The sequence below is a fragment of the Delphinapterus leucas genome, chromosome 4, assembly GCF_059928025.1.
Source record: "Delphinapterus leucas isolate spDelLeu-1000000601 "Yukka" chromosome 4, BTC_Dleu_Yukka2, whole genome shotgun sequence".
Classification (NCBI taxonomy): domain Eukaryota; kingdom Metazoa; phylum Chordata; class Mammalia; order Artiodactyla; family Monodontidae; genus Delphinapterus; species Delphinapterus leucas.
Window position 1 is genome coordinate 108,336,333 of NC_143132.1, and position 243,793 is coordinate 108,580,125.

General features: G+C 39.2%; 2 protein-coding genes and 1 pseudogene across 3 annotated transcripts; 1 reads left to right on the forward strand and 2 right to left on the reverse strand.

Annotated features, from left to right (window-relative positions):
• Nucleotides 1–44,355: 44,355 nt before the first annotated feature.
• LOC111171791 (vomeronasal type-2 receptor 1-like) lies at nt 44,356–140,601 on the reverse strand. Its single transcript, XM_022567634.2, is given in 11 exon segments — nt 44,356–48,118; nt 48,121–48,409; nt 48,411–48,451; nt 50,289–50,412; nt 64,652–64,879; nt 70,831–70,850; nt 70,853–71,560; nt 71,563–71,592; nt 71,595–71,694; nt 74,234–74,525; nt 79,317–140,601. Coding segments are annotated over 11 exon segments (2,916 nt in total). The 5' UTR covers nt 79,652–140,601; the 3' UTR covers nt 44,356–47,369.
• LOC111174823 (RNA-binding protein with serine-rich domain 1 pseudogene) lies at nt 65,548–67,082 on the forward strand (annotated as a pseudogene).
• A 113-nt stretch (nt 140,602–140,714) lies between the features above and the next one.
• On the reverse strand, nt 140,715–240,394 carry GMPS (guanosine monophosphate synthase). Of its 2 annotated transcripts, none has more exons than XM_089910966.1 (16): nt 240,324–240,394; nt 202,498–202,679; nt 198,957–199,071; nt 192,713–192,810; nt 189,745–189,848; nt 177,852–178,045; nt 177,292–177,457; nt 156,215–156,366; nt 154,947–155,120; nt 153,481–153,586; nt 151,993–152,108; nt 149,470–149,595; nt 146,168–146,283; nt 142,973–143,103; nt 141,890–142,062; nt 140,715–140,837 (listed from the first exon to the last, which is right to left on the reverse strand). In XM_089910966.1, the coding sequence occupies exons 1-16, from the start codon at nt 240,366–240,368 to the stop codon at nt 140,736–140,738; spliced, it is 2,100 nt and encodes a 699-aa protein (XP_089767092.1). In that variant the 5' UTR covers nt 240,369–240,394; the 3' UTR covers nt 140,715–140,735. The 2 variants fall into 2 exon arrangements, with proteins under 2 accessions (XP_089767092.1, XP_022429516.1); XM_022573808.2 differs by lacking the exon at nt 240,324–240,394 and adding an exon at nt 238,801–239,127.
• Between the last annotated feature and the right edge of the window lie 3,399 nt (nt 240,395–243,793).

A 243,793-nucleotide genomic window follows, 5' to 3' on the forward strand; every position in this document is an offset into this window, starting at 1 on the left:
AGCAACAAATTCTCTTTTATCTAAAACTAACTCTATTTTACCTTCATTCTTTAAGGGTATTTTCTCTGGGTTCTTCTTCTTCTATAACTTTCAAGATGTTTTTTCATCTTGTCTTCTGACCTCCACATTTTCTGATGAGAAATCAGTGATGTCAAGTTATTTTTCCTCGTTTGCAGTGGGTTGAGTTCTTGCTGGATGTTTTCAATATTTTCTATTTATCTTTGGTTCTGAACAGTTTGGCCCAGATGTGCTCAGGTTTTCTTTGTATTTATACTGCTTGGGATTTGCTGAGCTTCTTGAATCTGTAAATTTTTGTCTTTCAGCAAATATGGAGAAACTTTGGCCATTATTTTTATAGTCTCTTCTCCTCTGGGACTCCAATAACACTTATATTAGATCTTTTGATACAGTTCCTCATGTTTGTGAGGCTCTGTTCATTGTTTTTCATTCTTATTTTTCTCTTCTTTAGATTGGATAATTTTATTGATCTCTCTTCAAGCTCATTTTGTCTATATTCTGATGTTAAGTGTATCCAGTAGCTTTTTAATTTCAGATTGTGTATTATTCAGTTCTAGAATTTTCATTTGGTTGTTTTCTATAGTTTTATTACTCTGATGAGATTTCTTATCTTTTCATTCACTGCAAGCATATTTTCCTTTACCTCACTGAGCAGAGTTATAATAGCTGATTTTAAATCGTTATCTGGTCTTTCTCTCACTAATCATTTCAAAGTTTTATCCAGTCTACATAACTGACAGATAAATTTCTCTTAAAAACAAACAAACAAATGGAAGTGGGGGAAGAGAAACATGTTTAAATTATATCTCTATCTTGCCCCAAATCATTCAACGTTTCCGTTATACCAGAGGATAATGTTGAAATTCATCAAACTGATTTTATTTACTTATTTATTTTTTGGCCATGGCTTGCAGCTTGTGGACGTGGGATCTTAGTTCCCCAACCAGGGATTGAACCCAGGCCCTCAGCAGTGACAGCCCAGAGTCCTAACTACTGGACCACCAGGGAACTCCCCATCAAACTGATTTTAAAGGCAAATCATTATCTGTCTCCAGTCTAGGTTTTCAGTTTCATATCCAGCTGCCTCTCTCCACAAAGAATGTGTTCTAATTCGACTGCTTTACTCCTGGTTTGCTCACTGGTCCCCTGAAGTACCTACTGTTTCCTGCCACCTCATTTTTATCACCCCTTCCCCTTTCTTCCCATTAGTAATGCTTTCTACCTACCCACTTTCTTATTTCCTCATTGAAATCCCAGGCTGTCATAGGCCTCCTCTGACTCCTATAGCCTGAAAGGAGCATTTCCTTCACTGCTCATTTCATCCCTATTGTCTGAACTAATTAGGGTACCTTGTTCACACATGCCTTTGTGACAACTTCTTTACTGCTGTCTTGGACTATTTTGCTCTCTCTGATGTATGTCCTGCCCCCTTTCACCTACTCTTAGCCTCTCTCCTCTGTACCTCCTTTCACACACACCTTCAGCGTCCTATCCACTGTATCTTTCTCTTTCATCACCAACATAGTTCTTGAAGGCCAATGACAAGGCCAGGAACCTGAAAAAGAAAGGTTTTGTTTTGCTTTATTTCTAGAAACTTGTATTTAAATAGTAAGAGTGAAAGCATAGAGCATAAGTTCATGATGTGGGGAAGGATATTTGACTACATAAGGATTATCTTCCTTCTCTGCTTTCTCTCAGGACAAAAAGAAACTTGAGGCAGGATGAGAGAATAGGAGTGGAGTTATTAGAACTGAGATGCCACTGGGAGCTGTCTACTACTCTGTATCAAAGAAGGCATCTGAGTGGGAGGAAAGCAATGGCTGAGGGAGGCATTTAGCCATGTGGGCCTGAGGGGGCAGGGCTCCCTGGCTCCCGCATACCAAGGTGACTGTAGAATGTACTGTGAAACTAGGACAGGTTTGAGAGTGAAGAGAGTGCTATTAATAACAATTACATAGAAACAACAGGCGAAACCTGGCAGTGTCCACCCTAACCCTCAGCATCATATGGAACAGCATCCACTGTTTCTGTAGCAGTGGTCCTTCCCATCAAAAGGCATCCAGAAATGCTGAGGGAAGCCAGCAGTGATGAAAGCTGGGTCAAGATAAAGGAATTTGCAAAGTGGCCTGATGTGAGGGAAGGAAGTCTTACCCCAGGGGGCTGAGCAGCCCTGAAGTACAGGCCTGTCAGGGTCGAGGATTGCACTGAGACCAGACAGTCTTCCTATGGTCAAGACAATATATAAGTCCCCCTAGAAACTTAGATCACACAAAAAAGAAAGGAGGCAAGGAGACAATCTGAAACTGACTGAATTTAACATTCAGAAGTGACTGTTGATCTTGAATTGGCAGAATTTTTGTTCAGTTCTCAATGGAAATGAAGGTTTTGTAAGCTAGACACTGAGGAATATTGATGTTTTGTATTCCTGACTGCAATGTCTGTGTAAAATTTAAAACTCTTTCAACTCTCGTCCTAAGACTGTTGATATTTTTATAGTTTCAGTGTCCCCCTGCGTCATCTGAACTTGGTGGAACTTAGTGGAACCCATCAGGCCATTCCCAGGTAAGTGAATCACACGTATATCTGCCACAGGCAGGATTGCATATATAGGCTATGATGGGTAGAGTTTAGAGGGAAGAGCATGAGGATACTAACCTTCAAGTTTCAGCAGGAAGAAGTTTGAACCAGAGCCTTTTCCAAATGAGGGTCACTACTTTCAGTCAGAATAACAACAATATTTATCACAATGGCTAATACCCATGCGGTTAGAGATTCGAAGTACTTTCACATGTATTCACATTTCATTCTCCATTTTTAGATGAGGAAATGCAGGTCCAGAGAGGTTGTGTGACTTGCTTGACTTTAACCAGCTTTCAGGGACTCAAAGCCAGATACTGTGTTTCATAAATTTCCTTAAATTGCCAGTTTAAGGACTAGCACCCAGAGACATGGAGAAGAGTCCTTTACACCACCAATAATCTGGATTCTATCCAGGAGCAAACTCTCTATGCACTGAATATTTCTTAAGAGGTCACTTCCTGTCACTCTCAGTTTATGATATTAATAAACAGCATATGGGTTCTTTGCTCCACTAAAGCCTTGGATTTTTTTCTTTACCTGCCTGTTATAAGGTTGGTTTCTTCTTTCCTGTTAATTTGCTAGCCATGGATTGCTATTGGTCATCTTTATTATCTTTTAAATGCTTAACACTGTGTAGTGAGTCACTTTGTATTCCTACAGCATTTTTGCTGCTTTAATAGGCTACACATTTCTTTTAGAATATCATTGTTGAAAGAAAATGCAGTTCCTCTTGATAGATTTTAGAACATTGCTATTTAAAAAGCATGGAGCAACCCTCTCTGAAAATATTTAAGTGTTTGGTAAACAAAGAAAACACCCTGAAGCCATCAGTGCTATGTATGCTGAAAGCTATGCTATCTCTGCAATCACTGCTTTAGGGAAACATCAGAAAAAACCACTCTTGGTATGAAGAAAAGGGAACCCTCCTACACTGTTGGTAGGAATGTAAATTGGTACAACCACTTTGGAAAACAGTATAGAGGTTCCTAAAAAACTAAAAATAGATCCTGCAGTATTACAGTATGATCCTGCAATCCCACTCCTGGGCATATATCTGAAGAAAACTCTAATTCGAAAAGATACATGCTCCCCAGCGTTCACAGCAGCACGATTTACAATAGCCAAGACATGGAAGCAACCTAAATGTCCATCAACGGATAAATGGATGAAGAAGATGTGGTACATATATATAATGGAATATTACTCAACCATAAAAAAGAATGAAATAATGCCATCTACAGCAACATGGATGGACCTAGAGATGTCATACTAAGTGAAGTAAGTCAGAAGGAGAAAGACAAATACCATATGATATCACTTGTATGTGGAATCTAAAGTATGACACAAATGAACTAATTTACAAAACAGAAACAGACTCACAGACATAGAAAAAAACTTATGGTTACCAAAGGGGAAAGAGATGGGGAGGGATAAATTAGGAGTTTGGGATTAGCAGATACACACTACTGTACGTAAAACAGACAAACAGCAAGGTCCTACTGTAGAGCACAGGGAACTACATTCAATACCTTGTAATAAACCATAATGGAATAAAATATGAAAAAGAATATATGCATTTACACACACACACAAAACAGAATCACACTGAGATACACCAGAAACTAACACAACATTATAAATCAACTATACTTAAATTAAAAAATGCTTAACAGGAAAAAACAACTCTCCTCTATGAGGCTTTGTAGCCTCTTACAGAATCTAGAGACTTAGAAATCATCTACATTTTCTCCATCTTCTCCCCTTTGAAGGAGAAGAGGGGTCCCAAAAAGGAAAAGTAGAGAGTGTACAAAATGGGAGGTAATTATTTTCTTATTTTTTAAGGTAGACAAGTTCTGATGATAAGTGCCACTTAAATTCATGGCCTCGAACCTGAGGCAGGCCCTATTCCTAGGCAACAACCAGGATCAATGACATTTTGTGATATTACAGGAAACGTCTGGGATGTCAGACCAACAACAATCCTGTCCCGACCTTTGCCCTTTATTGCTATAATTCACTCAAACTTCTTCCTTTAAAACTTGAAAGACCACTTGTTAATAGACTTAGAAAGTACTTCCAGTTCATAAAAACTATTTTGGGGTCCAATATCTAAATCCACTCCTCCCTTGTTGGAGTATTGATGCGGTGATGATTTTGACCAAGTTCCTATTTAGGTCCCAGTCCTACGGGCTGACCCCAATTCAGTCACTTACAATAAAAATAACAAACCTGGGCTCTTAGCATGCAGTTCAGTATGAAGTCAAATATTTCTTCAGCCTCACGTTGGAAAAGCAAGTAATGGCCCACACTTCTGATGTATTGTTCCCACCTTTTGTAGGCTGATACTGCCTCACTACCTGGTAGAAAAAGTGACTCCATTTCCCACCCATTCTTCATCCTCAGGAATACCATTTTGTGTAAGATTAAACTCACTAAAATATTTTGAAGAAGGCTCTCACTGATATCTTCCATGTGATGATCACACTTCCTCAAGTTAAGAGGAGCCTCATTAATAAAATCCACAAACATTATGAATGAGAACGTGACTGGCAACAGTAAAACAAGACATGTATTTAAGGAAGTGGTTGTCTAATGAAAAGAGAGTCTGAGAGATCACTTAAATCTGGAGAAGCAGAAGTAGTTTAATGAGATTTCACATCAGACAGAGGTTGGCAACCCAGGCTCTGCTGTGAATGAGCTGTGTGACCTGGGAAATTTGATTAACTTCTCTGAGTCCCAGTGTCCCCATTGGCACAAGAAGGAAGTACAGATTACAATTTCTATGAGAATTATAGATAATGAGTAGAAAGTATAGTGCTCAATAAAACTGTAGACATTATGATAACATCTTATCATTTATTATTACTTTATTTACATTTTAACACCTAAAGTGTTTTATAAATGTGTCAGTAAAGGATGGTGTGATCCTCTAAACAGATATGCTGCCCATCTGGGGCTAGAGAGGCCATGTGTCATCCCAGAAAACAGGAGATGAGGATATGGAGATTGCAGACAATCTTTTTCAGAAGATTGCAGTGACGTGGGGGAGAGAATATGATGGTAGTTAAGGAGAAGTAGGTGTTGAGGGGGAGTTTTAAAGATGGGACAGGCTCGAGCAAATTTGATTGCTGTAAGGAAGGGAGAATCCAGTATGAGGGACAGGCTGAAGATCCTAGAAAGAATAGATGACAGACAGAACAAGGTCCCCAGTAGATGGGGTCAGGGAGTCCAGAGCACAAGTAGATATATTGGTTTCAGGCAGGGGCTGGACAATCTGTTAGTACCACAGGAGAAATGGTGGGAAGAGGGTAGATACAGATGCAGGAGGGTTTAGAGTTAATGGAAGGAAATTGAGGAGGCTGCCTTCTGGGGGTCTCTGTCCTCTCTGTGATGTAATAATGAAGGGGTCACTTCCCTTATGGGGATTAAGGAGTCATTGGCGAGGCCATGTGTTTGAGGAGAGGATGTGCTCAGGTACTTTGCAGGAGGAAACAGATGGCACACTCCAAAGAGTTTAACTAAAGATAATTAACAAGGGGATGAGTCAAATAGATGTGGACTGGGTTAAGGGAACAAATAAGGGAGGATGAGGTACCCAGGAACTAGCAACAGTGGGCAGGAAGAGGGAAGGGAGCCCTTGAGTGCTGGAGCCACGAAAGGGGAATTGCTCAACACAGACATTAGTCAGAGGGACTCGGCCCTTGCCAGGCCCATGGGGAGACGAGGAGGAAGCACAGAAACAGAAAACCCAACCTCTCTGTCCTCTTGGCCTCTGATTCGTCTGTGGGCGCCTCCCTTGACCAAACCCAACAGGAAGCTAGAGGGCAAGAAACCAGATGATGTCATCTGTAGAGTTCAGTCAGGGCACAGAAAAGACATGGGGGAGAATTGATCCACAGGAGAAACAGCAAATAACCAGCAAGTGGAGAATGTTTGAAATGGCCACTGTGGAAGATGGATGAGGAGTTGCCTAGGGATGGGGCCTGCCTGAGGTGGGAGGCCATGAATTTCAGTGGCACTTGTGAGTGCTGGCCTGTGGTTGTCCCTGGAGTGCTCAGCAGTCGAGGTGTAAGCATGGAGAAATGGGATGGTTTGGTTGACCCAAAGCTGGGTTTTTTCAGGCAGGTGGGATGGAAGCCCAATGGGGGGTTGAGGAGATTGGCACTGGAAAGACATGTGATGGATAATGATATGTTAAGATCTGTGAACAAGACACTGAAAAGAAGAAGCTGCTGATAGAAAAAAAAAAAAAAGGTCAAGTTCTTGCAGGCCAGGCCCATTGGTTCACTGCTGTTTCTCTGTGGTCTCTGAAGGGTCAGGGCTGAGTGGACAGGAGGCTGAGATCAATACAAGGATTTAGTTCTGCTTGCTGGGCCTCCTGCCATGGGTATCTCTTGGGTTGTGATTGTTACTTTTTGCCTGGCATGTCTTTTTTTGTTGGTAAATGGCAACTCCTCTATTCCATGTAGATATCATTGGACTATAAATCACAAGGCCTACATCATATTGGTGGCCACATCATCCAGGCCTTTGTATTTTGAGCACTGTGGTATGTCATTTACAAGCTATAATGAACAAAATGCAATCAGAGCCCTTCCACAGGATTTGGTATGTGGACACGGGGGGAGAGAGGATCTCTTCCTGTTGAATTGTAAACCTAAGTCTTCCAGGGTCCACCTTGGCCACACAGGCCATCCAGCCCCCTGTGGTCATTCCACCTTTCACCTTGGAGCTGATTTAATTCAGTGTTGGAGCAGCTTGTGAGTGAATGATAACATCATCAAGAATCACAGAATCATAGATTCTTCTGGTCCCTGGCCAAGCCCCTTAATTTTACAGATGAGTAAACTGATACCAGGGGGGCCTAAGAGACTTGCCTATGATTACCTAATTATAAAGCAGTGGAGGAGGTAAGTGAAAAGATCCAGTATTTATTGAAATGTACTGAGTGAGTGCTAACCACATGCCACACTGTGGGCTTTATATACATTCCTTCGTCCTTCAAACCATCCTGCAACATTGGTTTATCACCAGCATTTTCCAGATGAGGACACTGAGGGTTACAGATTTTCAATAACTTGCCAGGGACAAGTTAATGGCTGGGCTGGAATCCATGCTTTGGTCTCTCTGCCCCAAAGCTTCCCAGTCTTTAAACGCCACAGCGCCAGCCCCCTATTGCAAAGATAGAATGAAATTTTGAGGAGTTATAATATAGCTTTAAGTTGAAAACTTCTCAGATTGATACTACTGGCTGGGATACACAGGAAGTTGGCCTTTTCCATGATCTCTCCACCATAAAGTATTTCTAGTTGTGACCTTTGGGGAAAATCTTAGCACACATGATGTCCTTAAACAGTGAAATGTGTTACAAAAACACCAGGCTTCCAAATAGCTTCTTCCATTATTATGATGGGATAGAAAGAAGGGAGAAAATAGAAGACGCTTTCACTGTCAAAAAATGTAGCTGACTTCTGCCAAAGCAGTTATTCCTGGAATGTCTAATTATTAAACCAGAGGCTGTTATCGAAAAGTCAAGCATTTCATTCTCTTCATTCCAGCGAGAAGCCCTTAGGAAGCTTAGTTTAGCAACAGAGGGGGAAAAAAATCCCTCTTCTTAGAACTGTGCAAAATTCAGTTTTATTTGAAAGAAAATCCTGCCATCTCCTTGGCAAGAGCTGCATAGCATGCACAGTAAATAAAATAGGATGACTCAGAAGAGTCCCGAATTCCTCCTGGGGCCTCTAGGCCTTCTCCTGGGCCTGGGCCTGCCCTAACTCGGCATTGAAGGGCATGCCAGGCACAGCGTACAAATCTACAGGTATAGGGCTTACTGTTCCTCTGGCTCTGACGACCCTAGGTTCTTAAATCTTCACATTTTTATTATTATTATGTACAGTTAACATTTACCGAGTACTAATCACATGCTGTGCGTTACGCTAAGACCTTGACAAGCATTTTTCCATTTAAATGCCCCAACAACTCTATAAAGTAGGAAGCACTATTATCTCCATTTTGTAAATGAGGAAATTGAGGCCTGAAAAGGTTAAGTAACTTGCTTGAGAGAAAACCTGTGTTTTGTGCCTCTTGGTGAATCAGAGTGAATCCCTGTCCTTAGGCTCCTCGGCAGAGAAGAGAAGGGAAGGAAAGGAAGCCAAGCTTTCTAGCATCTACTTTGTGTCCAACACCAGGCTAGGTAGGCACTTTACATCTCTTGTCTCTCTCTTCCTCTTGATAAGCCTGGTTTATGTAAACAACCCTATTTTCTATAAGAGCTAACTAGCCAGCAGATGGTTGAGTGATGATTTGACACAGATCACCTATTCTAGAGATCCGTTTCTACATACACCATGTATGTGTAGATGATTGAAATCCTGGCTGCGATACTTTAGCTGTAGGATCTCGAGCAAACCCCTGAGTCCTAGAAAAGAGGAATAATAATCCCTCCTTAAGTAAACAGAATGACAACTAAGATAATGTATGGGAATCCTTACTGCATTCCGCTTTCCCACACACACACCTCCCTCCCCTGGTTTCTGCATCACCACCTGGTTGACACCTCTCAGTTCCCTCCCTGATCAGCAATGCTCCTTAGTGCCTTATATGTGCGGCAACTGTACTTGAGCCCAAGGAGGCCTCCACATTATCTGAACCCACATCTTGGGGTGGACCTGGTCCTCACCTGTTATTTAGTAAATGTTGACTGTTGAAGATCCCCTGCTGTTTTCAGTCACAGGGACTAGAGATGTCTTTGCAAAGTCCCAAAACCCTTCAGGGATCATTTGGCCTGCTGGTCCCCTTTGGGTGACTTTAGTCTCTTTTACTTCAGAAACCCTGGCCACAAAATCAGCCCCTTCTTTAAAATGCAAACTCCCAAAGCAATGCTGCCTTTCAAATATCCATTATCATTTTCCTTTGAAGAGCTACTTCCTCCAGCAAACATTGATTCGATTTTTTAAAACCCTATTTTCACCAAAAATTTGAGAAAATATGTAAAAGAAGGCACACTCATACCCATCCCCATGGCATTTAACCACAGTAAGAATCAGATAGTCCTAGAGCTGCAGAGTCACACTTCTGGTCCTCAAGCCAAGTACTTGGCCTATCATGTATCATGTTTGTGTGAGCCACACAGATGAGAAACCCATTGCTCTGACTGAGCATTGACCAATAGTGCAGGTCAGCCGGGAAAGGCATTTACAGAGGTCGTTTCACAGGGCAATGCCTGAGTCAGTTTCATTGTGTGTATCTAGTATTGGAATGAGGAAATTTAGACCTGTATTCCTCTTGAGCTAGGCATTTTACCAATACCACAGGATGTAAGAACAAAAGTTCTCAAAGGACTAAAAAGAATAGAACACAGTTCACTCATAAGGCACAGTTTCTTGCTAGTGCAGTGGTTTATGAGCAGAAGCATCAACAACATCATCTGGAAACTTGTTAGAAATTCACATTCTCAGGCCTCAGAATCAGCATGTCAGCACCATTCTGATAAGTCACCTACAAGAGAAATGTTCTGCTAGCCAAGAGAAGCTATCTGCTTGCCAGGATGCTTTTCTAGAACCTGGACCCTGCCACAGAGTCCTGGAACAGCCTTATAGTCACGAGTCCTGAAGCTCCTGGACATCTGGTCAACCCTACACACAGAGGTGTAGGGTTGACCTCACCTTCAGAGAGCACCCTGAAGGAGAGAAAGGGAGACCAGGGCCTATGCTGGACCTGGTACAGAGTCAGAGCACCTTTGCTCAGATGGCACTAAGGGCCCTAGCTGGAACTAACACTGGAGAGGCACTTAGAAAAATTTGAGGAAGGTATTTCAAAGCATAGGAGCCCTGCAGTCTATGGGGGCCAGGGGAGAGGAGCAGTGGATGGCACAGGGAGCTTCACTTGCCCCAGGTCTAAGTACAATAATGCTGTTGGTTTCTGTCTGCACAGCCTGCTCCCACTTGTTGATTAGAACCAGACTCTACTGCTCCTGGGCCAGTCTTTGGTGCTTCCACAGAGCCCAGCAAACATTTCTCATGTAAGAAGAGCTCAGGAAAACTTGCTAATTGCTCCATACATAAATCCTATGGTTGTTTCTAACTAAAGGAAAAAGCATATCAACTGTGGTCTGACCAAACCCCCCACCCAACCCCCGTGAGAAGCTTGTCTGAGTCACAGGGCAATCATAGCAAGTCAGTAGCACACCTGAGACCAGGAGAGTACTAATCAGGCCTTTCTGACTCTGAATACCTGCTCTTTCCACTATACCATGTTGTTTTGGGGCCATCAGAAGTTATGGAAGCCTGAAGTTGGGAAGGTTAGGTCAGGTGGAACCCAAGCAGGGTTTGGGAGGAGTCAAAAATGTCTCTGGGGGCTTCCCTGGTGGCGCAGTGGTTAAGAATCTGCCTGTTAATGCAGGGGACACGGGTTCGAGCCCTGGTCTGGGAAGATCCCACATGCCGCGGAGCAACTAGGCCCATGAGCCACAACTACTGAGCCTGCGCGTCTGGAGCCTGTGCTCTGCAACAAGAGAGGCCGCGATAGTGATAGGCCCGCACACCGCGATGGACAGTGGCCCCCGCTTGCCACAACTAGAGAAAGCCCTCGCACAGAAACGAAGACCCAACACAGCAAAAATTAATTAATTAATAAACTTCTACCCCCAACAACAACAACAACAAAAATCTTCCAGGCATTAAAAAAAAAAAAAAAGTCTCTGGTAAGGGTCTCTAAAATAAAGGGTCTACAACCAAACTATGGCTACAATGGTAGGTGTGCTCTCCTTTCCTGCAAACTATCCCTCATTTAGACTGCTTTGGTTTAAAACAAATTATTTGTCACTCCTACCGAAAGCGGAATCTAATTCCCTTCCCCTGTATATGGGCTGGCATTAGTGACTCATTTCTAATAACTTTAATATAGCAAAAGAGATACTTGCTGTCTTCTAAGGTAGGTTAGAAAAGGCATTATGGCTCCCTCCTGGCTCTTGCTCTCACACTCTCTCTCTCTCTTCCTCTCTCCATGACTTGGGAGCCCTCTACCAACATACAAAGAATGTCTGGCTACCTTGAAGCCACCGTACTAGAGAGATTACATAGAAACAGTGAGAGATGGCCACAGAGCTCCAGTTGTTCCATACCCCATCTGTTTGAGTCTTCCACTAGATATGCCAGTGGGGAGATTTCCATGCCTCTGCCAAAGCTTACATCAAATGGATCAGAGTCAAGCTGCCCCAGCCAAGACCTTGCTAAGTTACAGGTTCATAAGCAAAATATTGTTGTTTTAAGCCACTAACTTTTGAACTGGTTTGTTTACATAGCGTTACATAACTAGAACATAGTGCAAACCAAAGGAAGTGAACGATACCCATGGAAAAGTAGAGGGTAACTGGCAAATGTTAGCACTTAGAGGGATGGTTTTCAGCATCAATAAATGACATATTTTTGCCTCTTTATCCAGTAAAGGTTATAAGCAAGTGTACAAAATTTCTCCCTACCAGAGATATAAAGAAGCCAGTAATATAGGGGAAGTGTTCAGTGCCTAATAGAGTTGCCCAGGGAATTTTATTCTAAATGAGATTTCCACATCCAGATCAAGATTACCATGGAGTCAATTCAACATTTTTTTCCAAGGACTTCTCTTTCACTGGTATTTTACAGATTTCCAGGTTGGAGGAAAATTTTACTTTGTAGTCCATTTATGGATATCCCTGTTGATGCTTTTTTGTTTGTCCTACTTAGAAAATTCATGGATTTTATACTCTGGGTATTCCCTGGCATTCCCAGAGCCCAGTCTGTTGTATCTCACGTGGCTTCTGCTCTCTACTCCACCTTGTCCTCTCTCTTTTAGAATCACTGGCTCTTAATTTTGTCCCCCTGGATGCTCGTAAATCATTCAACTGCCCTGCCCTGTTTCTTTTTTTTTTTTCAAGTCCTGTCTCAGTGTTGTGCCCATTCAAGCCCTCTAGGTCCCTGCCCTGGTCCAGTACCCTGGGCATCTGTACTTTTCTACCATCACCACTCTCCTGTCCCCAACTCCGTTCATTTCTTTCGTGGGTAATTATTATTATCTCCTAACTAGTCTTCTTGTTTTCCAGTACTTCTCATCTGAAATCCAGGCACTGTGTTGCTATCTGATACATCTTTCTAAAACAACAATCTCATCAAGTCACCAATGCCTCCAGAGTCAAGTCCAAGCTCACGATAGCACCAAGCCATTCACGACCTGGCCACTGGCCTCCTCTAAACCTTGTCACACACTCTTTCCTCTCTCCACAGCATTTTTCCCGATAATACAGACTGCATATTGTTTCCTAAGTACACCATATTGTTTTAGTCTTCTTTGTGTTTAAAAATACTGCTCTCCCTCTTCCCTCTCTTCGCTACCCATCTCACTACACAACCAAAAAACAAACTCCTGTTTATCCTCAAAAAGGCATCTCAGCTGTCCCCTGTTCTAGGCTGCCTTCCCTGACCCCTCCCTAAAGAGTTACTATCTCTGTTACCTTGCACGTGCTTCTATTGCTGCACGTGACACAGAGAAAGAATCTAGGTATTTGCATGTCAGCCTCCCCTACTAGACCTTAAGCATCTTGGGAGAGCCTGTCCTATTTGTCACTGTGCCCCAGAGCCTAGCAGAGTCATCTTCACAATAGGGCTCAATAAATGCTTTTTTCAATTAAGAGAATAAAACGAACATCCATTCAGTGGTGGATTAGCTGAATAACAGACCAACTGCCCTTAAGAAAAAATACAGTCTCTGGCAGCTAGCCAGGCAAACCTAAACTTACAAAGTTTATATCACAGTAACAAAGCTTAAACTGGATCAACAGCACTGTGGGAAGTGACTGAGCTGATTCACTCAGAGATGAGAGGATGGGGGCCAACAAAACATAAACCATGTTGCGAGCAAGTTTTATTAATAGCACATGTAATTCTGGTTGGAGTTAATAAGCGTTATGAACTGTAAGAGCCAAAATGTCATCTCTACCTTATCCTTAGCTCTGATCTGATCTGATCTTTTCTTTTTCTTTTCCTTTTTTGGTCGAAATTAGGTATGTTCCAATTAGGTATATTAGGCATATTCTTAATTTTCAAATATTAATTTGTACTGTACTGTAGCAGAGATCAAATTCTTTAAGCTTCTCTCATTAAAAGAAACAAAAACAAAAGACAATGCTCTATTCTCTAAAATCTAAAACAAAGCAGTTTAAAGTAGGTTTCCTGGGAGACAGATGGCAGATAGCAGCAAAACTTCCTAGCACCACCAAAGCTGGTAAAAGGGATACCAGCGTGAGCATGTACAGAGAAGAGGGAAGAAGCAGGAAGCAGGAAGGTGGGTCGTAAACCCTCAGGTGTTGGAATGAATACTGGACTGTCAGGACACCTGGGTTCCAGGAGGACCGCTCCACTCCCTGGCTTTGGGGTCTGGGACAAAGCACATTCCCTTGGAGCCTCAGGTTCCCTTTGGTTGATGAAGGCGCTGTCCTAGACGATCTCGAGAGGTCCTCCCCAGCTCTGATTTTCTGCAATCACTGGTATTAAAACAGCTTTAAACAGTTTACTGTTCAAAATATCAAATTTGATTTCACTACAATACAGTAAAAACCAATGTATTGGAAATTTAAGAATATAACTAACATACTCAGTAGAACACACCTAATTTTGATCCATACTTGTTTACAGTAGGGAATAACCTTAGCTAAAGGTTAACTTTAGTCTTTCTAAATAAAAAGACTAATAAACTTTTCCATATGTTGCATCTAACTCTCCCATCAGATGGTAAGCTTGGTACATGCTGCTGCCTGGCTCATCCAATGACCATTTAACATACCTACCTCTCACTTCTACTCGCTGCCACTTCCCACGCTGGTGTATGGAGTTAAATACATCCATTCGTGTGCTGGTAAATGTTTAACAACTGGCTTGGGGAAGGGGACTTGATTTGTAGCATTTGCTGGTTTCTGTAGTGTAAATATTCCCACCATGGCAGAATTCAAGCTATTCCAAGTGGTATCAACTATACTGCAAATTTCCCGAAACTCTAACAATAGGTCCTCATGAGCTGGGATATAGTTGTTTTACAATGTTGTGTTAGTTTCTACTCTACAGCGAAGTGAAGCAGTGTTCCCTGTGCTATACAGTGGTCTGATCTTTTCTTAGATTAACAGTTCTGAGTTTAATCTTCAAACATTAATAAAAATGGAAAGAAGTTGAATTCGATCCAAAAAAGAAATATCAAAATTATTACAAGTTAGAAAGTGAGTGATAAGAAAACATTAAAGGGCTTCCCTGGTGGCGCAGTGGGTGAGAGTCCGCCTGCCGATGCACGGGACACGGGTTCGTGCCCCGGTCCGGTAAGATCCCACATGCCGCGGAGTGGCTAGGCCCGTGAGCCACAGCTGCTGAGCCTGCACGTCCGGAGCCTGTGCTCCGCAACGGGAGAGGCCACAACAGTGAGAGGCCTGCGTACAGCAAAAAAAAAAAGAAAACATTAAAGATGTTCAAGAACCAATTTCACTTGTAGGAATTAACCCCAAGAAATTAACTAAGAATTTGTACAAAATGTTTGCTACAATGAAGTTTGTAGGAAAAAAAATTTTAATTGTGAAAAAAATTGAAACAACCTACGTGATCAAAATAAGAGATCAGATAAATAATTAAACATCCATACATTTGATAGCCAAGATATGGAAATGTAAACATGTAATTATGTTCAGAAATATAATTATTGAAACAGTTAGATTACAGTATATGTATAGTAAAATTCAGTTTTATAAATTTACATATGTATAAAATATGTATGGAAAAAAGTCTGAAAGAAAATGCAGCAAAATGTTGGCAGTAATCATCTCTGAGTTTGAATTATAGATTTTTAAAAATTTTGCTCATTTGTATTTTCTATGGTTTCTAAAATCACCATATGTTACTATATAACTTTTTAAATTAATGTAAAATAATGGTAGAAATTTGTATGATTTAGAACCAGATATAATCAGGAAACCTTTATAAACTTGGTTTCCCAGAAGCATAAAATAAACACATGGGTAAATTAGACATAAGGCCAAAGGTAGGTTGGGATGAAGACATGGAGATTCTACAGTGCCAGGTTGAGGAATTTGATCTTTATTCTATAAACAATATGGAGCACTGAATCTCTCTGGTTCAGAAGAGTGACTTGAACACAATTGTTTAGAAAAATATTTCATCGGCGGAATTGGGCTTGGTGGCTAACTGGATTACATGGAAAGAGGGGAAAGCAGGATCCAATGTTTCCAACTATCAGGTTTGAAGTCTAAGACATGGGGCAGATAGTGATGGCTTGGACAGGTCTAGAAAAAGAGGAGGAACTTGGAAATGCAGAAGGAAGGTCATGAGTGAGCTGGACGTGAGTTGTGCTCTATCAGTGGGGCAACAGCTACTGTCCACTCTTGGAAACTTGATGCAGATTCTTTTCAGAGGAAAGACGTTAAAAAAAAAAAAGAAAGAAAAAATAAGTGTATGTGTATGTGAAGTTGACACAATTCCTATAAGCTTCCAATTTCCTAGACCAGTATTAGATTTCAGAGGCCACGCTTAACAGAAAGCTAAGTTTGGAGAATGACTAAACTGAGTCTCTGAAGAAAGATCTACCAAGGAAACAGAAGAAACTATATAGAAAGTAATTATTTTAATCCTGAGTATCTAAAGCTGAAAAGACATGAAAGGATCACAAAACCTGAAAAAAAGAGCAAAGAAAATGTGAAGTATAATATTTTAAAAATCTCTTCGTTGATAGTTTAGTATAATTCTTGACTAATTTATCCTTTGCTCTTTTCCAAAGAGCTGTCTTGTTTTATCCCTTTAATGTATTCATAGTCATTTATAATTTCAGATGAGCTCTTTTGGTTCATTCCAAACTGGATTTTAGTGAAAAAGAACTGAATTGAATGTTGATGTGACTTCTCATTGTCTCCATGATCTCCACTTCAGGCTGAAAACTTGGTACAATGAAACATCATTCTGTATAATCACAAACCTCAAAGGGTGCATTATTAATCAAAGGATGTAAGACTAGCCTGTATCCTGAGTATTTAGAAGAGAGAGGGATGTTCGAACAGAAGAGCCTGTCCGTATGTAAGGACTGTGGGAAAGTTTACAGAGAAATAATTGCTTGGTATTCCGTTGGAAAGCCATTTTACTTTGATACCCTCTGAGAAAATGACTTACCCAATACTATAATGAGGACAGACTAATTCAAAACTTAACATAAATCTGAATTCATTTCGTCTTTAACTTTTCTGGAAAGAGAGAAACCTACAGACAGACCCATACAGATTTTTAAGCTCTGATTGTGAACACCATCCAGCTCCCTTTACATAAGCCAAGCAGATGTTTGGGGAAAAGGGATCTAGTCATCTGGATTCAAATAGAGGCAATTTTCTTAAATGAGAGCAGTGGGCTCATCCAACATATGTCATCAAAGTGTCCGTCTCAAACTGAGATGTCAGAATGAAGATATGAGAAGCATTACCCCCAAATGATTCAGAAAATTGTCTTAAGAGTCATTATGAAATACATCCTAGAAAGTCTGCAGTGCTGGGCAGATTGCATGTGATTCAGAAACTACCTTTTTTTTGGAAGCTACTTCTTAACTGACACAACCATAGGAGGACAAAGGGGTGGTACCTCACTGTGGGGTGAAGGGCACAATTACATAGACTCCAATGTTCTTCTGTGCTTCCTTTTTTAAATTTTATTTCCAGCTCTATTGAGGTATAATTGACAAAGAAAAATTGTATACATTTACGGTATATAATGTGATGTTTTGATATACATATACATTGTGAAATGATTGCCACAATCAAGTTAATTAACAAATCTATCACCTCACATAGTTACCATCTATGTGTGTATGTGATGACAATTTAAGATCTACTCTCATAGCACATTTCAAGTATACAGTAGGATACTGTTAACTATAGTCACCATGTTGTACATGAGATCCCCAGAATGTATTCACCCTGCATAACTGAACCTTTAAACCCTTTGACCAACATTGTCCCTATGCACCCCCATCCCCTGGCAACCACCATTCTAGTTTCTGCCTCTATCAGTTTGACTGTTTTAGATTCCACAGGTAAGTGATATCATGCAGTACTTGTCTTTCTGTAGGCAAAAGCTTCTTCGCTAAATCAGATCTCTCTAGGTTTCTGAACAAAACATCTCCTCTCATCCCTTTAGTACATTTATTATTTTTCTATATTTATATAGATAAAGAAGACTTTCTATTGCGCCTGAGGGCAGTAATGATAATATCAAAATGATAATATCAGCACATGTAAATGTTTATCATTTCCAAAAACTTTCACAAAAACTCTGTGGTTAAGAAGAGTACAGATTATATTATCACTATTTTACAAATGGACAAACTAAGGCTCAGAGTCTATTAAGCCTAAGATCCCGTTCAGCCAGGTTTGGAATCCAGATCCTTGGACCCAAATTCCCTGCTCTTTGCGATATACTAGACTGCCCACCTTGCTAGGCAAGATCCTATCATAATATTGGACCTCTCAGCTATGTCCAACACCAGTTTCTAGATAGAGGTTCACGGCATAGGCTGATGGCAAAAGGGCCTTAGAGAGCTTATATGGCAGCTGGGACAACACCCTGCGTTTAAAACATCTCTCCCCAAACACAGCTGCTGCAGTGTGAGGATTTATACAATTCACATCTTTGTAGCTCACCTGTAGACTGACATTCAAAGACAGGTGTCCTCCTTTGCTATATCCTGGACATTGGGGAGGGCTTGACCCCCATTTTTATCTCCTGAGGGAATCTTAAGATAGCAGATTATGGTAGATCCATTCTAGAAGTCCCACTCTAGTCATGGGCTAATATGTATAACAAATCTCACAATAATAATTATTATTCTAAGTATTGTTATAAACAATACAAAAATTATTGTTGGGCATGCAGTGAGCACTCAGTAAAACTTAACACTGTTTATTGCGTGCTTACTACATACCAAGCATAGAGAAAATCGTTTTATATTTATCATCTCAACAATCTTATGAGATATTACAATTATCCTCATTTTAAAGAGGAGAGACTGAGTCTGTGGGAGACTAGATAACTTTGTTGAGGTCACAGAGCTGGTAAACAGCAGAGTCAAAATTCAAAATTCTCCCCTCCTGTTTCACTCCAGACCCTGAAATGCCATTATGAGGTTTGTAATAGACTCCTTATATCGTTGATTTCCTTTAAAACACCTCAGAAGGCACAGAGTGCTATAACTCTACCCAGTGCTGCTCTGCTTTCCACAAACTGTATCTCTTTTCCACAAACTGCACCCCTCACTCCTGCTGGAAGCTTCCAATTTTAGTTTGCCTTCCATTCCACAGGCCCAGGGAAATCACTGAAGTTAACTCATTCCTCAGGCCCATCCCACTGAGCCTCTGTTAGCTAGAGCTTGTCAGAGTGCCTCTCTGTGATGCACATGCCAGCTCATGGGTTCTGTATGCAGAATGGAGATGCTGAGACTGGTCCTCTTTAGGACACATACTCACACCAGACCACATACTTCTGTGCTCACCACCTTGGCTGGGTCTAAGAGCCCAGAGGTCCCCACAACTCCCTTCAAGGTCCAGGGATGCTTAGAGTACAGAAGCTAGTCCTATAAGGTCTGGTAAGAGTCTGTGCATAGACTAAAATAAACTATAGGGTCCTAGAACCCTCCCTCTGTCCTGACATCTTCATCCGTGTGCTGATTAGCTCTCCATTTGCTTTTGCTTCCATTCCCCCCATACTTCCCCTGCTTTGCTCTGTGTTGCAGGAGGCTGACACCTGCAAACTACATTTCTTAGGCTCACTTCCTACTGACTTCCATCTGGGTTCAGCCTATTTGAGCCTGGGGCTGCAGGTGGGGTGAGGGGAAGATATTGGGACAGAAGGAAGGGGAAGCCAGAAAGCTCACCCCCCGCTCTCTGCTTTGGGCAATGTCTCCAGCAGCATTTGTCTCATCTCCAGGATTCCAGCTCCTGTCAAGAAAACTCCACCCTCTGTCTTCCTCGGTGCTACAGAGCAAGCCCCAACCTCATTTCTAGCTCCCATCAGGTAGCTGTGCCTCCTGGGCTATATGACTTTCTCCATTTATCACCTGAGCTTCTTGCTATTGCTAATTTCTGGGCTGCCTCACTGTCTCCAGTTTGGCCATACAGCTCTTCCAGAAACCACTTCACCATACTAAATTCCCTCTGTACCAGATGAGGATTCTGTTTTCCTGGTTAGATGCTGACTGACACAACCTACTACTACCCTGCTGATCTGGAGATGAGGTGAGAGGAGGAAGGTATGGAAAAGAAGGGCAGAAATGCTGAGTAGCCCTGTGTGGGGAGAGTCTGGAGTGTCCACAGGAGGGGAGACTGGTGCCATAGGGAGCCAGCCTGGGGCTCCAAGCTCATTTCCTGACCACCCCCTGGCATTTGTACATCTTTTCTACATTAAGGATCTCAGCTAAGAGGCTGAGAGGTTCTAGATTCTCCACCGTGCCAGGTGAGCAGCCAACATTTGGCCTGCCTGCCTCTTTAGGGCTGTCAGTCTCATCCTCCATGATCTGAGCTCAAGTCTAGATGCATCCTGCGGTTTCCTCTTGTAGGGGAAGAAATTTTTTCCCTCTATGCTCCTAGGTTCAGTGGCCGGGGACCCTGATAATTAAACTGTCAAAAGACAGATTAACAAGATAAAAACAAGTTTATTAACACATGCAGTACACATACATGCAGGGAAGTGAGTAACTCAAAGAGACAGTTAGAACTTAGACTTAAATAGCATCTCAACAGAAAACAACAAATCTGTAGAAGAAGCAACAAGACAAAGGAAAAGTGGTTTAGGCTTTTAGGGATGGAAAATTGTGGGAAAATAATACGTGGAGGAAAAACTAATGAAAGATAAGGGTTAATTTAGTAAGATTTGTTAGGTAGATTCTTCTCAGTGGCTGTTAAGAATCCAGAGTTGTCTCCAGTGATTAAGAGTCAATGCCTTAACAATAGAAATAAAAGCAAAAATAAACAAATGGGACCTAATCACACTTATAAGCTTTTGCACATCTAAGGAAACCATAAACAAAACGAAAAGACCACCTACAGAATGGCAGAAAATATTTGCAAACGATGCAACCGACAAGGGATTAATTTCCAAAATATACAAACAGCTCATACAACTCAACAATAAAAAAGCAAACAACCCAATCAAAAAACAGGCAGAAGACCTAAACAGACATTTCTCCAAAGAAGACATACAGATGGCCAAAAGGCACATGAAAAGATGCTCAACATCACTAATTATCAGAGAATTCCAAATCAAAACTGCAATGAGGGGACTTCCCTGGTGTAACAGTGGTTAAGAATTCGTCTGTCAATGCAGGGGGCACAGGTTCAATCCCTGGTTTGGGAAGATCCCACATGCCACAGAGCAACTAAGCCCCTGCGCCACAGCTACTAAAGCCCACGCACCTAGAGCCCGTGCTCTGCAACAAGACAAGGCACCACAATGAGAAGCCAGCGCACCACAACGAAGTAGCCCCTGCTCACCACAACTAGAGAAAGCCTGCATGCAAAGACACAATGCAGCCATAAATAAATAAATAAATAGATAGATTTATTTAAAAAAAACAACAACTACAATGAGGCATCACCTCACACCGGTCAGAATGGCCATCATTAAAAAGTCCTAATTGTCCACTGACAGATGAATGAATAAAGATGTGGTATAGGGGCTTCCCTGGTGGCACAGTGGTTGAGAGTCCACCTGCCGATGCAGGGGACACAGGTTCGTGCCCCGGTCCGGGAAGATCCCACATGCTGCGGAGAGGCTGGGCCCCTGAGCCATGGCCACTGAGCCTGCGCATCCGGAGCCTGTGCTCCGCAACGGGAGAGGCCACAACAGTGAGAGGCCTGCGTACTGCAAAAAAAAAAAAAAAAAAAAAAAAGATGTGGTATATATATATATATACACTGGAACATTACCCAGCCATAAAAAAGAATGAAATAATGCCATAGGCAGCAACATGGATGGACCTAGAGATGATCATACTAAGTAAAGTCAGACAGAGAAAGACAAATATCATGTGATATCACTTATATGTGGAATTTAAAAAATGAACTTATTTACATACAGAAATAGACGCACAGACATAGAAAACAAACTTATGGTTACTAAAGGGGAAAGGAGGGGGAGGGATAAATTAGGAATTTGGGATTAACAGATACATACTACTGTGTATAAAATAGATAACCTTATTGTTACCTGTTTTGGAATATGTATAAATGGAATCAAACAGCTAACTTTCTCACATTTAAATAGAAATATATAATAGGCAATAGAAATGTAAAAACCCATAAAAAAATAAAATAGATAACCAACAAAGACCTACTGTAGAGCACAGGGAACTATATTCAATATCTTGTAATAAACTATAATGGAAATAATCTGTAAAGAATATATATATAGCTGAATCACTTTGCTGTACACCTGAAACTAACTATACTTCAATACAAAAAAAGAGTCTATGTCTGATTTTAGGCAAAAAGTGGGGGAGGGCAGAGAACTTCTTTTGGCATCTGCTGTTTCTCAGTTGTCTTCAGCTCAAAGTAATCCTTATGCCAAATGGAGATATTTTGGGGTGGCCTATTCTGATCGCCTACACTCTTCTTGTAGTTCTTCGTTGCCCTGGCTTCCCCTTACTCCCCGCCCACCACACACACACCATTAACTGTGACAAGAGGGAGGCTTGTCCGGATCCTCAGGCCAATCCTGCAGCTGGAAGGCAATCAAGAGAATGCCACCCCAGTGCCTCTCACCTGCACCGGCAGGTCCAGGCCATTATAACATGTCCCACTGTCCCTTCTCTACTGCCTAACGAAAAAATTCCCCGAATCTCACTACTAATCAGAAAACTTTTAGGTTGAAAAAGTTTTATTCTTCAAAGTGACATGAATATTGTTGCACTTCTGCCCAGTGATTTGCTCGAAACCAACCCAGTGGATTTGGGCCTTAAACATGCACACCTCCTGCAGGTGGAGTCTTAAAAGTTCTCCATAACCCATAACCCACCCATAGTCTGTCTCTGAGATATTTCATCCTCGTGATACTTCCTTAGTATGTTTTTTCATGAACACCTTCTCTGAGCAGCCCCACCCATACAAATCTATGGGTTTCATTACCTGATAACAGCCAGCACAGGCCACATTACTCGTTGTGCTGTCAGTTCAAGGCCATCTGGCCAGGGTCCCAGTGGAGCCACCAGAGTCATTGCTGCTTAAGCCATTTGACCAACTTTGCCATATCCCTCAGGGGGCTGACAGACAACTGAGGGCACGGGCCTCCCTCCAAAGGCCAGTCTTCTGGCATCTCTCCCTGGAATTCTCCACAGAACCTGGTCTGGTATCTTATCCAGCAAAGCACAGTCCTGGCTTTCTGGCTGAAACACTGTTAAACTCTTGCTATACCTCAAGTCCCAAGACTACAGTTGTCTTCCCTTCATCCCTCTTCTTTTGAGGAGCATTCAGAAAATTCCCTGGTGGTCCAGTGGTTAGGACTCCACACTTTCACTGCCGAGGGCCCTGTTTTGATCCCTGGTAGGGGAACTAAAATCCCACAAGCCATGCAGTGTGGCAAAAAAAAAAAGAGCCCCTTTGTCACTCATGATGCATCCACTGGTGTGTTCAACACCCCCCTCCTAAGAGTTTGGATACCATGATGGACCATTCCTTTTGATTCAGGTGCAGCTGAACACCACAGCACAGTTCAGCATTTCTAACCCTGGCCCAACCCGAAGTAATCAGGCATTCTCTCCTTAATGTAGAAAGGGGGTAGGTTCCTTCCTAGTCCCCTGAAGAGGGCCAATGGAGAGAAACTCTACATGGCCCTGTAAGCAAAGCAACAGGGTAAACACGTACATGTTCATGAAGCTTAAATTTTATTTGAAGACTTGGAGAAACAAAATGAAGTATAATTTTTTAAAGTTATATAAAATTAATATAGACATTCAGAGTAGAAAAAATTCATATGCATTTTTAAGATAAAATGAGAGAATTCAAAGATATGTCAGTGGTCTGCTTCAGGCTAGGACCCTCATTCCCTTAGAGATACACGTTCTTTCTTCTCCACTTGTAGGGGTTCAGGGATGCAGTAGTGAGAACTCTCAGGGGTGCTCAAGGCCCATGCCCTCTGGGGGATTCCAACCATGCATTTCCTGCTCTAAGAAATATTTCGCACCACTGGCTGCACCAAAACTTATAGGAAAGAAAGGACATTGGGTAAATGGCTCAGAAGATTTCACCTCAGAAAGGACTTTTGTTTCTCTCTTTCTAAGAGGAAACAGAAAATTCCCAAGAGGGTGTGGATTTAGGAGATAGGAACCTTCTAGCTTTCTTCTATTCAAGTCCTGACTGAAAGAGCAAAGAAAATCCTTAAGATTCAAAAATGAACTAGCCCAGCTCACCAAAAGGAAGTTGACATTTTCTTGACATTTTGAGCCAGTTCTTTGTTGTGAGGGGGCCTGTCCCATGTTCTTTGGGATGCTTAGCAGTATCCCTGGACTCTCCACCCACCAGAGACCAATAGCACTAGGTACCCAGTTGTCATAACCAAAATTATCTCCAGACATTGCCACTGTGCCCGGGGTTGAAGACCACTGAGTCAGGGTAAGAGAATTGTAGCTTAGTTAATAACAAAACATTTATATTCTTGGAGTATTCTCTGTGCTACATATATCACCTAGGACTGGGGCAAAATTTGGGATGCAAGGATTTAGACGCCTATGCTGGTCACCATCCTCAGGACTAACACTGTCTGACCTGAGTACCATAGTGAAAGGCCAGATTCATGCCAGTGTCACCAAAGCCATGTACAGCTACACAGACTGGGCATTATACCATTCCAGAAGATTCCATTTGCATAGATTATGATGTGAATTGTGCTCCCTGGAGCTGTACAGCGCAACAGCTCTGGCTGTCACAAGGTTTCAGCCATCTGTCTCCTGTCTAGTACAGAGAATCTTAGGAAGAAGAGAAAACTAGTAAACAATATATATGGGTCAGAGAATCATGACTCACTGTCTCAGCTTTAAATGGGATAGCAATTCCAGATGGTATCATGGTCTCCAAAATTAAAATAGAGCTTCAAATCTAAAAACTCTTGTAACAAAAATTTATTTTACATTTCTGGGTTTTGTTGTCAGGACCCTATTGGATTATTTGAAAACTGTAGAAACACTGTAGAGTACAGTACTGTGCTTGGGATTTCTCATGAGAAGATCTAGATTTGAATCATTAGCCCTGAGTTGGCTTTCTAGTGGTAAATTGGAGATGACAGTAATTATTCCTGACCCTGAGCTTTGTGAAGATTAGCAAAGAAGTGAGACAATGAATGTACATACATTTTAAAGGGTAAAGCACAATACAAATGCTGCTCAATTTGGCAAATAGCTGATGTACGTGATAGCTTACTACAGATTTGAGACTTTTTTTCAAAATGTCAAAGACATTTGACAAAAAGGTATCCATTTCTTTTTAACATTTTTGGAAATCCTCTCATCCATGTAATTTTAATTACTGTTGTCCATATTTTATATTATTTTATGCTTATAGGTTATAAATCTCTTAGTGACAGAGGACTAAACAAAAAGTCTAATGGCTGGGATGTTAAAGAAAATGGCACTTTATAAAAAGTCTTTTCAAAGTTTACCCAAAAGGCATTTGTAGAGATGTGGATGGACCTAGAGAGTGTCATACAGAGTGAAGTAAGTCAGAAACAGAAAAACAAATATTGTATATTAACACATATATGTGGAATCTAAAAAAATGGTATATAGATGATGTTATTTACAAAGCAGAAATAGAGACACAGACATCATAATGCCACCCTCCTATAATAACCACTGTTGGCACACTTCACCCATTCTTTTCTCTGTCATATACTATATTTCTTTTTCTTTATATATAGCAGGTTTTTATTAATTATCAATTTTATACATATTAGTGATATAGTATATTTCATATTGTTGAGATTATCCTATATACCCAACTCGAGGCTCTTTGCTCTATTACACAGCAAAGTCATTAAAAACCTAGAAATATTTTAATGGTTATATAATATTACTGCAAATGAATGTTTCATAACTTATGAAATATTATTCCACAAACTATTTTAATTTTTCCTTTGTATTCATCCTTTTTATTTTTAGCTTCTAAATTCCTAGAAGTGGGATTATGAAATCGAATGGTCTAAATTTCAACTGCTACCAGAAAAAAAAATTATACCAGTTTTCACACCTTTTAGCAATACGAGAAAGCACTGCTTGGCACACCCCACCCAGAATTGGGTATGCTCATTTTTAACATGTTTACTGTTTTAATTTGCATATACTTGCTATCTGGTTTTATTAGTCATTAGTATCTCCTCATCTATCCTCTGCTCATTTACTTTTATGGTGTCAGTGTTTTTAATTGATTTGTATGAATTTTTTACATATAAAGGTTATTAACCACTTCTCTCTCATATTTAAGTACAGAGCTTTTCCAGACTATTGCTTTTTCCATTAGTATTGTATGCTTTTTTTGACATTAAGAAGTTTTAAATTTTATGTAATTGAAACTATTGGCATTTTTCTTGTAATTTCTTCTATTACTTTTTTCCCCCTTTTTAAAATCACTTTTAAGTTTAGGAAAAAGCTATTTTTTTTCATCCCAAGATCAGACATTTATATTCACTTATATGCTTCAATTTCATTTCTTAATAATCATCTAAAATTCACATTGGCTCACTGTACCTCTCAGAAGCTGCCCACTCCTTAAATCGTATCAGTCCTATAGATATCCTCCACAAATACACTGCATCATCTCTGCATCCCTTAGAATATCTACTCATTGAGGATGTTCAGGGATGTGCTGAAACTGGCTCTTACCAGATCACCAGAGCCAATTTGTTCATCTCCCAACTCCAGATTCACTGGCATCACACTGATACCTTGAAACTGGCTACCGTGAGTATTCACACCACAGAAATCAGCAAAGGCTACAAATCTGGACCTTTGCTTTCAGAGAGCCAGTTTACCAGCACACCATGGACTAGATTGTCTCTAAAAAGTCCCCTCCAGTCCTGAGACTCATCAACATGACTAACTATAATAAAACAACAAGATTGAAAGTCTAAATGAATGAGGCCATTATCTGGACACTAGTTTTACTGCATCAAGAGCCAACTAAACTGTAATTTGAAAATATTTAACCTAAGGAATTTTTTTCTTTGGTCCATTTTTCTTTCTCTCCTTGATAGATAGGATTCTTGGAGGTTACTAAAATAGAAATTATCTGCATTAAAATCAGGTGGAAATGAAAGACCAAAATTTGACCTAGAAGAATGTGACACTTTGGATGGTGAAGGGAGAATAAATAACATTTTTCTCTTAGCAGTATCTGTCTCAGGAGGTCATGGGTTATTAAATATAACTGCTTGAACCAATAGTACTTTCTCTCCTGGGAGAACTGGTTCTTGTTCTGCTGCTCCCAGGACAAGCTGCACAACGCCAATTAGTCAAATAGCCTGCACAGATTAAACCCCTCTCCTGACTCCTCTGGAAAAGCCAGTTAGGTCTCTGTTAGCATCACCTCAGACAGCCTTACTTATCTGGAACAGGACTCCAACCAAAGGTAATCCTGGGCTGCGTGCTTGTCTGTGGGTAGGGATCCAAACACAGCCACTGGGAAGATGCCATCGTGGTGGGCTCTCCGCCTTTTCAGTTCCAAGTATTCCTTACTCAAAATCAGCCTCTGTTGAGGCAACTCCTTCAAACAGCTCCCCTTCACCCAGTCTCCTCTAGACTATGGATGTCCCCAAAATTCAGCTTTAAAATCATAGATTAGTAGAACCAGAAAGAGTCTCAAGGATATTTTCCTTCACTCTTCCCTTTACAGGTGGGTCCCAGGGAGAGATGTGCACCTGCCCCAAATGAAAAGAAAGCCCTGGCCAGTGGGTAACTGTAACTCAGGACTACCAAGCCCCAGTCCAGGGTGATTTCTACCGAAATTCTGCCCTTCTCTCTTCCACTCTCTCCCTTGGAGGTGAGAAAGAGTGGCACCTTTGGAGGAAAGGAGGTGGCATCTTTATTACCTTAAGCTACAGTGGTCACAAATTTTGGAGATCCATAAATCCGTGAGAATGTTGGGGGTTCCTCATGTGCTCAACTAATAGACAGACATTTCAGTGAATTTAACTTGTGATGCAACTATTCTTTTTAACTGAGTCATTTTAAAAATTCTTTCTGATACATCCCCCCAAAATAACTGAACTTCAAAGCCACAAAGCAAAGAGAATTTAACCAAGATATTTTAGTGCCTCCTTTTAGAAATAATTCAAGAACAAATAAGTAGGAAGCCTTATTTCATTCACCTAATGGGAAAGGCCTCTCAATAGACCCTTCCATGATGCCAGTAAGAGAAAACCAAGTCCTCCATTTAATTTTTCAATGTGAAGAATAAAGTTTCTAAACAACACAGACCTTCAGAAATCATTTTAGCTTCAAGGTAGCTAACTCAAACTTTAAAAGGAAAAAATATGTTACATTACTTAATGTTTTTGCAAATTCTTCCTAGAGCACAAACCATAAATTATAAGAATAAATTTTCATGGGTGGTAATATAAACATTTCAGTGGAAGAATAGTGGGTCTATGCTTCTGTTTATTTATTACCTGACTTACATTTAGATGATTCCCACTGTCTGCATGGTGCAAGCTAGTTCACTTTTATATTACATATAGAATTGCCAAGTTAAGATGGTATGTGCATTAGAAGTCCCAGCAACTGCAGCCCTCACCTTGCAGATGAGAGAAGTGAAACACAAGGAGATCCTGGGGCCACCCAAGGTCATAAAGCTAATTAGCCTCAGAGCCAGAAATAGAACCCACAGTCTCCTGTCTCCCCAGAATGTATGCTGCTGGTCATTCTCAGAGTTTATAAAGCATTTTTATCACAAATTTCCATGAGTTTTCATTAGATTTATGAAAATTATAATAGTACTATTTCTAAAATCTTTGCTCCTCATAGATACACACCCTTAATGTATACATATGTAACATAGGAACATGTATACTTTGTCAGTGACTCTTCCCCCCTGGTCCATAAAATGTTACAATTGTTGTAGGGCAGAGGGAAAAGAGCCCAGGTTTAAGGCTCAGATGGGACCAGAGTTTGAAGTCCAATTCTGTTGTTTATAAGATTAATAAAGTTGGGTATTTGATTTACTTAAGCCTTTGAGCCTCAATTTCCTCATCTAAAAATGGAACAATTAATGTCTACTTTAGTAACATTAATGCAAAGTCCCTAAGATAGTATCTTGATTTGGAGGGGTGGAAAAGACACTCTCTTTTGACATTTGAAATCTACCATATTTCCAGCCTAAGTTTTAAAATGTATTCATTTATAAAATATTTATTAGATTCCTTCTATAAAACATTGTTCTAGAAGCTGGAGATACAACCGTGAACCAGATGAACGATCCCCTGTGGGGCATCAGCCTGCTGGTGTCTCTGAGGGGACACACAATGAAACTGCTTTTACATGTGCTACAAAAGCTGCAAACTGGACTCAGCTGCTACTAAGGGGATGAACTGCTGCTGCCAGGGTAAAGAAGCATTGCTGGAATGACACTCAGAATCAGAAGGCGAGCAGAAAGCAGCAAGTTCTTCTCCCTCTGCCAACCTCCAGGCTCCCTCTAGCGCCCCCTATTGACAGAGTCTAACAGAGCCAGCTAGCGAAGCAGAAAATGCAGTTTGCAGTCCCCGCTGGGACATCACAAAGCAAAACGTCAAGGTTGGATTTGAATCTTAAAGACCATATTTTAATAACCGAGATGAACAGATCCTGAGGAAGCTGATTACTTGGCTTCCTTTAATCACAGGGCAAGGTGAGTGAGTCTCGGTCTTTTTATGCAAATTTGGGAAGAATGACACTTTCTAACTACTGCTTAGAATTCTAAACCTTTTAATGGGAAACACCAGCTGCTCAAAACAGTGCACACCTGTATGGTTTCTTTTATTTTTCCAAGGAAACATTTCTCTCTGAGTTTGTTTATTCTGAAGTGATTTAATATTGCAATAATCTCATGATATGTGTGGAGAGGGGAGGAAAGTGAGGGATTCAGACAGCAAAAAGAGGCCTGTGGGAAATGAACTGGGAAAGAAATTTAGAAAATGACAGCTGAGAAGAACTTTGGGAGGAGAACTGAAGTCTCTATGGAGGATTTTTCTTAAGTTTTATCAGGAGATATGCAAAGTCTAGCCCAAACCATCTCCCTGCAAAATCTACAATGAAATTTTCATCACTTACAAATGTTTTGTGAACTTGGATTTTATTATTATTATTATTAGAATAGGTAACATATACATTGGTACAAAAGACAAAAAGGACAAAAGAGCATATTATAAGAATTAAGTCTTCCTTATACCCCATCTCCCAACCAACAAAAAATAAATATGATGGCAGATGTATTGTGTCAGCACTCATCTTCAGAAAACAGAATTCATCTAATTAGCAACAAGGAGAATCATTCTAAATATTAATTACTGTACCAGATCAATTGGGAAGTTGAACAAAACAAACCTGGGCTGAGTGTCCAGGACCATCTCCCAAAGTCTCAATGCAGAATTAGGCCTCCAATAGAGCAGCTGCTTCTCAGAGTCGAGTCAGGTAGTTACTGACTGCTTCATGCTCCATATTTGTCACAATTTGCACCAAAGCAGGGGCCAGACAATGGCATCTCTGCTACAACTGCTGTAGAAAAACCAAACGTATCCTCCTGTGTGCTCACCAGCAGAGTGGTGAAGAGCAGCCTCCAAAACACTGCAACCCACTTTGCCTTCTAAATATTAAAGTTCAAACAGAACTTCAACTACAAGAGAATCTATGCAACACAGCCTTTAGCCTTCCCACTTTTGAAGGGGTTGGAATGGATGTTGATTAAGCCTCTCCACAGGTTGTCCCAAGTAGAATCCCTCTACAAGAGCAAAACATGAAAATCTCTGGAAGTCAAAATCGTATGGTTCATTTGCAAATATTTTCTCCCATTCTGAGGGTTGTCTTTTCATCTTGTTTAAAGGATTAATCTCCAAAATATACAAGCAGCTCATGCAGCTCAATATCAAAAAACAAACAATCCAATCCAAAAATGGGCAGAAGACCTAAATAGACATTTCTCCAAAGAAGATATACAGATTGCCAACAAACACATGAAAGAATGCTCAACATCATTAATCATTAGAGAAATGCAAATCAAAACTACAATGAGGTATCACCTCACACCGGTCAGAATGGCCATGATCAAAAAATCTACAAACAATAAATCCTGGGGAGGGTGTGGAGAAAAGAGAACCCTCTCGCACTGTTGGTGGGAATGTAAATTGATACAACTACTATGGAGTACAGTATGGAGGTTCCTTCAAAAACTACAAATAGAACTACCATACGACCCAGCAATCCCACTACTGGGCATATACCCTGAGAAAACCATAATTCAAAAAGAGTCATGTACCACAATGTTCACTGCAGCTCTATTTACAATAGCCAGGACATGGAAGCAACCTAAATGTCCATCGACAGATGAATGGATAAAGAAGATTTGGCACATATATACAATGGAATATTACTCAGCCATAAAAAGAAACAAAACTGAGTTATTTGTAGTTAGGTGGATGGACCTATAGTCTGTCATACAGAGTGAAGTAAGTCAGAGAAAAACAAATACTGTATGCTAACACATATATATGGAATCTAAAAAAAAATGGTTCTGATGAAACTAGGGGCAGGATAGGAATAAAGATGCAGACGTAGACAATGGACTTGAGGACACGGGGAGGGGGAAGGGTAAGCTGGGACGAAGTAAGAGAGTGGCATGGACATATATACACTACCAAATGTAAAATAGATAGCTAGTGGAAAGCAGCTGCATAGCACAGGGAGATCAGCTGTGTGTTTTGTGACCACCTAGAGGGGTGGGATAGGGAGGGTAGGAGGGAGGTGCAAGAAGGAGGGGATATGGGAATATATGTATATGTACATCTGATTCACTTTGTTATACAGCAGAAACTAACACACCATTGTAAAGCAATTATACCCCAATTAAAAAAAATTGTATGTTACTAGCAAAACTTCAGAAAAATAAGGCAAAGGGAAAAAAATCAGAATACAGAAAGACACTCATTGACATATGAACATTTAGTAAAAGATAAATAAGGCTTTCAAAGCAGTGGAGGAAATATAAGACATTCGATTAAATGAGTGTTGGAATAACTGGCTAACCATTTATACAACTATAAAAGTACATCTTTCACACACTACACAGAAAGAGAAATTCCAGATGGATTAAAGAGCTAAATGTTCAAAAGTAAAACTATAAAAGTAGAAAAATAAACTATAAGACAATATCTGTATTATCTTGGAGTGGAACAGCCCTCTTATGCAAGCTACAAACTCAGAAATCATAAAAGAAAAAAAGCCTGATACATTTGACTCCATAACATTTAAAACTTCTATATTCCAAATCCCATTTTATTAAATTGAGATGAGCAACATCTTGGGAGAAAATATTTGCAACATATACAAGATTAATAACCAGAATACTTCAAAAGTACATACAAATCAAGTAAGAGAAGCTAAACAACTGAAGGAAAAATTTACAAAGGATATATGGAGGCAATTATCACAAGAAACACATCTAATCAATAAATATATTAAAAGATATTCAACTCACTAGTAAGCAGGGAAATGCAAACTTTTTTAATGATATACCATTTCCACTCACTAAAGTGACAATAATTTAAAAGATTGAAAATATCCATACCGAGGATGTCTGCTCTTAAAGCTCATTGAACATTGGGAAATTCCCTGGTGGTCCAGTGGTAGGATTCCATGCTTACACTGCCAAGGGCCGGGGTTCAAGCCCTGGTAGGGGAACTAAGATCCCACAAGCCACGCAGCACAGCCAAAAAAAAAAAAAAAAAACTTATTGAACATTGTATTGCAGGGCTTAACCAGTGTGAAACAGCAAATAATAATAATAATAGAAGATTGGAAATGAAGAAATAAAACTGACTGTTTACAAAGTCCCAAAGAACTTAGAAAAATCCTAATAGAATAATAAATGAGTCTACCAAAGACGTAAAATACAAAATCAGTACACAAAAGTCAATTGTGTTTCTATAAATCAGCAATGAAAAACTGGAAACTGAAATTTAAATAAAGTTACCATTTATAATACCATCAGAAATCATAAATACTTAGGGATAAACCTAACAAAACGTGCACAGTTTTTATGCTAAAAACCACAAAACAATGATGAAACAAATCACAAAAGACCTAAGTAAGTGAATAGATGTACTGTGTTCATAGATGGGAAGACTCAGTGTTGTTAAAATATCAGTTCTGCCCAATATGAGCTATCAATTCAACGGAATTCCAATAAAAATTCCAGCTTCTTTGTAGCAATTGAGTAGCTGACTATAAAATTTATATAGAAAAGCAAAGGACTTAGAATAGACAAACTAACTTTGGAGAAACAAAGTTGGAGGATTCACGCTACCTGTTTTCAAGACATCCTATAAAACTACAGTAATCAAGAGAGTGTGGTATTGGCATAAGTAAAGGCATATAGATTAACAGAACAGAATAAAAAGTCCAGAAATAAACACATATATGGTCAAGTGATTTTTGACAAAGGTACCAAAATAATACAATAGAGAAAGGATAATCTTTTTAATAAATGGTGGTGGAATAATTGGTTCTCCACGTGCAAAAATATGAATTGCAAAACTTACCATATACAAAAATTAACTCAAAGTGGATCATACACCTAAATGTGAAACCTAAAACTATAAAATTTTAAAAATGGCTTGCAACCTTGGGTTAAGCAAAGATTTCTTAGATATTACACAAAAAGCACAAGCAATTTTAAAAATCCATAAACTGGACTTCATTTAAACTAAGAACTACCGCTCTTTGAAAGACACTACTAAGAAAATGAAAAGACAAACCACAGACTGGAAGAAAATATTCACAAAATACATATGTGATAAAAGACTTGTATCCAAAATATATTTTAAAATCTTCCAGTTCAAAATAAGAAACTACTCAATTTTTTAAACAGACACGTCACCAAAGAAGAGATACCAATGGCAGATAAGTACACAAAAAGATGCTAAACATCATTTAAAATTAGAGAAATACCAATTTAAAACACAACAAAATCCCACTACACACCTACTAGAAAAGCTAAGATAAAACAAAAAAAAAAAAAAAAGGAAAAGAAAGAAAAAAGGAAAACCCTGACAATAGCAAGTGTCATATCAGATGTGGAGTAATTGGAACTCTCATACATTGCTGGTGGTAAGGCTAAATGGTATAGCCACTTTGGAAAACATTTTAATATTTCTTTCAAAGTTAACCATACACTTATACTACCCAGCAATCTACTCCTAGATATTTACTTAAGAGAAACGAGAATGTATGTCCACAGAAAGAACTATACGTAAATGTTTATAGTAGCTTTGTTCATCATTACCAAAAAACCAGAAGCAACCTAAATGTCTATTGGCTGGTAAGTAGATAAACAAATTATTGTATATTCATATGATGTAATACTACCTAGTAATAAAAGATTGAACTAGTACTAATACACAACATGGATGAATCTCAAAAGCATCATATTAAGTGAAAGAAGTCAGATTTTTAAAATTACATCCTGCAATTTATATCACATTCTAGAAAAGGCAAAACTAGAGATCACATCAGTGGCTGCAAGAGGCTGAGGGTCGGGGGAAGAGACTGACTACAAAGGGGCAGGAAGGAACCATTTGGGGTGATGAAGATGTTCTACATCTTGATTGTGGTCTTGGTTATGTTGCTGCATGCCTTTAGCAAAGCTCATCCACTATAGACCTAAAAAGGATGAGCTTTACTATGTATAAGTTAGACCTCTATAAACTTGACCTTAAAAAATCTGTATGTGTCAAATGTAAAATAGATAGCTAGTGGGAAGCAGCCACATAGCACAGGGAGATCAGCTCAGTGCTTTGTGACCACCTAGAGCGGTGGGAGACAAAAGAGGGAGGAGATATGGGGATATGAGTATATGTATAGCTGATTCACTTGTTATACAGAAGAAACTAACACAACATTGTAAAGCAATTATACTCCAATTAAGATGTTAAAAATTGTATATGCAGTATAACCTTTTTTAACTCTGTACCTTGATAAGAATTTTTTAAAAATATGTCATTGTGCTCTTTTTTTCCCCTTTTCCTTGTATTTGAACTTCTCCCAATTCAGCTAGAGGCTGAGGATTGTTTGAGCAGAAATAAAAATGAAAGGAGTCAGTATTAGGTAGAGGACTTATAAATAAGATGTTTTAGTCTACAGCAGAAAGAAAGGAAGGAAGGAGGGAGGGAGGAGAGGAAGGGGGAAATGGAGAGGGAGAAATAGAGGAAGGGATGGATAAGAGGAGCAGGGAGAGGAGAAAGAAATTCTTGAATGCCAATATTTATTGAGAATGAATCCCATTATTCTAAAGATTCCCTTATAAACCAAGCCTCAGCCAGCTGAGAAATTTTCAAAAACCAAAGGTACAGAAAGTTCAGGAGTTAACACCCACCTACGGAGAAGGTGGAAACATCTGACTGAGAGAAGAGGAGGAAGAGAGAAGAAAAGGGCACAATATTAGATGCTCTCAGGTCAGTAACGTGGAGGAGAGGGTCAGAGGGACTCCCAGGGAGACCCTGTTCCCTTGGCAGAGCCAGGGGTACTGAGAGCCTCTCAGAGGAGCCCCACATTCAGCAGAGCACAGCGGCCAGAAGAGCCCAGGAAAGATGGCTGAAAGCAGCCAGTCTATGGCCGGCAAACTAGAAAGATGCAGAGAAGGTAGTAGGGAGTTCCTGAACCCCCAGAAAGGGTTCTGGGAAGGCACCCCAAAATCATAACTAACAAGCATCAGCATTGGGCGCTTGGGGGAAATGCAATGGAAAGTGGACTTTCACCTTGTACTCTCCACTTCTGTATTGTTTATTTTATTACAGTGAATATGTGTGTGTTATTACTTGTATAATTAAAACTAAATTTTAAAAGAAAAATCAGACAAGATAGGAAAACATAAATGGTAAAATTAAAATCATACATAATCCTAGCTTCCAGAAATAATCATTATTCTCATTTTGATGTATAAAGTTCCAATATCATCTAGAAATATACTTTTATATAAAATTACAATTATACTATAATATTGTTTTGTAATCTATTTTTTAGCTACATGATACGAATATTTTCCCACATAATTGAAAAATGGTAATTACAAATGTCATTTTTCAATACCAACATTTAATAAAATCTTGAATACTCTGTACTTTCTTCATATAAGGCTACATGAATAAAGCTATTCTCTGTCAAATAGCCCCTAAAATTAAATAGTTGTATAGTATTTCACTGTATTTCCATAATATAATTTATTTAGCTAACTTCCTATTGTAATTTAAGGATTTGAGAGGGAGTTTACATCAAATAAAAGCAATGCTGAAGATAAATCCTTTCATATATCCATGACTGTTTCCCAGGGATAAATTTCAATAAGTAGAATTATTGGGTTGAAACCAGGAAAATTCTTTTTAATATTGTCAAGTTTCTTTCAGGAAGTTTGAACCAATTTTCACCTATACAAATATGAGAAAGCCCATTTCTGCATTTTATACTGAGAATTAACATTTTAATCTTTACAGTGGGACCCACAAAAATAATGTCTCATTGACATTTTAGTTTTCATTTCTTTATTAATGATGTTGAGCATCTTTGTTTTCTGATATTCACTAGCTGACTGTATGTCTTCTTTTGTGAATTTCCCTTTCACATCCTCTTCTCATTTCACTTTTGCATTTGGAAGGATTTATCATTCAGGTGTATACAGAAGAGTTATATAATGGACAATGCAAAATTCTGGCTTTGAGGAAAGTAAATGTTTCTCACGTCAAAATTTTCTCCCTGTACAAAATGCTGTAACATTAAATGTTAATAAAACTTTTCCACAGAAATCAGAGAAAACATGATCCAGGCACTTTGCACTTTGCGTTACAATGATTTAATGGCACAAGTCTAGCATTTAATGTTTTTTAAGGCCAAAATCATAAGCACCTTATAAGCATCATCTCATACAATTTTCTCTTAACACTACTAGGTAGATGCTATTAGGACAGCCTTATAACAGATGAGGAAATTTAGACAGAAAGGATAAAAGTCTCAGGGATGCTAAGTGATGGGACCAAGGTATTTTACATGTCCTTAAACTGTCTCTTTTACTGACCAAACTTTTGGCATTCTTCAAATGATTGTGTGCATCTGTTTTGTTGCCCTGACTAGAATGTAGACCCCCAAGATAAGGGCTGTGTCATCATTCTCCCACAGCCTCTCCTCCTCTCCTCCATTTTCCTTCCCCTCACTGGCAAATAGACCTCACTGTTGGAGCCACAGCAAGAAATGAGCAAGTACTTGGTGATTTTTCAAACCGACCAGTGGAATCCTAACTCTTGCCAATAACTGCCCCAAAGTAGCTTATAAGTCACCTCGTCCAACCCCAGACTTTATATCCCAGTCTGCCAGGGAAATGCCATCGCCATGAATGGACAAATAGAGGCACAGTACTTCTTTTTTACTACCCTTGTACTTCCTTTGGGAGCCCCACTAAGCCTGCTTGTTGGGACATTTTTACATCATAAGGCTTTCTGAAGGGTCAGCTATGCTTACCACTTCCCTCCGTATCTTGGTTACACTGACCTAAAACATCAGCCTCCAGTTCAGCAGCCACCTGATATGGTATAATGATAGCAACAGTGACATTATTAAGTGATTAGGCTTCTAAATCTGCGAAACTTCCCATGGCCCCATATTACCCTGCTTTGAAAATGCAACATTAATATGTTATGGTCAAAGCTATGTATCCATTACTGGCTTTTAAATTAGAAGTCTGAAAAGAGGTTACAGTTTGAAAATAAATTGAGTCAACTTGTTCTTAGGGATATTTCACTTCCTTTGAAGTAGAAAATAAAGAATGCCAAAAAATCATGGAAAAAAGTTCACTATTATTTTTTCCATGCTTCAAGGCTTAGAAACTTTTCCAGTTTGTGTTGTGATGGGTAGCATCAAAATACAGGTAAGAAATAAGGCAGACATTTTATGTAACCACCATTAGTCATGGTAAGCCATCCATAAACGATTCATCCCGCCTCCTCTTGACCGCTGCAAAATTACTATATATTTACCCATAATTAGTCCAGTACAGCAGGCAACTACAGGAACTAAAAGGAACAAAATACTGATATGGAACAATAACACCTCCTATATATACATTTTTATTGATAAATCACAGAAGTTATTTGAGTCCCTGTCATGAGCCAGTGCTGGGTAGGAATGCTTCTTCCCTACTCCTGACCCCTTCCATATTGAGGAAGCTCAACTAGTCTAACACCCTTGGCATCTCTCTGCTGCTTATTCACCCCTGAGGGGAAGTGGAATGACATGCCCAGCTCAGGCACCCTGTCTGTCATTTTCTTTGGGAATGAGATGTTCCTAGGATGTGGCAATTTTCCCTTGCTTTCCCACAACTCAAGTCTTACCTGGCCAGTTCCTCACTGTGGGGAGGCCTGTTTCAATCCCAGATTGCTGTGACTGGAGAGGTAATTTGACTTAATTCTTGGGATCAGATTCAGGAAACCCCCTTGACTCTCACAATAAGTTACATCCTCAACTAGGTGTTCATCCTATTAAAGATGGCATTTTGGTCTCAAATGTGCTAATGTTTGACATATCTTAATTTGTTATAAACCCAGAAAGGAGGGTTTAATTGGCTTGGTACATTCTCAATGCAACATTTCATAATTAAGCAAAGGTATGGAACTGGGGAGGGCAAAATACTCATGCAGATAGGCTTTTGGTAGGACCAGGAAATGTGGTTGTGAGCCTTGAACTTCAGTGAGTAGGCACGGCATTTTGATCTTAGTGGTTTGCAGAGGTTTATATTAAACCAGCTTTAGCTGGTGTGGCCTGGAAAACCCCAAGCCAGCAACATGTTATATGGACCTTGATGGGTGACTATGGCTTATGGTGGTTTGTCCATAGGCTAAAGACTGTTTCTCCAGAGGCAAGTGATCTCAGATTCTGTTATGGTGTTTTATGTACCTGTTACTATGGCATTTATAACAGAGCAGGGCTATGTTTTTGGCTTTTTTAAAACATTTTTTGATGTGGACCATTTTTAAAGTCTTTATTGAATTTGTTACAATATTGCTTCTGTTTTAGGTTGTGGGTTTTTTGCCCTGAGGCACGTGGGATCTTAGCTCCCTGACCCGGGATCAAACCCACACCCCCTGCATTGGAAGGCAAAGTCTTAACCACTGGACTGCCAGGGAAGTCCCAGAGCAGGGCTATGTTTGAGGAAGGTCCAATATAGCCACAATCATGGACTAAAATACAACCTGATGCCAGTGCTGCTTAGAAACTTTAAAAATGAACACAACTTATTATGTGTAGTTTCTTCTGTATCTTGATTACAGTGACCCAAAACACCAGCCTCCCAGTACAGCAGCCACCTGGTACTGGATGGTGGTATGCAGAATGCATTTATTGAGCACCTATCATGTGTCAGGCCCTCTCCCAGGCACAAGAAATATGAAGATGAACATACAGAGCTCCCTGAGCCCATGGTGCTCCCTTCCAAAGGCCATCACAATACAGGATGGTAAATGCTACAATCAAAGTAGGCGTGGAGTGCTACAAAGCACTGAGAAGGTGCCTAAAGTCAACTTAGTGGAGACAGGTTGCTCAGAAAACTTCCACGGAGAAGTGACATGTTACCTGAGTCTTCAAGGATTGGAGGAAGATAGCTGGCAACAGGAGGACAGAGAATGATGTAATATTCAGGAAGAAGAAGTCACCTTTTCTCAGAGGAGATGAATTCAAGGAATTGTAAATAATTTAGCTACAGGGAAAGGAGGCCACAAAGGGTCAAGAAGAAAGAGTATCCAGAGAGAAAGATTAACAAAGAACAAGAACTGAATGGTAAATGATTTTAGCCAGGAGGTGACAAAATTAGATACACATCTTAGAAGGAGGACACTTGCTGCAGAGAGAAGCAGGATAAGAGGGACAAAAAGTATTGGGGCAAAGGGTGTCTGATGGATTAGGTGAATAAAGAGGAAAGAACTGATATGAGAGCCGTATTGAGGATGGAGGTGACAGGAATTAGTGGATAATCGTGCTGTATGTGGGGCTTGAAAGGTGGATGGAGGCGACAGCTAAAGGAAAAGGAAATGTTTATAATGATTCCCAGATTTCTGATCTCAGGAACCATGAGACTCTGAAACACCACTGACTATCACAGGAACTAAAGGAGGGCTCACTGCCCCCACTGGAATTTAAAATGCTCAGTCCATGGGGCTGGGACTAAATAGACATAGGAGATATCTAGCTAATAATAATTATACTAATAGGTAACAGTTCACTTCTCTGTTAAAATTAGGGTTAAGGTCAGGTCAAGGTTAGGGTTAGTTACCAATGTAACTAGAGGGTATGGTCTGAAAGTTTATGTCCCCCCCCAAATTCATATGTTGAAGTCCTAACTCCTGAGGTGATGGTATTAGGTTGTGGGGTCTTTGGCAGGTGATGGGTCATTAGGGCAGAGCCCTCATAAATGGGATTAGTGCCCTTATAAACAAGTCCCAGAGAGATCCCTCCCACCATGTGGAAGCAGGCCCTCACCAGACACCAAATCTGTCACTGCCAAGATCTTGGGCTTCCCAGGCTCCAGAACTAGGAGAAAGAAGTGGTTCTTGTTTACAAGCCGCCCAGTGTGTGGCATTTTGCTATAGCAGCCCAAGCAGACTAAGACACCAGCTAAAAGTTATTGAATGTTTACTATGTGCCAGGACTTGTGCTTAGAGAAAAAAGGTAACTCACCTCGGTTTAAACAGCAGGAAAGTATACTACTGATTGCAAGCCATGTTATTCTAAATTCTTTGCATTTACTCAGTTTGTTCTGCTGTTTCCAACCAGTTCTGAGAGACTAGGGTACCATGTAAGTCCTTGTGTCTTTGTCTTCCCCAATCAAAGGCCTTAGCTAAGCATGTTGGCTACTCTGTGAGTCTGCTTACCACCGTGGGGAGACTTACTTTTAAAGTGAAATTGATAAAGCAAGGCCAAAAACACTTCCACCAGTAAGAATGTAGTAAATAATTTGTGCTTAGCCTTAGAAACCCTTATGCTTTACCTATAAATCAATGTACCGCAGCCCAAAAAAGCACGGCAACATGGAGAGAAGCTTCAAACGGGAGGGTAGAACTTAATTTTGATGTCTTTGGGAGTAGGAAAAAAGGCATTTGCCAGTTAGGCTATAACTCTAAATTCTTTGCATGTCATCAGATTTATAAGTGACTCAGAGAGACTGTGTCTTTCTGTTTCACACATCATTTCTACCAAGCCACGGTTTCTGTGTTAGCCTGCAATTTTTCAAAGAACAGAAACAGCATCTGCATCCTACATCCATCTTCATTCTCTGGACACCACCCAGAATATGCACTGTTCTCTTAGCAGCACTTCTAAAAGAACTACTGTACAAAATAAAGACAGAATGGAAAAAAGGTCTGTGTTTACCCGCAGATATTTAGACTTTAACATGGGAAAGAAGCAGGAAATCTTTCATTCAGTTTTTTAATTACTAAAGAGCTCTGGCAACCACTCTGAGAAAATCATTTTCTATCCAGGTGGCTTTATCAGCTTAAATGATTCCCTTAGTAAACAGAATTTCAAAAGGCAGTAAAAGCCAGTACAAAATAATGGGATTACTTTTGGAAGTAATACTAGGTGCGTAAATGGTAGCTTACCAATGTGTCCCCTCTTCTTTTGAACATGCACTTCAAATGCGCAACTGTCAGATGTCTAAATTATATCAGGAAATCTGATGTGACAGTGTCTGCTTAGCCACAAACTGCTGAGAGCTCTGCTCTTTGTCCAAGCCATCATGCTCTGTCACCTAGATGACAGTAATCATTTCTAAATTGGTCTCCTAGCTCTCAAGCTTACCTGCCTGCAGTCTTTTCCCCACAAAGCAGTCCTTTTATTCTCATTGCTGTACAGTATTTCATGTGTGAGTACATCCAAATTTATTTATCCGTTATACTTTTGATGGGCATTTGGGTAGTTTCTTGCTTAAGCAATCAAAATTACCCAATTCATCTTTTTGGTAAGCATGCAGACATAATTTGGTTATATTCCTGAGAGTAAATTTGCTGGGTCATAGGGTAGGTATACGTTCAGCTTCAGTAGATAGCACAAATACTTTCCCAAAGTGGTAATTAACATTGTATTTTTGTTTTGCTTTACCCCATTTCTTATTCCATTCAGCTTTATACATACATTTTGTTTTTCTCTTATATTTTCCTTTCAATGTTTAACAATAAATAAATATGTAAAAGATCTAATCATTCTGAAAAAATAAATTCTTCACAATTGAGGATATTCAAAACAATGTGTTCCACACTCCAAAGCATTTCCATGAGGCACTCCAAAGTGTTCTGAGTGATGTTGTATTGATGGGAAAATGGTCAGTAACATCCCATACCACTTTGCAACAAACACACTAAATAGTCCTGGAACGTTTACTAATAAAATTAGTCATGACAGTAATAGCTAATGAATAATTTGAGATTATCTTTACTCTTGCTTCATCCCATTAGCAAAAATAACTGACTATAATCAATATCCTAAAGCATCTAAAACCTTTAGACCTAAGTCCAACTCTATCATATATTTCAACGTGACAGTTTTTTTTTAAGATTTATATATTATTTATTTATTTTATTTATTTTTTACTGCATCAGGTCTTAGTTGCAGCACACGGGATCTTTGTTGAGGCATGCAGGATCTTTCGTTGCGGTGTGCGGGCTTCTCTCTAGTTGTGGTGCACAGGCTCCAGGATGCGTGGGCTCTGTAGTTGTGGTGCGCAGGCTTAGTTGCCACGCGGCATGTGGGATCTTAGTTCCCTGACCAGGGATTGAACCCACGTCCCCTGAATTGTAAGGCAGACTCTTTACCAATGGACCACCAGGGAAGTCCCTATGACAAAGTTTTAAATCAGTAAGGTTTACTTTGATCACTTGGACTGAACCTTTTATTTCTTTGCCCCTGTTGTCCTTGTCCTGACCAGTTTGGATCCTACTCCTAGTATTTTCTCCTCAGTGGAAGCTTTGTCCTCGAGTTGTACTCTTGTTTAATATTTCAAGAGTTTATACGGCCTATACCCAGACTAGTCACCATCAGACCTTCCCACAGCCTATTTACATTAATCAATGAATTGGAGTCTGCAAAGCTTGCACTGAAGAATGCAGCATCATAAAATGAAAGAAACTTGGTCACTGTATGAGTCAGGGTCCCAGCAGGAAACAGCTGATACACTCAGAAGGGAAGAGAGTTTAAAGAAGGACTATCGACATGAGTGGGCAAAGTTAAAGGATTTAACAAAGGATGGCAAAGCACCTTGGACTAGGAACAATGGGAAGTTGTTCTTACACTCAGGTGGAAAAGGAGAATGGGACAGATCATTAAACATAGCATCTGGTGAGAGCCATAGTCATGGGAGAGGACTACAAGTAGAAGAATGAGCCATGGTTGAAACAACAAAGACCCAGATCTCTCCTCTCACTCTGCAGTCTCCCATTGGTGCTTCTCATAAGTAAAACCCACTGGAAGCCATAGGGCAAGGAAGTTAATGTGATGCAGTCTATAGGGGCAGAGAATGGGTCTGGTGGGACAAATACAGATTATCCAGCAGCATCCCTGAATCACTGCTTGGAAGGGAGCCATCCAGGAGTGCAGTCTGACAAAGAACCCATACATTAGTCTTAGTGTGTGTTAATCTGTTAAACCTCTAAGATTTAGGGGTTGTTTGTTCCAGAAGTTAACCTACCCTAACTAATATATATGGGCTATTTGTATTTTCACATTATGCCTTTTATATCCAAAGTGTTTTTCCAAAACTATCAGGGGAAATATATAACAATCCTCTAAAAATGTAAGCAAGTCTATTTCACAGAGATTTTTTACGTATTTTGTAAATAATTCTACCTTGAGGTTATAAATAATTACTCTGCCTTCAGATGTTCCAAACTGCTGCTTTTTATAATGACAGCTCAAAAGGGAAGAAATTGTGAGGGAGGATAAAACACTGCATTTATTCTTCAAAAATAAGACTATAAGAAGGAGAAAATACCATGGGACAATAGTCAAATGAATACCATAGAAAAATTCTTTTCAGGACTGCCCACTCCCATTCTACTCACCTTTCCTTTCAGTCCTGTGTTCCCTCTCCCTTCCCAAACTGAAGTGCCTCTTGCTCTCAAACTGGTCCCTGCTGTCTTGGAAGTGCACTGTGTTTCCCCCAATAGGCTCTTTCTACCTCTTCCACCTCTCTGTGCTCCAGGCTTCCTTAACTGACATTGAAACATTGCCCCTGGGCCTTGTGAGGTGAGTGGTTAGCTATCTTGATAACTTTATTCATCCATTCATTCATTTTTTAAAAATAAAATCATTGGACACCAATTAAGTACAAGGTATATTCTAGATGTTAAGTCTACAAAGAGAAATAGATGATAGATAGATAGATAGATAGAATGACATATATATATATACATACATATGTATATATATATATATATATATATATATATGGCAAGGTCTCTTCACAAAATAAATTATAACATTGCAATAGAGATATGACAGAGAAGCAGATAACCATAGCATAAGGCAGAAAATGGCTAGTGACATAAAAGAGGCACAGATAAAGTCCTAGTTTAGTTTCTCTAAAGTCCTTTAGAGAAAAGGAAAAGAAAGCTGGCATGTACCATGCTCCAAGCACTAGGCTAGGTAGAATGCATACATTAGTTTATCTTTCTCTCATATGGCTAATTCCTTCTTGTCCTTCAGGAATTCATTCACATGTCACCTCACCCAGGAAGACTTTCTTGACGTGACTCACCCAGCCTTTCCTCTATGCTCCCACAATCAAAGCTTTATCAAATGACTGGATAATTGTTAATTTATTATCTATCATCCCAAATGATGGTAAGTACCTGGAAGTGGGGAACAATGCCTTGTCTTTGTACATTTTCAGTGTCTAACTCTGAATCTGATGCACACCAAGCTTTCAGTGATGGATGGATGGATGGATGGACAGGCGGATGGACGGATGACTGAAGTACTATTAAAGCATTAGAGGAAAAGGGGGATTGTGTGAGCAACATGATAACAGGAAAACAGAAGGTAGGTTCTAGCAATTGCAGGAGTCCAGTTGGATTGTGTTATAAGAATGTGGGCAGGAAGGTGGCAGGTGACAAATGTTGAAATAGAAGATGGAAAACAGTTTGTAGTGTCTTGAACGCCAAGCTAAGGCAGCTGGATTCACGCAGTAGAGAGTGGAGAGCCACTGGGAGCTGACAAGCCAGGAAGTAATAAGATCAGAGCTGTGTTTTAAGACAATTAATCTGGCAGTTGGAATATTTTTCCTTTTTCAATAATATGTTTACTTTTCATCAAGAATTTTCTTTGCTTAACCCAAAGGAATTAATATTATACTGTGGACTTGAGCAGCCCTGATAAACATTTTTCAAAAGAGCTCAGGGGGCTTCCCTGGTGGTGCAGTGGTTGAGAGTCCGCCTGCCGATGCAGGGGACACAGGTTCGTGCCCCGGTCCGGGAAGATCCCACATGCCGCGGAGCGGCTGGGCCCATGAGCCATGGCCGCTGAGCCTGCGCGTCCAGAGCCTGTGCTCCGCAACAGGAGAGGCCACAACAGTGAGAGGCCCGCGTACCACACACAAAAAAAAACAAAAACACAAAAGAGCTCAGACCTGCATGTGTCTAGGTCAGCCTTGAGTAAAGTGTTGATTTACAATTTTTTTCTTTCAAGCAATTAGTCTTTATGTTACTCCCTAAGCCGATAACCACATTATTTTGATGCAACACTCTGAAATTAATTTTGAGCTGCTCCCCAAGGCCCAGCATGTGGTTACCAGAAAATGCTCACCCACAGCAGGGAGTATCACTAGTGACTTCTATATGAGATTCTCTTCTGAGGCAACGGGTGCTAATAGAGAATACAGTCATTTTTTTCACAAGAAATAATTTTTAAATGACACCATTCATCCAAAGAGATATTATCTTGGAATGTTATGAGAAACATTTTAATACTTGATAGGTAACTAATTACAAAGAATAAATCAATAATAAAAATTAGACCATCATCCTTTGACAATCACATATTGTTCAACTTATCTGCCATAAGCCAGTTTTTATAACAATGCATGTGTACCAAATCATCAAGTGATATCTTCAGACCACTTTAGATAAAATTTGCATCTTAACATTGTAAGGTTATACCAGTAAACATTAAACAGGCAAGTTCAGTTGATATTTTGTTTTTAATAACATTTATTTTCTCTAGTTTCCCAAACCCATTGCTGATCAGCATTTCTACAAGTTCTGTTTTTCTACACACTTAATTCATATGCACATAAATATATATAGGTCATTTTAAAACTTTCATAGCTGAAAGAAGATTGAAAACATTTTGATAACAGTCCAGTTAACTCTGGATAACCAGAGGGCAAATATTTATCACTTAATTTATCTTGAAAAATCTTTCACTCTAATACTTGCTGTAGGTAAACATTTGCTTTTTTTTGCCAGCTGGATATTCACTATATAATCAACTTAATAACTGCTTTGCTGACACTTAATTCCCTTCATTTTTATTTTTTAAGAAGACTGTTTTGAAACTCAAATACTTTACTACTTACTCTCCAGGAAAATCTGGAGCAGGTAGGCCTTGCCTTCCCTCTGGGAGAAACTTGTCGATTTTCATCATGAATTCAAGAAAGAACTGAGTTTTGTTCACATCTCAATTCCTTCAATATTCTCTGTATGATGCAGAGTCCTTTGACACAAAAATTCTCTTACCAAATGCTCTGCTCCAAGGGAAGGTTTATGAGCTGTATGTAATTCTTACCTCAGTCAGTGCAAAGCTGTCTATTCTGTAGAGGTATTAACAGGATGTAGAACAAGATGTCTGTTTCGGTCCCCACAAGGTGACTTTGTCTAATGTAAATTTCTAGATCAGACACCCATGATATAGGGGGAAAAAGCATATTCAAGACCCAAATATTTGTATCCACCATGTTAGGTTACTTGTGCCTATTATATTCCCTGCCATGCACTCCTTATACCAAAGTATTATGAAAGGTTTTAATGAAGTGGTTTACAATTTCAATACTAAAGACACAGACGTAGAGAATGGACTTGAGGACACGGGGAGGGGGAAGGGTAAGCTGGGACAAAGTGAGAGAGTGGCATGGACATATATACACTACCAAATGTAAAACAGATAGCTAGTGGGAAGCAGCTGTATAGCACAGGGAAATCAGCTCGGTACTTTGTGACCACCTAGAGGCGTGGGATAGGGAGGGTGGGAGGGAGACGCAAGAGGTAGGAGATATGAGGATATATGTATATGTATAGCTGATTCACTTTGTTATACAGCAGAAACTAGCACACCATTGTAAAGCAACTATACTCCAATAAAGATGTTAAAAAAATAGTAACAGTTATTCGAATTCTTGATAAATGGTATGAGACTTCATATGCCATGCTTTGACTAAACTACCAGAACCCAAATCCTCAGAATTACCCCAGAACATCAGGCAGCTGCTGTGGGAACCACCTGAAAGGGAATGTTGAACCATACCACCATTGCAGCTCTGAGGGACACATGCAACCCATGACTCTACTCATCTGAACAGTTGACACCTTGGTATTGTTGAGCTCACTGCTCACAGAGGCTGAAGTCAGTTGGATGTTCTTATCTACAGTGGGAACTCTTCCACCAACAATTTCATCCGTGTTCCTCTTTGGCCTCAGCAAAATAATGAAGCACTTGGCAGCAAATATACAACCCAATAAACCATAGCTGGATGCCAAGATTGCAAATATTTCCATGGCCACTTTAAACTTGCCTTTGGTGCTCAAGTAAGCAGGGACAAAAGAGATGCAGACAATAAAAAAGACCAGCATCCCAAAGGTGACGCATTTTCCTTCATAGTAATTATCCAGCAACTGGCGAGCCGCAAGGGTTGTAAGAAAGCACAGCAAGGCCAAGAAGACATCCATCCCAAATATAGAGCACAAAAATTCTACAGAAACTTCATAACATTCCAGAATAATCTTTATATTTTGAGATTCCATGTTCTTGTACACCCTTGGGGGTTCTAATACTAAGTAGGCTGTACATATGCCAATTTCGACTAGAACAGAGATTAGCACAATGATTTTCCAATAAAGAGAGTGAATGGATATAAGTCGGGTTTTGGATTTGGTAATTCTGTAGGCTAAAAACAGTGAAATAGTCTTTCCAAGAATGCAAGACAGGCAAAGTAAAAGCCCAGTGCCAGAGTGACCTTACGGGCCATACAGGACCAGATGTATGGCTTGCCAATGAAGAATATGGAAGACAGCAACGTGATGACAAGAGAAATCTGACTGAGAAAGCTCGGCTCCCGGTCATTGGCAGTCACGAGCGGAGTGTGTCTGTATATCACATACACAACTGTGACTGCCGAAACCACAAATGCCCCAAAGATGGAGAGAATGACAAGAGTGAATCCCAGGACCTCATCATAAGCAAGGAATTCCACCTCTTTCAGCACACACTCGCTCTTTTGTGCATTTGGACCAATAGTCTTCACCACATTGTTCACACTCCCTTTGACCTAATGAACAAAGAACAGAGGACTGACTGCAAAGAAATCCACTTGTCCCCTTCAGCTGCGAATAGCCCAGAGGAGCCAAAAGCCTAATGCAAGACTCACTGAAATTTTCTATAGAGAATATATAATATCTAAAAAAAAAAAAGCAGTGATAAAATGGTCTTTAGAGTGTGCAGCTAACATTACAGATTGAGAATTGATTTCAATTTTGGAAATTCAGTCTCCCGTCTTGGTTTCAGCTCTTCCTGCATGGGCCTTTTTCAGTAAGATGCCTTTTCTTTTTCTTCCAATTATCTTATTGAGAAGGGAGGTGTGTACCCTCATAAGCCCAAGAACAATCCACAAATATATGAGAACATTAAAGCTACTAAGGTGAAACAATTAAGAGTACTGTGACAGGGATACGGTTGATTAAAATACGAGGGTTTTCAATCTTTCATTCAGCTTCTCCTCCACCTACTGAAGAGAATTTTGTCTTTGCCCACTCAGCTTTCCTCTCCTCACCCTCCAGATGCAGATTTGAGAGAAGAGGTAAAGAAAGGTTGAGAATTAGAAGAAAGGAAACAAAAACAACAACCACATTGACTAAGGTTGAAAAAACTTTTGAGGCATTTAGCTGGGCAGAGGCTCTAAAGGAGAATATTGCAACATAAGAAAAAATCTGAGATGAATTTGTGGTAGATTATGAAATGGATCTCTTCACTGTTCTATGAGAGATGCAGGTAAAGACTGGAATTCCCTTTCAATCACGTCTGACTGCTGGATTGGACTCCTCTTGTTGTTTCTGTGCAGAGACTGGGCCACAGGGGGTCCAAAGAGTTGTTCAGATTACCTTGTGCTTGTTTTCCATTTGTGGAAAATTTTACATTTTTAAAATCCTCTTTTAACTAAATTGCTATAGAGGGCCTTTTGGCAAGAGACATACAATTTGTTATCTTGAACAGAAGGTAGAGATAAAAATAAACTTGCTGCAACATGCTCCATAGGGCTAAGCATACCAAGCCCAACTAAAATTCTGGTCAAGAACAGCAATTCAACAGGTTGTAGTGAAAAATTCATAGAGCAGTAGATATAGAATTCACTTGTCCTACAGACTTTGAGTAATTATGGTCTTTGCCTTTAGGGATGTACTTCTAAATCTTATATTTCTAAATTAGAGATAATTCTGTAAAACATAGAACTGTAATTCACTTATTTACTATTCATTCACATTTTTCCATAACTAATATTTAATCTATTTCAGAAATTGAAATAATTCTAAACACTTTTTTTTTGCAAACCCATGTATTCATATTTCACATATCATTTAAAAAATTTTTTCCCCTCTTAAATTCATGGATGTTGGTCTTTTTCCCAAATGTAGCAGCTTTGGAACTAAAACTGCCCTGGTCCAGGAAGATCCCACATGCCATGGAGCAACTAATCCTGTGCGCCACAACTACTGAGCCTGAGCTCTAGAGCCCGCGAGGCACAACTACTGAGCCCACATGCCACAACTACTGAAGACCGCGCACCTAGAGCCCATACTCCGCAACAAGAGAAGCCACCATAATGAGAAGCCTGTGCACCACAATGAAGAGTAGCCCCGCTTGCTGCAACTAGAGAAAGACCACGCATAGCAATGAAGACCCAAAAATAAATAAATATAAATAAATTTATATTAAAAAAAGTAATGTTATAATTTTTTGCACTGCACAGAACATCCAATAGTTTGATGGATTATAATTTTTGTCATAAGTTGTTCACATCTATTTATAAAGAAGGCTCCCAAGGCCCTCTCTGCCCAAACATGTTTAATATCCTTCCATTTTAATACCAGTGAAAAAATGACCATCTCTACCTGGTTCCCGTGACGCATGCCCATCAACACACAGGATGCAGTCAAAGCAACATATTGGTTCCCCATGACGAATTCCCTTCCCGGTCCCAGGCTGACACAGGTCAGTACACACTGAATGGGGAAGCTAGCAAAGATAAATACAATGCATGTAACAAAGCCCTTTGTCTCTACCTTGCCAGGCTAAGAAAGTTTCCACCTGGATTTCTGTGGAAGTTTTGCAATATCTTGGGAAACCCAGGATAGCTGGGCAAGAATAACAGACAAAGAGAATAATAACATGGAAAGCCTAGAGGAATTTTGCTAAAAGTCCTATACTTGATTCTAGAAATGGGATTCTAGAAAAGTCCTGTGGTTGATTCTAGAAATTATCAAAGCTAATCCCAAACCTAACTCTTTCTAACCTTGAAGACTCAGACCAGGCTCCATGTCCATGGGGCTCTGAGGAGAGGATAATTTGTCAAGTCTGTTTCTCGTTGAGGGGGGATCCCAAGAATCATCTTGAGTGCCTGAGAAAGACTTCTTCTCAGCAAAGTCATCCCAACACAGTCTGAAGATGTGTCATACAGAATCAGTAGAAAATAACAATGAAAGGTCTATTCCATGTGGAAAATTGTATGGCAAAAAGGAAAAGTGGACAAGGCACAGCACTGGAATATTTTCTCACAAAAAGAGCTTAGAAAACCCAGTGGTAAACATAGGTCTCCCTTTACATTCTACATGGTTGTGCACATTGAAACCCACCATGAATGCAATGTTTGTAAATCGGTTTATATCTAAATGTAAATGAGGAGCTTCCTATTTAAAAAGGAGAGAAGCTGTATTTCTCCATTAAGCAGAGATTCATTTTGGAAAGTGAAAAGATTCATTTTGGAAATCAGAATTTTCCTATGTTGAGTTTCCCAAGATAAATCTGAATTAGATAACAATGGAAAATATCAGAAATCTATGAGCTCAGTTATGGTATGTAAGATTACTTAAGTATGTATTGCTAAACACAATAGACAGGCTTCTTAAAAGGGTTGTGTGCGTGTGCATGCGTGCGTGCGTGCGTGCGTGCGTGTGTGTGTGTGTATCACCACAGAATGACTATATTTCCTCTCTCCTGACCCAGTGTTCTGAAAAGGGCTCTCCATATAACTTTCTTTGAAAATCATCACAGTAAGCTGATGGCTTTTTGTTCTGTTTCTCAGTATCCCTTCCCTTCTCAACCCTCATGATCTAGCTTCCAGCCCACTCACCTCACTAAAATGTTTCTTGCCAAGTCTGACAGCTCTTCCTCTAGTACCGTTCTCCTTTCTCTCTCTTGGACATCTGGCACTCTTGATCAACTCCTCCTTGAGATGCAGGTTCCCTTGGCTTCCACTGGGTCCTTTTATTTCTTCTGTTGGTTCTACTTCCTCTACCTACCTCATCACTGTGGGTGTTGTTTGTTTGTTTGTTGTTTTTTTGGCTCTAGTCCTTGATCCTCTGCTTTTATCTCTCAATATAAAGCAGCTCATTCATTCTCTTGTCTTCAACCAGCACCTCTACCTAAGAACATCCAAAACTTGACTGTAGCACCAACTTTTCCCACCTGACCTCTAATTCCATATCCTAAACTCCCAACATGTCCCTACTCTGAGATTCCACCATCACCTCAAATTCAACATGTCCAAAACTACCCCCATTTACCCTATTCCCCCTCCTGAATTCCCTATTTCTGTCACTGACACCACCAGTCTCACCCATCATCTCCAACCATATCTTCTATTACTTGCCTACACATACCTTCACTCAGGCCCATCTGCTTACCAACCTCCAGATTCAGTTTATTATCATGAGTTAAATCATGCCTTATACCATCTACTAATTGTTGGTGCAGGACACTTCCAAGGCCAGTCCATCAGCAAATCCAGTGGATTTTACTCTTGTCCCCTTCAGTCTATTTGCAACATGGCAGATAGAATAATTCTGTAAACTCTAAGTTGGATCATGACTCTCCTCTGTCAAAACTCTTCCGTGGCTCCCCATTTCACTCAGAGTAAAAGCCAAAGTCCTTCAACAGCCCACAAGGCTCTATGTGATCTGACCCTCTCTCACCCCTCTTACCTTCTCTCACACTACCCTCTCTCTCTCACTCTTTCCAGCCACACTGAACTCTTTCCTGTTCTTCTAAAATGCCAAAAGTACCCCTACCTCAGGCTTTAAAAGTTGCTGTTTCCTCTGCTTGGAATGCTCTCCCCCTAGATAATGCATGGATTCACTGTCTTTTCAGTTTTCGTTCAAATGTCACCCCAGTGAGGCCTTCCCTGACCACACTATGTGAGATTACAACACTCCCGCCAGCACCCTCTATCTCAATCCCTGCTATTTTTCTCTCCCTAACATTATCATCCATTAAAATACTATATAACTTATTTATTTATCTTGTATATTACCTGTCTCTTCCCACTGAAATGTTAGTCCCATTAGGCAGGGATTTGTTCTGTTTTGTACATTAACACATCCCCAGCTCCTAGAACAGTGTCTAGCACATATAATATTGTGTTCAATAAATATCTGTTCAATTAATTAATGATTAGATTTTAAGTGCTGCAAGGGCAGTGGTCTTTTTGCAGTGCTTAACACAGAGGTCGACTCATAGCACATGCTTAGTGAATTTGTACTGAATTACATTTGAACCAATTTCATTATACAAATATAACCTTGGGAATACCCTAGTGGTCCAGTAGTTAGGACTCCGAACGTTCACTGAGGATGGCACGGGTTTAATCCCTGGTCAGGGAACTAAAATCCCACAAGCCGCACAGCATGGCCAGGGGGAAAAAATAAAATAAAATTTATTTAAAAAAACAAAAATAACCCTAATTTTAATAAAGATGAGAAAAATAAAATTACTATGCTCTAATGAAACATTATTAAAATAGAAATCTACTAGTACATTTTACTACTTTTCTATCAATTTTTAGTAGAATGAGCATTCTATGAACTTTGCTTATACAAGCAATAGCATCTTCTCTTGTTTCATGCAGAACATTGTACTGAGCACCTGCTCTATGGCTAGCACCAGGAATACAAAAGGGAAGAGTCTCAGGCCCCATTCAGGGAGAGGGCTCTGGGCCACAGAACGTGGTTTATATGCTAGGCCTAGGGCAGCTCTGTCTTTCTGCAATGATGGAAGTGTTATATATCTGTATCGTCCAGTATGGTAGCCCCTAGCCACACGTGGCGGTTGAGTACTTGGAATGTAGCTAATGTGACTAAGGAAGCAAATTTTTTATTTTAGTTAATTTTAATTTTAAAAGCTACATGTGGCTAGGGACAACTGTATTGGACAGAGCAGCTCTAAGCCAAAGAAATAAAATGCAGAAGAACTATGGCCCCTACAGTGGCAAACACTAAGTTTTGATTTTTATCCTGCCAAAATGTATTCAAGAGCTGCTTAGGGTCGGGTTAAGAAAGGGAGGAACTAGCGTGTATGCATGTATGTATGTGTGTATGTATCTATGAGTATACATGAGTCTGTATATGTTTATTGATACCCATGGAAAACCAAGGACTAAAAAAAGAGATAAAAAGATTCCCTTGCTATCTGGCACAGCATAGGAGCTTGGAAATCTTAATTTTCTTGTATTCTTATGTCCTTTCCCAGTATGATTCAGAAGACTATTTGGGGATCTCAGATCCCAGGTCAAAAGGGCCACACAAGAAGAGGGAAGATACATGAATAAGAAACAAGATGAAGAAAGACATCCTCCCCCAAAAAATGTCTTGAAGAAGCAAAGAAAAACTGCTGGCTGTCCTGACACCCACTTATAGCTCTCTCTCACTCCTGCTGCTTCCTCCAGAAGATTCACATGGAAGATTAAATTGCCAATGTTCTTCCACCACCCTATCGGTTTACTGTAACACTACTGATAAACACTAAACTGGAATATCAAAAGCCCTACAGTTCTTCTCTCCTAGAACTAATATTTCATTAAGGGTAAAAAGTTCAGCAGTCTGGTAAGTGATGAGGTTTCCCCAGTGCTTCTCTAGGTGTTATCTTTACATTGTGTAACCAGGGCACCCTGTCTCTAGCTTCTCTTCTAAAATGTTCAGACCTGCAGTTCTGCAGAGCAAAGCCCACCTGTTGCTATAGGAAGTGGAGGAATTAAAATTGTAATAATAATGAATAATGAATAATAATTCAGTATTAATAACAGTAATAACGAAAATAACAGCTTTTTATCTGGAGTAAGTACTTTACAACCAAATCTTCAAACCTCATATCCACTGCTTTCCAGAACGATTTTGAAAACAATTTTTTTAAAGAATTTTGAAAGTTATGAAACTCACCCTTTTCTCCTATAATTTCTCAATAAAGGATTTTTTGAATGCTATATTAAAACTTATTGACATGTCTATGCACCCATATGTGTATATATATATATATATATATATATACTATATTGGAAGCTAATGTTCCTTACATCAAGTTATATTATGAACTTGTAAATCCTACTTCGCATTTTTGACCCTGGGAATAAATAAGAAAAAATAAGGAAGAAGAAATAAAGTTCCTCCAGAACTATGGTCAGAGAGGGAAGGGAAGGACTTCTGGGTTGTCCCAGGGTAATGGTAACTACTAAACTGTGAATCTTTCCACACAGTCTCTGAAAAACACCATACAGATTTAAAAGAAAAAAAGAGTAAATAAAACCACACATGACCACAACTTCAGCATCATAAAGAGCCTGAAAATATTATAAATTTCAAAGTAATTATAACTAGATAAATAGCCATTAAATTCCAGCAAGGCCACCTCTATAGCTCCCTCCTCATCCCTAGGTGTATGGGAAATGATGGAACTCTGGGGAAACTGTGCAGAAAAGAGTAAGGGGGAGCAGACAAGCTAAGGTTATTGGAGAGTAGACAAAACATTCTTAGAAAGAAAATGTCAGGCTATAGGGCAAGGTCTTGAAGGTGGGACTCAAAGCGATGGTTTCACCCCTGCAGTGAGACCAGAAAGTATACAGAGGGAGAAGCGATAGAAAGGGTAAAAAGTAAGAAAGGAAAATTAAGAACTCCATAGAAACAAGAGTGAACCATAAAATCAAAAGACAAGATAAGCCTTCCCTTTCCACACAAAAGTCATCTCTTAAATAAATTGCTCTGCACTCTACTAACAGAAGAAGGCAGTCTTGAAATAGAGACTTGTGATCCACCTAAAACCCACATCCTTGTCCATAGAAACAACTAAAGATAGAATTGTGCCTCCATATAAGTTTACTATAGGAGGAAAACAAAAAATGAAAATCGAAAAATTCCAGCAGAAGAGGATGTGGAGAAAAGGGAACCCTCCTACACTGTTGGTGGGAATGTAAATTGATACAGCCACTATGGAGAACAGTATGGAGGTTCCTTAAAAAACTAAAAATAGAATTACCATATGATTCAGCAATCCCACTACTGGGCATATACCCAGAGAAAACCATAATTCAAAAAGGCCCATGCACCCCAATGTTCATTGCAGCTCTATTTGCAATAGCCAGCAAATGGAAGCAACCTAAAAGTCCATTGACAGATGAATAGATAAAGAAGATGTGGGGAAGATGGCGGAAGAGTAAGACACGGAGATCACCTTCCTCCCCACAGATACACCAGAAATACATCTACACGTGGAACAACTCCTACAGAACACCTACTGAACGCTGGCAGAAGACCTCAGACCTCCCAAAAGGCAAGAAACTCCCCACGTATCTGGGTAGGGCAAAAGAAAAAAGAATAAACAGAGACAAAAGGATAGGGACGGTACCTGCACCAGCGGGAGGGAGCTGTGAAGGATAAGAGGTTTCCACACACTAGGAAGCCCCTTCGCGGGCGGAGACTCTGGGTGGTGGAGGGGGAAAGCTTCGGAGCCGTGGGCGAGAGCACAGCAACAGGGGTGCGGAGGGCAAAGCGAAGAGATTCCCGCACAGAGGATCGGTGGCGACCGGCACTCACCAGCCCGAGAGGCTTGTCTGCTCACCCGCCGGGGCGGGCGGGGCTGGGAGCTGAGGCTTGGGCTTCGGTCGGAGCGGAGGGAGAGGACTGGGGTTGGCGGCGTGAACACAGCCTGCAGGGGGTTAGTGCGCCACGGCTAGGCGGGAGGGAGTCTGGGGAGAAGTCTGGACCTGCCGAAGAGGCAAGAGACTTTTTCTTCCCTCTTTGTTTCCTGGTGCGAGAGGAGAGGGGATTAAGAACGCTGCTTTAAGGAGCTCCAGAGACGGGCACGAGCCGCGGCAAAAAGCGTGGACCCCAGAGACGCGCATGAGAAGCTAAGGCTGCTGCTGCCGCCACCAAGAAGCCTGTGTGCGAGCACAGGTCACTGTCCACACCCCCGTTCCGGGGAGCCTGTGCAGCCCGCCACTGCCAGGGTCCCGGGATACAGGGACGACTCCCCCGGGAGAACATACAGTGCGCCTCAGGCTGGTGCAACGTCACGCCGGCCTCTGCCGCCGCAAGCTCGCCCAGCACTCCCTGACCCTCCCTCCCCCCGGCCTGAGTGAGCCAGAGGCGCCGAATCACCTGCTCCTTTAACCCCATCCTGTCTGAGCGAAGTACAGACGCCCTCCGGCCACCTACACGCAGAGGAGGGGCCAAATCCAAAGCTGAGCCCCTGGGAGCTGTGAGAACAAAGAAGAGAAAGGGAAATCTCTCCCAGCAGCCTCAGAAGCAGCAGATAAAAGCTCCACAATCAACCTGATGTACCCTGCATCTGTGGAATACATGAATAGACAACGAATCATCCCAAATTGAGGCGGTGGACTTTGAGAGCAAGATTTATGATTTCTTCCCCTTTTCCTCTTTTTGTGAGTGTGTATGTGTATGCTTCTGTGTGAGATTTTGTCAGTATAGCTTTGCTTCCACCATTTGTCGTAGGGTTCTATCCATAGGTTTTTTTTGTTTGTTTTGTTTTTTCTCTTAATTATTTTTTTATTTTAATAACTATTATATTTTATCTTACTTTATTTTATTTTACTTTACCTTCTTTCTTTCTTTTTTTTGTTCCTTCCCTCCTTCCTTCCTCCCTCCCACCCTCCCACCTTTCTTTCTTTCTGTCTTTCTACTTCTACTACTTCTTTCTTTCTACTTTTTCTCCCTTTTATTCTGAGCCGTGTGGATGAAAGGCTCTTGGTGCTGCAGCCAGGAGTCAGTGCTGTGCCTCTGAGGTGGGAGAGCCAACTTCAGAACACTGGTCCACAAGAGACCTCCCAGCTCCACATGATATCAAAAGGTGAAAATCTCCCAGAGATCTCCATCTCAACACCAGCACCCAGCTTCACTCAGCGACCAGCAAGCTACAGTGCTGGACATCCTAAGCCAAACAACTGGCAAGACAGGAACACAACCCCACCCATTAGCAGAGAGGCTGCCTAAAATCATAAGTCCACAGACACCCCAAAACACACCACCAGACGTGGACCTGCCCACCAGAAAGGCAAGATCCAGCCTCATCCACCAGAACACAGGCACTAGTCCCCTCCACCAGGAAGCCTACATAACCCACTGAACCAACCTTAGCCACTGGGGACAGACACCAAAAACACGGGAACTATGAACCCGCAGACTGCAAAAAGGAGACCCCAAACACAGTAAGAGAAGCAAAATGAGAAGACAGAAAAACGCACAGCAGATGAAGGAGCAAGATAAAAACCCACCAGACCTAATAAATGAAGAGGAAATAGGCAGTCTACCTGAAAAAGAATTCAGAATAATGATAGCAAACATGATCCAAAATCTTGGAAACAGAATAGACAAAATGCAAGAAACATTTAACAAGGACCTAGAAGAACTAAAGATGAAACAAACAACGAAAAACAACACAATAAATGAAATGAAAAATACTCTAGATGGGATCAATAGCAGAATAACTGAGGCAGAAGAACGGATAAGTGACCTGGAAGATAAAATAGTGGAAATAACTACTGCAGAGCAGAATAAAGAAAAAAGAATGAAAAGAACTGAGGACAGTCTCAGAGACCTCTGGGACAACATTAAATGCACCAACATTCGAATTATAGGAGTTCCAGAAGAAGAAGAGAGAAAGAAAGGGACTGAGAAAATATTTCAAGAGATTATAGTTGAAAACTTCCCTAATACGGGAAAGGAAGTAGTTAATCAAGTCCAGGAAGCACGGAGAGTCCCATACAGGATAAATCCAAGGAGAAACACACAAAGACATATATTAATCAAACTGTCAAAGGTTAAATACAAAGAAAACATATTAAAAGCAGCAAGGGAAAAACAACAAATAACACACAAGGGAATCCCTTTAAGGTTAACAGCTGATCTTTCAGCAGAAACTCTGCAAGCCAGAAGGGAGTGTCAGGACATATTTAAAGTGATGAAGGAGAAAAACCTGCAACCAAGATTACTCTACCCAGCAAGGATCTCATTCAGATTTGATGGAGAAATTAAAACCTTTACAGACAAGCAAAAGCTGAGAGAGTTGAGCACCACCAAACCAGCTCTACAACAACTGCTAAAGGAACTTCTCTAGGCAAGAAACACAAGAGAAGGAGAAGACCTACAATAACGAACCCAAAACAATTAAGAAAATGGGAATAGGAACATACATATCGATAAATACCTTAAATGCAAATGCACTAAATGCTCCCACCAAAAGACACAGATTGGCTGAATGGATACAAAAACAAGGCCCATATATTTGCTGTCTACATGAGACCCACTTCAGACCTAGAGACAAATACAGACTGAAAGTAAGGGGATAGAAAAGGATATTTCATGCAAATGGAAACCAAAAGAAAGCTGGAGTAGCAATTCTCATATCAGACAAAATAGACTTTAAAATAAGGACTATCAGAAGAGACAAAGAAGGACACTACATAATGATCAAGGCATCAATCCAAGAAGAACATATAACAATTGTAAATATTTATGCACCCAACATAGGAGCACCTCAATACATAAGGCAAATACTAACAGCCATAAAAGGGGAAATCGACAGTAATACATTCATAATAGGGGACTTTTAACACCCCACTTTCACCAATGGACAGATCATCCAAAATGAAAATAAATAAGGAAACACAAGCTTTAAATGATACATTAAACAAGATGGACTTAATTGATATTTATAGGACATTCCATCCAAAAACAACAGAATACACATTTTTCTCAAGTGCTCATGGAACATTCTTCAGGATAGATCATATCTTGGGTCACAAATCAAGCCCTGGTAAATTTAAGAAAATTGAAACTGTATCAAGTGTCTTTTCCAACCACAGCACTATGAGACTAGATATCAATTACAGGAAAAGATCTGTAAAAAATACAAACACGTGGAGGCTAAACAATACACTACTTAATAACGAAGTGATCACTGAAGAAATCAAAGAGGAAATCAAAAAATACCTAGAAACAAATGACAGTGGAGACACGACGACCCAAAATCTATGGGATGCAGCAAAAGCAGTTCTAAGAGGGAAGTTTATAGCAATGCAATCCTACCTTAAGAAACAGGAAACATCTCGAATAAACAACCTAACCTTGCACCTAAATCAATTAGAGAAAGAAGAACAAAAAAACCCCAAAGTTGGCAGAAGGAAAGAAATCATAAAAATCAGATCAGAAATAAATGAAAAAGAAATGAAGGAAATGATAGTAAAGATCAATAAAACTAAAAGGTGGTTATTTGAGAAGATAAACAAAATTGATAAACCATTAGCCAGACTCATCAAGAAAAAAAGGGAGAAGACTCAAATCAATAGAATTAGAAATGAAAGAGGAGAAGTAACAACTGACACTGCAGAAATACAGTAGATCATGAGAGATTACTACAAGCAACTATATGCCAATAAAATGGACAACCTGGAAGAAATGGACACATTCTTAGAAAGGCACAACCTTCCGAGACTGAACCAGGAAGAAATAGGAAATATGAACAGACCAATCACAAGCACTGCAATTGAAACTGTGATTAAAAATCTTCCAACAAACAAAAGCTCAGGACCAGATGGCTTCACAGACGAATTCTATCAAACATTTACAGAAGAGCTAACACCTATCCTTCTCAAACTCTTCCAATATATAGCAGAGGGAGGAACACTCCCAAACTCTTTCTACGAGGCCACCATCACCCTGATACCAAAACCAGACAAGGATGTCACAAAGAAAGAAAACTACAGGCCAATATCACTGAAGAACATAGATGCAAAAATCCTCAACAAAATACTAGCAAACAGAATCCAACAGCACATTAAATGGATCATACACCATGATCAAGTGGGGTTTATTCCAGGAATGCAAGGATTCTTCAATATACGCAAATCAATCAACGTGATACACCATATTAACAAATTGAAGGAGAAAAACCATATGATCATCTCAATAGATGCAGAGAAAGCTTTCGACAAAATCAAACACCCATGTATGATAAAAACCCTGCAGAAAATAGGCATAGAGGGAACTTTCCTCAACATAATAAAGGCCATATATGACAAACCCACAGCCAATATCGTCCTCAATGGTGAAAAGCTGAAACCATTTCCACTAAGATCAGGAACAAGACAAGGCTGACCACTCTCACCACTCTTATTCAGCATAGTTTTGGAAGTTTTAGCCACAGCAATCAGAGAAGAAAAGGAAATAAAAGGAATCCAAATCAGAGAAGAAGAAGTAAAGCTGTCACTGTTTGCAGATGACATGATACTATACATAGAGAATCCTAAAGATGCTACCAGAAAACTACTAGGGCTAATCAGTGAATTTGGTAAAGTAGCAGGATACAAAATTAATGCACATAAATCTCTGGCATTCCAATACACTAATGATGAAAAATCTGAAAGTGAAATCAAGAAAACACTCCCATTTACCATTGCAACAAAAAGAATAAAATATCTAGGAATAAACCTACCTAAGGAGACAAAAGACCTGTATGCAGAAAATTATAAGACACTGATGAAAGAAATTAAAGATGATACAAATAGATGGAGAGATATACCATGTTCTTGGATTGGAAGAATCAACATTGTGAAAATGACTCTACTACTGAAAGCAATCTACAGATTCAATGCAATCCCTATCAAACTACCACTGGCATTTTTCACAGAACTAGAACAAAAAATTACACAATTTGTATGGAAACACAAAAGACCCCCAATAGCCAAAGCAATCTTGAGAACGAAAAACAGAGCTGGAGGAATCAGGCTCCCTGACTTCAGACTCTACTACAAAGCTACAGTAATCCATACAGTATGGTACTGGCACAAAAACAGAAAGATAGATCAATGATACAGGATAGAAAGCCCAGAGATAAACCCACGCACATATGGTCTCCTATTTTTGATAAAGGAGGCAGGAATATACAGTGGAGAAAGGACAGCCTCTTCAATAAGTGGTGCTGTGAAAACTGGACAGGTACATGTAAAAGTATGAGATTAGATCACTCCCTAACACCATATACAAAAATAAGCTCACAATGGATTAAAGACCTAAATGTAAGGCCAGAAACTGTCAAACTCTTAGAGGAAAATATAGGCAGGACACTCTGTGACATAAATCACAGCAAGATCCTTTTTGACCCACCTCCTAGAAAAATGGAAATAAAAACAAAAATAAACAAATGGGACCTAATGAAACTTCAACGCTTTTGCACAGCAAAGGAAACCATAAACAAGACCAAAAGACAACCCTCAGAATGGGAGAGAATATTTGCAAATGAAGCAACTGAGAAAGGATTAATCTCCAAAATATAGAAGCAGCTCATGCAGCTTAATAACAAAAAAACAAACAACCCAATCCAAAAATGGGCAGAAGACCTAAATAGACATTTCTCCAAATAAGATATACAGACTGCCAACAAACACATGAAAGAATGCTCAACATCACTAATCATTAGAGAAATGCAAATCAAAACTACAATGAGATATTATCTTACACCAGTCAGAATGGCCAGCATCAAAAAATCTAGAAACAATAAATGCTGGAGAGGGTGTGGAGAAAATGGAACCCTCTTGCAGTGTTGGTGGGAATGTAAATTGATACAGCCACCGTAGAGAACAGTATGGAGGTTCCTTAAAAAACTACAAATAGAACTACTATATGACCCAGCAATCCCACTACTGGGCATATACCCTGAGAAAACCATAATTCAAAAAGAGTCATGTGCCAAAATGTTCACTGCAGCTCTATTTACAATAGCCCGGAGATGGAAACAACCTAAGTGTCCATCATCGGATGAATGGATAAAGAAGATGTGGCACATATATACAATGGAATATTACTCAGCCATAAAAAGAAACGAAATTGAGCTATTTGTAATGAGTTGGATATACCTAGAGTCTGTCATACAGACTGAAGTAAGTTAGAAAGAGAGAGAGAAATACCATATGCTAACACATATATATGCAATTTAAGAAGAAAAAATGTCATGAAGAACCTAGGGGTAAGACAGGAATAAAGACACAGACCTACTAGAGAATGGACTTGAGGATATGGGGAGGGGGAAGGGTAAGCTGTGACAAAGTGAGAGAGAGGCATGGACATATATACACTACCAAACGTAAAGTAGATAGCTAGTGGGAAGCAGCCGCATAGCACAGGGATATCAGCTCGGTGCTTTGTGACCGCCTGGAGGGGTGGGATAGGGAGGGTAGGAGGGAGGGAGATGCAAGAGGGAAGAGATATGGGAACATATGTATATATATAACTGATTCACTTTGTTATAAAGCAGAAACTAACACACCATTGTAAAGCAATTATACTCCGATAAAGATGTTAAAAAAAAAAAAGATATGGTACATATATACAATGGAATACTACTCAGCCTTAAATAATAATAATAATAATGCATTTGCAGCAACATGGATGGACCTAGAGACTGTCATACTGAGCAAAGTAAGTCAAACAGAGAAAGGCAAATATCATATGATATCACTTATATGGGGAATCTAAAAAAGGCTACAAATTAACTTATCTACGAAACAGAGATAGAATTACAGATGTAGAAAACAAACTTATGGTTACCAGGGGGTAATGGCGGGGGAGGGCTCAATTGGGAGGTTGGGATTGACATATACATACTACTACATATAAAATAGATAACTAATAAGGACCTACTGTATAGCACAGGTAACTCTACTCAATACTCTGTAATGGCCTATATGGGAAAGGAACCTAAAAGAGTGGATATATGTATATGTATAACTGATTTACTCTGCTGTACACCTGAAACTAACACAACATTGTAAAGCAACTATACTCCAATAAATTTTTTTTTTTAGAAAGCTTAAAATAGAGCTACCACATGATCCTGCAATCCCACTCCTGGGCATATATCCAGAGAAAACCATAATTCAAAAAGATACTTTCACCCCAATGTTCATTGCAGAAAGAGAAAGACAAATACCATATGATATCACTTATATGTGGAATCTGAAATACGATACAAATGAACATATCTATGAAACAGAAACAGACTCACAGATACAGAGTACAGACTTGTGGTTGCCAAGAGGGAGGGGGGTGGGGGAGGGAAGGATTGGGAGTTTGGGATTAGCAGATGCTAACTATTGTATATAGGATGGATAAACAACAAGGGCCTACTGTGTAGCACACGGAACTATATTCAATATCCTGTGATAAACCATAATGGAAAAGAGAAGTATATATATATATAACTGAATCACTTTGCTGTACAGCAGAAATTAACACAACATTGTAAATCAACAATACTTCAATAAAATTTTTGTAAAAATATTCCAGTAAGTTAAAATTCCCCTCTAAAACGTACATACACAACCATTAAGCAGAAGAATACTGTAACACTTTAAATAGATATCCTAGCACTTCAATTAAGTATTCTCAGAAAAGCACTTGTAGATGTCAAAAATATCTCAAACCAGATATTTTAAAATTTAAAACATCAATGGATATAAGACTGGAAGAAATGAAAAAAGTTCATTTATCTCAGGAAAGAAACTATTTCAAAAATTAAGATAAAAGTCACAAGGTGTTCAAAATATATATACTTGAGTAAAAAGTTAATAAGGGGCATTCAATAAAGGCAGGAAAACAATAAAGAGAATAAGGATGAGATAAAGAATAAAGCAAAAATTATCAGAAAGAAAGTGAATAAAAGGAAGAGACAAAGGAAGTCAAACATTTTGGAGTACTTGAAGAAGGAAAACAAAATCATAGAACTAATATTTAAAACTATAATAAAAAAAGTTCCAAAAACAAAAGATCTGAACCTATATATAGAAAAGATATGTATTTTATTCGGGAAAATTAACTTGGAATAGCCAGCTCTAGGTTTCTGATATTCCATAGCACCTAAAAGAGTATAAAAATGCAATTCTCTATATATATAAACAAAATAAGATGTCAGAGTAACTAACCTCTGATGATTCGTTGTTCCAAAATATTGTCACATTCTTAATCATCACGAGTTCAAATTTAGAGTTTGTGAATATATATTCTCCAACCTTCACAAAGGCTATCTCTCCATTATCATCTAATTGCCAATTTAGAATATCATAGTATCCAGCCACATCTCCATTATCATCAACTTCTATTCTCATTCCATTATGGGTTGTAAACTTAAGTGTCTTCAAATAACACATTAACTAGAAAAAAAGGGGGAAAAACAACAGGGAAAAAAACAATTTTTAAAAATTTGATTGCCTAGAAAACAGGGTTTATAAAGAAAATAATCTCAAAACTCCTATCTAATTCATGGGACTGAATTTTTTCCTATTCCTCTATACCTTTGCTGTCTAATACAACAGCTCCTAGCCACATATGACAATTGAAATCTGAAAAGTGGCTGGCCAAATTGCGATGGGCTATAAGGGTAAAATACACACTGGGTTGCAAAAGTTAGTTCAAAAAAATGTAAACTCTCTCCTTAATAATTTCATGTAATTATTTTTATATTAAGTTATCCTGATTATGACCAAATGTTAAAGTATTATTTGGGGTTAAATAAAATATATTAAATTTAACTTCATCTGTTCCTTTTTATTTTTTAATTTGGCTACTATAAAAGTTTTAATTACCTGTGTGGCTTTTAAATTTCTATTAGACAGTACTGATCTATACCAAGGTAAAGTGATGCCTAATATTTCCTAATACCTACAAACCTAGGGAAGAGAGGATATTCCCTCTTAGATTTCTTCACTAATAGGTACCAGTCTACCCTACTACCATCATTCCCTTCCCTGCATGTCAGGTGCTAGAGACGGGAAGATCAAGACCCATTCCCCACCCTTCCAAAGTTCACAGTCCAGTAGAAGGGCTAGACAAATAAACAGGTACTAATGGTAAATTCAATGTACTCTGTGTTGCTGATGTGGAAAGAGTGTTGAGAGGGCATAGATGAGGGAGTGGCTAACTAACTGCCTTAGGAAAACTGAAGGAGGTTTCCCCAGGAAGTAGCCATCTGAGCTGGGTTTTAAGAAAACTTAGGCCTTCCCGCTCCCTAATCCTGACGCCAGAGCGGCGCCGGCCTCAGAGGCTGAGGAGACGGGGAGGAGGTCACGGCGGCTGGAAGATGCTGCACTTTGGCGTAAATTGCTATCCATTAATGATCGTTTCTCAGACTCAAGTTAGAAGGGAGAGTTCAGATAAGTGAGGCCGCCATTGCTGCTTTGAACAGCTCAGAAGGGGAAAATGGATTTATCAGGAGTGAAAAAGAAGAGCTTGCTAGGAGTCAAAGAAAATAATACAAAAGTCCAGCACTGGGGCTCCTTCTCCTACCAAGCGCAAAGACGGCTCTGATGAGAAGTCCAAGAATCGCTCTAAAGATATGGGGGCCACCAAGGAGTCGAGCGAGAAGGATGGTGACAGGGATAAAACTCGAAAGAGGCGCAGCGCTTCTAGTGGTAGCAGCAGCACCAGGTCTCGGTCCAGCTCGAACTGCAGCTCGGGCTCGAGCACCAGCACGGGCTCCAGCCGCGGCTCCAGCTCATCTTCAGCATCGAGCCGCTCAGGAAGTTCCAGCACATCCCGCAGCTCCAGCTCCGGCAGCTCGCCTGGCTCTCCCAGTCCTTGTCGGCGCGGGCAGGACAACAGGCGGCGTTCCCGCTCCAAATCCAAACCACCCAAAAGAGATGAAAAGGAAAGGAAAAGGCGGAGCCCTTCGCCTAAACCCACCACAGTGCACATTGGAAGGCTCACCAGGAATGTGACCAAGGATCATATCATGGAGATATTCTCCACCTATGGGAAAATTAAAATAATTGACGTGCCTGTAGAAAGGATGCACCGGCATCTGTCTAAAGGCTACATATATGTGTAGTTTGAGAATCCAGATGAGCCCGAGAAGGCGCTGAAGCACATGGACGGAGGACACATCGATGGCCAGGAGATCACTGCCACCGCTCTGCTGGACCCCTGGCCTCAGCCACCTCCCCCGCCCCCCGGCGATTCAGCCCTCCCAGGAGAATGCCGCCACCGCCTCCCATGTGGCGCAGGTCACCCCCACGGATGAGGAAGGTCGCGTTCCCCTTGGCGCGGTCCCCCCGCCGCCGCAGCCGCAGGAGCCGCTCCAGCTTCAACTCCTCCCGATACGCAGGGCCACTGAAGCTCTGCCCTGTGACTTGGACTCCCATCCAACTCACTTTTGTCACTTTTCTAGACGAAGGAGGATCGGTAGGAAAGAAATCCCTCACTCAGAGGCAGGCTTCGAAGGTGAAGGCAGTACCTGCTACATTTCCCCTGGCGGCAGAGTTCCGGCTGCAGGAGTGTTGTTGGTTTGGGGTCGTGCTTATAAAGATGCCCTCCAGTTTTCTGGCTAGAAAGCTTCCACAGTTCCTGAGAGTCAGTTAGTGACAAAGCCAGCAGGGATGAGCAGGGGGCTCCAGGAGGTGGTACAGCCCCAGCCTGGGAGCATGTTTTCCCACTCCACAGGTGACCTGGGGCCGATCTGGTGGCCTGCTCGTGCTCTATCCTGTTGGCCTGCAGGGTCCCACAGGAAAGGATGTGATTTTACGCAGCTGTCGTTCCAGTTAGCCTGACCCTGCTCCTCTGCTTGAGTCCTCTTCTGACCTCTAGGGCCTAATACCCCAAATGGTTCTTTTCACGTGTACTCATGTGCGTGCACACACACATCTCCCTTTCTCTCTGAAACTCGTAAGTTGAGAGCCAGCTCTGTCGGGTCACCACAGAAGCACCCCACCCCCACGTTGTGTTGGTATTCATGGTGGTCCTGCAAATTACCTTGGCAATGTGTACATTGCTTTTTTGGCTTTTATTGTACAGTCAGTACTATACATTTTCTGTTTTGAGTTTTGTAACTTTGTGGCATTTTAGATAATATTGTGTTTGTACTTTGTTGTGTAGAGAAAAGAATTGTGTTGATAAACCTAGGATTAGAGTGCAGCTCAGAAAAAGAAAAAAAATAGTAGCAAGTTGCCTGACAAATACTGGAATCAAAGAGATTCTAAGCCACGGGAATAATATGTGAGACAAGGGTGTGCCAAAGAGGCCATTGCTAAGAGTACAAAAGTGGATGGAGCTGATTGTACACCTACAGAATAACTTCATAGACATAAATAGGAACCCCCTAACAAAATAATACCTCTAGTACTCTTGCTTTACCCAGTCAACCTTAGCTGGGGTAAGAGCATACGTTCTTTAGTATGAAGGTAACCAGTCTGCACTGAGATATATCCTGTGCCCGTGGTCTTTGTCAGCACCACATGCTAGACTTATGTCTCCCAACCAGAGGGCCCAGTCCAATCCCTAACCCTCCACAAACCAGAGAAACAACATAGCAGAAAGAGCCTGAATTATGGTGTATGATGATTTGGAGTCATATTTTGGCTCTGTCAAATGACATAACCTTAGGCAAGTCATATATCCTAACTAAGCATTAGTTTCCCAGTCTGTAAAAGAAGGGAAATCATCCCTGCCCTACCTCTGTCGTAGAGATTAAGGTAATATAGCTAGAAGCTTTTAGTAAGTCAGTATACAAAGGTAAGTATTATAATAATCACCATCTACCAGTAGGGCTACTCCAGGTCACTTGCCCTTTTATCTCTCCCTCTTTTACTGTATGCTATTCTCAGTCAACATGAAATCTACATCAGAGTTCACAACAGGGTGACTTTTACTGCCAAGTCCACTGGGGAGAGGCATATTTTTCTTTCTCAGTCTTCAGAAGACTCAAGCAAGGAAATTTTCAAAGGCTGCAACCTTACAGCCTTTCCATAATTCCATCTGTTTATCACCATTGGATGGTAGGACAGTTCCCTACCACGAGGCATGAAAAAGAATTTAGAAATGTCCAAATAAACCACAAGAGTAAAACGGTTTTACATATATATATATATATATATATATATATATATATATGTTCTGACCAAGTCTGCTAATGAGATAAGCTGAGAAAAATGATTATGGAGTGCATTATCATTTTGGTTTTAAATAAATCACAATTTTTTACTTTTTGATGCATTTATGAAGCATCTTTAAATGTGCCTATTAACTCTCTCTACTGTGAGGTCTTACTTTTCAGTTTTTACTTACATCATTCCGGGAGTGTGTCAAAGAGCATGAATTCTCCCTTGGACTACACCACCACCATTCACCCTAACACTATGTGGTCCCTTGACCCTCCCTAAAAACTCTTTTCTCTGCAATCCTAACACATATTTGTTGCTTTTTGAGCAAATTTAAATTGTAATATTGAAATCTTCAAATAACAAATTAGAGATTGTTGTTTACCATATAAAAAGATCCTTTTTGTTAAAAAAGTACTCAGAGGATTTCTTTTAAAATGAAAGAACTCACCTATAGCATAACTTAATTTCTCATTTTGAATTTACCACAATTTCCCTAGTACCGATGAACAACTTAGTACTCAGATCTTGCTTTCTAAATTCCATTCTCCAGTAAATGGAAATAGGACTCTGGGGAAATGGTTACTTCAAGACTGGGGCAGAGAAATACAACACAATACAATACAAATTGTCCAACCTGGAGAATTTTGAGCAACAAAATGCGTAATGATAGCTATGAATTATTATACTCATAGAACAGTATATCCATGAGTCCATGTGATGCAAATAAATTAGTGAGGGAAAAGTATAATTCCATTTAATAAATGTAAAAGGAATGAGGGAAATAGAAAAAAAAACACCATTTTAAAAATAACACAGTAATAGTTGTTTCAGGCAATAATCATCATCAAAGGATGCTAAACTTTGTGGATCAAAGCATTACGTAAAACAATATTTTCAGAGCTTCAAAATATTGCCTCACAATGCAATTATTAATTACAAAGGGAAACATAGTAACTTTATAATGGAAAAACATGGTGACATCACTGTCACTAAGTAATCAAAGTTAATGTCACCATTAATGAGACATAGTGACATCATGTACCTCCTGATGAGACATAGAAAAGGATACATATCACCTTTACAGTATTATAGCCATAAATGCATAACCTAAATGTAATCATGAGGAAAAAAATTAGACAAACATAAATAGCTGTCCAGTACTTATGAAAAGTATCACGTTCATTAAAAAAAAAAGGAAAGAATGAAGAACTGCCACAGATTGGTGGAGGCTAAAGAGATACCAAACTAAGTGCATCGTGGGATCAATTTGAAAATAAAAATAAAAGTGAAGATGCAGTGGTTCCAGCCACTGTGGACCCTGTTGGGACAAGCAATTTGGTGTTGCTGGAAAATAAAGTGGTGAGGGTCATGGAAAGAGCAATGGAGTCAGAGATGCTGATGGCATAGATCGTAGAGGGCTGACAGTGTCAGACCAGGGATGCTCATGCTTTATCCTTTATAGGAGAGGGGAGGTGCTGAAGGATGTAAGCAGAGGAGCCCTCTGATTAGGTGTGCATCTTGGTGAGACCATTAGGGTTTGTGTGTCCCAACATGAATTGCTGGGACGTCAGACCTGAGACAGGAGATGTGAGAGCCAATCTCCAAGGTGGTCCTAACAATCTTCACCTCCTGGCCTTCACACCCTAGCATGGCCCCTCTGACACTGCACAAAGACTACATCTTCCAGTTTCCCTTGCAGCTACGTGTGACCATATAACTAGATCTCGGCTAATGGGATGTAAAGAGAATTGTACGTAATTTCCAGGAAATGTCCTTAAATGGAGCCATATACGCATCTTTGTCCTTTCTCCTTCCTGCTGGTTAGAGTGTGGACATGATGGTTGAAGCCCAAGTAGCCATATGGAATTATGAGGTGAACGCACAGATTCAGAGTGATGAAATGACAAGGTAGAAGGAACCTCAATCCCTAAGCCACTCTTTCAGTCCCAGAATGCTAACCTCCAAACTTCATTTACGTGAAGGAAAAAAACCTATCTTGTTTAAAGCACTGTATGGGGGCGTTTTTCTATCATTCACAGCAAACCTAATAATAACTCTGTTAACAAATGGAAACTCTAAAATGCCCATTTAGGTAACATAAGCAAGCCATTCTTTTAGGGGGCACGTGATAAAATCATGTCTATGAAGTACAAAAACAGATCAATGGTTTTAATTGTATGAATGCTTTTTATGTCAAACTATATCATGAAGTAAAACAAACCACAACTTACCTGCCAAGGCTCAAAATCAGTATATATGCACAGGTGTTTCCTGGAATATATGGCCAATGTCCTTCCTCACATCTACTTAGACGATCCAGGGCATATGCCATAGAATACACAACTTGGTTGACATTGTGTGTAATTTTTAGCTGAGACACATCCAGATAGGTATTTTTAAGATCTTCCAACTTCTCCTTTCCAGTATAGAATTTATGAGACATGGCGTGTCATCTGTCCTCTTTACCAGTCATATTCACTCTATGGTCAGTGTTGTATGGAACACTACTATTGGGCCAAGTACAGTTAAAAGCAGTTTGCCAAAATTCAATGGTCAGTACATCATTTGGATCCTTGCCAGGATTTACATCATAAAGAAGTTCTTTTAATCCCAGTATATCAGCTCTTGGTATTGAAAATCCAATACTTCCACCAAAATACGAGAAATATTCAGGCTTTGCAATGAGAGCGAAGGCGATCCAGGCTTCACTCGCTATCCATGTTCTGTCAGTTATGTTATGGTAAACCATTTCCAGCATGAAAGGACTTAGGTCAATATCAGATGCATGGAGCACAATGACTCTGGCAGTGGAGTTCGTTATAGCATCAATAGCTTTTTGCACTTTCTCATTAGAATGGACTTTGGGAACGGTTTCGGAGAATGCAACACAGAGGGTGACACTCTCCATTTTTTCCTTAAAAACCTTTACTCCGTAATTTCCACAATCATCGTCAGCTGCTATGTGCCTATCCAGACCCAACCAAAATGTGGGTAAGTTGTACCATGGCCTCCGGCTGGATCTTATCACTGGCTACTGTGTGAAGATAAGATGGAAATGTGTCACTAAGAAGTGAGGAGGTAGAGGCGTAACCCACCTGCAACTGAAAATATTCATGCAGTTATTAGAAAGCAATAGCCAAACCTCAAATTACACAACCTTTGAGTATCTGTATTGGAGAAGGAGGGAACTTAACAGTTCTCCCTTTATTCTCACACCCTTCCAGAGACAAAAGGACTTCTACTCCTCTCCCTGCTCCGTGGGTGGTGGGGACTGTTAGGGGGAGCACTTTGGGCCTCCCTATCCACCCTTTTCCCACCTCACCCCACCCCAAGGTAGCTGGAGGAGCTAATTATTAAGGTGATGACATTCAATGCACCACTTTTCATACTCAGGGTCACATACTCGGAAAGGGAGGTGACCAGTTCTTTCATCTATGTTTTCTTGAGACTAGGTGTGTGATTCAAGCCATCCAGGCTCTTTCTCTGATCTAACTCGTCACCCATACAGATGATGGAGTAAGCAGACTCACAATCTATTTGTCAGGCCCAGTTCCTCTTTTTCTTTTCTTTTCTTTCTCTCTCTCTCTCTCTCTCTCTCTCTCTCTCTCTCTCTCTCTCCATCACCACTGCTTTCTCTCTTTTTCTCCTCTTCTCTTTCCTTGTTTCTCTCTGCCGGGCCTTCTGGGTATTTAAGTCCTAAGACTTAGACTGAGAAAGACGGTAGGAAACTCCACTTCCACCTTAGGTTTAAGTCTTATTCTCCAACAGAGTTACTAGAGGCCATCATTTTATAGGCACTTGCTAGATAAACGAAGAGGTATTTTTCTCATCTTGCCAGTGGTCCTTGTGCGTATTTTCTATCAGTGAGAACTTAAAAATGAAAGTAGAATGGCCAGTAACGTGAATTTCTGACAATCTTACATACATTTCTGCTGTACCTTACTCTCAGCCTCAGCGACTCTGCAATTGAGAAGATATGTCACATTCTCTCCTATCCCATCCCATTGCCATCCCATGTTATTACTGCATCACTTCCAATAAGACCTCCTATATTATAATTACATAGCTCCATGATTGCCAATTCTTTCATAAGTGACAGTTTATTCCTATTTTTCTTTTTATCCTTTGTCCTATCCTCACTCCACTGGCTAAAGTTTACATTCTTCTTTGGAACCTCCCAAGCACCAACATCATGGAAGCCACATGTAGGAAAGAATCTCATTTACGAAGCAGAGATACCCGATTTCTAATTCCGGCTACATAATCAGTGTAAGATTGTGGATACTAAAACCTGCTGAAATCAGTTTCCCCATGAGTGAAATCAGGGTTATGACATCTACATTTTAAGGTTGCTCAGCATATTAAATGAGACAACACACGTGAAAGTGTCTGTTGTATGTAAGATTTCTTTTACCCTCTTTGCAGATTTACTACAAGACTTAAATGAGAAGATCTATCTAGAGGTTTCTAGCAGGTGCCTGGACCACAGTCGGTATTTGGTGGAAAGCAGAGCTCACAGCAGCAGCAGTTTGTCTAAGCTGCATGAAGCCCACATTGAAGGTGTTGGCTGTGTCACCTGACCCCTCCTCTTGGTTCTGTTCCTCAGTATTACCCTGTCCCCCCTACATTTGTATTTGCAGCTTTATAAAGACACACTTTGTAAATGCCACTTTTTAACAATCATTTTAACTTCTCCCATTACTTCTGTAACACAAATAAGCTTAATCATCCTTCACATTAATAAGTCCTGACGATATTTTTGTGAACCACCCCTGGAAATAAATATAGAGCTTTACTTATATTTTCTTTTCTTTTCTTTTTCTTTTAACATATTTATTGGAGTATAATTGCTTTACAATGGTGTGTTAGTTTCTGCTGTATAACAAAGTGAATCAGCTATACATATACATATATCCCCATATCCTCTCCCTCTTGCATCTCCCTCCCACCCTCCCTATCCCAACCCTCTAGGTGGTCACAAAGCACCGAGCTGACCTCCCTGTGCCATGCGGCTGCTTCCCACTAGCTATCTATTTTACGTTTGGTAGTGTATATATGTCCATACCACTCTCTCACTTCATCCCAGCTTACCCTTCCCCCTCCCCGTGTCCTCATCCATTCTTCCTAATATCACCTGTTCTTAGGTTGAAATGTGTCACTGTCCCTGAATTTAAAATAATCTGTAAATTAGCATCCCAGCTCATTTCAGTATGTTAGCGTATGAACAAAAAGGGTCATGATTAATAAGTATTAATAAAGGCCAGAAACAAAATGAGTTCCTTATACCATCTATCAATCAATCAGCAAGTATTTCTCAATCACCTACTCTGTACTTCACCCAGTGTTTTCGAGTGTATTGCCTACTGAGATGTCAACATACAAATCACTAGGTCACAGTCTCAAGCTCAAAACTAAGGCAGGATCCTAAGGGATGTAGAACAGTCTGAAATCACTAGTCACACTTGCTGAGGCCAGACTGAACAGAGTAATTAGGGGCGTCAGCATTACCACCATCCTGTTTGTCTGTGTAACTTATCCCAGCCTCACCTGAGCACCTAGCGTACTCTTTGCAGCAATTTTCACATACCTTGTGTCTCTTTATAAGTTAGTGCCCAGGACAATATTCTGAAATACCTGAGGTAGGTAATACAACCCTAGAATTCTTGAAGCAGCAACTGAGAAGGATGATCCACCTGCTCCAACAAGTCCTGCCAGCACTGCCCCGGTGCTGCTTCTAAAACTGGGCTTGTTTTCTTCCTGCCCTGTGAGGAATACCAATGCCGCTTCCATGGATTTGGAGATGGTGAAACAGGTATCAAAGATCTGATAGCCCAAAATGATGTTGGGCAAAATATTCTTCCTTTCATTAATCTCCCTGATGGTGTGGATCATGGTTTTCATCCAGCGGAATCACCGGAAGTTGAACCTGAAAAGGAAAAAGGTTTTGTAAGGCCTTAGTCAGTGGGTGGATCTGTGGAGGCGAAAGCAGCTTTTAGCTGGGATTGGTGATGAGGGCATTTTGCCAAAACGTCAGGGGGCACCTGCCTTGTGTGAGCATGTTAATATTTCCTAAAAAGATACTGCAATTTAAAGGGTTCAAGTATGAATCATATTCATTATTGATTGGTTTGGGCTGGGAAGCATCTTTTTGGACAGCTGATTATCTCTTTTCACAAAAATATTCTTATATTCGCAATTCTCTCCACCACGCAGAACACGCAATAATTCCTCAATACATTTTTCCCCATTCATTGGAAGTCCCCGGTACCCTATGAGTCTCCTTTCCCTCTTCCTTACCTTCCTATAGGTTTCTCCTGGTTTCTTCTATATGTTAATTATAATAATAAAAGTTTTGTAAATACATGAAAATACTTATGACAGGACTATATAAAAGCAGTACAAAATATTTATATATACGATATATGTTATGACTCCAATAGATAATTTTTCCTGCCATGATTTGATTGTTAGTGTTGAGCTTTTTCAATTAAGAAACATCTCTTTCCTATCACTCTTACATTTAACCATGAATGAGATGCCTCCTCCTTTCCATTCCCTAGGCACAAAAAGGAAAAGTACTTCCCTTTAGTCCATCAGCACATTTTTTTTCAATTTCTTCTCCATTAAAAATAAATATTCTATTTCCAACTCTCTTTCTTTCTTCCCAGTTTTAACCAAACTTTAACCTATTTGAAAGCAAGGACCTCAAGGATGTTTTCTCTTAATGTCCTCTGTAGCTCTAGTATCTAACTACCTATCTTCTACTGAATATTTTTTTTTTTTTTTTGCGGTACGCGAGCCTCTCACTGTTGTGGCCTCTCCCACTGCGAAGCACAGGCTCCGGACACGCAGGCTCAGTGGCCATGGCTCATGGGCCCAGCCGCTCCGCGGCATGTGGGATCTTCCCGGACCAGGGCACGAACCTGTGTCCCCTGCATCGGCAGGCGGACTCTCAACCACTGCGCCACCAGGTAAGCCCTCAATAAATATTTTTGAATTAAATATCTAATAGCACATAGCTCTGTTGGCAGATTAGATTTTTCCTCCATGTCTCTTTAACTGGGTTTTTTAGTTTAGTTTAGCTTTGCCTTTTATTCAAGACGTAGTTACTGAGTTGCACTGGTGCGAGACATTATAAATGCAACAGTGAAAAAGATAGGCACTGCAGTGTCTAGGCAAAGAAACAGAAAAATAGCCATGCACAAAACGATAAACACAGCGATAGGGGTAGACATAGGGACCAGCAGTTAAAGGGGTGGGGAACCTTGTCCTGGGGGACCTAACAGCCAAGCTAAGTCTTGAAGGGTAACATAAAAACAGGGGACGAATGCTGCAAGTACAGGGCACGGTATGTGTGAAGGCATGACAACAAAAGAACCTAACATTCTAGGAATGGGAAGATCAGGACACTTGGAGAACAGGGTAGGAATAGGTATGGCATGGGAAGAGGAGACTGGAGAATCAGGAGTCTGAACATGAAGGGCTTTATCGTCCTAAGACAACTGGCCTCTAAATTTACACGGATGGCCATACAAATTGGCATACACATTTTTGAAATAAATATAGCAATATCTTTTTTAAGGTGAGAGAGTAATACATTTCAAGAGCTAGAAAATGTTCACCTGCTTTGAATCAATAATTACACCCCAGAGAATTTATCTGAAGGTATTGTTCTTCCCAAAAGAAAAAACTAGGTACGTTCCAAACTGTTCATTTTAGAATTATTTATAATATTGAAAAATTGGAAAGAATTTACATGCTCATTATGGTACATTGACTTGATAGGAACATTTTCCATCATTAAAAAACTATAATTAGAGAAATTACACTGCAGCATGCATATAATATGAGGTAAAACAGTCTGTATGCAACGTTGTTTCTATACTATAATTAAAACTACACATAAATTATGTGAACACTTGGATAACTATCAACAGGTAAAAATTTTAAATGGGTACTGAAAGGGTGGGATTTGGGATGATTTTTCTTTCATTTGTTGATTTCCATTATGATACTCACAGTACCATTATACAATGCATACCTTTTGTTCCGCAGAAAATTTCTCTAAATCCTAACTTTGTTTAGATCAACCAAAACAAGAATTAAAATACTCCCTTCTTCCCTCCATTTCACTGTCTTCTCTGCTCCGAACAACATTTTCAAAATAAAAGTCTTCCTCTTCTGTTCACTTTGGCTGATGGCCAACCAAAACTAGTATCCCGTTAAAATTGTGGGTTTCAGAATGAGACTTCTCCAAACTCCAACTTGCATATCTAGATCAGTTATAGGTAAACGTTAATGACATCAAAATGAAATTGTTATCCGATTACGCCCAGCTCCTGAGTACCACCTATCCAGGCCTCCCATGAGGGCTCTCCCATTGGGAGGGAGGCTAGGAGAACATTGGAATTGGGTACAGATAGATAGAAACTGTTGATGGTTATTGGTGAAAAGTCATTATATAGCTCTAATTTTGAAGAAGATATATCTAAAAATGTAAATATGGAATGTTATTAATATCCAATAGATATGTGTAGGATGGATTTAAGTGCTGGGAAAGTTTTAGGCTTGTATGGTGTGAAGATGAGCAATTTGGGTTTCAGTCAACAAGCCGGGAGACAAGCAGAATCCCCGCAATGATGCCTTACATTACTGATCCACATTCAGGACAAGGAACTGGCTTTTTAGATGCCCTGGATCATGTGAAACAAGTTTCATACAAAACATGAAGAATCAGAATGTCATCAGACTTCTCAGCAGCAACACTGGCAGTCAGAAGATGCCGAAGTAACCTTTTCAAGGATCCTCAGGCTTTGAGTGAAAGTCAAGATGGAGCAAGCACACACCACCCGCTCTCTCCCACTGATTACAATTAAGATCCCTGGACTGAACATATAAAGCAACTATCAGACTACTCTGAAAATTAAATAAGAACAGAGGACTAGAGATGGAAATCAAAATATCCCTGGGGACTTCCCTGGTGGCGCAGTGGTTAAGAATCTGCCTGCTAATGCAGGGGACATGGGTTCGAGCCCTGGTCCAGGAAGATTCCACGTGCTGTGGAGCAACTAAGCCCGTGTGCCACAACTACTGAGCCCACTTGCCACAACTACTGAAGCCCGCGTGCCTAGAGCCCGCGCTCCACAACGAAGAGTAGCCCCCACTCGCTGCAACTAGAGAAAGCCTATGCGCAGCAACGAAGACCCAACGCAGCCCAAAATAAATTTTTTTTTAAACCCAAAATATCCCTGATACAGTGAATTATTTTTTAAATGGGACATACTTACTTCTCACCACTGTGTCAATCACAGTGGATATACCAAACTATTTTTTAATGAGAGGGTGGATTTTTACTAAAAATATGTATATTGGCCTTTCTATTTTACTTTGCTAGGAAGATAACCTTCAGAAGCTCCAATGAAGGGTGAAGAACAAGTTAAGTGATTCCACTGATGAAATATGAGTGTACTATACTGTGACAAACTCTGGTTTTCATTTCATGTTATTAAAGATTGAATCAGTGAAAACTTCTCTGATAAATAATGAATTGACTCTAAATAATGTAGCCATGAGCAAAAGTGCTTCTTTCCCACTTCCCTTTGCTTTACTGTGAGAATGGAAAAGAATTAGAAGGTCCAGGAAAGAGTTAAGAACAGACTGACTACAATCCTTTCCTTTTGCCAACAGTTTATCCACCCCTTTAGTGCTATTTCAAATATGTAGCATGAAATATGACCAAAGGGAAGGAGTTATGATCAGTAAAGATTTAGTTGTATAAGAAGTTGCCAAAATTTTTACAGCATGCGTTTGTAATTATAATTACCACGCAGCATCATGGAAGTGATTAAGATATGATGTAAAATGCCCAATATAAAACTGTGTCCATGCTATTGCCACATTATGAAAAAATTACAGTTGCATTTATATAAAGGGCTGAGAAAGAATATATGGAAATGAAAGGAAAGAGCTGCTTTGTTATGGTAGTAGAACAGTGTGGACAGTAATTTTCCTTTAATTTCTGGCATTCTTTTCATATCAAAAGTGTGTGTGTGTTTCACACCCAGAAATATAACCCATGTTTGCTTTTCTTACAACGGATTCCTTGCAAATTCAGATTATCAGTCATGGATCCCACTTCTTGACATGACAATTTTTGGGATGAGGGGAGTAGGGTAGAAGCCTTCCAACTGGAGGAATCTTGCTATGAACACTAGCTCATAAATAAATCAGCATTCCAACACTGTGTATTTTCACCTGGGGAGACTTTAGTCTAATGACAAGTCAAAGTAAAGCTGCAACACTGCACAACTCTACATCATGCTTCTCAAACCTTAATGTGTACATGAATCATCAGGAGGTCTTGTCAGAATGCAGATTCTGATTCAGCAGATGTGGGATGCAGCCTGAGATTCTACATTTCTAACAAGCTCTTAGATGATGCTGATGCTGGTGGTCCACAGACCACCCTCTGAGGAGCAATGTTCTATATCATATAAAACCTGTCTTTTTTCTTTCTTCTTTCTAAGCAATCCTAGAATGTCTACCTCGGAGAAATTGAGGCACAGAAACAGCAAGTACCTATCCTGAGTCAAATAAATAGTGTCAAAGTCAGGGCTGGCATCATGGCTCCAGTTCCAGACTCTGATTCCCACACCCACCACTCATTTACCCCCACCTCCTAAAACTGATGTAAAAAGAAAAAAAAAGAATGGCTTACCCTTCACATTTTGCTGATACTGGCTCCAAAATAGACTCGTTTGCTGTGGTGGTCCTGGAATGAATAGGAAACAGTCCTCCAATAACAAGTGAAGGGTTTCTGGCACCTACATACCCATTCAAATCAAAGTAGCCCAGCAGCTGACAGGTCTGTTCTTCTTCCTCTTCTTTGCCTTCAATGCCCAATTCAGCCCATAAAAAGGCAAGCAGTCCTAGAACCAAGCATTTCTTTCTGCTAGCCATTTTAATAAGGAGAGTTTGGGAGAAATGACCAGTGTTAAAAGTTTTAACGAGGTACCTTGACAGAGTATTCCACTGAGTATGTGCACGCCCCATCACAGGGGACTCAGCTTGCCACTACTTGCTACCTAATTGTCATGCCTCAATCAATCACAGAGCCTCACACTCACCTGCAATTTATGCATCTGCACTAGGAGCTGAGCAATCCTTTTGAAAAGAGCCTCATAAAAATCTCTTTTAGGCTTAGCAGTAATATATAATGACAGAATAGCAGATTCTGAGTTTAGAGTCTTTCACTTTGTAGAAATTGTCCCTTTCTTGTTTATCAGCCTCATTCATTCTCACTTCAGCCAGCCCTGTGGGAGCTGCACTTGCCCCAAAAGTGAAGAAGGGCATTCTGATTCATCATGAAGTATAAAAACAGAAGACTTCAGGTCAAGCTCTTTCCTTAGGGGTATAGAAAAAGTTGAATGGAAAACCATGGGAGATTTGGACTAGAAGACATCATTTTGAATCTGTGTTCTGCCACTTGTATTAGTGTGATGGTGGGAAAGCCACTTAATTTCTATGCCTCAAGTTTCTTAATTAGTGACTAGGATGATAATAAGCTGCCCCAGAAAAATTCTGTAAAGCCCGTAAGAGTTCAAGGAATATTTTTCATATACATCATCTTCTTTCATCTCCTCTTCAAGGTGAAGTGTCACCCTCAGCTCACGTTGCTGACCTTGTCACTGGTTCAGGCACAAATCCCTGAGAATTTCTGGGCTCCTTCCTCAGAATCCCCTCTTGTGCCTTCTTGCTTGGCCCCTCTCAGAGACGTCTTCCAATCTCTCTCTCCAGGTCAATTCATCATAGATTCCCAGTCACCTTCTTTGGCCCTTCTCAAATATCCCCCCTGGGAGTATAAATTCATAGAGTATTTTCAGAATGCAGTCCAGCAATATGTATCAGGAACATGAAAAATGTGTATACCCTTTGATCATGTGATTTTACTTCAAAGTATTTATCCCAAGGAAGCAATAGAGATCCACATAAACATAATGCGTAAGAATATTGAGTACAGTTTTATTTACAAAAGTGAAAAAATTGGACGAACTAAATGTACACAGTAGGGAGTTTCTAAAATCAATTACAATCTATTCATGTGACAGAAAACAAAGGAGCCATTTGAATCATGTTTTAGAAAAATATTTATTTACAACATAAAATTTCAATATGCTTGGGACTTCCCTGGTGGTCCAGTGGTTAAGAATTTGCCTTCCAATGCAGGGGACACGGGTTCGATCCCTGCTCAGGGAACTAAGATGCCACATTCCGCGGGGCAACTAAGCCCGCACACTCTACAGCCCACGCGCCACAACTAGAGAGAAGCCTGTGCGCTGCAAGGAAAGATCCCACATGCCGCAACTAAGAACCGATGCAGCCAAATAAATAAATAAATTAAAAAAAAATTTTTCAATGTGCTTAACACAAAGATAAGAGCTAACAAACCAGTGTATACAATCTAAATTTCTAAACTTTACCAATATATTACAGCTCTCTTTCCTACACATATTTCCATTAAAAGCACTAGAAGAAACCACTGCAAACTGAAATAAAAAGAAAAAAGGAGAAAAAAAATCCCTTTTCCTACTGTTTTAATGAACCAATGTTTTTCATGCTTCCATGTTCATTGCCAGCCCAGACTGACACCCATGCAGTACTTTTAGTTTTTGGTGGTAGACTATGGGTGATTTAAATTTTCTTCGTTATACTTTTCCATATTTTCCCACATGTTCTACAATATTCTTGTACTTCTTTTATAAACAGAAAAAATACTACTGTAAGAAAAATCCCCCCCTCTGTTTTACAACTCCTCCACACATGCACATTCCACTGCAATCCCCTCTACACACGAACACACACAGTTACTCCCCTAATATCATCATCATTATCAGTCACCTGGGTCCCACCAACACTTCCACACAAAAGTCATTTCCTTTACTTCTCCACTGAAGAATTTCCAGTACATATTTGTTGGTTAAGTATAATCTCTACCTGACTCTGGGGAGTCCCAAAAGAGTGCCTCCCATTACCACTTCACTGGTGGAATTGCAGGCCCACACCACAGTCCCCCATAGCTGACTAGACCTTCACAAGCGAGCTAGTGGATGGCATGCCCTTGGCCCCTGATTGACATCTGTCTGTCGAATATTTGACTAGTCTTAGTTTTCTAATATGTGCATGGTCCACAGATTCCACCCTCAGTCTTTAAAAATGATACTGGGGCTTCCCTGGTGGCACAGTGGTTGAGAGTCCGCCTGCAGATGCAGGGGACACGGGTTCGTGCCCCGGTCCGGGAAGATCCCACTTGCCGCGGAGCGGCTATGCCCGTGAGCCATGGCCACTGGGCCTGCGCGTCCGGAGCCTGTGCTCCACAACGGGAGAGGCCACAACAGTGAGAGGCCCGCGTACCACAAAAAAAAAAAAAAAAAAAAAAAAGATACTGAAATGATTTAAAGAAAAAGATGGATTACCAGGAAAATCTCTTCCCAGATAGGCTCCAGAGTCTGGCTTCATCTAAACAAAATGGCATTCTGGGTGACAGACCATTCCTCACCAATAGCCTGAGAGCCCCTCTCTTGAGCTGAAAAGGTTTAGTCCAGGGCTTTCTCAGAACTATCTGGATCTATTCCTCACTCATGTTTGCTCTTCCTTTTCACCAGAAGGCAGCTGTTTCTAAGCAATTACCCTTCTTGTTGCCAAGGGCTACCCTTGCACAAAGATATGTTTATTACCAAAGTTGTTTTGTCTTAATCCTCTGGGCAAAAGCTGCACTAGGCGCCATAAAAATCATTAAAATTGATTAATTTATACAAATAACAAAATTAGCATCTTTATAGCATTTTATACTGTACAAATTGTTTCCACATGCATTATTCTTCCTCTAGGTCAGGAGCTGGATTCAGTGTTGATGAGGCTTCTGATTTGTGTAGCTGCATCTGGTATCCAATAATTCCCAGGATGATAGTATATATTGCTGGGGCCACATGACTACATCCTCCAAATGTAGTAGAATTCATCAAAGATGAGGCAGAGAAGAGGAAAAACGTCATCTGTGCTCTTAGGCAGAGCATTTTTATTAAATGCACAGTGATGGATGTTCAACACCTCACCTTGCCCTCATGACACCCTATGGGACTGGTTTTCTTCTGTTCACTTTACAAATGAGTTCACATGGCTAGTACGTGCAAACATGCAGATACCAAAGCCTATGTCCTTTCTGAGGCCTTGTAGTAGAGAGACAAGACACAGACCAAGTCCGGGAGGGTGGGCCCTAGGTCCAGCTTCTTCGCGGCCCAGCCCTCTCCATCTCTCTGGACTAACCGGCCTTTCCCAGGGTCTACGGTGCTAAAGGAATCAGTGATGTTCTGGTTTGGGGGTGAGCCTTTCAAGGCTCTGTTCAGTGATAGCCTAATAATATGCTGTCAGAGGAAGCAGTAGCAAGTTGTTTTGTTAACTATCAAGGTGAGATTGTTTACTCAATAATACTTTGAACCTAATTTTTATTTCCATGGGGCTCTGATTTCAAGAACCCCTGATCAAAGCAAAAGACATTAGAATGTTGCTGCAAATGGTCACGGGTATTTAGTCCCACGTGTCATACCCAGACTCTTAGGTCTGAGTCTGTGCGCTGCATGTTTTCACCACCCTCTCGCAGACTTGTTTGATCCTTGCTGTTCTCCCAGGGCCCTGGCGAAGGTCAGGTTCCCTTCCAAGAACAATAACACATTCTGCCCAGGCTTGCCTCTGCCTTCAAGCAAAGGAAAACACCTGAGCCCCTAAAGGTTATGAGAACCATCTTAATAACAAAGCCTATAAAAGTATTTAAAAGCTGTTTACATGGTTTCCAGGAAAAGCTCAAACTCCATATCAACTGCAGGGGAACACTGCTGCAAGTTTCAGCAAAGCCCCAGCACTACAGCAACCACAGTGAATTCACTGTGGATTTCAGTCTCGTAGTCAGGCTCAGCTTGTTAGATATCACTTGGCTTTTATATTCCTCTCTGTCATTCCCTTACCTTTATAATCATTTAGAATCCTGAGTAATACTCATGCCACAGCAGATGAATAGATACACTAATCTACTCCATTTTCTTATTTCCCATGCAGAGCTGTCCTTCTAAACAGTCAAGGAATGAACCAACACTCAGTTACATGTGTTTAAATTGCTGTCTTTACGATACACATACTAGTTGGGTCTTTTTGTGGGTTTTTTTTGCGGTACGCGGGCCTCTCACTATTGTGGCCTCTCCCGTTGCGGAGCACAGGCTCCGGACGTGCAGGCTCAGCGGCCATGGCTCACGGGCCCAGCCGCTCCGCGGCATGTGGGATCTTCCCGGACCGGAGCACGAACCCGTGTCCCCTGCATCGGTAGGCGGACTCTCAACCACTGCGCCACCAGGGAAGCCCCATACTAGTTTTTTAAATGTATGTTTCCAACAGTTAAAAATTATTACCTTATTGAATTTTGTGATATTATGACATTATGGCTTACCTGAAAGAAGACTAAAAATAAATCAGTTTTCATAAGTGTATTGTTATATGAGGTGCAAGTTATTGATGAGAGGCCTGGAGATGTATAAGAAGCAGGCTTTTGCTTTTTTTTTTTTAACACGTCAGTATTTACCACTTGTTGCAGAAGTGTCTCCTGTGTGTCTCAATAGAGAAAGCCTTCAATTATAGCCAAGGAGAGAGACACTCAGACACCACAGGCATACAAAGTTTTAAACGGCTGCCTTGCTGATCTAAGAAAGCCACAGGTTACTATCTCTTCTGCTCCTTCTATTTTCAGGGAAATAACTCTGACAGCCTGATTAATGTCCTGCCTCTGAATCAGCTGACTCAATAAGCAGCAAACTATTAACATTCAGAAACAATGCATGCTTTCTCCCAGGATGCATCACCTGTTACATAGCTATAGTGAGCTGTGGCTGCAACAAAAATGGTGAAGATGGTAAGCAACTGACTAGAGCTGGGAAACCATTATCATCACAGTCTTCTAGAGAACAAACATCTACTTTTAATAAAATCTGAAACTGAAAAATCCTGACCAGCTTTAACTCTCATTTGAAAAATTTAGCATGCCTTCCTGCCCTCCACTTTGGCCCCTTTCTAATCCATCCCCACCCTGAAGGAAACTGACCATGTCAACTCTAAGGCCACTAAAAAAATTTTTTACAGCTTTACTGAGATATAATTTATATACCATAAAATTTATCTATGTAGAATGCACAATTCAATAGTTTTTACCATAGTACAGACTTGAGCAGCCATCATTACAATCTAATTTTGGAACATTTCCATTATCCTAAAGGAATCCTCAATTCCAGGACTTCCCTGGTTGTGCAATGGTTAAGAATCCGCCTGCCAATGCAGGGGACACGGGTTCGAGCCCTGGTCCGGGAAGATCCCACATGCCACGGAGTAACTAAGCCCGTGCTCCCCAACTACTGAGCCTGTGCTCTAGAGCCCGCGAGCCACAACTACTGAGCCAGCGTGCCACAACTACTGAAGCCGGCGCACCTAGAGCCCGTGCTCCGCAACAAGAGAAGCCACCGCAATGAGAAGCCTGTGCACCACAAGAGTAGCCCTCATTCGCCACAACCAGAGAAAGCCTGTGTGCAGCAACGAAGCCCCAACACAGCCAAATAAATAATAAAATAAATATATATTAAAAAAAAAAAAGGAAACCTCAAATCCCAGTCTTCCGTCACTTCAAGCTCTAGGCAACCACTTAAATCTACTTCCTGTCTCTATAGATTTGCCTATTCTAGACATTCCATTTAAATGGAATCTTACAATATGTGGTCTTTTGTGTCTGGCTTCTTTGACAAAGCATAATGTCGGGAGGTTTATTCATGTTGTACTTTGTATTAGATTTCATTTTTAAAATATCATTATTAAGATATAATTTACACATCATAAAATTCACCCATTTATAATGTACAATTCAATGGGTTTCATTATCCTTACAGAGTTGTGCAACCATCAGCAAAATCTAATTTTAGAACATTTTCATCACCGCAAAAAGAAACTCATACACATCAGTAGTCACTCCTCAGTCTCCCCCACCATCACCACTATCCCCAGACAACCACTAATCTATATTTCTGCTGCTAAAGATGTCTCTATTCTGGGCATTTACATAAATAGAATCATATGTGATCATTTTATTAACTTCTTTCAGTTAGCATAGTGTTTTCAAGGTTCATCCATGTTTTAGCATGTTATCAGTGCTTTATTCCTTTTGTTTACTTTTTATTGCCAAATAAAATTTTGTTGTATGGATATACCACATTTTATTTGTCCATTCAACAGCTGATGGAAATTTGGGTTGTTGCCATTCTTTGGCTGTTATGAGCAGTACTGCCATGAACATTCTTGTACAAGTCTTTGTGTGGACATATTTTTAATTCTTTTGGGTAGATATCTAGAAGTGGAATTGCTGATATGGTAACTATATACTTAACATTTTGAGAAAGTGCCAAGCTCTCTTCTAAAGTGGTTGTATCATTTTACGTTCCCTCTAGTAACGTATGATGGTTCTGATATCTCCACATCCTTGCCACTACTTGTTATTACCAGTCCTTTTTTATTATAGCCATTCTAGTGGAAATAAAGTGGTATCTCAATGTGGTTTTGATTTGCATGTCCCTAATAGCTAATGACTCAAAGAAAGCTATGTGTTCTTCTAGATACTTTCAAATGTTAACTCTTACATGTATGTTTATGATCCATTTTCAGTTGATTTTTGTGTATGGTATAAGGTAAGTTCTAAGTTCATGTTATTTTTTTTAATTGTAAATAACTATTTCTCCACCATTTGTTGGAAAGACTATTATTTCCCCATTGAATTATCATGACCCCATGTCAAAAGTCAACTGACTATAAATGTGAGGGTTTTTATTCCATTGGTCTATGTGTCTATCCTTATGTCAATGTTGTACTATCTTCATCATTCTAGTATCTTCATTACTGTAGTAAGAAATCAGGAAATGTAAGTCCCCCGACTTTTTCTTTTTCAAGATTGTCTTAACAATTCTGGGGTCCTTTCCATTTCCATATGAATTTTAGGGTCAGCTCATCAGTTTCTGGGGGAAAAAAGTGGAAATTTGATAAGGATTGTGTTAAATCTGCAGATCAAGTTGGGGAATGTTGCCATATTAATGATATTGTTATCTGGGGACTCAGCTCATCTTCAAGGGCCCTGCATCTGGCTTAAGATAAAAATCCATAAACAACAGGCTTTACGAGGTCCACCTTGATCCAGCCCCTAGTTAACTAACCAGATTCCTCGTTTGCAGCAATCCCCTCCCACTGCCAACTCAAAATACACCACTAGCCACATAAGCCTGCTTTCAGTTCCCTAAAAGCACAATGTTCTCTTTTATCTCCAGGTCTTTCTTCACTCATATACACACCTCCTTCCCTGTGTTTTTAGGAGCTTTTTCCCGTATGTCCCATCACCTAATTCATGACTATTCCTTCAGATCTCAGCTCATTTTTCACTTCTCTGAGACTTGTATCCTGAGATACACAGGACCCACAGTCTACCTCACTTATCTTTCCTTGTACTTACATGGTGGACTTTAGGTTACTTGATAGAAAACAGGTTGATCAAGACTTCAAACTGGTTGAAATATCTTGGCTGACATGGATACCAATGGACACTGGTCCCTATTTCAGGCAGTATTGGGGATTTTGGCAATTTTACAACTGTTTGTATGTCTCTAAACATTTTTATCACTTTTCATAAAATTTTCAGGGTTTCTTTTTCCTAGTATTTTCCCCAGACTATTCTACCAGCTTATACTATTTATATATTTTGTTATTGGCTGGATGATTGCCCCTCAAGATGTGCATGTCTTAATTCCTAGGACCTGCAAATAGGTTACATTATAGAGCAAACGGGACTCTGCAGATGTGATTAAGTTAAGGATCTTGAGATGAGGAGATTATCCTGCATTATCCAGGCAGGCCCAATAACGTAATCACAAGTGTCCTCATAAGGGGAAAATAGGGGGAGATATATGCTGAAGAGAAGGCAAAGTGACAGAAGCAGAGATTAGAATGCTGGCAGCCTCTGGAAGCTGACAAATGCAAGGAAATAGATTCTTCACTCAGAACCTCCAAAAAAGACCAGCCCTGCTGACATCTTGACTTTAGCCCAGTGAGGCTGGTTTCAGATTTCTGATCTCCAGAACTGTAAGAGAATAAATTTGTGTTGTTTTAAGCCACGAAATGTGTGGTAATCTGTTACAGCAGCAATAGGTAATAGTAATGAGTTGGAAATAACCTAATATGCAACGAAAGAACGTTGGAAACAACCTGGATATCCAATAAGAAGGGTTAGTTGGAAACAACCTAAATGTCCACAGGATGGAACTGGTTATATAACTTCTGATAATTTTCAAAAGATTAAGTGTGATTTGACCAATTTTTTAATAAATTAAAGGTGCTCTAGAAGGCTATCCATCCAGTTATTAAAGTGCATAGAATAATGAGTACTCTTTGTTTTGTTGTTGTTTTTTTGTTCTGGGTTTTTATTGTGAGGTTTTTGTTTGTTTGTTTTTTGGTGTTCCTGGGTAGACACGAACAGATAATGGGTATTCTTTATGCTAATTTTTTTATCTGCAATGAGCCTAAGGCTGCATTATTTTTGTAATAATAAGGGAGAAAGGCAATAAAATAATCTTAAGCAATGAATGAAACAAGAAAATAAAGGGAAGGATTTGGAAATTTTAAGAGCTTTACTGGATTTGATTTCTTAATTTTTAATTTATATGCATCCAGCTTTTCCTATATTATTTGTTCAGCATTGTTTTCAAGAACTTTTCTATCTTATAAATCGGTTGAAAATGAGTACTTCTAACCTCCAGTTCATATTTTATATAGCTTTTGTATGTACTAGATATATCATATTAGAACCTCTGTTACAGAAATGGATATTTATGTGCCATAAGATACAGTGCCTGCCTAGAAATGGTCATTTAGATGATGAGAATCAACAAAACTAAATAAAATAAATTTAAAATGAAATAATACACAATAAAATGTTGAATTTTAGGAGAATAATGAGGTAGTATTTGATAAAACCATACACCCAGCTTTGCATGTGCTTAGGTATTTATCCACATCAGCATCTCCCGACTATCAGTTCAAAATATACCAGGTAATAACAACAGTAATAGCAATGGTAATAATGTTAACAATAGCAATAATAGTTTTATATTCCACAGTATATTTGTCTCATTGCTCGCCTACCGTCGCAAAAACTATATGCAACAAATACTGTTTTACTATTGTTTCCATTTTGTACATAAGAACCTGGAGCTCAGAAAAGTTAACCAATATTCTCAAGGTCCCAAAATCCTTAGCAGTGTCAATGAATTTTCTAGTCAGTGACCTGCCCAGGGGATTATACATATCCCAACTGCCTATCTGTCTTTAAGAAAAAAAAGTGGGAGGCATTACCAGTAGCTCCCCAACTCCATTGGGGATTTCCAATGAGGATGAAAATGTGACCAGAGATTGCTGACTGACATGACATCTGCTCAAGGCTCAAGGAATTTCTAGTGCCTGAGGGGTCATGCCGATCAGTTTATTTTTAAGGGAAGTAGGTTACTGCTCAACTTGCCAGAAGTGACTTCTAATATTTATGTCATACATCAATATGAGATAGCAGAATCAGAATTTATGATAATTCAAACGTGCACTAAATATAACTTTATTTTCCACAACTGCTCCCATCGTGCTCCAGCTTGCTCTGGCTCCATTTCTGCTGATGGCCATTGAGATAGAGTTGGGATAATGTTGGGGAGGAACACTTGATTCTGCCAAATAAAGGTAATAGCATCTCTTTCCATATTTAATGCTCTGTTAAGGTAAAGAACCAGTGTATTTCAGATTCAGAATCTTCATTATGGTGGTTCCTTTCCTCTTAAGGCGTCTCCCTGACCAAATCTTCTTCCCTCTTTATTGAAGTGAAGTTCATGACAAGGTGGGGAAGAGCCTCTGGTCCATGTGTCACCTTCTGGGTCTTTGTGGGCCTCACCCCACTTGTCATTGTTGTGGCTTTCATATTGGTACCCACCAACAATGTTGTAGACCTCTAGTCATGCCTCCATTCACAAGGCCCTGTACTCTGTGACCTCCTTTCCATGACTCCAGGCTGCTTCTAATCTATTCGTCCTCTCAGCTTCCAAATTCCTCTCCACTTCACACAGTCTGCAACTACTTGTGACTCTCCAGTGTGTGATGGTACAGGCCACAGGGAATAGAGACACTATTTTAGGCCCATCCATGGAAATATCTCTCTGTAACATTCACTTCTGAATTGAGCCCACGCAGTGGTGCCACATTGAACAAGGTACCATCACAAACCCAGGCTTCCCTCCACAGCTTACAGTCTCTCCAATCTAGACACTCTCTGACAGACCCAAACCTGTTTAGATGTTTAACCATACCCAACCCATGTTCAACCCTAAGAACAGGAAGAGCAAAGAAACTCTTATCTGGCCCTCCTCTTTTTTTCAGCCCCCCTCTTCTCCTAGTACCAGAAGGACTTCCTACTTACTTTCCCTTCTGGAAACAACTTTCCTTATGTCATAGCCTCCTTCTTACCAATCCCATGAGCTTCTTTTTACAGGTGAATATCTTTTCCCTTTCTTGGCATAAAAAGCCTTAGGATCTGGCCCTGATGGTAGAAGGACCTCAGAAAAAAAATTAATTACCAAGAGGCAAGTACATTAGGAATTATTTTTAAAATAGCCGTTTCTTATCCCTTTTCCCTCATTTTACCCAGGAAGCTGCTCCAAGGGCTCCTCCTTGGAGAAGCCTTCTCTTACCATCCACTGAATTGTGTCCCCCTCAATTCATATGTTGAAGCCTGATGCCCAATGTGATGATATATGGCGATGGGGCCTTTGTGAGGTAATTAGGGATAGATGAGGTCATGAGGCTGGGGCCTTCATGATAGGATTAGTGCCTTTTAAAGAAAAGACACCAGAGAACTTGTTCTCTCTCCTCTTCTACTGTGTAAGGACACAGTGAGAAAAGGGTCCTCACCAGAACCGAATCACAGTGGTACCCTGATCTTGGACTTCCAGGCTCAGGAACTGTGAGAAATAAATGTCTGTTGTTTAAGTCAAAAAAATCTATTTCTTTACAATAGCAATGGTTAAGTGTGAAGCTCTTTCTCCAGGATTTAGAAGCCTGGCTCTAAATGTATAACCTTAGGCAAGTCACTTAACTATTCTATATTTGTCTTCTCATGTGTAAAACACAGAGACAATACTAAGCTTGTTATGAGGATTAAGCATGACTGTGAAATAGCAGGTGTGGCACAACACAGGCACTGGCACACAATGAAGTGCCTAGGTAACATCAGAAATTAACAATGTTTCTTTGTCCCTTAGGTATTAAGGTAGTTATTCACTCAGGTTATTAAATTTCATATAAGAAATTCAACATAAACACTATTCACATTGTGAACAGCAGAAAAGGGACCCTAAACAAACAAAGAATACCCATTGTTTTCATTTCCTACAACATCCATAAAATTCTACCTCTGTGTTTTAGATCTCCTTGCAGGAGGTCATTGCTCAGCTGCCTGACTAACCTTAGATGGCAATGTTGCATTGGGTAGAATTCATTAAGACCTTGGAAAGTGGTAGATTCTGGCTTTCTGAGAAAGGGCGTAGTTCAAATCAACCCAACGAAATCTTAGGTGAAAATGTAGGTTCTGTCACACACATGCACATTAAAACCAACCAGAAAAGATGTTTGCACATTTTAAACGATCTGTTTAATACTATATATTTTATAGCATTGAAAATGTTTCTTTTTATACTTTAATAAATGCTATTATCTGTAAATAGTTTTCTGTGTACAACTGTTAAGTGTTCAGTAATATCTGATTATTGTGGTTTAATTGTCAAAGTCACTTCTGAATGCACTAGAAGCATTTTGAAACCTGGCTAAAATCATTTATCTCGTTGTTCAAATGCAGTTCAGTGAAACAAGCTAATACATTTCCTAGGCTCACAGTTATGCTCTCTAATTAAACTTTATTTAATCACAAAATGTTATCATATAACTGCCTTGAACAAAATGCAATTCTTTAGAAACTACCATTATGGAGAGATCTGGGGAACAAAAAATATTTTAATTTAGTGAGATACATATAATAACTTAAATTGGGATATGATAGTCGTTTGTTCATTGGTTCATTCATCCAAACTGTGGTTGAGGGAGCTCTTCAAAATAAGCCAGATTTGTAATTTCAACAACCCACACCAGAAAGCATAATTTTTCCATTTTCCTCTAAACCTAGCAGTCTAAATAATAAATATGTGTTTAACTTAACTAAATATCCAAATGATATTTCTAGGTTGCCTGGAATATAGCTGCTCTTATGAATATAAATTACTACCACCCCAGACACTATCAGAGTCTTATTTATAGGATTAATTTTCACCATCTGTGAAGAAAGGGCTTGCTAAGCAAACCTCAGACTAGTCCCTACGGAATTAAGAATGTGTGGAGCCTAAAGCAAGGACACGCTATAGCGTTTAGAACCAGAGGCAGAACTGCTCCCCTGGAGGGTATCTGTCTTCATAATTAACACAGTCTACTTCTTTGGTTTTGCAGAGTCTACATTTGAGGAAATATGAACAATATGCTAAGAAAAATGTTTTGAAATTTTGGGGGTAATTCTTTCAAAACAAAGGAGAGGACCAGAAAAAACTTTACTGCCCCTCCTTGAGTCATAGCAACTCCCCCTACCACTGGGACATAAGGATACTGTCCCAGTGCAGCAAATAAATACAGGGAAGAATCTGACTGATACTACCTCCAAAATGTCCCTCTTACTTTATTTTAAATTTTCATCTTATTTCCATAATCAGGAGGAATTCTGAATTTCCTTTCCCTGTTTTGGTAATAAATTTGTTTGGTTTGGTATGAGAGATGAGTAACTAGTGCTATTCCCTTTAAAAATTACAAAATCTCTCTTCCAACTCTCTTCTCTTCCTCATCCTTTCCCAAACTTAATTTTCATTTCCAAATAAAACTCCATTAATTTTCATTATAGACACAAACATTAGAGCACCCAATAAGCACAACCTTGCAGTGACATGAAAAATAGCAAAGAAACGACAAGGAAAGCATGGGAAAAGGAGGTGAGAGAAATAAACTCCCTTAATTTTGTTCAAAGGGATCAGCTGAACATAAGCATGTTTTTATGGCTCCCTTCCTATTAACTTCTCCTCAACAGTCCCACTCCCCTTCCTGAGACAGGCTGGGACCTGGGCCCCTTGGCTGCAGTGCTTGCACCTGGACAAATGTCTCCTAGAGCAACAAAGAAACTATAAGGGACTAAAAATAACTGCGTGCATGTGCAGTTGGGGCAAATCCAGGACAACAAGATACAAAAAAACCAAAAAACCCAACTACCGTTTCTGAAGAGCCAGGAGCAAAAACAGGGCATCAGGAGCAAAAGCAGGGTACGGCGCATGCCCCCTGCACTCAACACCACCAAAGGGGTGGGCAAAACACCTAAGACACCCCTCAGGCCAGACCCCACGGACACACCCCTACCCTCACCCCATATAAGGAACCAGCTTGCCCCCTCCCCCAGTAAAGCCTTGCCTGAATTTCTTAACTGGCCTCTTATCAATTTCTACTGATTGGGGAAAGCCAAGAACCCTGGTCGGTATCAGATTCACAGCTAAACCCACTCCTGGTTGCAATTAAATCAGATTTTTAAAGCTTTCTTCCATTAGGGGAATGGGGCATGTTTGTGCCCATGTACGTGTGTGTGTGTGTGTGTGTGTGTGTGTATGTGTGTGTGTGTGTGTGCACGAAACCAACTTTAAAAACCCAAGCAAACAGATGTGGATAATCTTATATACAGGGTAGAAAGAAATTTTAAAATTATCCTGTTTATCATAATAGATACTTGCTCTCTGCTCCACCCCAGAAGATAAAATGGAAAATAAAAGCAAATTTAAAACTATTCACTGATAATTATGTCATTAACATGTTCCTGAAATCACTGAATTATTTTTTACAGTCCTTTTGGGTTGGTCATTTATCACCCAAAATATAAATATCAAAATAAACTTATGACAAATTCCCTTTTCTCTTTTAAGACACATAATCATAAGTACAGGTCTTGGGCAGAAACACCTGACTTTTAACAAATGTTATTCTGAGCTGGCAAGAAAAAATGTGAAAACTTTAAAACAGGCAAGTAAGATGAGTAGTGTCCTGTCCAGTGCATATTATGGGTGTGTCTGCCTTTCATTGTCTCTGAACTATTTCGGTTAATGTAGATTACTGGTAGCAGGCAAATGTCTCTCATTCATAGACTGTAAATGTATTCTCTCAGGTAGAGGTGCAAATTGATTTCCCTCTCTCCAAGAAACCGGTTTTACATTTATTAAGTAAATTCAGTTCAGCATTCCTAGTTGTCTATGTGTCTGCTCTTTGAATTCTCTTGAACTGGTTATACATCTTACTGATTCTCCCATTAATTAATGAATCAATTAAAAGCATTGATATCTTTCATTTTATATTTGTATGAGAATCATGATTTTTTAGCTTTTAATCAAAATTATCTTTTGAACAGGTCCAAGACACCAATACCATCCCCTTCACAAAGTGAAATTTGAATTTCCTTTCAAAACAAGGGAAATATTAATTCTAAAATCATCCCTCAGGGAGCATCCCCAGTGGCAAAACACATGTTCCACCACCACTGCCATTTCTTATATTGTTTCATTTTTGTTCTTAATAATTTAATTGAAAAATAAGTTGACTCATAAAATTTCAATAATATATGAGTGTATTAAGAAAAGAGTGATGACTTCTCCCTAAACCCTTAGGTATCACTTCCCAGAAGTAACCAGTGTTAATAGTTGACCACTCCCATTTTTACCTGAAGTGAAGATTACATATATAAACCCAGACCTTACAGAAAGGAGATCACAAGACGGTAAGAGGGAGGTAAAACGGATAACATTGCCTTGGTGTTGGGGAGGGATTCTGGTCCCTGGATTTAAAGCCAGGAAACAGGAATCCCGCCCAACTCCTCACTTGTAGCCATGAGGGGACACATACTTAAAGGAGAAGCTGCATTCCACCTCTGGACTTGCTTCAAGACCACCCCACATCCATTCACCCTCCTTGATATGCCCTGCTCCTTGGTTTCTGGTGGCGATTTTGTTCCCCGTTTTGGTTCTGTAACTTAATTGTTCTTTATACAGCCAGTTGGAGACCCTCTACCCTAGTGTTAAGCCTCGGCACTCCTGTAGAATATGACTTCCTTCTTTGCCTTCCAGAAAAGGGAACAAATAAATACACCTAAAACCAGGTGAGAAAGCAGTCCTGCCGGCAGCTAAGCCATGATGTTCCCAGTTGAATATAAACCATACTCACAGAACAGAAACAATGTCTCCATACTCACAGAACAGAAACAATGTCTAAACCAGGCCACTCCATGGCAATATTTAGAATGAGACAGAATAAGGCCACTCTGCAACCACAAAAACGGTGAAGCATCCCTCTCTTCTGCCTAACAGGAATGACTGCTGCTCCTTTACCTCACCAAGGACAGGCCCATCCCACTGCGGTCCTCCTATCTGATCAATAAATATTGTTAAGATACACAGTCACAAAATTGCTCCTGCCGCCTGAAATATGTCATCCAGAATTGGCCTCCACTCCCTTAAACTCACCTTGAATCATCCAGCACAAACCCATATCCTGTAAGAAGCATCTCCCAACGCCTCATGGTTCCTTTGGAGTGCTTCTGTCTTGTTACAGCGAGAAAAATAAACTGAATTTCTTTTTACTGTAATAAGTGTGTTCCTAATGATCTTTTGTTGAGGGGCTTCAACAGGGAAAAACTTATTTACTTTAAGGGAATATTAAATTTCATTCTGATCTTCTAGGAACCTTTAAAAATGCTTCTTGCTGCATGCTTTGTATTCTTTCATTTCTAATAGAGTCTTGTTGCAATGCACTTCATACACATTTTTTCTTTAATCTAGCATCAAACATGTAAAGCAAGTAAGATAAGTGTTTTTGTCCCCAACACTCACTGAGGTTGAGACTTGTGCAAGTTCATTCAAGGAGTTGTGAACAATGCTATGTAGAGCTCTGAATTCTTCACTCCTGAGAATAACACAGGAAAAGTAGTCAAGGAAAGAGCCAGAAGCTTAAATTTACCCCGTCAAAAAAATGCACTGGGGGGGGGGGGCTTCCCTGGTGGCGCAGTGGTTGAGAGTCCGCCTGCCGATGCAGGGGACACGGGTTCGTGCCCCGGTCCGGGAGGATCCCACATGCCGCGGAGTGGCTGGGCCCGTGAGCCATGGCCGCTGAGCCTGCGCGTCCGGAGCCTGCGCTCCGCAACGGGAGAGGCCACAAGAGTGAGAGGCCCGCGTACCGCAAAAAAAAAAATGCACTGGGGGATGTAGAAGCACCCCCAATTGAGTTGTGCATGGGTTCAGGAATAGTGGCCACTGACGCCTGAGCCCTGGGCACTCCTGCATCAAGGAAAAGGTTTAGCCAAATAAGCTACTCCTGTCTCCTCTAGATCCCTACATCATTTCATTAAGGATGGCCAGACTGGAGAGACAATGAGGACCGGAGGCCGAACAAGACCTGCATTCAAGTCCCAGCTCTGCTCTTAATTCGTTAGTTACTTCTCCAAGCGGAGGGGTGATTTGGTGCGCCCAGTCCCTAACCCTACAGGAATCAGTCAGTCCCCTCCCCTGGCTGTCACCACACCCAGAGTTACTTTATTCCCAACCCTCCACCCTTGTACCTCCACGACACCCCCCATCCTACAAGTTCACTAATGACTGAAGCTCACAGGCGCCACCTCGAGGCTTCAGAATAGCACAGTCACCTCCAGAAACTGATCACTGAAGAACCTGCAGCTACACTGCCCCTGCATGTGACACCAGCAACTTTGTGAGATGTAAAGTCAGCAGGCATGCAGCAGGTTATTAAGAGTTCCTCCAAAGTGTTGCTAAGCTCACTGCCAAAGAGTAAGCATTCAAGTTCCAACTTCAGACACAAACTATGTCCAGAACCATCTCCTTCCCCAAGATAACTGAGGCACTGGCATGGGGCTGGGGTTCACCTTCCTAGGAAGTGCCCCTTGGGGAGATCCCGCGTGGCCTTTTTTACACTGCTCACCACTTGGAACGATTCTAATCATCAGAGATCTTTTAATAGCAGTTAACATGAAAAGGAAAAGCATCAATTCTTGATTCCAGAAGGTTCCATATACCTCCTATACAAATGTGGCTACCACCATCCTTGCAAATTTTGAATACCTCATTCCAAGGGATGTGGGATAGAACCTAAGTCTCACTAGCTTCAAGGCCCTTGCTTTTCCCATGGAACCTGCTGGCATAAGACCACTGAGGATTTTAAACAACCACTTCAGAAAGAGGCCCCTGATAGAGACACACCCACATGGACCTAGCACTATCAAATGACACATTCAAACTCTACGGCCATGACCTGCACCTCAAACAGCATGAGGACATGTAAATGTAAGGAAGGTTTTCAATTCTTTTAATACATAAAATGGCAAAGGAAATTATTTTTCAGAATATACGCATTGAATAGAACCTTTTCAAGCAGACATCTATTTAGATAATTATTTGCAAACACTAGAAATAACATGTTCTATGAGCAGTCACCAGATGGATGAAACATTTGCACAACTTTCAGATGAAAGTCCTGATGGAACCCTAAGTCACTATAATGTTCATGTGAGTGTGTGAGTGTGAGTGTGTGTTTGAGCCAAATTTAAATCACAAGTGCTTCATTTGCCCCAAGAAGAAGGGTTGTTAGTTTATAGAAAGCTTTCTGGACAACAATTATACACATCAAGTGTAAACATGCTTTGATGAGAAAAGTCTGTCTTTCATTTCCAGAATTGGTGGTAATGAGGGGACAGAGTTAATTAACTTAAGCTCTTTAGGTTTCTTCTGAGAGGCATTTTCCCTGGTGGTTTTACATAGAGTCTACGTCTCATCTTCCTGACTAGACTCTTAGTCCCTGAGGACAAGGCCTGGGCTTTCTACCTCCTTTATGTTCCTCTTAGATGGCTGTAGGAGAGGCTGACGTTTAATGAGCATCTACTATGTGCTGTGAGCCTACAGTTCCTCACCTAATTTTTTTCAATAACTCCAAGCACAAACACTCCTATAATTTTAAGTAAAGTGAGGCACAGAAATTTAAGACACTTACCCAAGATCACAAGACTAGATAATAGCAAAGTTGATGCTTGAGATATTATGTGAATCTGAGGTCTACCCACAATACTGTACTGTAATGTACTATACTATAAAATACTATACCATACCATACTATGTCTCACTCCAGCACAGTGTGAAAAGTAGCTGATGTTTACTAAAACCTAACAGTAAAGATTACTGCTGAGTGAGAATTTAAGTCAGAGATGTAAGGCACCCCATTTCTTCCTTCTACTTCCAAGAACTTCAACTCCTTATTTAATAATTTAAGACCCATGTAGCAAATTAACAAGAGAATGGAAACTTAATTTCCAGCATTTATTCATCTCACAGAAGTATGATCAGAGTAGTCCAAAAAAAATAATACAACAGCTCATCACCAAAGGAAAAGGACAACCTAACCATTACCTGGTGAGTGTTAGAGCCATATACTTTACACATATACTCGGAAAATACGCATTGAATGAATGAAGGACTCAAAAATAAGGAACAAATCTTGCTCTGGTAAGCACTGTGAAATCACTTCAGTTACTCCTAAACTAGAAACATTAACTTGAAGCATAGGATTTTGAAAAAACTGATGTATAAGATTCATAAATCATAAATCCCGGCACGGCAAGTGTGATGTCCCTTTGGTTGAGGAGGCAAGCACAGGAGACTTAAGCAGAAGTTGCTGTGCAGCCAAGTTGGAAGAGTTCATCAGTTGTTCTTAGGCCCCAGGGGACTAAGGCTACAGTGTTTCATTACAATTTGGCTTAATTTCTCAACTTTAAAGACTGAACTAATAAAAAGTATTTGGAAATCCAAATGGTGAAAGAAAGTGAGAAATCCAATAAATCCAGCCTGCTGGGAGGCCCTGTGCTCAGAAGACGGGCATACCCTCCAACCCCATCCTGCATGTGTGTTCTCTCTAAATATCACAGTTGCTGCAAAATTTAATACGGTAAGGGCCGGAAGGGGCTTCCCAGACCCTGCAAATGAAAGGCCGTATGACTTTTTGGAGACCTAGCTTTGGGCTTAATCATTAACAGAGTTCCTTGGGGTGTGCTTCATACACTTAGCCATATCTACACAGGGAGGATTAATATAAAAGCAGGCAGAAAATGAAGGAAGAGGGCAAAGGGGACTTGTAAAATCCAACCACCATCTGCCACTTCAAATCCAGCAGCACTAAGGTATTTTAATTTGCAGAATTTTTCCTTCTGGTTTCTAGAAAAACACTGCTTAGGCAAAGGTGGAGTAGGTCACCTGGCAGTTATACACAGGAGGACTTTGTTATTTTTTTTTTAATATAAATTATTTATTTAATTTTGGCTGCGTGGGGTCTTCGTTGCTGCGCGGGGGCTTTTTCTAGTTGCGGCGAGCAGGGGCTACTCTTCATTGCAGTGGCTTCTCTTTGTTGCAGAGCACGGGCTCTAGGCCTGAGGACTTCAGTAGTTGTGGCACCCAGGCTCAGTACTTATGTCTTGCGGGCTCTAGGGCACAGGCTCAGTAGTTGTGCACAGGCTTAGCTGCTCTGTGGCATGTGGGATCTTCCCGGACCAAGGCTCAAACCTGGGTCCCCTGCATTGGCAGGCAGATTCTTAACCACTGCGCCACCAGGGAAGTCCCATGGAGGGCTTTATTGAGTGCAGGTAAATGAACAAACACACAGAAAACAGCAAAATAGGAAGATCACAAATGTATGCCTGGATAATAAGAAACTGCAACAACTAGATTAATGTTTGGCAGTGGAGCTGCTCAAGTCAGGGCAAACCATAGAATTTATTCCACCTTTACAAATTCAAAAAAAATAATAAAAGAATTATCTTTGACTGAAACATAAAGGAATAGTAACTCTTTTTTGTTGATGTCTTTTATAACTTCAGGTTTTACAGAATTGAATGGACCATATTCCTCAATTCACAGTATGCTATCATCAGTGGCACCCACAAGGCTATTATATTCTATTTCAGTTTGTTTTATTTTAAATCTCTTTATTTCCCATTCCCAGTCCCAATCTCTTCCCAGGTAGTATAAACAGCCACTCTGGTACATTTAAAGTTTGGTCTTTCGAGCTATCTTTCATACATATTTATTTAGATATATGTATACCTATATTATGATATGTAAATCTTGTTTATATCAAGTCTTTGCCTGTTGCATAGTATCCATTAAATTCATGTATCACATTTCATTTAGACATTTAGACGTAGATAGACACCTATGTGATTTCTGACCTTTGTTAGAACACGTAATACTGCCATGAACATTCTCATATGTTTTTCTGAGGACATCTTTTTTGTAAAACCATGCAAGTGGTTCTCTGGATGCTGAAGTTTCTCTAGGCATGGAATTTCTAAGCACAGTATATACATATCCTTAATTTCACTCTGCACTGCCATGATAGCTCACTGGAACAGCTGTTTATATTTCCACCAGCAACATAGAAGGATTCTCATGTCCCCACATCTTTGGTCAGTATTTGATGATACCTGATTTCATAATTCTTGCCAACTGCATTGTTGGATAATAGAGTTATTTTATTTTAAATTGCATTTTTCTGATTATATTCACTTAAGATATTTAATGATTATACGTTTCCTTCTCTATTAATTACTTATTAGCAGTCTTTGTTTTCTGACTTTACTTGCTATGAGTTAAAATTATGTTCAAGAATTCCTTGAATATTCTAGATATTAATTCTTTGTTGGTATTATACATTGAAAATAGCTTTTCCAATCTCTTTTCCTACAGGTTGCTTGTCTATGATGGCCATTGTTGAATAGGAATCCTTAATTTTGATAAAAAATAATTTTTAATGTATACTGTAGACTATCTGGAGTCTTATTTATGGAATCTGTTCTCAAACAACATGACAAAAATATTCTCTTGCATTTTCTTTCCTACACCTTAAAATTTTACTTTTCATATTAAGGTCTTTAATCCACCTAGATTCCATGTGGAGAACTGGAGATTCATGCTAGCTCCCAAGGGGATGATAGCAATGCAGCTCTAGCCAACTTTACCAAATCCAGGAATATCAACAAAAATGGAAAATATTTTCACTTTCAAGAGATGCCATAAATCTGTATTCTTTCTATGTAATATTGCCTGATATTTAAAACATACTGTGGCCTCCCCCAAACATATATAGGAGCCCAGACTCATCCTTGTGAGCTGCCAGTTTGTGACCTTTGAGTCACAGATTTTCTCTTTAATACTTTGACCTGACCTTTGTAGCTTTGTACTCTAGTTATTGTCAGAACAAGCAATTTTTGTTTTCGCTGCTTTGCATTTTCTCTACCCATTTATTTAACAGAGCTTACCTATTCCTAACCTGTTCCTAATTCTCCCAATTTAGTAGTTTTTATCCCCATCTCTGTATAGAAGAAATAACCAACCATCACTCAACTTATTTCCTTATCAGTACACAAATGCAACATGATGGCAACAGGAGTAGCCACATGCTTCTCAAGAACCAAACTCTGATGTGGCATAAAAGAGGAGTTTTCTACCATCTGTCTCACAACGCAGATTCCAGGAACATATGTGCCTACACCAAGGACTGGCTGGAGAGAACTGTTTTGTAAATAACAGCACTTGAAAACAAGTGCTGTGTCTTCACTCCCACTCAATGCCCAGGAGCTCCTCACAGAAGTGTTTAACTGAGGATTCCTTTGTCTCCTCATCCTCTAGCAAGTGAACGTAAAAAAAAAAACCAAACAACTCAACTTCAAAGTAGGTATGGAGATGGCCAATTGAAATTTTGCACAGTAGCAAAAAGCACAGTCCTGGAACAACTTGGATAAGGGAATTCTAGTTGGTTAACTCACAATAAACTAGAGAAGAACTTGGTAGAAACTAGGGTAAATTGCATTAATATTCAAAATATCTGACACCCTTTCTGTAGGAAGATTACACCTTCCACTGCGCTGATATCATACGTGGCCATGTGACTTGTAGTACCCTTTCCTGGAGCCCACCTTTTTGAATGCAGGAGTAGTCACATGACTTGCTTTGGCAAAGATGTGTGAAGAGAGGTGCTGTGTGCCTCTTTTGAACAAAATCCTCTCTTTCCCTTTGACTAGCATGTCACAGGAAGAGCCTGCTCCTTCAACCTCAGTCACACAGTAAAAATGACATGGAGCAAAGCCTCAGCAATGGAAATGCAGCATGAGTGAAAAACAGGTCTTTGTCATAAGCCACTGGGATCTTGGGGCTGCTTGCTGACACAGCATAACTGAGCCTAAGGTGACAGATAAAATTTACTACAACAAATTCATGATACTTGCATTTTAGACATTTTTCTTCCAAACAATTCAGAATGCTTTATATTTTCTCACTAATTGTCTTAAAAACAGTCAGTGATTTTTTGTTTTGTTGTTTTGAAATTATCTTTTAATAAATACAATTACTATTATGTTACCTCTGTCTCCTAACACCAAGTAATCTTTTCCCCAGCCTACTAAACATACCACTTAATGTCCCTGAAAAGCACTTTGAGAATTTAGGAGTAAGTTAAATTAAAAGTTTTAATTTTAAAGAGTTCTCTCATGTACCAGCTTCTACTTTCCAGTGTGGCATGTAAGGTGCTTAGAAGTCATCACTTTGTGCTAACAAATAAAAAGCTGAACTAAACTTCCTTGGTGGTCCAGTGGTAAAGAATCCGCCTTCCAATGCAGGGGACACAGGTTCGATCCCTGGTCGGGGAACTAAGATCCCACATGCCACATGCCATGGGGCAACTAAGCCCACGCACCTCAACTAGAGAGTCTGCTGTGCCACAAACTACAGAGCCCACGTGCTCTGGTGCCCCTGCACCACAACTAGAGAGAGAGAAGCCTGCACGCTGCAACGAAAGATCCTGCGTGCCACAACTAAGACCCAATGTGGCCAAAAATAAATAAAATAAAAAATAAATTAATTGATTAAATATTTTTTTAAAAAAGACTGATCTTAATAAAATCAGTTAAACTTTAAAACAAAAAACGCTGAACAAATGGAAAACTGAACAATTTTTCTTAGAGCCATCAGAAAAGAGAGGTCACAGGGTAAACTGCTACCCCCCAAATTGTAGAGATAGGCAGATACAGAGAATCACAATTTACCAGAGCAGAAGCAGGAGAGCAGACACCTCCGCAGGAACCAGTGCCAAGGTGGGAAGAACCGGAACTGTAACTGATGCACAGCTGGAGGCTCCGTGTGGACAACTCTGAGAGTTAAAACCCCAGGGGGTGAGGGGGTTCCCCACGCTTTTGTGAGTTTCACCTCCTGGCGCTAAACCAGGTTCTCACAGCGCATATCAGAGGAAAACCCTCTTATGATTCCAGCAGGGGGAAGAGAGATGCAACCATTTGGAAATACAGCCGAACATTCTATTCTTTGCAACAAGGCCAGCCCTCCAGAGAAACAATTTTACCACAGCCTTATCTACTAGGTTTTTTTTTTTAATTTATTTTATTTTATTTTAACATCTTTATTGGAGTATAATTGCTTTACAATGGTATGTTAGTTTCTGCTCTATCACAAAGTGAATCAGCTATATGTATACATATATCCCCATATCCCCTCCCTCTTGCATCTCCCTCCCTCCCACCCTCCCTATCCCACCCCTCTAGGTGGTCACAAAGCACCCAGCTGATCTCCCACTCCCAGCTGCTTCCCACTAGCTATCTATTTTACGTTTGGTAGTGTATATATGTCCATGCCGCTCTCTCACTTTGTCCCAGCTTACCCTTCCCCCTCCCCATATCCTCAAGTCCATTCTCTACTGGGGTTTTATCAGAGGCTAACTAGCCTGGGGGAAGGGAAATAGCAACTCCAGCTCACAGATAGCCATCCCATCCCACCTAAGGGGGTGGGGAGTTGGTGGGCTGAGCGGCACTTGTGAATGTCACAGGCCTGGGCCACAGGCTCACTAACAGACGGAGACCTAGTCAATCACAAGACTAGGAGCACTTCCCTAGGTTCTTCACCAGCACACCGCCAAAGCCTCATCTGTTGGAGTTCCTTTCACTCAGTGCATCCTGTCTGGCTTTCAACAAAATTACAAGATGCACCAAAAGGCAAAAAACTCAGTTTGAAGAGACAGAGCGAGCATCAAAACCAGACTCAGATATGGCAGGGATGTTAGAATTGCCAGACCATGAATTTGAAACGTCTGTGATGAATATGCTAAGGACCTTAATGGGAAAAACAGACGACATGCAAGAACAGATGGGTAAAGTAAGCAGAGAGATGGAAATTCTAAGAGAACCCAAAAGAAATGCTAGAGATCAAAACCACTGTAACAGAATAAAGAATGCCTCCGATGGGCTTATTAGTAGTAGGCTGAGCACAGCTGAGGAAAGAATCTCCGTGCTTGAAGTATGGCAAGAGTTCTATTATTGGAGGCTTTAAATATAAATAATGTAAATTTTAAAAACAGAAAACTCTCCATTTGGAATCCTTGAGTTTCCAAATGTCATCTTTATAGGGCAGCTTCCCTTTGAGCAGCATTCAAAATTATGAGATGGAAGAATCTGAAAAAACAACTGCCAATTACAGCTCTGAACACTCCAACATCTGTTCCTGCCAGCAGAGAAGTGAGGTTTCCCCTTGCTGTTGCATTTGTCACCTTCTGAGCTGAAATAGAGGACCAGCGGCATAGTGAAAACAAAGCACTAGAACACTAGTAACTTATCTTACAATATTCTCCCTAGCATCTGTTTTGTGCTAAAGCTCTGAAGACAGTCTCGCCAACAAACAAAGGTTTGGTTTCTCTTAGACAGCTAGAGAAATACAGAGCACACACAAGGGAAATCCACGTGAATATCTATGGGTTTCTTTCTTTTATTTGTATCTCTGAAAATTCTTCTTTACACTCCACCTGGCTTCCTGGAAAGAAAGAGTACCCTGTGGGCATCCAGTTGCTACAGTAAGTATTTTAACACTCCATAGCCATTTTATAAGGATACTGAATCATGTCTACAGTTTGACACTGACATTTCTAACATTTATAATATTCTAAACTTGTGATTAAAGTGGAAACACTGAGAAAATGTAGGACTTTAGGATGATAGCCAGTGACATCACTCAACAGTAAGTAGCACCTGCTTTTTTTTTTTAAGGCTTATAAGCATATTATTTTTTCTAGCTTTTAACTTAATAGACCTTATCATTTGGGGATTTCTGAAAAGGAATTTGAGTTTGGGTATTAACAGTCCCACTGGCCTCATCACCAAGTTATTCTCACAGTACCTGGCAATGACAGCTACGTAACTCATCCACACATAGTCTGGCAACTGAGGAATCCATGTCCTTTACCACTACACTACAGTGCCTCTTCTAGAGAACAGAAAAAGAGGATGCACTTCTCCAATCCATTCTATGAAGTAAGTATAAACTCAAGATCAAATCAGACAAGTAGCACATGGGAAAGTATTATTACCCACTCATGAACATAAATGCAAAAATCTTAAACAAAGCATTAACATAACATACCCATAAAAATGATAATATAGTTGACCTTTGAACAATTTGGGGGTTGGGACGTTGCCCGCCTCCTCAGAAATAAAAATTCTGTGTATAAGTTTATAGTCAGCCCTATGTATCTACCATTATACCTCTGTGATTTCAACCAACCTTGGATTGTGTAGTACTCTAATATATTTACTGAAAAAAATCTGTTTATAAGTGGACCTGTGCAGTTCAAACCCATGTTGTTCAAGGGTCAACTGTACATCTTGACCAAGTTGGGTTAATACCAGAAATGCAAGGATAGTTAAACTGTATAAAATCTGTAAATGCATTTATCATGTTAATAGATTAAAAAAGAAAAACCATACATATAATCATTTCAATAGATGCATAAAAAACATTTTATAAGATTCAATATGTAATCATGATTTAACAACAACAAAACCCTCTTACCAAACTAGGACTCAAAGGAACCTTGCTGAGTTCCCTAGTGGCCCAGTGGTTAGGATTCCAGGCTTTCACTGTGGTGGCCCAAGTTCAATCCCTGGTCAGGGAACATCCCACAAGCCACACAGTGTGGCCAAAAAAAAACCAAATCTCTTAAAAAAAAAGGAACCTTGCTTACCTTGATAAAATACACATAAAGACTGAAGAACAAGAGCAAACATAATTCTCAATGATAAAAGTATTCCCTTTAAAGTTAAGAAAAAGATTAAGAAACCCTCTGTTATGAATTACATCCCCCCCAGAATTCATATGTTGAAGCCCTAACCCCCAATGTGACTGCATTTGGGGATAAGGCCTGTAAGGATGTAATAAAAGTTAAGTGATGCTATAAGGTTAGGGCCCTAATCTGACAGAACTGATGCTGTTCTTATAAACATCATCATGCACAGAGAAGAGACCATGTGAGGACACAGCAAGAAGATGGCCATCTGAAAGCCAGGAAAAGAGGCCTCATCAGAAAACAAACCTGCTGGCATCTCTACCTGAGAATTCCAGCCTCTAGAACTGTAAGAAAATAAATTTCTGTTGTTTAAGCCACCCAGTCTGTGGTATTTTGTTATGGCAGCCCCAGCAGACTAAGACACTCCTCAATAGTTGTTTCAATTCAACTCTGAATTAAAGGCCTCAGCCAGATGGATTAACAGGAGAACACTCTATGACTTCAGGATAGGGATGTAAGCAATACAGAAAAGTGCTACCCGTAAAACAAAACATTGATAACTTTGAAACTGAAAAGACAAGCCACAACCTGAGAGAAGATATTAGCAACACATATATCTAACAAAGAATCAATACCAAGAACATAAGAACTCCTACAAATCAATAAAAAAGGATACAATAGAAAAATGTGCAAAAGACATCAGCAGGTACTTCAAGGACAAGGAAGCAAGAATGGTGAATATAAATATAGAAAGATGTTCAATCTTCTCAAGGAAATGGAAAATAAATAAGACACCATTGTATACTCACTACATTGTCTGACAATAGCAAGTATTGGAAAGGAGTAGATCAGTGGATATATATATATATATATATATATATTCACACATACCCACACTCCTAAACCCTATATGGAACTATAAACTGGTACAGAAACTTTAGAAAATAATTTGACATTATCATGTAAAGGTAAGTATGTGTGACTCTTACAACTCAGCAATCCCACCCCTTGTTATATACCCATGAGAAACTCTTACACATATGAACCAGGAGACATGTACAACTATTTTTACACAAGCATTGTTCAAGATAGAAAAGCACTTGGAACACCCAAAGGACCACTGACAAGAGAATGGATGAGAAAATTATGGTGTATTCATACGATGGAAAGCTATACAGAGATAAAAATTAATGGATCACGGTTACATGCAACATGAATGAATCTTAGAAATATAAAGCTGACTGAAAAAAAGCCATGTTTTAAAAGACTACATGCAGTTTAAAAACAACTTTATAAAGCACAAAAATAAAATATGATTTAGTGATATATGTGATAAAACTATTTACTTAAAAAAATGAAATGTAGGATAACATCTACCTCTGGTAGGCAAGGGATAGAAAAGAGGAGGAGAACCGACGGGTTAAATGGCATTGGCAAAGCTCTAACTCTTAAATTAGGTTGTGAATTCATCAGTGTTCATTTCATTATTACGCCTTATAACTTACATCTGTGTTGTATACATTTGTATATAAATAAAATATTAAATAATTTAAAAAAATTTTAAATACTAACCTGATTTTTGGTTGGCAGTAGCCTGGACCCAGGAAAATTCAGGCTGAAGTTGAGTTCTGAAATATCCTCATGAAACAGGACAGCTCCTTAGTCTTTTACTACATGTTTAAGACTCAACATGTCTTGAGAGCCTTAACTCTAAAACACGTCCTATATAAGACATGTCATGTGCCATCTGTAATTTTGATTGCTGAATGTGTTGCAATCTACTGATAAGGCAAGAAATTCTGATTTTTTCTTTAAAAATTCTACTTCAGTTGATATTTTCATGGCTATAAGGTGACTTTTGTAGACTTTTTCCGTTTTGTGTGTTCAGAAGATTTCAATATATCTACCTTACATAGCACTGTAGCCCATCATTTGTGTGTTACTGATTTGAAAACATATTGTTTGATAGAGGCTCACTCTGGTTTTTGCTTTCTCCGCTAGAAGAATAGTTCTTAAAATGTGGTTTGCAGATCCCTGGGAGGACCAAGATCCTTTCAAGAATTTCATGAGGTCAAAACTACTTTCACAATAACACTAACATTTTTTGCATTTTTAAAGGGTGTTGACATTTGCACTGATGGTGCAAAAGCAATAGTGGGTAAAACGTTGGCTTTTTAGCATGAATCAGGACAGTGGCACCAACTATGCTAGTAGCTATTGCATTCTTCACCTCCACGCACTTGCAGGGGCTGGGGCATAGGGGAAGGAGCCAGGTCACTTGTGAATGTCCTTGATGAAGCAGTAAAAACAATTACATTTTATCTTACTTGAGCAGATGTCTCTTACATATTTTGTGGCATGAAATGGAGAATACACATAGAGTCCTTCTGCCTCACACCCACGTCTGATAGTTGTCTCAGAGAAAGCACTTGTGCAGCTGTTTCATTTGCAAGCTGAACTGCTTTTTGCATGGAACACCATTTTTACTTGAAAGGATAGCTCACAGATAAACTAGGTTATTCATATTTGGGTTTGGTAGACATTTTCTCAAAAATGAACAAAGCGAGCCTGTCACTTCAAAGAAAACACCTTGCAGTGTTTGTCGCTAATAATAAAATTCAAGTTTTAAAGATGACATTAAAATCTTTGGAAACTTATGATGGCCACCACGAACTTGACAGCTTCCCAACCCTCAAAGGCTTTTCTGATGAGATCAGTGGTGATATTAACAAATATGATTTTTTTTATTGTATACGGCAACGTGCCACATTCAGAAGAACTGTATAACAGCAAGCCAATATTCTCCAAATGACCAATGCATGATGTTATAAAATTATACATGGGTCAAAGGTCAATTCAAATTGCAAAATAGATGAATTTTAAAATAACAGATTAGGAAACCTAATAATCTTGTGAATGCTATCAAATTAACTCTTAACAAATCAAACTATTTTAACAAGTTTAACAAAAAGTTATTTCTCTCCCTCTGTAACTGCAGGAGGCAGGGACCTTCTCTGCTTTCCTTGTTCAGCCTTCTTTGGTTAATAATGAAGACTTGGTTTTTTTAGGATCTTAGCGCTTATAAACCAAAACCGGGCCTATACAAAACTGTAATGACACAGAACAGATCAATGGGTGCTTAGTCCTGGGGGTGGGGGACAGGGACGGGGATCACTTGTAAAGGGCCAGGATGAACCTTCTTAGGGTGAAGGATCTATTCTAATCTAGATTGTGGTGGTGTTACATGACTGTGCAATTACCAAAATTCAACAGAATAATATCTTAAACAATAAGAGGGGGAACTGGCCTATAGGGCTCAATTCTCCTGTCAGAAATGGAGTAAAAGGTGAGTAGATTTTACTTAATAAAAATGAAATAAAGAGCATAGAGCTTTTCTTTCTATGAAAAATCTTTTATTCTAGGCCAGGTGGTCTATCCCAGAGGTAGAATGCATAGCGGTTACAAATTCAGACGCTAGAGTTAGTCCTGAGCTTCAAACCTAGTGTTGCTACATACTATCCATATGACTGTGGGTAGGTCACTTATTCCAAGCCTCGCTTTCTTCATCTGTAAAATGGGGATCAAAATAATACGTATCTCACTCTTTTAAGAAGTAAGGTAACATGTATAAAGTGCCCAGCCCATAGGAAATGCTCCATAACATCTTTAATTACTTTACTGAACCATTTAGACACCTGATTGCTGTTCCCTTAGATGCTGTTATGGGTTGAACTCTGTCCACCTCACCCCTGCCCACCCCCCCAAAGATGTTAAAGTCCTAACTCTCAGAATGTGACCCGATTTTGGAAAGAGGGTATTTACAAAGGCAATCCAATTAAAATGAGGTCATTTTAGGGGTAAGCCCTAATCCAATATGGTTGGTATCTTTACAACAAGAGGAAATCTGGACACAGATACAGACACAAACACAGGGAGAGTGCCATGTGAACATGAAGGCAGAGATCAGGATGATGTATCCACAAGCTAAGGAATGCCAAAGATTGCTAACATAACACCAGAAGCTAGGGAAAAGGCATGAAACAGATTCTCTATAACAGTCCTCAGAAGGAATCCCCCCTACCAGCACCTTGATCTTGGAATTCCAGCCTCCAGAACTGAGAGACAATAACCTTCTGTCATTTAAGCCACTCAAATTATGGTACTTTGTTACAGCAGCCCTAGCAAACTAATAAAGATGCTAACTGTATAAAGACCAATCTTTATTAACTCCAGGTCACCAAATAACTCAAAGAGACTATAAAATATGAACATAAATGAGTCACTTCAGGCAGAAAGAGGAGAGGGACAGATTGGAGAGAGAAGGGAAAGGGGAAGGAATACAGAAACAATGATTGGGACTTTCAAGGTGAAAGAGGAAAAGCTGAGAAGGGAGCGGTTTGCATTAACAAGAGAAAATAAAAACCACACAGAATCCTGCCCACTTCCTCTTTCAGGCTTCCGAGGGCTCCTCACCATGGATCACAATCAATCTCTGTATAAAAACTCACCCCCGGGCTTCCCTAGTGGCGCAGTGGTTGAGAGTTCGCCTGCCGATGCAGGGGACATGGGTTCGTGCCGGGAAGATCCCACATGCCGCGGAGGGGCTAGGCCTGTGAGCTATGGCCGCTGAGCCTGCGCGTCCGGAGCCTGTGCTCCGCAAAGGGAGAGGCCACAACAGTGAGAGGCCTGTGTACCGCAAAAAAAAAAAAAAAAAAAAAACAACTCACCCCCCTATTGGCATCCATTTACTGGGTGAATCGTATTTAAAGATTAAGTTGTTACTTCTCTTTCCTCTCAGAATTTCTTTATGGGAGGAAGGTCTCAGCTCAGTTCCTTTATCAAACCACCTTCTAACCACTGTCACAAGGCTTTGCCCAAAACATTGAGTCCAATGCTTCCAACAAGCGTGTACTTTCCCTACAGACTCAGAAGCCCAGCCAGCCTTTACCCCTGCACAATAATTTCAAATCTTCACAACTTTACTGGCTGCATAGATAATGGACTGCCACCTAAGGTTTTCTTACAAGAAATATTTCCTATTTATTTTTGTTATAAATTGCCCTGTACCTTGAATTCAAATGAGTAGGTCTGGCTGAGGAAACTAGAATATTCACTTTCACAATTTTCTTAAAAACATGTCCTAGGAGAAAGAGCCCTTTAAGATAATCTGGGTTAATTCAACTACCAAATATTTAAATTCTAGTCAAGAACTAGAAATGATATAACAAGGACTTAAGTATTAAACTCTTGACTTTTAGTACAGTGCTTTTCCCTGTGTATCATTCACTCCCTGTAACTTTATAATAATAAAATAACTGGGTTCCACAATTAGATAAGGGCTAATCTGGACGCTGAACTTGCCCTTTCGAACAGCGTTTAGACTCCCTCCTAACAGCTAGAACAGCTAGCTCTAAGTATACCTTTGCCTGTTGTATGGAAAGTAGGAAGCAAATGTTTGACAAATGTTCATGTGGACGTTGGCAGCTATCTGCCCCTTTCTGTTGTAAGAGTTCTGAAGGCCAAGTCACTGCCTCAGGGTGCCAAGGCAATTACAGGATGCACAGACCAGTGACAGGGCTTGAAAACGCCTGACATGCGCTGTCCTCTGTCCTCAGGGTTGTGCAGAGAAATAGGTCATGGAAGGACCAGACGAAGAAAGATACATACTCCAGCAGAACACTTACTCTCTAGCTATTCTGGGGACTAGGCTTCCAGCGGCTGAGATTCTGAGTGTTCACTCTAAGGTGAAAATATGACATGACAATTAGCAGCAGATCAATGCCTACAGTACCTAAAATGGTATTTATGCTTTTCATGTGCTACACCCTGTTCCAAACACTTTACCCATCTTAACTAATTTTCTCATCAAAACTCCCCCTGAGGCAGATATCATTACTATCCCTATTAAACTGATGGAGAAATTGAGGCACAGAAGGATTAAGTAACTCACCTGACATACCAAAGCTAACAGTAGCGAAACCAGGATTCAAACAGAGGCAGCCTGGTTCTGGGGTCTATATTCTGCATTGCATTTCTACTACCCTTACACCTCTACTACCCCCAGTGGTGTGCTGGTAAATGGTTAACAACCAGTTCTTGGGGGTGGGGATAGGGGGCTGATTTATAGTATTTGCCCAGTCCCATGGTGTAAATAGTCCCACTATGGCCAGTTTCAAGCTGCCAACATGGTATCACTGAATATAAAGTGGGTGAGAGCCAGCTTAGACACACCACTAAGTTCAGCCAAGGAGTGAGTGAATGAATGAAGACAGGAAGTCAGGTGCTACCTCTCCTAGCAGCAATGCCTGAGGAATCTGCAGCTGTCACAGGGAGGACCCCACTGAGGAGTGATTCTGATGCCTGATTCACATAGTAGACTCTCTCATCACCACCCTGAGAAATGGCAGTCTTGGGATGTAACTAAAATATGACAAAATCCATAGCTTTTGGCTGACCCCTGCTAGGCCTGAATGCTGGATCCCACCCCAGCCTCTTCCTTTCCCTAATGGGGGAATCTCACCATTCCTTACTTCGGCCCTCTCTAACCGTGGCCACCTCTGACTCTGAGCATTGGAGTCAGGGATGATGCTTCTGGCTGTCAACTCTGCCACCTGGCTGACAGGATGGCCTCCCCAGGGCCAGGCGGGCCCCATTTTCCCCAGCTGCAGCCTTCGTCTTGCTGCTTCTCTCAATCAATATCGCTGCTATTGTGCCACCATGCTGGGTGCCAGTGGCACTGGTAGGTACCTAGCACTGCTTCTGGCCACAGCATCTCCCAGCCCTACCCGTTTCAAATGGCCCTTCTCCTTCCCAGACAAAGTTGGTCCCCCAAACACCAGGAGGTACATGTCTATCTCAAATCCAAACCTGGGCAGAGCAGTTCCACTTCTGCCTCAAGCTTGATTAGCCTAAACTGAACCAGTGTAGCCCCCCATTGTATAATGGACGTTTACTGACTGCCTAGGCACCATGCTGCTCTTTAGGGATGTAACAGTGAACACAGCAGTCCCTGCTTCTGCAGGCTTAGTCTGGTTAGGAATCAGAGGGACAGATTTCAGGTAGGTTTTGCTTTGCTATTAGAATGCATCAAGGAAACTGATCCTGAAAGACTGACCTCTAGTCAGCTTGCTGGAAAGCACTCAGGAATGAGCACTTGACTTGCCTACGCCAACAAGGTCCTACATTAACCAGGCCTCGGCTACTTCTCTGACCTTCCTCCTGGAGCTCTCCCCTCCCTCCTCATCTGGAACCGTTCCTCCCAAGATATGTGTGGCTCCCTGCCCTCACTTCACTCAGGTCCTGGCTCACCCATCACCCAATCAGACAGGCGTTGTCTGCCCACCCTATAAAAAACTAGCATACCCTCAGCAACTTTCTAGCCCCTCGCCCTGCTTTGTTTTTCTTCATAGAAAGACTGTCACTATTAAGTTTCTCATTTGTTTATTGCCAGTCTCTCACTACTGAAATGTAGGACCTTTGTTTTCTTCACTGCTGATTAAGGTAGGCAGAATAAGGCTTCCCCCAGAAAGGGTGGATTAATGTAATCCAGTGTAATTATTCTGGATTAATGTAATCCAGTGTAATCACTGATTTCCTTGTAAGTGAAAGAGGGAGGCAGGAAAATCGGAGAGGAGTTGTGATGACAGAAGCAGAGGTCAGAGTCCTGTGATGTAAGAAAGATTCAACTGGCTATTGCTGGTGTAGAAAGTAGAGGAAGGGGCTACAAGCCAAGGAATGCAGGCCTCTAGAAGCTAGAATAGGCAAGAGAATGGGTTCTCCCCCAGGGCCTCAACAAGAACACAGCCCTGCAGTAACTTCGTTTTTGCTCAGTGAAACCCATTTTGGGTTTCTGACCTCCAGAACTATAAAAAACAAAAATTAATCTATGCTGTTTAAAGTCACTAAATTTGTAGTAAATTGTTATAGCAACAATGGAAAATGAATACACCAATATCCTCAGCACCTGGAGCCAAACCATGAATTAAGAGTTTGAAGGCAACTGGGAGAAGGTCTTTTGAGGCAGAGGGAGAAGCATATGTAAAGCCATGGAAGTGAGAGAATGTCATGTTTTCAAAGGAAGTAAAGGGTATATATAACATTGTATAGTTTATAACGTACTTTCACATGCAATTTCTCAATTTTTCTTCCAGAGATTACCTTCTCCATTGAATAAATAAAAGCAAGTTAGTTATGGTAAGTTTGAATTCCTTGCCCAAAAACCCAGAGGAAGTTAAATGCAGGAACACATCTATAATCCAAAAGCTAGGTTTGATGGAATATCTGCACGGAAAGCCGTGGGCCCTCTCGGTTAAGTTTCTTAGGAAAAGCTTATTATATGATTTTGGACTTGTGGTAGATGTTTGGGGGAAGATTCGATAAGCATGGTTTTGTTCTGGATTGAGTGTTCCCAGGTAGCAGGGGCAATTGTATACTGGGACATCTTGATAATTTGTATCTAGCAGGCAGAAGGAACGGTGGGGAGAATGCTATAATTGGTAGATAAGCAACGGTCACTGGTGTGAGCCACGTGAGAGGATGTTAGGTATTCTTGCATTTTGCACCATGTTCTTTTTTGTCTGTGCTCAGACATGATTACAGAGTGGTCTGGTTTTGTCTCCCTCCATCTCAGACACAGAATGACCTTGGGAGGTACTGGTTTTATGAAACAGTTAACATTCAACAGAACACCACAGCCTATCCATGAGTGCCAGGCCAGCTCCAGCTCACGGCTGTCAGGGGCTGCTTTATTCTTTCTCGCGCAGCAGGGCCCAGATCCCTATCTTGTGGTGGCCGGCCCTGCACTCCTCCTGCTTCATGCTCACTTACCAGGCCTCTTGGGTCTGTAGAGATGCAGCAGTTACCAGACTTTACTCAGCAGTTCTCCTTATCTCCCTTCTCTTCTGTTCCAGTTCCTTCTCCCGCTTATTTTCATTTTCTGATTATATTGTATATGCTTTGCATAAATTAATGAAAAATTATAATCACAAAGGAAAACAAATTTGTACAATACAATCACTTACGAACCCACATCCCTAACACACCACATGGTTCAGTTTTGTATTCCCTTCCAGATCTGGTCTACAAGCATCCACATTTTTATCCAGGCATGAGGACAGGGTAAATATAATTTTGTATTTTGTTTTTTTCATTCAGTGCTATATAAGAACCTTTTTTTCCCAATTACAAAATTTTATAGCATAATTAAGAACAGCTTTGAATAACAAAGTAGGTGCTTTCAGTGCTTCCACTCATTTTGTCTGGCTGTCAGTGGAATTCCACACCCAGGATGAAAAAAATGAGGTGGAAAGTACATAAGTAGGTCTAGGAGGTGGGGCTAAGCAGAGCTGCTGAATGACTGAATGATCTCCGAACGCCCACTCTTTGGAGATCCCAGGATTCCATAATTGTGTTCTTGAGCTCTACCCTATGAACCCTGGAGCTCCTCTTTGGAGACATGAGGATTCCCTAGAGGCAAGGATAATCTGGGGATCTTTTCTCCTGGCTCAGAGAACAGCAAAAGGAAAGCTTAAAGGTAAATTTAAAAGATGATTGCTCCCTTAACACCAAGCCAGAAGAGGCTGGATACACTCCCTAGAGGAGCTTGGACTAGGTCCACTGCTAGGGAACTCATTAGGAGTTTCCCAGGCCATGTGAAGGTAGAAGTGGGATACAGAGTTGTCGGGTCTACTGGAAGCCAGTAGGCAGAGAAACGCTGCACCCTGGAAATTGAAGACAGACCTGCTTTAGAAACCAACTTCTCGAGGAGAAAGTCCTCCCACAAGGGACAATGAGGTGTTTGGGGGCTGATACCATGTCTCATAATCATCTTCCACAACTGTACTTAGTAGAGTCCTCTTAAATGATTGCTGAATAAATGAAACTGGCTGAGGAAAGCAGCTACTAAGGGCAGCACCAAAAAAGCTTTGCTGATGAATGAGCTGTTGCTCCCCAGCACCACCTGCTGAAATCCTTGGGAACTCTGATAGGATTCCGTGCTTGGAAACTCTGACCGAAGTCTTAGAACCCCTGCCTGAAAGCCAGGGAAACCCTGCCAGGAAGTCTTGGAGCCCCTGACAGACAGCTCTTAGACTGCTCAGAAGCTAGGGAATCATGGACAAGAGGAACACTACCAGCTTTGGGGCTGAAGCAGAGCAGCTCTTGATTGCTGAACTTCCTTGTCATATTTCCCATTGGGAAAACAAAGGGGTAGAGATTATTGATTTCTTTTTAATCAACAGATAATGGTGGGGAGGAGGAAGGCAGCAGAGCCAACGAAGAAACATTATGGGGTTTGGGCTGATAAATGTAGTGGGAACTAGATGCAGCGTGGCTGACCCAGATCCTCAGAGTGCGATAAAGCCTGTTTCAGGAGGAAGGAGATTCATGGAAAATATTTAATTCACTGCAAAATATTCTAAATTCACTTCATAAACTAGGTGTATATGTATGTAATGGTCAGTTCCTTAACTGGCAGGTTTAGCTCCAGCTGCTGTAAAAGATGTTTACCTTGGACATCTGAGATTTCTGGGTGCCACTTCTCTATGCAGGAAAGAAAATTTCTGAGGGCTGAGCTGTTTATTGAGACATAAAGAAAAATAACTGCACATGGTGTAGTTAAGGAGCTCCTCTCTCCTAGGAGGGAAAGTATTGCCAGCCTTAGGACAGGGCACAGATTGATATTCCAGAATCTTAAGGTTTCTCCTTAAGAAGGCAGAGCCTCTCAAGTGTCTGAGGGAGCTTTGTGGAACGGAAGGGCCATAGGATAATTGCATATTCAGTGGTAGTGGGCTAGGTCGGTTAGGGAGATGGAATGTCTGTTTTTTATTTGCTCATGATAATGAGAAGGTAAAGGTAGAGGGGGAAGAGGGGATGAAAAAAGGCACATGGCCATTAAAACCATAAGAAACAGTTGAAGCATGAAGTGATCCAAGACTAACTTTTGGAGAGCTAGCCACTTCTTTCTAAGACTGGGGTCAAAACAAAGGTCAAAGCCTGTTGTGTTTTGTTGAGAGAGGCATTTGCTTCACCCTAATGGGAGAAATTCTCTGATGTCACTTCTAAATCCACATAGACAAAGGGAGGGAAAGAGATGAGGGTGTCAGAAAGCAATGAGATAAGAGGGTGCAAGGAAAGGGAGAAATTACCAGACAATGGATGTATCACAAGGGTCCTAGTTTTACCCCTCGAGTATCACTTCTGCAGCTGTTGGGAGGATGTCCAGAAGTTTGGAATCCTAGGTAGATCTGGGAGCATTGGACTGACAAGTGCCAACACTAGTGCATTGGTTTCTGACCATGGAATGGGTAGGGATATAAGGACAGAGGCTGTGGTTGTTGTATAGGGAGTCTTCTCCTGCATGTAGAGAACTAGCATCTTAACTGGGCAAAGAATTGGCTCCTGGAGTTGCCTCTTTATAACAGTATGCTTGAATCTAGAGAGCCAGGTGGGGCCCACATTAGTGAGGACTGGACCCTACAAAATGTTGGCTCTCCTGTTAATGCTAATTGCAGGAATGTAAGATAGACTATAGAGGGAGGTGGAGTGAAACTGTGATAGGACAAAACTTGGGTGACCAACCTTAGTTAATAGGGAAAAGCCAGGTAGTGGTCACATTGGTGAGGAACTGGTGCTGGAAAATGTTAGCTCCTTTGTTGATGGTAATTGGAAGTGCTTGACAGTGACTACAGAGGAGCCTATAGTGAAATATTTGGTAAGACAAAACTTAGCCCATTTTTATTCATAGGGACAATTATGATTGTGTTCATACTGAATGAGGAGCAGAGTACTAGAAAATGGTAGTTCCTTTTCTAATGGTAATTGCAAGAGCTTTAGGGCAACTAAAGACATTAGAGTCAAGTAGTAGGGCAAAACCTGGATGGCCATTTATACATAGGGACCAACTAGTAAGTGTCCATATTAGGTGAGGATCTGGGCTCCCCAAAATGTTAGTTCCTTTGTTGGTGGTAATTGGAAGAATTTTAAGGTGGTTGTACAGGAGCTTAGAGAGAAATTGAATTAGGATAAAACTAGATGGCTAAGTTGGATTCAAAAGGACAAAGGTGGAAAAGAACTAATTTCTCAAATCTATTGGGGCAGTGAGCCCTGCTCCTGTGGGTGGTCAAATGAGGCAGTCTCTTATAGTTAAAAAAGAATGTTTTAAGACAATAGAGTAAGACACACAGAAAGAGGAGCTTCAAACAAATAGTTGAAGTTGACATTGAGAATAAGAAAGAGGCTTCCCTGGTGGCGCAGTGGTTGCGAGTCCGCCTGCCGATGCGGGGGACACGGGTTCGAGCCCCGGTCCGGGAAGATCCCACATGCCGCGGAGCGGCTGGGCCCATGGGCCATGGCCGCTGAGCCTGCGCGTCCAGAGCCTGTGCTCCACAACGGGAGAGGCCACAACAGTGAGAGGCCCGCGTACCGAAAAAAAAAAAAAAAAAAAAAAAAAGAAGAAGAAAGAAAGGAAGAAGGAAATGTAGATACAGGGAGAGAGAAGAAAAAAACTGCATACTAGGAGAAAATTAGTGGTATTGAAAAACTGCTGCTGTTCAAATGCCTTTAGACACAGACAAGGTTCAAGAGGATCACTCAACACTGCAAGGTGCAGGGGAAAAGAAGATGCCATATACACACTTGAGTTGAGGGTTTGGACTGGGCCAACTAGAGTATCGCCAAACCCCAATCTGGAGCAACCTAGAGCAGACATTTGTGCTACATGGAATTTTTAAATAGACTGATAAAAGTTATAGTTTTAGCATTACCAACTAGTATATAAGTTATTCTTTAATATATTATTGATTGGTTCTCTGCTTCCAAAAGGCTTTTGAGGTAGCTTTTGTTGGTACTGGCTTCCCATTTTCATGTAATAAGGAGGAAACCTCCAGGAGAAAGAGATGGGTATATATAAATTTTAATGGGAGCAAATGGAGCAATAAACTTGAAGTATTAACATCACAGGGAGGTTCTTTCAGAAGCTACTGGCCACTGGAGAAGAGTGGCATATGTACCAGATCACTGCTCAGAAGGAGGAATAGGAAACAGGATTTCAAGAGGAAGAAAAACTTCTCTTCAGAGTTTTGCAATATTCTATCCACGTACACAAATGATAAGGAACACTGTATCCCTAGTGTGGACTTGAAGAAATTGTAATACAGAAATGGAAATAATACATTAATTTATTCTCTTGAAAGGTTCTAGCATACAGAATAGAGCAAAATGTTGAAGTCCCAATTTCCCCCCTCCACTGACCTATCCCAAAGGCAACTAACTAGACAGTTCATAGTTCTTTTTCATGCATTTATAGAATTACATTTTTTCAAATGTAAGTATGATTAAGCTATATATGAGTTTTTCATATCAGCACATAGAGCTTTTTATTCTTTTTAGCAGCTACATGAATACTACATTAGGCATGAACCCTATTCTGTTCTCTGGATGGACAAGGAGTTTTTCCCTGTCTTATATTATTAAATACATTTCTACCATGATAATCCTTATATAAGTCAAAAATCTGTGTGTCATGAATCATTACATGAACTCAAGGTGAATGTATAATTAAAGCCAACTTAATAGTTTTCCTTTATAAAGAGAATTGTGAAGTGTTGCAATAGCATTAAGACCAAGATACACACTTTGCTTTAAATATATATAATTAATTTAGAAAATAGACATCATTTCTCTAGTATGCATAGGGAAGAATACAGTCAAGTAAGGGGAAAAAAGGGAAGAGTAGTGAGGGAGAAAGGAAGAGACAGATGAAATCTTTGCTCTTTCTGAAGCTCAATGGGCCTGGTATTAATAATACACTTGGTCCACCCATTTTCTAGAACAAAGCTTCTCAGCTTTTTAAAGTCCAAAAATATGGATAAATCTGCCAAGTTTAAGAATTCTTACTTAAAATACAGAAGGAGAAACTTTCCTCAGATCCTCCATTTTCTGGATTTTCAATGAAAAAATATAGATCTGTAGACTAGAGAAAATGGCTTTACAGATTTTAGGAATCAGAAGTTGAATTTCACAGAATACCACCCTTGTCCAGCAATCCCCTGAATTCTAGGACACTGTTACAAAATACTTTGGAAAGCACTTTTTTGTCTACATACCTGGGCCAGCTCATATTAAACCAAGGTAGAGATCAGATGAGGGATAGTTTTTCTTCTCCTCTCCTGCAGGCCTAGTCACCAAACTTGGAATTAAGATTGTATTTACTAAGAATGTACAATATTGAGTATCCAGAAGCAACTGAGGATCTGAATTTAATTATTAGTCTGGAAAATAACTTGAATTAATCAACTTTGATTCCTCAGAGGCTGAAAGATTCAAAAACAGACAAGGTCACAGACACAATATGGTCTTTCAGTCCCCCCCCCCTTTTTTTTTTTTCTGTTTTGCGGTACGCGGGCCTCTCACTGTTGTGGCCTCTCCCGTTGCGGGGCACAGGCTCCGGACGCACAGGCTCAGCGGCCATGGCTCATGGGCCCAGCCACTCCACGACATGTGGGATCTTCCCAGACCGGGGCACGAACCCATGTCCCCTGCATCGGCAGGCGGACTCTCAACCACTGCGCCACCAGGGAAGCCCTAGTCCCCTTTTTAATGTTATTTATTTAGCCAACTCTAATATAGAACTTTACATAGCCCAGTCTCTGATCTAAGGGCTTTGTACTCTGCCTATTCCTTGTCTGTAAACTAGGGATAATAATAACAATACCTACTTCGTAGAACTGTCATGAAGTTATATGAGGCTGAGTAACTTGTCCAAGGCCATATATCCAATGATGTGTTTCATCTCCTTTACAATTTGTTCAATTTCTGCTTCCCTTCACTACTGGTTCATTAATTCTCCCAATTTACTGCAAAGAATGATAGAGGTGAGATGTGACCTAAAAGTTCTACTCAATACCCTTTTTACTCATCTGCAAGGTTTTTAGCACTTGTTCTTAATGAGTGCTCAGTTGCAACTGATGATATAGAAAAATATTTTTAAATATTCATTTAAATCTTGATCTAAAAATCTCATGACAATACAAAAGCTAAATGAAAAAGAAACTAATTTTTAAATAATTTTGAGTAATTATGAAAGCTTCTCCCCTTTCCTTTAACTCTTATCTGACAAGATTTGATATTTGGAATAGAAAAGGAGTTTGTCCAGGCTTAGGCTGATTTGGACCAACTGTAAACCAGTGTGTCTTTTTCTAAATAAACTTTCCTGGTTAGGGCAACAATTAACCACAGTTAATTAGTGACAGTGATTCAATATTAAAATTCAAAATAACCAAAAATAAAGCAATGCATGTCAAAAGAATGTCATTACGTATAAGCTCCCACCCCGACACACACACACACACACACACACACACACTCATTTCTCATATGTGCACCTTTCAAGAGCCACTATTTACGTTTAATGGAAGGGCCTGAGTGGAGTCCCCTCTCTAATCTAGGCCCCTAGTTGCGTGGCTTCTAGCTATTTTTTTTACATTTAAACACATTAAATAACATGGAGCTCATTCCTTACAAGGTGCCCAGGTTCCCTAGACACACTTAATCTCAAAATTTCCAACAAGGGCATCAGGCCAAAACATAGGCTGGAGGTTTTCTGTTGGGCAACTGCTTTTTTGTTTGTTTTTGTTCTTTTTCTTGGGCTTTCAGGGAACTCATGCTCCCCTGCCAAGTGTCAAAAAGTTTACTTTTATCAAGACTTGTCCTTTCCCATATTCCCCCAGGCTCTTAAAAAGCTCTTTTAATCCATTAATTTCATCTAAAAGTCCTATTCCTGGTTTCTTCAGTTAATAGTTATGGTTTCTCCAGCTAAAATTATGGTCTAATTAAAGTACAGTTAGGCCTTCTTCTCAGAGAAGTACCTACTTTTGTTTCGTGAGAATTTTCTTCTTACTGTGAAAGCACGCATTTAATTGTGGGTAATTTAGAAAATTCAAACAAAATGAGGGGAAATTTTAGAATCCCCTCTAATCTCACTATCCTGAGTTAACACAGCAATAACATTTTAGTGAATATCCTTACAATTCTTTCATATGCATATTCTTGCAGTAATGGGTTCATTTTGTTCATAATGTTTTACATACATAAACTACTTTCTTATGATGATTTTCTGTAATATCAATTTTAATGATCACATGAATGTGCTTTAATTCATTTAACCAATATGCTATTGTCCTCAGGTTACCAGACCCTGAGAACTTGCACCTAGAAGAGAGTGGACACCAACCAGAAACCCTGAGAAGAGCAGCCCCACAGCATGATGGGAGTTGTCTTCTGATGGGGAGGGTGAGGATGCATTTGTGGTTAGATGTAGATGGGTAAACTTGTCAGATAGAGGATTTTTTGGCACTGTTTCTACTTATGGAACAAATGGTTCTCCCCTGCACAAAGAAGCCACAGTATTTAAACACTAAACCTTTCTGCCCGTCTCACAGTGTAATTCTTTAAAAGTGATCTTACTTCAAAGTCATGTTTAGTGTTAGGTACAGACACCAAAATAATTATAGATATGCATATATGCATGGGCTAATATACATAGATTTCCTAGCTTTGTCCAGCGAGAGAGCCTAGAAACAGTGAAACACACCTCGGTAGCAAAAAGCACACCCAGCACCCAGATCTTGGTTTCTAATACTCAATATCATTCTACAATAAAAGAAATCAGAATCCTTGGAGAAAATGCTGATTCTAGAGCTGGGGCAGGGAATACACAACATGAGCCAGAAACATCTTACAGTGACAGGAAAAAAAGGCTTTAAGTTAAAAAAAAAGGCGGGGGGGGGGTGGGGCGGCGGGATGTCAAAGAGACACAACACAGGAGCCAACCTAAAAGATCTCCCAAAGGCTAAAACTAGAACACTTTGAGTAACAAAATAAATGACATGGGCCCAAAGTATAAAACAAACATCCATGAAATATCTAAAGTATAAAGCAAACATATTAATATAAATAACTGAATGGGAGAAAAGAACCAAATCTCCTAGACAGAACTCCAAATAATTTATGTAAATATTCCCACCTTCCACTCTCCACCCCAGTTGCTGGCTAAGAGTAGGGTACAGAAAGGAGGGGAAAAGCAACTTTACAGAGGAGAAACCTGGCAAACACTACCTTGGCCAGGTGATCAAGATTAATATCACCAGTGATAAGTCATACAGACAGCATGTACTCCTTGATATGATGTCATGAGGGCACTTCATTTATGTGATCTTCCTCAGAAAAAATCATAACTCCATTCTTAGAAGAAAAACAGCAGAAAAATCCAAATTAAGGAAATACTGGGACTTCCCTGGTGGCACAGTGGTTAAGAATCCACCTGCCAATGCAGGGGACACGAGTTCAATCCCTGGTCCGGGAAGATCCCACATGCCGTGGAGCAACTAAGCCCGTGTGCCACAACTACTGAGCCTGCGCTCTAGAGCCTGCGAGCCACAACTACTGAGCCCGGGCTCTAGAGCCTGCGAGCCACAACTACTGAGCCCACGTGCCACAACTACTGAAGCCCACGCGCCTAGAGCCCGTGCTCCACAACAAGAGAAGCCACCGTGATGAGAAGCCCGTGCACCGCAACGAAGAGTAGCCCCTGCTCACTGCAACTAGAGAAAGCCACACGCACAGCAACAAAGACCCAACGCAGACAAAAATAAGTAAATAAAATTTTTTTTAAAATTCAGCCATAAAAAGGAATGAAGGACTGATACAAGCTACAACATTGATGAATCTTGAAAACATTATGCTGAGTCAAAGAAGTTAGCCATAAAAGGCTACTTATTGTATGATTCCATTTATATGAAATGTCCAGAATAGGCAAATCCATAGAGACAGAAAGTAGATTAGTGCTTGCCTAGGGTAGGGGTGTTGGGGTAAGGGAGGGAGAACTGGGAATGACTGTCATTAGGTATGGAGTGTCTTTCTGAAGTAATGAAAATGTTCTAAAACTGACTGTGGAAATGGTTGCACAGCTTTGTAAATATACTTAAAACCATGGAATTGTACACTTCAAATGGGTGGATTTTATGGTATATGACTTCTATCACAATAAAGCTATTATTACAAAGAAAAAACAAACTGAGGCACACTCAACAAAATACCTGACCAGTAAACCTCAGAACCATCAGGGTAATCAAAAACAAAGTCTTAGACACTGTTACAGACAAGAAGAGGCTGAAGAGACATAACAACTAACTATAAGGTAGTATTCTAAATAGAATCCTAGAACAGAAAAAGGACATTAGGGATAAACTAGTGAAATATGAATAAAACATGTTTTATTAATAGTAATGCACCAAAGTTAGTTCCTTAGCTGTGATCCATGTAGTGCATAGAAATGCACTCAAGCCTGACTCCACAGTCAGTATTTTTAACCACTGAAAGCCCTGCCTCTCTTGTAGCCCTACTTATGGAAGCTGAGCCTTGGCTCCTGCTTGGGTGCTGCTTCAGTCTGGGATCGTCTCCCCATACTGCGGGTGGGATTCATGGACATGTGGGGATTGGGGACAGGCTTAAACCATGTTTAGGTGTCCTCACCCCAGCCCTCATGTTGGAAGATTGTCTGTCTCATCCAGGCCTACCACTGCCATTCCAGGGTCCTCATGAAAAAAGCCGTATGACTTTAAAAAAAGAAACAACACTTCCTTAGCTCTGTCTCAAGATAGATTAAAATATAAAGCAGAAGCAAAGTATCTGAAAACCGTATCATGATTCTCTCCTAAGTGTCATGAGATGATTCAAGCATGGAGTGGGCATTCAAATGTTGGTTAAATTATTAAATAAATTAGCTTTTGAAGACATTAAGTATCCTTTTTTCAAGTGCTTAAAAAGTTAGGGACTTCCCTCATAGTCCAATGGTTAAGAATCTGCCTTCCATTGCACGGGACATGGGTTTGATCCCTGGTCGGGGAACTAAGATCCCACGTGCCGTGGGGCAACTAAGCCCACGTACCACAACTACTGAGCATGTGGGCCACAACTAGAGAGAGCCCACGCACCACAACTAGAGAGAAACCCGCACGCCGCAGTGGAGGATCTGCACGCCGCAACAAAGATCCCAACGAAGATCCTATGTGCCACAATCGAGACCTGACACAGCCAAAAATAAAATAAATATTAAAAAAAAAGTTAAATTCTGCTTTCCAGAAAGACCACTAAGGATTGAAAAATCAGTCTCTATGATCTGATACAAATTAGCTTGAAAGACGAAAAGATCTTGCAGGTGGTGGTTCTCTCTCTGCTAAAAGGACTCTGGTCTTGCTTCCAAGAAGGAAGCAGGATGGGTTTCTTTCTTTTTAAAATAATTAATTAATTTACTTTTGGCTGCGTTGGGTCTTCGTTGCTGCACACGGGGTTTCTCTAGTTGTGGGGAGCGGGGGCTCCTCTTCGTTGCACTGCGCGGGCTTCTCGTTGCTGTGGCTTCTCTTGTTGTGGAGCACGGGCTCTAGGCGCATGGGCTTCAGTAGTTGCAGCACAAGGGCTCAGCAGTTGTGGCTCACGGGCTCTAGAGCACAGGCTTAGTAGCTGTGGTGCACGGGCTTAGTTGCTCCATGGCATGTGGGATTTTCCCCAACCAGGGCTCGAACCTGTGTCCCCTGCATTGGCAGGTAGATTCTTAGCCACTGCACCACCAGGAAAGTCCCAGGTCTTAGTTTTAAACTAAACTTGACAGGAGGCCCCAAATGATACATCAGTGACCTAAGACATAGACCAGACCGATGGGAAGAGACATTTGCTCTCAAGTGGGGTTGTGGCTGGTGGGAGATGGGTGGGTCTCTCCCTATGAAGCTCTACAGGGTGGAGAGTCTGATGTAGAGAGACGTGCCCCCAGGCTGGAATCCTCTACATAGCTCCACTTTTAACCAGTTGTGCAATCTTCCCATCACTGGAGCTTTAGTTGCCCTTTGGGATAAAATACTACCCTTTTCCCAGATCCTTACCAATTCTCATCTTCTAGAAATCTGAATGAACTAGAGATAAGCCACGAATAGCCCTGAGGCTAACAGTATTTACCACCCCACTAGACTTTATAGGCTGAAGTTATCAAGAAATAAAATTAATTAGTGTTTCTATGCCTTTCCCTCTTCTTTCCTTCCCAATGACCAAGATAATATAACAAGCAGTTCTATAGCTAAAGTCAGGCAGTAAGAAGACAGGGAACAGAGGGCATAAATAATTAGGCTCACATAACTGAGGGATGGATAGGTAGGTATCAAAAAGCTTTTTAAACAAATTATAATTGGACCAAGCCACACTATGTGAGCTTCAACAGCCTGCACCCACCAATTTATACACCCTATTTTTGTTTTTCCTAGAAGGCAAAAGGCTGTAGCAGAGTGATAAAATGATCCAATTGTTTAAAACAAAGAAAAACTGACTTCACATCTTTTTTTTTTTTTTTTTTCAGACATCTGGTTGCAAAAGTGTTTTAAATTGAGACAGGCTGACTTCTGGTGCTAAAGGATGAGAAGGAAAAGAAACCAATTAAAATAGGAACTCTTTTTGACGCTGAATCAGAAACTAAGCTGGTAAAGAGCTCTGTGCCTCAATCTGGGTGTGGGAGGAAGGAGAGGGGGAGCTGGAGATTTGGGGAGTGCTTAAACGTTGCTATGCAAAGAGGACTCTTAGGTAAACCTTAACGTTATTTCTGAACTATTAGACAAGGATGCGTGGACTTTATTAGCCCAGTTTCATTGCCTAAACTGCAAAAATGTACTAAGGTTTTTTTTCCCTTTGTTACTCAAATTTTCAACAGTTGTGGCATCATTTTGATCATTTAATCTCAGCTGTAAATTGCATACTCTGTGGACTCCCACCCCCAACTCTGCTCTTTGGTTTGGTCCTTTTGGGTCTTAATGCCAAGCTCCTATCCATCATATGAGTCATGACTGGGATCTACCAGCCCAGCACCCTATACCTTGGTGCCCCAAGTGACCACATTTGAGCCTTCCAGGGAAACAAAGACTGCTCCTGTCATGACTCTCCAATGCTAAAAGGACCCAGAGATCATATTGCAGACAATTCTTCAGTAACTCTCTGTCTAGAGAAGCACACCAGGCATCAGCTCTGCATGAACGTGCCTAACTAGCTGGACTGTTACAGCCCTACAGTCTGCTCCCTCTCTCACTCTCCCTCCCTCTCTCCCTCTCCACTCTCAGCCCACTCCCCCCCCCCAATATCCCTGGCTCCTTTCTGGACATCTCTTCTGTTCTTACTTAACCACCATCCCCTGCTTACTTATAACCTCACCTTGCACAGGGCAAACACAGCCTCTCAGGATCCAACTCTAATTTATCTTAAGTTCCCACATCCCTAATAACTCAGTCTTTCAGAATCCCCTAGTTTAAATTCCCAAGGCAGGAAATAATAATCACCTCTACCCGAGAGAAGGCCTTCATGTCAGGCCACATCTCAGGTCACTGGCCAGTCTATGAACAGACTGCCTTTGTCTTTTCCTGTCAGTTGTAGTTAGGGTAGTTAGGGTGTGAAGGGTCATACAGAACAGAACCAGACCACGAAAGCAGCAGAGGGTGTGGGCAGAGCAGGCAAGGTGTGCATATCGCTACCATTTGCTGGAAAACTGTTATGTGCCAGCATTGCACTAAGTGCTACATCTAATCTTATTTAGTCCTTACAACAATCCTAGTAAGTAGGTAATATTTGCATCTGATTACGAGTGAGGGAAAAAGTTCAGAAAGATTAAGTAACTTGTCTAAGATTATACAGCTGATATAACCGATGAAGCTGGAAAAACAACCTCAAGGACTCCCTATTCCATGTTACTTCTACTCTGCTGACCTGCCTGTCATGTACAAACCACCTTTGACCTTCATTACCCAATCCCTGTTAAGTCTGGGTGATGAGAGTTGCTTCCCTTTTAAGCACTGATGCTGGTAATTTATGAAAACTAAGATAGTTTGCTGGCCAAAAGGCAAGAGATTACAAATACACACAAAACACAGAACGTAACATCAATCAAACATTTGCTGAGCACCCGCTACAGACCAAACACGGTTACAGGTGTTGATGGGACACAAAAGGCAAGACCCATTCTCTGCCCTCACAAAGTTGACAACTGTGTATGGGAAATAGGCAAGCAAACAACTGCAAAGCAAAGCAGAATGGAATAAAAGCCGTAAGACAGATGCACATAATATGCTATAAAACTGTAGAGGAGAGAGCAAATGCTCTGACCTAAAGGAACTGAGGGAAGCTTCTAAGAGAGGTGACTTGGGCTGGACCTTAAAGCACAAGCTGGCTTCATATCACACCAGCCTAGGCAGAGCACAGCCTGGACACACAACAGGGGCAGAAAGATGCCTAAAGTCTGAGGAAATCCAATGGTTGGAGGATAGTCTTAAAAGATGAAGATGGAAAAATAATTACATGCCAGGTAAAGCAGTCTGGGCATTACTCCATGGACACAGTAAGTTATTGCTGGGTTTTGAGCAGATGAATAACGTGACCAGAACATGTTTATGAGCCCATGATCTGTGTTTTGAAACAGAGATACTAGCTTGGATAGGGAAGAAACCAGGGGCAGAGAAAACCCCTAGGTTGCTACTGCAATGAAACATATCAGAGACAACCAAGGGCCTAGACTATGGTTGAAGCTGGGAATGGAAAGGAGCAGACTGACGAGACATCTTGGAAGGAGGCGAGGTCATCTGAAAACAAAGTGGAGGGTTGGGTATGGTGAAGGACCCAGAGGAATCAACCATAAAACGATCTCCTCCAGGCTTGGAGCCTCGTTCTCTGGAGCCTAGCACAGTGCCAGGCAGGCACAGAACAAGTGCTCAGCCAGCAGTTACTGCCATGAATGAATGCGTGTTTGCTTCTTGGAGGATAATAAATGTCAAGTTACATACACCTTCCCCTTATTGAATTAATGCAAAATGTTTAATTATTACAATAGATAATAAATCTCCCTTGCTCTTCTTCGACCATTAACCCACAAAATAAAACAGCCTATGGCTGCCTCACATTTGCCAGGCCACTCAGTAGCATACTGGTACTCAAAAATAAACCTCATGTGCAGTGGTTAAGAATCCACCTGCCAATGCAGGGGACATGGGTTCAAGCCCTGGTCCGGGAAGATCCCACGTGTGGCGGAGCAACTAAGCCCGTGCGCCACAACTACTGAGCCTGCGCTCTAGAGCCCATGAGCCACAACTACTGAGCCCGTGCACCTAGAGCCCGTGGTCCGCAACAAGGGAAGCCACCGCAATGAGAGGCCCACGCACCGCAACAAAAAGTAGCCCCTGCTCACCACAACTAGAGAAAGCCTGCGTGCAGCAACAAAGACCCAAAGCAGCCAAAAATAAATAATTTTTTAAAAAAAACCTCATAAGATAAATACCATTATTCTTTACTTTTGTGAGTAATGAACTAAATCGTGTCTCCCTTCTGCAACAAAAGATGAAAAGCAACATTGAAACCCTCACTCAGGATTAATTGCCTAACCTTTTCCAAAATTCTGCTTTAATCTTGTGAAAAAGAGTACTTACAAGATGTCCAAAGCAGAACTAAAGAACAGTTTCTAAAGGAAACCTGAACTGCCAACCGGCCTAACTATAAGCACCGTGGAAATTGTTTAGACCACCTTAAGTCAGGACCACCATTCCACTTCTCTTAATTCTGTGGTTTATTGCTTCCCACACTGGGAAGTCCCCAACCACCCAATCTTATTGAACAAATCCCGAATAATTGAATGCTATTCTCCAAGCATTCATATTTTAATAATTCAAACAGAATTTACAAAAAAACAGACTGCCTAGAGTTAAAAAAAGAATAATTTTTTTAAAAACACAGCACTGTACTTAGGGCTGTAACACAAAAGCCTGAAGCTACAGATAACTAAAAATATAAGTGGTTTCCTATTTGGTGATATCAGTGTGGAAACAAGGGTGCAGGCTAGGTTATCTGCCTGAGCTTAGCTTTTTCACCTAGGTGTCTGTTATTTGGAATTCTACTATTAGACATTTATTCCTTTGAAAAAAGCTTTGTCCTCTCTTTGCAGGTTTCTAAAAAGCATTCCAATTTTATATTTTATGACCCAGGCTCTAAGAGTTCAAAGATAAGTTAATTGTTGACCTTGCCTTCAAAAGTTTACAGTCTGGCTGAAGAAAATGAATACAAACAAGTAAAAGAGAAATAAGAAATAAAATATAAACAAATAGTCATGGAATTCCTCAACAGGCAGTGGGAGCTTGGAAAAGGTATGAAGTTTTCATAGAGGAGACCTTCTATTGAAAGTTGTGACTAAATGTTTGCAGACATTAAGGGCCCTGGGGCTGGCACTCCAGATAGATGGAGCAGTAGGGGCAAAGGGGAGAAGTGAAACACCAAGGGCATGAAGGACCCACAAGTGGATCCACCTGGCTGCAGAAGGCAAGTTTAAGCCTGACGGGTAGGCAAGAGTTAGGCTGTGGAGGGCCTTAGAAGCCAGACTAAACACTTTTCTCAAACATATAGCATGTCACTTGAAGCACATTAAGTAGAATGAAGAAACTATTCATGACTGACTAGCCTGACCACAGCTTATCACAGACCTTATTCACAGCAAGGGAAAAGGGTTGATGCCACTTTCTTACAGAGGAGTTGGGCTACAAGCTTTTCCAGTCCTTTTGACTTAGCCAGTACACACTCCCAACAGGGCACAATTCAAACCCTTGGCTGAATCACAGCCCTCCACAATTTTGCACTAACTCTCCAGTTTTATCCTCCCAAACAACTCAGGCTGGTCAAAGTTTACTCACTTCTGGCTCCTTTTGGGCTCCACCCACCAGGAATATTCCATAATTTCTACCTCTCCGTAGACTACTTTGAGGACTCAGCTCCAATCCAAAGGGTGACATAAAGCATCTGAACATCACATGAGCTTGAGGTGTTCTCCCTCACCTCTCAACTTTTTATGGAAATTATTGCCTGAATATTTTATTCTGTAATTACTCACATGCTAACTTATCACATCTGTTATTGTCCCACATTTCTTTCCCCAACCAAAAGAGAGGACAAATGTTTCATTATTGCACAAACCACTAGAATCAGAAGAGAAAGGAAAGTAGACATACAATTTTTGTACTTCTCAAGTGCAAGGTTGGAAATTAAAAGACAGAAGTCAGTGAGATCTGTTCCCTTGGTCAGGGTTATTATCACATGGTATAAATTTCATAAAAACGAATACACAGTCCTTGTACAGCTAAAAGGAATTAGCTCAAAATCTGGAGATCTGGCATAGTGTAAATTTATCTGAATCGTCCCAGCTAACTGAGCACAAGGGAATTATTAATCCTTATCATGTGTTTTATGTGCACTGCCATCTGTTTTAAGTAACAGGATATGCTTACACTAGCATTTTACAGATAATATTTTCATACATATTCATTTTTCATACTTGACCCACACAGGCAATACTATTCCTAAATTACATTTGAGTTAACTGTTGCCCAGGAGATTGGTGTCTGGCCCAAGGTAACATAGCTACATGGAGTCAGAGTCAGAAATGAATCAAGTTTATTGGATTTCAGGCTAATGTTGAATCAGCAGAATTAGGAACAAATATTATTTCTAAAATACATTCCCAAACTTACACTTACCAGTTTAATAGGAACCTTACTTGATGCCACTAATACTCTTAAGATTTCATGATAGATTCTATTCCCGTGTCTCAGAGAGAAGCTTTTTATTTTCTACAATAGTTCTCTTCTGAGACTTAGGGTAAAGAAATCACACAATGGTGAAACTATACACAAGACAGCTATGCTCCCTTCGTAAGCTGAAGTTCAATTTATTCCCAACCTAATGTGAGCTGTGCTGATTCCCTGTCTGCCAGACAGAGCGACATCTCTAAACTCTCAAAACACATTCAAGAGATGGCCATGCCATCACTGTCTACTTAACAAAGATTTTTTTAAAGTGTGTGTGTGGTATGTGACTGTTCTCCCTTGTTTTACAAAGAGAAATTAATATAGTAGTAACAAATGTGTAGATAGCACATTTAGCATAGTCTAAATCCAGTAAATTAAAATATTCACTACTACATATAGGTCTAAAAAGCATAGGACAGTTTTAAGCCTCTGTTGTAACAACAGGTACCTGACAAAACAAGCTCCAAAGTGAATGAAAGTGTATATCAAACTTGGATCTAGGCACATTCTATACACATATACTTTATATAATATATGGCATATCTGTTTCTATACTGCTAGGAAGATGCACTTAAGATTTTTAAATATCTATACTTTTGCAAAATATTCCAATTCTTAAATGTCAAAACCAAGAAAGACAACTCTTTCAATACTAAGGACACAAGTGTATTTTAGACATACCCTTTGAAGTTAAGACAACTAAACTGGAAAGAAAAAGAAATGAAAATACTGAGACTACATGGTTCTCAAACTGTTCATTCAGGCACTCCACAAAATAGGGACTAAAAATAAGAGTTCAATTCATTACATCCTCACCACTCACACTGCAATAGTAGTTGCTTTCCAAAGAATTTTCTTGCACTTTGCTAAATACTAAAATTTAGTCCCCTGAAACTTTTTTCTTATTTAGAGCAAGTATCAATGTCCTAATGCAATCAGGTAAAGGCATCTTGACAAAAGGCGCTCATGTTTTCCACTATTTTAATGTGGGAATTTAAAATATAGTTTTCTCTATGGTGTTAATTTTTTTTTTAAGTGTATGTGTTGGCAGGTTACATATTGTCTAAAAGAACAGTAATATACAGCTGCGTATGAAACAGCATCCTGAAACATAAAAAAATTTTTTTCATTAGAATTCAACACAGTATCTGGATAATAGTGAGGTTTAAGTGGAATTCTTAGCTGCTTTTCCCAGTATATAATGTATATAACTCATTCAAATAATTCACTGACACTCCAAGAAAAATCTTAGCTGTGGTGTAAAATATAGCTTTTGATAAAAGTAGAATTTTTTGAAAGGTAAAATGACAGATCTGTGAGAGTGCAAGATAAAAACTCAGTAATATTTTTGTTTTGAGTCATGTTAAAATAGTAAAAACTTTACAAAATACATATGAACCAAATACAGTCTTCCCAGATAGCAGAAGGCCAGACTAGGTCACTGATCTGAAAGGATCCAGCTACCAGAGCAATGTAGCCACCTGAAAGTAGTTACTGAATTCAGTTTCTGAACATGGTCATTTCCTCTAATCTTCATATTGGTAACTCACTAATATAAACATTTACTTTGATGGGTTTGATCACTTCTGTATTAAATAAAGGCAATTTATGTTTTAAGAAATTGAGAACAGTTTTGATCATATATAAATGAATATGTAAGAAATCAAATAAGTATGTATGTGTACGTACATGACTTTAATTTTGGAAACACAAACACTTTAGCTAATCATTTAAATAAAAAGATACCCAATATTTTATGTCTACTGTGTCCACTGTTAACACTGTAGGTAAAACACTAACACCCTCCTATATAACTAAGAGAAATAGATTAACTTTATCATCCAGAAACCTGACAGCATACGCAATTTCCTATTTCCCATATCCTGATAGTGTCTGTCCTCTTTTCTCCTGCTTCTTTTTCTCATGAACCCTGAAGCTTAATGACAAATATGAAAGTCATCATTTCCTCCTTTATGAAGTATATTGAAGACAGAAAAGCATTAAAATCATTTCACATTAATTTAGCAAAGCTATTTTATGCCAACTTTATTACCACAACACACAACAGACATTTCAGTATACCATGAACAATTACATAGTGATTTTACAACTACACTAGTTACTCCGGTTAACAAAATATTTCTTTATAAAAAAATTTCTTCGAAAGGTTACATTCACGTCTTCATTTAATATCATAAGGTTGTAACAATGGTCATAGTAGATTCAAAAACAGAAAATTACTTACCTTAAACATCTGTATTCTCCAAAGGTATATACTCTACTTGGATCAGTCAAGGTTCAGGCTTCCTGCAACACTCAGAGGATTTTGGAGCTACTGAACTTAGTATACCCAAGAAATAGCCAAACTCCCCCCCCACCCCGAGTCTCCTGATTTTGCTAATTCAGGGGTCATTAACAAGGTCAAGGGATGCCACAGGATTCACCAGTGAACAAAGACCCTAAATGGGTAAATTAAGAGGGAACTGCTCAAAAGATTTCATTCAGGAAACTGAGGTTACAGGTAGGTAATTTCTAGCTTTGTAGAGAATTATATTGAAATGACATGACTCCAGAAGGCTTTCTGAGTAATAGCTCAGTCTCAGTTTCATAATCTGGCTAAAGTCCAATTTGGAGACTTGGCTGCAGCATAGGGGTGGATTTCTCCTCTTCGACGAAAAGCAAAAGGAGTAGGAAAAAAGAGGTTGAAAGAGAAAAGCCTGTGTAGTTGCTGCACAGACCTCAAAGGGGGTAACATCTATGTCAGCTACCCTGAGTATTACCAAACGGGCCCATGAAGTGTCTGACCTACAAGACAGTACAGGTATTCCTTGCTTTTTGAAAGTTCACTTTACCCCACTACACTTTTGTGAAAGACCGACAGTAGTTCCTGTTTTCACAAACCGAAAGAAGTTGGAAAAGGATTTTTGCTTTTAGGAAAAAGGATGAAAAGTGAAAATAGCGTTCTGCGTTTGTTCTGCAGTGAGCTGATACAGAGGCAGCGCACACCTCAAGCAGCAAGAGTGGTGGTCCCAAGCTCCTTCCCTTCGAACTACACTCAGCACCTGGCTGCCATGGCTTTGAAGTCTGTCTGTGAGCATCTGTGCTTTATCTGGATTTATTTCGTACATCATTAGCCAGATGTGTCCTAAGGTGATTGCTTCTTTGCTTTACGACATTTTGCCTAAAAGGTTGCATAGGAAAGCTCTACTTTTGGATAGTGGGGATAACCTGTATGGGTAGAATCAGTTCCAGAGTCCGGTCCCTAGCTTTGAACTACTTTAGTTATACAGATCTGCACCAAGACAGTACCTAGGGCCTTCTCTTCTCACCTATAGGTTTAACAAAGATTTTAAGCTATAATTAGAAAGGCCAGGTATGTCCCTCAATAACAACTTATTCCAGCTGGGAGATTTTAAACTGTCAATGCTTGGGCCTCACCAAGATTCTAATTTAACTGATTGTGGGGTCTGGGTGTTATACAGAGTTAACTTCTCAAGTAGTAACAGCAGGCATCCAGGGTTGAGAACCACTGAAAAAGGTTAGATTTGGGTGGTATACCTGGGCATCTTCAATATATGACTAGGGTGGGTGCTGGCATTTTGGCAATCTTTGGGGGATTTCAAATCTTTTGTCATTAAATGAAATGTTTGGAAATATAAAAGCCAAGGATGCCATCATTATTGTTGTCAGGCCCTACACTGATGAAAAAGATTCCATGGTTTCCTACATTATCTGTGTGGCTAAACTACCTCAGTAAGGACAAAGGGGTACTTTCCAAGGGTGGAGACATCAAACTTGTATTCAGTTCCCTATTAAACTCTAATTGGGTGTACCAGTTTACATTCCCACCATCAGTGCAAGAGAGTTCCCTTTTCTCCACACCCTCTAGAGCATTTATTATTTGTAGATTTTTTGATGATGGCCATTCTGACCAGTGTGAGGTGATACCTCACTGTAGTTCTGATTTGCATTTCTCTAATCACTAGTGATGCTGAGCATCTTTTCGTTTGCTTTTTAACCACCTCTATGTCTTCTTTGGAGAAATGTCTATGTAGATTTTCTGTCCATTTTTTGATTGGGTTGTTTGTTTTTTTGATATTGAGCTGCATAAGCTGTTTGTATATTTTGGAGATTAATCCCGTGTCACTTGCTTCATTTGCAAGTATTTTCTCCTATCCTGAGGTTTGTCTTTTTGTTTTGTTTATGGTTTCCTTTGCTGTGCAAAAGCTTTTAAGTTTAATTAGGTCCCATTTGTTTATTTTTGTTTTTATTTTCATCACTGTTGGTGGGAATGTAAACTGGTACAGCCACTATGGAGAACAGTACGGAGGTTCCTTAAAAAACCAGAGCTACCATATGATCCAGCAATCCCACTACTGGGCATCTATCTGGAGAAAACTATAATTCAAAGATACATACACCCCAATGTTCACTGCAGCACTATTTACAATAGCCAGAACATGGAAGCAACCTAAATGTCCATCAACATAGAAATGGATAAAGAAGATGTGGTACATATATACAATGGAATATTAGCCATAAAAGAGAATGAAATAATGCCATTTGCAGCAACATGGATGGACCTAGACATTGTCATACTGAGTGAAGTAAGTCAGAAAAGAAAAACAAATATATGATATCGCTTATATGTGGAATCTAATAAAAGGCTACAAATGAACTTATTTACAAAACAGAAATAGAGTTACAGATGTAGACATTAAACTTATGGTTACCGGGGGTAAAGGGAGGGGGAGGGGTAAATTGGGAGATTGGGGCTGACACATACACACTACCATATATAAAAGAGCTAACTAATAAGGACCTATTGCATAGCACAGGGAACTCTACTCAATACTCTGTAATGGCCTATATGGGAATAGAATCTAAAAAAGAGTGGATATATAACAAATTCACTTTTCTGTACACCTGAAATTACAACAACATGGTAAATCAACTATACCTCAATAAAAATTTACAAAAAAAAAAAAGAATGAGTAAAAGTAAAAAAACAAAAATAAATAAATAAATACTACTACGAACAGTCCAAAAAAATTCTAATTGGGGGCCAATGAAAGAAGCATCTACTAAGGTAATAGCTAAGGTGTGTTCTCACCACATTCCAATGAGAATTCAGGAGAGGGGGAGAGAGGAGGAGGGTGTTAGGAGTAGGAAAGGGAGCTGTTTGGAAAGGTAGGAAGAAACAGAGATATAACATTGGGCATGAGAGTTTCAGAAGATTTCTGAGAGACAGTACTATTTTCAGAAACTAATACTCACTTAGCTGTAAGAAGATGACAAACACCTTGGAAATACACTTATCCCTGATGGTCAATTACACACTGAGAACTTCCTGTTAAGCCTTGCCTTGAAGGGCCTTGGAGCATTACCTCTTCAATGTAGAGAGCAGAAAACCTGGATTCTAGCTTTGCCAACAATTAGCTATATATAAGTTGAGTATGGGAGACTTTTCACTGGTCTCAAAGCCAAAGCATACTCTTGTTAACTTTTCCAAAAACACATAAAGAGATTGCGCCTAGGAACATGTTGTTGATGAGTATCTTCCAAGTGTCACGGTCACAACAGAAGAAAGATTCTCAAGTGGTCAAACCTTGATCTATGCCTCAGGTTCAAAAAATGGTAATTAATATTTGATTTTACAATATTTGAATGTTTACTTTTGGCCGGGTCATATCTGATGTTAAAAGCACTTAAAACTATCCCATTTCTCCATTCTATCTCCTGCTATGTTTTTTCTTGTCATTTATAAAATAAGGATTTAGAGCTGGATTTGATGTAAATATAATTCAACTGCCTCATCTTACATGTTAAAAAAACACAGAAATGACCAAGTTCACACAGCTGTTTAATGGCAAGACAAAGCACTAAAGATGAATGGCCCTACCTACCTACTCTGAATGTCCTCATTCTCAAGAGCAGCGGTCCCCAACCTTTCTGGCACAAGGGACCGGTTTCGTGGAAGACAATCTTTCTGCGGATGGGCTGGGGATGGTTCAGCCGGTAATGCAAGCGATGGGAGCGATGGGGAGCGGAAGATAAAGCTTCGCTCGCTCGCCCACCGCTCACCTCCTGCTGTGCGGCCCGGTTCCTAAACAGGCCACAGACTGGTAGCAGTCCGCGGCCCAGGGGTTGAGGACCCCTGCTCTAGAGGTTTGATTCATTACTCAATAAAATGGGCTATCAGGGGATAAGCCCAAACATAGCAAGGAAACAAACTTTTATGATGCTTGTTTGGCTACACGCATGCACCTATCTTAGGATAAAGGAGTGGCAAAAGATGGGAAACTCGGGTAACCCTATCTCCCAGATACATCTAAAGACCTACTCTCAGCAATTATGCCAGGCTGCTACTTCTAACAGAGCTGATGATCATAGATTGGGCCACAAAGCTGGGGCAAGGTTATCTGGTTCTCAAGTTTCTTTTGTGCCCACTAATCTTAAGAATAAATGATGCTTTCACTAACCTGCCTTCCTCCTTCTATAGGTACAAAGAAACAAAATATATTTATTAGATAGAATATATTCCCAGGTAAGTGGTGAGTGTTGGGAAAGCAGTCATGAGCTGTCAAGGATAACCAATGATGAATGTTATTAGACAGGAAGCCACTGTTCTAAGCCTTGGTTAAAAATAACCATCCAGTAAGTTTATATAATTTTAGGTGCCAAAATTCACTTTAAAAAAGAATAACTGGGAAACCCTACATTTAATTCTGAAACTCTTCAGGTAGCCATTACTAAGCTGAGCTTGTTTCCTTAACTGTAAAATGGAACTGCAATCTTAACCTTTCTCAGGTCCTCAGATGAAATACTGTGAAGGTATAGAGTAATACTGTATGGCACAAAGCAAAAAGTTCTTTGCAAAGGAAGAGAGGGTACTAAATATTAAGAAATCTCTGAATTCTAGATTTTTTTTTTTACTATATCATGTCGAGAAGTGTTTTGGAGAAACCATTTTTACAGTTTTAAGAAGGATGATATAAAAGGAGTTTAGTGAACAAATATCAGGAAAACATTAAGTTAAAAAACAATTGTTTCTAACTTCAAAATTTCTCAGAGCTTTGAAAATAACGTATACCATAAATCTCCAAGATGGAAGGACAAGTGAGCAGCACTTTCCAAACTTATATGATCACCTAACCCTTTATCTCTGCAACAGTGTTCCACAGAATATACTTTAGGAAAAAAGTCTTCCTAGATTCCTATTATTTGCTTGAATACAAAATCATAAGACACTTTTTCTAGAAGAGGAATTCTTTTCACTAAACACAAATGTTTATAAGCCTTTTTTAGGTTGTCTATTCCAGCTCTAAAATAACATGCCTCCAAATCTGTTAAGGCCAGACCACTAATACACCCTTTTTGCAAAAAGCCATTATGAGTTCCTCATCATTAGGACAGAGAATGAACTCTTCAAGTTTTGAAGAAATCAACTACTCCTGTCTCTCAGATACAGATACCTGTTACAGCAGTCAGAAGCTCTTCCCTTGCTGGTTCAGCAATACAGTTTTCTTATACCCTGTGCCAAACAGAATGAAAGGAAGACTTCTGCCGTGCGTAATTTTATTATTTACCTAACACTGAATCCCAAACAAAATTGTATACCTGATTAATACAAAAGATCTTGAAGATTAGGTAAGAGGCAGCAACCTGAGATGGAACTGGTATGAGACAAACATAGTAACTTTTTTTTTTTTTTTGCGGTACGCCGGCCTCTCACTGTTGTGGCCTCTCCCGTTGCGGAGCACAGGCTCCGGACGCGCAGGCTCAGCGGCCATGGCTCATGGGCCTAGCTGCTCTGCGGCATGTGGGATCCTCCCAGACCGGGGCACGAACCCGTGTCCCCTGCATCGGCAGGCAGACTCTCAACCACTGCGCCACCAAGGAAGCCCCATGGTAACATTTTTAAATAGTAACATCAGCTAAAATACTGAGAGAAAAATGGCTGCAGAATTCAAACCTAGTACTGTCTATTTTTATGAATGTTATAAAAGCATCTGTTAGAAACTGGTGGCAATGGCAAACAGTCCTACGCCAGTTCTTAAATCTTCTCTTACAGCTGGCAGAAAGGAGTACAAAGTTTGGCAATACTTCACACGAGCCAAGACTGGTCACAATCTTCTGAGCAGTGCATAAAAAAATGTATCTATAGATTACATCTAAGAGTTCATTTTACAACTCTTTACGAGATTACTGCAGGCATGCATCTGTAAGTTGTGGGCATGCATGATGGTTTCTGTGATCTCAGAGCTGCTCCTCGGACCAAACAAGATTAAAATGCTTAAACTTTATCTATGCTAGACCAAAGACAGTCTCTTCTGGGGAGAGAGCAGAAACTTCCTCTACAAGGCTATGGGAGCTGGCAATAAGGCTGGGAGGATAAAGCTCCTTACCAATAAACAGGTTGACAGTATGCAACGTGGAGCATGATTTGAAAACACTTTAAACTGAGACTACTCATAGTTCCTTCCTCCCATGGCTGTGATGACATAAAATTCGAAGTACTTGAACAAATTCCTGGTGCTTTTCCACCTTAAGGTAGCTTACCATTTTAGGGCCCCAGTGTCCTGCAAAAGTGGATGGAATAGCCCACCTAAACCTTTATCTGATATGTTGACCCCTTCCCAGAACCTTTGGAGGAATGAGGTTACTTTACGGGAAACGCAGATTCTCCATAAGGAATACATACTAAGTCACACTGGTAAATAATGGCGTTTCTAATATCTCTTAGAAACTGGCAAGGGGACAGAAGTCCATTACCAGCCCCCAAACTCACCCACTCCCATACATCTTCGATGACAGAGACATCAATAGCAACAGTGAGTTTATACATAAAGAACAAGTGATGCAGAGGTAAAGGCAAAAGCAGTGTCAGTGTCTGAGTGTAGGCAATGGTGCTTTGATTATACCCATACAAACTCTTCAGTCCCTTTTAGTTATCCCCAACTCAGCTCTTAAGCCGTAGATTTTTGCTGCAGAGAACTCAGATGTGATGTAGTTGCTCCAGTAACTGTTTTGACAGTACTGCATGTCAATACTGGGAATGGTTTCTAATCAATTTAATCTGCACACGGAACTTTAGTAGAACAAGAAGTTTATTACTCCCACTCAGTAGTTCCTGGGGGCTTTGATGTTAAGTCATACATAATTCGAGAAATACCAGGAATCTTCTTAATCTCAGTGACCATCTTTAACACCACCTGTTATAAAACAAAGATTATAAATAAAGAGCCAGGGTCCACTGTGTGTCTAACAGACTTAGAAGTCCTGCAATTGTAATTTGAAATTAACACACAATCTATTTTTACTATCGTCCTCTCTGTATATGGGATATATTTATGATTAATTTATGTCGTGATGCTCTATAGATTTAAGTGACTTAAATTCAGTACTACTCAAAGTGCAGTCTGTAAGTCATGTTTGTTACTGGTCCATAACAAGTGTTTAGAAGCATTTATAGCAATTTGACATTGCTGTGGCATCCAAGTATCTGATTTTACGGGTTTATGCCAATGCTTCACAAATTATCTGTGGCTTACAACGTCGAGGCCACCAAGGTGGCACATAATGCAAGGTAATAATAATCATTGCTATATGTATAGACAAAGAAGGCCTTGTCACTTGACTGGCCAGAGACTTGGCAAATGTGAGCCTAAGGGAAAACAGACTCTAAGCCACATTCCCCAACCCAGCTATCTAGCTATATATAATCAGAGCCCTGTATTAGAGTCCTGGAACAGTGGTCCAACTAATAAAGTCTCACTTTGACTTTCATTTGCCATTATGCAAATAGCTCCTCTGGAACACTCTAGTGGAGGGATAATAAGAAAGGAAGATGGTGATCAAAACTGCAATTGCTAATAGGCAGAGCAACAAGAAATTCATGGGTGCCTGGCCATAACGCCATCAAATCTCACCCTTATGTCTAATAAACTCTTCCTCACTCTTAGTGTTTTCTTCTCTACTTGGAGGATACTATTTATAAAGTAGAGGTTGGCAAGATTAGATGAAATGATAGATTAGAGTTGGTGATTCTCCACATAGTAATCAGACATATGGAGTTTAATAAACTTAAGGCCTTTTTCTACTATAATGTATTAAACAACCAACTACGTGGAGATTAAAAAGAGCCTATTTTATGAACAGAAAACTAACTTCAGGAATACCAACATTGCCATAGCCTATTCCATTCACTATTATAAAATGTATAAGGTATTAAAAATGTACATTAGGAAAAAAAAGTATAAGTTACCTCTACAGGGATCTCATTGCCAGGGGTTGCAGGTATACCAGTCATGAAATCACTAGTAATAAAGGTTCGAATAACCACGGATCTCTGGCATGAAGGCTGCTTCTGAAGTGGGTCCCGATCAAAATGTAAAGGTGTCAAAATCACCGGCATCTGGCTGATTTTCCCAGCATACCCTAAAGAAAGGAAGTTAACATGTAGAACCAATCACCACACCATAGAAAAGCACTCTCTGCTCAATTAAATCCCCCCAGACAGATCTAAAATCGCACACATACACACACCACTTCTTGGGACTGTCATCATGTACTGTTTTTAGCTACTCTCATAGCACTGTAAGTAAACATAATCACAAATACAAACTACAGAATTTGATGACTGCAGTGATATGTTACAGTGATGTGATATGAAGTCAATTCATTATTCATAGTAGTTATCTTCTATACTGCAGACACTGAATAAGAAAATACTGAACCACTAACCCTAGGGGAAATACAGAGTTAGGTTCCTGACCACTTTCATCAACTGATTAATACATATCCTTGCTTATGTGTGTGTCTGTTTAAAGACACCTTATGCAATATTTATTGTAGGTTCATTAACGTTGAGCTCACAGCCAATGGCACTGTAACTCATGCCTGAATGAATCTTATCTAACAAACCTATTTTCTCAGTAAGTTACATCACAGCCTTCCTATGCTTAGGAACCTAGACAGCACCTCAGCACTATTTTAAACAGTGAAATCACCAACAAAAAGCACGAAAATGCAAAAAAACATGTCATTAAATAGACCACAAAAGGGACACTTGTTTATAGAAAGAGCTGAAACAAGAAGGCAGAGGATTGCCTTGTTCAACCTCAGCTGGGAACATATGAGTTGAGCAACTCAAATTTTTTGCCACTTTGTACATGTCCGCAAATGACCACAAAGGTGAATAAATTTTATACAGATAAGGCAATGTCACAGAACTACCCAAAGAATTAAATAATAAAACTAAAAGCTGAGTCCTCCTACTAGAAATAATAATGCCATGCTTCCAAAATCTAGTTAGAGCATTCAGTGATGAACAAAATGGGCAGCTTACCAGACTCCCTGAGAATGTTATGGGCCTCAAAATCAGCTTGGCGTAAAGTACTGAGCACCCCTGTTGTCAAGAAAGTGGGAGTAACATCTGTAGGAGGTTCTTTAACTGGTGAGCCAAATATATAGACAACTCTAGAAGGGGGTAGTGAAAATTATAGAGAAAATACGTTTTAGTAAGAGAAGCAAAGCACATAAAATAACATTCTTTCCATTTGTTCTTAGGCCCGTCTCTTACCCACTTCAAATCCCCAAATGGGTAGGATAGGATATAAGATTATAGAAGGGTCTCTATGAACCTTCCTCAAAGTATATTTTCTGGAATACTAGTATCTCAGAACGTGCGAAGATGTAAGTGATTATCACAATCCTCTTTCCATTTAATGTACTGGATTGAAGTGTATCCCCAAAACTTCATGTCCATCTGGAATCTGTGGGTGAAAATAGGGTCCTTGTAAAGGTAATCAAACAAAGGTCATAATGGTGTTTGGGGGATTAATCCAATGATTGGTGGGTGTTCTTCTAAGAAGAAGGAAATCTGTAAACATAGCCACACGGAGAAAAGACAGCCATGTAAAGATGGAGACAAAGATTGGAGTTACACTGCCACAAGCCAACGACTGCCAGCAAACAATAGAAACTATGAAGAGACGAGGCAGGATTCTCCCCCTAGAGCCTTCTGAAAGAGCCATGGCCCTGCTGACACCACCCTTGATTTCAGACTTATAGCCTTCAATAGCCTCCAGAACTGTGAGATAATAGATTTCTGTTGTTTTAAGCCTTCCAGTTTGTGGAAATTTGTTACGGTAGCCCTAGGAAATTCCTGGGGAAACACCAAATTAAATAAATAGGTTTTATAACAAAACCTCAGAAACTATAGTATGCGCTAGAAACTTCCAAGATGAGACTACAGTGAATTTCCCAAACTTATTTGACTGCCAACTCAACCTTTTTTTTTCTTTTTTTTACATTTTGGAAAACACTGATCCCAAAGAAAGGTTAAGAATATCACCAAAGTTAAGACTTGGTTGAAAAGGAATGACTTACTACTGCTTCAAGTAAATGTCTGTTTGAAATTTATGAAGGTATGCTGCAGATGTTAATAAAAGTAGGATTTGGAAGGTAGCTTGAGGAAATTAGGATCAAATAATTACAACAAATCAAGGGGAATCTTGCCAATGGTTTGAGGAATCTGTTCTGCAACCTTCACCCAGAAAACAAGAGCGAGAAGGGGTAGGGATGAGTGCCACCTAGCTCTTTCCAATCCAACTCCAGCCAGCAGGCAACTGTCCCTTTTCCTTAGCCCTACTGTCTTTAGCAGAGAAAATAAATCTCCCCTGCAACTACCATGGTAAAGTTTAATAATGCTTTTTTCTTAATAGGTACTTAAAATAAAACATATGGAAGAAAAAAGCATCAGATTAAAACCACCACTACCACCAAATACTTCATTGCCTCCTTCCAAACATACTGTCACAAGAAGGGTTTTGTTCCATGCATAGAAAGTAAGCCACACTTCTTCTAAACAAAATAGTTCCTAGAGCTCATAAACAATCCTTAGAGGAAAAAAGCAACTATGCAAGAGAATGCCATGAACTTGCTCCTTTTTCTTTTATTTCGTTCAAACAAGAGTGATCATAGAATGTACAGGGATAGGTAGCCTTCCAGTAAAACTGGAACCGTTCCTCTCTATATAAAGATTCCAGCATGCAAATTAGGGGGGAAAGACTGGTAAAAATGGAAAGCTTTTTTTTTTTCTCTCTTTTTTTAAATTCCAATTCCCAAAAAAAGACCCTGGCAAAGAAATCAAAAGTTCAACAACACCCTTTAAGGGCTTGCTAGGTTCATATTTAAAATCTAGTTTTTTGTTTATTGGTTGTTAGACTTTTTTTTTTTCCTTTTTTGAGGAGGGAGGAAGGGTTAAGAATGGAGGGAGAGACAAATGGGGAAAAAAGAAAAGACAGGCAGAGAAACCAGACTATAAAAGGACCGAGATAAAGTTTAAACAAGGGTGAGTGCTCTTTGGCAAAAGAAAAGGACAAAGACACAGATGAAACAAGAATGCTGTGAAATGAAAAACATATTAATTATGTAGTAAAAGCCGTGGAGCCAAACTTAGTGAAAGGGAATTTTCTGTATGACCTATGAAGTTTATTTAGGTATTAGCATGTTTCAGAAGATGAATTATGAACCATTATTTTAACCAAGACAATTATCTCCATTCAAAACAGGCAATTACAAATTTACCATTATTTATTAATAATTCACCCTTTCAGTGTGTTAAAGGTGCTTCTGTATTTGGGGGCCTTCGGTTCATCTATGCAAGCCTTTTAAAGGACATGTTCCCATCAGTAAAAATGTGATTTCCCTTTGACTTCTTGTCTTGAAGGCCATACCAGCCTACAAATATTAGCCACACCAGTATAGAAATATACATACCCTGCTAAGTTAACACCAACAAGTAGGTTTATACTTTCTGTAGCTAATTTGAGTAAACTGAAATCTCAAGAAATTCTTTTTGGTTGTTAACTGCCTAAAACCCATGAAGAAAATAGAAAAGAGTGAAACACTGTAAAATAAGATTTAATTAGCAATCTGGTACTAAATGAGTAAGACTTTTGAACTTATAACAGACAATGCTCAGTATTACATAAAGATTATATCAATAAATCAGTTATTGATATATACAACATAAGAAATTAATGTGTAAATTAAAGGAAAACTGGATCTGAAAAACTAAATTCAAATTTTTTTAAACACTTAACGCTGTTACTTTGACGATATCTGGCATATGTCTCTCTCTTTTGATTTACTCTGGAATTATTATTAAATTGACTAAGTCCCTAACAGTAATTCTATAACCTGTACAATTCTTTCAATCCTTCTGGAATAAAACATCTAATCATAAAACAAGTAGTGTAAATTGCTAATTGGGAAGACATGTTTTTAAAGCTGTCTTTAGTATTTCATATTACAATTAAAAACCCTCCTATTTCTCAAGCAAAAAATATTTTAATAAGCAGATGACTGCACTGTAATGAAGGAACAAAGTACAAGGTATTATTAAACATCTGCTGGATTATGACCTAAGCACATACCTGTATCTACACTTGAGCCACTGATCTTTCAACATGGGAAGACCTTAAAAAAAACACATCCTTCCATTACATTTCACCCCACCACCACCTGCAGAACACACCTGTTAATGTTGTGACACATGCGAGGTATAAGTCTAGCCAGGAAAATAAGAGATTCCCAGTCAGGCTCATCCTTACTGGAGATTCCACACACATAACTATAAGAACGACAGTCACCCTGAAAATAAAAATACAATTGATAATTTTAATGATTTTACAGAATTCAAAAGATGGACTGGAAAATATTTCATGCATGATGACACCATTAATAGCCATTTTTTAAACAAAAATATGCTTGACTATAAGTATATATGGATAGTTTGCTAATGATATAAACAAATCCTAAATTAAAATCCCCTATTTAACAGTTTTTTGTATTATTTATTTATTCATTATTTTTGGCTGCTTCGGGTCTTAGTTGAGGCATGTGGGATCTTTCACTGCAGCGCATGGGCTCTTCATTGTGCTGGGCGGGTTTTGTCTTCTCTAGTTGTGGCGCGCAGGCTCCAGGGCCCGTGAGCTCTGTAGCTGTGGTGTGCGGGTTCCAGAGCACGTGGGCTCTGTAGTTTGTGGCACGCGGGCTCTCTAGTTGAGGCGCACAAGCTCAGTAGCGTGGGCTTAGTTGCCCTGCATCATGTGGGATCTTAGTTCCCTAACCAGGGATCGAACCCGTGTCGCCTACACTGGAAGGCGGACTCCTTACCACTGGACCACCAGGGAAGTCCCTAACATCCCCTGTTAAATTCTACCTAAATGTCAGCTCAGACATTAAAAAGAAGTGTCACGGTAATTTCAATAATTTATTCAACATACACCAGAGATCCACTGGGATTTCATTCCAAATACCTGCCGAACTACAGATAGCCAGCACACTTAATTTGGCAGACAAGATCTGCCAAATCCTTTAGATGGATAAAGGATTCTCAAGTCAGATAGAAAAATAATTTATTCCTTTATAATAAGAAAGTTAATTTTAAAATAAGTGAATAAAATTGGTAATATTGATTCCCTTTTCCTCTGTCCTGTTTAATCCAAGTCATTTACTTAAAAAAAATTTAAACTGAAAAGCAACTTAAAAGTAAGATTCATTAGATAACTACCTAATACACAGTAAACTTAAGAATTCAGACTGTTTGAATGCTAATATAATAGTATTTATCAAAGTTTAAAATGTACATGCTCTTTAATCCTGAAAATATTACTGAAATACATGAATAACTGCTTGAAAAAATAAGATACTACTTGCTGAAATGCCTATAATAGTGACAAAGTGAAAATGGTTTAAATGTCCATTGGTAGGGGAATGATTAAATAAATTATGGTATAATCATACATGGAATATAAGGCAGCAGTTAAGAATAAGAATCTACTTGCAATGGCATGAAAAGAAGTTCATGATGTTCAGTTAAAAGAAAAAGACGATGAAAAAGGTGTCAATAATTCCCTTTCATTTTCTTTCTAAATGGTTCTGGAGGGAACATTTAACTGGAGAGCAGAAATAGGGAGAATTACTTTTTAAATGTACTGTACACTTTTTTTTTTTTAACAAATGCAGTTTATTTTGGTATTTAGAAAATAAACTTCATTGCTATACTAACCATGAATTATGATTTTTATCTGGACTTCTAAGAGTCTCAGCTTCAAAGGCCTAAGAGACTAGATAAAGTTAAGATAACCAACAACAAAAGAAACTTCTATTTTGATGGGAAAAATAGTGGAGCCTGAATAAGCTTCATTTTTTTAAATTGAAGTGTAATTATTACAATGTTGTATTAGTTTCAAGTGTACAGCAAAGTGATTCAGTTATACATATATATATATATATATATATATATATATATATTACTCTTTTTCAGATTCTTTTCCATTACAGGTTACAGTTCCCTGTACTATACAGTTGTTCACCTATTTCATATATAATAGTGTATATATATGTTAATCATATTTTTTAAAAAAGAAATCACTCGTCCAACAAATTATATTTATTTATTTATCCATAGCATTATCTACGAACTTATCAAAAACGGGGAATGGGGAACTAGTTCAACTCCCTGCCTAGCAGGAGTTAGCATACAGAGCTGGAAGTTTTCTATAATAGATCTACTTAGGACTGGAAAAAACAAAAACAAAAAAAACCACTTGTCCGCTCTTCTATTTTTATATAGTAGGGTAATATCTGCCTGAAATATCATACGATGAGTTTCAAAATGAATCTGTATATGATGAGATAATCCATACACCACTGAAAGAAAATTATTCCTACAATTCCAGGAATGGTTATTTCAACATGATTTAAAAACAATATAAGTAGCTTTCACATAGGGCCTTTAAAAAGAGGGAGAAGAGGAGAAATAGCTGGCCCTATCATTTCCATGAACTAAAATATTTTAGTTTAATTTTAAAGTAACGATGAATTTTTATTGTCTTATTTACAAACAGAGCTACATGAATTCAGGAGAAAGAGGAATTTAAAAGGATGGCTCAGATTCACATATTTATGGAAAAGAGTATATATTAAGTTTTAGATGAACAATCTCTAAAATGTATTTAATTTCTTCCCATGCATAATTCTACTATAAGAGAACATTATAAACACATTAACCCACTTAACTGGCACTTGCACCATTTTGAGTTGAATTATTGACACCTTTTCTAGTTTTCATTTAACTTCAAACTCTAAATCACAGAAAAGAAACCTTCCTCTTCCCTAGATTCCCAAGCTTTCTTCCCCCCAGAAACTCACCCGATGATCATATAAATAAAGAACTTAATATAATCTATGAATAGCATTTCAAAAAAGAGAACTATATTACAGTCACATGCTTTTACAATTGGAAAGACAGAACATACTGAAAATGTTAGTTGTACATTATCACAGCTAAGAGAGAGAGAGGGAGAGACGGGACATGTTGAAGAGGCAGAGGACACTGGTTTAAGGAATACACAAGCTGAGAACAATGCGTAAATGGTGTAACATGTACATCTGGGGGCCTTCTTCCAGTTAGAGACTTCTAAAGCCACAGAATATTTCACATCAAGAAGGATAAATGAGGACATGACCTCTCGGTACCTGTTCTTCAAGGCAGAAGCAAGCAAGCCAATCGTATAGCAAATCATTCTTTGAATTTTTTTTTACTTTTGTTACAGATGACAGGTATTTCAAGTCTATAAAATCTCAGCCTGAATATTTAGTTCCTATTACCTTATTCACTTCATAAACATTCTATAAAATACTGCCTTTTTACATTTTTAAACTTGGTGTATATACTTTTGTATTTCATTTTCCTAAGACATTCCTATTTCAATATTAGCAAAAAGAGCAGCAGAAAGTTATGTCACAGGTCAATGAAGTCACACAACTCACCTGCACACCCACAGTTTTAATTGGTAGCAGGAAGGCATTCAGTGAATGCAGACTTGTAATTTGCATCAGCTTCTCCTGATCCTCTTCTGTTGTGCAGGCTTTGACTCTCTGTAATAGTGTATGTGGCTAGGAAAACCAAAGACACACTCCTCAGGGTTTCAAGAAATAACAGCATTCACTCTTTTGATACATTTTACTATCTTATGTATCTACACTTTCTAGTTTATAACAATAGATTCTATTTGGTATTTCTCTCTGACTTGTGTGTGCTATGCAGTGTGTCAGAATTTCATTTCTGAGCGCCAGGGCTATGAGAAGTTAAATATCAGGACAAGAAACACAGATTAGATTTACATACATGGAGGCTTCAATCCTCTGTCGATAGCAAGGGACACCTCACGTGAGTCAAACCTCCTTATCTCTAAGGAAACTTTTTGCCATAAAGTCAACTTTGTCTGAAATTAATATATCTCTACCTACTTCCTTTTTTTGGTTTATTTACCTGGTGTATGTTTTTCTGTTCTTTTACCTTCCCTCTTCCTATCCCTAGGTAAACAGACTATAGTTAGATTTTATTCCTCAATCTAGTTTGACAATTATGTCCTAACTAAAGATGTTAATCCTTTTAATTGTGGGTTAATAATATGGTTGAATTCCATCCTACCATTTAATTCAGTAGTTTCTATTTGCCCCACTTTTTATATTTCTTTCTCCTTTTTTATATTCCTCTGAACTGATGATTTCTCCCAGCTCATTTATTTCCCCTTTACTAGTTGTGAAGTTCAACCCTCTATTTTTATTCTTTATCATTTCCCCTTAAGTGGGGATATTTAACAAAAGAGAATCACCTCTGCCCATCTAGCAAAAAATACAAAGATCTTTGAATGCTTTAACTCCAATTGATCCCCCTGTGGCTTATATGCTATTTTAGCTATATAATGTTATACCATTTTTTTAAATAAACACCAAAATTTAGATCAGTTTATACAGTCCATGTCTGTTTAATTTTATCCATTTACCATTTTATTTGCTTACCAGTCCCTGTATCTCAGACCTTTCAACTGGTATCCTTTTGCTTCTCCTCAAGTCATTTCTTTAAAACAGTGGTTCTCAACCTTAGCTATACATTCAAATTTCTTAGTATGCTCAGGTCCCATCCCACATCAATTAAATCAATTCTAGGGAGAAGGGGCCCAAGCATAGAATACTTCAAAAGCTCCCCCTGTTGAATCTAATACACAGCCAAGGTTGAGAACCACTGCCTTTAGTTCCTTAAGTAACAGACTGTTGGTAGTAAATTCTGTTTATGTGAAAATGTCTTTATTTTGCCCTAGTTCTTCGAGACAGTTTATCTATTCACTATTGTTCACAATTATTTTCTCTTGGTACTTTGAATTCTTCCTGCTTTTAACTACTGCTTCCAGTAATAGCCTTTCCTTTATGCAGCAATCAATCTTTTCTTTGCAGCTGCTTTGTCTTTGGTAGCCTGTAGCTTCCATAGTTATGCCTATTAGGTGTCAAATTCTTCTCCTTTATCCTGATTGGGATGTTATTATGCTTCCTGAATCTGAGGCATGGTATCTTTCACCAGTGTGGAGGAATTTCAATACTTTTGTCTATTACCTCCTTCTGGATATACATTAAAGTTGACATTCTCATTCTACATTAACCTCTTTGAACCATATTTTGTCTTTGATGCTTTGTTCCAATTTCTGGATAATTTAACATCGATCTTCACTAATTCTCTCTTTAGCTCTTTTTAATTTTATTTTCATTTCTAGAACGTAATTTTTTTTCAAAGCTCCCCAGTCACTTTTTATAGTCTCTTATATACCTTATTCTTATTAAAAATTGCTTCTTTTAATTCTCAGTACTTTTAAATGTTGCCTATATGCTAATTCCAGTATCTGAAGTGCTTGAGGGTCTTCTACTAGTTGTTTCCACTAGCTCTCATTCATGGTGCCTTACTTTTATATCTATTTTACAGTTTTTTATTGTAAGCTCATATTTGTTGAAACTCTATTTATGGGAATTCTTTGAGGCCTGGTTGAAGAGACTCTAAAGAGAATTTACATTGCTTTTTGTCTGACAACTGGAAGCACTACCAACCAAAGCCCACTTTAACACAGATTATAAATTTAGGCACCAAATATACAGAAGAACTGGAGACATTTCCATCATCCTCAATTTAGAACTAAAATGATCTCCCTTGCCTTCTTGCAATAAATATGAAAAGGTATTTTAAAATACTTTGTATCTAGTATTTTCAGGGATTCAAGGTATCCAATCTGTTAAAATATATGGAATGGCTGAAAAGAGAAGTCTGCATTTAAGAGTGTCTGTAGAATACTTCCTTCATAGTCATCTCCAAAGGTTAAATTACCCTGAAGTTTCAAATAATGAAACCCTAATCAATTTTATTATAAAGACTGGAGTATAGCAAGAATCCATTCAATTCCTTGCACCAATTAGCTATGTCTGCTTAAAGCTCCTATAATAAACAAATTCAACACAAATTATTACCTTTTTAACGCTTGCAGAAAAATCAGCTACTATTTTCAAAATATTGTTGGTTTCAGGAAAATCCTTACAGATATAAGGTTCCTCAGCACATATTACTCTGATTGCCAGGCCTGGACCTAAAGAGAAGAGTAACAATGGTATTTAATATAAATGTTATGTTTAATATAAAATTTTAAATAAAAAAAAGGTCACTATTCCCAAAATATAAAACACCCCTGCCATTGTATTTTTAACCAGTTTTATTGAAATATAACTGACATATATAATTTAGGTTTTTTAAAGTGTTTAATATGAAATGCAGCTATTAGTTTCCCATCCAATTCATCATTTTTAGAATGCTTCAGTTCTGTTCACATCAATGATATACACCTCTTATTTTAATAGTCCCTGTATTAAGAATCTCAAAATTCTCCAATAAATATTTTTAATTCACAATATATATGCCAATCTATTTAAAATTACTTTCATACACAATCCTTTGCCAACACACGTTAGGGACTGAACGTCTCAAATTACTACAGCTGAACTTCGTAATATAAACAAGTGCTAATCTCCATATGGGCTATACCTTTGCAACACTGTTTATGGAGGCAATATAGTAGTTAAGAGTAACAAACTCTGAGAAGAGCTTATTGGGGCTAGAATCCTGGTTCCAAACCCAACCTGCATAACTTTTGGCAAACTAGCCTCTGTCCCAAAATTCTCTCAGCTGGACAACAGGATCATAATAGTTTCTATTGTGAGGATCAAATAAGACAACATGTGTAAAATACTGTATTAGCAGAATGCCTAGCACATACTAGTACTCAAGAAATGTTAACTATTACTACGCTTTTTCATTTAATTAGACCATTCCCTCAACTCATCACCCAATGACTATTGTAGAGACCTAGAAACTGAGGTATAAGATTTGCCAAGCTCAAGAACTCATAACAAAAACAGGTTAAGACTCACAGTCCTAACTTTAACAAATACCACCTCTAATTAATTTTATTTTATGACAGCAAATGACTATTTAAAAACTGAATATTTTCATTTGGTCATGAATTAAATACATACAGCACTGCGCAAAGAAATGGTTCAACAATTCAGACAAGTCAGGGGATAAGGATTTCAGAGAACTGAGTTTTAACCCTGTGGAATACATCATGGTATAGTAGAAAGAACATATAAACCCAATTTCTAACACTAAGAATTGTGTGGCAATGTTATTAAAATATCTCTTGGCTTTCTCATCTGATGGCAACATTACATGACAATCTGTTTACACAAAGATAATGTAATATATAAATATATATACAATAAAAATGAATATTTAATAAAATATGTACAGTAGGCACTAAAAAGAATATTTATTCCCTATCCATCCTTTCCTTTCTTTAAAGTTACATATTCCCTAAGATGATAAATTACTTCAAAACCTGTCTGAATTGATTTTTGTTCAACATGAAGGCATAGTAACAAATCAAACAAAATTCTATTTTTTACCTGGGAATGGATGCCTGGAAACTAACTCTTCTGGAAGTCCAAGTTCTCTGCCTAAGGTTCTTACTTCATCTTTATGAAAATCTTTCAAAGGTTCTATGACTTTTCCCTACAGGGAATAAAAACGCCAATTAATACAAATTAGTAACCAAAATGACATGGAAAACAAAGAGTAACAAATTATTGGCTTTTCCTGTTGTCTTTTACCTTTAAAAATCAGTTTTTAAAACTTCATCTTTTAAAGTATTTCTTCCTATGTGCTTACAAGAAATTAGATATTTTAGTGATCTTCATATTTCTCTTTGAAACCCATTTTAAACGTAAACCTCTTAAATAGAAATAAATGAGAACAAACCTACCCACCAATCTCTGATTTACAAGGAAATCAGAAAATATACTAGTGTTTAAAAATTAAAACTCTCCAAATGATACCATCAAAAAAGTGAAAAGACAACCTACAGAAGGCAAATCATATATCTAATAAAGGGCTGTAACAAGACTATATAAAGAACACATACAATTCAATAATAAAAAGATAAATAAGCCAAGTTAAAAATGGGCAAAAGATCCGAATAGATATTTCTCCAAAGGTGACATATAAGTAGCCAATAAGCACATAAAAGATGATTGACATTAGCTATTTGGGAAATGCAAATCAGAACCACAATGAGATACCTACCACTTCTCACCCACTAGGATGCCTAAAATAATAAAAAGGTACAGGTAATTCACACTCATTAGGATGGCTAATTAAAAAAAAAAAAAAAAAAAAAAAACCAGAGAAGAACAAGTGTTGGGCAAGGTATGGAGAAATTGGAAGCTCTGTGCACTGTTGGTGGGACTGTAATATAGTATAACTGCTAAGGAAACATTAAGGAAGTCCCTCAAAAAATTGAAAATAAAACTACCATAAGATTCAGAAATCCCACTTCCTGGTACATATCCAAAAGAACTGAAAGCAGGGGCTTCAAGAGGAATCTGTAAACCCATGTTCATAGCAGCACAATTCACAACAACAAGAAAGTGGAAGCAATCCAAATGTCCATTGGTAGATAAATAAATTAACTATATATATATATATATACACACACACACACACATACAACAGAATATTATTCAGCTTAAAAAGGAAATCCTATCACATGCTACAATATGGATGAACCTTGAGGACTTATACTAAGTGAAATAAGCCAGTCACAAAAAAAAAATGCTGTATGATTTCACTTATGAGGTATTTAAAGTAGTCAAATTCATTGAAACAGAAATTAGAATGGTAGGTTACCAGCAGTTAGGGAGAGGGAGAAAAGGGTAGCTGTTGCTCAACAGGTATAGAGTTTCAGTTTTGAAAAATGAAAAAGTTTCAGAGATCTGTTTCACAACAATACAAATACACTTGACACCACTGAACTGTACACTTAAAAATGGTTAAGGGAGGGAGGTTTTATGCGAAAGTTCTCATAAGCTTTTACCTCCTCTCTCAACTTTCTGATAAGCTCTGTGTCGTTATGATGGGTTTTGATGAGTTCAGCTTTGCCACTTGCAACAAGGGATGCACTTTCAATTAGATCAGGCCGTAAAGTACCTTGGGCAAGGAAAACCTCCTCTGGTTTCAGGTTCATTTCTCCAATTACTTCATTGGCAATCTACAAACAACAGGAGTAAAACAGCCTTTTAAGAGATGAATTCTTCTAAAAGACAGCAAAATTTTATATTTTCAGCTAAATTTCTTAAAGAGTCTTTTTGCAATATTGACCAGGAGATGAAATCTACCGTGCTCCAAAATAAACTCCTTTAAGAACACATGCTTATAAAAAGAAACGAAATTGAGTTATCTGTAGTGACGTGGATGAACCTAGAGTCTGTCATACACAGTGAAGTAAGTCAGAAAGAGAAAAACAAATACTGTATGCTAACACATATATATGGAATCTAAAAAAAAATGGTTCTGATGAAACTAGGGGCAGGATAGGAATAAAGATGCAGACGTAGACAATGGACTTGAGGACACGGGGAGGGGGAAGGGTAAGCTGGGACAAAGTGAGAGAGTGGCATGGACATATATACACTACCAAATGTAAAACAGATAGCTAGTGGAAAGCAGCTGCATAGCACAGGGAGATCAGCTGTGTGCTTTGTGACCACCTAGAGGGGTGGGATAGGGAGGGTGGGAATGAGACTTAAGAGGGAGGGGGTATGGGGAACATATGTATACATATAGATGATTCACGTTGTTATACAGCAGAAACTAACACAACATTGTAAAGCAATTATACTCCAATAAAGATGTAAAAAAAAGAGAGAGACAAAATATTAGCAATAAAAAAGTAAAAAAAAAAACATTGTCAATGTCAACCAACTATACATTAATAAAAATTTTTAAAGTCAAAAAAACCCTCAAAACACATGCTTAATGTGATTCAAAAAGGTATATGAACATTCCCATCAAAAGCCTAAAAAAATCTAGCCATTGAAATACCCAAGGAACTAAAATCTAATATCAACTGAAAATATCTATTCTTAAGCAGTGAAAACAACAAACTGAAAACATAAGTACATATGTTTTTTAAAAACATAAAACAGTTTTTACTAAGTCAGTATAATAGCAATATATCGTAAAACCCTTAGCCAACAAAAGAATCAAAATTAGTCACAAAATTTGGTTATTTGGTATAATGATTAGGAAAAATACTAAAATTCACATCGAAAATAGTACACATTGAGGATATTAAAAAGGTACCTTAACAAAAGTATCCCCAATGATTTTTCTTTTCTCCTCAGGACTCGTAGTCATATTTAAGGTTTTGCTAATTCTCTTTCGTGGAGTTCTGTCTTCATCTGATATTGGTAGAGTGGTTGTTCCATTGTAGAAAGAATGAGCAGCATTTATCACTGGGTAAGAGGAGAGAAGCATGTTTTAAACTAACATGATATTTGAAAATCATAAATGATAGGTCAAACTACAAACAGAAAACCCAGATGGATCCTCTGATCTCCCCGTAATTTGCCTGCATATTCTAGTACTACCAGTAAACTATGACTGACAGAGTCCATACACAGGCACTCACTGAATCTTGTTCCATTAAGAATCGTGTGGCATTTATTCTAGGGCCAGGGACTTCCCTGGTGGCACAGTGGTTAAGACACCATGTTCCCAATGCAGGGGGCCTGGGTTTGATCCCTGGTCAGGGAACTAGATTCCACATGCATGCCACAACTAAGAGTTCGCATGGAACAACTAAGGAGCCAGCGAGACGCAACTAAGGAGCCTGCCTGCTACAACTAAGACCTGGCACAACCAAATAAATAAATAAATAAATATTAATTATCTAGGGCCATAATATCACAAATTATGCTAACTGCTTCCCATCTTATTCAGTGCTTCACCACAGCAACAAGCAAAACCCCAACAAGAAGCATAACCCCAAGGGAATCAAAGCAGTGGTACATACACGGGGATCAAAGTCCTCAGAAGTGCACACTGACCAGCCTCTTGAAAAACCGAGATCTATAAACATATATTTAGTGATCCTTGGTTGTCTCTTTATTTTTTTCTGAATTTCAGTTTATTTTTTATACAGCAGATTCTTATTAGTTACCTATTTTATACATATTGGTATACATAGGTCAATCCCAACCTCCCAGTTCATCCCACCCCTGCCAACACCCGCGTTCCCTCCTTGGTGTCCATACGTTTGTTCTGTACATCTATGTCTCCATTTCTGCTTTGCAAACCAGTTCACGTGTACCATTTTTCTAGACTCCACATACATGAGTTAATATACGATATATTTTTTTCCCTTTCTCACTTACTTCACTCTGTATGGCAGTCTCTAGGTCCATCAACGTCTCTACAAATGACCCAATTTTGTTCCATTTTATGGCTGGGTAATATTCCACTGTATATATGTACCACATCTTTATCCATTCGTCTGCTAATGGGCATTTAGGTTGCTTCCATGACCTGGCTATTGTAAATAGTGCTGTAATGAACACTGGGGTGCATGTGTCTTTTTCAATTATGGTTTTCTCTGGGTATATGGCCAGTAGTGGGATTGCTGAATCATATAGTAATTCTATTTTTAGTTTTTTAAGGAGTCTCCATACTGTTCTCCATAGTGGCTGTATCAATTTACATTCCCACAAACAGTGCAAGAGGATTCCCTTTTCTTCACACCCTCTCCAGCACTTGTTGTTTGTAGACTTTCTGATGATGACGACCATTCTAACTCATGTGAGGTGATACCTCATTGTAGTTTTGATGTGCATTTCTCTAATAATTAGTGATGTTGAGCAGCTTTTCATGTGCCTCTTGGCCATCTATATGTCTTCTTTGGAGAATGTCTACTTAGGTCTTCTGCCAATTTTTTGATTGGGTTGTTTTTTAAATATTGAGCTGCATGAGCTGTTTATATATTTTGGAGATTAATCCTTTGTCCGTTGATTCGTTTCCAAATATTTTCTCCCATTCTGAAGGTTGTCTTTTCGTCTTTTTGCCTTGTTTATAGTTTCCTTTGCTGTGCAAAAGCTTTGAAGTTTCATTAGGCCCCATTTGTTTACATTTCCATTACTCTAGGAGGTGGGTCAAAAAAGATGTTGCTGTGATTTATGTCAAAGAGTGTTCTTCCCATGTTTTCCTCTGAGCTTTATAGTGTCTGGTCTTACATTTAGGTCTTTAATCCATTTTGAGTTTATTTTTGTGTATGGTGTTAGGGAGTGTTCTAATTTCATTCTTTTACATGTAGCTGTCCAGTTTTCCCATCATCATTTATTGAACAAACTGTCTTTCCTCCATTGTATATCCTTGATCCTTTCTAATATAGTAGTTGACCATAGATGCGTGCGTTTATCTCTGGGCTTTCTATCCTGTTCCATTGATCTGTATTTCTGTTTTTATGCCACTACCATACTGTTTTGATGACTGTAGCTTTGCAATATACTCTGAAGTCATGGAATCTGATTCCTCCAGCTCCGTTTTTTTCCGACAAGATTGCTTTCGTTATTTGGGGGCTTTTGTATCTCCATACAGAGATACAGATTTTAAGATTTTTTGTTCCAGTTCGGTAAAAAAATGCCACTAGTAACCTGATAGGAATTGCACTGAATCTGTAGACTGCTCTGGGGAGTACAGTCATTTTCACAATGTTGATTCCTCCAATCCAACAATATGGTATATCTCTCCATCTGTTTATGTCATCTTTGATTTCTTTCATCAGTGTCTTATAATTTTCTGAGTAGAGGTATTTTTTTTTCAAATGCACTTTTTTAATAAACATCTTTATTTGAGTATAATTGCTTTACAATGGTGTGTTACCTTCTGCTTTATAACAAAGTGAATCAGTTATACATATACATATGTCCCCATATCTCTTCCCTCCCACATCTCCCTCCCTCCAACCCTCCCTAACCCACCCCGCTAGGTGGTCACAAAGCACCGAGGTATTCTCCCTGTGCTTTGCGGCTGCTTCCCACTAGCTATCTATTTTATGTTTGGTAGTGTATATATGCCCAGGCCACTCTTTCACTTTGTCAGAGCTTAACCTTCCCCCTCCCCGAACCCTCAGGTCCATTTTCTAGTAGGTCTGTGTGTTTATTCCCGATGTGCCTCTAGGTTCCTCATGACCTTTTTTTTTTTTCAGATTCCATATATATGTGTTAGCGTACGGTATTTGTTTTTCTCTTTCTGACATACTTCACTCTGTATGACAGACTCTAGGTCCATCCACCTCACTAGAAATAAACAAATTTCATTTCTTTTTATGCCTGAATAATATTCCATTGTTTATATGTGCCATATCTTCTTTATCTATTCATCTGTTGCCAGACACTTAGGTTGCTTCCATATCCTGGCTATAGTAAATTGAGCTGCAATGAACATATTCGTACATGACTCTTTTTGAATGATGGTTTTCTCAGGGTATATGCCCAGTAGTGGGATTGCTGGGTCATATGATAGTTCTATTTTTAGTTTTTAAAGGAACCTCCATACTGTACTGCATAGTGGATGTACCAGTTCACATTCCCACCAGCAGTGCAAGAGTGTTCCCTTTTCTCCACACCCTCTCTAGCATTTACTGTTTCTAGATTTTTTGATGATGGCCATTCTGACTGGTGTGAGATGAGATCTCATTGTAGTTTTGATTTGCATTGCTCTGATGATTAATGGTGTTGAGCATTCTTTCATGTGTCTGTTGGCAATCTGTATATCTTCTTTGGAAAAAAGTCTATTTAGGGCTTCTGCCTAGGTTTGGATTGAGTTGTTTGTTTTTTTGATATTGAGCTGTATGAGTTACTTGTAAATTTTGGAGATTAATGCTTTGTCAGTTGCTTCATTTGCAAATATTTTCTCCCATTCTGAGGGTTGTCTTTTGGTCTTGTTTATGGTTTCCTTTGCTGTGCAAAAGCTTTGAAGTTTCATTAGGTCCCATTTGTTTTTTGTTTTTATTTCCATTTCTCTAGGAGGTGGGTCAAAAAGGATCTTGCTGTGATTTATGTCACAGAGTGTTCTACCTATGTTTTCCTCTATGAGTTTGATGGTTTCTGGCCTTACATTTAGGTGTTTAATCGATTTTGAGTTTATTTTTGTGTATGGTGTTAGGGAGTGTTCTAATTTCATTCTTTTACATGTAGCTGTCCAGTTTTCCCAGCACCACTTATTGAAGAGGCTGTCTTTTCTCCACTGTATATTCTTGCCTCCTTTATCAAAGATAAGGTGACCATATGTGCATGGGTTTATCTCTGGGCTTTCTATTCTGTTCCATTGATCTATATTTCCGTTTTTGTGCCAGTACCATACTGTCTTGATTACCATAGCTTTGTAGTAGACTCTGAAGTCAGGTAGCCTAATTCCTCCAGCTCCGTTTTTCTTTCTCAAGATTTCTTTGGCTATTCGGGGTCTTCTGTGTTTCCATACATATTGTGATATTTTTTGTTCAAATTCTGTGAAAATTGCCATTGGGAGTTTGATAGGGATTGCACTGATTCTGTAGATTGCGTTGGGTAGTAGAGTCATTTTCACAATGTTGGTTCTTCCAATCCAAGAACATGGTATATCTCTCCATCTGTTTCTATATAATTTTTAATTTCTTTCATCAGTGTCTTATAATTGTCTGAATATAGGTCTTTAGTCTACTTAGGTGGGTTTATTCCTAGATATTTTATTCTTTTTGTTGCAGTGGTAAATGGGAGTGTTTTCTTTATTTCACTTTCAGATTTTTCATCATTAGTGTACAGGAATGCAAGCGATTTCTGTCCATTAATTCTGTACCGTTACTTTACCAAATTCATTGATTAGCTCTTGTAGTTTTCTGGTAGCATCTTTAGGATACTCTATGTATAGTATCATGTCATCTGCAACCAGTGACAGCTTTACTTCTTTTCCGATTTAGATTCCTTTTATTTCTTTTTCTTCTCTGACTGCTGTGGCTAAAACTTCCAAAACTATGTTGAATAAGAGTGGTGAGAGTGGGCAACCTTGTCTTATTCCTGATCTTAGTGGAAATGGTTTCAGTTTTTCACCATTGAGGACGATGTTGGCTGTGGGTTTGTCATATATGGCCTTTATTATGTTGAGGAAAGTTCCCTCTATGCCTACTTTCTGGAGGGATTTTATCATAAATGGGTGTTGAATTTTGTTAGAAGTTTTCCCTGCATCTATTGAGATGATCATATGTTAATATTTTTTAATACTGATATTAATATTTGTTAATATTGATAATAATGGTGTATCACATTGATTGATTTGCATATATTGAAGAATGTTTGAATTCCTGGGATAAACCCCACGTGATCATGGTGCATGATTCCTTTAATGTGCTGTTGGATGCTGCTTCCTAGTATTTTGTTGAGGATTTTTGCATCTATGTTCATCAGTGATATTGGCCTGTAGTTTTCTTTCTTTGTGACATCTTTGTCTGGTTTTGGTATCAGGGTGATGGAGGCCTTGTAGAATGAGTTTGGGAGTGTTCCTCACTCTGCTATATTCTGGAAGAGTTTGAGAAGAATAGGTGTTAACTCTTCTCTACATGTTTGATAGAATTCGCCCATGAAGCCATCTGGTCCTGGGCTTTTGTTTGTTGGAAGATTTTTAATCACCGTTTCAATTTCAGTGCTTGTGATTTGTCTGCTCATATTTTCTATTTCTTCCTGGTTCAGTCTTGGAAGGTCATATCTTTCTAAGACTTGGTCCATTTCTTCCAGGTTGTCCATTTTACTGGCAAATACTTGCTTGTAGTACTCTCCCATGATCCTTCGTATTTCTGCTGTGTCAGTTGTTACTTCTCCTTTTTCGTTTCTAATTCTATTGATTTAAATCTTGTCCCTAATTTTCTTGATGAGTCTGGCTAATGGTTTGTCAATTTTGTTTATCTTCTCAAAGAACCAGCTTTTACTTTTATTGCTCTTTGCTATCGTTTCCTTCATTTCTTTTTCATTTATTTATGATCTAATCTTTATGATTTCTTTTCTTCTGCTACCTTTGGGTTTTTTTGGTTCTTCTTTCTCTAATTGCTTTAGGTGTAAGCTTAGGTTATTTATTTGAGATGATTCTTGTTTCTTAAGGTAGGATTGTATTGCTATAAACTTCCCTGTTAGAACTGCTTTTGCTGCATCCCACAGGTTTTGGGTCATCGTGTTTTCATTGTTATTTGTCTCTAGGCATTTTTTGATTTCCTCTTTGATTTCTTCACTGATCTCTTGGTTATTAAGTAGTGTATTGTTTAGCCTCCATGTGTTCGTATTTTTTTACAGATTTTTTCCTGTACTTAATATCTAGTCTTATAGTGTTCTGGTCATAAAAGATACCTGATACGATTTCAATTTTCTTAAATTTACTACAGATTGACTTGTGACCCAAGATATAATATATCCTGGAGAATGTTAAATAAGCACTTCAGAAGAATGTGTATTCTGTTGTTTTTGGATGGAATGTTCTATAAATATCAATTAAGTCCATCTTGTTTAATGTATCATTTAAAGCTTGTGTTTCCTTATTTTCAGTTTGGATGATGTGTCCATTGGTGAAAGTGGGGTGTTAAAGTACCCTACTATTATTGTGTTATTGTCGATTTCCTCTTTTACGGCTGTTAGCATTTGCCTTTTGTATTGAGGTGCTGTTATGTTGGATGCATAAATTTTTACAATTGTTATATCTTCTTCTTGGATCAATCCTTTGATCATTATATAGTGTCCTTTGTCTCTTGTAATAGTCTTTTTTTTAAAGTCTATTTTGCCTGATATGAGAATTGTTACTCCAGCTTTGATTTTCATTTGCATGGAGTATCTTTTTCCATCCCCTCACTTTCAGTCTGTATGCATCCCTAGGTCTGAAGTGGGTCTCTTGTAGACAGCATATATACAGATCTTGTTTTTGTATCCAATTAGCCAGTCTATGTCTTTTGGTTGGAGCATTTAATCCATTTACATTTTAGGTAATTATCGATATGTATGTTCCTATTACCATTTTCTTAATTGTTTGGGTTTGTTATTGTAGGTCTTTTCCTTCTCTTCTGTTTCCTGCCTAGAGAAGTTCTTTTAGCATTTGTTGTAAAGCTGGTTTGGTGGTGCTGAACTCGCTTAGCATTTGCTTGTCTGTAAAGATTTTAATTTCTCTGCCAAATCTGAATGAGATCCCCTGCTGGGTAATCTTGGTTGTAGGTTTTTCTCCTTCATCACTTTAAATATGTCCTGACACTCCCTTCTGGCTTGCAGAGTTTCTGCTGAAAGATCAGCTGTTACCCTTAAGGGGATTCCCTGGTGTGTTATTTGTTGTTTTTCCCTTGCTGCTTTTAATATTTTTTCTTTGCATTTAATTTTTGATAGTTGGATTAATATGTGTCTTGGCATGTTTCTCCTTGTATTTATCCTGTATGGAACTCTCTGTGCTTCCTGGACTTGATTAACTATTTCCTTTCTCATATTAGGGAACTTTTCAACTATAATCTCTTCAAATATTTTCTCAGTTCATTTCTTTTTCTCTTCTTCTTCTGGGACCCCTAAAATTCGAATGTTGGTGCGTTTAATGTTGTCCCACAGGTCTCTGACTGTCCTCAATTCTTTTCATCCTTTTTTCTTTAATCTGCTCTGCAGTAGTTATTTCCACTATTTTATCTTCTAGGTCACTTACCTCATCTTCTGCCTCAGTTATTCTGTTATTGATCCCTTCTAGAGAATTTTAAATTTCATTTATCGTGTTGTTCATCACTGTTTGTTTGCTCTTTAGTTCTTCTAGGTCCTTGTTAAACATTTCTTATATGTTCTCCATTCTATTTCCAAGATTTTTGATCATCTTTACTATCACTATTCTGAATTCTTTTTCAGGTAGACTGCCTATTTGCTCTTCATTTGTTAGGTCTGGTTGGTTTTTACCCTGCTCCTTCATCTGCTGTGTGTTTCTCTATTTTGTCATTTTGCTTAACTTACTGTGTTTGGGGTCTCCTTTTTGCAGGCTGCAGGTCTGTAGTTCCCGTTGTTTTTGGTGTCTGTCCCCAGTGGCTAAAGTTGGTTCAGTGGGTTGTGTAGGCTTCCTGGTGGAGGAGACTAGTGCCTGTGTTCTGGTGGATGAGGCTGAATCTTGTCTTTCTGGTGGGCAGGTCCACGTCTGGTGGTGTGTTTTGGGGTGTCTGTGGCCTTATTATGATTTTAGGCAGCCTCTCTGCTAATGGGTGGGGTTGTGTTCCTGTCTTGCTAGTTGTTTGGCATAGGGTGTCCAGCACTCTAGCTTGCTGGTCATTAAGTGAAGCTGGGTCTTCGCACTGAGATGCAGATCTCTGGGAGATTTTTGCCATTTGATATTATGTGGAGCTGGGAGGTCTCTTGTGGACCAATGTCCTGAAGTTGGCTCTCCCGCCTCAGTCGCACAGCCCTGACGCCTGGCTGAGGCACCAAGAGCCTGTCATCCACAAGGCTCAGAATAAAATGGAGAAAAGAAAGAAAAGAAAGGAAAGAAAGAAAAGAAAAGAAAGAAAGAAAGAAAGAAAGAAAGAAGATAAAATAAAGTTATTGAAATAAAAAATTATTTAAAAAAAATTTTTAAGTAATTAAAAAAAAAACAAAAACGCACACACAGATGCCTAGGACAAATGGTAAAAGCAAAGCTATAAAGACAAAAGCATACACATACACACTCACAAAAAGAGAAAAAGGGAGAAATATATATATATCATTGCTCCCAAAGTCCACCTCCTCAATTTGGGATGATTCGTTGCCTATTCAGGTATTCCACAGATGCAGGGTACTTGAAGTGCATTGTGGAGATTTAATCTGCTGCTCCTGAGGCTGCTGGGAGAAATTTCCCTTTCTCTTCTTTGTTCACACAGCTCCTGAGGTTCAGCTTTGGATTTGCACCCGTCTCTTCGTGTAGGTCACCTGAGGGCATCTGTTCTTCACTCAGACAGGACGGGGTTAAAGGAGCAGCTGATTCGGGGGCTCTGGCTCACTCAGGCCAGGGGGATGGAGGGGTACAGAATGCGGAGGGAACCTGCCACGGCAGAGGCCAGAGTGACGATGCACCAGCCTGAGGTATGCAGTGTTCTCCCGGGGAAGTTGTCCCTGGATCACGGAACCCTGGCAGTGGCAGGCTACACAGGCTCCCGGGAGGGACGGTGTGGATAGTGACCTGTGCCTGCACATAGGCTTCTTGGTGGCTGCAGTAGCAGCCTTAGCGTCTCATGCCTGTCTCTGGGGTCCACGCTGTTAGCCGCCTGAGTACAGGTCTTTTAACTCCTTTGGCAGGTTTCTTCCTAGGTATTTTATTTTATTTGTGGTAGTGGTGAATGGAATTCTTTCCTTAATTGTTCTTTCTGATCTTCTGTTGTTAGTGTATAGGAATGTAAGAGGTTTCGGTACGTTGATTTTGTATCCTGCAACTTTACCAAATTCATTGATTAGCTCTGGTAGTCTTCTGGTGGCATCTTTAGGATTTTCTAAGTATAAGTATCATGTCATCCGCAGCGACAGTTTTACTTCTTCTTTTCCGGTTTGTATTCCTTTTATTTCTTTTTCTTCTCTGGTTGCCATGGCTAGGACTTCCAAAATTATGTTGAATAACAGTGGCGAGAGTGGACATCCTTGTCTTGTTCCTGATCTTAGAGAAAATGCTTTCAGTTTTTCACCATTGAGAATGATGTTTGCTGTGGGTTTGTCGTATATGGCCTTTATTAATTTCAGATAGGTTCCCTCTATGCCCACTTTCTGGACAGTTTTTATTCTTAGCATAAATGATGTTGAATTTTGTCAAAAGCGTTTTCTGCATCTATTGAGATGATCATATGGTTTGTATTTTTCAATTTGTTAATATAGTGTATCACATTTATTGATTTGTGTATATTGAAGAAGCCTTGAAACGCTGGGATAAACCCCAATTGATCATATTGTATGATCCTTTTAATGTGCTGTTGGATTCTGTTCGCTAGTATTTTGTTGAGGATTTTTGCGTCTACATTCATCAGTGATATTGGTGTGTAATTTTCTTTTTTTGTAGTATCTTTGTCTGGTTTCGGTATCAGGGTGATGGCGGCCTCATACAATGAGTTTGGGAGTGTTCCTTCCTCTGCAATTTTTTGGAAGAGTTTGAGAAGGATGGGTGTTAGCTCTTCTCTAAATGCTTGAGAGAATTCACTTGTGAAGCCATGTGGTCCTGGACTTTTGTTTGCTGGAAGATTTTTAATCACAGTTTCAATTTCTTTACTTGTGATTGATCTATTCATATTTTCTATTTCTTCCTGGTTCAGTCTTGGAAGGTTATACCTTTCTAAGAAGTTGTCTATTTCTTCCAGGTTGTCCATTTTATTGGCACAGAGTTGCTTGTAGCAGTCTCTTAGGATGCTTTGTATTTCTACGGTGTCCGTTGTAACGTTCCCTTTTTCATTGCTAATTTTATTGATTTGAGTCCTCTCCCTCTTTTTCTTGATGAGTTTGGCTAAAGCTTCATCACTTTTGTTTATCTTCTCAAATAACCAGCTTTTAGTTTTATTGATCTTTGCTAGCATTCCCCCCTTTTTTTTCATTTATTTCTGATTTGAAAATGATTTCTTTCCTTCTACTAACTGGGTTTTGTTTGTTCTTCATTCTGTAGTTCCTTTAGGTGTAAGATTAGATTGTTTATTTGAGATTTTTCTTGTTTCCTGAGATAGGATTGTATTGTTTTTAAACTTCCCTCTTAGAACTGCTTTCACTGCATCCCATAGGTTTTGGATTGTCATGTTTTTGTCGTCATTTGTCTCTAGGTATTTTCTGATTTCCTCTTTGATTTCTTCAGTGATCTCTTATTTAACTTATTGTTTAGCCTCCATCTGTTTGTGTTTTTTAACATTTTTCTCCCTGTAAGTGACTTCTAATCTCATAGCAGTGTGGTCGGAAAAGATGCTTGATATGATTTCAATTTTCTTAAATTTACCAAGGCTTGATTTGTGACCCAAGATGTGACCTAACCTGGAGAATGTTCTGTGTGCACTTGAGAAGAAAGTGTAATCTCCTGTTTTTGAATGGAATGTCCTATAAATATCAATTAACTCTATCTTGTCTATTGTGTCATTTAAAGCTTGTGTTTCCTTATTAATCTTCTGTCTGGATGATCTGCCCATTGGTGTAATGAGGTGTTAAAACCCCTCACTATTACTGTGTTACTGTCGATTTCCTCTTTTATAGCTGTTAGCATTTGCCTTATGTACTGAGGTGCTCCTATGTTGGGTGCATATGTATTTATAATTGTTATATATTCCTGGATTGCTCCCTTAATCATTATATGGTGACCTTCCTTGTCTCTTGCAACATTTTTTATTTTACAGTCTATTTTATCTGATATGAGTATTGCTATCCAGCTTTCCTTTGGTATCCATTTGCATAGAGTATCTTTTTCCATCCCCTCACTTTCAATCTGTTTGTATCTGTAGGTGTGAAGTTGGTCTCTTGTAGACAGCATATATATGGGTCTTGCTTTTGTATCATTTCAGTGAGCCTGTGTCTTTTGGTGGGAGCATTTAATCCATTCACGTTTAAGGTAATTATCGATATGTATGTTCCTATTAACGTTTTTTTAATTGTTTTGCGTTTGTTTCTGTAGGTCGTTTTCTTCTCTTGTGTTTCCCACTTAGAGAAGTTCCTTTAGCATTTGTTGTAGAGCTGGTTTGCTAGTGCTGAATTCTCTTAGCCTTTGCTTGTCTGTAAAGCTTTTGATTTCTCCATCGAAATCAAATGTGATCCTTGCTAGCTAGAGTAATCTTGACTATAGGTTCTTCCATTTCATCATTTTAAATATATCATGCCACTCCCTTCTGGCTTGTAGATTTTCTGCTGAGAAATCAGCTGTTAACCTTATGGGAGTTCCCTTGTATGTTCTATGTCATTTTTCCCTTGCTGCTTTCAATATTTCTTTGTCTTTAATTTTTGTCAGTTTGTTTACTATGTGTCTCGGCGTGTTTCTCCTTGGGTTTATCCTGCCTGGGACTCTCTGCGCTTCCTGGACTTGAGTGGCATTTTCCTATCCCATGTTAGGGAAATTTATGATTATAATCTCTTCAAATATTTTCTCGGGTCCTTTATCTCTCTGTTCTCCTTCTGGGACCCCTATAATGTGAATGTTGGTGCATTTAATGTTGTCCCAGAGGTCTCTTAGTCTGTCTTCATTTCTTTCCATTCTTTTTTCTTTATTCTGTTCCATGGCAGTGAATTCCACCATTCTGTCTTCCAGGTCACTTATCTGTTCTTCAGCCTCAGTTATTCTGCTACTGTTTCCTTCTAGTGTATTTTTCATTTCAGTTATTGTATTGTTCATCTGTTTGTTCTTTAATTCTTCTAGGTGTTTGTTCTTTAATTATTCTAGGTCTTAGTTAAACATTTCTTGGATCATCTCAATCTTTACCTCCATTCGTTTTCCAAGGTCCTGGATCATCTTCACTATCATTATTCTGAATTCTTTTTTTGGAAGGTTCCCTACCTTCACCTCATTTAATTGTTTTTCTGGGGTTTTATCTTCTTCCTTCATCTGATACACAGTCCTCTTGCCTTTTCATTTTGTCTATCATTCTGTGAAGGTGGTTTTTGTTCCACAGGCTGCAGGATTGTAGTTTTTCTTCCTTCTGCTCTCTCTCCAAACCCCACACTCCAGAGGCCCCCCTTTGGCCATGGTGCCTCTCCCCTTCCACAGAGGTCCTAAGCAGAGGCCCTGCCCCATGCTTGAACATCACCCTGCCTAGGCCCTGCCCCGAAGGTCTTTTCTGGCTGCATGTGTCCTGAGCCTAGCCCCCGCCTCCCACTCAAATGTCACCCCTGGCTGTCCTTTTAAAGAGCAAAGAATTTAAAAAACTAGGATCTTTATTTGGTAGCAAGGCTGAACAATTGGTGGGCTTCACTATAAGATGCCAAGGCACCTGGCTACTTCACTGGAGAACACCAGTTAATTTGTGGGTCTTTCTCTTAAGCTGGCCAATTACGCAGAGAAGACACCTCCAATTTCCGGCTTATCAGCATTGTGATAGTTTGAATAGAGGAAGTGGCAAGGGGGAGGGAGATACCATTCAGTACATAAGATTTTTACTTCATCTTACTTCCACCCTCAGCTATGCCTGGTATTGAGATGCCCAAGAACAAAATCTCTCTTGTTTAGCCTAGAGTTTGTAGAGAATAAATCCACAGTTTTCTGATAAGGAGGGAGAGCAGCAGTGTGTTCCTGTTTTAAGGAAAAAGGATCTGCTTCTCAGATTTTTAACCAATCCATTTTAGGCTAACCCAGTGAACCAGGACCCATAGGGGAGTCAATGTTTCCAACTCTTGAGCCTACACGTAAGTCTTCTGTTTTCTTGGCTTCCTTCTCTCACCCCACACCCCAAGGTTTTGGAGTCCTCCATTCTACTATGACAGTTAACAAGGACAGATGCAGGTTTTTTTGGAGCTGAAACTTAAACAACTTGGGGGTCCTCTTCAAGAAAAAGAATAACAAATCAGGAGAGGGGGAAGATGGCGGAAGAGTAAGACGCGGAGATCACCTTCCTCCCCACAGATACATCAGAAATACATCTACACGTGGAACAACTCCTACAGAACACCTACTGAACGCTGGCAGAAGACCTCAGACCTCCCAAAAGACAAGAAACTCCCCACGAACCTGGGTAGGGCAAAAGAATAAACAGAGACAATAGAATAGGGACGGAACCTGCACCAGTTGGAGGGAGCCGTGAAGGAGGAAAGGTTTCCATAAACTAGAAGCCCCTTTGTGGGCAGAGACTGAGGGTGGCGGAGCCAGGGAGCTTCGGAGCCATGGAGGAGAGCGCAGCAACAGGGGTGCAGAGGGCAAAGTGGAGAGATTTCCGCACAGAGGATCGGTGCCGACCAGCAGTCACCAGCCCCAGAGGCTGGTCTGCTCACCTGCTGGGGCGGGCGGGGCTGGGAGCTGAGGCTCAGGCTTCGGTCTGAGCGCGGGGAGAGGACTGGTGGTGTGAATACAGCCTAAAGGGGTTAGTGCACCAAGACTAGCCAGGAAGGAGTCCAGGAAAAGTCTGGACCTGCCGAAGAGGCAAGAGACTTTTTCTTCCCTCTTTGTTTCCTGGTGCGCGAGGAGAGGGGATTAAGAGCGCTGCTTAAAGGAGCTCCAGAGATGGGCTCCAGCCGTGGCTATCAGCGCTGACCCCAGAGACAGGCATGAGACGCTAAGGCTGCTGCTGCCGCCACCAAGAAGTACAAGGACAGGTCACTCTCCACACCTCCCTTCCGGGGAGCCTGTGCAGCCCACTACTGCCACGGTCCAGGGATCCAGGGATCCAGGGACAACTTCCCCAGGAAATGCACGGCACGCCTCAGACTGGAGCAACGTCGTGCCGGCCACTGTCGCCGCAGGCTCGCCCCACACTCCGTACCCCTCCCCCCCCCCGGGCTGACTGAGCCAGAGGCCCCCGAATCAGCGGCTCCATTAACCCTCTCCTGTATGAGTGAAGAACAGACACCCTCCGGCGACCTACACGCAGAGGCGGGGCCAAACCCAAAGCTGAACCCCGGGAGCTGTGCGAACAAAGAAGAGAAAGGGAAATCTCTCCCAGCAGCCTCAGGAGCAGCGGATTAAATCTCCACAATCAACTTGATGAACCCTGCATCTGTGAAATACCTGAATAGACAAGGAATCATCCCAAATTGAGGAGGTGGACATTGAGAGCAAGATTTATGATTTTTTCCCCTTGTTCAATTTTTGTGAGTGTGTATGTGTAGGCTTCTGTGTGAGATTTTGTCTGTATAGCTTTGCTCTCACCATCTGTCCTAGGGTTCTATCTGTCCGTGTTTGTTATCTTTTTTACTTTTTAAATAATTTTTTTCTTAATAATAATTTTTTTATTTTAATAACTTTATTTTATTTTACCTTACTTTATGTTATTTTCTTTTATCCCCTTCCTCCCTCCCTTCCTTCCTTCCTCCCTCCCTCCCTCCCTTCTTTCCTTTTCCTCCTTTTCTTCCTTTTTTTCTACTTTTTCTCCCTTTTATTCTGAGCCATGTGGATGAAAGGCTCTTGGTGCTGCAGCCTGGAGTCAATGCTGTGCCTCTGAGGTGGGAGAGCCAACTTCAGGACACTGATCCACAAGAGACCTCCCAGCTCCACATAATATCAAATGGCAAAAATCTACCAGAGATCTGCATCTCAGTGCGAAGACCCAGCTTCACTTAATGACCAGCAAGCTAGAGTGCTGGACACCCTATGCCAAACAACTAGCAAGACAGGAACACAACCCTACCCATTAGCAGAGAGGCTGTCTAAAATCATAATAAGGCCACAGACACCCCAAAACACACCACCAGACGTGGACCTGCCCACCAGAAAGACAAGATCCAGCCTCATCCACCAGAACACAGGCACTAGTCCCCTCCACCAGGAAACCTACACAACCCACTGAACCAACTTTAGCCACTGGGGACAGACACCAAAAACAACGGGACTCCGAACCTGCAGCCTGCAAAAAGAGACCCCAAACACAGTAAGATAAGCAAAATGAGAAGATAGAAAAACACACAGCTGATGAAGGAGCAAGATAAAAACCCACCAGACCTAACAAATGAAGAGGAAATAGGCAGTCTTCCTGAAAAAGAATTCAGAATAATGATAGTAAACATGATCCAAAATCTTGGAAACAGAATACAGAAAATGCAAGAAACATTTAAAAAGGACCTAGAAGAACTAAAGACGAAACAAGCAATGATGAACAACACAATAAATGAAATTAAAAATTCTCTAGGGCTTCCCTGGTGGCGCAGTGGTTGACAGTCCACCTGGCGATGCAGGGGACGTGGGTTTGTATCCCGGTCCGGGAGGATCCCACATGCTGTGGAACGGCTGGGCCCGTGAGCCATGGCCGCTGGGCCTGCGCGTCCAGAGCCTGTGCTCTGCAGTGGGAAAAGCCACAGCAGTGAGAGGCCCGCACACCGCAAAAAAAACAAAACAAAAAGAAAACTCTAGAAGGGATCAATAGCAGAATAACTGAGGCAGAAGAACGGATAAGTGACCTGGACGATAAAACAGTGGAAATAACTACTGCAGAGTAGATTAAAAAAAAAAAGAATAAAAGGAACTGAGGACAGTCTCAGAGACCTCTGGGACAACATTAAACGCACCAACATTCGAATTTTAGGGGTTCCAGAAGAAGAAGAGAAAAAAAAAAGGGACTGAGAAAATATTTCAAGAGATGATAGTTGAAAACTTCCCTAATATGGGAAAGGAAATAGTTAATCAAGTCCAGGAAGCACATAGAGTCCCATACAGGATAAATCCAAGGAGAAACATGCCAAGACACATATTAATCAAACTGTCAAAGGTTATATACAAAGAAAACATATTAAAAGCAGCAAGGGAAAAATAACACACAAGGGAATGCCCATAAGGTTAACAGCTGATCTTTCAACAGAAACTCTGCAAGCCAGAAGGGAGTGGCAGGACATATTTAAAGTGATGAAGGAGTAAAACCTACAACCAAGATTACTCTACCCAGCAAAGATCTCATTCAGATTTGATGGAGATATTAAAACCTTTACAGACAAGCAAAAGCTGAGAGAGTTCAGCACCACCAAACCAGCTTTAAAACAAATGCTAAAGGATCTTCTCTAGGCAAGAAACACAAGAGAAGGAAAAGACCTACAATAACAAACCCAAAACAATTAAGAAAATGAGAATAGGGATGTACATATCTATAATTACCTTAAATGTAAATGGATTAAATGCTCCCACCAAAAGACACAGACGGGCTGAATGGATACAAAAACAAGACCCATATATATGCTGTATACAAGAGACCGACTTCAGACCTAGAGACACATACAGACTGAAAGTGAGGGGATGGAAAAAGATATTCCATGCAAATTGAAACCAAAAGAATGCCAGAGTAGCAATACACATATCAGACAAAATAGACTTTAAAATAAAGACTATGAGAAGAGACAAAGAAGGACACTAAATAATACTCAAGGGATCGATCGAAGAAGACATAACAATTGTAAATATTTATGCACCCAACATAGAAGCACCTCAATACATAAGACAAATACTAACAGCCATAAAAGGGGAAACTGGGGCTTCCCTGGTGGCGCAGTGGTTCAGAGTCTGCCTGCCGATGCAGGGGACACAGGTTCGTGCCCCGGTCCCGGAAGATCCCACATGACGCGGAGCGGCTAGGCCCGTGAGCCATGGCCGCTGAGCCTGCGTGTCCAGAGCCTGTGCTTCGCAACAGGAGAGGCCACAACAGTGAGAGGCCCGCATATGGAAAAAAAAAAAAAAAAATCTTCCAACAAACAGACGCCCAGGACCAGATGTCTTCACAGGCGAATTCTTTCAAACATTTAGAGAGGAGCTAACACCTATCCTTCTCAAACTCTTCCAAAATATAGCAGAGGGAGGAACACTCTCAATCTCATTCTACATGGCCACCATCACCCTGATACCAAAACCAGACAAGGATGTCACAAAGGAAAACTAGAGGTCAATATCTCTGATGAACATAGATGCAAAAATCCTCAAAAAATACTAGCAAACAGAATCCAACAGCACATTAAATGGATCATACACCACGATCAAGTGGGGTTTATTCCAGGAATGCAAGGATTCTTCAATATACGCAAATCAATCAATGTGAGATACCATGTTAACAAATTGCAGGAGAAACACCATATGGTCTTCCTCAATAGATGCAGAGAAAGCTTTCGACAAAATTCAACACCCATTTATGATAAAAACCCTGCAGAAAGTAGGCATAGAGGGAACTTTCCTCAACATAATAGAGGCTATATATGACAAACCCACAGCCAACATAGTCCTCAATGGTGAAAAACTGAAACCATTTCCACTAAGATCAGGAACAAGGCAAGGTTGCCCACTCTCACTACTCTTATTCAAAGTAGTTTTGGAAGTTTTAGCCACAGCAAAAAGAGAAGAAAAGGAAATAAAAGGAATCCAAATCGGAAAAGAAGAAGTAAAGCTGTCACTGTTTGCAGATGACATGATACTATACATAGAGAATCCTAAAGATGCTACCAGAAAACTACTAGAGCTAATCAATGAATTCAGTAAAGTAGCAGGATACAAAATTAATGCACAGAAATCTCTTGCATTCCTATACACTAATGATGAAAAATCTGAAAGTGAAATCAAGAAAACACTGCTATTTACCATTGCAACAAATAGAATAAAATATCTAGGAATAAACCTATCTAAGGAGACAAAAGACCTGTATGCAGAAAATTATAAGACACTGATGAAAGAAATTAAAGATGATACAAATAGATGGAGAGATATACTATATCCTTTGATTGGAAGAATCAACATTGTGAAAATGACTCTACTACCCAAAGCAATCTACAGATTCAATGCAATCCCTATCAAACTACCACGGGCATTTTTCACAGAACTAGAACAAAAAATTTCACAACTTGTATGGAAACACAAAAGACCCCGAATAGCCAAAGCAATTTTGAGAACGAAAAAAGGAGCTGGAGGAATTCAGGCTCCCTGACTTCAGACTATACTACAAAGCTACAGTAATCAAGACAGTATGGTACAGGCACAAAAACAGAAAGATAGATCAGTGGAACAGGATAGAAAGCCCAGAGATAAACCCACACACATATGGTCTCCTATTTTTGATAAAGGAGGCAGGAATATACAGTGGAGAAAGGACAGCCTCTTCAATAAGTGGTGCTGGGAAAACTGGATAGGTACATGTAAAAGTATGAGATTAGATCAGTCCCTAACACCATACACAAAAATAAGCTCAAAATGGATTAAAGACCTAAATGTACAGCCAGAAACTATCAAACTCTTAGAGGAAAACATAGGCAGAACACTCTATGACATAAATCACAGCAAGATCCTTTTTGACCCATCTCCTAGAGAAATGGAAATAAAAACAAAAATACACAAATGGGACCTAATGAAACTTCAAAGCTTTTGCACAGCAAAGGAAACCATAAACAAGACCAAAAGACAACCCTCAGAATGGGAGAAAATATTTGCAAATGAAGCAACTGACAAAGGATTCATCTCCAAAATTTATAAGCAGCTCATGCAGCTCAATAACAAAAAAACAAACAACCCAATCCAAAAATGGGCAGAAGAGCTAAATAGACATTTCTCCGAAGAACATATACAGACTGCCAACAAACACATGAAAGAATGCTCAACATCATTAATCATTAGAGAAATGCAAATCAGAACTACAATGAGATATCATCTCACACCAGTCAGAATGGCCATCATCAAAAAGTCTAGAAACAACAATGCTGGAGAGGGTGTGGAGAAAAGGAAACACTCTTGCACTGCTGGTGGAAATGTGAATTGGTACAGCCACTATGGAGAACAGTATGGAGGTTCCTTAAGAACTACAAATAGAACTACCATATGACCCAGCAATCCCACTATTGGGCATATACCCTCAGAAAACCATAATTCAAAAAGAGTCATGTACCAAAATGTTCATTGCAGCTCTATTTACAATAGCCCAGAGATGGAAACAACCTAAGTGTCCATCATCGGATGAATGGGTACACAAGATGTGGCACATATATAGAATGGAATATTACTCAGCCATAAAAAGAAATGAAATTGAGCTATTTGTAATGAGGTGGATGGACCTAGAGTCTGTCATACAGAATGAACTAAGTCCGAAAGGCAAAGACAAATACCGTATGCTAACCCATATATATGGAATTAAAAAAAAAAAGTCATGAAGGACCTAGGGGTAAGACAGGAATAAAGACAGAGACCTACTAGAGAATGGACTTGAGGATATGGGGAGGGGGAAGGGTATTCTGTGACAAAGTGAGAGAGTGCCATGGACATATATACACTACCAAACGTAAAACAGATAGCTAGTGGGAAGCAGCCACATAGCACAGGTAGATCAGCTCGGTGCTTTGTGACCACCTAGAGGGGTGGGATAGGGAGGGTGGGAGGGTGGCAGACACAAGAGGGAAGAAATATGGGAACATATGTACATGTTTAACTGTTTCACTTTGTTATAAAGCAGAAACTAACACACCATTTTAAAGCAATTATACTCCAATAAATATGTATTAAAAAAAAGAATAACAAATCAGGCATTTTTTAAAATCACAAGTTAATACTACCACGGCTAACACAAACTATACACAGAAACACTGCAAATCACAATTATAGCACCAAACCCAGACTAAATGTATCCCCAACTCAACGTTTTCTTAGTATAATCCCAAAATGCCTGCAGCCACTACAAACCCACCCAAAAGAGAGCAAGTTAGAGTGGAAAGAAAAAGTAATCTAAATTAACAGCCAATTGACAAATAACACTAAATATTTTCTGGAAGAATGTACATAAAACATTATCCCAGAAAATTCTGAGAAAGTATAGTAATGAAAGGACATAAATCCAACCATAGATTAAAATGTACTATGAAACTGTCATGATTAAAACAGTTTGGTACTATTTTACATACTGGAGTTAATTTATGAGAAATTACATTGAGGCAACTAGCTAATGCTTTGGAAGAAAAGAAAAAAACCTTAATAGCCCCTAATTCCTTATATAATCAATATAAATAAATAAATAAATAAAATAAATTAACGGCAAATTATTAAAATATCTTACTTGCAAATTGCATAAAAATTGTAACTAACTATGAGAAGACACTACTAGGTTCCTTCCCCAGAGTTTGGTAAAGGCTTGGCTAGTGAGCAGTACTGAAATTTAAGCTTCATTAGCTTAACAGACAAAATCTGCATAATCCATCTGCTTTTCACTTTCCAACATTTTGTTGAAACCATCAGACTGCTGTTACCTCCTCCCTATTCCTCATTCTTCTGGCATTATACTTGTTTTATGCCTGTACTGTTATTTTAGTGACGTTTCCTAAGGAGAAAGAAGTAGACTCATCTTTACTTCATGTTTAACTACAACTCTTCATTTTATACTCAACCTTTTGGCATCAATTCCACTTAAATCAATAATATGTAGTTTATATCATTAAACTACTGACTTAATTTCATTATAGCTATTGCTTACATCTTGTTTTTTTAAAGTATAACAGATATCACAAATGTAAAAGCAGTTAAGGCCTAAGAAGATGAACAGAAAGAACAGAATAGTAGCTGGAAAAAGGTAACTTACTGATCTATATATAACATTAGGAGTAATCAAGTTTCCAAATTTATATTGTGACCCCTCTTGAACCAAAAGTAATTACAAGGTAAAAATAAAAAACATTTTCAACCATAAGCTTAGTGGGAAAACAGTACTTAGTTAAGGCAGTGTGCTCACTTCATCATACGCTAGATTTGATTAAACAAGTTCTGACATGTAAATTAACTTTTCTGGAGTTCAATACCTTTGACTTGAATTCCAAGCTTTTTGAGGGCCTCTTCAACAGACTGACTTTCTCGTTTTCTCATAAAGCCATTATCAATGTGCACAGCAATGACTTGCTCTTGGTTCAAAGCACGATTCAACAAAGCTGTACAAACTGTTGAGTCTACTCCACCACTGAGCAAAACCTACAGGGTGAAATGAAAAGTCAAACTGAGTAGAATAAGGAAAAAGAAGCTAAGTTATCAGCTTAAATCACTACCTAAAAACACTGTTTGGGGAATTCCCTGGCGGTACAGTGGTAAGGACTCCATGCTTACTGCCAAGGACCCAGGTTCAATCCCTGGTCGGGGAACTAAAATTCCACAAGCTGTGCAGCACAGCCAAAAAAAACAAAACAAAAACACAAAAACACTGCCTGTACGAAAGGTATGTATGGTAACTGAAAGAACACACTGAAACAGTGCAACTCAAAAGCACATGATCACCCAGTCAAAATTTAAGGGCTATGCTGAGTAAGCTAACTCTGAGTTCTAATATCACTGACATAAATTTATAGACTTTCAAATATAAATTGCTTACCAAAACTTTTGATGTGCCGACTCTCTCTTTGATCTCTCGAATGCATTCAAGTTCTCTGTTCTGCACAGTGAAGGTCCCACTGCACCCAGCTATGTCGAAGAGGAAATTTTTCAGTATTACTTTCCCATTTTCTGTAAGGCCAACTTCAGGGTGGAACTGGGCTCCATATAATTTTTTAGATTCATTTGCTATACCTTTATAGGGAAAATAATCATAAATTAAAATTTTTTCCTATTGAACAGACTCAACCAGAACCCACAGTAATTCCTCACAATTTGTTCCTCCATAAACGTGGAAACTGATACAAATTAGTGGATTTTTAGCTATGGGGGAAAAAAATACAAATAAAAACTACATTGCCATGGTACAGCTTTATAAAGGTCTTTCCTTATACAGCAATTAATGAACTACATGACCTTGAAATAAGTCCTACAGAGATAATTCACAGTACCCTCAGTTCTCTACCTAGGTTACTGCAATTGTCTTATCTATTTAATGCAGTGATAACTCGATTTTAGATCTCAGTCCCATATGCCTTCACATGCAATGTGCAGGTACCAATTTTCTATATTAGAAAATCCTCATACATTAAACCTATCAGAATATTCTAAATGTTTCTTTCTTGGGTACTATTAACCAAATATAACTTCATTGACTTGATTATGTGTTTCTGACACTTTATCATCTATAAAGCAGCAGATATTAGACTAAATGTTTTACATAGACATGTACTACCCCATATCTATGGCTCTGAGATATTATTCCAGGGTTTCAACATCTGATAATCAGTGTTATATACCACATTAACAAAATGAGGGATAAAAATAATATGGTCATCTCAATAGATACAGAAAAAGCAAAAGATAAAATTCAACATCATACATGATAAAAACTCTCAACAAACTGGTAGAGAAGGAACGTACCTCAACATAATAAAGGCCACATACAACAAGTCCACAATTAACATACTCAGTGGTGAAAAGCTTTTCCTCTAAGATCAGGAACAAAACAAGAATTCAACAAAGTATTGGACATCCTAGCCAGACCAGTCAGGCTAGAAAAAAGAAATAAAATCATCCAAATTGAAAACGAAGAAGTAAAACTGTCTCTATTTGCAGATGCCACAACACTGTCTCTAGGAAACCCTAGAGATTCTAACAAAATGCTGTTAGAACTAATAAATTATTTCAGCAAGCTTGCAGAAAAGAAAACCAACCTACAGAAATCAATTGTGTGTGTACTAACAACAAACTGTCAGCAGGAAAAATTAAGAAAACATTGCCATCAACAAAAAGAATAAAACACTTAGGAATAAATTTAACCAAAAAGGTCAAAGATCTGTACACTGAACATTGTAAGACCTTGATGAAAGAAACTGAGGAAGGAACAAATAAAAAGATATTCCATGTTCATGGATTAGAAGAATTACTACTATTAAAATGTCAATTCTCACCAAAGTAATCTACAGATTCAATTCAATCTGTATCAAAAGTGGCAAAGTATAAAATTGGTGACCTAGGGACTGGGGGACGAGGGGAATAGGGAGAGGTTGGTTAAAGAGTACAAATTCTTGGGTTTAAGATGAATAAGGTCTGAGGATCTAATGTATAATATGGTGACTATAGCTGATAGCAAATTTCAGTGATCCAATACAGTGTTAAGAGAGTAGAAATTAAATGTTCTCACCAAAAAAAAGTAAATACAGTTGGCCCTTGAACAATGCAAGGCTTAGGGTTACCTACCCTTTGTGCAATCAAAAATCTGCATATAACTTTACAGTCAGCCCTCTGGATCTGCAATTCCACATCCACAGTTTCAACCAACCACACATCACATAGTACTGAAGGAAATATTTAGCAAAAAAAAATCCACGTATTAAGTTGACCCACACAGTTCAAAACCGTGTTTTTCAAGGATCAACTGTATGTGAGCCGATGGATGGGTTAATTAACTCAGAGGGGAAAAAAACCTTTCACAATGTATATCAAATCATCACATTGTACCCTTTAAATATTTTACAGTTTTGTCAAATATACCTCAATAAAGCTGGAAAACTTAAATTTTAAAAAAAGTTGGGAGAAAAAAACCCACCAACCTAAAATTCTGTATCCTGAGAAACTACCCTTCAAAAATGCAAGAAAAATAAAAAACTTGCTCAAATGATCAAAAATTGAGGCCATTTGTTGCCAGGAGGCTACCTTGCAAGAAATATTAAAAGAAGTTCTTTAGGAAGATTGGTTCAAGATTGTGGAGCAGGGCTTCCCTGGTGGCGCAGTGCTTGAGAGTCCGCCTGCCGATGCAGGGGACGTGGGTTCGTGCCCTGGTCCGGGAAGACCCCACATGCCGTGGAGTAGCTGGCCCCGTGAGCCATAGCTGCTGAGCCTGCGCGTCCAGAGCCTGTGCTCCGCAACGGGAGAGGTCACAACAGTGAGAGGCCCGTGTACCACAAAAACAAAACAAAACAAAACAAACAAACAAAAAAGATGGTGGAGCAGAAGGATGTGCACTCACTCCCTCTTGCAAGAGCACTGGAATCACAACTAACTGCTGAACAATAATTGAAAGGAAGACACTGGAACTCATCAAATAAGATACCCCACATCCAAAGGAAAAGGAGAAGCCACAATGAGATGGTAGGAGGAGCGCAATCACAATTAAATCAAATCCCATAACTGCAAGGTGGGTGACTCACAAACTGGAGGACAATTACACCACAGAAGTCCACCCACTGGAGTGAAGGTTCTGAGCCCCACGTCAGGCTTCCCAACCTGGGGGTATGGCAATGGGAGGGGGAATTCCTAGAGAATCAGACTTTGAAGGCTAGCGTGATTTGACTGCAGGACTTTGACAGGACTGGAAGAAACAAGAGACTCCACTCTTGGAGGGCACACACTAAGTAGTGTGCACGTCGGGACCCAGGGGAAGGAGCAGTGACCCACAGGAGACTGAACCAGACCTACCTACTAGTGCTGGAAGGTCTCCTGCAGAGGTGGGGGGTGGCTGTGGCTCACCATAGGCACAAGGACACTGACAACAGAAGCTCTGGGAAGTATTCCTTGGCTTGAGCCCTCCCAGAGTCTGCCATTAGCCCCACCAAAGAGCCAGGTAGGCTCCAGTGCTCGGTCAGCTCAGGCCAAAAAACCAACAGGGAGGGAACTCAGCCCCACTCATCAGCAGACAAGCAGATTACAGTTTTACTGAGCTATGCCCAACAGAGCAATACAGAGCTCTACCCATCACCAGTGCATCCCATCAGGAAGCTTGCACAAGACACTTAGACAGCCTCATCCACCAAAGGGCAGACAGCAGAAGCAAGAAGATCTACAATTCTGCAGCCTGTGGAAGGAAAACCACATTCACAGAAAGATAGATTGGATGAAAAGGCAAATGACTTTGTACCAGATGAAGGAACATAAAACGCCAGAAAAACAACTAAATGGAGACAGGCAACCTTCCAGAAGAGGAATTCAGAATAATGATAGTGAAGATGATCCAGGACCTCGGAAAATGAATGGAGGCAAAGATCGAGAAGATCCAAAAATGTTTAACTAAGACCTAGAAGAATTAAAGAACAAACACCTAGAAGAATTAAAGAACAAAGAAACAGATATGAACAATACAATAACTGAAATGAAAGATACACAAGAAGGAAACAACAGCAGAATAACTGAGGTCAAAGCATGGATAAGTGACCTGGAAGAGAGAATGGTGGCATTCACTGCCGTAGAACAGAATAAAGAAAAAAGAATGAAAAGAAATGAAGACAGCCTAAGAGACCTCTGGAACAACATTAAGCACAACAACATTTGCATTACAGGGGTCCCAGAAGGAGAACAGAGAGAGAAAGGACCCAAGAAAATATTTGAAGAGATTATACTTGAAAACTTCCCTAACATGGGAAAGGAAATAGCCATCCAAATCCAGGAAGAGCACAGAGTCCCAGGTAGGAAAAATCCAAGGAGAAACAAGCCAAGACACATAATCAATTTGAGAAAAATTAAAGACAAAGAAAAATTATTGAAAGCAACAAGGGAAAAACAACAAAGAACATACAAGGGAACTCCCATAAGGTTAAGAGCTGATTTCTCAGCAGAAACTCTACAAGCCAGAAGGGAGTGGCAGGACATGTTTAAAGTGATGAAAGGGAAGAACCTACAATCAAGATTACTCTAGCCAGCAAGGATCTCATTCAGATTCGACAGAAAAATCAAAAGCTTTACAGACAAGCAAAAGCTAATAGAATTCAGCACCACCAAAGCAGCTCTACAACAAATGCTAAAGGAACTTTCTCTAAGTGGGAAACATAAGAGAAGAAAAGGACCTACAAAAGCAAACCCAAAACAATTAAGAAAATGTTAATAGGAACATATCGATAATTACCTTAAATGTGAATGGATTAAATGCTCCAACCAAAAGACACAGGCTCGCTGAATGGATACAAGAGCAAGACCCATATATATACTGTCTACAAGAGACTCACATCAGACCTACAGACACATACAGACTGAAAGTGAGGGGATGGAAAAAGATATTCCATGCAAATGGAAATAAAAAGAAAGCTGGAGCAGAAATTCTCATATCAGACAAAAGACTTTAAAATAAAGACTATTACAAGAGACAAGGAAGGATGATCAAGGGGGGATCAATCCAAGAAGAAAATATAACCATTATAAATCTATAGGCACCCAACATAGTAGCACCCCAATACGTAAGGTAACTGCTAACAGCTATAAAAGAAGAAATCCACAGTAACACAATAGTGGGGGACTTTAACAACTCACTTACATGAATAGACATATCATCGAGACAGAAAATTAACAAGGAAACACAAGCTTTAAATGACACAATAGACAAGATAGAGTTAATTGATATTTATAGGACATTCTATCCAAAAACAGCAGATTACACTTTCTTCTCATTTGCACATGGAACATTCTCCAGGATATATCACATCTTGGGTCACAAATCGAGCCTTGGTAAATTTAAGAAAATTGAAATCATATCAACATCTTTTCCAAGCACAATGCTATGAGAGTAGAAATGAATTACAGGGGAAAAAAAAAACACAAACATGTGGAGACTAAACAATAAGTTACTAAATAACCAAGAGATCACTTAAGAAATCAAAGAGGAAATACAAAAATACCTAGAGACAAGTGACAACGAAAACACAATGATCCAAAACCTATGGGATGCAGCAAAAGCAGTGCTAAGAGGGAAGTTTATACCAATACAATCCTATCTCAAGAAACAAGAAAAATCTCAAATAAGCAATCTAACCTTACACCTAAAGGAACTAGAGAAAGAAGAACAAACGAAACACAAAGTTCGTAGAAGGAAAGAAATCATAAAGATCAGAGTATAAATAAATGAAATAGAAACAAAGAAAACAATAGCAAGATCAGTAAAACTAAAAGCTGGTTTTTTAAGAAGATAAACAAAGTTGATAAACCATTGGCCAGACTCATCAAGAAAAAGAAGGAGAGGACTCAAATCAATAAAATTAGAAATGAAAATGGAGAAGTTACAACAGTCACCGCAGAAATACAAAGCATCCTAAAAGTCTACTACAAGCAATTCCATACCAATAAAATGGACAACCTGAAAGAAATGGATATAACCTTCCAAGACTGAACCAGGAAGAAATAGAAAATATGAACAGACCAATCACAAGTAATGAAATTGAAACTGTGATTAAAAATCTTCCAGCAAAGAAGAGTCCAGGTCCAGATGGCTTCACAGGCGAATCCTACCAAACATTTAGAGAAGAGCTAACACCCATTCTTCTCAAAGTCTTCCAAAAACCTGCAGAGGAAGGAACAATCCCAAACTCATTCTATGAGGCCACCATCACCCTAATACCAAAACCAGACAAAGATACTACAAAAAAAGAAAATTACAGACCAATATCAATGATGAATACTGATGCAAAAATCCTCAACAAAATACTAGCAAACAGAATCCAACAACACATTAAAAGGATAATACACCCATGATCAAGTGGGATTTATCCCAGGGATGCAAGGATTCTTCAATATATGCATATCAATCAATGTGATACACCATATTAACAAACTGAAGAATAAAAATCATATGATCATTTCAATAGATGCAGAAAAAGCTTTTGACAAAATTCAACACCCATATATGATAAAAACTATCCAGAAAGTGGGCATAGAGGGAACCTACCTCAACATAATAAAAGCCATATATGACAAACCCACAGCAAACATCATTCTCAATGGTGAAAAAATGAAAGCATTTCCTCTAAGATCAGGAACACGAGAAGGATATCCACTCTCGCCACTATTATTCAACATAGTTTTGGAAGTCCTAGCCATGGCAATCAGAGAAGAAAAAGAAATAAAAGGAATACAAATTGGAAAAGAAGAAGTAAAACTGCCACTGTTTGCAAATAACACACTATACATAGAGAATCCTAGAGATGACAGCAGAAAACTAGTAGAGCTAATGAATGAATCTGGTAAACTTGCAGGATGCAAAATTAATGCACAGAGATCTCTTGCATTCCTATAAACTAACAACAAAAGATCAGAAAGAGAAATTAAGGAAACAATCCCATTCACCACTGCAACAAAAAGAATAAAATACCTAGGAATAACCCTGCCTAAGGAGTTAAGAGACCTGTACTCTGAAAACTATAAGACACTGATGAAAGAAATCAAAGATGACACAAACACATGCAGAGATATACCATGTTCTTGGTATGGAAGAATCAGTATTGTGAAAAGGACTGTACTACCCAAGGCAATCTACAGGTCAATGCAATTCCTATCAAATTACCAGTGGCATTTTTTACAGAACTAGAACAATAAAACTTAAAATTCGGAGACACAAAAGACCCCGAATAGCCAAAGCAGTCTTGAGGGAAAAAAACGGAGCTGGAGAATCACAATCCCTGACTTCAGACTATACTACAAAGCTACAGTAATCAAGACAATATGGTACTGGCACAAAAACAGAAATATAGATCAATGGAACAGGACAGAAAACCCAGGGATAAACCCACGCATATATGGTCACCTTATCTTTGATAAAGGAGGCAAGAATATACAATGGAGAAAAGACAGCCTCTTCAATAAGTGGTGCTGGGAAAACAGGACAGCTACATGTAAAAGAATGTAATTAGGGCTTCCCTGGTGGCGCAGTGGTTGAGAGTCTGCCTGCCGATGCAGGGGACATAGGTTCGTGCCCCGGTCCAGGAAGATCCCACATACCGCAGAGCGGCTAGGCCTGTGAGCCATGGCCGCTGAGCCTGTGCGTCCGGAGCCTTTGCTCCACAATGGGAGAGGCCACAACAGTGAGAGGCCCGCATATCAGGAAAAAGAAAAAAAAAAAAAAATGAAATTAGAATACTCCCTAACTCCATACACAAAAATAAACTCAAAATGGATTAGAGGCCTAAATGTAAGATGGGACACTATAAAACTCGTAGAGGAAAACATAAGAACACTGTTTGACATAAATCACAGCAATGACTTTTTTGACCCACCTCCTAGAGTAATGGAAATAAAAATAAACAAATGGGACCTAATGAAACTTAAAAGCTTTTGCACAACAAAGGAAACTATAAACAAGACAAAAAGACAATCTTCAGAATGGGAGAAAATATTTGCAAATGAATCAACAGACAAAGGATTAATCTCCAAAATATATAAACAGCTCATGCAGCTCAATAGTAAAAAAAAAACAAACAACCCAATTAAAAAATGGGCAGAAGACCTAAATAGACATTTCTCCAAAGAAGACATGCAGATGGCCAAGAGGCTCATGAAAAGCTGCTCAACACCACTAATTATTAGAGAAATGCAAATCAAAACTACAATGAGATATCACCTCACACCAGTTAGAATGGGCATCATCAGAAAATTTACAAACAGCAAATGGTGGAGAGGGTGTGGAGATAAGGGATCCCTCTTGCACTGTTGGTGGGAATGTAAACTGATACAGCCACTATGGAGAACAGTATGGAGGTTCCTTAAAAAACTAAAAATAGAACTACTGTATGACCCAGCAATCCCACTACTGGTCACATACCCAGAGAAAACCATAATTCAAAAAGACACATGCACCCCAATGTTCATTGCAGCACTCTTTACAATAGCCAGGTCATGGAAGCAACCTAAATACCTATCGACAGACAAATGGATAAAGAAGATGTGGTACATATATACAATGGAACACTCAGCCATAAAAAGGAATGAAATTGGGTCGTTTGTAGAGATGTGGATGGATGTAGAGACTGTCATACAGAGTGAAGTCAGAAAGAGAAAAACAAGTATTGTATAATAATGCATATATGTGCAACCTAGAAAAATGGTACCAAGGAATTGGTTTGCATGGCGGAAATAAAGACACAGATGTGGGCTTCCCTGGTGGCGCAGTGGTTGGGAGTCCGCCTGCCGCTGCAGGGGACGTGGGTTCGTGCCCCAGTCCGGGAGGGTCCCATGTGCTGCGGAGCAGCTGGGCCCGTGAGCCGTGGCTGCTGGGCCTGCGTGTCCGGAGCCTGTGCTCTGTGGCAGTGAGAGGCCTGCGTACCGCAAAAAAACAAAACAAACAAACAAAAAAAACATTAAAAAAGACACAGATGTAGAGAACCAACGTATTGACACCAAGGGGGGAAAATGGTGGTGGGGGGGATGAATTGGGAGATTGCGATTGACATGTATACACTAATATGCATAAAACAGATAACTAATAAGAGCCTGCTGTATAAAAAAAACAAAATAAAATTCAAAAACAAAGTTCTTTAGAGAGAAGGAAAATGATAAAGATCAGAAACTTGGATCTACATAAAAAAGAGCATCAGAGCAGGAGTAAAGGTAAAATTAAAATTTTCTTCTTCCTAATTGACGTAATAGATAACTGTATTCAGAATAATAGCAACAGTGATACAATTATGTATGCTTATAGATAGATATGCTTATTCATGCTTACTTATAAGTGAAATGAACTGACAGCAATGTACAAGGGATGAGAGGAAAGAATTAGGTTTATTTTGTTATTATAAGGTACACTACTTGTGAAGTGGTACAGTGTTATTTCAAAGAGAATTTGGGTTAGTTGTAAAGTATATTGTAAAATCTAGGGCAACTTTTTCTTAAAAAAGTAAAAAAAAGAAACAGAACTGATACGCAGAAAAGAGAAAATGGGATCACATAAAATGCTCAATTAAAACCACAAAAGGCAGAAAAAGAACAGAAGATAAAAATATGAACAAAGAACAAGGACAACAAATAAACAGTAACAGATATGGTAGATATTAATCCAATACTATCAATAATCACTTTAAACTCCAATAGTCTAAATGCATCAATTAAAAGACAGAGGTTGTCATAGTGGATCAAGAAGAAAACCTAACTATGTATGTTGTCTACAAGAAATCCACTTTAAAAACACAGATCAAAAGTAAATGGATGGAGAATGATATATCATGATAACACTAATTATAAGATAGCATGAGTAGATACATTAATGTCAAACAGAGCAGACTTCAGCCAAGAAAAGTTATCAGGGTTAAAGAGGAGCATATATATAATGATAAAGGGGTTCATTCCTAAAGAAGACATAATAATCCTTAATGCGTATGCACCTAACAGGAAAGCATCAAAATAGATGAGGCAAAAACTGATATAATTATAGTGAGAAATACACGAATCAACTACTGTAGTTAAGATACTTCAACATCCTTCTGTCAGAAATAGAGCCAATTACTGTAATCCATCACATCAATAGGCTAAAGAAGAAAAATTACATGATCATATCAATAGATGCAGAAAAAGCATATGAAATATATCCAAATGCCCATTCATGATTAAAACTCTCAGGAGACTAGAAATAGAGGAGGACATCAATTTGATAAAGACTATCTTCTACAGCCTACAGCTAAGATCATACCTAACCATGAGAAACTCAAAACTTTCCCACTATGATCAGGAACAAAGTAAGGATGTTCCCTCTCACCATTGCTTTTCGACATCATAATAAAAGTCCTAGCTAATGCCATAGGACAAGAAAAGGGAATAGAACTAATAAATGATTACAACAAAGTTGCCAGATACAAGGTTAACACACAAGAGTTCACTGCCTTTCCATATACTAGCAATGAACAAGTGGAATTTAAATTAAAAATACAATACAATTAACATTAGCATGCCCCCCCCCAATGAAATACTTTGGTATAAATCTAACAAAATATGTACAAGATCTATATGAGAACCAATCACTCCTAAGCACTTCTACCTCTACCACCCGGTTCCTTAGTCTCCTTTCCTGATTACTACCATAGATTTCTGGCTGGTCTCTGCTTCTACATTTAACGGTCTCTTTTCTCCTCACTGTAGCCAGGGTAATCCTGAAATCAGATTGTGTCTCTCTCTCCTTTGTTCAAAACTCCACTTCACTATGAGTAAAGCCAACATTTTCACAGTGGCCTCAAAAGTCCTGGTGTTCTGGTTCCCAACAACCTCTCTGACCTCATCTTCTACCACACACTCCATGCTTACTCTGCTGTAACCATGTGGCTTCCTTGCTGTTCCTTAAACAACGTCCCATCCCAGGAACTCTGTACTGCTATTTACTCTTTCCCTAAATATCCAAAAGGGTCAGCACTTACTTCCTCCATGTCTCATATCATCTAATAGGAACACCATCTCCATCTCTGAATACCCTATCTAAAACAGTAACAGTCCTAACCACACATTCCACAACACTCTTCTCTTCTATTTATTTTTTCAGTACATTTAAACATGTCCAACACCTGACTTATTTTGTATTTATCTGTGTTCTGTCTGTTCCACCTCTCCCCCATCTCCGCCCTCACCAACTATAACATTAAACAGAGGTTTTGTCCATTCTGTTCACTGGCACCTAGAACTGTGCCCGGCACATGTGGGTACTCAGATATTTGTTGAATGAATTAAAATACATAAGCTCATCTACCACTATTGATCTCATATACGAAATAAAAACCCGTCAATATAAAAACCATTCCTGATAATTCCTATGCTAATACATTAATCTGTTAAGTAACTGCAGGTAGAATACTCAATTCAATTTATCCATTACGAATTTTTTTTTCAACTTTTTAGGTGTAGTATATCAAACAAGAACTTTATTGATAACCCCACTTTTTGCTTTTGCAGATATCCAGGATTACCGGTGATTATTTACATTACAATTATTCAAGTAAGCAAGTAAAAGAAAAAAAAAATCACAAATTGCCAGAAAATTAACTCCTCTTCCTCAAAAAAACAGAGAACAAAAAATGGTTTAGAGCATGCGTTGGCAAACTTCCTACAAAGGGCTAGACAGTGTAAGCTTTAAGCTTGGTGGGACACATACATATAGTCCCTGTTGTTTATTATAACCCTTTAATAATGTAAAAATCATTCTTAGTTTCTAAACATACAAAAACAGGCTACAGGCTGGATTTGACCCACAGGTAATAGTCTGCCAACTCTAGTTCAGAGAAATGCCCTGAATGCTTAGTCTGGCGTTTTATAGCATCCAAGATACATGCCTATATATACCTAAGAAAAGCATAAAAAAAGGACAATTATGAATACAGCATGCTGGAGAGGTAAATAGTTCTCAAATTTTTCCTGAGTTGTAATAGCTGTATTTTATATCTGGAAAACATATTAGAATAAATATTTTTAAAAGTATTTCAGAGCAAACTAGTAAGTGACTTCTAGATAATCCTTCTAATATTAAATACCCTTCATAAATTAATGGTTGACCCTATGACATTTACAATATCTTTAAAAAAATAAGAAACATCAAAAACAGTACCTCATACAGAAACATATGCTTATAGGCTTCTCAGATAAATTTTTTACAATGAAATCTGCAAAAGTTTTAGAATTTTTACCTGCCACAATATTCCCAGAACGTGCCACAACCTTGAATCCATCGGCTACTTTGTCTACACTATCTCCATGGGTAAGCAAAACAATTTCTTCCTTCTGAAGGCCCCTAATAAAAAATAAAACAACACACAAATAGCTTAATTATTAGACATGATTAATGGATTCTTTTGCTTTATTTTTTTCTAGCTTTATTGAGATTATGTTAAGTTTAAGGTGTACAATGTGATGATTTCATATACATATATATTGTGAAATGATTACTACAGTAAAAGTTAGTTAACATATCCACCACCTCACACAGTTACCATCTTCTGTGTGTGGTGAAAGCATTTAAGATCCACTCTCAGGCTTCCCTGGTGGCGCAGTGCTTGAGAGTCCGCCAGCCAGTGCAGGGAGCATGGGTTTGTGCCCCGGTCCGGGAAGATCCCACATGCTGCGGAGCGGCTGGGCCCGTGAGCCTGTGCTCCGCAACGGGAGAGGCCACAGCAGTGAGACGCCGGCATACAGCAAAAAAAAAAAAAAAAAAAAAAAAAAACAGATCCACTCTCCTAGTGACTTTCAAATATACAATACGGTGTTGTTAACTGTAGTCATCATGCTGTACATAAGATTCCTAGAATTATTCATCCTATAACTGGTAGTTTTTTGCTTTAGAAATACTAGCTTCTTCTGTGTGTACATCAAGAAAAGAGAGAAAGTATGTAACAGTGCAACACTGCTAGAATTTAAACTTATTCTGTCCATTATAAAGCAAATAATAATAAATTTCAAAAAAAGACAATCCATAAAAATTGAAAACTGAAACAATATATAAAGTTATTTTTTTTAACTTTTTATTTTATGTTGGAGTATAGTTGATTAACAATGTTGTGTTACTTTCAGGTGTACAACTAAGTGATTCAGTTATACATATACATGTATCTATTCTTTTTCAAATTCTTTTCCCAATTAGGTTGTTACATAATATTGAGCAGAGCTCCCTGTGCTATGCAGTAGGTCCTTGTTGGTTATCCATTTTAAATACAACAGGTGTACATGTCAGTCCCACAGGCCCTGACTCTCCCCACCCCCAGGCCATCCCCCCACCACCGGTAACTGTAAGTTCGTTCTCTAAGTCTGTGAGTAAAAAGTAAATAAATAAAGTTGGTAATATAACGCCCCCCACCACCACACACACACAATTTCAAGAGGCTATAAGATAATAATTTCAAAATTATATCTCTATTGGAATTTATCTTAAGGACAGAAGTAATTAATGGCATGGATTAAAACAGATATAAGTAACATTTATCAAATGCAATTGTGTGGACTTTCTTTGGACCCTGATGCAAACAAATCAACCATAAAAAGATATTTTTTACATTATGAAAAAATCTGAACAAGGACTTGGTATTAAATAATATTAAGAAATAAAAAATTTTAAATAAAGCAAGAAGATAAAGTACTTTAAAAGCAAGAGGATGGTTTGCGGTTGTTATTATTGTCATCACTATTACTTAGGATTAGTGTAGGTTGTAACTGAATACCAGGATTTTAGAACTATAAAGACAGAAAAACTTTAAATCTTAACCAGATCTTTACATTTAAAGCCTCCTGTAGTATCACCTTCTACCAGCAAGATTCCTGAAGTAGTTCTCAAGAGAGATACAGATCAATGTAAGCAACACCTCTCCATTATGAAGTAGAACAAGCACTGGATTTCAAAAACGTATTTTGGCAATGAGCAGCTTCAGTTCATAAAACTATTTTGAGCAACTCTGGCTTTTTTTTATTAATATCCCTTTGAAAACAAGAATACTTGAATACAGATATACTTATTTTTGTTCTTTCTAGTATTAAAGAAAAGCCAGCCACAGCCAGTTCTGTGTAAAAACTGGGAAATCTCCATTTCAGATAAGTTCTTAACTTGAATTTTAAAATTTCTGATCTGTCCAATTTGGAGAACACTATTCATTAAGAATTAATTTAGGCACAACTCAATAGAGGCTGTAAGAATATGTTAATAAACAAAACAAATCTATAAAAATAATTAGCACAGTTATAAGAAATGATAATAAAAACAACATGTGCACGTTAACTGACATCAGCCAGCGTTTTACAGATTGAATGCAGTTAGGGAGAAATGTGATTTTTAAATAAAAATGAAATTTAGTTCAAAAAAAAGTAAGTGAGTAACTCTATCAATAGTCCACCTAAATGGGCTATATCCAAAACATCGGAAAACCCCAAAAAAGAAAGCAAGTGACTAAAACTTAAGTTTTCTGGTCTTTCAGGAAGCTGAATGAAAACTCAGCTATTTTTTTTGGTAAAGCAGAAGATAAATGATTCTAGAAAGCCAATGAACAGCTCATTCACCAATCTTCAAATACATTAGAGCTGCTGTACCTAATCTATTATCACCTAGCAATAAAATAAATTAATACATTCACTGTATTAAAGACAGTACACCAAGTATAGTTATGCTCAGATACAGTAGAGAAAGTGAGGAAGAGGGAAATAAAACACATATTTAGTAATGAGTCCAGCAATGGGTAGCTTGCTAAGTACCCAGAGCAAGAACATGGTAGAGGAAGAGGTATACAAATGCAGGACAGTTTAAAACATTATCCATCTGCCACGTCTGTCATACTAATGTTTAGAATCACACTCTACTAGTAAAGAGTGAAAAGGGAAAACTACAAATGTTGGCATCACAATATGCTGTCCCAAAGAGGGGTTCAAGACGGCACACGTGCTTTTATTAAATTATGTCATTAAGTGCTTTTCTTATCCCTAATTAGCATCACTGCGATCTGCTGCTGTCTTGACACTCAGCTGGAAGACAAATATGACAATTAACACCTTTGGCCACTACTGTGGCCTTAATTTTGTCTAAGAATTACAGAATCTCCAATTTTAAAGAATAACATTCCCAGCTATAAGTTAGTTAAGCTACTAACATTCTTATTGATCTAAAAATATCTTTAATACCTGAATAATGAGCATGTGTTATCCACACTAATACTGAAGACTCCATCTTCTCTAACACTTTTTTTGTGCACAGTACCTCCAAATACCTTATTCATCATCTGTTCAAGAGAAAATAAATTGATGTTAATATAAATCAAAAGAAAATTACTCAATTTCTTACATTAATAATTTATGTTTCTTATTTTTAGGATAGCTGTTATATTTGTGCCCCCCAAATAAAGGAAGTCTGATAACCGTAGATAACTTGGTGCTATTATATATAATTATAAAGTTCTTAAAAGGCATAGTTATAAAACAAAACTAAATTAATAAAAATTAACCTCAGGTCAAATTCCTAAACACTGGCAAATTTTCCATTTAGGGTACTTTAATTCATCTGTTAAAAATAGGGATTTCTTTGACACTTACATCTGTTTAATTTTAAAGCATTTTAAAAGGCACTTTGAGCTTACAAAGTACCTAGGTTGGTATTAAAACCAGGCAGATATAAATTCCTCCAAACTGTTTAATCTTTGGCTCCAAAGGAATAGTCTGAAAGTCTGCAAAAGGCTGTCCCGTGGAGATGAGATAAGCAATAAAATCTGGTCTTTCAATTAAATTTATTTGTTCAAATCCCATACACCTACAGACTTTTAAGTGGTCTCTACATTCTGGCCCTTCTTGTGTCAGTCTTCTTATTTATCACTTACATATGTCCAAACACCCCCAACACCAGACACACACAAGATTTTTAGGAACATTAAATCTGCATCAATAAAATCACTAGAACCCATCTTGGTATGTCTGTTCCACAACAGGTGTCATAAGATACCTGCCACAACAATATGTGATGCAGGTTGACCCAGCCCCCAACAGAAAAGTAGGCAGAGGGCTAAATAAATGTTCATTCTTGTGATGCACAACGGCATATTCTTCAAAACCATCAGCAAATGCTGCCCTCTACATTCTCCTCTTAGACATTCACAATTAACCTTCCTGCAATAAAGGTTTGGGTTAAGTCCAGCAGTTAAAAAAACCCCTGCTAACCCTTGTTTAACCCAGTATTTCCCAAACTAAAGACTCATAAGTAAAACACTTTCTGCAGCACCTTAACCAACACAGTTTAGGAAACACTGCTGCAGTCTAATCAGTCCCCTTGCCTCCAGTCTTGCCTGTCTTCCAGCCTATATTCCAGAGATCTACGAATGTCAGCTACTAAAATATAAATATGATTCTGTTAGTCCATTATTAAATTCTTAATGGCTCTTTATCATCTACATCTGGGTTGGTAAATTTTTCCTGTAAAGGGCCAAAGAGTAAGTATTTTAGCCTTTGCAGGCCCTACTGTGTCTGGAGCAACTGTTCAACTCTTGTCGTCGTTAACACAAAAGCATCCACAGACAATACTTAAAGGACTGGATGTGGCGGTGTTCTAATAAACTTTATTTATGGGCACTGAAACTTGAATTTCATTTAATTTTCACATGTCACAAAATATAATTTTTTTTAAATGTTTTTCAACTCCAACCATAAAAACCATTTTAAAATCATAAAAACCATTGTTAGCTTGCAGGTCATACAAAAACAGGCAGTGGGCCAGCTTTGGCAGCAGGCTATAGTTTGCTGACCCCTTGTCTACAGGATAAAGTCCAATATGGAACACAGACTTTTCAATACATTGCCCCCGTCTAATTTCACCTCTCATCTTCCCTGTCATTCTCTACTCCAGCTATTCAAACTGGTGTGATTACTGAAGCTGACCGTGTCCTCTCCCCCCATGTCTTCAGGTCTCTTCACAGTCCCAGGGGCCTAACGAAGTATGTGGCCCAGAGCAGTCAGTCATTCAAATTTGCTGAACGAAAAATGAATGTTTTCCTCTATACCACTCAATGAACCTTGTGCACCTCTGCCTCCTCTAATTTGCAGTTCTTAATTAGAAGAGAGCTGAATGATCAAGATAACCAAAGCTGTTGGAACACTACACAATTTAAAAGTTCACAGAGTCTAAATTAAAGGCTTTTACAAAGCCAAAGGCTTGAAGTAAAATTTAAAGCTATGTCACCTATTCAGAAGGCTTTCATGCTTATTCTTGATTCCTAACTATATGCTACTTAAGGGTGAAAATACAAGGAGTTGAAAGACCAGCTAAGTGTGTGTGTGGGAGGAGGGAATAACTTTATGTAGAGTAAAACACTTTACTTTGTTAAAATTTTGTTTTAATATTCTATTTTGACTTAAGGAAATGGTTTTCAGTATGGATTCCTGATAACCTCGAGGTCCTAAATGCCTCAAAAAAAACCCCTGTAAGTCTACTAGGTCTACCACTCTAATTGGGTCAGCTTCCCTCTTATCTGTTTTATATGCCAAGGTTTTAAAATAAATCTTAGATTTGGGAGGGGGAAACGGAAGGAAATTCCACCAATAAAAACAATTTGACAAAACCTGTGGGAGTGTATAAAGAAGCCAAATGCTTGTAATAAAGATGTTTCTTTAAAAAAAAATGAAATTATAGTGAAGAGAGAAGTCACAATCTAGAAGGTATATGCAATATATATGACTGGCAAAAGTTTAGTATCCAGCATACATAAAAACAATCTAAAAAATTCAACAAGAAAATGTGCAAAAATCACAAATAAGCTTTTACAGCAAAGCAGACACTAATGACTAATAGCAAATAAACACATGAATCTCAAAATAAGGAAAATGACCATTAAGACTACAACATAATGTCATGTAATACCTTTTCAGCTAGGCAAATTCAGGGAAAAAGAAAAAAAAGCTGACCTTGTCAAGGCCTGGCAGGGATATAGAGCAGAAGAAATTTTTATATACTTATATACTGCTGTGGGAATGTACTGTGGAGGCAAATACCATTTCCTCGTGAAGCTGAGACTCGGCATTTCAATTAATGATTAGCCTAGAGAAAAGTCTGTGTACGTACAATACCAGATGAAGAGTCCAAAAATATTCATGGCAGTATCTGTAATAGCAAAAATCTGGGAAAAGACCAGTGATACTAACAGTGGAATGTATAATTAATTTGTGCTACATTCAAACAATAAACTCAGTAGTGAAAATAAAATTAATTAATCTCAAAACCAAAAATGAAAATACATGAAGTATGATTTCACTTATATTAAGGTCAATAGGCAAAATTAAGTAAAATATTATTTAGAAATACAATATGTATAAAGCTACAAAGAAAAGAAAGGGAATGAATGACATTTCAGGAAAGTGTTACCTCTTGCAGGAAGAGAGAAGAATGTAGAATGGAAAAAAGCATAAAGAGAGTTTTAAAAGTTCTACTAATATCCTATTTCTTATGCTGAGTGGGGCATAAACAGTAATAGAGGTAAAGGGAGCAAGGAGCAGGACAGACTTTTTTCTTCCAAAGCAAAGAACTACCAGGAAGCAATCAGAAAGACTCTTGACAAGAGTTAATGGCAAAAGATGGTATAGAAGACATTGAAATAACTAAAATTTCAGGATGCCATGGAGGGGGCAAAGGTATATACCAGAGTGAGAACTTTGGTGCTAAAATTACTCAACTAAGAGTCACTAAGAAGCGGTAGTCCTTTACAAACAGCATATTAGCTACATGGTATTATTTATTATTTATTTATCAATATTTTATAGAAAGACAATTTCTGCCCAAAGGAGCAAGATCAGCCTATTCCCTTATACTATTATGAAAGTTCAGATGACAAAGGCAAAATTTTTTATGCATTTAACATAAGCAGGCCAGGCTCTGGCTACCATAGACCCCCTACTGAATGACAGAAAAATGTGGTCTTCCAATTATAAGGGGGTACTGACATAATGGAGAAACAGTCAGCCACTATCATTTAAATTAAGGGAGCATTTTCCAGACCTGTTCACTCTAAGTGGGTGCCAAAAAAATATGTTGTGAGACTCTTCCTTACAAAATGTTATAATGCCTCTCAACGTACTAAAAACCATTTAATTACAGGTTGTGCTGGACTTGCCTGGCTGTCCAGTGGTTAAGACTCTACACTTCCAATGCAAGGGGGACAGGTTTGATCCCTGGTCAGAGAACTAAGATCCTACATGCTGTGTGGCATGGCCAAAAATTTCTTTTTTTTAAATTGTAATTATTAGTTGTGCTTTATGATTAATATTGACTACTCAGGCAAGGAAGAGCAATAAATTATGTAAATACATTACATCATGGGGCAAAGACATATTTAAAAAAAAAGTCTGCCAATTTCCAATGTTCAATCTGATCAGGAAACAGGCTCTTATGAGAAAACATATTAGAATACTAGGTGGGAAAATCTAAAAATAAGCTATTACCCAAGTCAAATTTATAATCACCAGTTGACTTTTCAGAGCACATTACAGGGGAAAAAGAACCTTTTACTATAAAATTCTTGTTGCCTAGATAAGAAAATATCCATTATCATAGATTTTGTATTTTATATATTTTTAGTCAGCATTTCCTCTAAATCAATGGAAAACCATAACAATCAATTAACAAGAAGCAAAATCTGGTAAAGCTGTTTTGCAGACCAGTGATTGCTAATATTCTGCCCTTATATCAAGAGTATGAATAATAAAAATATTCACATTCTTACGTGAACATTGATTTATGTTTCCTTCCTTTACTGAAAGCTCCAGAGACAGCTATTAGAAAATGTATTGGTCTGTTCACTTTCTAACTTTTGAATAGCTTCCCCTTTGTGCCATTATTCATATCAATACACAAGTTTCAACCACATTGTTCAAAAAAAAGACAATTCACTGTTCTGCTCACTACTAAAATGAGGAAGATCCCAAAATGGCACCAACACCGGGGTCCTCATGGTAGAATAAGCTTCCAAAAATAGCTGCCTCCAGCGTCTATGTCTCCAGGGTGAGCTCCAATTGCCTCCTGCCTCTCCAGGAGACTCTCCAACATCAGCAGGTGGGTCTGACCCAGGCTCCTTTTAAATTACTGCTTCTGCCCTGAGTCTTGGAGCGTGTGAGATTTTGTGTGCGCCCTTTAAGAGTGGAATCTGGATTTCCCACAACCCTCTGTCTCTCCCAAAAGTAAGCTCCACTGGCCTTCAAAGCCAAATGTTCTGGGGGTTCATTTTCCTGGTGCAGGAACCCTGGGCTGGGGAGCCCAACATGGGGCTCTGACCTTGGGGGAAACCTCTGAAATTGTAATTATTCTCCCATTTGTGGGTCACCCACGCAGGGCTATGTGTTTTGACTGTAACTCTGACCCTCCTACCCATCTCATTGTGGTTCCTTCTTTATATCTTTAGCTGTAGAAGACCTCTTCTGCTAGATTCTCATCAATAGTTGCTCTGTAAATAGTCATTAATTTTGGTGTGCCCATGAGAGGAGGTGAGCTCAGTGTTTTCCTATTCTACCATCTTGGCCACTCCCCTACATATACTTAATTAACATTACAGTGAAGACACCTGGCAGACACCATCTTAACAAAATAATCAAAATGAACATCACCGATCGTGATATTACTTGACATCATGTGCCTCCTAATGAGATGCTCTGAGAAGAGCACAGCATTACTTCTGTGGTATTCCTGCCAAAAATACATAACCTGAATCTAACAATGAGTAAACATCAAACAAACCAAGACTGAGGACTACTCTACAAGGTAACTGGAATGTACTTCGTTTTTAATTGCCAAGGTCATGAAAGAGAAGGAAAGATTGAGGAATGATTCCAAACTAAAGTAATGTAAAGCAACATGACAACCTAATACAACACATGGTCCTAGACTGGATTCATGAATTATAAGAGACATTAATGAGACCAACAGTGAAATGTGAATGAAGTCTCTGGATCAGATGCTAACACTGAGTCAATGTTAACTTCCTGATTTTGATAACTGTACTGTGGTTATGTAGGACAGAATTCTAGTACTTAGGATACAACAAGTAACAGAACACCTTGTTTGCAAATTACTCTCAAAATGGTTAAAAATGTCATAATTGGGGAACTGAGTAAAAGTATACAGGAGCTCTGTGAACTACTTCTGCAACTTTTAAGTGTCTAAGTTTTTTTTTTAATGGACAGTGTTTTGTTGTAAGCAGTAATATAGTTGCTTTTCTGAAAATCCCCATTGAAGTCTGTTCTGCCATACTAGTGTAGCAATTCATAAACAGTTGTAATACGAACAAATTATCTCATATAACTAAATATCTTACTTACTCTAAAGATAGGAAATACTAATACAGTAGGAGTCAAAAGCAGAATAAATTATCTCTTAAGGCAAATTCATAGATGCATATACCTGCATGCCATAGCAAATTCCAAGAACAGGCTTGCCAATAGTGAATATTGCTGGATCAAACCAGGGAGCATCTTCTGCATACACGGAATTAGGTCCTCCAGAGATGATAATAGCACTGTGGATTTAAGGAAGAGAGTAATGAAGAATCTTTAACTGCTAATTCTTATACAAGGTCTATGCCCTCTCTTGCTTGTACCACTGAGGGAGACTTGATACAGATTCAGAGATTTTGTTATGTTTTCACTATGCTATAGCAGATCCAGATTCTATCAGCCTATTAACAGCCTCTTACACAGCTTAATTTTTTTTGGCCGCAGCATGCGGGATCTTCGTTCCCTGACCAGGGATCGAACACGTGCCCCCTGCAGTGGAAGCACAGAGTCTTAACCACTGGACCACCAGGGAAGTCCTGTACACAGCTTACTTATTTTTACTCTACTTTATTGCAATACATGGAAGTTTATCAATTCAACAAACACTTGTTAATAAGTACAAACTTCCAAATATATAAAACCAATGTTTCAATCTATGAAGGTTAGCCTGTATTTGTTTTGTTTCCTCATCAATGGAGGAAGTAAATGAGAATTCTAAAGCGAAATGGTGAAAATACAGGTCTCCTGAGAGGTCAGGAGTGAAGCAGGTCACAGCAGGACAAATGAAGGTATTATGAAGGCCCTGGATCATGCAGGGCAAAATACTCTACAATAAAGAATGGCAGAAAATGTGAAAAATTACCTAACTTCGCCTGTTTAAAACCTGTCCAATATTCCCATCAATTTTACCTGAGACCTAGGAATAAGAGCTAACACGACTTGCCTTATATGCCCTGCTCTCAGAACCATGGTCAGTATTATCACTTAACTACATTACAATTTATAGAGCATTCCATGGGTTAACTTGGGAATAGAACTATTCATATAAAGAAAGCTGAAAATTGAGGCCTGTATTACTCACCTGGCCTCTAATACAGCTAACTTTGATCCTCAGCATTCAATCAAAAACTTTATAGAACACTTTAATGTTATGATTTTTACATAAAAATTCAGATTTCTAGGTTTTCTTTAGGGAAAACAAGGGGAAAAATCTGCTAATACTGGACTTTCACCCTTACATGGCCACAAATAACTGGAATCACAGAGAGACTTGCACCTTCAGACTACTCATGCTCTCCAGTTTACACAATACAGGCATACTTATGCCCTTTAATCAATTTAAAGTACCCTCAAACTCATTTTAAGTTTGAGGGAATTCTGATTTATCTATATTTCTAAAGGAAAAATGCATTCCAAGATATAACCAAAATCTACTTACAAACAAAACTGGATTACAATTCACCTTATAATTAGTGTCTGCCTGCCATGCAAAAACATATATAAACTAAAATGCTAGACTTTAATACATCCAGAAAAATAATATAAGTCAAATTCATAAAAATTACTCAACAAGCTAATGTTTTTTGTTTTTTGCAGTACGCGGGCCTCTCACTGTTGTGGCCTCTCCCGTTGCGGAGCACAGGCTCTGGCTGCGCAGGCTCAGTGGCCATGGCTCACGGGCCCAGCTGCTCCGTGGCATGTGGGATCTTCCCGGACCAGGGCACGAACCCATGTCCCCTGCAATGGCAGGCGGACTCTCAACTACTGTGCCACCAGGGAAGCCCATAATGTATTTTTTTTTAATATTCTAACAATAATTTAAGTAAGCACAAAAGCCGTACTCTTTAAACCTTGTATTGGTAACATGAATTTTGGTATACATTATGTCTGTCAGCTTATCTCTTGCAAAAGAGACTGAAGATAATCTAATCAGATGATGAATGTGACATCTTTAAGATAACAATTTTAAAGGGGAATGGGCTAGCCCTAAGGGTAGATATGCAACCTAGTCTTAAAAATGCATAAGCTAAAACTCTCTAAAACATACTTAATAATCAAAATCTCTAGAATTTCAGTATTTAGTTTGTATTTAGTTTTATAAAGGATAACCACCATGCAACTGCCCAGCATCCCTCATTAATCTGCTGAACAACTCAAGGCTATAAAGATTCTTAATACTATTAAAAAGAAAAGGCAACGGACTTAGTCAAGGATAAAACTCAAGCTGCACTTAAGCCAATTATGAAAATTCTTATCTCAGGAAGTCTTGAGAAGAGCTAATCACTCATTCTGAGTTTTCTATTTCTACCCTGCTATTATTTTGAAACAACTTGCAATTACAAGGCCCACGAAGTCCTAAGGCATTCCAGATAACAATTTTATGTATCAAGCAAATCAAGGTTCTAAAAACAGGTAGGTTAAGATGTCTCTTAAGTCATAAACCTAAAATTTATTCTAGAAAAAGCGTGGTCAAATAACTATCTCAGCAGAAAGGATTATAGTAATGAAAGCCACAGTGCTATAGTTCCTATTCTTCTACAGAGAAAAGAAGCTATAGGCATAAGCAGGACCTAGAAACGGTTGATGATCAGGTAAACAGGTGACAAGAAAAACAATCAGACTTCTATTGCCAATATTGGTTACCCTATTCCAAAACATTTGGTCGATTAGTTTGCTGGGGATTTTTGTGTTTGTTTTGGGTTGGGAGAATGACAGAACTTGGATCTGACAGAGAGCCATTCAGATTTCTTGCAGTTTTTGATTCCCTTAAAACTGGTTCTCACTGGCAAATCAAGACAGTTGAATTAGATAAACTTCTTACTCCAAAATTCTACAGTTTAAAAGAGATACCTGTTTTTAATCTACATCCTAAAACTAGAACAGAGTTAAATGTAAACCTGCTTTTTCTGATTTGCAATTCACTCTATTTCAAAAAGAAGAAACAAAGGATAATGTATACTCATCTGTGAAGTTTTTAAAAGTTAACCATTTGTCTAATGGAAAAACATTATGTTTTTAAGAAAAATTAAACGCATTATACTTTGGAAGAAATACAGCATTAAGGCTTAAGAGCTAATTAAGGATATAAACTGCAGTTGCTTGCTTCTGAATAACATTCAATTAAAAAGCAAACATTAATTCCAAGAGAAAAGACACAGCATTAACCAGAAATAGTTGTTAAAGGAAGAAGTTACAAGTCATTTTGACTAGTTTTAAGTGTACAAACTATGGAATTAGCCCTTAAATTAGAAGTCTTCATAATTTAGAAACTAGTTTCCTGGAATAGGAAGCAAAAGAGACTCATTGTACACAGAACTCTCTAATTTAGGTATTGTAGCCATTATACATATATATTCCTTTGATCAAATGCTCTGGGACGAATGAATGAATGAATGAATGACCATAATAGCCAAATCTAAGTCTGATCCAGAAACCCTATGAAACATAAGATGTTCAAACGATAAATTCTTAAAACTATGCAAATAAAATTAATGTAATCTTTTCCTTTACTTTAAATTCCTTTTAATTCCCAGAGCCATGGGAAATTTCTTGTAAAACCATTCCATGTCTTATTTTCATTAAGTAATTCAGTGCTCAAACAAATTAATAATAGAATATCCTACAATCTAAGCTCAGCCTCCTCAGAAAAACATAAGTTAAAAGTCTACCGGAATCCTTGCTCTTTTACGGCAAATGCTGGTGTTTCCAAGGGGAAGATTTCAGACTGCACAAACAGTTCCCTCACTCTCCGGTCTATGACTTTCCCATACTGAGCACCCGCATCCAGAATGACAACAGCTCCTTCATAGTGGTGGTGGCCATCCTTAAGGTCTCCTCCGGCATTCTCCAGCTGCAAATATTAACACAAATGTCTTCTTAATTATGAGAATTATGAAAATTAGAGCTACTTTTAAAAACTGTGGTCTCTGTCAGCTCCAAAAACACACAGAAACTGTTAACTTAGGATTTTGAGTTGCCAATTCAAACACTTCTTAAGATTTTTATACATATCCATACACAGGCATAAATATAAGTTACCATCTACTGACGACATGATATAGTCACTTTATGTTTAATGCATCTTATGCATATTATCCAATACTAGGGTAAGCATATAGTCCAGGTGTGCCAAAATAAAGTACTGGTTTATGCCATGCCTGTTATACTGGCATTATTATTAATAGTGCCTCCTTCGAATCTCAAAAGCATCCCAGTTTGGGTAATAAATTATATGATCACCCAATCTAACTGTCACAGCATTCCTATGAGGGACATATTGATGAGGAACTGAAAGTTTCCTCCCAGAGTATATAAGCATACCCAAATTCACTTTATTAGGATTTTTTGTATTACCTGAGGAAAAAATATATATGCATCTGACCCATAACACTAAAAGTTTTTAAATGTTTTTTAATCCTATCTCTGACAAGTCTACATTGAAAACACTTTCCTGGAGAGCAATTTGGCAAAACATAAAATTTTAACCATATGTGCTGAAATATTTATCTGGAGTGTGCTAAAATATTTACCTGGAACTGGCTTCAAAATAATGCAAGGGCAGGTGGGTATGGATGAAACAAGATTGACTGTAGGTCAACCACTGAAACCACTGAAGTTGGGTGATACATATATTGTGTTCACTTTAGTCTCGATTCTGTTTTTGTTTATTTTACATAAGAAAAAGCTTTAAATGTGTATGTACCCTATAAATCCACTTGGAGGAAGCATATACAGTATGATCCCATTTTGAAACATTTTGTATAAAAATGCAATGTATGTACATGTATGAAAAAGAATGTATAGACAGATATACACCAAAATATTAACAGAGGCAGTATCTGAGTACTAATGGAATTATAGTAGGTGATTTAAAATTTTCCTTTATGCTCTTCAGTATGTTCAAATATTTACAATACACATATTTTTGCAGTTTTTCCCCCTCCAGTTGTAAAATTTGCACACTAAAAAAAAATCTTAAGCCAGCCCCTTAGGCATCTGTGTAACACTTTCATCCCTCTTCCCTCTCCATTTAAGTGAATAAATACATGCAGACTGTGACTTCCCTGGTAGTCCAGAGGTTAAGACTCCACGCTCCCAATGCAGGGGGCCCAGGTTCCATCCCTGGTCAGGGAACTAGATACCGCCTACCACAACTAAAAGCCTGCATGCCGCAACCAAAATATCCCACGTGCTGCAACTAAAGATTCCTCACACCACAACAAAAATCCCATGTGCCACAACTAAAACCCGGCATAGCCAAATAAATAAATAAATACATAAATATTTTTTTAAAAAGTAAATAAAAAGAAATGCAGACTTCACAACACCACTAACACTTCTTCACTGCAGTAATGAAAAAGCAACAATCACAGGCATCACAGAGGAGGATTTGTGAGAGGAACTCAACCATAGGCCAGAAATAATTCCTCAGATCACAAAATGAAGGTTATAATCATAAGAATATCAAGCAATGTAGAATAATCAGATCACAGAAAACAGAAGTTTATAGAATATATTAATGCAAGAAATGCTAAAACTTTCTCCCTTCAGACCTTTACCCTTAGTCTTAGTATACGTATATACATACACATTCCCCTTTAAGGAATTTATCTAAAAGTTTTTTTAATTTATTTTTTGTAAAGAATAAAGTACTTTTTAAAGATCACTATGTTACTGTGTAAATGTCTCAGATTTAGGTCCATTATCACCTTCACAATTTTCACCAAATCCAAGTACAACCTGTTTTCTCATATTACAGGCAGAGTTCTCACTTTGCATGATTCTGATACGCAAGAATTTCATGCCATGCTTTATACCAGGGTTTAGTTAACTACAAACAGTCCCCAATATCATGGCTCCAATTTCAGTTAACATACATTAACATATAATAATTACATAAAGTTGCTCGTCAGTTCACAAATCATCACATAAATAAGATGAACATCATGATCAATAGCCAATCGCGTCCCTTCTCTCAAAGTCTACTGGTGATTAGTCACTGCACAACAAACAGCCGAGAGTGCAATTGTGCTGCCTTCTTGTTGCCCAGTGATAAATTCACATGCCATCTTACACATATGGATAATCAACAAAGATGAAAGTGCACCAAAGAAATTAAAAGTGATATGCTGGAAGTGAATTTCGAATTCAATGTAAATGGAATTATAGAAGAAATAGCTGGCTGTGGCAAGGTTGACACTGCTGCAGTATAAGCCCCTCTAGATGTGCAGTCAGAGGAACTTAGTGAAGGCAACTTATCAACATCAATGAGTGGTTGTGATAAAACGGATAACAATGTCCCAGAGGAAGTCACTCTGAGAAAATACTTCAAATTAAAGAAACTCTTGGAGATATTTCATGACATTCAAAGTGCAAAGGATAAAATGTTGAAAGCCATCAAAGCATAGAAAAGATGTGAAGGGAAGCACTGTGTAAAAAACTTATCAAGAGTAGTTTAAAAAGAAATAGGGCTTCCCTGGTGGCGCAGTGGTTGAGAGTCCGCCTGCCGATGCAGGGGACGCGGGTTCGTGCCCCGGTCCGAGAAGATCCCACATGCTGCGGAGCAGCTAGGCCTGTGAGCCATGGCCGCTGAGACTGCGCGTCCGGAGCCTGTGCTCCGCATCGGGAGAGGCCACAACAGTGAGAGGCCCGTGTACCACAAAAAAAAAAAAATCAAATTAAATTTAAAAAATAAAAAGAAATAAAGCACAATTCTCAATGTTTCTAAAGTTTTAAGTTATATTAAATAGTAGTTTCACTACTTCCCTATTCTTTATAATTAACAGTAAGAATATTTCAACAAAAAATTTTAAAACGTCACAAAACCATCATAATTTTCCCATTGATTATATGACTGCTTTGCATGGTTTCAGCTTGCAAGTCCATTTTTACGATCATTTTACTGTCACACAGTGAGGACTGTCTATTTCTTTAAATCAACCATTTTTTTCTTAAATAAATTAGTTTTAAAAGAAAATTTTATAGTTTTCTTAGCACGTTTTAAAGCTGTTCAATCAAATGACATCAGAGATCACTGAGGAAACACTGACTCCTTGCCTCACTTCTTTCTACCTCAGCTATCAACTTGCCTATCCAGCAAAAAGCTTCAACAACTCAGGGAAAAGCAAAAAGGTCACCAGTAATAAAAGCAAAAGTTTCATTCCCTGAAAACCTTGAATCTATTTACTCTTACTTCACACAGAGTTGTAAAGTCTGATCATTAGGCTTCCAAACCCTCAAGGGATTAGAAAGAGCACCCTAAAGAGAAAAATAGCTCATTAGTCACACCATTAGTTGAGACAAATGAAATTCAACATCACAAGACAGAAAAACCTATTATATCTATTTTTAAAATTGATTTAAAACTAAAGACGAAGGCTATCCCTCTCAGGTGAGCTGAAGTCATCATAATAAAGTAAGTAACGTTCACATCTTTTATGATAGCAAGAATGTTAAGTAAAAACTAAACCATATTCAGCACCCTATTTAAGAATAAAGCAAAAGAATCTTGCAGATACTATAAATATGGAAATGGCATCATTTTTGGATCCTCCTGAATCTCCTCATATCACTGACCACAGGATATCAAAACCAGAACCCAAGACATATATCATATAACTAAATGATAAGTTATTCCTCCAAGAACCCCAAAATACAAGCTGGTGGGAATGAACTACCAGAGCCACAATCCCTGGTGTTACAGCATCTGTGTGGGAAGCAACCAGGAATCATTAAAGAAAACCAGAGAATTCCACAATGGCCAACAGGTAGTAGCTAAAAGGCACAGGGGCCAATTTAAGAACAGCAGCTGCACTGGGAGGAGGTGTGGCCACTCCAATGGAGAAGAGGCAGCAAGAGAACCTAAGGGTTTAATTCCCCTAAACCTTTGAAACTGACAGGCCAGGACTCCCTTCTGGGTCAGGGCTCACAATAAGGAGCAACTGCTGGGATGAGAATCAAAATTAATAGGATAAGCCTGAACCAAGATGGCGGAGTAGAAGGACATGCTCTCACTCCATCTTGTGAGAACACCAGAATCACAATAGGCTGCTGGACAATCATTGACAGGAAGACACTGGAACTCACCAAAAAAAGATATCCCACATCCAAAGACAAAGGGGAAGCCACAATGAGACAGTACAGGGGCACAATCACAGCAAAATCAAATCCCATAACTGCTGGGTGGGTGACTCACAGACTGGAGAACACTTATAGCACAGAAGTCCACACACTGGAATGAAGGTTCTGAGCCCCACATCAGTCTTCTCAACCTGGTGGTCCAGCAACGGGAGGAGAAATTCCTAGAGAATCGGACGTTGAAGCCTAGTGGGATTTGATTGCAGGACTTTGACAACACTCGGGGAAACAGAGATTCCACTCCTGGGGGGCACACACAAAGTAGTGTGCGCATCGGGACACAGGGGAAGGAGCAGTGCCCCCATAGGAGACTGAACCAGACCTAACTGCTAGTGTTGGACGGTCTCCTGCAGAGGCGGGGGGTGGCTGTGGCTCACCATGGGGACAAGGACACTGGCAGCAGAAGTTCTGGAAAGTACTCCTTGGCATGAGCCCTCCCAGAGGCTGCCATTAGCCCCACCAAAGAGCCCAGGTAGGCTCCACTGTTGGGTTGCCTCAGGCCAAACAACCAACAGGGAGGGAACCCAGCCCTACCCATCAGCAGTCAAACGGATTATAGTTTTACTGAGCTCTGCCCACCAGAGCAACAGTCAGCTCTACCCACCACCGGTCCCTCCCATCAGGAAACCTGAACAAGCTTCTTAGATAGCCTCATCCACCAGAGGGCAGACAGGAGAAGCAAGAAAAACAATCCTGCAGCCTGTGGAAGGAAAACCACATTCACAGAAAGATAGACAAGATGAAAAGACAGAGGATTACGTACCAGGTGAAGGAACAAGATAAAACCCCAGAAAAACAACTAAATGAAGTGGAGATAGGAAACCTTCCAGAAAAGGAATTCAAAATACTGATAGTGAAGATGATACAGGACCTCGGAAAAAGAATGGAGGCAAAGATCGAGAGGATGCAAGAAATGTTTAACAAAGACCTAGAAGAATTAAAGAACAAACAAACAGAGATGAACAATACAATAACTGAACCGAAAGCTACACTAAAAAGAATCAATAGCAGAATAACTGAGGCAGAAGAACAGATAAGTGACCTGGAAGACAGTATGGTGGAATTCACTGCTGCAGAACAGACTAAAGAAAAAAGAATGAAAAGAAATGAAGACAGCCTAAGAGACCTCCGGGACAACATTAAATGCAACAACATTCACATAATAGGGGCCCCAGAAGGAGAAGAGAGAGAGAAAGGACCCGTGAAAACATCTGAAGAGACTGTAGTTGAAAACTCCCCTAACATAAGAAAAGAAATAGCCACCCAAGTCCAGGAAGCGCAGCAAGTCCCAGGCAGGATAAACCCAAGGAGAAACACGCCGAGACACACAATAATCAAATTGGCAAAAATTAAAGACAAAGAAAAATTATTGAAAGGAGCAATAATTGCTGCTTTTCAATTATTGAAAAACGAAAAATAACATACAAGGGAACTCCCATAATGTTAACAGCTAATTTCTCAGCACAAACTCTACAAGCCAGAAGGAAGCGGCATGATATACTTAAAGTGATGAAAGGGAAGAACATACAACCAAGATTACTCTACCCAGCAAGGATCTCATTCAGATTCGATGGAGAAATCAAAAGCTTTACAGAAAAGCAAAAGCTAAGAGAATTCAGCACCACCAAACCAGCTCTACAACAAATGCTAAAGGAACTTCTCTAAGTGGGAAACACAAGAGAAAAAAAGGACCTACAACAACAAACCCAAAACAATTTAAGAAAATGGTCATAGGAACATATGTATTGATAATGACCTTAAATGTGAATGGATTAAGTGCTCCAACCAAAAGACACAGGCTTGCTGAATAGATACAAAAACAAGATCCATATATATGCTGTCTACAAGAGACCCTCTTCAGACCTAGGGACACATACAGACTGAAAGTTATGGAATGGAAAAAGATATTCCATGCAAATGGAAATCAAAAGAAAGCTGGAGTAGCAACACTCATGTCAGATAAAATAGACTTTAAAATAAAGAATGTTACAAGAAACAAGGAAAGACACTACATAATGATCAAGGGATCAATATAACAGAAGATATAACAATTATAAATATATATGCACCCAACATAGGAGCACAGTACATAAGGCAACTGCTAAGAGCTGAAAAAGAGGAAATCGACGGTAATACAATAATAGTGGGGGACTTTAACACCTCACCTACACCAATGGACAGATCATCCAAACAGAAAATTAATAAGGAAACCCAAGCTTTAAATGACACACTAAACCAGATAGATTTAATTAATATTTATAAGACATTCCATCCAAAAACAGCAGATTACACTTTCTTCTCAAGCGCACACGGAACATTCTCCAGGATAGATCACAGCTTGGGTCACAAATCAAGCCTCAGCAAATTTAAGAAAATTGAAAAAATATCAAGCATCTTTTCTAACCACAACGCTATGAGATTAGAAATGAATTACAGGGGAAAAAACATAAACAACACAAACACATGGAGGCTAAACACTACATTACCAAATAACCAAGAGATCACTGAAGAAATTAAAGAGGAAATCAAAAAATACCTAGAGACAAGTGACAATGAAAACACGACAATACAAAACCTATGGGATACAGCAAATGCAGTTCTAAGAGGGAAGTTTATAGCTATACAAGCCTACGTCAAGAAACAGGAAAAATCTCAAATAAACAATCTAACCTTACAGCTAAAGGAACTAGACAAATAGGAACAAACAAAACCCCAAGTTAGCAGAAGGAAAGAAATCATAAAGCTCAGGGGAGAAATAAATGAAATAAAAACAAAGAAAACAATAGCAAAGATCACTAAAACTAAAACCTGGTTCTTTGAGAAGTTAAACAAAATTGATAAACCATTAGACAGACTCATCAAGAAAGAGGGAGAGGACTCAAATCAATAAAATTAGAAATGAAAAAGGAGAAGTTACAACAGCCACCGCAGAAATACAAAGCATCCTAAGAGACTACTACAAACAACTCTATGCCAATAAAATGCACAACCTGGAAGAAATGGACAAATTCTTAGAAAGGTATAACCTTCCAAGACTGAACCAGCAAGAAATAGAAAATATGAACAGACCAATCACAAGTAACGAAATTGAAACTGTGATTAAAAATCTTCCAACAGGGGCTTCCCTGATGGCGCAGCGGTTGAGAGTCCGCCTGCTGATGCAGGGGACACGGGTTCATGCCCCGGTCCGGGAAGATCCCACATGCTGCGGAGCAGCTGGGCCTGTGAGCCGTGGCCATTGAGCCTGTGCGTCCGGAGCCTGTGCTCCGCAACGAGAGAGGCCACAACAGTGAGAGGCCCACATACCGCAAAAAAAAAAAAGAACAAAAAAATCTTCCAACAAACAAAAGTCCAGGACCAGATGGCATCACAGGTGAATTCTATCAAACATTTAGAGAAGAGCTAACACACATCCTCCTCAAACTCTTCCAAAAAACTGCGGAGGAAGGAACACTCCCAGACTCATTCTATGAGGCCACCATCACCCTGATACCAAAATGAGACAAAGATACTACAAAAAAAGAAAATTACAGACCAGTATTACTGATGAATATACATGCAAAAATCCTCAACAAAATACTAGCAGACAGAATCCAACAACACATTAAAAGGATCATACACCATGATCAACTGAGATTTATCCCAGGGATGCAAGGATTCTTCAATATACACAAATCAATGTGATACCCCATATTAACAAATTGAAGAAGAAAAACCACATGATCATCTTAATAGATGCAGAAAAAGCTTCTGACAGAATTCAACACCCATTTATGATAAAAACTCTCCAGAAAGTGGGCATAGAGGGAACCTACCTCAACATAATAAAGGCCAAATATGACAAACCCACAGCAAACATCATTCTCATTGGTGAAAAACTGAAAGCATTTCCTCTAAGATCAGGAACAAGACAAGGATGTCCACTCTCACCGCTATTATTCAACATAGTTTTGGAAGTCCTAGACACGGCAATCATAGAAGAAAAGGAAATAAAAGGAATACAAATTGGAAAAGAAGAAGTAAAACTGTCACTGTTTGCAGATGACATGATACTATACATAGAGAATCCTAAAGATGCCACCAGAAAATGACTAGAGCTAATCAATGAATTTGGTAAAGTTTCAGGATACAAAATTAATGCACAGAAATCTCTTGCATTCCTATACACTAAAGATGAAAAATCTGAAAGAGAAATGAAGGAAACACTCCCATTTACCACTGTAACAAAAAGAATAAAATACCTAGGAATAAAACTACCTAGCGAGACAAAAGACCTGTATGCAGAAAGCTATAAAACACTGATGAAAGAAATTAAAGATGATATCAACAGATGGAGAGATATACCATGTTCTTGGATTGGAAGAATCAATATTGTGAAAATGACTATACTACCCAAAGCAATCTACAGATTCAATGCAATCCCTATCAAATTACCAATGGCATTTTTTACAGAACTAGTACAAACAAATCTTAAAATTTGTATGGAGACACAAAAGACCCCGAATAGCCAAAGCAGTCTTGAGGGAAAAAAACAGAGCTGGAGGAATCAGACTCTCTGACTTCAGACTATACTATAAAGCTACAGTAATCAAGACAATATGGTACTGGCACAAAAACAGAAACATAGATCAATGGAACAAGATACAAAGCCTAGAGGTAAACCCACACACCTATGGTCAACTAACCTATGACAAAGGAGGCAAGGATATACAATGTAGAAAAGACAGTCTCTTCAATAAGTGGTGCTGGGAAAACAGGACAGCTACATGTAAAAGAATGAAATTAGAACACTCCCTAACACCATACACAAAAATAAACTCAAAATGGATTAGAGACCTAAATGTAAGACCAGACACTATAAAACTCTTAGAGGAAAACATAGAACACTCTTTGACATAAATCACAGCAAGATCTTTTTAGATCCACCTCCTAGAGTAATGGAAATAAAAACAAAAAAAACAAATGGGACCTAATGAAACTTCAAAGCTTTAGCACAGCAAAGGAAACCATAAACAATACCAAAAGGCAACCCTCAGGATGGGAGAAAATATTTGCAAATGAATCAACGGACAAAGGATTTATCTCTAAAATATATAGACAGCTCATGCAACTCAATATTAAAAAAACAAACAACCCAATCCAAAAATGGGCAGAAGACCTAAACAGACATTTCTCCAAAGAAGACATGCAGATGGCCAAGAAGCACATGAAAAGCTGCTCAACATCACTAATTATTAGAGAAATGCAAATCAAAACTACAATGAGGTTATCACCTCACACCAGTTAGAATGGGCTTCATCTGAAAATCTACAAACAACAAATGCTGGAGAGGGTGTAGAGAAAAGGGATCCCTCTTGCACTGTTGGTGGGAATGTAAACTGATACAGCCACTATGGAGAACAGTATGGAGGGTCCTTAAAAAACTAAAAATAGAATTACCATATGATCCAGCAATCCCGTTACTGGGCATATACCCAGAGAAAACCATAATTCAAAAAGACACATGCACCCCAATGTTCATTGCAGCACTATTTACAATAGCCAGGTCATGGAAGCAACCTAAATGCCCATCGACAGATGAATGGATAAAGAAGATGTGGTACATATATACGATGGAATATTACTCAGACATAAAAAGGAATGAAACTGGGTCATTTGTTGAGACATGGATGGATCTAGAGACTGTCATACAGAGTGAAGTAAGTCAGAAAGAGAAAAACAAACATTGTATATTAACGCATATATGTAGAACCTAGAAAAATGGTACAGATGAACTGGTTTGCAGGGCAGAAACTGAGACACAGATGTAGAGAACAAATGTATGGACACCAAGGGGGAAAAGCCGCGGGGGGTTATGGGTGGGGGTGTGATGAATTAGGCGATTGGGATTGACATGTATACACTGATGTGTATAAAACTGATGACTAATAAGAACCTGCTGTTTAAAAATATAAATAAAATAAAAATCAAAAAAAAATAAGATAAGGAAAACAGAAGGGCCAGACTAAAGTGTGGGGAGGAATCAGTGCCAGGAATGCTCAGAAAACAAACTGCCATGATTTTAACAGAAGAGGGAGCTCTATCAATTTGTAGAAAGTATCTGAAAATTTAGAAGGTATTCTAAAAATGCAAGAAATACTAGGAATTCCCTGGTGGTCCAGTGGTTAGGACTCCATGTTTCCACTGCAGGGGGCACGGGTTCCATCCCTGGTCCCAGAACTAAGATCCGTGTTGGGAGCCAAAAGAAAAAAAAAATGCAAGAAATACACCTGATACTAACAGAACATTGTTAATCAACTATACTCCAATATAAAATAAAAATTTTTTTAAAGTAAAATGCAAGAAATTAAGTTTGCATGGAAGAGAATCAGTAAGCATAGAAGTTAAATTCCATACAAAGTTACCAAAAGTAAAAAAGGAAATAAGGAATAGAATAATATCTCTAAAGCGAGCAAGACAGAAAGACAAACTCAAACAACAGATGAAAACTGGAATGTGTTATTTCTAAATAAGCGAAAAGGTGTTAAAATTCTGCAAGGCATGAAAGAATATGAATCAAAATTAGACTATAAACCCAGAACGACCAATCCCAAGACATACTCTCGACAATATTATTTGGCTTTAAAGAAAAAAACCCTTTGAATATATTGGTTAAAAACTTATAACTCACTCAACTACACATTTGTTGCGTGTAGTTTTCTTTACATGTGTCTTATTTTACAATAAATATTTTTTAAATAAAGCAAAAGAAGGGAACTAAGAGTCTGTACCTTTTATTTCAGGTGTCTTACATATTTTCTTATTCATAATGTATTTGTTTTACAGATGAAGAAAATGCCAGTTGCCTGGGGATAGGACTAAAATGTAAGTCTTTTCAAACCCCAAAATAATTAGCACTGCAGAAGGAAAGTGGTTAAATATGCATTATATTTCTGGAAGACTACCTTCAAAGTTATTTTACTTTTTAATATTTTGGTACTTAAAAGGGGTAAGCTTTATTACTTTAAAAAGTTTCCATCATGAGTGAAATAATGTTCTGTTGATGTCTCCAAGAAAAGAACTATTATACTATATAAACAATTTTTGAAATTGAATTTCATCAATACTAAACTTATTCGTGTAATTGCCTTTAAAAGCCCTTTTGGGGCTTCCCTGGTGGCGCAGTGGTTGAGAGTACGCCTGCCGGTGCAGGAGACATGGGTTCGTGCCCCGGTCTGGGAGGGTCCCACATGCCGCGGAGCGGCTGGGCCCATGGGCCCATGAGCCATGGCCGCTGAGCCTGCGCTCCGCAACCGGAGAGGCCATGGCAGTGAGAGGCCCGCGTACCGCAAAAAAAAAAAAAAAAAGCCCTTTCAAATTAGGAGCCTTCAATTGTTGAAATAAAATTAAAAGTTTTAGGGTTAAGAAAGACTTAAAAAATACCCACCCACACCCATTTTAGTGATCTGAGATTCTCAACTACTCAGAATAATCCTTTCATTACCAAAAGACAACTGGAAATTTGACTTTTATCTATCTAATCTCACCACATCTATAACTAAAAAAATAGTACAGTTTCTTCACAAAATTATCCAACATCTCAGGTACTTTAGATGAATCAACCTCACCAAAGATTTTTCATAAGAGCCCATCACCTCACATACAATGCTGAATGAAGTTTGAGCCTACAACTAAAGGATTAAAACAAAGAGACTATAGCTCCTGACCTTACCATATGCTTGTTATACTCTCCTTTTATTTTGAAAAATTTTGAACCTACAAAAAGTTGAAAGTATGGTACAATGAACAGCATTCTCCAACTAAATTTAACAATTAGTAACATTTTGCCACATTTGGTTTATTTCTACCTATATATATACTTTTTCCCCTGAACAACTGGAAAGTAAATTGTAGATTTTTCACTCCCCAAACATCTTTTCATCATGGACCTCCTACAAACTGGAACATTCCCCTGCATAACTACAATACCTTTTTAACACTGTTAGTATCTATACACAAATTTTCCCAAATGTCACAAATACCTTTATGGCTTTTTTTTTTCCTTTAATTCCAGAACCCTATTGAAGACCACACATTTTGCACACACATTAATCTAGAACTATTCACCTCTTCACATTTTTATGGTCTTTCATGACACTGACATTTTTTAAAGTTCAGAGTAGCTTTTTGTAGAATGACCCACAACCAGGATGGGTTTCCTTTCTCATGATTAGACTCTAGATAAACATTTCTTTTTGGCAACAATTTTACATTGGTGATGATTTTACACTGCCTTCTCCTGATGTCATACAATGGCAAGGACAGAATGTCACTTTGTTCCACTATTGGTAATACTGACTTTGATAACTTGGTTAACATGACTGTGTGCTTTAAAGAAAAAAAAAAATCTGATTCAAGTCCTACCCCTGCTTAAAACCCTATAGTGACTTTCCCTTAGAATAAAGTTCAATAAAGTCCAAAATACTTTCCAAGTCCTATGAGGCTTTGTCTACTCTTTAGCCTAAACTGCTCTTTTAAACTCTCCACAGTCCCACAGAGTAGTATGCTGTCCTCTCTGAATCAATCTCAAACATGTCAACTGAAGGAAATCAAACATCTCTGAAATCATGCTATATCTTAAATTTTCCATTAGCCCAATGACAAAGCTGTCACTGCCATGGTCATAGTTATGTACAATTTGACATAAAATCCTTTAAGGGAAAGTGATTCCCAGAATCTCTCAGGACGGAATCTCTCAGGAAATCTCCCTTAGAGCAGAAAGATGCCCCAAGAGTTCAGGGAAAGAAATACAGGTGAGCATGGCTGAAAGTCATCTAGAATAGCCATGCTGGAGCTTTATGTATCTCACCAAGTACGCCATTTCTCTATGCATTCTATGAACAGTAAGAATGAGTAAGATCCCTAGAAAGTGTAGTGGCTCCTTATTCGTAATGGCATGCCTGGACAAGTGCAACCCCGTAACACTTCAGTCAGCAAAACATTTAAAAAACATTTGAAGGGCTTCCCTGGTGGCGCAGTGGTTAAGAATCCACCTGCCAATGCAGGGGACACAGGTTCGATCCCTGGTCCAGGAAGGTCCCACATGCCGCGGAACAACTAAGCCCTTGTGCCACAACTACTGAGCCTGTGTGCTGCAACTACTGAATCCCGTGCGCCTAGGTGGGCCTAGGTGCTCTGCAACAAGAGAAGCCACCGCAATGAGAAGCCCATGCACCTCAACGAAGAGTAGCCCCCACTCACCTCAACTAGAGAAAGCCACGCGCAGCAACGAAGACCCAACGCAGCCAAAAATAAATAAATAAATTTATTTAAAAAAATAAAAATAAAAACCATTTGAAGAAGGACTGAGTTCTGGTTATTACCTGAAAAACTTCCATTGACATCTTCTGGTAAGAACAAAGGAGTGCTAACGTCAAAAATTCCAGAATGAATTCTCAGTGGCCTGGAAAAAAATCCCAGAAGTAACTGAGTACTCACAAGGAATAATGAATCATCAAAATTCTTGATGGAATAAGAGATCTGTGGAAAAACAGGACCTGGACAACTCAAGTCAAAAAGTAATTCAGGGGCTTCCCTGGTGGTATAGTGGTTTAGAGTCCACCTGCCAATGCAGGGGACATGGGTTCGTGCCCCGGTCCGGGAAGATCCCACATGCCGCGGAGCGGCTGGGCCCGTGAGCCATGGCCACTGAGCCTGTGCGTCCAGAGCCTATGCTCTGCAACGGGAGAGGCCGCAGCGGTGAGAGGCCCACGTACCGCAAAAAAAAAAAAAAAAAGTAATTCAGAAGAGTCAGGCTAAACATGAAGAAAGTTTAGAAATACCAAAGCTAATTTATTTCATATAAATAGATATATAGATATGTTTTAACTATACCTAAGTAGTATATAAGTTCTAAAAAAGTCTAAGTCTCTGAAATATATATAAAAAGTTCTAGGTGCAATTATTGAATACAGGTGACAGTTATATAATTGTTCATTTTACATAATAAATGTATTAAATGCCTTTAGGAAATGATGTCATACATCTGCTTAAGCAGCACTTACTTATCATCGACTATTTCATGTTGCCTAAATTAAGATCACTAAGTTTTGTTCCATTTGTCTTATAATTTCAATACATTTGTAGATACTAAGCATTATAAGCAAAAATTCTGATCACTCAATTCGTCTGCATTCATTTTTCTCTATCTTGCTTAATCTAAGTATGCAACCTATAGACCTCTTTAGTAAATATCTTCAATAAATTACTATTTTTTTAAGTTTTCAGTGTTCAACAGGTTTGGGAAATACAAGTCCCTAGTGACGTATAGCATTGTCTTAGCCTTTTACTTCTCCTGGTTTGTTAATGAGTTCATACGTTGAGGAAACACTTTTCCCTAATGAGATTTCAAGCTAGTAGTTATTCAATGTTCCTGCTTTGTTTCTACACGCTATCTGGAATCATGCTACTATGAATTCCATATTGCTTTTAATTTAATTATTTCTTCTCCTTTACTGAACCAATTTGTAGTAGTTCTGACTACAACTTCATCTTCTTTTGAATAAACAAATATGTCTCTTGATTCTTCAAAGTCATTCCAAATCTTCTTCTCCCCTTATGTGTAAGGATGCCGACAGCTCCTTTCAAGTTCAAGTGGGCACTATTCCTGACCATAATGAACAGTCTGAATGTACTATCTAAATCAATGAATTAAAAAGCGGTTTAGCTTGGATTCAGGTACTACTACTAATACCCACTTAAAGACAGCCAGACTCCATGTACACAAACTCTAACCGTGGAAATGGTTGAGGAATTTCAACTTCTCAGGTAAATTAAATATAGTTCTAATGCTAAATATAGTTCTAATGGGTTTAATTGATACATATGATCACTGGGTAAGAAAATAAACACACAACTGTTTATTACCTTTATTTTCCAACTTCAGGGGAAATAAAAATTTATTCCAGTGTTACAATTTCTAATTCCAATTTTTAAACCTTTTGAAATCAATTATATCTTTTCCCCTTGGATTTCAATGACCCTAAAAGAGTCTTTCCAGAAAGTTATAGCAATGTGTTATTTGGCTGACAAACTATACTTATGTAGCCAGTTTTAAATTAAATAATTAAGAAAACTTGGCACCGTTGGCTAAAATCAAAGTACACTATTCTTTACCTCATGATTTTTCAATCCTTAAAAGTTTTATTATAGCTACTTTTCCCATTTGATGATGAGCATTAGCCAACGGAGGATCAAGGTTATCTCTAGATAAATCTAACCCACTCTTAATTAGCCCAAACCATCCTACTTCTAAAAGTTGGCAATGTACATACACACACACACACACACACAGAAACAACATTCAGTAACAACTGTTGTCATACCATTAAAATATTAGAAGGAAAAGTTTTGAATCATGTCATGCTTATCTGTTTAGTTATACTCCTCACAGATTTTTTCTTTATATTGACCTTTTAGTTTTCCTGACTGACTCTGCATTCCAATTGTGACTGAGATCTACTACTTTAACAAAAAATACTTCTTTGGATGGTGATTCAAGTGTGTGTTGCCTGTTCACATGAACAAGAACCAAAGGTTCTTTGCAAAGAGACAAAGAAATAGAAAGAATATTATAGATTTATATACCTAAACAGCCTCTCTTCAGTTCATCTCCCCATACTATCAGTATACTAAAGATTACCTTAGATGATACTTTTCATGCAGAGATGAAAGATAATCAAAGGGCTTTCTCTTCCTAAATATACTGAGTTTGTGAACAGACACAATTTTACCTTTAATTACTTTTCCTAAAATACTTTTAAGAAGTAATTTTAGCTTAGGTCTATACATTTTTTCCTAAGAAAAACTTTGAAGTTTAAACGTAGAATGTCACAATTTCACAAGTATTTAGCACATGGTCCACTTTTCAAGATACAACTATTATACTTCATAAACCCAACCTCCTTTCTACATCTTGCCCTTTCTACTGTAACATGTGCCTGAACTACACTTTGTTGAAAATAATAATGAGTTAATAAAACTTGAAAAAATTATGCACAAAATTGGTCAAAGTTAGGGAAGGAATCAAGCATGCATTCTGCCTTTCTAGTGTCAACTCTGCCGTAAGTAACCACGCACTAAGTGAAAGAAAGTTCTTTATAAACAGTTCCAGAAAGAATAGAATTAGAATATCATCATTTTGCTATCTCTCATAAAATAATGTATATAAGGCTACTGTGGTCCACAAAAGGATCAGTGCTGGTATGCAAACTGTTGCCAGTTCATAATAACAAAAGGTACATAAATTTTATATAAGCATTCATAAACTTATATAACAAGTTTACAATAATTTTATTTCCTTGAATCTATAATAAAAATTTGGGGCTTTTATTTTCTATGTCTTAGAGTTTTAAGTTTCATTTGTCTAAAAGTTTATTGTATTTTATAAAAATAGCAGTCATGGTAGGACTGGAAATTTTTTTTAAAAACTCAATCTTTATTGCAGATCTGTGAGAAGCACTGAACTAGGTGTTGGCTATTAAAATCATTAAAGACTGATGAGAAATTTGATAACAGATGAATAAGATGGCAACACCCTGAATCAACTGATCAATCTTAACTTACTAAAATAGAGACAAGACATATGTAACTCTTTTTTTGTAACTGAAGTATAGTTGATTTACAATGTTGTTAATTTCTGCTGTACAGCAAAGTGATTCAGTTATACATATATCTACATTCTTTTTTTATATTCTTTTCCATTATGGTTTATCATAGGATACTGAATATAGTTCCCTGTGCCATACAGTAGGACCTTGTTGTTTATCCATTCTACATGTAATAGCTTACATCTGCTAACCCCAACCTCCCACTCATCCCTCCCTCAACCCCCCTTCCCCCCCTTGGCAACCACAAGTCCGTTCTCTATGTCTGTGAGTCTGTTTCTTTTTCGTAGATAGGTTCTTTTGTGTCATATTTTAGATTCCACATATAATTGTTATCATGTGGTATTTGTTCTTTCTCTTTCTGACTTACTTCACTTAGTATGACAACCTCTAGTTGCATCCACGTTGCTGCAAATGGCATTATTTTGTTCTTTTTATGGTTGAGTAATATTCCATTGTGTATATATACCACATCTTCTTTATCCATTCATCTGTTGATGGACATTTAGGGTGCTTCCATGTCTTGGTTACTGTAAATAGTGCTGTTATGAACATAGGGGTACATGTATCTTTTCAAATTAGAGTTTTATCTGGAATATGCCCAGGAGTGGGATTGCTGGATCATATGGTAATTCTATTTTAGTTTTACGAGGAACCTCCATAGTAGCTGCACCAACTTACATTCCCACCAACAGTGCAGGAGGGTTCCCATTTCTCCACACCCTCTCCAGCATTTGTTATTTGTAAACTTTTTAATGATGGCCATTCTGACTGGTGTAAGGTGGTACCTCACTATAGTTTTGATTTGCATTTCTCTAATAATTAGCAATGTTAAGCATCTTTTCATGTGCCTGTTGGCCATCTGTATTTCTTCTTTGGAGAAATGTCTATTTAGGTCTTCTGCCCATTTTTCAATTGGGTTGTTTTTTGTTGTTGTTGAGTTGTATGAGCTGTTTGTATATTTTGGAAATTAAGCCCTTGTCAGTTGCATCATTTGCAAATATTTTCTTCCATCCTGTAGGTTGTCTTTTCATCTTGTGTATGGTTTCCTTAGCTGTGCAAAAGCTTGTAAGTTTGACTAGGTCCCATTAGTTTATTTTTGTTTTTATTTCTATTGCCTTGAGACACTGACCTAAGAAAACACTGATACAATTTACAGACATATGTAACTTACTATGAGGCACTAAGTAAACGTATGTGAAGGAAAACTGACCACATGTTTATAACTACTGAGGTAAGTGACAGAGACATTATACTCTTTGCTCTACTTGTGCATGTTTTTAAATTTTCCATACGTAACAGACTACATTGGCCCTAATTCTTCACTATTCCTTATATCCATGCCTTTTGTCATGCCACTTTGCAGTTTGTCCTATTATAGGCAGAATGTATCACTCTTGACCCTGAGCTCAACAAGACCTGCTTTTTCCAATGTAATGAGGGCAGAAGTGATAGTGTGCCAAGCCTTAAGCCATTTTTTTTTTACATCTTTATTGGAGTATAATTGCTTTACAATGGTGTGTTAGTTTCTGCTTTATAACAAAGTGAATCAGTTATACATATACATATGTTCCCATATCTCTTCCCTCTTGCGTTTCCCTCCCTCCCACCCTCCCTATCCCACCCCTCTAGGTGGTCACAAAGCACCAAGCTATGTTCCTTGTCTCCTGTGCTTCTGCCATCATCATGAAAACACCAAGAGCCAACTTATTGATCCAAGCAAAGGATGAGAGTAGTGAAGCTCAGCCGAGCTCACCCACAAACTCCTGCGCAAGAAGTAAGCATCACTTGTCTTTCTGAAAATGTTTCTAATACTACCTAAAGTGAAATTTTTAAAAAGCTGTCTAACACCAAAGCATCCACGGCAGGTTATGAATCAATAACAAATTATGATTCTGCTTTCCCTGGCCATATATAGCAGAAATATATAAGAATGTAGGGGGCTTCCCTGGTGGCGCAGTGGTTGAGAGTCCGCCTGCCGATGCAGGGGACACGGATTCGTGCCCCGGTCTGGGAAGATCCCACATGCCGCGGAGCGGCTGGGCCCGTGAGCCGCGGCCGCTGAGCCTGCGCGTCCGGAGCCTGTGCTCCGCAACGGGAGAGGCCACAACAGTGAGAGGCCCGCGTACCGCAAAAAAAAAAAAAAAAAAAAGAATGTAGGGGAAATTGTACAAAATGGCTACCATTAAGTTTAGTTCTCTACGACCCTGACTTCAAAATATACATTATACTGAATCTTTGGCTTTAGAGATTAAAATATAATGCATACTTACCTCTTTTATTAAAGGGGTAACTAATGAAGGAAAGACATCAGGGAAGAGAAACCACTTAGAGGCACTATTAAATAACCTCTGGAGAGCTAGGGCTGGTGAACTCAAGAGGTACCAGACTAGACAGGATAATATGCCTCACAGACAAACCAATAGAAATTTTCTTATCTAGTACCTGAAAACAGCTTTTCTATGAAAATACTACACCAAATCCAAGGTTGCATTTTTAAAACGTTCAACCTTGTTAAATCCAGAATGCTTCAAATTCTATTTATTTTTATCAACTTTATTGCCAAATTATTTGTTTATTTAAAATTCAAATTGCTACTACCAAATAAAGTAGTGGCTCATTTCTACTGGTTTTTATATACCTGTCTAAAAGTAGCCTGTTTGTCCACAAACCACATACTATTTTGATTAAAATACAGCTGAGCAAAATACTTTAAAAATATCCTTAAGGATAAAATATTATAATGCAACTTTTTAAAAGTTTGTTTTACTATACCAAGATTTATCTCTTCCAGGCATCAAGTACCTATTATTACAGCCTATATATTCCAAGCTGTAGGAAGTGGGGAATACCAAAATCTATCAGGGGCTATCTTCTGTTCCAGCAATTTCACTCCTAGGTGTTTATACAAGAGAAGTGAACACCCAAGTCCACAAAAACTGGAAACAATCCAAATGGCCATTAATATGTGAATGGCTAAACAAATTCTGGTATATCCATACAGTGGAATATTACATAATAATAAAAATGAACAAACTACTGATACACACAACATTGATAAATCTCAAAAACGTTATAGTGAGTAAAAGAAGCCAAAATCATTGTATGATTCCACTGATATAAAATTCAAAAACAAACAAGACTAATGTATAGATACAGAAATCAAAACAGTGGTTGCTGCTGAAGGAGTGGAGGAACTGATTGCCAAGTGGCATGAGGGAACTTTGGGAGGGATGGAAATGTTCTGTATCTTGACTGGGGTAGGGGTTACGTGGGGATATATGTTTGTCAAAACTCGAATTGTACACTTAAAGATCTGTGCACTTCACTGCATGTACATTTTTACCTCTACAAAAACAAGCAAAATAAATCACCTATTTGTGACCTTTTTCAAACTACCATTTCTCTCCACAAACTGAAAGACAATGTTACAATAAGCAACTGTTACCCTCAGCCTTCAGGGGCACTGGATGGTCAAGCTCTGCCATGGTGTCAATAACAAGGCCAACACTCACTCAAACCTAAGAGCCACTCCTGTTTCAAAACCAAAAACCTATCAAGTTAAATCCACTTATGTGGATTGATTAATCATCCATTAAAAGTTTATACTTTTATCCCCTAAAAATTTTTAGTCTAACCCAAGCTACATCCACTCAAAGTATACCAATTACCTCTAAAAGAGCTATCTTCTTCAGTGTGATTCTCTAAGTCTTGTGCCTTATTTTACCCAATCAGATGTTGGACTTGGAAGGAACATATCTCACAGTTCAATACAGTAATGCATTAATATGAAAATGATCCACTAAAATGTAAACTAGGGTCTCAGTCCAAAAACTGATCACACAAAGCAAGTTTAGTAAAAAGTAAATGGTAGGGAATTCCTTGGTGGTCCAGTGGTTAGGACTCCCGGCTTCCAGTGAAGGGGTCACGGGTTCAATCCCTGGTCAGGGAACTAAGATCCCACGTGCCACTGGGCACAGCCAAAAAAAAAAAAAGTGAATGGTATCCCAACTCATTCTATGAAGCCAGAGTACTGTCCTGATACCAAAACCAAAGACATCACAAGAAAACTCCCAGCCATTATCTCTTTCTTTCCGTATTTTGGCTGCATCGGGTCTTAGTTGTGGCACACAGGATCTTCCGTGGCGGCGTGCAGGTTTCTCTCTAGTTGGGGTGTGCAGGTTTTCCCTTCTCTAGTTGTGGCACATGAGCTCAGTAGTTGTGGCGCCCAGGCTTATTTGCCCTGCAGCATGTGGGATCTTAGTTCCATGACCAGGGATCGAACCCGTGTCTCCTGCATTGGAAGGCAGATTCTTTACCACTGGACCACCAGGGAAGTCCTCAAGCCATTATCTCTTATGAGTGTAGATGTAAAAATCAACAAAATTAACAAGCCAAATCCAGCAACTTACAAAAAAGGATTATACACCATGGCCAAGTGAGATTTATCCTAGGAATGCAAGCAAGTTTGGTTTAATATCCCAAAATCAATTAATCTAACGTATCCACACAATAAAGAACAAAAACCATATGATGGTCAGAATATATGCAGAGAAAGCATTTGCCAAAAATCCAACATCTTGACATAATAAAGACAATCAACAAACGAACAGAAGGAAATGCCCTCAATCTGATAAACAGCATATATGCAAAACCCACGGTCAACATTACACTTAATGGGTAAAGACTAAATGCTTTCCCCTCAACTAAGATCAGGAACAAAGATTTCTGCCCTCACCACTTCTATGCAAAAGTATGAGGTATTAGGCAGGGCAATTAAGCAAGAAAGTGAAATTAAAAGTATCCAGAATGGAAAGGAAAAGTTTTTTTCCTATTTGCAGATGACATGATCTTATATAAAGAAAATCCTGAGAGTTCCATTAATATACTATTAGAATAAAAACGTTTGGTAAGGTAGTAGGATACAAAATAAATACACAAAAATCAACTGTATACACTTGTAATAAACAATCCAAATATGTAATTAAGATTAAAATTCCACTTACAACATCATCAAAAAGAATAAAACAATTTAACTAAAGAAGTGCAAAACCTATACTTAAAAAGCTATGTAACACTACTGAAAGATTTAGACATAAGTGGGAAAACATCCCATGTATGTGTCAGAAAACTTAATACTGTTAAGATAGTACTAATCCCCATATTGATCCACAGATTCAATGTAATCTCTATCAAAATCCTTTGCAGAAATTGATAAGCTTATCCTAAAATTCATACAGAAAGTCCAGGGACCCAGAATAGCCAAAACAAGCTTAGAAAAGAAGAACAAAGCTGGCAGACTCACATGTCCCAATTTCAAAGCTACAAAATGAAGACAATGTGATATTGGCAAAAGGATAGACATACAGATAATGGGACAGAACTAGAGTCCAAAAATAAACGGTCAACTGATTTCTGAGGAGGGTGCCAAGGTCATTCAAAAGTAAAATAATATTTTTTTCAAAAAACAGTACTGCAACAAGTGGACAGCCACAAATTTAAAAAATGAAGTTGGTACCTTGCCTTATAGCATATACAAAAATTAGCTAAAATAGATGAAAGACCTAAATATAAAAATTAAAATTATAAAACTTTTAAAACGCATAGGCAATTGCACAAACTCTTCAGGATCTTGAATTAAGAAATGTTTCTTAGATATGACAACAAAAGCACAGTGACAAAATTTAAAAAAATAAGTAGCACTTCATGAAAACTAGAAGATTTATGGGACTTCCCTGGTGGTCCAGTGGTTAAGAATCCGCCTTCCAATGCAGGGGATGCCTGTTCGATCCCTGGTCAGTGAACTAAGATTCCACATGCCGCAGGGTAACTAAGCCCATGCACAACTACTGAGCCTGCACGCCACAACTAGAGAGAAGCCCACATGCCATAACTTAAGACCTGACACAGCCAAAAATAAAATAAGTAAATAAACAAAATTAGCTAGGCCTATTTAAAAAAATTTTTTTTATAAAAGCTTTTATTTGGCAGAAGACATCATTAAGAAAGTGAAAAACAGCATATAGAATGGCAGAAAATATCTGCAAATCATATTTCTGATAAGAGACCTGTCACTAAAATAAAGAATTCTTACAACTCAGTAAAAAGACAAATAACCCATCTTCAAAATGGGCAAAAGATCTGAACAGACATTTCTTCCAATAAAATATACAAATGGTCAATAAGCACACAAAAAGATGCTCATGATAATCCTTCAGTAGGGAAATGCAAATCAAAACCACAATGAAATATCACTTCATACTCACTATGATGGCTATAATCAAAAAGACATGTGTTAACAAGGATGTGGAGAAATTGGAACCTCATATACTGCTGTCAGAAATGTAAAATACTGCAGCCACTTTGGAAAACAGTCTGACAGTTCACCGAAAGTTTAAATATAAAATTACCACATGACCCAGCAATTCCCCTTCCAGGTATACACCCCTGAGAAATGAAAAATTATTTCTATATAAAAACCTATACAGGAATATTCATAGCAGCATTATCCATAATAGCCAAACAATGTAAACAACCCAATGTCCATCCACTGATGAATAGATAAATAAAAGGTGCTATATCCATACAATGGAATATTATTTGCTAATAAAAAGGAATAAAGTACTTACACATACTACCAGACGTATGAACTTTGAAAGCATTATGTTAAATAAAAGAAGCCAGTCACAAGAGACCACATTTTGTAAGATTCTAGTCATATAAAATGTCCAAAGTAGGCAAATCTATAGAAAATAGATTAGTGGTTGCCTAGGGTTGGGAGGGAGAGGCGGGGGGTGGGGGGAATGAGGACTGACTGCTAAAGGATACAGAATTTCTTTTGGGGGTAATGAGAATGTTTAAAAATAGACTGTGGTGATGGCTGCACAAATCTGTGAATATACTAATAACTATTGAATTGTGCCATTTAAACCCGGGTAGGGCAGAATTTTATGGTATTTGAATTATATCTGAATTAAGCTTTTACAAAAATAAATTTTTTTGAGAAAAGTATGATAGAATCTAGGTGGTGAACACAAATGTTGACTAAAATTTCTTTTAACCTGCTTGTCTGAAATTTTTCATGAAATGTTAAAAGCAGGAAAAATCACAGCATAAAAAAGTTTCACCATTACCAATAACACACCAAAACAATGATCTATCCACAACCATTTTTATGCATCTAGAGTCTCCCAAATTAATTAGGGACTGTTCACCCAAAAGTTGTCCAAAGCGGATTTTAGAATTCTGGAGTCCCTGATTTACATTCACAACGAAACTCAGAGAATAAGAATTAGTTCTCCAAATTACAAACAAGGTGAGGGTGACTTAATTTTACGTAAACCTCCATTGAGTTTTGAGAATAAAAAGTATTCTGTTCACCTGTTGGCAAACAGGACAAATAGGGAATTTTACATGTCCAGGCAGTTTTAAAGGTTTGGGAAACATCCTCTGCAAATGTTATGGCAGACTAGAGCAGATTATTTTACCTTTTGGCCAGTTTCAACATTGCTGGTTCTCAAGTTTTAGAAAGCAAGTAATTTGACACTGAATTTTTTTTTTTTTTTGGCCGTATTGGGTCTTCGTTGTTGCACGCGGGTTTTCTCTAGTTGCAGCGAGCGAGGGCTACTCTTCGTTGGGGTGCGCATGCTTCTCATTGTGGTGGCTTCTGTTGCTGCAGAGCACGGGCTTTAGGCACGCAGGTTTCAGTAGTTGCAGCATACGGGCTCAGTAGTTGCAGCACGTGGGCCCTAAAGTTAGAAGGTTTTGGTAGTTGTGGCAAGTGGGCTCAGTAGTTGCAGTGCAGGCTCTAGGGCACACGGGCTTCAGTAGTTGTGGCTCACGGGCTCTACAGCACAGGCTCCGTAGTTGTGGCACATGTGCTTAGCTGCTCCACAGCATGTGGGATCTTCCCAGACCAGGGATCGAACCCACGTCCCCTACACTGGCAGGCAGATTCTTAACCACTGCGCCTCCAGGGAAGTCCTGATACTTAATTTTTAAGAAGTTTGGAATAACTCCCAGAATAGTTACTAATTCAGAAAAAAACTATTTTAATGTATACACATTAGGCTTGAATTTTAGCCAAATTTTAAATACATGTCACTAGAGAAATCAAGATCCAAATTCAGGATGATATGTACTCTATAACTGGAGTGACCATATGGCCCAGTTTGCCCAGGACTGTACTAATTTAGAGCTGTTATTCCCACATCCCACCCAACGTAACAATTGTCTCATGTTTTTCATTTTTTAAATATTATTATGAATAAAGTAAGATAGTATGGGTTTGTTATATTTCCACTTTATACTTCCACCTTCTACCATGGCTTTGCCTAGTACTCTGTGGAGTACCGGTGAAGTTAACAGAGTTCTCACTTCAACTTCTAGTTCAATCTAAAAACCAACCACTGAGAACCCATCTCTCTCTTTCCTGACCCTTTCCTGATCAAAGAAGTACACCTGGACACTAACCCTATCCAGATGTGGGTGCTGATAGCAGAATGTTTGAAGCTGCTGTCCCAGCCAGCCACTTGGTGTACATGCTAGTTGTGCCACAGCCATTCTTCAGCTTGCAAAATGCGCATAACCTCCAGGCCTCCATCAGCTGGGTCAGTGGGATATGTAAGGTGTTTGTAAGGCATTCGTGAAATACATACAGGAAAGAGACTCTGTGTATTCCTGTGCATAATGTACAGAGAGAGTAATCTGCACTTAATGCTACAGTAGTTTCGCTATTTATTTAATTGGATTTACACGATACAGCAAATATTTATTTTATTTGGTGACATTTCACAGCAATTATTATAAATATAAATTATTTTTAGCATCTCCTTTTATGCTCAAGTGCCCCAGTTTACACAAAGAGTATATGGTCACACTACAATGAACAACGACCTTATTCCCTATCAAGTTGTAGTGGACTACATGAAGGAATTCATAGACATAACTACATAAAGCATCTTCTGGGTCCTCAAAACCATGAACCTGAAGGGATGGCAAGGGTCAGCCAACCAGAAAACTAACTAATATCACACTATTACTATAGTAAAGCTATTTTTGAACTGCCGTGATTCTTAAACAAATACAAAAAAAAACAAACCAATTCTACATGAGATGAACATTCTATACAACCTAAAACTATATATGTGATACAAAGATTCTAAGTTCTATTACTTCTTTGTTGATTCATAAAGTGCTTCAGAATCATAAAGTGCTTCAGAATCACATATTAACCCTGAGGACTTCATTGACTTTGAGCATCTAAACAGAGTTTAGGTTAGAAGGAGGCATGAAAACAGTTTAAGTACCTTAACAAAGAAAAACTCCATTGTTTTGGATAGCAAATAATTATTCATTACTTCAAACGGCATCTTTTAAAATATAACTCATTAAAGAGCCTTAAAAAGTATCAAACACATTTGAACGAGTATAGGACAAAACTGTGTATTTTTTTAACTCTTAAAAGACAATTATTTTCCTTAAGAGACAAGTCGGCCCAAGGTGATCCGAGGTTCCTGGAGGAATTTCAAAACCTTTCAAGTCTAAGAACAAAAAACAATAAAAAACATTCCTTTTGCCCGTAACAGCTCTTACATTCTAGATGAATACCTTAACAGACAGGACAAAATCTGGAGGAAAAACAAATATCCAACTTTGACCTTTGAAAAAAAGGATAGTTTTTCCATTCTCAATGAACCCCAAATAAAAATCTCAGGTCACCTTTTCATTCAGTTCAAAACTTAAATTTGAAAATGGCAGATTTAAATTTTCAACATTAGATGTCATTAAAGATTCTATATCACATGCAATCAATAAGTATTTATAATAAAAAACCTTTAACTCAAGTATGATATACTGTAGTCAACATACCAGTGAAGGTGGTGGGGCAGGTCTTACATCTACTCCAAAAGAGTCTAAGGTTTAGGAAGAGACCTTCAAGACGGTGGAGGAGTAAGACATGGAGATCACCTTCCTCCCCACAGATACATCAGAAATACATTTATATGTGGAACACTCCTACAGAACACCAACTGAATGCTGGTAGCAGACCTCAGACTTCCCAAAAGGGTAGTGGTGCTCCAGCTGGGCATCAGGCCTATGCCTCTGAGGTGGGAGAGCCGAGTTCAGGACACAGGTCCACCACAGACCTCCCATCTCCATGTAATATCAAACGGGGAAAGCTCTCCCAGAGATCTCCATCTCAATGCTAAAACCCACCTCTACTCAAGAACCAGCAACCTACAGTGCTGGACACCCTATGCCAAACAACCAGCAAGATAGGAACACAACCCCACCCATTAGCAGAGAGGCTGCCTAAAATCATAAGGTCACAGACACCCAAAAACACACCAACGGACGCAGTCCTGCCCAACAGAAAGACAAGATCCAGCCTCATCCACCACAACACAGGCACTAGTCCCCTCCACCAGAAAGCCTACACAACTCACTGAACCAACCTGAGCCACTGGTGGCAGACACCAAAAACAACAGGAACTACGAACCTGCAGCCTGTGAAAAGGAGACCCCAAACACAGTAAATTAAGCAAAATTACAAGACAGAGAAACACACATCAGATGAAAGAGCAAGGTAAAAACCCACCAGACCAAACAAATGAAGAGGAAATAGGCAGTCTACCTGAAAAAGAATTCAGGGTAATGATAGTAAATATGATGCAAAGTCTTGGAAAGAGCCTGGAAAAAATACAAAAAACATTTAACAAGGACCTAGAAGAACTAAAGAACAAACAAACAATGATGAAAAACACAATATGAAATTAAAAATTCTCTAGAAGGAATCAATAGCAGAATAACTGAGGCACAAGAATGGATAAGTGACCTGAAAGATAAATAGTAGAAATAACTACCGCAGAGCAGAATAAAGAAAAAAGAATGAAAAGAATTGAGAACAGTCTTAGACATCTCTGGGACAACATTAAATGCACCAACATTCAAATTATAGGGGTCCCAGAGGAGAAGAGAAAAAGAAAGGGACTGAGAAAATATTTGAAGAGATTATAGTTGAAAACTTCCCTAACATGGGAAAGGAAATAGCCACCCAAATCCGGGAAGAGCAGAGCGTCGCATACAGGATAAATCCAAGGAGAAACACACCAAGATGCATATTAATCAAACAAACTATCTAAAATTAAGTACAAAGGAAAAATATTAAAAGCAGCAAGGGAAAAACAACAAATAGCATACAAGAGAATCCCCAAAAGGTTAAAAGCTAATCTTTCAGCAGAAACTCTGCAAGCCAGAAGGGAGTGGCAGCACATATTTAAAGTGATGAAAGGGAAAAACCTACAAACAAGATTACTCTACCCAGCAAGGATCTCATTCAGATTCAACAGAGAAATTAAAATCTTTATAGGCAAGCAAAAGCCAAGAGAATTCAGCAACACCAAACCAGCTTTACAAAAAAGGCTAAAGGAACTTCTCTAGGCAGGAAACACAAGAGAATGAAAAGACCTACAGTAACCTAAAACAATTAAGAAAATGGTCATAGGAATGTACATATCGATAATTAGCTTAAATGTGAAAGGATTAAATGCTCCCACCAAAAGACACAGACTGGCTGAATGGATACAAAACCAAGACCCGTATATATACTGTCTACAAGAGACCCACTTCAGACCTAGGGACACATACAGAATGAAAGTGAGGGGATGGAAAAAAGTGAGGGGATGGAAAAAGATATTCCATGCAAATGGAAACCAAAAGAAAGCTGGAGTAGCAATACTCATATCAGATAAAATAGACATTAAAATAAAGAATGTTTCAAGAGACAAGGAAGGACACTATATAATGATCAAAGGATCAATCCAAGAAGAACATATAACAATTATAAATATATATGCACCCAACATAGGAGCATCTCAACACATAAGGCAACTGCTGACAGCTATAAAATAGAAAACTGACAGTAACACAATCATAGTGGGGGACTTAAACACCTCACTTACACCAATGGACAGGTCCTCCAGACAGAAAACTAATAAGGAAACATAACCTCTAAATGACACAACAGACCAGATAGATTTAATTGATATTTATAGGACATTCCATCCAAAAACAGCAGATTACACTTTCTTCTCAAGTGCACATGGCACATTCTCCAGGATAGACCATATCTTGGGTCACAAATCAAGCCTTGGTAAGTTTAAGAAAATTGAAATCGTACCAAGTATCTTTTCCAACCCCAATGCTATAACACTAGATATCAATTACAGGAAAAATTCTATAAAAAATACAAACACAGGGCTTCCCTGGTGGCGCAGTGGTTGACAGTCCACCTGCCGATGCAGGGGAACGTGGGTTCATGCCCCGGCCCAGGAGGATCCCACATGCTGCGGAGCAGCTGGGCTTGTGAGCCATGGCCACTGAGCCTGCGCATCTGGAGCCTGTGCTCCGCAACGGGAGAGGCCACAACACTGAGAGGCCGCGTACTGCAAAAAAACAAAACAGAACAAAACAAAACAAACACATGGAGGCTAAACAATACACTACTTAATAACCAAGAGATCACTGAAGAAATCAAAGAGGAAATCAAAAAATACCTAGAAACAAATGACAATGAAAACACAATGACCCAAAACCTATGGGACACAGCAAAAGCAGTTCTAAGAGGAAAGTTTAGAGCAATACAATCCTACATCAGGAAACAAGCAATATCTCAAATAAAGAACCTAACCTTACACCTAAAGAAATTAAAGAAGAAATTAAAGTAGAAGAAAAGAAATCATAAAGATCAGATCAGAAATAAATGAAAAAGAAATGAAGGAAATGCTGGCAAAGATCAGTAAAACTAAAAGCTGGTTCCTTGAGAAGATAAAATTAATAAACCTCTAGCCAGACCCATCAAGAAAAAAAGGGAGAAGACTCAAATCAATAGAATTAGAAATGAAAAAGGAGAAGTAACAACTGACACTGCAGAAATACAAAGGATCATGAAAGATTACTACAAGCAACTATATGCCAATAAAATGGACAACCTGGAAGAAATCGACAAATTCTTAGAAAAGCACAACCTTCCGAGACTGAAACAGGAAGAAAAGGAAAATATAAACAGACCCATCACAAGCACTGAAATTGAGACTGTGATTAAAAATCTTCCAACAAACAAAAGCCCAGAACCAGATGGCTTCGCAGGTGAATTCTATCAAACATTTAGAGAAGAGCTAACACCTATCCTTCTCAAACTCCTCCAAAATACAGCAGAGGAAGGAACCCTCCCCAACTCATTCTACAAGGCCACCATCAACCTGATACCAAAACTCGACAAAGATGTCACAAAGAAAGAAAACAACAGGCCAATATCACTGATGAACATAGATGCAAAAATCCTCAACAAAATACTAGCAAATAGAACCCAACAGCACATTAAAGGGATCATACACCATAATGATGAAGTGAGCTTTATCCCAGAAATGCAAGGTTTCTTCAATATACACAAATCAATCAATGTGATAAACCATATTAAAAAACTGAAGAATAAAAACCGTATGATCATCTCAATAGATGCAGAAAAAGCTTCTGACAAAATTCAACACCATTTGATAAAAAACCCTCCAGAAAGTAGGCATAGAGGGAATGTACCTCAACATAATAAAGGCCATATATGACAAACCCACAGCCAACATCATCCTCAATGGTGAAAAACTGAAAGCATTTCCACTAAGATCAGGAACAAGACAAAGTTGTCTACTCTCAACACTATAATTTAACATAGTTTTGGAAGTTTTAGCCACAGCAATCAGAGAAGAAAAAGAAATAAAAGGAATCCAAATCAGAGAAGAAGAAGTAAAGCTGTCACTGTTTGCAGATGACATGATAATATACATAGAGAATCCTAAAGATGCTACCAGAAAACTACTAGAGCTAATCACTGAATTTGGCAAAGTAGCAGGATACAAAATTAATGCACAGAAATCTCTTGCATTCCTATACATTAATGATGAAAAATGTGAAAGAGAAATTAAGGAAGCACTCCCATTTACCACTGCAACAAAAAGAATAAAATACCTAGGAATAAACCTACCTAAGGAGACAAAACACCTGTATGCAGAAAAGTATAAGACACTGATGAAAGAAATTACAGATGATACCAACAGATGGAGGGATATACCATGTCCTTGGACTGGAAGAATCAACACTGTGAAAATGACTATACCACCCAAAGCAATATACAAATTCAATGCAATCCCTATCAAATTACCAGGGACATTTTTCGCAGAACCAGAGCAAAAAATTTCACAATTTGTATGGAAACACAAAAGACCCAACAGCCAAAACAATCTTGAGAAAGAAAAACGGAGCTGGAGGAATCAGGCTCCCGGACTTCAGACTATACTACAAAGCTACAGTAATCAACACAGTATGGTACTAGCACAAAAACAGAAATACAGATCAATGGAAGAGGATAGAAAGCCCAGAGATAAACCCACGCACATATGGTCAACTTACTTTTGATAAAGGAGGCAACAATATACAATGGAGAAAAGACAGCCTCTTCAATAGTGGTGCTTGGAAAACTGGATAGCTACATGTAAAAGAATGAAATTAGAACACTCCCTAACACCATACACAAAAATAAACTCAAAATGGATTAAAAACCTAAATGTAAGGCCATACACCACAAATCTCTTAGAGGAAAACATAGGCAGAACACTCTATGACATAAATCACAGCAAGCTCCTTTTTGACCCACCTCCTAGAGGAATATAAATAAAAACAAAAATAAACAAATGGGGGCTTCCCTGGTGGCGCAGTGGTTGAGAGTCCGCCTGCCGATGCAGGGAACACGGGTTTGTGCCCCAGTCCGGGAAGATCCCACATGCCGCGGAGCAGCTGGGCCCGTGAGCCATGGCCATTGAGCCTGCGCGTCCGGAGCCTGTGCTCCACAACGGGAGAGGCCACAACAGTGAGAGGCCTGCATACCGTAAAAAAATAAAATAAAATAAAATAATAAACAAATGGGACCTAATGAAACTTAAAAGCTTCTGCACAGGTAAGGAAACCATAAACAAGATGAAAAGACAACCCTCACAATGGGAGAAAATATTTGTAAATGAAGCAACTGACAAAGGATTTATCTCCAAAATTTACAAGCAGCTCCTGCAAGCTCAATATCAAAAAAACAAACAACCCAATCCAAAACTAGGCAGAAGACCTAAATAGACATTTCTCTAAAGATATACAGATTGCCAACAAACACATGAAAGCATGCTCAACATCACTAATCATGAGAGAGATGCAAATCAAAACTACAATGAGGTATCACCTCACACCAGTCAGTATGGCCATCGTCAAAAAATCTACAAAGAATAAATGCTGGAGAGGGTGTGGAGAAAAGGGAATCCTCTTGCCCTGTTGGTGGGAATGTAAATTGATACAGCCACTATGGAGAACAGTATGGAGGTTCCTTAAAAAACTAAAAATAGAACTACCATATGACCCAGCAACCCCACTACTGGGCATATACCCTCTGAAAACCGCAATTCAAAAAGAGTCACAAACCACAATGTTCATTGCAGCTCTATTTACAATTGCCAGGACATGGAAGCAACCTAAGTGTCCATCAACAGATGAATGGATAAAGAAGATGTGGCACATATATACAATGGAATATTACTCAGCCATAAAAAGAAACAAAACTGAATTATTTGTAGTGAGGTGGATGGACCTAGAGACTGTCATACAGAGTGAAGTAAGTCAGAAGAAAAATAAATACTGTATGCTAACACATATATATGGCATCTAAAAAAAAAAGGTTCTGAAGAACCTACGGGCAGGACAAGAATAAAGATGCAGATGTAGAGAATGGACTTGAGGACACAAGGAGGGGGAAGGGTAAGATGGGACGAAGTGAGAAAGTGGTATAGACATATATACACTATCAAATTTAAAATAGATAGCTAGTGGGAAGCAGCCGCATAGCACAGGGAGATCAGCTAGGTGCTTTGTGACCACCTAGAGGGATGGGATAGGGAGGGTGGGAGGGAGACACAAGAGGAAGGAGATACGGGGATATATGTATATGTATAGCTGATTCACTTTGTTATAAAGCAGAAACTAATACACCATTGTAAAGCAATTATACTCCAATAAAGATGTTTTTAAAAAAAAGAGTCTAAGGCTTAGATGGGACTAAAAGTGGGAAACTTGACAAGTAGTCCAAAGAACATTACTCTTATAATCTTGCCTTAATAAAACTGAAAAAAGTTACTATGTCTAATGTTTGCTACATACATATATTCATATACAACACTGAATAGTTGTAAAAACTTTTTAAAGAAAAGCTGACTGCCTATGCTCTTGTTTATGTGAGATAAGATCTTAACTAAATAACATTATATCAGCTGTTTAAGGAAAAGAATAATCTCTGCCTTGGATGGTTAACCACAGTAGCCCTGAAGAAAAAGAAAAGCCAGCTATGTTTTTTCAGCTTAGGAAGTCAGAACTCATAAAGATCCTTTCCAGCTCTAAAATGATACTCTGTGGGTAAAACTAATGAAAACAGCCCAAATCCTTTTACAGAATTTAGGTAGGTCTCTCCCTAATTTCTATCATGCAAAAATTTCTTTTTCAAAAACCCTGAAAAATACTGAGATGTACCAGAACAGGAATCAAAATGAGCTCTTTCCCCACTTTAATTTATCAACTAAGATTTACACACAACTGTCAGAGGCACAATAGATGTACAACGTAAGCTTGGGTCCAGTACCTGTATTTCACACCAGAGGGAAAGGTGGTTTCAGTGGTAAGCTATGGAAAATAGATGCCTACTTAGATTTCTGGGTGGACCTCTCAGAATATCATATTTCACTTACTTTACTCTGCAACCCCCCCATATTTAAACATCTCTTTACTTTAAATGTTTCTTATGATCAATGACACATCATTGATCATATCATCAGAACGTTTTTACATATTATGGCTTACTTATAGGTTTTTTTTTTTCCCCTCCTTAGGAGTTCATGAAATAATCATAGATGTGATGAAATGTTATTTTCCTGGATTGCTCCTCTTGAAAATGCTTTCAATTTGTTTTACATCTAATTGTTAGCAAAGTAAAAAAAACAACAACAATGGTAATTCCCTGGCAGTCCGGTTGTTAGGACCCGGCGCTTTCACTGCCTGGGCCCAGGTTGGATCCCTAGTCTGGGAAGTAAGATCCCACAAGCAGCCAAGCAGCACAGCCGGGGGGAAAAAAAAAAAAAAGAAAGAAAGAAAGAAAAAAAAGACACATGCTTGCTTATGCTACAAAACATAAAGAACCTTGAAATAAAAATAAGGTAACCAGCAATTCACCTGGGTCTCAGATATATCAAACTTATAAGATTCTCTTTAAAATTCAAGTTGAACAAAAAAAAAGCACACCAGCTAGCAAGAATACTGTATGTTCTGTACACCGGAGTCAGGTAATTTGGAAACTGAATCTTTTAGCTTCCTGCTGTCACTCAACTTTGTGTAAATACTGTTTTCAAATCAGCACATATTTTTCTAAGTCTGTAAATTAGGTTTGAATCCTCCTAATAACACAGTCATTTCCTCTACCAGCACAAAGATGAATCTTTTCAATGATTTTACGGCTCAAAATTAAAGGGAGAAGAAAAATGCTTTGTAAGTTAACTAGTGTACAGGGAAGAGCTGTATGTTGAGGTTTACATAAGCTTCTGAGGCCAAAAACTAAGGGTTAGCCTGTCTTCATTCCCCTTTATGATCCTGAGAAAGAGCTCCAACTAGTCTGAGCATTAGTTTTCCTCGGTTTAAAGGAGTTTATCAGCTACCTTAAACTTTACTAATTTGTTCAACAAATATTTATTTGAACATTTACTAGAGAGTAAGCAATTACTAATGGAGAGGACCCACTAAGATGTGACTAGGCACCACCTTTATAAGAGAATACTGCCGAAAAGACAATTCTACCTGACTTAGAACACCAATTCCCACCTGATGTTTAAAGTTCCACACATCCTGAATGAAACGTAATGAAGTAATTTCTTTTAGCCGGGCCCTAAACAGCGTGTGGGAGGTAAATTTCGCTTAAATCGCAATTCAAAATCGCGCGGGTTCCCGCTGACAACACTGATTGTGCGGGTCTGAGAGAACTCCAGGCCAACGAAAATTTTAACACAGAAGTGAAAGCGAAGGTACTCGATTCAGAAGCGAGACGAAAGAAGAGGGTCTGAAGAAGTGCGTCGGAGGTGACGAGAAACGCAGAGGCGGCCCAAACTACTCCCTCCACTCGGCACATTGAGTTAACTTCTCCCGCACCCGGGACTCGCGACCCCCCCGGTTCCCGGGCGCGGTGGCGGCGGCCTGCGTCCCGGAAGGGGCTCGCAAAGGCCGGGAGCGGGTCCCATCGCAAACCAACTTGAAAAATATGGAGTGAGCGGGATGGGGGCGGGGCTGGACACACGCTCCTTCCCTCGGAGAAGGATGGGGGGAGGGGAACGGAGTGAGCGACCCTCCGGCCACCGGCCCAGACCCCGGGAGGGCGCTGACGGGGGCTTGGGGGGAGGGCGCGCGGTCACGCGGCCTCATCCAGGGCCGGTCTCGCCGCCGCGGACCCCAAGGGGGGAAACCCGGCGAGCCCCACCGAGGGCAGGCGGGAAACGGGGTGGCGGGAAGACTAGAGGCCCGCCCAGCTCCAACGCCACACGCGAGGCCCCGACCCCGCTCTGCCTTCGGCGGGCCCCGGGAGCTCCACAAAAGGCTACCCGACTCCCGAAGGGGCTGGGTGAGGGCTGAGGAAGCCCCCCTCACAGACAGACAGACAGACATTCACACACACACACACACACACACACAGAGACGTCCGCTCGCCTCCCTACCCCCACCCTCCGACCGCGCTCCGCGGGCTCTGAGCCCCACAGCGACGCGGGGGAGGCTGGGGCCAGCAGCGCGACCACGGGAAGCTGACGCCCTCCCCGACGCCAGGAGCTCAGCGGGCGCAGGAACCCCGACACGCAGACAAAAATCAACAAAGCACCTGCCGCTCCCGAGGAAAAAACATGCCACAGGCCCCGACTGGAGGCTCTCCGACGCGCCGCTGCCAGGGCCGCAGGGCTCCGCTGGCGGGCTGGGGGAAGGAGGCGGGGAAGGGCCCCGCGCGGTGGCTCCCCGGCCCCGGAGCCTTGCCTCCGTCCGGAAGCGGTGAGGCACGGACCCCCCACGCCAGAGACTGACCTTGGAGTCTCCGTTGCACAGAGCCATCGGGGCTGGGGCGGCGGCGGCCAGAGATGAGACGGGGCGGGAGAGGGCCGGTGGGGTCGACGCCACGGGCCGGGGCTGAGGAGGAGGCCTGGTCGAGGAGCGGGCGGGAGGCGCGGAGAGGAGCTGGCCGCCTGCGAAGCGCCGAGTGGAGGAGCAGCCGCGGAGCACGGGCCCCAGCGCCGCGGGAGAGCAGACCAGCCGCGCGCACGCTGCCCCCGCCTCCTGCTTCCGCACTGGCCGGCCACTGGGAGGAGCCAGAGCCCTTGTGGCTAGGCTGCCGAGCAGCGAACACCCGCAGCGGCCGCCGCCGCCGCCACTACTGCTGCAGCCCAATAAGCCCGCCTCTGGAGGAGGGGACTTCGGCGTCCGGCCCCGCCTCCACGTCCGTCCGGGCCGCCGAGGCCCGCCCCCTGTAGAAGAAACCTGCGGGTCTCAGGCCTGCCCACCCACAAGAGGAGGGGCCTGCGGCGCCTGGCCGCGCCCCCGCCCCTGTCTGGCCCGCCCTTTGGAGGAGGAGCCCGCGGCGCCCAGCTTAGCTGCCCCGGTCCCGCCCCCGTACCCGGCAGCAGGCGCTGAGAGGAAGGCCGGTGGCGCCCTGCCCCACCCCCGCCGCTAAAGCCGGCCTCGGAGAAAAACCCAAGCCGCCGTTCGCTTACTGTGGGCCCGCCGGCCCGCAGCCTTTGATGCGAGAGAGGCTGGTGGCACTGAAGAGGAGGCCTCCAGAGAGCTGGGTCGCTGGGGAACGCTTACCCGGTGGTGCGGCCTCATCCCAGGTTGCGGGTCATGGGGGAGGCCAAGGCTGCTTTGAAGAGTTTCGTGGTGACTTCAACGTGGACTTAAAAGTGACATTTGATCACTTAGGTCCCTCAAAAGTTCTACAGCGGGTGCAGAATTTCCAAAAGGAAGGGATTTGGGAGTGGCAACCTGGTGGGAAACTGGACAGACGGAGTAGAGCTCTGTTTGCACAGCAGTATTTTTATTTGGATTGTTTGTGGGAAAGGGAGGAACTGTAGTCTCTCCAGCTACTCACTGATACCCGTCAATGCAAGTATTACAGTACCTTGAATTTGGTCACCTGTGGGTCTAAACCAGGGTTGGGGAATAAATAATAACACTTGGGGCGGCTTTCCGTTTACAAAGCCTTTTAACAGATATTCAGTTAATATTATAATACGGCCAATATTTGCTGAGCTCATGCTGTGTGTCAAGCTCTAGTCCAGGTATTAAGGAGCTAGAGTGAGACTGCCCTGACTTCCAAAAACTCATTTTATTCTAAATAATCCCGTGGAAGTAGTGCAGTAAGATTGATGTTCTTATCCACTTTTACTAATAAAAAATTTGAGGCCCAGTGAGATTATGTACTTTTGCCTCTCTATATAGGAGGTAAGGGGTACCTGACCTGAGAAGGGATAAACAGTTTGTTAGTAAAATATTTACAGGATCAAAAGGCCCAAGGCCCTCCTGGACCTCACACTCAAGGAAAGTATTTTACTTACCTTTCTTCGAGGTGAAAAATGGATACTTGAACTTTCTAAAGCCATGGAGACTGTGTTCTCTTGATAGGTCTGAGTGAACAATCCAGAGAACAGTGTGGTGACCAATAGGAGAATTGCATTAACATCCACCTGGAATGGAATGGAATGTGATGTGCCGGCATTAAGGATTGGCTAAACCCCATCTGTATTAGATAATACCTAATTTAAATATATTCTAGTAGTCACTTGTGTTTACGGCTAAGAATGTCAGCATGTACCAGAATCCTTATAGCTTAAGTCTTCTGAAGCTTTTGACTCTATTCACCCCTTCCTCCTTCTTGAAACTGTATGTCCTTACAGGGCATCATAGAGGTGTCTTTTTACCTCCATGATTTTTCTCCATCACCTTTTCTTGTCCCTCTTTGTATATCTTTCCTATAGGAGGAAACGTAAGTATTGGTTTTCTTCAGTATTTCCATTCCTAGCCCTCTTCTCATCTTATTCTTCACCTGTGTTTCCCTGGGGCACCTATTTAAAAATATAGACTTGCGGGCTTCCCTGGTGGCGCAGTGGTTGAGAGTCCGCCTGCCGATGCAGGGGACACGGGTTCGTGCCCCGGTCCGGGAAGATCCCGCATGCCGCGGAGTGGCTAGGCCCGTGAGCCATGGCCGCTGAGCCTGCGCTTCTCAACAGGAGAGGCCACAACAGTGAGAGGCCCGCGTACCGCAAAAAAAAAAAAAAAAAAAAAAAAAAATATATATATATATAGAGAGAGAGAGAGAGAGAGAGAGACTTGCTTAAAAACACCTTAATAGGCTGTATGTCATGACAGCTCTCTCTTCTGAGCTCCAGGTCCCTATCACTGTATACATCCTCAGTTAGATGTTAAATGTCATAGTGGGTCCCAAACTCAAGTCTGAAACAAAACGTTGTTCAAGACTATTCTTGTTAATTTCCTGTTCATTTTATATATCAATTATTGAAAGAGGGGCACTAAAATTTCCAATGGTAATTGTGATTTTATCAGTTTCTCCTTATAGTTCTATCAGTTTTTGCTTTGTGTATTTTGAAGCTCTGTTTTTAGGATCATAAATGTTTAGAATCATTATTGATCCCTTTATAGTTATGAAATGATATTTTTTAGATCCCCAGTAATATTCTTCACTCTGACATCTACTGTGTCCAAAACAGCATGCCTGCTTTCTTGACTGGTTCTTGGCATGATATATCTTTTGCAACCCTTTATCCTGTTTGTGTCTTTATGTTTAAAGTGTTTCTTGTACACAGCACGTAATTACATCTTGCTTTAATTGGAGTGTTTATACCATTTACATTTAATGTGATTATTGATATGGTTAAGTTTATTTCTTTAATCTGGAGATTCTCAAGGCAGTAAGCTGAGGCAATTGAAGGGCTCATCCTTTTTGCTTCCTGTCTCTCAGGGATCTGACCTTTGTTGCCTGATATCCAGTATCTTGCAACCATTGTTGCATATATTTTGTCCGAGTTTTCTGTTATTGTTGTTTCCAGGAACTGCATCCAGTTCGTTACTCCATTCTGGCAGAAGTGGAAGTGTTTTAATGATTAGTTGAGGCATTTTAAACCTGTAAGGTCTTCCTTCTGTTACCTGTCCTATAGTATTTTTATATGATTATTAAGGTTAAGGGTGAAGATTGCCCTGAATTCAGAACAACTTAGGCAACATAGAATAGTGATGCTGATTCTTATAAATGTAATTGTGTGGTTTCTGGGACCAATACATTTTAAAAGAAACATTTCAGAAAACCCACAGAGAAAATTTACGTGACTTTTCAGATTTGATGAGTATCATATCATAAAATATTTATTTCAGGTATAATCCATGGTCATCTTATTTCATCTTTCAAATGTTTAATATTTTAAATCTGCCATTAACAAAAAAATTAACTTTTAAACCTACGAAGAATATTAGATGTCAACTTAAAACGTGGAAGGAAGTACATAGTTTTTCAAAATCATTTTAGGATGGTATGTGAGTTAGAAAAAAAAAAAACTTAAAGACAACTGTTCTAAATTTGATCATACATACTTTGCCCAGAATCTTCTTAATGGGTCCCCATTGCTCTCAGGATAAACTCCAAAACTTCTAACATTGCTTACTTGGTACTTGGAAATTTGACCAGCCCGTTTACCTTGTAGCCTGCTATTACCACTGCCCTCCTCACTCTACTCTCTAGCCATATTAAACTTCTTTCATTCCTTAAATATGACATGATCTTGACTTGGGCCTTTTGCACAGAAATGTCTTTTATCTAGAATATTTCTGTTCCCCTCCCCACAACCCCGAAGTCTTGGGTTAGATGTCTCTTCCTCTTTTGTGCCCCCATAATCCTTTCCCCTTCATCATTACTCTCCACCCTCTACAGTGTTACCTGTTCACTTGTCTCTGTCCACAGAAAAGCCCTGGAAACAGTAACATCCAGTAGCAACAAGCAAACCTAGCACCCAGATACTGTTTTCTAAATACCGGTCTCCAGCAAGAAGAACCAGGACTTCTTGGAGAAATGGCTGATCTCAGGACTGAGGCAGGGACAAGGTGACCAGGAACATCTTTTTGTGCCAGGAAGTTAGGAAGTGCTCAGAGAATGATGGGCACATTTCAGAGGGACACAGAGTCACTTTGAAAAGATTTTACTGGCCAAATCTGGAACAATATATCAAAATAGCGATGGTAAACAGATTGTACTCTCTGATTAAATTAGGAATCCATCAGTCTCTGATGATATAAATAAATGATTAAAAGGAGAGAAAACCGTTCCGTATAATAGTCAACTAATAAAGTTCAAACGAATAATTGAGTTAGAAAATCATCATTTGTACACATTCTGTAAAATAGATAATCAACAAGGACCTACTGCAGCACAGGTAACTCTACTCAACGTTCTGTAATAACCTATATGGGAAAAGAATCTGAGAAAGAATGGATATATGTATATGAACAACTGAATCACTTTGCTGTACACCTGAAACTAACACAACATTGTAAATCAACTATACCCCAATATAAAATAAAAATTAATTTTAAAAAAAGGAAAGTCATCATTTGGCAACCATCACACAAATAATAAATTCAGACAAGAAACATCAATGGATGGTAAAATTCGTGGATGAAAGTAGGATCAAGAACAGGTTTTATTTACATTGTCTCAAAGTATCTCCCTAGAAAATAATAATTATACAAGGAAAATAGTAACTTTAAAGTGGAAAAACTTGAGGATACCTCGTTACCCAAGTGGTCGAAGTTAGGAAAAAATCAACATGTGTCACCTGATGAATGCAATGAGGCAACCATAGTATTACTTCAGTAGTGCTTGCCTAAAATGTATAACCTAAGGTTGAGTAAACATCAAGCAAACCCAAATGGAGGCACGTTTAAAAAAATAACAGGTCTGTAATTTTTCCAGTTATCTCTTGCTTTGCAACAAACACCCTTGAATCTAGTGGTTTAAAAC

Bases quoted from the DNA above. Each gene is read 5' to 3' on its own strand.
- GMPS (XM_089910966.1), bottom strand. From the start codon at position 240,368: ATGGCTTTAGAAAGTTCAAGTATCCATTTTTCACCTCGAAGAAAG. The intron at 155,121-156,214 runs GTACCTTTTTAA...TGTTGTTTGTAG, and splicing joins TTGGGGATACTTTTGTTAAG to ATTGCCAATGAAGTAATTGG. The intron at 143,104-146,167 runs GTGTGTTCTGCA...ACCCCCTTCTAG, and splicing joins ATGTGTCACAACATTAACAG to AGTTGTCTATATATTTGGCT.